Raw genomic sequence first — 288358 nt, 5'->3', positions numbered from 1 at the left:
CTTAACATTAACACAGACTGAGTGACACTTGTAACAAATCTTTGTTCTCATGGGTGATTTCTCTGACAGAAGTTAGATAGAAGAATAGAATCAGGAAAAAAAAGACAGAAAAAAACCACGACAGAAAAAAAGCCCCAAATCTCCCCAGCCTACTGTTCAGCTCTGTCATAGAGAAGTAAAGAAACTAGACTTCCTATTCATGTATTACCCACTCTGGTTGTCATGCAAGCTTTTTGGCCTTTCTCATCGTACTTGAATGGTGGTAAAGTAATAAAGGCAATGGGATGAACTTCAGTGCTGCTCTTTATTTTATTTTTTTTCAACAGAAAAAAAAAAAAAAAGAGAGAGAGAGAAGTAGTGTTCCAGATTCCTCTTAGGATGTGCTGGAGGCTCGACAGCAAAGATCTCTCAGCCTCACAGTCAAGACTTACTGGTACAAGTTTATTATTGTAATTCAAGCTATAATTTTTATATATATAAAAAAAAAAAGAGCACTGAATTTATGTGAATTGTCAACAATAAACTGAAATAAGCCTTATATCCCTACTCACTTTCCTACTATTTTCACAGGAAAGCTACTTGTTAAACCTCTGTGTAACAGAATACAAAGTTGCAGAGCTCATTGCATAATGCTCAAAAATGCACCTATGTCTTTTCATGCATATGGTCTTTGCCTCAAATACAAAGTCTCTCTACATAACTTTAGTGGCAAAGAATTTAGGATGAGATTCATCTCGTCTGACATTCCAGGTCTATAGAACAGGCAGCTATATCTGAACTAGTCTAGTCTGTGGAAAGAATATCCTCTTTTAGGGTATTACTTATCAGATCTGTTTGAAATGGCCACCTTGGCAAGAGATGCAGATTCACACACTTTACATGTCTTCAATTCCCGTCAACACTGACAGTCAGATGGATGTTTTAGGAGTTTAACAGTGCAAATTTTCTAATTAACACAGAAAGGCCTTGTTAATCACAGAATCATTTATGTTAGAAAAGACCCATAAGATTATTGAGGGCAGCTGTACGCCTAACACTGTCAAGTCCATCACTAAACCATGTACCTATAGACCACATCTACACATCTTTTAAACACCTCCAGGGATGGTGAATCTATCACCTCCATGGGCAGCCTGTTCCAGTGCCTGACAAGCTTTTCAGTGAAGAAATTTTTTCTAATATCCAATCTGAACCTTCCCCTGGCACAACCTGAGGCCATTTCCCCATGTCCTATCACTTCTTCCTTGGGAAAAGATACCAACACCCACCTTGCTCCAACCTCCTTTCAGGTAGTTGTAGAGAGCAATAAGGTCTCCCCTCAGCCTCCTGTTCTCCAGACTAAACATTCCTCGTTCCCTCAGCTGCTCCTCCTAAGACTTGTGCTCCAGACCTTTCACCAGCTTCATTGCACTTCTCTGGGCACACTCCAGAACCTCAGTGTTCTTCTTGTAGTGAGGGTCCTGCTGGCCACACATTTCTGTGTAATGCTGCTGTCTGCAGACTGTTAACCCCTCTAAAGACTCTTCAGTCTTTAAATATGTACGTAACGTGTGAGGAGCATTTACACAAGCTGGGCTGAAAAACTCTTCCTGCTACCTTGCTTGACATGCCCAAATCTGCTGATGTCCTATGGAGATGCACAATATGCCAAATACATCAATAAATACATGCCTGTATGTGTATCTCCACCCTGGAAGTGGAAGACCTGCAGTCAATAATCAAACAGTTTGCTGGTAAATACTAACTAAACCTCTATCCAGTCCTCACAGCAGAAGAAAAGATAATTTTTAATTAACTGCCAAAACCCTTCTCCTCTATTCTGTGCTACCTTTACCTGAAAACAAAACTGATAAAATAATGACAACATCTAATTGCAAACATTACGATTTAATCTACTCTGTACACTCAAAAATTAAGACAATTTGTTCAAAAGTGTAAGTTTTTTTGGTTTGGGTTGGGTTTTCTTAAAAAAAGAATGTAGGAGTTATTTGCCTTCTGATCTTCATCTTCAAAAGACACCTTCACTAAATCTTCTCAAGATTTATTTCACATTCCAGAGAGCCAAAAGCATTTATTTAAATGAAAAAAAAGGAAGGTGGCTGCAAATTTTTTGTGACTATATGATTCCAAGAGCTGGGGACTAGAAAAACCATGATAAAAACAGAGATCTCTGAGCTGACACTAGGGAGCTTGAAAGGTCAATTAGTCCATCCCCTTGCCTCAAAGCTCAATACAGCAACTAATGGAAGGAGAAAAAAATCATACATTTCTTTACCCGATACTGCTGTACCTACAACAGGAAAGGTTTTTCTATTAAGTGATGTCTTTTAACAACTTGCCAGGTCAGAAGTTTTCAAAATAGAAAAGTATATGCTTCTCTACCTGGAGGGAGAAGCCAGAAAGCAAATTCTTCACTTTTCGTTACTAATTATCTCATTGTTGGAAAGTTGAAAATAGTCACAATACAGAAGTATTATTTGTGACAAACAGATAATTACAAAAGTCTGCTGGGGTTTTCCCATGCTCAGATTTAGGTTTATAATCTCAGCACTCTGAATTTCCACTGACACTCTTTTTGCATCTCAAGAACTTCATGCATATCTCCTCTGCATGCCTGTAGCAAACACCCCTATCACGGAACAGCTCTACAGTTGTGTTTGTCTGCATTAGTTCTTCACTTATTTTATTTTTTTTAAGAAATTACTTGAATTCAAACACATTTGTAAAGAAAGATACAACACTTGCCCAAGCTTTCCTGGGAATTGACAAAAATCAACAAATTCAGCTACGCTGCTGCTTTTTGCTATGGAGAAACTGAGCTCCAAAACATTCCCTGAATTGGTAAACACCAATAAAAAATGCCACATTTTTTCAGTTTTCATATTCAGCTCAAAACTGGCACTGTAGGAATGTTACAGTTTGAATTTGATAACCTCCCACTAATAACTGTGCTGTTTACCTGAGAAAGACATTCTGAGGCACAAAGAAAGCTGTTAAATAAAGACATTTATGCACATGCACCAGACATTATGGGAGTCATTATACTATTGAAAAAGTTTAAGCTCAAACCAAGTTTGTTTAAAAAACCCTATTTGTCACTCAGATTGCTGAGCTATACAAAATGTGGAGGCAGGTGTATAATCCATAGGGCAACCACAGCTGATTTCAGGATCTCAAAACAAATAGTGTTAAAATCCAATGAAGTGAACACAGGGTCCGAAATGGGATGCAGGAATATCAGCTGGATTATTCACATGCACCATGACCAGTCAGTGCCATCATCCATGTCCTTCCTATTTAAACCTCTATTTTTGTTACGTAAGACAAGTTAGTTAGAATGACTTTAAGATAAATTTGGGAACTTGGAAAAATGGATGCTAGATGAAGTACAAGCATGAAGTAATTGCATTACTACATCTGCCTATCCTTTTTCATCAATCTGCTTTAAAACCTACAATCAATCTTCTATTTCACTTTCAAAATTAAGTGTTTCTAGTGTATTTAAGCCATTTTTCATCTTGGCTTTCAGGGAGACTGACTCCTTAAAAAAAAAAAAAAAAAAGGAATCTGATTTTCCTATGTAATTACATGACTCCAGGAGCTGTGACTCTGACAAACCCCACCACTTCCAACAAATGATTCAGTCCATGAGAATAGCTGGTTCTGCTGCCTGATGCCTTGTAACACTCTGTATCACTGCAGAACTTTAAACACAAGAATTTGTAAGCTCCAAGGGACTGCTTTAAAACCTAAGTGTAAGTCAGAGTTGGTATCTGCAGAGCCAGAAATCAGTTTAATACATTACATTAAAGAAAGGGAATAAAAATAATAAAGATGTAAGGAAAACATCCGTAGTGCTAAAATTAAACTGTAGATTATGTGAAACTGCTGTCAGGCTGCCACTTTGCCAAAGGAGTAAATAGGTGTTGCATACTGAGTTGCTACACAGGTGAGGTAGGTCAGCACAACAGCCTGTGTTACATCTCCAGGGACATTTGCTGTGGATAAGTACTGTGTTTGCATATTCAACACATGGGATTCTTCCCCAACAGACTGTTTTATCTGGGCAGTATAACTTTTTCCTCTTCTGTGTAGAAGACTTTCCTCCATAAATTTTACAGGCAGACAGAAATCACAGAAAACCATTAAATTATTTAAAAAAAAAAAAAAACAACAAACAAAAACAACACCCAACTAACAAAAAAAAACCCCTAACCTTTGTTGTAATACTGCAATGCAGTGAATTAATGAAAACATTCCCAGCATTGGCATCATGGTCCAGTCTTGTGCTTCACTTGCTTTTGAGCTTTACTCACTTGAGTATTTGCCACTGCTCCTGTAAGGAACATCAATTTACATTCAACAAACCAGTTTCCTTTCTCTAAGCACAGTGTGGAAGCCCTCTGGGAAGCACCACATTGCATCAAATACACTCAGGCAATGGCAAACAGAGTTGAGTTCTGGAGCTGGAAGAGCCAGGGCAGCAGAGGTGGTCAGGGTGGAGCTCATAGCTGGATTTTAAGTTTGGGAGAAAACTCAAGTTCTGATAAAGGAATAAGTTTATGAAACAAGTGTTTACACACCTCCTTCGAGAGGTCCCCACTGGAGCCTAATGACAGCCCATTAAATGGGTTTGAGAGCCCATTAAGTGGGGCTTTATCTCTCTTTATGCTCCATGCCTCCCCATTTCTCTTCATTTGCCCAGCCCCCAATTTTCCAGGTCTTCCCCTGAAGACCCTTTGTTGTCTCACACAGGAAGAATAATGAATTCTCATACTAACCCTTTGATATTATTACATAGATTATTTAATACCTTTTAAAAGTTAAGAAGCCAAGGAGTGTCTAAGGGCCTGTTCCAAAGCCAGAGGGTGAGCTAGAGGCACAACAAGCACCCAGGTGCTGTGGCAGCACCCAACACTGAGCACAAGCCATAGGAAGAGTCTCACAGTTGGGCTCATCAGGCAGGAATAATGAAAAACATGGTCTCATCAAACTGAGCTCAAATAATCCAGCCTCCAAAAAGTATGGAGGAAATTATTTCAGAATAACAGCAGCCAAAAAATAATGAACTTACACCTAGGAACATGCAACTCCCCTTTGATGCAGCACAGCTCTTCCTCCCTCACTCAGCCAAACGAAACAGTGGACAATTTTATTTTGTATTACCAGAAGTTGTTAGGCTTTAAAATCTATTTTCTTTAGCTGACCACAGATGGAGCAAGCTCAGTTTTCCAACAGCTCCAGTGGGAGACAGAACCGATTTTTAACTTCCATGAGGTCCCTCTGCCCTCACAAATAGGTCAAAGTCATCCAAAAACTTGCTTTGCTTTGCCCGTAAGACTGCCTTTTGTCTGCTGCTGTCTGTGATCATTCCCTTCTCTAGTATCTAAAATTACATTTTGTGATGGAATATCTGAGCAAGAAGGAAAATCCTATGGGCACTTCCTTTTATAAAAGTTTAATTATCATAACAAAATTGGTTTTGGACACACACTCGATCAAGAAACTCCACAAATACAAACAGCATAGCCAGTTTAAAGCTCCCCAGTGTCTGGTGCTGTACAAAAGCTCCAGTTTTGGTGATTTTTGCATTATTTATTCAACTAGTGCAACAAGGTGAAGCCTCACAGTCTTTGCACACACTACTGCTCAACACAAAAAACCTCACCTAAAAAGAAAATGGAACAGAGGGCTATTGGGAAGGAAAAGAACACAAATGTTGTTTGCATCTCTTCAGTTCAGGTTCAGAAATAAGGGGTGTTGAACAGCAGCACAGCTGCCCAGCAGCAGCAGGAGGGTCACAGAATCACAGCCCAGCCCCAGAATTTGTCCAGATTTTGAGCAAAACTTTCTCCTTTTGGACTTTTTACTCAAGCTTGTTCAAAAAGCAGAAGCTGCCTAACCTGATACCGGTTAACAGCCCCCCTCCCAAAAAAACCCCACCAAAACAAACAGAACCAAAACCAACTAATTTGTAAACTCCGTTTATCGTATTTTCTTAGAGCCCTGTAATTCAGCACAGGGATTTCAAGGATTTCTCCCTTTCCAGGAGCAGCCGTGCCTGGGGGAAGGAGCTGCTCAGGTTCTCTGACACCAGCCCGGGTGGCACGCAGAGCAGACACGCACTGGGGTGGGAAACATTGAATTTCATCCTCAAAAAAGTATCAAAAGGCGACTTCATTAAACCTAAAGATTTTTGGCAGTGAGGTAACAGCTTATCGTGTATTGCAGAGAGATATGAGAAAGGGCAGATTTTTCTTATCTTTTGTTATTGGAATTGACCCTCAGGGTCCTTAGGCCTTGGTGAGAGCTTAAGCAAGCTTAGATCAAGGAAGGATTTTGAAATTGAATTTATTCAGATTAGCAAAACCTTCCATGAGAGGATTTACTCTCAACAAGCTGTTGCCAACTCAGAGCTTAGAAAGCCTAGCACATTTTCCTGACTTACAATCAACTTTTCTTTTTTTTTTTCTTTAAAAAAAAACAAAACACAAAAAAGCACAACAAGGCTGGCCTCATTAAAATGTTTGCAATCAACATTCACACAGTATCAGAGATTCTCTACCAAATGTTTATTTATAGGTACTTTTCTTCGCTGTCAAGATCATTTCCATTCCGATAACATTTCGGGTATTAGGGGGAAAAAAAAAATAAAATATTGCAAATAATGATAGAGGGGGAAGTGTGAGAGAATGAACACAGTTGCAGCAATGCAGAAGTGCTCTATTAAAATGAAAGCCACTTCTCAGTCACTACTTCATTTCCCAATAAAAACAAATCTAAACCTGAAAAATTAATTTGCACTCTGGCACTTCACATACTTATTTCAATATTTATAGCTCTGAAAGAGTGGGATGTAAGTTCCCATTTGGGTACTGCAGACATGTGGGGCACATGGAGCTCTTGGTCCCAGCCATTTGAGTTCAGCAAAGAGCAGTTTTACAAGCAACACCCAAACAACACTGGAATCACTCAGCATTTTGCCACCCACTTCACTGGGTCAGGATTTTACCCCACAGCTCCCCAGCAAAATTGGCATGGTTGAAATTTGTTATGTGCTTGCACTGGGAGTGTTCTCCCTATGCTTAGGCAGAGGAAGGAGATGGGGTGGTGGATGACTTGGAGACCTTTTCTTGGTTGACTTCTGCCAACTCAGGGGCCAACTCATCACCAACACATACAGGAGAAATGCCTATTTTAGCTTTTAGTTTCTGGCTGAACCTTAGAAATGTAGTTTGTATTTCAATTCTAGTGGATATCTCAAATGATATTCTACTGTAAGATGAAATGATGCAAAGGACCAAACACTGCAACACTCACTAGCAGTTCTTACACTGAATCAATGCAATCACTATTTTACACAGGCTTCCTTTCCCCAACACGTAAGAATTTCTTCACATGTCAGTGCTTATTTTATTTCTCCAGCTAAATCTGGTTATCCTCAACTCAGACTTTTATAGTTTATTGGCATAAAAGGAAAAAATCAACTGCAGGTCTGTACCTTTATCACTGTGGAAGATTTTCCATAGTACTTACCCAAAATAATCTCTCAGTTTTGAATACCTAGCAAGCATAGTTTTATAAATCATCCTCAGAAAAATCCCTTAACTTCATTCCATAAATGTTTTCCCACCTTGGAAAAGGTTTTTTAATTTTAAAATGTGGAAGAAATGTATTTATCAAGGAATGTTTCTATATAAACAAAGCTCAGAACTTGCAACAAATTTTGTTATGACAATTTTATTTAATCATGCATTGCTTTCATATATTTCTAATTCTGGTTAAATTTTGTTCCCTTGAAATGGAAGAATTAACTATTAAATTTTATCAAATAAGCACTTAAGATCCAGATAACACTCTTTAAAGTTGAAACTGTTACTAGAAACTATTATAGAAGACTTGAAAGTCTTCCCTGCAGCTCCCTTATAACTGGGCTGAAAAAGACACCTGCCAACTAGAATAATTCATAAAATGAAGTCTCAGCCTCTGCACATCTGGTACCTGCAGTATTATTGTTGCCAAAGAACTTTCTGACCGTGATTGAAAAGTAAAAGTTCAGTAAAAAAAATATATAGGCATTCTCTTTGCATTACTGCATAAACTGTAACTATGATAATGAATAAAACTGAATGTTCCCCACAGACAAATGGGATTGTTATTATTTTTTTAAGTCTATATGTTTTGCCCTAGCAGCAATCTTCTCTGAAAAATCATCTGCATCACTCTTGCATGATGTGTGCTCAATCTGCTGGAGGTATGTGGGATTCCCCCTTTGCCCTTTTCCAAAGTGTGCACATGCATATGTTATGGGAGCCAGGTTTGGTAACTCTTGCAAATTCCAATTTTGTAAACTTGCCTAGCTCTAAGTCCATTGTATGTGGTATTAGGCCCATTTCTTGTCAGAAAGATTACTGTTGTATGTATACTATCTTAAATGTCTTTTTGTGACCTGGCTCTGTACCCTAAAACAAACGAAGGAGGTTTTTGTGGTTGCTTTTTTTTTTTCCCCTCCTGATGGGCATACAGAGCTGGGGGGAGGAAAAAGAAATCATCATCATTACACATGCGGTGCACCAAGGCACACAGAGCTCCTTGTGACCGTATTTAAAGGAGAGGGCACAAAGAAATAGTCATTGCAGCTACAATAGAGGAAATCTAGTATGCATTTCCAAGGAATCACATTTTGGGGAGAATTACAGAATAATTACACATATGCTTAGATCACGAGCATTCAATGAAGCGGACAATATTTTGAGGATTTAAGATGTTGGTGTTGTGGTCGTCTCTAAGAAACCAGGATAATTCAGACATTCAAATGCAAAAATGCACCATTTGGAGAGTGTAATGCAGTCTGTTCTGGTCGGTGTTACAAATTCGGAAAGGATTCCCTGGCTGCAGACATTAGCCACTTAATACTTAAATCTGTTTCCAAATGTAAAGCATACAACAAAAGTGCTTTGCATTAATGAAATGTATCCTAGCGCCAGCGGAGTGACACATTTCATTAACGTGTCACGTTGCCCATGTAAAATATAATTACAACAGATATGCCTGTCTTACAGCTTGACAAGACCCACAGATGAAATATCGTTTAACTAATTAGGCAATAAACCTCCATCTCAGTCCCATCATTTTCTAGCCAGAGACTGAGGTAATTTCATGCCCGCGAAGGCAGCTGAACTCCTCAGCCTTACAGCTACAATCACAGCCAGCTCAGTCCCATTGTTTTGATTTCTGCCAGTGCAACAAACATCTCAGGCCACCACGGTTATCAGCTGCTAATCAGTCGTTGGGAAGTGCCAGCAGATGAGTGCAAATCTGTTTTGGTTTTCCCTACCTGTGTCACACCACAGACCGTTGCCCTTCGTGCTGGCTGGGCTTATAAAAGCACAGTGATGCTACTATATATACATTTAATACATTTCACATTGTTCTGTTTAAGAAAAGGAAGACCACTGCAACCTAAATGACAACACTTTGGGATAAATAAAGTAGTGAGACAAAATTTAGAGTCCACCAGAGAGCCAGGATCTGACTCTATTTCTATCTTCTACTTTCTTAGAGTGTATTTCAATACCTTTAAAACATGAGGCACGTTTTGCTTCTCTACATCTGATCTCATTATGATTGAGAGCAACAGAACATCATCAGTATGCAAACCATTATTACAGCATTACTCATGCAACCCAGGGTATTCTACAGTGACCAAAGGAAGAAAAAAATGTATTATTATAGCATCTACAATATGCTACAGCCTTAAAAGAGAAGAAAAACAATGGCCATAGCCTGAAAATTCCTACCTGGGTGAGCATTCTGGGGGCTGTTGGTATGATGAGAATCTGCTTTGAAAATTATATAGTCTGAGAGATGGATTCTGCAAACATTAACTTCTGTAAAGGCTTGATACAGTGCTTGTTTATGGCAAGAACAGCCTTCAGACTGGGGCAAAGTAATGCTAGCAAACATGATTTTCACAGTGAGCATCCCACTCTGTCTTTGCCCTTCTGCATATGGCAGGAATTTGGCCCAACATTTGGAGGCAGAGTTGCCACAAAATGTGGTGTAAGCAGAACAGCTACCACCCCTTCAGAGCCCTCTGGCCAGGCAACACAATGAATTTGAGACAATTCTGCTCGTTCTTCTCCCTTCCCCCAAATCACAATGCCAACAGAAAATAACATCTCTTCCAGGCAATTAAGACAGAGTTCCCTCCAGTTACACTGTGATTTGATGAACCTCTTTGGTAAGCTTTGGCTCTGAGATTTAGCCTTTTTCTGTAACATTGAGGTTTACAATTTTTGTTTCCAATTATTCTAACAGAATTCATGAAGGTAAATTAAATTAATATATTTTTTAAACAAACAAACAATCATCAAAACTGTCTTATATTAAAAGTCATAGGAATTGAGAACATGAAGAGCCTGACAGAAATCTTCAATTTTTATAATTCTGGGTTTTAAGGTTTGTAATATTTTAGTGGACTTACTAGATCTTGGAAATTAATAAACCTCCCTTAGCTATTTAAAAAAAACAAGACACAAACAAGTAAACAAAAAAAACCCCAAAAAACCTCAAAAAAACCACCCCAAACCCACAAAACCTTATGTTTCTAAAATACTACTGTTGTAATTCTTCCTATCAGGAGATAAGGACTGACCAAGTCATTTGGCAGCAGTGAGCCACCTTCTTTGCAGGTCTGATGTTTTGGACTTTTATAAAGTACAGGGATAATACACAAAAGAAAAAGGAAACAAGGATGGCAAAGCTGATAATCAGCAACAGGTCTCCAATTCTATGCAACAGAATGTGAAACTATCAACATGTAAAGTTTATTTTAAATCCACTTCTTAATTTACATTGCTGAAATAAGTGAAGGAATAATTATAACCAGGAATTCAATAATAATAATTAAAAATCAACATGATATGGACCATCAGGTCCATGTGAGATGTGAAATTCAAATGAAGGTCACAAAACACCAGTGCACTAATCATATATACAAAGGTAAGTAATTCACCTGATCTTTTAGTTGCACAAATTGTAAATGCCCTTAAAAATAATATATTTCTGTAATAGAATAAACAGAAAAAGATGGTGTAAGACACATTATAGACCTTGCTGCAAAAAGAAATAGAATGGAACTTACTAAATAAAATAGGAAACAGAGTGAACTATATAATTAAAAGAAATTTCTAAATACACAGCTACATCTTTAGTGTTCTGTTACGTAAGAATGCAAACCAAACAGAATTTACTTGACAGATACTTGGATTAAAAGGGCTTCTGCTTTGAACATGGGTCAAGAAACAGACTCTAGTAAAGAGCAACTTGCCACTGCTGTGGTTCTCCACTGATCAGAATTCATCAATGATTTGACTGACACAAGATGCTAATGGATGGAACTTGTTTTCCCAAAAAGTTTCCTTTTTTTTTCTCTCCAGAATGTAGAATCCTGGGGCTTTTCTTGGTGGAAAAACATTCAACACTTTTTATTTGGTTGTATCTTGCTGGCAGCACCTCTTCAGTTAGCATGCTGATTTAGAAGAAAGCTGTGTTGCTTAAATCTCTTAGGATTATAGAATCTTTAAGGTTGGAAGGGACCTTAAAGATCACCAAGTTCCAACCCCCCTGCCATGAGCAGGGAACCCTACCACTAGGATCAGGTTGCACAAAACCTTGTCCAATCTGGCCATAAAAACCTCCAGGGATTGGGCATCAACAACCTCCCTGGGCAACCCATTCCTTATTATTATTAAAGCACAAGAGTAGGTGTCTGGGCAGTTTATATTTTCTGTTGGCATTTTTGCAATGTTCTGAAAGATTATGGAAAGGGAAGCAGCAGCACAGGAATCAAGGCCTGACTGTCAGACTAGAGGAACGAATACTCATGGAGGGTAAAACTGCATTTTAATTTGGTAGCTGAAGTCTTCCCTTAGGAGACATCTGTTAGGTCCTGAGATGGTTTCTTTTATGCCAGCTTTATGCTGTAGTAACTGCTGACTTGAGTAAAGTTACTCCTGCTGCACACTAGCATAGCTGCATATACAGCCAACTCCATTTGTTCCAGTGTCAACTGGAAGTGCTCCATGGGAAGAAATATGTGGCTGTCTACCAGCAAACAGTCTCTGTCTCATACTTGCTGAGCCTGTGCTGTTGCCTCAGAAAAGCCAGATGCCATTTCTTCCTCTTTGTAATTAGAAGATTCCACCCTTTCAAGTAAACAGCTAAAAGAATTTCACATTTCAACCTTGAACTCATTTACTAGGAGCATCCAACATTCTCACATGTTTGATGTTCAACTCATTAAGTGGATGAGACAGTACAAGTGAGGACACTAGTGCAACAGTTACAGCATCAGATGGACGTTGAAAACTTAATCATTGCATCTACAGACTCCCCAGCCCAACTCCATCTGAGTTACTTTAACTGATGTTTCTCACAGCTGAAAGACATGTCAGATGTGAAACGTGTAGAACAAATCAGCATTTAGCATAGAAAAACTGTAATACATTGTAAGAACAATTTGAGGTCTTAGTGCTGCTTGGCCATCCTTTGACCAAAAAAAAATAATCCAGTAGCTTGAGAAAGCCATTTTGTATTATCCTATCTCCACTGGCAAACAAGGCTCCATAGGCTCTACTGTGGCTTCCACATTCTCATTATAAATAGACAAGAAAGGTCTCAAAGCCTGGCTCACTTTACTCAGCGTGTCAGCCAACCAGCCAGGATGTATATATATATCATAAAGTACAGATACAATGTAATGTACTTAAGAGCCACTGGGAAGTGCAATGGCAACTGCAATGGGATCATCATCACCTCTGTGTCAGAGATCAGCAAAGAAAAACACAACTCACTTTGGTTAAAAGAAGTCAGAAGTTTTTCAAGGTCACTCAGAAACATCCTGTTACTTATTGTGGGTTCAGGATGTGGGCACATCTGTCTAGCACATGAAAACAACATTTTAACATAAAGGACTTCATATCCATCCCAATCTGCCTGCCTGTTTGTTAGGATGCTGTTTGCAAACAGTCCAGGTAATGTACTGGAAAAAAATACAACCTAGAAATACTTGGAATTACACCTCTGTCTACTACTAACTACAACAGTAGATTAATTCAAAATTACTGAAGAACTGGTCTAGCGAATATTTATGTGCCTTCCAAATACCCAAAGCCTTAAACTTTGCATTCAATTTACTTTTCATTCTACTAATACTCTGAAATCTAACAAAGCATCACTCAGATGCAAACCACTAAACAGTTAGAACAGAGAAAAAACCTCTGTGAGTTCTAGCTTGTTATAAATATGTACCTAATAAACAACCCAAAACATACAATCCTAATTTCTCCACAAGAAGATCTTGCTGTGGAACAAAGGACACTGGAGAGCTCCATAGTTTGGCTGGCTTTTCACGCTTTCCCTATTCTTCTAGTGAAAACTTAAGCCATGAAATTTCTTTTTTGTTAATGCAAAGACATGGTAATGTCAAGCATTCATGACCATAAGCATGGAAAATTGATGAAATTACAGTGTGTTCAGGAAAATAATACGGCGATGAGAGACAGAATCTCTGCTTGTATCTGCGTCCTGGTGGCAGCTTTTTGAACAGGTGAACATTTTTTCCTCCCTCTGTGCAGAACATCTCTTTGCATGAATACATCAAAAAGATGCCCAGGGAGAAAGGTCAAAGGGAAATAGTCACACAAATAATTAAGATATGAAGAGGCTGTGTATTAAGTGCATTAATGTTCTCCACTGTCTTGTTCAGATGAGGTGCACCTTTCAGCTTGACACAAGATAGTGTAAGGAAAGCTCTACAAAAGTGGAGGGTGACTGAGCAGGGCTCCTTATTGCCAAAACCCAGGAAAGACAGAGTATAGACAACAGGACAGCCCTCTTCCACAGCTCCCCATGACCTAGCAGTGGCCATCTGGAGGCTTCCCAGTTTGTGTCCTCCATTTCCTGGTCACTCCTGGATGGTCCCAGGTTTGGTGTGCAGCTACAGTGGGGTCTTCATGCACATTGCTCTAACATACTGGTCAGGTGAATAAACAGATAAATACACAAAGCCCAAAGGTGACATATAACATCACCTTAGGCAAGTCTTGAAAGAATCATGGATTGATTGAAAAATTCAACTGCCACTTTCTTCAGTAGGGGAAATTGTCTTAAGAATTTCATCAGTAAAAAGGAAAGCGAAAATTAAAACTGGAAAATTAAGCAAAAAAATTCCCAAAACAACACCAAAAAACAAACCAAACCAAGGTTAAATAAAACCAGGAAGCAAACTGAAGAGGTTGAATACAAATATCCTAGTATAAATAGCCTGTCAAGCACCATCTCAGACCAGGAGCACTTGGTCAGGTTGCCAGACCCAGCTTTCCTGATGACAGGAGCTCTTGCCCTGGTGAATGAAGGAGCATAGACTTCATTTGTGTGCAAGTACACGTGTTACCTCCTGACACTACAGCATTCTCTCCCTGAGAGCAGATATTTCTCTAACTAAGAGCAAAGCCCACAGCTCTGTCACCTTCTGGCCTGCACCTGGCTTTCAGCATAATCCAGGCATGTAGAGCACTTGGTCATAAATAGAAATACTTCCCCTTCAAGGTTGGATTTGCTTTGCCAGGAAGAGACCTATCACATTAATTTCTGACACTTACATAGGATCTCCTCCTGCAAGAGTATCCCAGGAAAATCTGGTCTCTTCCATTTTCTTTCTTAAATTATTCTTTCCATTAAGGGCACACCTTGTTTTTAAAAGGAACAGCCATAAAGATACAGTGACCATGCTTGAAATATAAAAGCAATCAGATACTAACACAATTTCCAAACTATTTTCCAAGTCCATTTTCTCATGGCAAGAATTACTTCCAACTATTTATTTCAAATCATAATAATTAGTAGTTACATAATTTTTTTTCAGTTCTATATGAATTTCAAGTTTTCAGATCTTCTACAAAGATCTATTTTTTTTTTTCCCCAGGTAGAGGAACTATGTTCTTGTGTGTCCTATCAGTGCAGTAGGCATACAAGTATTTAGGAAGGGGCAGTGCGGTAACAAACCTCTCTTCCAGACCCTAAGAAGCCCAGCTACAGCTAATGAAAACACAACCAGACAAACCTTCCAGCATTTGGCTTGTCTTTGGGGTTGGAAAGCAAGACTTTGTCATGGGAGCTGAAGACCATATTCATAAATGTGGAAGTAAATGCAGGACTGTGAATTTCCCTCTGGGTTTAGCTTTGTTTTAAGGCAACATCTGGTTTGCCACAAGTATGCTTCTTATTGAGCGTGGACCCTGCAACAAAACCTCATCTTCCCTGGCCTGGCTTTCTTCCACTCTCCAAAATCAGCCACCTGAGTCTGACACATCCAGAGGTTTCCTGCCTGAGGCAATTTTCCTGACCTTTCTAACCAGGAAAACATAGGGCTCGTTTTTTGGCAGCTGCCATCGTATTACCACTCTTTTAAAACCATAAAACCTTTTTGTTTGCTTTGCAGTTAAAAGTCACCCCTTAATGCTTTTCTCCACAGATCTGAGAACAAGAGCTGTTTTCTTAAAAGCCGAGTTTCATATACATTCAGATGGCTCCAGAAGCAGACCTACCCCACATCTCAAGGTCTGCCGTAAACCTGGGAAAGGCGGCAACACCACTGCAGGTCCCAAAGTCTTGCACAATCTTTGCACTTGGGAAAAACAGGAGTGAAACTTTGTCATGTAACACAATCACGCGTTACCTCCCCCCGGCATTAGGTAGCTCCACAAAGCAAATCCTGAACAGGGAGGAGTCCTGTCCTGACCTCTGGGCACAGGAGCTAAGGGCAAGGTGATCTGCACAAATGCTGCAGGAGTCCCAAGTTATGTTTTACATCACGGATTTCTTCCTTACCATCACCTCCTCGTTGTGCTCATGCTCATGTTGCCCTCTTGTGGCTGCTGTGACGAAAAAGCAGGATCCACCTCAGCCAATTCAGAGCTCAAGTGTGATGAGAACTGTATTTTTGGAAGTTTAAGACCAGCGTTTTATCCCTAAGTGTTATCCGTTATAGCAAGAGTTTTTATTCTGTTAATTCTACCAACTTCTTTTACACGTTTAACTTGAATGTCCTAATCACCATGAGGTCCAAAGACACCAGAGGAGGCGGTGACAAGCAAGCTCCTTGCCCCAAATAGCCGCCTTCAGCTGACAGCCTGCAGGCTCCTGTGTGACATTTGAACCTTGCTCTGCTGCCTGTCCCTCCTTTCTGATGGGAGGAGGGGAAGCTGAAGGCCAGATGAATTGTTCAGGCTGTCACAGCCCTGGCCAGCACAGACCAAGGACCACCAAATTATGACTTGGCTGCTCTGCTTGCAGGAAGGGAGGGTTTCCTTCCCCATGCCCTGTGCTTTCCCAGCATCTCACCCCATCTCAGCCCTCACAGCACTGTCATTCCTATGTTATATAGCATATCAAACACATCCCTACGTATTTTGGGTTGGGTTTTTTTTCCGCTGCTACAGCTCAGCAGGAGAACTTAAAAGGCTTCTCTTACTGATGTCAATGGATCTTCTTAGATCAAGTCCATGCATGGGAAGACCCACAAATTGTCACCTGAAGTTCCTCTTTGCTGTACAAGTGTGAAAGTGCAGTCAGATTGGCTAACAAAGCCTGCCAAAGACAGAAGAACCTCTGATCTGTAACCAGTAAACAACAACTGTCCCTAGCAGCCAGGGCCCCAGGAGGTGTAGTCAGGCAGTGGCCACCACTCTCCCTTGTCTCAAGCCATTCAAGCCCAGGCCCTCAAAGCCCTACAGCTTTCCCTAATGCCCACCGATTTCATCTGCAATTAGCAGGCTTACTAAATACTCTAGAGATGAGCCTTAATCTCCTGGTGACTCAGTGATTAAACCAGAAAGTGTGGATAAGCTCTTAGAATCAGAAGTTGTTGTAAGGAAGAGCACTTACTATACATGAGGCACAGATACTGTGGTCAAGCATAAAATAAACTTAGTTTCAGCAACAAAAAGAGTATCAGGATGTAGTGCTCAGAAAAACAAAGCAAAACAACAACAACAAAAAGAAAGCAACAACAACAAAAAAACCAAAGTGGTTTGATTTGTGAGGGCTTTTCGTTTTTATTAAAAGCTATTTAAGTTAATTCAGGAAGACTGAGAATTATTTTAAACTGACAGAGTGCCAGAAAAAAAGGAGGAGCCAAAAAAGTATAGCACTCTCCATCTGTCTTGTGACCTGAGAATATATTGAAATTATTGAATGTATTGAAACTATTTTCCCCCTACTGTTTCTAGAGCAGGTGCTCTAGCACTTCTCTCTCTACACACAAAGAAAATAAATAAGTGAACACTGCTCACAAATAAGCACATAAGCCTCCCGTGCTGTGTGGCACTTACCAAGAAAAAAAAAGCACAGGTATGAAAGTGCATTAATTTATATCCCCACACAAAGGGGGGATGAAAAACAAAGCAAACCCTCACATAGTTGCCAAAGCAATATCCTAAGCCACTAGGTAGAGATCATTTACATTTTGATTCCACCATTATTTAAAAGTTGAAAGACACAGAAAGTTGACTGGAAGAGTCTCCACTTTTAAACTCCCTTTTAAACATCTCTCTCTTTAAAGTTTGTCATTGTTCAGAGGCCTCACTCCTGCAAATGTGCCAGAAGACACAGTAGGGACAGTAACCTGGATGAAGCCACTTTGGCCTAGAAAGAGGAAAGAGGAATTAGTGTGTGTCTCAATTCTTCCCTATTTGTTTCAAAAGCAGTTGACAAATTCTTGTGGGGTGAAATTAATCTTTTTAATTGGCAGGCCATGACATATTCAAATATTCAGGATCACAAGTCCATGGCTTTATCCAGACTCACTGGGAGATGGAAGAGAACTTGTAACAACTGCTCCCTAGAAAACAAGCTTTCCTTTATGATACTGTGCTGTTACTCTGTGAGCTGATGGATGTTTTTCCTCATGGATCACTAATTGAAAACTGAGTTAAATCTACCAAGAGTGACAAGGTAATTCAGTTGGAGGAGGACCACACTGCAGAACCAAGAGTCACCAACAGCAAGAAAGCAATCATAAACATAAAGTGCCTCCATGAGCTCCTGTAGGTTCAAAATTATAACCCTACTATAATAAATCATTCCAAGTAGAGAGATGGTCTTTCCACTCTCAAGCGTGAGAAGAAAATTGGTGAGTTGAGGGTATGTGGATGTCTTTAATATCGCATAGCAGCAGCAGCATCACAGCAGAATTATGCTCTTCAACCCTGCCAAAACATATGAAATTTGATCTCATAATCTGAAGCAATCACTGGTAGAAAAGCACTGGAGTGTTCATAAAATATCTAGGCCAGTTCCCAAACAATGCATTTCATTGATAGGCACTGGAAGTGGGATTTTGTTTCAGGAGCCAAATCCTCCCCCACAACGGGAAACATTCCTTTCTTACATTTTTCTGGCAAAAGTTCCTGTGTATAACACTGCTGAGAAATTGGATAGATTTTGTAGATTCATGAGGACTGAGAACCACCTTGCACGTTTTTGTCCCTCCAGCAGTAGCTGTCTCTACTTCAAGCAGACATAGTGGTTGACAGTGTTTTGTAACACTCGCTTTGACTTTGATTTAAAGTCATCCTCAAAAAACAATTTAAAACCTGTTATGGACAACCCCTGGAATACAGTAGTCACTCCCAGGAACTCCTCAGGGCTTCAGCTGAACTATGGCAAAAACAATTTGTCACAGCAACAGCTGAAACAAGATGTGTCAGCAAGATGAATGTCTTGTTCATGCACACAGCAGTGCTGAACAGGACTGGGGGGGGAATATCAGTCCCTTTCCAGCATGTGTTAGGCAAGAAGAAATACTAGTAATTAAACTTCAGTGAAGATGGATAAATGTCTGTATCTGATCAGGTTTCTTAGAATAATCCCTGGCTAAGGAAAGCATGAAACTCCTGACCCAAGTCAAATCTATTCATTCATATTCTGAAGACCATCAAATAACATCTACTCAGGCACTCTCCAAACATTCAAAAATCTCCATTGATGTGGCTACCTCTTTCCTAATATAAGTTATTAGAGGAACTGGACTCTACAGAGTGCTCACTCTGGGTTTCATATTTATTTTCTTGCAGTTATTTAACATCTGTTTTAATTGCTAAGTACTAGCCCTACATAGTTTCACAAACCAATCTCACATCTCAACAGCCAAATGAGATTATTCTCATGCTGTGTAGCAGGCTTTCCAGTTAAAGGGTCACCAATCATGCCAAAATAACTTCAGCTCTGTAAAAGCAGAAGACAGGGCCTATCTTTTTACTTTATGGAACTTAAAGAATACCTCTATTTGCCTCCAAGCATTAGATAAGACTAGAACCATGTGAATTTCCACAGCTTTTGGCTCTGTTCACTCAACACACTCACTGAATTCCAGAAAAAAAAAAAATAAAAAAAATTGTTTTGGACCTGCCCCAAACATCTTGTGGCCAAATGTGAGTGAAAGCAGGTTTTGCTTGGTTTTAAGTTTTGTTTTGAAACATTTGGTCTGGTTCTGCAAGCCTTACATTTTCTGCTGTCTCTCCCCAGTTTCTAACCTTTGCTAGCAGTATTCTGGTAAATTTACTCTTTATGTATATTCAGCTTCATGATCTTACTCCTTTCCACAGCACACCTGTGTTCCTGTCCAGCACAGTGGCACAGGGTGCTACTTTCAGTAGAGTTTCAAACAATATGAAGTTTGGATTTGCTGATATGGAAAGATGGCTGAGGCATACTTCTAGTTTGAAGAGATAACAGACAAAGCAGAGATGTCCCATATGACCTTTGCCATGACTAGAAAGTATTGCAACTTCTTGCCCTTGGCTCTCAGTTTTCTAAGAAATTTGTGGCTTGCTTTGGACAAGCAGAGCAACAGAGAGAATTTCTTGTTCCAACTTGATTTGTTATTACTTCTAGGTGTATTAATTCAGTAGGAATCTTTTCACTCTTCTTCATGTTCCTTCTGCCTTTTTCTAGTTTCCTTTGCTATACAGTTCTTCACATACAACTCTTCAGTAGCCAAAACAAAAAAACACAAACAAGCTAATATTGTCTTGGACAAGCCACTAAAGTTTCTGTGCTAGATCTTAGACTTAATCTGCCTACCCATGTCTGGTCAAAGTCAGGTATTATGAATTTTGACAAGCTTTCTGTAGTGTACAAAATATCACACTTCTAGTCCATTTTATTTTTTTTTTACCTTACAAATGCTTTCCTAGTAAGCTCTGCCAGTTTGCACACACACAGTAAGGATCCCAGAGCTCATTTCTTAAGACTTGCTACTCTCAGACCCCAGAGTTGGAGAGGACAGGGTGGGAATGTGCCACCTCAGGCTGTTGCAGTGGTGCAGAGTCAGGGAAAGTACATCAGGATCAAAAGGTATTTGCTTAAATTAGCGTTACTATGTACAATCCCAGAAGTCTTCAAAAGCCAAGAACTTCTCCCTGAAATTTTGAGCTTTAGGTGAATTCAGGCCCCATCATTTTCCAAAATTCTCATTGTAATTGGTTGAATCATATATACGACATTAAAAATAATCCTCAGCATATTTGTAAAAAAATAAAATAAAAAAAATAAAATAAATAGAAAATTCCAACTTTTTGCCCTTTCTGACAGATATCATTCCATTTTGACCACCTGATGGGCCCTTGGGGTTAATTAGAAAATCCCCATCAAGAGCTCAGAGGCCAATATCAGCTGTCAAAATCCCACATTCCCCTCTTTCACCTCTTTCAAGTGCAAAACAACCTGTGTCTGAAGATGTGCCAGAGAATAAAAGGGCACACCACAACCACTGTGGGCTCTGACTTAGACCTATTCATGGCCTCACTACTATGAATACAGCAAAATCTCAAATGAAAGTTTTAATCTCCTCACTGCATTCAAGCCAAAGAGAAAAGGGCTTCCCTTTTAACGATTTCCCTCCTTAAATCTTTTGTGTCACTCTGCTCCTGAAAAAGCTGAGATTTTGCTCAGCCCCAGCAAGGGCTTTTTGCCATAGAAAGCACTGCACCTAACCCCTTTGTGCTGATATCAGAGGAAAGGTCTGCTCGGACCAAAAGTAACTCATGCAAAAGGCCTTCAGAAGGTCTAAATTCAAAGTGAACAAGATCAGAGTTAAAAATGCAGGCAGCTGATCTAGCCCAACTTGCCTTGTGTGCTCTCCTTTTCTTCTTCCCAAAGGTGCACGCTAAGTAGGAAGATGAACTGGGCAAAACAAACATCACAAAAAAGAGATCACGTGTACTAATGCTGGAAGATGAGGACAGAAAATCCCTGTTACACCATGCCCTCTGCATCTGCCCCTCTCTCCAGATCAAACAAGATGTCTCCCATGTGTACAGGTGCATACACACATACAAAAGTGCTGTTAGAAAGCACAGACATGTTGCTATCCCTGTGATCCCTCAGTTTTTCTCTCCGTGGAAGCTAAGTTGCTTATGGGAAAGCAGCCAGCAGTTGAATTTTGCAGTCAATTTTATGAATGAAGGAAAACAGCCAAGACTGTGATTACTTTATCTAATTGCTCAGCCACGTGCAGACACATGAACCAAATAGGCAGGGGCAAAAAAGCCCAGAGAAGCTTACTGTGAAGATGCGTGTGCATCTTCAGCTGTGCTACTCCATCTTTTTTGGTTCGGGGAGGGTTTTTTTTGCTGTTTCACTGCAAAAAAAAAAACAAAACACAAAAAAACCACCAACACCCAGATTTTATCCTCTTTTCCTTAAATTATTTCCAAGTGCCCTTGCCCCCCACAAGCACATTCCTGCCTCAGTTCTTGTGCTCAGTCCCTCTTACCCAACTGAGGGTGACACGATTTTATACCCTTAGGAGAGAGATGCTCTCCCCCCAGCCCAGGACAGGCTTCTCTCTCCTTCAAGTGATTATTGTTTTATTTTTTTCCTCCTCGGGAGCAGTAACACCTACATTGTAAGGGGAGAGACAGAGAGCATTCATACCCCTCCAAAAGGCATTCACTTCAAGGCAGCTGGAGAGGCTCAGTGGTCGGCTTTGCCCTCTTCACTCTTGGATGAGTTTTGTGCAAAGCTCTGGCTTGGAGTCCTTTTCCCTCACAGATCCAAGCAATTAATGAAAGATGGGAAAAGGATAGAAAATGTTGCAGGGTTTTGTCTCTCTTCGCAGTTTGTTCTTTTGTGGGTTTTTGTTTGTAGCTAAATTATACTAGCTGGTTGCCCTGGAAGGATAGAAAAGCACCCATTTTCCTTGGGGAGGAAAAAGGAAACAATGTTTAATTAATGAATATGTCCTTGGGCTTTTTCTTTTATGTAAGAGGGCAAATAAGGGTTTGGAAAGAGCACCTCCTATTCACTCAGCAGCAACTGGAGCTGTTGCTAACACAGAGATCACTAGCCAAGCAAGACTTGATGAGTGTTTTAATTTAGTATTGCCCCACTTTGGACAGTGGCTCATCTCTTTTCAGAGGATGCTTTTGCAGAGCAGAGTTCAAAAGGTCCTAAGAGGTTATTACCAACATTTCTGCCCTGAGATTTGTGCCCACTGACCAGGTTCAAATTCCAAAGCAGCAATATGGACCTTTAACTATTAAAGTCTATGAAAAAAGGGGGAGGGAGGATAAATATAATAAATAAATAACCCCCTCACAGCCACACCCATCTCCCCATCTCCTTTCTGTTGTATTTGCTGTTAATGAAAAGCCATTAAATTTTAGTTTGCATTTTATCATAATGCTGTATTTATAGTAGCTATGCACCAAATAACCCCCAGCCTTCAATCTACATGGGACACCTTGCATGAGAAAGTTTTTATTTTAATGTTTGTTTCAGTGAACAAGATCATACAGTAATGGGATAATTGGTGTGGTTTTTTTCTGGCAAGCCAAGCACTAAGATAAATGAACTGGGTTTACTGTGTTGTTAGTGATAATGCATAACTTGTTTTTAGGAAAATGCAGAAGTAATGTAAAGATTACCATCTCCAGTGCAAAATGAAAATAAACACCATTGATTCTTTCTGGTTTTTGGTTTAGCTTGAGAGATGCCTAATGTGTGAAGACACTGAAATAGCACAGCTATGATCACACCATAATGAACCACCCAACAAGACAGGATCATTTAATGCAAATATCTATCATGTCACAGTCTTTTTCTGCTGGTAAGAAAAGCAATGTGCTTTACACTAGATAAAAAGAATTTTACCAGAAAATTGGCCAACAGCAAATTCTGTTATATTCTGTATGATAGCAAATTATTCTTCATACTTCCTTTGCCTTTAATAATATTTAAAAAATAAAAATAAAATTAACTAACAGTACCTTTCATAAAACTATCCTTTTTGATAACATGAAAATTAATTGCTACTGATAATTTTTATCATGCTATTTTACTTTTTAGTCCTAAAAATAAGGGCATCCTAAAGCTTCTATTTGATTTAGAAAGCTACTCATCCTTGACATGGGTAGCACTGGGTGGACATCAGAACCACCACTGGCAGTTGAGAGTAACTGTCAAACATTTGATAAACACCAGACCACAGAAATCAAAAGGGTTAGAAAATTCCTTTCACTCCCATTGCACAGACAAACGGGTGGGGAAAAAAGGCAAAAAAAGAGGAATGTGGAGGCCTCAATTAGATAATGGTTCACTGTGTCAGGAGCTGTATAAACATAGCAACTAGGAGTGGGGCAAGTTTTTAAAAGATAAGTTAATTGTACGTGGGAACCTGGACTCCCCAAAAATGCTAAAGGAAGCATACCTAGACAATAATGAGCATGGAGGATCTTTTTGTCAGTGAGAAGAAAAACAAGTAAAATGGGATGCTGTCCACTGAAGGGAAAGGTTTGCACCCTGTTTGCATGACCTTAGCTCAGAAGGAAGTTTGATCAGCTGTGGCTGTTTTTCTGAAGGAGGACAGAGAATTAGGAGCCTCTGTGACTTGATCAGTTACCCAAGATTCCAAAAGTAGTATCAGGGAATAGGTGTCAATCTACCATAGAAGGCAAAAAGAAATGATGGAAAGCATCAGTACTGTGTATTAATTCTGTATGGCCCAAGTAAGAGGCCCTTAATCCACCCAGAATTCAAATAATCTATAACTAAGTAAATAATCTGTAAAATATGGATATGATATTAGACTCCCATTTAGCCATCATTTAAAAATCACTGCCAAAACCCCCTCTTTGGAAGTGATCTTCTCTAGTTTCTGCATCCATCAGTGATGAATGGCACTCTTCTGTTTTGCACGTGCAAAATAATTAGATAAGCTCACGACACAGGTACGATACGAATTCCACTCCCTCCCAAAAAGATCTTCTGTCACACAAAGACAGTTTAGGGAAAACTCCAAAGCTCTCTGTGTCAGCCATGGTGATGGGGGCAGTATAAAAACAATAGATATAAAGACAAACAGAACCACGCCTGATCTGACAGGCAGTACCAGTGTATCTGCCTATTTGCAGAATGCCTCATGTTTCCATGTGAACATTGCTGAGTGAGTCAGTGCTCCTGCTTAGGAAGGATTTAATTTATATGCCCTCGGAATGAGGTCATATCAATATCATGCATGATCTCTATCAGCTTTACAGATGCCTTAACCTGAGAAGGTTCGAGCTCTTTGAGAGCTATTCATACTTGGCAGATTGATATAGTCACTGACAATTCACCGCCATCCAAGTGTATCTGAGAGCACAAAGCTCACATAAATATTGTTGAGCATATCCCATTGTTGGTTATTTACTTCTGCCATTCAACTTTCTACAGCTCTGAGAGGAAGATCGTTTCTCTCAGTGTCAGATATCTGATGTACCCAGCAGACATGAAAGCTCCTTGCTTCCTTTTTACCAGCAATGAGCTGTGCTAGAAATGTCAAACACAGGTTTGTTCAACCCCGACCAACAAACAATGTGAAACATAAAATTATGGGCGGACAGAGAACCAGGGAGGAAGCCTGGCTACAAGCTTGGTTTTGTAACTGGTGCTGAAACAACGTGTCATGGTGTTTCTACATTCAAAAACTCCTGAAGGAAGCACGAAGTCCTACCTGATAACCTTTTCTTCTGCAATTTCATAAGCTGACCTGCCTGCTTACCCAACCTAAGCCCTTACTGAAGGCAATCATGAGCAAACATCTTGGATGGCATACCAACAGGATTGTCATGCAGGCTGTCTCATGGCTTTCCAGCCCAGAACTGCCCACCCGGCCCTTCACTGTACTGTCTTTGATGTGACAGACATCTCTTCTTTCTACTGTGTCAAGGTAAATGGAAGTAAAGTCTTGTATTTTTCTGAAGCACTCATGGCTAATACAAACGGGTGTTGTCCAGGTCAGTCAGACAAGTGCAGAGGCATAATTTCATTTGCCTTCAACTTGCCCCAGATCAAACAATCAGACCTACATCAATCATTTGGTGTAAAAGACAGAGTAATTGAACTAGAAGGTTGTCAACAGACTGATGGCTTCTGTTCAGAACCAGATGTCTTGGCTTTTCCTGGGTCTTGTTTAATCTTCATAAATACCAGAGCAAGATAGCAGAGTCACTGTGATTTTGTAACGATGTTCTGGTAATCAGGCATGTCCTTGGCTTGTATGGCCCAACCTTCTGCAGATCCCAGACATTCCCCTTCCACAAGAATTAACCACAAAAATACTGCATTGGAGCTATTTATGACCATGGCTGGGATCAAGTTGGTTTGTACTTTCAGACACTGGTCTTGTGACAGTGAACATGCAGCTACTAGAGGGGTTTTTTTGCCTAAATAAGTGAGTTTGGCCACCATCTTTCTTTTTTCAGTGGCAGCTTGTCAAGATCTTTTGCCTCACTGCCAGCTCAGAATAAAACCAGCACATCCTTCCCAAATTGTTCTGAAAAACAATCGATAGGGTGAAGGCCAGGTCAAAATAATAATTACACTAGAAGTCTGGTACTGGTGAGGGAAGGGGAAAGAGAAAAGGGGAAAGGGGCAAAACAAAACTCAACAGCTAGAAGCAGTAACCAGCAAATTTAAGAAATAAAGATGAAGTTACATATTCCAGCCTGAGCTCATGTCATGCCTTACACACAGCAAAAGCTGGTGAACCCTGCCACATCCCCAGTGCCACTGCACCTTGCAGTCCTTCCCTCTCCACTGTATGGCCTTCAGCCCTCACACAGCACCTTGCACTAGGCTACCACTTGCTACACCAGCTGAAAAGGACTTGGTTTTGTCTCCTCAGGTTAGCTTTCTGCTGGGACACTGATCCAGGCTGGCACAAGTTCTGTCAAGCACCAGAGCTGACACAGAGGACCTATGGGCTTACACAGCCAGGAACAAGAAGGGGACAAGGCAGGAGGAACCAGACAACATCCAACAATAGCCAAATTGGCTGAAGACCCCTCATGGGAAATGTCCCTTTAAGTCAGGACAATACCACTGGCATCAAAGAAGCCATAGCACGAGATCTGACCTGAATTGTGCAAGCCTGAGACATCCACAAATACTAAAGTTCAGGCACGGCTGGCAACACTCCTGCAAAACCCTATTTCCTGTGTGTGGATGTACTTCTAGGTGATCCACTAGCTACAGTATTCCTGCCTAGAACATGAACAATTTTTACAGTGTCATTTGCTTTAGCATAACTATAATCCACAACATAAATTTGATTCTTCCCAAGTATCTGGATTCAAAGATTTCATTGGAAAAAGCCATTGTGAGGTTTCTCAGCCCTTAGCCGAAGAGAGTAAGTGGGACATCTCCTACTCCCACTGTGCTTGAAGTCCTTAGGTTTTGGTAGAAGCCAACAAACTCAGAGTGAAAACTTAGCTGGTCTGCAGCAGGGTCACATTCACTACAAAACCCTGAGATCTTTAATCTTAGTACGTACCTTAAAACTCAAAAAAGTCAGTAACAGCCCAACTTTTCTGCAAATACACAGGTAGCTCTAGAGAACATGGACCTGGAGGTTCCCAGTGTACATATGCATGCTGATCCCCTAAAACAGCCTCTCAACATCCTAGCTGGAAGGTTTGCATTTCACTTAATTAGAGCAAGTTTTTTCTCACTGGCAAAATGCCTGAAGAGGTCAATCAGAGCAGGATTTGGATTACTTTTGGAAATGTCTCACTGATGTGTTTTATGAACTTTACACAATTCTGTTCATTCAGTGGACCCAAACACAATTCCCAAAACAGTCTCAGTATCTGTGTGCAACCATAAAATCCTTTGCCAGTCAAACACTTCAGCCATGTAGATAGTGAGGGGAAAAAAAACAAAACCAAAACCAAACCTTTCTAATATATTGTACAGGCAGTAGAGAGGCAGAGTATTTCACCTGAAAATTTAGGCAAAAATGGGATGTGATGGAATAACATGCTTGTGTGACTGTGCACGTGTGTAGGTGCACCCTCTCCTCCAGCATATTGTCCTCTACAAGGGTCATCTCCAAAAGTGAAATGCTGGAGACACTTCTTGGGGGGGTGGGAAGCCCTTTTTCTTTCCAAGCCTGTGCTCAGTGACAGCACTGAGACCCACTCTCTCTGCTCCTTCCCTCATCACTCTGTCATGATGCCAGTGGCCAGCAGAATCTTTCAGGATCTTTCATTCCCCTATAGGAAATGATAACCAGCCTTACACACAAATAGCATTTATATTTCAAGTGAATTTGGTTCTCCTAGCTCTTTATCTCCTCACATAGCTTTGCTGCAGTTCAACATTCATCCCAGCTACACAGGATGCCTTTTCTATTTAGGCCTCATTTTTATTAAATATCAAAAATGGTCAAGGATGCCATTGTTCTAACTACTGTAAGCAGCACTGTTTATAGAAAACACAAAAATGCAAGTGTGACTAGACATCAGAACACAATTTTCTTTCAGGAAGGTGTCAGAGTTCCACGTGAACAAGTTTAGCCTTCGGTTTTGCACATCAGGGTCGGGGGAAAAAGAAGTGGCTTCAGGAGCCCTATAGAGGTGCTTTTGCTTCCCTGACTTCTCACACAATATTCTTTCAAATGAATTTAAAGCTTTTCTTGTCAAAATCCCTGCAAAAGTAACCACACTGCAGTTTTTCTACTATTATGCAAATAGATTAATCAGCCAACGCTCCAGTGAGAATTAATTTATATTTGAATCAAATGAGGCCTTAGATTCTTTATAACCCAACCCCCGGGCCAAGGCCTGGGCTAGGTAGCAACCTCATATTATTCATTTGACGAAATGTGAACTGACATAAATACCATGGCTAACTTTCAATCCGATTACCCCGTTACCTCCCATCAATGCTCTCCCAGCCACCAGACTCCAGCGTCCCTCCTTTCACCAGCACAGCCAACAACTGACAACTCCTCCCTGATAAACAAGCACCCACGCTGCCACCTCAGACCCCCGCTCTTAACCCATCATCCCTGCTCAATGGCCCTTATTCGACAAGGTACTTTATTTTGTTTGTAGGAATCGGGAGCCGGGGGGGGGGTGGACAAAAAAGCACAAAAATACTGTTTTGCTGGGGCTGCAATTCAAAGCTGCCCTTTCAGAGCTGTGGAGCACTTCAGGCACTAACAATAACATCCCAAAATATCAGAGCATCCTGTCTGTCTGCACACACACATATATGTATTATATACACACACATATGTATTATATACACACACATGTACACTTTTAATTCAATACAGTCACCAACATCTGTTATCTTTCCTTCTCTCCTTAACCCTTAAATAAAAAGTAAAGCAATGTTTGGGGCTACTATGTCCAAAGGTCAATGTAAAGCAAACCCACATTTTATGCAGCACCCTTATACTAAACTCATGTTGACAACCACTAAATTCTTTCTATTGCCCTGCACAGGAACTTGTTTTTTAAAAAGATTTTTTCTCCCCTCTTTTAAAACTGTAAGCATTTAAAAAGCTTGGCTAAACAATCCACCAGGTGTGAGAAAAGCCTTTTCTATGCAAGCAGCTCTGTGTCAGGAAACCTACACTTTGTAATTAGATCAGCAAGCAAGGACTGAATAGCTCTGATCAAAACATCTCCCCCCTGCATATTGTTTATAGTGCATAAGTGATAACTAAGCTTCTCTAGTCATGGTTAAAATCTACTTTAAAATGGGAGTCCTGTGCACTCTGGAATTTAAATGAAGAAGAAAACAAAGTGCACATTCTTGAAAAGCTGTACGTAATTACTTGGCTGTCTTGCTTATATTTTCAAATAAAGCTTTGTTTAAGTCATAAAACAAACCTTATGATTTAATGGCAGGTCTTCAAGAGAACAGCACTTAAAACACATCTAAGCTGAAGAGTTAAAGGTGGTGTTTTTGCCTTAAGGACAGACCTCTCAGTCTGGGGAAGAAGAACAACAGTCCTCTTGGCCACACTACCCCAGGACCAGGGAACATCTTAGATTCCCAACATGAGAGCTGAAGAATCCTCGGCCTGGGAGGGTGACTTTAGTTGTCTTTCTTCATGTTTTTTTCCATGTGGCTAGGCAGTCTAGGTGTGTACTGGAGTCAGTTTCCCAACATAAATAGCAGGTTTGAAATCTACTGGCTTCCTAGAGATACTAAAATAGGGGTGAAAAGGAGCTGCAGTAGGTTAGAGCACATCAGCCCTACCTGCTCCTTTAGGGAAGGCAAACAGGAAATGTAAAGTACACCAAGAGAAGGTTCTTCATACAGGCTTTGTAGAAAATCTTTAGATTTTTTTTCTTGGAAATAGTGAGACTGTTTCACAATCTTCCTCCATCTGCCCAGAGTGTAAATAACCCAGTTTTGAATTTTTACCTCAGCCCAGTCCAAAGCAGAGTCAGTTCCATTTTGTACTATGGTGCCTGAAACCAGATGCAAACCCTTGCATGAATCAGTTTTTCCAAATAAAGGTATCTGATTGCTGGATTCTTCTGCTCAGATCAGTATGTATCATAAATCCCCCAGTTACTTCATCCTGCTCAAAACAATCTTTTAGACATTAGGGCTGGAGCATCAGAACTGAGATCAAAAAGCTTTTTCTTTGGCTAAAGAACATCTTAGAAATAGCAGAAGGTAACAAGAGCACACCACCTATTCTTCCTCTCACAAGTCAGAAGACTCTTGCTGTACACCCACCTGCCACAGACAGCAGTGAATGAAAATTTTTTCCGTGCTTCAGTAACTATCTCAGCCCTCTCCTGCTTCTACTCTAAGTTCAGCAGCAGGGAAAAGGCCTGGATATTAACTGCTCCAGCACAAAGTCCAGCCTCTTTGCTTAAACTGCTGCTCGAGAGAGGGTCTGGCCCAAGACAGCCATTTAGTCCTGTCTCTATATAGTCCCCTCTGCTGACTTCTATTTTTCTTTCTGTGGGAGCAGTAAACTTCCAGCAAAAAGGAAAGACAGACAATTTTCTGCTGTGATAACATTAGGAAAAGCTTGATAAATTTTGATAGGTGAGGGGAAGTACTTCCTTGTAAGACCTAAGCCAGAATCATTTAAAAGACACTAGAGAACTACTCCCTATCCCAGGACATCCATGAACCTGGAGGATGAAAATGTAGCTGAAAGCTAAACTCTTATCTCCTGATCCCTCAAAAAGAGACAAGTCCTGTGCCAGGACAACCTGACCTTACCAGATTTCCTCAGGTCAAATTTTGCATCTGTTAAATGACATCCAACTTCCCTAAAGACATTTCTAGAGACACAAGATTTGGTGTTCTCCATCATCTTACATTTGTAACAATAAAAGGAAAAAGACAGAAAAAACCCCAACTAAATCCATGTCCTCATGAGAGCCAAAAATTTGATTGCACCACTAAAACATGACTTTTGTTAAGTAGTTCTTGTTTGTACATGCATGACAAGAAACTTAAGAAAACCTATTTCTGACTATGAAGATCCCATTCAAACATCCTGGCTGTCTAATTCTAAACTTCAGCTGTCTTTGATATTTCCCCTGCAGTATCAAAACACTCCTGACAAAGTACTGAAAAGAGACAAGTACATTCCAATTCTTCTAGGGCTTAACCCCACTGCATTGAAATTATCATGAGTTTTGCCCCCGACTTCAGCCCTGACAGAACGAGCAACATTCTCAGGCCAAAGACACGGGGAAAAGCTTTTCTACAACCTTCTTTACACGCTTGCAGTCTCCTCCTGAGTCCCAGAGATTTCCATTTGCTTTCAGAAAGCGGAAGGCATAAACAGGCAACGCATTCCACCTTGTATCCATCCAATCTCATGGCTGGTGGAAAACAAGTAAGGCTTTTCTTCCTGTTTGTCAGAAAGAAACAATTATCTGAGAAGAAAGTACTTTCTACAGGTTGGGGAAGCTCCCATCAGAAAGGTTCTGGTCTTTGCTGTTTCAAGCAAGTGTTGCAAGTGGAAGTGAAACTGGAACCTCAGCAGCTTTTCCTGAGAGTAAAAGTGGAAGAAACCTTCACCTCTGAACACTGTGAAGCTGTGCTGCTTGCAAAGCAAAGACCAAGAAGGGAAGTCCTCTCTAATGCCCACAATGAGCCACAGGCTTATTCAGTCAGCCTGAATCCAGAAACCTACACTTGAGAATCTTTGAGAGATGTCCATGATGCCTAAGATTACGAGGCTATTAATTCCTCAGGTATTATTGTTCCACTTTCCTTTGTTTTTCTCTATCTAAAGAACCTCACATGATTAAAAAGCATCCCCAAAGAACAACAGAAATACCTTCTTTATCTGACTTTCCAATTTACACAATGTACCTGGGAACAGAACACGTGGACCAGTACTTGCATTTCTCAGTGGCTCTATGGAGGCAAACCCGGAGGGACAAAATTTATCAGCCTTCTTCTTCTGTCAGAGCTCCAAAAATTAAACATAATCCATATCAATTGTTTTCCTTTTTTTTTTTTTTTTTTGTTGGGGGGGTGGAGGGGAACAAACAAAACAACAAGTGTTACACCTTCTCCTAAGAAGCCTGCATGTAGTTGTTTTCCTCTATAGACGTGTGAGAGTTTGCCCATGACCTATAGACACAAGTATTGCCACAGTTCAGGCGTGGTCTGGAGCAGAACCACGTAATTGTGAATGTACAGCCCTGATGAACAAATTTAGAACCGTAATGCTTCCAGGGGGAAATCACTAGATGCCCAGGGAATTCAAGGATAAAAAAACCCCAGGACTCAAAAGTGTATTTATTTTTTTAAGAGTTTCCCCCATTTCAATTTTAAGACCATTTCAGCATCCCAGCAAGGAAATTCTGCACTTCTTTTTCTTGCTAAGTAACTGTTCCAAAGTGTTTGAGTTTCTCTTCTTTCTTTACCACATGGTCTTTTTTTTTCACCAGAAGTTGTGTAGGTTAATCCTTGTCAACAGAACTTTCAGCACTTTCCTGTAAGACCCTGAGAGAAAAAAACACTGGGTTTTGAAGGAGATACTTCCACACTTTCAGAATCAAGAATAATCTTACAATGAGTTTATGCCAAGAAGTTGAAACCTGCGTGCCAAAGCTTTTGCACTAGGAGGTATGACTTTACAGACAGTGTGATACATCAGAGTGCAGGTCATTGCTTCACTAAAACCTCCTTGCTGCCACATGGATACTCCCCCAACAGCTGTTCCCTTCCTGGATCATGCGACCAGAGGGCATTTTCATCTAGCAGGAGCGAGGTGAGTGAACTTCCCAGCCCATCACCATCTTCCTAGCTACTCACCACCAGCAAGACCTTAGGGAGGGCTTTCCACTGGGAACAGTGCTCCCAAGTACCCAGGCTCTCACCAGCATCTCTCTTTCAAGCCTTTCTCTCAAACTTTTCAGAGAGGCTTAAGCCCCAAGGAAGCACAGAACCAGTTGGTAAAAGCTGAGGGACTGAGGGCTAATGATCTGGCTCTTTTAAGGAAAGGTGTAGAAATAAGAGAAGACCCGGGTTTAATTCTACAGGGGTAGTTAAAATAGCAGTTCTGTTGTTCTTTTTCTGGGAGACAGAGGTCCCTCCCTACACATTACTTCAGCAGGCAGAGGGATGGAGGCAGCATCAACTCCCAGCGGAGACATTGAGGGAGTGAGTGGGCTCAGGGACCCTCAGTTTAAAGTCATAGCAAAACATCAGGTTTGCTGAAATCCACTTCAGGACACATTCCTTTTCCTGCTGAACTGGCCTGACAAATTCCTTTCCTTCAAGGAACGCTGTCCTTCCTGTCATAGCCTGGAGAATGGGGAACAGAACTGGGGCTTTATAAGTAGAAAAGCAATGGGATCCTCAACTCCCAGCACTTAAAACCACCCCACACCCTGGAGATTTCAATGAATCCATGAGCAGAGAAATTTTCCACTGTCCTAAGTAAAGGATCCCCACTTTGGTTTGCAGTGAGGTGGTAGGAGTAGATTTAAAACCTGAGTTGAAAGACAAAAGGATTTTTAATTCTTACTGCTTGAGTAAGATGAGAGACTCATCTTACTCTGCTGGAGAGCATAAGCGGGATAGTATCATGTTCTCTCCTCCTCCACGCTTCATCTGCAGAGTCCACAACTGAAACAAGCAGGACAGTGGCCTCCAGCATCTGAGAATCCATACAGGCACTGCCTTAATTCCCAACTAGTTTCCACTGTGCTAAATAATCTTTAAATTAAGGCAACAAAAACCCCACCATACCACATTTTGCAAATCCCAGCTCTCCAAAAAGTGCACATCTTAGCTCCTGAAAGGAGTTGTTTTTACGGAGGTTGCGTGGTTATTTGTTTATTATACAGATCAGTGGAGAAGAAAGAAAAGGGATTGCTCAACCCCAGATTATTATTATTTTTTTTAAACAAAGGTGAAGGTTGGGGAAAGGATAAAAGAACAAAGTGGACAAAAAGAATGAAATTTGGAAGAAAGGATGCAAATTAAACAGGCTTGGAAGGAGTTAGTAAAGTGCAAGCAAGACACAGAGGCTAAACTAAAGTTAATTACTTTTGACATGATCAGATCATCTGGTTGCATTTCAGGCTGCGTGCACTCTAGGCTGGCCAGCATGAATGGCGAGGGAAAAGAAAGTAACTCTCCCCTCTAGGTCCCTTTGCCAAGTCTGGGCTGTGCGCTCTGTCCGGGATCCCTCTTTCTTTGCGCAGAGAGAGAGAGGGGGAGAGGAGAGAGAAACACAGTTAACCACCTGTCAGGGCTGAGGACACAATAAGGCAGCCCCCAAAAGAGCTTTTCATGCATGCGTAATATATTTGTTCAGCTATTCACTTAATGAAGCTGATAAATGTGATGCGAAACAATAGTCAAGTTAATCTATTTAGTAAAATGTTTTGAGACTCTCAGGCGATGTTAAGGAGGGTAGTGTGTTCAGGGACATTTTCATTTCAATACGCTCATCTCTCCCCTCTTAGGGGGGTTTCGAGCAACCTATGTGAATATAATTTCTTATAAATGTGTCTTTAATGGGTTTAATTCACCCTTGCCAGCTGTTTTTTTTAGCTATTTTGTAAGAGCAAAACAAACGTGCCAGGCTTGGAAAGCTAGTTAAAATTAGTTTCGGTCACTGGGGCCAAGCTATATTTCCTGCAAACCATCTGCTTGATTGGCACAATAGAAGGATTTTCAAGAAAAGGAGGGATCTAGAAGAGCTTTGAACGAACCAACAGTTACTGTTCCTTGTGCTTGAATTCTAAAGGTGAAGCCTGAGGTGTCTTAATATAGCTTCGCCCCCGCAGCCTCCATTCAAGCTCCCGCCGAGGTCGATAAGCATCATCAGGGAGGTTGGACACGCCGGGGACGGAGCATCCCGCCCGCTGCCCCCTCCCCGGGAGAAAAGAGAGGGAAGAAGGAAGTCGGGGGGGAAAGGGAAAGAAAGAAAGAAAGAAAACAACCCGCACACACACGCTTTGGAGAACGAGAAGCCACGGGGCTGCGGCAGGGCCGGGCAGCCACCACCGCGCAGGGGCGCGGAGCGGGGGCGGCGGAGCCCTTCCCGGTTTGGAAAGAAGGGGGGGGGGACAGAATTTTGGCTTTCACTTGGCTGCGGGAAGCGCCAGGGAGCGGCTCTAGGGGGTCCTCGTGGGGCCGCGGGTAGAGCCATGGAGGTGATTGAGACGTTCGTCCCCCGGGGCCGGCGGGGACAGGGACGGGACAGCGCGGGGGGGACGGGGACGGCGCTGCCCGGCGCGGCTCCGCTGGCTCAGCCCAGGCGAGCTCTTTGGTCTCCGGATTTGAAGTGCTGGCTCTCCCAATTTCATGCGGATTACCAGCATCGGACCGGGACACACGCAGACTTCAAGTCCGCCCTCCCCTCCTCCCACCGCTCCCAGTGGTTTTGGGTTGGGTCCCCCCTCCTCCCCTCAGCCCCCTCCCCCCCCCCCTTTTTTTTTTTTAAGCGACAAAGAAAGTGAGTGACTTTTAAGAAATAAATTTGAAGATAACGACATTAAAATGAATGGCAGGAAGCACAAAACGGCATGAGCATAGGTCAAACGGCATTAGTCACAGGTTTTATCCTGAGACATTAGAATTCCCTTTCTCTTAAATGATCACTGCCTTTGAAAAGGAACTTCTAAAGGAGATCACTTAAAATAAGATCCTTTCGTCTGATTTCTTGGTTTCTTATGGTCTATCTTCCCTTTCAATAGATGTCTAGTCCCTTTTGCCTTGGTGCTTAAGGAGTTCTTTATGAGTGTGCTCAGACGCATCACAAGGCGCTGGGTCCACGTGTGCCCCAGCATGCGTTTGACCCAACCTTCCAGAAAATGTCAGACCCTCTTTTTTAAACCAGAGAAATTAGCAGCAGTCGGTCTATAGTCAGGCAAAATGCCCCCAATGTATATGTAAAGAAAGGAGTAAATAATCTCAAAAGAACTTATAATGACTGTAAAAAACTAAGTGCTCTCGGATCCGCCCGGGCTGCTCCGAGACTCAGGGGCTGTGTTGGGAAATGCCGGAGGCGGGAGGGGGGCTGGGGGCCACAGAAACGCGGCTGTGAGAGGGGCAGGGAGCAGGGGAGAGGGACAGGACGGGGGCTGGGTGAAAGGGGGGGGGGGGGGGTGGATAGGGGGATGATACTCTGTTTTTTTGGGAAAACCATGTTCGCGTTTTCCATTCTCTACCATCGCACTCGCTTGCTAAATAACACCTTGAGAGCAGCCGCGCGTGTAAAAGGGTACGAGAGAAGCCCGGAGTGCTCCGGATGGGGGGCGAGGGGAAAGCTGCACCCGGACCAGGACGGGGCAGCCCCCCCTCCCCGACACCCGCCGGGGGCGGGGGAGCAGGTGCCGGGGACCCCCCGCCACCCCCGGAGCCCTTTGGGCTGTGCCCGCGCCTTTCTGCCCTTTTTTTTCTTTACCTGCTAAGCATCAAGATTAACAAAACTGGGAAGGGGCGGGGGTGTTGGGGGGGAAACCTCCAGCGAGGTTTTATTTCAAAGTGATGCTTTCAAACAGCGGATCTTCCAAGTCTACTTTCTGCAGATGCTCATCGGCTGGAGACCGGCGCACAGCACCGGGAAAGCTTGTCAGGATCATACAATTTCGAGGGCTGATTCCGTCCTCCCTAATAAATAACTTTCTGATTTGAATCAAGGGAGAGGTTTAACAGACTTTCTTTCTTCCCTAATGTGATATAAATCGCAGATGCACTTTTATTGAATGGTTAAAGCATCGACATGGAGATAATCAACACAAAACGTCCGGACAAAAACCATCGAGAGAAATAAAGCTGGTTAATAAGATTTTTGAGAAAGCTTTGTGTTAAAAAGTAAAAAGGGAAAACAGCTGAAGGTGACAGTTAGTTCATGGTTAATAGGATAAAGGCTGCATGGTTGAGCTGCACACTTCTGCTTGCAAAGGTTCAGCCACACCAAAGGACTGAATAGGTTGCTTTTAAAACATAGGGCATTTAACACATCTGTTATAATCTTTAACAGAGAAATCAGGTAAAACCGCTCTCAAATAATTGCTTTCATTACCTAGCTCCAAAGAAAAATAGCTAGCGCCTATTTCCGTATTTGCCACCACAAACAAAACCTCTCTGCCAAAAAAATCTGTTTTCTCCTTTTTCGTTAGACGATGTCACTTGTCACGCTCACTGCAGTCAAGGGACTCGGGGCTTTAGACACCTCCCGAAACTCTGCACTCACGCAGATGTGAAGCGAGTACAGGTGAATTCCGCGGCGTCGAGAAGGCTTCGAGCCACCGATACCGATAAACCCGAGACTGGCTCAGGCGAGCCAAAAGGATTCAAACGCTACAACTTTGCTTTGATTTCCACGGGCGGAGGGGAGCTATTCCCACTATTTTTAATGTAGATGAGCTTAAGAAGACCAACAGATTGAGAACCCGGCGGGGTCCCACAAAGCTGTTGGGATCTTTTCCATGTCCAGTGTTCAGATTTTTTCCCGGAGCGGAGTTCCTACCGGCTGCGTTAACGTTTTACATTTCGGTCTGATACGAGCAAACCTCTTGCCCTAGCACACGTTCGCAAAAGTCCTGCGAAGTTGGAATCCCTAAAGTACAGATTAACACCGCAAATTCCATTTATATGCCGGACGTTTATACCGTGCAGACAGAAAAATAACCCTAACTACACACAAATTTCGCCGGGTACCAATAGCAAGGGGCAGAACGCGCTCAATCCGCGACGGGATCCTCTCTCTGAACATTCCCCCCCCCTTCCCTCAACAGAGCTTAGTTCCACGTTTTCCAAGTTGTATTTTCCATTCCACAAAACCCGTGCTTTTCTGAGAGCCCGCAGATAAGTTTATATGAATATTTATTGATTTATTTCCTAAACTCAGCAGGAGAGCGGCAAATAAATTTAGTGCTTTCTTTAAATAATTCCCTTTCTACGAGGCAAGATGTCATTCGAAACTTTTAAATAGGCATTTAATTAGCCTGTGTGTGTTGCCTCTGAACAAAACCCTGCTGGGAGCCTTTGGAGCGCTGTATTCCAAAGAGGCGGTCAATATGCAAAATTGATGACTACACTTTCTTTGTGGCGGGGCCATTGTGCCCCGGTTGCTTATGAAGTCTAATCCAATCATAAATTGCAGCCTCGGACCAATGAAGAAGCTCGGAGCTCGCCCTGAATGAAGCTCAAGTGGAGAACTTTGTTGAACCCCATTGTTGGGGCTGTCACTTTTGAAAGAGCCTCAGCGGGGCTGACCACTATAAAACCCATCGTCCAGGAGGAAGGGGCAGAGAGCGAAAACCCCGCCAGGCTTGCTAGCTGGATCTTTACTGAACGAGGTTTGCAAAGCAGAAAACAAAAGCAAAAACCAACCAAACAAACAAGCGAACGACCCCAGCCCTGCTCCGCGCACGGCCCCGGCGATGATGTTCCCCAGCCTCATCGCCCCGCCCGCCGTCTACCCCAGCCTCCTGCGGCCCACTCCCACCCTCACCTTGCCTCAGTCGCTGCAGTCAGCTTTTTCCAGCCACTCCAGCTTCCTGGTAGAAGATTTGATCCGGATCAGCAGACCAGCCAGTTACCTGCCCAGGACTGCCCCCCCACCCAGCATGTCCCCCCCAACCTCAGCAGCCAGGACGGACACGGGGACGCCGGAGCTCGCCAGCTCCACCACCGCGGCTGGCTCCAGGAGGATCTGTTCTCCACAGACTTCCACCACCGACTCCACTTTCCTGAAGTTTGGGGTCAACGCCATCCTCTCCTCCGCCCCCCGCGCCGGTAAGGGGCCCCGCTCCCGGCCTCTCCCCGCCGGTTCGTGGCTCGGCGGAACCCACCGTCTGCAGGAGGGGGGCGGCGGGGTCGGGGGAGAGGAGGGAGACGGTTTAGGAGAGGGAGGGAAGACCTAGGACTAAGCTGCGGAGCCCGCCTGCATCGGTCGTGTCTCAGGGTGAGGGGCAGCGCTCGCAGCCGCCGCTCCCAATTCGCCGCCTCCGAAGGGGCCGCGGGACCGATAAGAGCAGCAGGAGCGGGCTGGAGGGGTGGGGGTGTCCCACAGACGGGTGCCCGACTGATTTTGCCTTCCCAGCTGCCGCTTTGTCGGCAGAACCACCGCAGCTGAAGTGCCGCTTTTTCCTAGGCGGTTCCGAGCTCGGTCTGGCTCTTTTCCTATTGGGGGTGGGGGGAAAGGAAATACCACCGCATTGGTCCCCAGACCAAAGGACAGACCCAGCCACACAGGTCGAGTCCCACCGACGTTTACCCTCCGCTTAATTTAATTTTGTTTATTTACTAGAAACTTCCCCTGCGTTACTTCAGAACGTCCCTCCAAAGACTTTCTCCTTTCCGTACTTCGAAGGATCCTTCCAGCCCTTTATCAGATCTTCCTATTTCCCAGGTAGGTCTTTAAAAATCCCTCTCTCTCCGGGCAGACCCGGCCCCATTCCTCCTTCCTCTCTCCGGACACAGCCCGATAATATATCTCCGCTCCCCCCCACACCCCGGGGGTTATGCTCTAGTTCAGAGGTTGGAGGGAGTAAAACATTCAAGCATCAGTCGCGCCAATTTGATGCCCTATTTAGCACAGGCAGTGACTGCTTGACATTCCCTGCCCGATCCCCCCGCTGATCGGCAAATTAGCCGAGATTGTCACGGTCCCAAGGCGAGACGGGTCCCCGTGCCTCTCCATCCCCTTTCCCCGAGCAGCCCCGCCCGCCTGGCGCCTTCCTTCCCCGGCCGCTTTCAGCACCACGCGGGGAGCGGTCAGCTCCCGCCGCGCTCCGCGCCCGCGGGACGCGCTCCGCGCCGGCGGAGGGAGGCAGCTCGGTTCCCCTGCAAAGCTGCTCTCCGCCCTATGTCCGTCCGTCCCCTCTCGTGTCCTGTCCCGTCCCCTTCCCCCCCCCCCCCCCAATATTTCCGCTTCTCCCGAGTTGCTGGAGTTTCCAGGAGGGTACCGCGGGCACGGCTCGGCCTCCCTCCTGCTCCTCCTCCTTCCCCGCGTACTAACCCTCCCTTCCTTCACTCCCCCTTCATCTCTTCTCGGTCAGACCTTCAGCAGTATTCAAACGACATGTTTTGGTTTTTTTTTTGGCGAGAAGGCAGGCTATAGGGTATGATTCTTACAGCCCTGAAGTGTTATGATGTGGAGAGAACAATTAAAAAAAAATCTAATTACACAAACAAGCTATTAATTTAAAAAGAAAACAGGGAAAGGGAGAGAGGGGGGAAAAATTACCCAAGCTCTTCCATTCATCCTCCGGATAATGGAATTTGCTTCCTTTCTCCAGCATGTGAATAGCCTAACAAAAACAACTTGAGCTTTATAAATAGCTTTTCATGTCCATTTAATGAAAATGATTTGGGGAAAGACGATTGTGCCATCAGTATTCTCCCGAGGAGCCTGGCATGCCGTTGTGTTTAGTTTGAAAGTGTAAATCTCTTTTGTTCCAATAATATATGGCGTTAGCTGCTTGTCCTCAGTCTTTTTCTGTTAGTTCATTACTACACAATTACCATTCACGCTTCATTAGCATCTCTGTCTCTCTTGGGGAGGTTCTCCCTCCCCCCCCCCCCCCTTTTTTTTTTTTAAGGCAAAACTCTGCCCTTTTTATCATACCAATGCCATTGGGAACCAGGCAATGTGCTAATTAGCTGTTACTTTTCATGTCTTCGGATTGAATTCTCCAACTTTGGAGGAGGGGAGAGAAGAGATTAATATATAAAAAGATGAATACTGATTGATCAAAACTGCGTCTGAAGAGGAGCGGTTTTGTTTGGAACCAGAAAAGTCCTCATTTTCATCTCAAGCATAATAAAGCATCTGAAATGATAAAAGAGCCTGACAAAAAAAAAAAAAAAAAAAAATCAAACGCTTCTGAGTGGGAGGGAAAGCTTTTTTATTATACCTCTAGCTTGGCCCGTACGCCTGGCTTTGCCTTTTCAGGCCAGGGACCTTTGAATCTCCCAACAAACCCGGCCACTATTGATCCATTTTACACGTTTGAGTTGATAGACCTAATCCCAGCGATCACTGGCTGAAAGGGGGGGTGCTTAGTTAAGCCTAAAGCTCCTTTTCACAACCTCAGGTTGATGGGTGCCCACCAGAAGGGCAGGGAGGGGACAGCGGGGGGATGGGGGGGTTCTCCTCCTCTTAGCATTGTGTGTGTGCTCCCCCCCCTACAGCCACCTCTGCCGTGGTCCCCATCCCTGGCACCTTCTCCTGGCCGCTGGCCGCCCGCGGCAAGCCCCGCCGGGGCATGTTGCGCCGCGCCGTCTTCTCCGACGTGCAGCGCAAAGCGCTGGAGAAGATGTTCCAGAAGCAGAAATACATCAGCAAACCTGACAGGAAGAAGTTGGCGGCCAAGCTGGGACTCAAGGACTCGCAGGTGAGAAGGGAATCGGGTGAGGAGGGAGGAGGGGTGTGAGGAGCCAGCTCCCCCTCCGCTGGGAGCAGTCTGAGGGCAGAGAATGAAAAGGGGATGGGAGCATGGAGAGCTGCCCACATGCAGGAGAAAGCCCAAAGCAAGCTACAGGGTTGTGAGCATCAATGAAGCCAAGGGAGAGGGACGATTCCCAGCTGGGGGAGTAGGATGGGACAGACCACAACCCTCTAGCTCCCCAGCCAGTCTCCTAGGGTCCTCAAACATCAGGTTCTTTGGTTCCTGTTAGCTTCAGCAGGGGCATAAGCAAGGTTCTGAGGGTGCAACTCAAAGGTCGTTCTTATTGAACCGTTTCATTTGTGTTGCTTTACTCCACCTCAGGTGAAGATCTGGTTCCAGAACAGGAGGATGAAGTGGAGAAATTCCAAAGAAAGAGAGCTCCTCTCTTCTGGTGGCTGCAGAGAACAGACCCTACCCACCAAGTTCAACCCTCACCCAGACCTTAGTGATGTAGGCAAGAAGTGTTCCGGAGAGGAGGAGGAGGAGGAAGTTCCCCCTGTGTGCCCACCCAGCCCTCGGCATCCCTTAACATACCACCAGTCCCCAGAACATCTACACTTGAGGGACAGACTAGATTCCCAGATGTCTCCTTCACCATCCCATTCTAGCAGCCCCGGCAAACCTTCAGACTTCTCAGACTCAGAGGAAGAGGATGATGATGGGGAAGATGAAGAGGAGGAGATAACAGTCTCTTAGATCATCCTGCCTGCCCCTACCATCACATGGGGACATTGCAAAGATGTAAATAAAACAGAGTGCTATAATTGAAGAGGTGATGTCCCACCCAAATGTCCACATGCAGACGCAGGTTCTCTCTCACACGGCTGCAAGATTTTCTACTTACAGGTATTCCTTATTTCTTCCCCATGTGGAGGCTTTCATATCCATAGCACCTGCTAACTTTGTCATAATTCTCTGCTTAACAATCAACACTTCCTTGGTAATCCACCTTCTCCTGAATGCAAGAACAGGCAGCTCCTTGCTTTATAGCAGGGAGCAAAGTATAGCCTGTTGAGAAGGAAATGTATCCTCAGATGAACACCAACAAATACAATATAGGTGCTGTGGCCCTTTGAACTGCTTTTCAAATGGACTTCCAGCTACCGTTAAGATTTCAAAACCCTTAAGACTGGTCTGATCCAACAAGCCTTTCCTCCAAAAGTAAACAACATTATTCAGGGACACAGACCAAGCCTTGCCTCCCTCCTTACCACAAACAGCACAATCCTGTGCAACAGACACATTGAATCCCCCAGCATGACTTCTAAGGTATAATGTAACTGTGCCTTGTGTAATGGAGACCTTATATATTTATATGTTTTTCATTTTAATTTATGCATCAGTATTATCATCAAGGCACTGCCTACCCCATCTTTTTGCCTACAGGCCTGTGCTTATTTTCCACTTTGCTTCTGCTATCCATGATGTGGACAGAGGACAGTGGATGTGCCTCTTTGATTTTTGACTGAACTTTGCTGTCTTTGCACAGCTTATATGAACTGTACACTATTTTGTACACTTACTCTGTATGGATGTTTTATACCAAGGTTATTGTGGATGAATATAACGATGGCTCAGCAAGATTTCTCTCCTTTTTTAATTAAATGATGGCTAAATTACAGACAAATGTAGCTGTTTAATTGTGTAACTTATAAAGAAACATTTTTATTTTGTATTTTACCATGTACAGACTTTAAATATGTATATATAATAAAGTGAATGATTGCCAAATTAAAAAAAAAAAGTAGATTTTCAAGTTTAATTATTCAGTAACACTTGATTCCTGCTTACAGGTGGTTGAAAGTTGTGTATGGGACCAAAGAAGAAAAGAAAACTACGTTTTATCATTACTATGGTGATTCATTAAAAAAATTACAGCTTCAAATTAAATAACCTTACAAGAATATCTACCTGCCTCTTAGTTAGGGATTAATCCACCAAAGGATTGAAGATTTTTTGCAGATAAAATAACCACAGGTTGTCCCTCCTTGCATTTAAACCTTATTTCTGCTGGTGTTACCCTATGCTCCCCTTTAAAAACCTTTGGACTCACCTTCTTTCCAGTTATTGCCCAGGTAGGTTGCCCAGTTTCCCACAGGGGTGGACATTTGCTCTGCATTACTAAGAAACTACAGATTGTAGTCTGGGAGCATGCAATTAGAATATTCTTATGGGATACAGAAACAGAATGGAAAAGAGACTGAAGACAACTCCTTGGCCTTGAGTCCAATCAAGGGCCACTTCTATAATGCAAGACATCCATAACCACCTGTATGTTTTTTGAGATACAAATGCACACTACACAAATATCAGTTTTCCTCCTTGCCTACAGGCAGCAGAGCTCTGCTGAAGCAGAGATTTCATGACCAAGTTAGCTTCCTTTCTGCTCCACAGGCTCTGGCCAATGCCCACCACTCATAACATGCCAAAATACAATAAATGCAGCAGTTGTCACCCTGTCACAGCTATCCCTGAACATTCCGCTTCACTCCAGTGCCTCAGCCAATGAGGAAAGGCTTGACAGGGAGAAGAGAAAAATTGCAGTTGGAAGGGACCTGCAACCATCACTAAATCCAACTGCCTGATCACTTCAGGGCTGACCAGAAGCTGAAGCATAACAAGGACATTATCCAAATGCCCCAAACACTGTCAGGCTTGGGGCATTGACCACCTCTCTAGGTAGCCTGTTCCAGGTCTCCAGCTGTACTCCAATTAGGCAATTGGACACAACTAACCAGGGACACATGGTCACTCCAATCATCTCCTACCCCTTCAACACCTTACAGTCATTAGCAACCAATAACATACACCTGAGATAGGGCAGAGAAAGGGTAAAGCAAATATGGTATTTTAGCCACCAAACACAGAAAAAAAAGATTGAAACTGCATTAGAGTTTTTTTGATCTTAGTTGTTCAGGGTTTTTTTAAAAAAAAGCTTTTCCAAAAAGCAGCCCATCTCCCATGCACACCCAAATCATCACACCAGTGTATATTAAACAGTCTACTTGAGTGCCCAGCCAGACTCAAATAAAGAGTTGTTTACACACATTATCAACAATATATATACTGGAAGGTGCATTGTTATCCATCTATTGACTATTTAAGTGGCAGTGGTAACTTCAATTTTACTAGTCCAGTAAGTACAAAAGCAGATTTAAATAACCTATAAAGACAGATCTAATTCAAAGCACATATTTTGACATAGGCTACTCCAGAGACCAGAGGTACCATCACACACACCAGCATAAAGCACAAACAGATACTGCTTATACATAGTTCCTTCTGACTCAGTGTTCACCAGAAGCTACTTATTTTACACCCTCTGCTCTTTTACAGCTTGTCTGCCCTTGGAATGTTACAAAAAGTAATTATTTCAGACTACTACTTTCAGCATAAGCACCATTACATCTTATTCTGCTAGACAAACAGCCTTACTAAAGGAAAAATAACTTGCAATTACCATTTAACAGGGAAAACCTCTTATCTGAAATCTGACTCTTAGCAACTTTACTCCTGGCTTTTTTTTCATTTCAAGGATTTATTATTTTAATAGCAAAAAGAACACTTTACGACCACCCAGCACAACCACTTGAGATATAGTTTCAGAACCTTAATATGAAATTAAAGAATAATATTGATTTTTTTACTTACCAACAGCTGCCAGACTGCACCTGCAGCTTGCAGGAAAGGAATCTGCCTCTCTAAGGCTTCCATTTTATCCTCTGAGTGGTGAAGCCAGAGTTCTCAGCAACCATGTGATGGCTCATGCAGGACACCTGTGCCAAGGGACATCCTGCAGAAGTCATTACCCTTTCTGAGGTCTCATATTGAGGCATTAATTCATTCACTTGCCTCAAATGTAAAGAGATTCCAGCTGCTTTAGGAGGACTCGATGACAGCTGGGCTTGTTCCTGCTGTGCAGGACACTGGCAGTTTGACTTGGGTGTATTTCTAAGGGCAAAATGTTCTATAATTTGCTGTTAACAGTGTTAGAGGCCACCTCCCCCTACTCCCTACAGCTAGCCAACCTTGGTGAGACTAATATAAAACTCCTGGCGTCTATTTATTTATTTAATGCAATTCTCAGCATGCTTTGGGAAAGGAGATAAGAAGCCTTTCTTGCCTCCATGGAGATGGAAAATTTCTATGTTCACTAGTAACATCCACAGCTTTTGGAGCTCTGGAACAAAATAATCCTGTATATAATGCATTCCCATAACAACTGTTGCTTGATGATATTGAAGTGCTCCTTTAAAAGACGTGGTGACCTGGACTGATCTTGCATGTCTATTCTTTCTTCTCAAAGCCAGGATGGAAATATCTGATTCTGAGGAATGGGAAAGGCAGAGAGGGAGTTTTATCTTGGGTGACTGTGAGCTCAGGGTAGCAAATCCTCAATTCTTTTATCCCCTAAGAAACCAGCTAGCTCCACATCTGTGCGTGCTGTAACTCCAGTCTCTCTCAGCGTGGGAGAGTGACTGTTGGAAAGGGGAAGAAATCACTTTTGTAGGGAGTCTGTGCTTCTGGTACCTGCAGAGCTGTATGGCAGCTTCCTTGGCTGGCAGGCCTGGAGCACATCCAGGCTACAAGGGGGCCCATGGTGGCATCCCCCCTGGTCCCCTTCCCTAGCTGAAGGGCTGCTCAGTCACCACCCTGTACAAACAGGGGGACCTGGGAGCATTTTTACCTGTGCCACAGCCAGGGCAGACAAGGAAGGCAATAACTGCACCAAAGCTGGCCTGTGCCCATTGGAAAACCACTTAGCCATATGGGTAGAAATCATCTACTATGCCACAGTATCAGCAGGAAAGCATGTTGACCCCACCTGTATGAAACACTGTCCTTTCTAACAAGAGTAAGCAAAAAGTCCTCACCAGCCACCCTGTACTTCAGTGCCGCAGAGCTTGAGAATGCCACAGTTGAGGAAAAAAAAGAGGGGGAAAAAAAAATTGCCCCTTTTGAAGAACACCTTTTCCCCAGGAAAGCTTTAACATTACAATCATCTTAAGGAAACTGAGCCCAATTTGCAAGACCATGGTTTCCAGAAGAAACCAGTGCAGGCTGAGGATGATGAAAAGCCAAGTCCCCACTAGTGCTGAACCTCCACCCCAAGGAAAATGAGACCTCTTTTGAGAGACTCAAGTTCAGTCCTCAAAAACGTTAATGGCATTTAAAAATCTTTGCCTGGGAAGTTTACAGTAGAGTTTGACACAAAAGCTAAGGGCTCTGCTATTCTCAAGAGGAATAAGGCAGGGTCTTGCTCTTGGTTGTGTCTCTTCCCCCAGCCCATGCACATACACTGGCACATCGGTGGGCCTGAAATGATCAGTGTGAAGAGCAGAAAAGTAATTCTTTTTCCTAATTTGCTTTGATTTCAGCTCATCTAGCACCTGGAACTGCTTACCAGTGCATTGGAAGTACATGTGGCAGAAATGCTCAGTGAGGATGGGAAACAGGTGTGGAAGATCATCCCTCCTGCCAGCCCTTGTTATTAAACGATTTTAAATGTACTTCTTTAGGACTGTCATGTTTTTCAACCAGGACTGAACCTGACCTAAATAAATAAAATCCTTCAAACTTAAGATAAGATAAAATAAATAGAAGTATCAGCTCCACAGAGGTGGCTGCTGTGAGAAGCTGCTGGAAGATCTCCTGGCTCCAATTTTGGGCCCACCGCTGTCCAAGGCCGAGCTGATTAGGGAAGCTGGATGAGCCTCTGTGAGTAGCATATTCAAGATGGGGAAACAGAAAAATCTGCAGGGCAGAGGAGAGGGGGAGGCGAGAGCAATACCTGAGTTGAGATACCAGAGATTTCCCTGCAGCTCCTGGTGAGTTGGCAGCTGTTCCCCTGAAGCCCATGGAGGACCATGTGGAGCAGCCTGTGAAAAGATTCACAGTGGGGAAGACGTGGATCTGCAGCCCAGGAGGACCCCAGGCCAGGGGAGGTGGCTGTTCCCGAAGCGGCCGTGGCTCTGCGGGCAGCCTGTGCTGAAGCAGCTCCTGAGGGGCTGCACCTCGGGGGAGGGAGGGTGTCTGAGGGGTTCCTGAAGGTGTCTCTGCCGTGGGAGGGATGTGCGGTGGAGCAGGGGAAGGCAGTGAGGAGTCCTCCCCCTGGGGAGGAAGGGGCAGCAGAATCAATGTGTGATGAACTGATCTTGAACCCCCACTCCTCACCCCCCTGCGCCGCTGAGGGGGAGGCAGGAGTGAAGTAATTTGGGCCCAGGAAGAAGGGAGGGCTTGGGGGAAGGTACTTGAGATTTGGTCTTGTTATCTCTCTCCTGTTCTGATAAATTACATTTTTGGGTTTTACTTTTCCTCCTCAAGTTGAATGTGTCTGTTTTGCCTGTGACAATAACTATGGAGTGAAAAACCTCCTTATCTTTGCCTCAGTTCATGAGCTTTTAGTAGGATGTTCCCCTCCTGTCCCACAGTGGGGGTGGCAAATGAGCACAGGTCTGGTTGTCACTGGCTGGGCCTAAACCGTGACAGATTCGGCTTGTCTTTATTAAACTCTACACAGCTCATGCTAGCCTGCTCTTCCAGACAGGTGTCTCTGTAAGATGGCTCCCTTTTCTGATGTGTCTACCTCACCACCCAGTGTAGTGTCAGGACTTGGTGAGGGTGCTTTCAGATTCCCTAATTAATCCCTCAACCAACTTGTATTTTGCTAGCTCGTTCAGGAGAGGGCTGGTAGCCAGAGTCCAGGCAAACAACATCTGCGGTGCTCCCCGTGTATACAGAAAATGTTATTTTGTTGTAGATGATCATGGAAGTCACTGGGTTTGGGCTTTGTGTCCTAACATCTGGTTTGCACTGGATGGTGCTGGTTCATTATCATCTCAGTGAGAAAGGCATTCAGACTCCGTGAGATAATAAAGTGCTGTTTATTAAAACTAACAGTGTAAAATGAAAATGGCAGAGATAATCTGTCCCTCTGGGGACCCTGAGGGGTGTAGCATTGAAGGGGCCTTCAATCCTCACACTGCATGCTGGTGACACCATAGCGATAGCTGTTGTCATTTGAACTATTGTAGGGGTTTTTCTTACAAGGAAACAACTCTATCCATCATTTCTGCTGTCAAGCAGAGAGGTGGTACTGATGAGAGCTTCTTGCTGCCCGGTTAGATAAAGGCAAGGACACACAGGAGGCTTGATCCTAGGTACCCAGCAGGCCTGGCCTGCAGGCTCCTCTGTTAGAATGAGCTGTTGGGAGTTTCTCCTGTGGACGAGGGATTTGTGCCACTTAGCAGGGGGCTGATGGCCGGGTTGGTCTCCCAGCACAGGGCAGCAGAGCCCAGCGCAGGCCTGGGTCGACACAAGGTAAAACTGCTGCTGGGACCACCAACTCCTGGATGTACAATGATCTTTCAGGCAGGATTACTACATGATCCCACTGAAGCACGACCTCCTCCCAACTCCCTGTGGATCTCATCTGAAGTTAAAATTGCCATCCCACACGGGTGAACTTCTTAAAGGAACAGGAGAAGGAATTACCCATCCTGAGCCAGGCCACAGTCTCCATGCCTTGTAACTGGTTCATCCTTCTTGAATCTCCAGCAAAGGAGCAAATCAAAAGTATTTGTGTATCTGAGCAACCTGATCTAGCTGAAGATGTCCCTGCTCACTGCAGGAGGGGTTGGACTAGATGACCTTCAAAGGTCCCTTCCAACCCAAACTGTCTGGTGATTCTATGAGCTAAATTGCTTAATGCCCCAACGTTTCCTTCCTTTAAATCAATTCCCCAGAGATAATAAAAATAATTTGAAAGACCTACCAAAGTGACCCAAGACCTGTAGATGGCCTCATAATAATGCTGGGGCACACAGTCTAGAGCTCAGCTTGAAGATTCAAGTGGTGTAAATACTTTGCCTTTGCAAAGTTACCAGAAAAATACTGTCCTGTTTGTTTGTTTTTCCTGCAAATGAAAAGATGTCATAGTTTTATTGGAAGTGACTGGTGTGATCTGCTCAGGATCATCCAGTTAAGTACTCCTAGAACATTCCCATCCTGGAAATATTCATGGTCAGGTTGGATGGGGGTGGAGGGGTTGGAAGTAGATGATCTTTATGGTCCCTTCCAACCTTAACAATTCTATGATACCTGCTCAGTGCAGGGGGGCTAGACTAGCTGACCTTTAAAGAGGTCCCTTCCAACCCAAACCATTCTATGACTCTATGAAGTTCATTCTGCCAAGCAGGTTCAGAATAAGTCCAACATACCCTGCCACCTGAAACCCTTGTGACCTTTTGGGACTCCCCTTGAGCAAGGACCTGGGACCAGCTGGTACAGGATAGATCCAGCCTGCTGGCCACGTACTGACTGACTTGGAGCTTTATGCAGAGACACTCTAAACAGACAGACAGGCCTTGTCTTGAGCAGATCTTGATGGATACTTGGATACTGTGTAAAACATTGGGTATTGGAGAGAATCACACTGGTGTATTCCCCCTAAATTTCCTCCTGGACATGGGGAAGAGCTGTTGACATCTTTTCACAAGTACTTCTAAGAAGCCAATAAAAACAAGAGTGAACCCTACAATCTTCAAATAAAAATAGGAAAAAAATTATTAAGAAGGGACAAAGTTCTGGGAAGCCACAAATCTGAATAAATAAGCATCAATTTTATTGAATCATGAATAATTTAAGACTGGTACAATCATCAGCTTTATTCTCCATGACACAGGGGAGGGGAAGGCAGGAGAAACGGGGAGGGTGAGAAAGGAGAGGCATGATCTCAAACAGACCATTCACAAATTCCAATCCTAAATGAGAACTGAAAATTAAATAGGGAGAGGAGCAAATGGAAAACATCATAAACGTACACAAAATACTCAATTCCTAGTTTTTCTCTTTAAAAATGGCTAGAAAAAATTCATCAAAATGCAGCACTTTTAATCAAATATTTACATTTCTATGTTACAATGAAAAAATGTACATCTTATAGAACATATTTCATAAACTGTTCCACTGGAAATGACTAGATCAAAACAGCAACCTTCCATTTAATATTGACAAAGATTTTTTTGCTTGCTTTTTGTATTTATTTTTTTTTTCCTGGAAAGAAAATGGCCACATTTAGACAAGATTTCATACACATAATATCGAAGTTAAGCATCAACAATGAAATAACAGTTTTCTTCTTCCAAAATGTACAAAAAGGCTAGCCAACCCTCCTCCCCCCTCCCTCCCTTTCCCCAAATAAACCACATCTCATTTATGGCCTGTATAATTCTTGGCAGTTCTGAAGGGAAGAAAATGGTTTATACTTTCAATTTATAACTCAACCTCAACGTTGCATAGAATCTTGCATTTCTTTCTTCTTGATTTTTTTTTTTTTAAACATGCCAACTTTGTAAGGAAAAAAAGACAAAAAAAAACAAAAAGGAAGTGTTTTGAGAAAGCCTTAAATGAGAACCAAGTCACTTAAAGAAAGACTTAAACTATGAAAAGTCTGATAAAAACTAAGATGTGTGCACAACAGGTAACCCTGCTTCCCGAAGTCTCAGAGAAGAGACTGAATATTGTGATGCTTAGAATGATTAGCCTACTTAAAATTGCCTCGCTCACTGGAATCCAAGCTAGTGTCAATAAAAAATAAAACCCAGAAACTCCTTCCTGAGCTTAAGCACAGGATTAAAAATGAGAAGAAAAATAAAATAAAATACCCCGTTCCCCACAAATAAAACCTAATTTTAAACATCTCTCATAGAACTCAGTTTACGGTTAACTGAGATATATCCTAGGATTTTAAGTCCATGTAAAGCCCTAGCCCTGCAACTGGATTTTTTTTACAGGCACATGCTCTATCTGCATGGATTCAGTTGGGGGATTAGGTACCAAAATTCACAGTAGTAGCAGGTAAAGTCAGTGCTGGGAAGCAGAACTGTCAAGACTATTGGAAAATTAACCTCTCTGAAACTCCTCACCAGCATGCTATGGATTTGATTCCATACAGATTTATCCCATTTTTACAGTACCAAGAAGTGGATTAGGGGCATTGGCTGAGTAACCCTTGGTAATTCATTGAGCGAAATAATGAAATAGAGTTCATCAAGTTAAAACAGTAACAACACCAAGCTCTTCCCCCCACCCCTCATTAAAATATTTAAATTTTTCTTTTACAATATTTTTCTTAAAAAAAAAAAAAAGTCATCAGCACTTAGAAGTTGTAACAGGAGCAGATTCAAGACCAGCTCAGTAAGACAAAGTACAGTTATGTTACAGAAAGTCATGAGGTATAATAAAACCATCCTCTCAAGCTGAGTCACAGAAGCATGAACTTGTCTGTTACATTACTTTAAACCCACAAGCTCTTAAAAAAGTGTAATAAGTTTCCTTTCTGTACATTGAAAAACCAGCATATTCCTGTAGTTTATTAATGACAGCATTTATTACAATTGAAAAGCTTCTTTTTTTTTTTTTTCCTTCTGCATGGATAAAACAGCTCTTAGTTTATTAGCTGCGGATTGATATGAACCTGAAAAGTTATCTCATTTTCCTCCTTTTTTGTTTTGTCACATTTAAATAGATTCTAGTATCTTGTATAAACAATATTCACAGCAACTTATGATATTCCAAGAGATGACTTTAGCCCTGTTTCTTTAAATAAAATCCCATAATATACAGCACTAATTTAATCAAAACACAATTAGTATAAAATAAGGCATCGCTTTAAAATTCAGCACCAAAAGATAGCTGGAAAGGCTAGCACAAATCACTACTGAGGAGTGAAGTTTTTGCTGAGGTACAGCTGACGTTGTGGTGGTGTCAGTATTTGCTTCCATAAGAAGGAAAGTGCAATTCTTTGGGAGGTGTTCCTGTTCCTCAACAGAAGTACCAGCCTTAACACTGATAGTGTAGGTGTGTGCATTGAGACAGGAGGAGAAATAAAACCAGGTTCACAGCTCTGCCATTACTCAAAAGCATGGCCCAGCTAAACTTAAAAGATGCAGCACCTTCCCTCCTTTTTTTCCAGACCTGAATACTGCTAAAAGACTAATTTTAAATTTTTTTCTTAATTTTTTTTTTTTTTCAATTAAAAAGAAAAGTAATGGAAGTAAATGTTGTCACCAGAGTAGCACTGGAACTGTCACAGAGCTGAGTTTTAACTAACCCATTTATGGTTGTGCTGATGGGAACAAAAAACTCTGAACAAAACCCCAAGTTTTTAGAGAACAGCTGTAATATTTCATGGCAAGAATTAAAAACTGAAAGTCCAATTAATCCCTTTCCAGGGGTGTAGCTCACCTCCAGGTGCAGGGCTCACACCCTGAGGCATGGCCCTGTCACTGACTGCAGAGGAGAGAAACTCACTTGCATCAGAGTAAATTAATTTGGTGTAACGCCACAGAAGTCAACAGTGTTGGTTACATGGATGGACGTGGGAAGAGAATCAGGCCCTGACTAGCAAAGGGCTACCTGACCTTTCACTTGTAGCAGGATTGAGTGTTACACAGTGTTGGAAAAAACCTGATTTGTTCAGACTGTATATATATTCTTATATATTCCTATTTATATATATATCTTTATAAAAGAAAGCCAAGGTCTCAGACTGGCAAGGAGAGCAGCTCTTTTCCTTTTTTTTTAAAAAAAAAAACAAACTTTTTTTTTTTTCTTCTCTTTTTTGAATATTTATTCAAACTTCCCTGTTTTGCAGCTTTGCCTTTATTGAGTATTATTACCAAGGCAAGCAATATTGTTTATAGCACCAGTACTAGATGAAGCTGAGTTTAATCCACAAAGCTGATTGGTAAAAGTCCAGCCCTCACCTAAACGTGTTTGGTCAGAAGCAGCATAAGCAAAAATTTCCTCTCCCCTTTCCTTCTGGACAGTACATGGCACAAAGCTGTTTGCTTCATGGCTGTGAAGTTCCCCCCACGGCCCTTCAATTTTTAGCAATGATGATTATTTATAACATCTTCAGTATCTTAGGCATGAGAGCTTACAGCAACTAAACAGAAGAAACCAAAGGAATAGTGCAGTTCTCATCATCGTCAAAAGAAAAACAATAAAAAGGTTGCTTGGGTTGCCTGCACCCAGGTTCAAGACTGACTCTAAGTGTCTCATTGTTCTTGCAGCTCTAATACTGAGATCCCAGCCCAGCCCAGGACCGTGTTCTTTTCATGAGTCTGTGATCAGGGTTCATGCCAAACGGGAGAGCAATAATGGAAACAACCTGTTTCTATCCGAGGAGGATCACAACGTGGACTCCAGAGATGAATCGAGGATGTCATCGTGGTGGCTGTTGCTGTTAGAGTCACTGTCGTAGCTCTGCGGGCTCGAGTAGTTGGCTGCTTCTTGCAGCCTCATGAGCATGTTCATCTGCAATGGCACAGGAGTTCGTTATTGCATTCTGAGGTAGAAAGAGTATCAACTCCATATGAAAGCTACAGTGGCATTCACTTTGCCAGTGGGTAAACAAAGGAAAAGAAGAGACAGCTGGGGTAATTAATACTGAGTCTCTGAAAAGAGATATTAACTATAGAACATGTCACAGCAGCATGCAAGTTAGGCATGAAAACGTGCTTTTCCAGTGAAGCTGAGAAGAGGAAGATCGAAGGAATTAGTCCACAGCTGAACTCAACAGGATTCTGCAAACATACTACCACTCTCTTGCTCTGACCCATGGAAATACAGACAGAACAATGAAAAGGGGCAAATCCAAAAGTTCTAATATCCAGCTTGGTATGTGTATATGTATACGTGAGGTAATGAAAAGAGTAACACACATTCTATGCTCCCGACTGTCCAGAAAAATGTACACTTCACCAGAACAGCCTCAGGGCAGTCACAGTTTGCGCAGCAGCTTCAATAACTATTGCAATTGGAAAACAATCTGTATCTATCTCTACCTTCAAGCTCAATTTATACTTCCTATACAAAGATATGTGAACATTTCTCTATATTTCTGATTCATAAATTACACACTGGTCATGGAGACTATTAGTTCATATATTCTTTGAAAATCTCTATTTTCTTTTGGTGTCACAGCTTTAAAATCCACATGAAGCAAGGCAACAAGCCTACTTTGTGACTGTGGCAAAACAGGTTCCACTGTGTTATTTGAGTGTGTGTGACAAGATCACATATTTAATTGCACAGTGTAGAAATTACATTTATTAGACCCATCCTCAGCCACTCCTCAAAACATTAATCCTCTCAAAGAATCCTCAACAAATGGATATGAGAAGTTTCTGCTGCTGTTTCTTGCAAAACCACACATGCTTTCTGTGCAAACACATTCCCTGAGCTGACTTGATGACTTTCCCCAGAAACTTGGCTTCTCGTTCTAAAACTTTTAAACACTCCTTAAAACTACTTCACTTTTTAAATTCCTGCTTCTGATCCCTAAGAACAAGGGAAATGAAGTGGTTCTGCTGTTCCAAAAATGAGAGCTTACCAAAGGATCTCCTTCGGCATCACTCACTGGAACTTGTTTGCTGGTCGAGCCCTCCCGGGACATGGAGTAGCCATCAAAGCCCACGTCTTCAGGCCGCAGCTGGAGCAGAGGAGGCCACTCGTGGTGCTGTGGGGTGGCTGCCCAGGGGTAGGTGTCCATTACCCATTTGGCAGGGTCCTCCCAGGGTGCTCTCCTCCCATACAGCTGGAAAACATCAGGACATGTAAAACATCCCTACTCCACCGTTTCATTCAGTGCCTCCTGAACCAAAATGAGCGTGCCATCAGTCTTGGATGGCAGAAACCACTTGCAAGCAGGGCTGAACACAAACAAATGAGATTTCCCTCACCCTCGTGACATACAAAGTTTTTGCTGTTTTTAATGGCAATGGATTTGGAAGTGGCTGAGCACCTCCTCAGAGATTCAGTGCCCTTCTGTTGGCAGCAGTTGAAGGAAAAAGGAGACCTGAAAATAACCTTGCTTAATAACCTTAAATAAAGTCAACACAGGAAAGAGGCCGTGGATGTTGTCACCCAGAGCACAGCAGCAGCTGCCTTATCTACCCTGGCTGTCGTTGGGAAACTGTTGTCGGTGGAATGTGTCGGGAGGAAACGTGAGACCTGTCGTCAGCCTGTAATGATGGATGTCACAGCAAAAGGATTTCAAGTCAGGGGAATTTCCTTGTATTCGACCAAGAAAAACCACCAGCAGGATTTGGCCATGCTCATGTTCCTATTTCAAGCAGGCAAGCTCTATTTCAAAAACTTTTCCTGTTTTGAACAGACTGTGTTACTGAATCCCAAAATATTCCTCTTGTGATAATCAGTGAAGTTTGCCTTAATTAGTTAACAAACTCATTCTAATGCTGCATGACTTTTAAAAGCATAAATTCAACTTCAAATGACTTTTAAAAAGTTGACTTCTTTTTAATACCTTTCAGTCTAAATACCCTTTAGCAACTGGGGTTTGTCACTGGCATTTTGTCACTTGAATTCCAAGAACTCTCCCTCTCCTGCACAAGGCACAGGGATAAAAGCAGTGGTCTAACACAGAAAAGTCACCAGCTCTGATGGATTTAAGACTATCTCATTTTCCTCACTGCTATTTCTTCTTGGTTTTTTGTGGGTTTATTTTTTGCACACACCCATTTTGTTACCCTCCTCATTGCCAAACAGGAACAGTTTGGGTAAACCTTTGAGCTTTTGAGCTGTTCAATTTACCGGAAGTCACCGGAACATTCTTGCACCACAGAAGTGAACTGTACATACATATTTCTGCTTCCAGTACAACCATGTCCCCAAAATGTTGCATCCAAATGGAATGCAAAAGACTTTTCATGTAGACGTGGGGTTAATGAACCCAAATCTGACCTTCCTGTGTGGCAGCAGTGTGTTTCTGCAGGTCTACATCAGGCATGTGCTGTCAGAATGGCACCTTGACAGACATTCCTAGGTAATATTAGGGAATACCAATGGCTTTTTTTCTAAATGATGCCATGTAGTTCACAGCTTCTCTCTTTGAAAATCTGTCTTAGTTTACAAACGCCAGTCCTTGATTCTACCACAGCCTCTTAAATTTAAGTGAAACTTAGATGACAGATGTGAATGCAAGCTCTGTTAATAGATGGCAGCCAAATGCCATGCACAAGTCAATTAAAATTAAATTGCTCTAAAGACCAACTTCTGCTTTCTTCTGAAGCTGAAGGAAGTGAGCTCAGAGCACAGAAACCAGCAGATGGTGCTAGGCCACCTGCAACACAGCCTCCTCCCCAACCCAAACACCCTGCAGCCTTCAGCTGTACTAGATTATTTTCACAGCATAATGTCTTCAAGCTGTTGTAACCAAAATCTCCTATTTTCATCTTGTTCTGGAATGTAGCAATACATGTCAGCTGCTAAGTGGAGAGGATTTTGTATTTTTCACATGTCTTTGCTACCTAGAAGGTCCAGGTGGATCCTAGCTCATTTCCAAACGTCAGCTATAAAGTAAAATTCCCATTTCAAGATATGAAATCAGCACCTATCCTCAGCAAATGGGAGACTGAATGACTATTCCCTTCTACAGCAACCAGTTCTGTCCATCCCTTTCACTTGCACATTTTCTAGAGAGCAATTAAGGGGGTAAGACTCAAGCAGGTTTCTTCACAAGGCACCATAGAGCACAAGTGACAGTGGCAGGAAGCTGCAGGGATTTGGGATCTTCTTTTTAGATGGTGCTGCATTCTGTGTTGATACACTGAGCAGGAAGAATGGGGTTTTATGCAACCCTCTAATTTTCTCATCCCTGTTTTGAAGAACAAAAAAAACCAGGCTCCAATGGGAGCAATCATTGTAAGGATCCATTTGGCCCACTTGACTTTGACCCAAAATTGTTCTCTAAATGAGAAACAGATGCATTAAAATAGCTCTGTTTAGATCCACAGAGATCAGAGTGAAATCAGCAGTCCACCCTTCCCTTCTGGCAGGCAATTTCATGAGAGAAGATGTGTTCTTGGAGGAGCCTTTGAGGGTGTGGGGGACAGAAAAAAGCCAAAACCAAATCATGCATTACTAGCATCAACATGTTAATTAGCACAACTCTGGCTACTCTTCAGGTACTTAAGTCTTATTCTTATCCACAAATTCAACAGCAGAGAAACTCTAGAAGAAATTGACAAATTATTTAAATTATTTAAACTAGGGAAACCTGGGGAAATGGGACTGAAGTGGATTCAGAATCTGCAGCACAAAGTAAGGAACTGAAATCCTTACACCGGGAAGGCAAGCCATTCCAATGACCTCAGGAAAAGTGCAGATATTGGATAAAACAAGGAAGGAAAAAAACTGTTTCACTTGTTCTTCCTCTGCATTTCTGTTACTCATTTTTCAATGCTTTCCACACTTACTGATCAGCTGATAGGAGAGCTTCAAAGCACAGTACAAGGAGCCCCAGCATCACTGTGAGTATCAGCTTTCTGCTTTCCAGGAGGAAACAAAAGTAACAGACTCTCCTGCCACTTATTTTAGGTCAAAACCATTATTGGTTCCCATTACCTTTCTTTATAGGAAAGTTCACGTAAAATGGTTCTCCTATTCTAGCAAAGTTCCTGTGTTTGTGTTGTACCTTAGGACCTATCATGTTCTTCACATCTAAGACCTTAACACAATTGTCTCAAAGAAAATGAGGTGTTCAGCCCTGACAAATTGCAGTTTGCACAAATTCTGACCAAACTTGTTGAAGAGTTAAAGTGTTTCACGGAACTATAAGGAGCCATTAATAAAACCAATTTTCTCTGACAGGGTTGTCCTCCCTCTCTCTGTTAATATCTGTGATCTCTGCTGTACAGACAGCAAATTAAACCCAAGGTCGTTGTTTACTGGACAATGTAAAATTTCATTCAGGTTTTTTTTTAGTACTCCTTCCAAGCACTCAGACTGGTGCATCTTCATGATTTCTCCATTGTCTGCAGGTAACTCCCATACACACAACAGCTGAACCTCTAATACAGAAAGGGTGTTACACAGGAAAGTAACAAACAAGCAAATAAAACCAAAATCCCAGTATTTCCCAAAATAAATCTTTCACACTTTTTGTACATATCTCAAAGGCAAGGCATCCTGAGAAACATGGCACTGGTGAGCCCTAAGCAGGAGCAGAGTGGAGAGAACTGTTCATCCCCATGGAGCTCACACTTGCAGTTATTTCATGTTTCAGAAAGACTTCAGACAGAGACATATGTGATGGAGAACCTATTACTTATATAAGTTTTGTAACTGTTAATTATTCTTACTAATAACAAGCCATGTTTTGCTTATAGTTTGAATTTTTCTCTTCCAAACTTGTCACACACCCACTAGACTTTATTTCCCTGCTAGACTAAAGCAAAAGACTCCCATAGAGAAAGTAATATTTTGGGTTCCTCTTGAAAAAACTGAGTAATTTGAGCTTCTCACCTCTCTCATTGAATGTTTCCTGTATCTGAATGATCCCCACTGCTCTTTTCTGAGCCCTTTCCAATTCATCTGTCTAATAAGTTATGGGGGTTTTTTTACATACAAAAGTACTATTCTCTTTCTACCTCTATCAGATGCAATTACAGTTAATGACATTTGTCCTCTCACCAAAACACAAGCTCCCAAAGCATTGCCATAATTGCCTATTTTCCATCAATCTTTGGCCCTTTTTCACCCTTCTAGACTCTCACTGTGATCCACCTTTTTATTTCCATTAGTGTCCCTTTTTCACCCTTCTAGACTCTCACTGTGATCCACCTTTTTATTTCCATTAGTGTGTTCTTGCATTTAGCTTTCATGCAGCCCAGAATGTACTGATAATTGATGATGCTATCTCCAAAACTGCCTTTTAAATGTTGTGTTATTCTGTGAACAGAGGACTGAAAAATAAGAGTTATTTTTTCCATAGTTGCATGGGAAGACAATAGCAATCCTCTGTTGAACCCTCCTCCTGATTCCAACATGCTTTATTGTCACAGAGACACTAAGAGTTGTGTGGGAATGCTTAAAAATATCCAGCTTGCTTAAGTATGAGCCAGTTACTAAGTACAGGCAACTGATGATTTCACTCTGGCCTTTGAAAGAATTATGAAGGAATCTAATAAAAAATTCATCTTGTAGACTAAGGAGTAATCAAAATGTCATGGATACTGTTTCTGTCACTCAGTAATACATTTCTCTCCATAACAAGCTTTGTTCCTGCTCTGTTGAGAGATTTGATTTACACAGGAAAATTCTGCATAACTAAGTTAATGACCACAAACGTTTTTCAGATGCACAGAAGGATTTTAAGGTGTGCTTCTGGAACAGGTGATTGAAAGATATTTGAGTGTCTTACTGCTCCCACTGAAAACATGAGTAATTTGGTATCTAAACACTTTAAAAAAAAATCTCATCTGGACTTCTAGTGCTTCCACATCATATTTCAAAATGAAGAGAACAATTCTGCCTGAAATTAATAACAATTTCAGCTACATTCACAAACATGCAGGTACTCAGTGTGCAAAGTTATACATACAGAAACTTATTCAATTCTGACTGATGCTGTGTTGCCTTTTGAACAGACACCACTCGAGACTTAGGATTTTTCACTTTTGCCTGCTCACCTGTAGCCCTTCTCTAACTGCCTCCAGAAGATATGGGATGATGGAGTAGTTCCACAAGTCAGTAAACCAAACTCTAGAACCATCTACATCTATTGGGCAGGAGAGGAAGAGCCGTGGACCTGGAAAGGGAAATTCAGGTGTTAAAACTCAAATTGTGATCATGATATGCCTCAAAACAGGATCAACCAACAACTTCCAGTTCTCTGGAAGAAGAAGCCAAGGATGAGAGAACAAAAAGAGGTATCTGGTGAATCGGTTTTTTTTGAGAGCTCAAAAAGCCTCTGAATCAACTTGAAAAACCACAGCCTTTGAGGTGAAAACAATTAACCAGATTCCATAATACGGTTTGTATCTAGGACTAAGACTAAAATTTAGAAAAGGTCTTTTTTTTCTTAGAAAAAATAATTAAGAAAGAAGTTTAGAAACTTGCACAGTTTGCCTGAGAGTACACTGCCATCTAAAAGCAGGGTTTCAAAGAAACCTTTTTTACCTGGTGTAGCACAAGGAAACATACAAGGATGCACTTGATATACAAGGAAATTATATGTACACATTTACATATGCCCAGGCATATGGGCAAAGCACTTACCAATAGTAACATCAGAGGAGCTGTGAGCCTCCAAGAATTTGTTCAGATGTTGCCAGACCTTGGGAATCCAATCAATAATCTTAACCAGCTCTGCATTTCTCATCCTGCCACTGATCTCTGTTTCAATCAGTTTTCTTCTCAAGAAACGGCCAAGGAAGCCTTTGACTGGCTCAGTGTGGTTAGCACATAGCACCCATCTGTGGCAGAACAGCAGAAATGTCCATTATTTCTCTTTCATGCTACTGAACACACCAATTCTGGGCTAAATTCCTTTTGTTATTTCTAAATTCTTATCATGATCAAAATGGGTTATCCCAGTTTCTTGACAAAAATAATTTTGGAAGGACGAGTTCACTAGATGAAATAATTTGTATTGTTCATTGTTTCAGCCTCTTTCTCCTTCAATATCTGCTTTGCCTATTATCTTATTTAGAATTTGTTAGAGGATAAACTATCTTAGCAATCCTCTGCGAAGGAACAGTTTTATGAAGGGCAGTTACTTTAATAACAGCATCATAACAAAGCTGCACATGTTAGGGCAGCGAGAAGTAGCAAATGGTATTTCTCTCTCAGTTTGCTATTTCAGCTGATAAAAACAATTTCAGATGACTCAGTAGCCATTACTCCTTTGCCAGCCCCAAAACATAAATAAGAAACATGAGTAAACAGTACCTGAAATTATGGTGAAGTTGAAGATTAGGTGTTGAGGAGGTGGCTTGGTTCATTGTGCCAATAATATAAGGACTATTAAAAAATAAATAAATTAAAAAATCAAGCAAATCATACTTGTAAATTTTGAAAAACAACTTTTTAGTAGGAACTCAACATTACAAAAGATTATTCAAACCTCTTCTGGCAAATAAGGTTATTGTAGTTACTTATAACCAAACTCTCTACTGAGAACATAAAACTCTGAAAGCCAAACAGAAATCTCAAAGCAGGAACTTTCACTAAAAATGTGAGTTCAGTACTTGAAGATTTACTGCATGAAGTGAATGCAAATTACCCAAACCTTCTACTACTTTTTAAATTACTTATTTCAGAGGAATTGATCATTTTATGAAGAAATAAACCTCTGAAGTGCTGTCCATGATATGGACAGCCTGGCCATCTCAGTCCACTTTACCAAATTAATCTAGAATTTGGTTTTGGGATCACATTTTCCAGTGGTCGTGGCTTGACTGCACTACTGAAATCTGCAATGTGTGCTGATATTCTTTCTTTACCATTTGTGGTATTTGCAGTTTAGAAGTCCATTAAAGATCTCTCCCAGGGAGCTAACATGATGCAGATTATCCAAAATGATGACAAGAGGCATATCCACAGCATTATTCTCACTGTTACACTGGTCTGCTAGGTTGGACAGGTATTGGCGGAGCTCCTGCAAAGCACATCAAGAAAAAAAAATCAGTTTTCATAATATTCCTTGAAAAATCCACTTAAGCTAAATAAGCTACTGGCTTTGTCATGAAATCTAAAGCAAATGAGCCTGCCATCATACAAATGCACCCCTTTTCCATGAGAAAACGGAAGAATATGGGTTTGTTTCTCTTTTGTGGCTTATGCTGAAGATTCAAAGACTATATGAGAAATCCTGTGTGAGAGAAGGGCTGAAAGGGGCTAAGATGTTTTGGTTTGGTTTGTTTTTTCATTCCTGCTGGGCTAACCTGAGACTCTGAGGCTGAAACCTGGTTTTATTTCTTTTCCAAAACTTGTTAAACTCTCCATAAACCAAATCAAACTTTGCATCCCACCTAGGTTTGTTATCTTCTTGCAACCATGTGTCTATCCAAAAGACAGCTGAGAAAATCTACCTGGAATAAAGCATCCCTCAGCAGAGGCCAAATTTGGATGCCTGCAGTAATGCCATGGAAGGAAGATGAGCTTGTGGGGCTGCTGCTGGGTGACTGGGTGTGGTTGAAACACTCTCAGCAGCTTTAAAACACTTATTCCACAGCATGTCTCAAATTATACCAGTGTCCTGTAATTTCAACCATCCCTTTCCTCCAAAGGAAAATGTGCCTAAGGCAATAAAAAACCCAGCTTCTTTTTCTTTAATCTAGATGTTCACTAGAGGTACTTTCAGCAAAACCAGTAAAGAAGCAGAGACATGCCTCACCAGTGCAAGAATGTGTCTGGACAACAGTCACTCCCTACCTAGCATCCATAGATTACAACTGCTGATACTTGCAGCTGCAGAGACTCTTGACAGCCTAAAGATGCATTTGAGGGTTTTTGGAAGAATGCCCACGTGCAATAAGATTTGCTTAAGTTGCTGGGAATTTTATGTAGGTGTTTAGCTTCCTCAGTGACTCTTGGGCTCCCAACGACTTGCAAATGGTGACAACTTTAGGTCTTTAAATATACACCTGGAAGCTTGCTATTTCAGGCCTATAATGTGGTGAATCTGCAGCTCTGAGAATCTTAAATATTATTCCCATCAGGATTCAGATAATCCTTTTAAAAGAAAGATTAAAGACGATTTAAAACTAGCTTTCATTGGTTGAATAAAGGAGGAGTTCTCTCCTTTCCGCTGCATGGCAGCTTTAAGGGTGCAAGGATGGTTTTCTGTTTCCTCACCTTACTGGATTTATGGTCCACGTTGAAGGTTGCAATAATGCCATCAGCCAACTCCCTGCCCTCTCTGAGGACCATGTACTCTGACAGACGGTTTGCCAGGTATGTTTTACCAGTGCCACTGGGGCCAGACAAGATAATCCGCCTGTGTTCCATCAGGAGAGAGACATAACGCTGCAGTATAGGCTTTGGGATCAGTGATTCAAACACCAGCCCGTCCAGACTGTTCTCACAGATACCTGAAACAAGGAAAGATTGCTCATTTAGAGGGGTTTACAGTTTTTCAGCCAAGTTACCTGCATTTTAGAAAGTTTTGTTGTTGTTTTTTTTTTGTTTTGTTTTGCTTTTGGTATTTTTACTAACTAGTTGCAATGCTGCAAAGCAATCCCCTTTGTGGAGTTTGAACAAATCAAGATTAGTTGAAGTAACTAGACAGTCAAACTGGAAAACTAAAAAAAAAAATTACATTTTTTAGGGGCCAGTAATACAACCCCCCAAAACCACTCAGAAACAACAGACTCAGATCTGACCTGCCCAAGCTGTTTTCTCACCTCAGAGATAAATCCCTTCCCAACTCTGGTATCCCCCTGTGGCTGAGAGGAGCCCATAGAAAGCTGCTAACACAAGTGCAGAAGGGACCTATGGGTTTAGCCTGGTTCCTCCTCCAGCCCTCCCAGTTTTCAAAGTACTGGCCTGTGTCTGAGGCCCTAGGAAATTGCTGTACAAATTATTCCAGGCCACATTTTTCACACACAAACCATCCATGTTGCAGCATTTCACTTATGCATAGCGCACAGTCACCCAGAATTTACCTGTTTACTTTTGATTCACTAGCCCAAAAAAACCAAACCCCAGCTATCATCAACTCCCCCTACTTTCCCAAACGCTTGTAATTAAACTCCTTCTCTGTATGCTGATACTTATCTCTTCTAACAGAAAGCTCCTACTGATAAGCATTTACGCAATGTCAGCAGTCACTTTAGGCAGAATTGGCTCAGAGAAAATACACAGAGTTTCAAAATAAACAGCAGAAAGGGCAGTTGGCAGATCACACACAGAAATGTTTGCACCTCAACGGTAGCTCGGAATATGAAATATTTAGATAGGCAGCTTTATGTCTCCAAGGTATATGTAAAGTGATTTTCCATAAATTGATTAAATACATTTCCATTTTATTGAAAACTGTTATCACACATGAACCTTCAAACTACAAGTCAAGCCAAAGCAAGTTAAATATAAAATCAGATGGCAGCTTTGCAGATATGGCTAGACCTCAAGCAATATTCCAATTGGGATTGACTATTGGATAAGGTATTTTAAGTAAGCACCATACCCTGGGGTCACATCAAGACTCAGTAAATTGAGACATTTCGTGGCTTATTTTGTCTTCCTGCCCACTGATTTGCTACCCAAGGGAACTGATTTTTTTTAAACCAATATTCAAAAATCAAACTACTTTCAGTCAAATGTCACAGCCAAATTTCAAAGCTGAGCTGCAGAGTGTCTGGTAATGCTGTCAAATACTCTACCATATGAATACAGATCTATGCTCCAGATTTCACTGGGGTAATTTTGAACAAACTGATGTACATTCAAAACACTGAAGCTGGGAAATTTTTCTCCCAAAACTAGTTTCAGAGCATAGTTTTCACGTGAAAATTGTTGCCCAAGACAGTGAATGAGAAACCATATGAGGAACAGAAGCATTACATTCTTATCATTGCGATATAATTAAATTGATGAGAAATCTGAAAATCACACATTTTGAAAAAAAGCCACATTTTAAGGTGTCCCATGAATTCTGGGATCCCTCCTTACTGGTGCTTAGGGAGGGACTCCTCAGAGAGAACAAGCAAGCAAGTTAAATCAAGACTTTTTTTACTCCGCATGAAGGAAATCACAGTTGTTACAAACAGGTAATGAAATTCTGAGGCTTTATTATTAATTTGGAAGGTTCTTTGCTGCTCAGACTACTCCACTATGTCCCTTTGTGCTGTGAGGTCTTCTCCAGGACAACTCCAGGCATCAATTCAAAATATTTGGAGGAAACTGCTGTGTGTGTAATTATTCCTACTGTTGAAAATTTGCTGTATGCTTAGCATACTCTAAGTGCTGTCTTTATCAAGTGAAAATAGAAGGACCAGTAAATAAAAGTCAGGGATGGGAAGAAAAAGGCAATAAGAAGTTTCTACACCTCCGAGTTTCTTGGCACAGTGAGTTTTGATACAACTGTAATTAGTGAGAACTACAACAGACAGGTCAAGCAAAATTACCTTTGATGGTAACTGAAATTGTGTTGTTTTCTCCAACTAGATAGCCACAGGGCAACAGCTCCGGTGTCTCCGCGCTGTTAGTGCGTTTGATTTCTCCAATGCTGTAGCCCAGGACACTGTCTGAATTCAGGCCCAGCTGGCTCATGGGATCCACGTGGATGATGTACTCCTGGAGTGGGAAAGGGACACGGAAAGTGAGGCAGCACCGAAACCTCTGGGCCTTTGTTCTGTGCTAGTACAGCAATAATCACAGCAAGTTCAGTATTGCTTGGTACCATCAACAACTAAGAGGAGGATCCAAGCACCCTGCAAACTGTGCTCACTGACCTTAAACAACCGTCTCACAACCCCATCTAGGACATCCCACTTGGTCTTGCCACTGACTCCGATGCAGCCTATGAGGAAGGTGCGAGGCCTCGAATCCTAAGGGCACAGAAATATGAATTAAGTTACTAAAGAAATACTGACTGTACCAGGCAGTTTTCTTCCTTTATTTTTTTAATTATGGTGCATCTTTACCACTCCGTATGGAATCCTTTTCTACTAAACATTTTCTACAGTGTTGGAATCACAAATCTAAAAGATACTTCAGGGTAACTGAAGTTAAGTAAAAGGTATTTATCAATTAATCAATCAATCCCTGAACAATTACAAATCCTCTGAGGGGATTACAGCTTAAAAAAGCCCAGACTGTTAGGAAATTTCTAGGCAGAAAAATTCATGGCTTGATGATTTTTCCATGACTTCACAATCAAATATGTTGCACTTGCAAGGTTTATCCTACTCACCTATACAAATAGTGCCACAGTCATAGAATCTACAAACATATATAGAAATTATACATGGCAGTATGTATATATAGTCACACAGTGACTTTTATATATAAGTATATATAATAACTTGTGTGACATGTTTGGTATAACACGGTGTTTTAGTTGTGCACCTTCAATCTATGTGCTGGATCATTGCCATTATTAGTGAAAATGGTATTGAAGTTTAACAGAAAGGCCCAAGAGCTTTGTGCAGCTTTTAACATACCAGTCTTAAACAGATGCTGTCCCAAGGTGCACTAGCCTGCTAACCTCCCTGTTGCCAAAGGAGTGGCCTGGTTTTTAGAGATCCTGCTGAAAGGCTTAAATTGTAACGTTACCAGCCACACTGTTGACACATGGTCTGGGCTAACTATCCTGTGTTACCAACATGCTTCATGGCCAGTGCTGAGGGCACCAACAAGATAATGTATCATAAAAAGCTATTGGAGGTGACTCTGTGAGACAACCTGAACTGGCAGTGCTGGCTCTCAGCAGTTCCAAGGAAGCAGGGGCATAGTGCCCTGGCTATCACTAGTGATAGCACCAATGAACTATTACAGAGAAATTATTTTAAAATCTTTTGCAAACAAAAGCCTGCAAAACAAACTGGATTTGAATTCTCTGCCTCGTTCCAAAGTCAATTATATTTCCAAGCTGGGGATGAAACACGACTCACCTCCTTCCATTTTATCTCATCCTGAAAGTTGACAACTATTTTGACGTGTCTGCCTCCTTCTTTCCGGGCTGAGCCATCTCCAGTGTCATCTAACAGCATGTCTGTGAACAGAAAACATCAACAGCTTCACAGCTCTATTGTAATAACACTGAAGACTATTCTGATTTATGCCAACAGCTCTATTGTAGTCAAACACAACACATCTGGCCTTCACATGCCCCGAGGTAAAACGCAAGAACCCGGTTTACCGACTTCCTTACCAAATATCAGGATCACTCAAAAAAAGTGACAGTCACTGAAAATTATTAGTCAGTTACTCTGTGTTTCCTCCAATGATACATCCCCTGGCAAATGTACACCATTAAATGGCTTTAAACACACAGCTGAGGTCATAATTGGACAAATCCGAGCCAGGGCGTAGCAGACCCGTGACGACATTTGAAAAGGAGGCTTTGTGCCAGCTCCTGACATATTTCCACACCTCAACTCTTCATAATTTTCATGCTTTCATTTTTCCATGGCTAACCAAACCAAATCTTCCAAGTGCAGGATAAAACCTGCCCAGCGCCTCGCTCATTAAACTCACCGAGACTGGTCGACTCCGTGAGGTTCAAACTGTGTTGAGAGAGACCCACTGAATGTCTTGGAGAAGATGAAATGGAAACCTGAGACTGAGCCCGGCTACAGCTCCCGTGGTTTTCAGATTTCAGGCGATCATTTTCTGCTTTTAATTTTTCAATCTCACTCTTGAAAAGACAAGTCAGGAGTTAGAAGGCACACTTAAAAAGAGAGCAACAGAAGTGACTACAGAAGAAATACTGGTTTAGCAGAAACAACATTTTCACAATATTTTATTTTAATAAAATAATGCTTTTAATTATTACAATGTCCCTTCCATGACACTTTCCAAAGTATCCTAGAAAGCATAAATGTGTGGGAATTCACTAAACACTGAAATGCAGCTACTTTAAGGCAGAGAACGTGGAAATACTTGAAGGGGCTGCTGACAGTCAAGAAAATTATCTCCCTGTACGTTTCTAGGGTTGAAACAGTTACAGCTGCAGCATGAGGGCAGCAGAATTCATGTGTTCGAGCTGACTTTTAATGAAGGTACAAGGTTGAACATTTGCATAAAACTAGACATAACCTTTAGCAAGCATCCAAAAACTTCAGATTTACCTCCTTTCAGATCTTTACTGAGTAGCAGGTTGGCCAATCCTGAACACACCAACAAAGACTGCAGTACCTGGAGTGGTTACTTCTTACCTGCATTCTGTTCATGGCCTCGCGCAGCTGGTCAAGCTGATGAGCAGAGCTAAGGGCTTCCAGGCGAATATCAGTCAGCTTCATCTCCTTGTCTCTCAGCTCATTTCGTAACTGCATGACTGTTTCAGCTTCGCTGTCAGTGCACTCAGAAATACTGGAGAAGATTGAGAAATAGACATTGAGTGAGACCACTTGTTACTTTTCAAAGAGTGTTATTCCATCATTTATTAGTAAAGGAGGAAAAGAAACATTTGATTCTGTAGCAAGCTGGCAACAGTTCCTGCTTCTTGGATTAGTGATACCATAAATCAGATAGTAAAGAGGTCATGGAAACACCAGAGACTAGTGAAATAAATATGTCTGAGGGTGATTTTTCTTTAACCAGCATCTGAAACAGAATTCTGGAAGTCACCTACTATTGGACAGCCTTTGTTTTTTCATGGTAGCTACCATAAAGGAAAACTTCTAAAGCCAAAATCTAAATAAATTAAGGGGGTGTAGGCAGTGACAGCAGTTGGTTGGAGATTGATGAGTTTACAGACAGATTTAAAGCTCACCAGGTGTGCACAGCTGGGTTTCCCTGAACTGTTCTGGAGGGCTTTAGGACTCTACACCTATTGAAGCGTGATAAATTCCTGCTCGCTTTCAAGCACTCATGCTTAAAAAATTTTTGGTGGCTTTTTTCTTCCCTCTTCATACAAAAAAAAGACTCTGGGTGAGTAACATTTCAGCACATTCATAAGTGTATCTATATAAAGATCAGCTACACAGCTGCGTGCTTTGAGGGAGATTTCATTTAAAATATTTCTCCCTATATCAGGTTAATGAGAGAAGTTTTCCCCACCAAAAAGCCAGTAAGCCAAAATACACAAGTTTTTGCTTCTATTCTAGCCTTCCCTCTGTTCCCATATTTACTTTTTTATCATGTTTAGCCTTTTGGCTTTCATGTCAAGATAAGACATACGCACAAAGAATTTTGACTGACGATAGATGAGGTCATTATTTGACAATTTTCTGGCCTTAGCTTTCTCAAGCACAATTTTCTGTAGTCACCAGAAACTTGCCAAGTGAGGCTCAAGAGAGTGGAGAAGCTTTACAAAAAATTCACAGGGGATTATCTTCTGCTACTAACATTTCATCGCTATTATACGGCTGGAAACTGTTGCTATTGTTTTCACTTCTCGAAGTGAAAACAAGTGATGGGCAAAACTTCAAGCCTGGGTCCTCACTCAAAAGCATTTGATCAGAAATCAGACTGGAAGCTTTGCATGACATCTACCAGGCCATAAGATTTTCTGGTAACTCTGTGTTTCACAATATTGCCTCTTACAACTTTCTGTATTTATTTATCCTATTTAAGTGAGAAAGTTACTCGTAGAATTAACAAAAAAAATCTATTTCACACAGTTTTCCAAACACATCCTAAAATGTGAGCTTATACTCAAAACAGTGCAGCAACACAATTATTTAGCTTTATTTCACAGGTAGCCAAAACAAAGCATCGAGATTGCCTGTGACCTTCCCATCAACATAAAATGAGTCAAGCAGCAGAGCTGAAGTCCTGACTTTGAAGTCTGTATCTCATTCTCATCACGCACAAGTGGAAGGGTATGATTTGGTGCTACAGATGAGCCTATACAATATACTCCCCAAAGGACACACTGGTTTCTCAGTCCTTGACCCCAAGCCTGCTCTTGGCCTGGGTGTTGTCATCCTCCCAGTCTTATGCCAGCTCTGGCACTCAGAGTGAGAGCAGGCCTGAGCTGAACCAACCCAGCAACCTGGAGAAAAAACTGTTCATGTTTCTGTCCAGTTATTCTTCACATAATTTAGCATGAGGGATAGGCTCAGTGGAGCTGTCTGACAGGCAGCAGAGCCAGTTGCAAGGGAAGGACCAGGCACAGGTGGCTAGGAAGGTGCAGAAGTAAAGAGGAACAGATCATCTCCATCCCAGCTGTTAGATGAGTTCAGCTGTATCAGGAAACCATGTTGTTTAATTTCTGGTGAATCCTTACCTTTAGCTGAATTTGTGAATTTATTTGAGAACTCAACACTGCAGATTAGTACACAATGTACTATCTTTAGCCACCACAGAAAACAAAGTCCCAGGGTTGGCCTGGCTTGTTTCATTAACAGCAAGACATCCAATTCATTCTATGCTCCAAGGTCACACTGGTTATAAATACCCTTCATACTCTACATGTTCTGCTGAGAGAGCACCCCAAGGAAATACTAAATTATACCACAGCAACAATGCCATGATTTTGGCTTCCTGGACCTTAATGCAGAAGTACTGTGTTGGGAGTCAGCTTACATATCTTTAATTCCCTGGATATACAAATTCATCTTTTCTGTCCTCTGCCTGTCATCTCCTTTGACTACAGAACATGCCAAACAGGCAGGAGTTGAAAGTGTGATCTTTGCTCATTCTTTTGCCAGTATGACAGGGTTGAGGATTTTACCCAAAATACTTCACAACCACAGCCCTTCTCTGGGAGAGAACGTAAGTGATGTTTGGGAGTAGGACTGATCAGTGATGACAGACCAGCCTTGGCCTAGAGGACAATCCTGTCTGGTCCACCGTGTCTTCTGTGGCCTCATGGTCAGCAGCTGGTTTTAGCAGTGCATGTAACTGAGCAGCTTACATAGGGCTTACACAGATGTGCAGATACTTAGACAGAAGAACCAACAGGCACTGGATGGTATAAGGTACATCTTGCCCCCTTTTGTTTCCAGAAAGTGGCCTAGAAATGTCCTGCAAAGCTAGCATGGAAAACACTGGATCTCTCCAAAGCATGACAGTTCTCCTTTCCTCTACCAATGCAGCAAGATGCCTTCCACACCATTTTGTCCTTAAAAATTTAAAAATTACTTACAGAGAATTGGAATGGGAAGCTCTCAGCAATGGGGTTGCAGCAGTAGAGTTGTGGTGTGGTAGCTTTGGTGAAGAAGGTAATGAAGAATCAGTCATCTCCTCAATATCTGAATGAGAAGATGCTGACTTGGGAGATTTCTTTTTACCAAAAGCTTGCTTGAAGGAGCTGCGTAACTGAAAGAAAACAAGACCATAACAGCAGGCACATCATTAAGGATGAAACCAGGCAAAAAAGCCACAGAGCAACTCAAAACATGCAAATTCTCCTAACAATACAGCCAGACTCACATGTATTTTAACATGGGTTAAAAAAAAAATAAAACAGAATAAAAAAAGCTTTTTTCCCCCTTAACTATTTAATGAGATTAATAAGGTCAATACCAATGCTTCCTATTTTTAAGATAACTATTTTACAGCAAGTCCAGTTCAGTGCAACAAGCTTTACAGTGATGTTGTAGCAACTTGCAGCTATAATGTGGCGTGGCTCAGACAAGGTTAATGATGCTGAAAAGGTTAGTCATGTACATGGATGGGTTAGCTTTGTATCTCACATTTTGAAGTAGGTCTTCCTTACCTCATTAACCTGCCGGAAGAAGCGCAAGCAAAAGGAAGTGAGGGAAGGAAAAAAGACATGTTTTAACAGATAAAGCCAGTGATAAGGAAGGCTTTGGATTTCTAAGACAAACATGACCAATAATCAACAAAGATGAACAATTACTTTAAACATGGAACCCTGTATTTTCCTAAACCAGGTGTTTCAAACAACATACGGTCATCTTTGCATTCTTTGAGGGAAACAGTAGACCCAGAACTGTTCACTACTTAAATTATCTTTTCTCCTTGGCTGAGACAGAATGTTTGGGCTAACAGACATGTTAATATCTTTTTTTGCATTGCAGGAACAGGAGAAAAGACTGAATATTCTCTACATACCTGTAACTAAAACAACCTTTTCTCATGTGACTGTAATTTTCCAAGCAACAGCAATAATCACTATTCAAGTGATTAAACTGATGTTATCCCAATGTTACAGTTCAACAGTTAGTGTTCAAGAAGCATTTGAACAATGCTCTTAGATATAAGATTTAACTTTTAGGTTGCCCTGTGGGAAGTCAAGGTTTGGACTTGATGATCCTCACGGGTCCCTTCCAACTCAGGCTACTCTGTGAACATCATTTAATGCTATCACAAATCATATGCTGTAAACAGGCTGGCTTAATATGAGCTGAAAGTTGTTTTTGGAGCTGGACAAAAACTCCTTTGGTGAGAAATGTTGAAGATCTGGTGTTTCAGCTCCAAACTGGCAGCTGTGTTGTTTCTCTACGTAACATAAAGATCTTGGCTGGGAACTTTCTCAATATTTGTGAAATAAACAAGGTGTGAATCAGACTCAACTTATATATTTTCTTATTAAATTACTGAATTAATATTCAAGTTTAATTTTACAGCAGTGTTGTAGTGATTTTTAATAACAACATATCCTGTTTCTTCTACTTCATAAAAACTTCGGCTGTTTCTCTTTGTAACACGGAGATGTTTCCTTAGCTTTCTTTAAAAATAGTCATCTGATTAATGGGAAGTGTAGATTGATGTAGGATGATATCTACTGGGTTACAGTAATAAAGAAGAGGAGCTAAAGTAAAATTTAAAGTGTTTATCTTAACCAAGGCTTAATGATTACAAAAAGTTTGCATCACAAATTAAGAATCACTAGCAATTTAAAAATTACAGCAATTTACTTCATCTGTAACTACTGTATAACCCAGCATAAGAAGGATTTGGAGATGACATTGTTTCCATTCAACCAATTACTTAAGGGCAGAGTGGAAAAATTACTGTTATGAAGGACCTGGCAAGAAATCAAAATAAAACCACTGGGATAAGAGAGAATCAAAACAAGAACCTGCTCAGGAAACTGTTTCTTACAGTTCAGGAGTTTCATAAACATTTCTGAGAGGCTATTGTGCAAATACAAATCAAGCTTTTACCAGCTCAGACCACATTTTGTAGCTATGCAGATTTATCTGTACACCCAAAAGATCCAGGGAGATATAAATTCAATGGGAAGGAAGGGGTGGATTGTTTCACTGGCTACAATAAACGATCTAAGGACTTCAGTCCAAACTATAATCTGACTAGGTCACAAAGGCAGTTAGGATCTAATTCAAGATGGAGTTTGATATAATGTACCTTTCCTCCAGCACAGGGGACCTTGCACACAGTACATGATGAGCAAAGAAGGAAAAATAGGAAATGGAAGGTAAGCATTGCAACATCTTGCAAAATCAATGTTCATCACAATAAATTTTTAAAGACTGTTGTTGTTGGGTTTTTTTTGCAGAACTCCATAAAATGTTCAAAAAGAGTTCTTAAAGTATCTAACATGTTCACTTAAAAGAAAGCCCTACGAGCCTGAAAGGAAAAATAAAAGTAGGAATGATGTCTTGTTGTGGATTTGTTGTTATGACAGACATTGAGTTTTCCCTGAGGGGTTGGACACCAGATTACTTCTAGCCAGAACTGACCTTTGACAGCTATTTCTAATTTAAGACTGCCCTTTTGGCTGTTAAGCTAAAATTCAATCCTAGGCAGAGTCAACACGAGCATATACATCACTTAGGACACAATTAAGCCTTCAAAAGAGAGTTTACACAGGATTTAAGCAGTGCACGGTCCTTGTGCTGACCTGTCGCACTGGAGAGTAAGGAGGAGCCAAGCAGCTGGGTTTCACCCTGGACATTCTGACTATTTTACATAAACCTCACGCAATCTGTTGAAATCAACTCACCCAGTTCTTCCTCTTCTTTTTCTTTGAGTCGCTCTCGATGTTGCTTCCCACACTGGAGTGACTGGTGGCACTGTTGATGCTGGAGACACTGTCTGAAGAGTGTTGCCTCCGGATCCGCAGATCGGTGGCTTGAGCAGCTCCAGGTCCTGGTTGGGAATGGAGGCAATGCCAAAATTATGTAAGAAATCTGATGTAAATTACTGGGAGAAGCAAGATAAGCGAGATAAGACACAACTGCGTTCAGACTTCATACTGGAAATTCCTGAAAATCCTAAAAATAAAGACAAGTGCCTGACAGCTCTGAAATGGGGATCTTTGCTCCCTGCTGCTTCACATAGAACCACAGAATGGTTTGAGTTGGAAGGGACCTTAGAGATCATCTAGTTCCAACCCCTCTGCGTGGGCAGGGACACCTCCCACTAGACCAGGTTGCTCCAAGCCCCATCCAACCTGCCCTTGAGACATCGGTGTCTACATGGGTGAATTACTACATGCTTATAGTAAATTCAGTGAGCTCACACTGAAGGTGGAACAGCTTTGTTAAACCATCTTTTCATGTCTCTAGCACATCCTTTTACTCCTGTAGAACTGACTGCCCTATTGACACCAATACCCATTTCAAATCCCCACACGATACCAAAACGAGTAACTAGGGCATGGTCATGAGACAAAGCTGATCTCCTGTGGTTGCATCAGCTATTACCAAGAGGTCTGAAGCTCCATGAGCACCACACCACCACTAAATGTAGTGCTTTTGCTTCTCACCTTTGCAGTTGAGCTCTGGTGTGTTGATGACTCCATTGATGGCAGCCTGGGCAGCAGCATTTTGCTTCTTCAGTAGTTCAATTGTCTTCCTTAACTCATTCAGTTCTGAGTCCTTGAACAAGAAGGGGGGAAAAAAAACAAAGGTGATTCATTGAAAAACACAGATTATATCTTTGCACCAAAGAAGACACATTTCAATCTGAGTGTTGATAGTTGGTAGAGAATTTATGGAATATATATGTACCAGGAGACGAAAATGAGGTTTGGTACACCCAGGGAAGCCCACCTCTAGCAGGCTGCAAAACAGCACATGCTAAAAAAAATGTACATGCTGTGTAATACAGAAATCATGTATGTCCAAGTATACTGTCCAAAACCCTAATATTTCCTTTCTTGCACAGGTTTTCTTGGTGTTTTTCTTGAATATGCATGTGTAGATGCATTTGGCAGAAATTTATAACCAAAATATGCAATTCTCAATACTAGTATCCAATGCAACAATTTGTAAGAAAATCTGATCATCCACCACAATGTTCCAGTGAGGAAAACAAGCATTTTACACAAATCTTCATTACATTTTACTCCATCACCACAATTGAGGAAACAGTGTCTGTGTTTGTTTGGTTTTTTTCCACCACAACTACAGGAGGAGCACGAGCAACAATGCTGGAAACAGCAGTTAAGACTTCCCCAGATAGTTTTCAAGCTTACCTTTTGTTCTGCTGTCATAGTCAGGCTCTGCAGTCTGATTGTCATGTTCCCCAGGCTCTGCTCAAATGCTGCCACCAGGTGAGCCTGAAAGTTAAACCATACAGAAGTAGTTGGTTCTTTCCCCCACCCCAAACAAGAATATTTCTGCAGGTAATTCAGTGGGCCACCTCCTGCACTGCATTGTTTGTTGTGTAAATGACAGGGAGAAAATAACACGGGTTGGAAAAGGTCAAATGAGTAGAGCATACATTGTGAAAACAAATTCTCAAGAACCATTTAACTGGGGGGAACTGGAAATGCCAAAGGTAATGGACCAATTTTGGAGTTTTAGAAAATGACAGCCCTTTTGTGTACCACCACTGCCAGTAGCACACAAGGAAATGAGGCAGTTTTAGGATACCAACCATGCCCTGCTTGGCAGCAGCTGCTACCAGAGGCTTCCGAGAACACAGATGTAGGAGTAACGCTGTGACCTGGCACATCAGTAGGACATCTCCTGGAGGTGGCTTCTCAATTGGCTGCTACATCTACCTCTTTGATACCACGATTTCAATAGCCAGGCCAGTTATCTCAGGCACACTCTAACACAACAGCAAAGCAGGATTTTTTTGCGGTTTGGAATTCTCTTTCATTCTGTAAAATGTGTCCAGAATACATCAAGAACAAAATCACCTCCTGGGTCCATAGGAGTTAAGGTCCTTTGAACAGCCACATCCCAAACTAATCCAGTTCCTGTACATTTCTAAGGTGTTCAAAGCTGCTTGGATTTTATGATTAAATGGAAAACACATTCTGCCACTTTATTGAAATAGAAAGACGTGGGTTTTTTTCTGAAACATCTCACAGATGAAGTAACTGAGGCTCTTAAAGGACACTTTAGGGAATACAGCTGGCCATCTGAAAGTATTCCTGATACAAAAAAGGCATGGAAGGATGACCCTTGTCATCTAGCCATGTCCCCAAGCTACTGAAAGCAATGACATGAAAAGATCTACTATCACAAAACGTAAAGAGGAGAAAGAGACAAATCCATCTGTATTTCTAAACATCTCCTGCTGTTCATTTTTGAAACCAGACGTAATCTTTTGACTTTTTATGTGGGCCATTATCAGCACATTCAAGGCTACTCAATGACAGTTTTCAGGTACCCTGACACAGTTCAGGTAACTCTTGCCACAAAGCTTTTGAGCTGTTGTATCTACACCTAACTCAAACACTTCTCCAATACTTGAACACACATTGCCTGCAACCAAGGTCCCTCTGCTAAACATCATCCCAAACTTCCTCGTGGTTGGCCAATGAACTTTTATTTTCATTTTCCATGAAGCACTGAGAACCCAATGTTGATTATATTAAGAACATCAGTAAAGAGCCAAAAATTAAAAGTAAAAGGAAGAAAAAGTAGATTGAGAAGACAGAAAGGAACTTGATAAAAGGGAACTATATTTCTAGTGCCATGATATGGCACTCGTTTAAAGATACACATGCATATATATTTTTTTCTCATTAGCCATAGTAATCTACACTAACTATAGCAGATAGTACTTTATTTCTCTATTAAAAATAATTTTTATGCACACAACAACTAAAATGGTGCCAAATCTTTCCAAGGGGAAAAGGACATTCTCTCACCTAAAGATATACAGAATAGCAAATCCTTTCACAGAGCTATTCCAGACTTATTCAGCAGCAGCACACAGCTGACTTATCCTAAATAACTGTTCTCACATTCACAATGAAAACAAACATGATCAGTACAATAACAGGGGGATGTGCATCTCTCATTCCCACCAGCCCCTATGAAAATAAGCAGAGCTGAGACTGCAAGAAAACAGCACAAAGTAATTTAAACCCTCACTCTACACATATATGAAAACCTAAATATTTGTTTTAAAAAAACAGACTGCAAAGCTTCTGTTGGGGAAGATGAACACAGAATAACAAAACTGATATTCAGGAACCCTCAGCAATACTCTGCAAAGGTAAAAAATAAACAGGCAAGTGGGACTGTGTGGATTCATAGTGGGATACAAACCCTTAATGCTTTCACCTGAACCTTCAGAAAAAGTTGCTCTTTCAAAACCAGATCAGGCACCTTGAAATTATTCCTATTGGGAAATTGTTCAGTGAGCTACAGAAACCAGTTAACTTCACTTCCTAGCTGGAGTGAAACCTTTTCAAATTCTTGCCCCTGATAGCCTGAGAAGCATCAAAAGCTGCTGTGTCTATACATGAAAAAAATAATAAATTAAATCAATAAAATAATTTAAATTGTCTAACGTAAAACATTCTATTAAGGAAATGTCCATAAAGCAGTGTATTAACAAAAAGTCTTCACTTTTTTGGGAACAGACCTGACCTCTTACATGGAAAATGACTATGTACTCTGAAAATAAGTGACTGGGGACAAATATGTTACTAGGACAGTTACAACAACATCTCTGCAGCAGACTGTTGCTGATTTATGAACAAACAAGGGGCAAGTCCAAGTCTAAGAAGTTTAAATATCACCAATAAAAAGCTACAACATTTTAGCACAGTGAATGATGCAATTATAGAGTATTGTCAACGTAACAAATTATGCTCACTTTTTTAGGGCAACCTCTCCCTCTAATCAAACAAAAATGTACAGCAGCAGCATATGTTAAAAAAACATTCTCTGCAAAGACATTGGGAAGAACCATGCACAAATTCTTGGGGAAATGAACAGCAACTGGGGCAGGCACACAGCAGCACGTGCTATTCACTTCTCCTGGGGACAGGTTACTAACTCCTGTGCTGAGTAAGAGCTTACTGAACTTAATTCTCCCACAGTAGATGCCCCCTCAAATCCTAAGTTTTGTGTTCCACCTATTCAGAGAGCTGATGGACAGGAATGTCCTCTTCAGTAGCATGTGGTCTGATGTTTATTCATTCCCACAAAGGAGGATGTCAATATGGTCCAGTTGGATGACTATTCATCTGTGGCTTATTTACTCTAGAATTGCTTATTTTTCTAGCAAGCTTCTGTTTTGCAGAAGCACAGAACTCACAAATAAACTTGCTCAGGTACATACATAGCATTGCCTCAATGCCTCCTGGCTTTCAAATATTATTTTTTTTCCAAGTGTCTTAAATTACTTATTCATAAAACTCCTTAGAGAAAACAAGCAGAAGTGTTGTCTGCACTGGTTAAAAATCAGGAATGTCCACTCTTTAAGTATAACTTTAAATTAGTTGTCAGAGCCCCTTTTACCACCATCATGCCATTAGCCCACATATTCATGCAACAGCAAAATATAATAGGCTTCAATCCATGTTTCTACCAATTTTTATTCCTGCCAATAATTACTTTCATCTGTATCCTAGTCCACCCAAATGTCCAAGCAAGACACTATTTATAAAAAAACACCCCATCCTTGAATATTCTGCCAAGATTTGAAGATGATTTGCATATATCTAAAGCCAAATTAATATTACAATTTAGTAGTTAAAGAAAGGCATAACACAAGTCAGTAGGACAGAGGATGTTAATTTTGGAAAAGTCCCACATGCATGCAGTTGCTTTTTTAAACACATAGGTAATGTGAACCAAATGTTACACACATTGCATCTTTTTGTCACTTAAAAAAATTGGGGTAGCAGTTGGTGCATTAAGTGCATTCCCCGTTAGTGTTCTCAGAGTTGTACTCACATTGGCAGTCAACTGAGTCGTCAGAGCTGATACTTTTTCTTGGGATGCATCCAACTCTCTTCGTAGCTTGCGAATCTATATATTTTAAGAGAGCACTTTACTGCACCATAATATGGAGAAATAAAATAGCAAGACACAAAATGCAGAGTGTCCTGATAGCACATTTATGCCTGTCAAACATGATGTGTTCTTACCTCTGACTGGCACTTCTCTTCAGGCTATAAAGTAAAAACAGAAGAAAATATGTGAGTATATTATAACCAGCCTGACAAATAGATAAAATTTTTCAGGTCTTTTTTTTTGTGTTTGAAAAGCTCTAATGGGAATTCCATATTTTGGATTCCCACCTCCATATTCAGTCCAAGATAATATCCTAATTTAGTTTCAGGAAAAAGAAAACAGGCTGCCAGCCTGCCAACCATTGCCCCTCAGAGTCTGATCCATGGAAGGTTGATGCCCTGGCTCCATGAATAAGGGGCAGCCCAAGGCTCAGAGGGGCAGCAATTCCCTTCTTCCCATGCTCAGCTTCCCATGGGATAGAGAGCAGGTTTTTGCATTCCAAAGTGATGTGGGAAAAAAAAAAATAATAAAAAAATTCCTTCCACTTGGGTGCTGCCTGGGGACTGTAGTGATGAAAAACTGAGGAGACACAACTAGTTATCTGAGGACACAAAGTGGACGTGCTGACCATCCGCTGTGGTCTGCATGATAAAACTGTGGCTACTATGGCTTGTTTCTAACCAAAGTTATCAGCTGAGGAGAAGTATATGGTAGGAAGTGACACACTCCACCACCCTTATGTAAACATGCCCACTACCAGCCTCCATGAAAATTATACCCATAAACCACACTATTAAGAGCCACTGGTGCTTGAGCGGCAAACACATCAACCAGAGCTCAGATGGCAGCTGCTGAGTGCTCTTCCTTGGGCTCCCAGGGTTATAAACAACAGCCCAGAGGAAATGGTCTGTTTTGCATCTTTCCAAAGCATTATCTGCTTTGGCTTCGTAACAGAGAAACATGCATGTGAAATAATGCTAAATAACACTAGGCTGCCCCAGCAGACTTCAGAGACAGTCACACATTTTCTTCCAAAAGCAAATTCTTCCACATACTCCTGTATCACATATGTTTCAGCTGTGGATGTGTGGTGAGCATGAAGATGCATCACACTTGCATAAGAATTTGAAATTGAAGATGCTGTTCAATTAACATGTATTTCAGAAGTAATTGTAATTGTTATCCACTGTTTTTTAAAAGGGTTGTGTTTAACGGGGGCCTACAAAGATGGGGACACATTTTTTAGCAGGGCCTGTAGCCACAGAGCAAGGGGTAATAGTTTTAAACAAAAGAGGGGACATTTAGAATAGATAGAAGGAAAACAATTTTTACAATAAGGTGGTGAAACACAAGCATGGGTTGCCCAGAGAGGTGGTAGGTGCCCCATCCCTGGAAACATTCAAGGTCAGGTTGGATGGGGCTCTGAGCAGCCTGACCTAGTTGAAGACCCCCCCTCTCACTGCAGGGGGTAGGAAGAAATGACCTCCAAAGGTCCTTTCCAACCCAACCCATTCTATGTTTCAATGATTTTTAAGAAACCCCCAAAACCGTGATCCTGGTGTGCCAGGAACACATCAGGCACCTTTGATTGGGCTGGCTTGGATATCAGCAGCAGTGAAGCCACTGAGAATTGACCATCAGTGCTAAATGCTTCTGCACAGCCTTGTGTGGGCTGGAACCTGCTGTGCCCACAGGTCACTGCAGGTAACACCCCAACTAGCTAGAGAAAAGCTTGGCAAACCAGGGGCTGGGTGCTGCAGCCTCACCTCCCCATCACAGCACAGATGTAGCCTGAACTTGCAAGGTCTTCCATAGTACATGTTTACATGGAAAACCCTTGGTGAGACTATCAGAAGAAAATAATGCAACACACATTTAAAAACCCCTGTATTTTCAAACTCCAGTAAGCCCTATTTTAGGATCAGAGAACCTAAATAAAGACATACTTTTGGAGAAAATATTACTGGCATAGTGAACAAATAGCTTCTTTGGAATTATTGAAACCTGTGCATAGAGAAACTTACACTTCTTTAGTAGCAAATCATTAATTCAAGGCTGGAACGACTTTAAACAGCAAATTTTAGGTGCTTTAGGTAATGAAGTTCAAATCTCCTCAGATCTGCTGGGCTCCTTTCTAGCAACTTATTCAGTGTAGTTGTAAAACATTGACTCAAAAATAAATTGCTGCTTTTAGGTCATTAACACCTGTGTTTAATGACAAAACTGCTAAATACCCAGTCTCCTTTGTGAATATAAACATTCCTTTGTAGCTGGCATTCAGAACACAATCAAAAAGTGGGGCTTTTTTCTTTCCTCCTCCTTGAACAGAAAAACAATCAGCACAATAGGACCAGTCAATTCAATAATTTTGATTAGTAAGCTCAAATTGTTCATTTCATGATACTCACTGTCGAATAAATAGATGACGTACTGGATACCAAAGAGAGAGAAGAACCATGCACTAAAGGAAAGAAAATAAACACAATGACTATAAATATAGCAACCACACCGTGGAATCATCACAGACCATCCACTGCCAGTGACCAGTCTGCTGAATAAATACTTTCACAAATTTCACCACCCATCATAAACTGAATCAGGTTATTGTGCCATTAATGTACAGTTTGAAGACTGCATGGCCAAGTAATACAATCCATGAACTTTGATTTGGTAAAGTTGTTTTAATAATTTATTTAATTATATATATATTTTTAATGAGGTGTGGTCAATAAGATTAAAAGTTTTGATGAATATTTGTTCAGAAATAACTGTTTCTTTGGAGAGCTTATCTTAAGACTCCTGCATAAGGGCTTACTCAAGAGAAAAAAAACCAACAACAACAACAAATTAACTGAAATGCAGAAGAGATAACAAAAGTAAATCTAAGTATTTCATCTGCAGTTTTAGATTCAGAGGGTAGGTTGTTTTTTTTAAGCAGAAGACCAAGATGGAGATGTCCTGAGAAGACCACACTACCCAGGTCTAGTATGGAACCAGATGCTCCAGGAGATGATGTGGAGCACCCAGAGCAGAAGCAGAGTCTAATCTTGGGACTCAGAATTGCCCTCTGAACTCATCTGTATCTTCTTCCATCTGCTGACTACAAGGGAGCACTGATGAGCTGAACATTCCCTACCCCTGCAGGGTTTTTTGGTCTTTCTTTAAAGCAATTACATTTTTTTAACAAGGCAAGGTTGGTTTTCTCACAGAAAAAAACATGGCTACAAAACCCTTTCTGGAAAAGAATCCGTTTCAAGCAGTTTTTACATTTAAATATATATTCCGTAAAAGATATACATATACATTGATTCTCAAAGTTGTTACCATCACCCGTGTTAGGATTTACATAACATAATTTAATTTCTGATTATGCTATTAAAAAAACCTACCTGAAGCTATTCTTTCTGCTACTGAAACATAATTACCTTTCTTTTTATTTTTAGAAACAAAATCCATCTAACTGAAACTTCCCATGCAAACTTCAGCTAACTTCATACAAATCATATGAAATCTTGTTAAATCACTTTTTCTTTCATCTATATCTTCCAGAAAGAAAAAAAAAAAAGTTTAGAAAAGCTGCCATTTTGCTCTAATTACCTACTGCAATTCTCTTACATTCATAATAAATGAGCTCTGCTTTCCCATTGACATTATATCCTAAGGCAAGGCTGGAAAGAAAAGTAAACAAAGTCTAAGTTGGCTTCTGGAGGAATTTAAGACAATTTAAAAAACCCACAAGAAAGCAAAAAAAACCCTCACACCCATTTGCTTTTTCTGGTTAATCATATTTTCAATTAAAATGATCTTCAGAGTTAGATGCTAAGGACTGCACTGCACTAAGAACATAAAAATAACAAGTGTGAGTCAGGGCCAGGGTCTGTCTAATCATGTGCTCCATCTCTGGCTGCCACCACAGTGCATGTTTAGGGAAAAGACTGCAAGAAGGAGGCAGGCTCCCACTGATTTTTTTCCCCAGGTACATCTTTGCATCTTCTGGGAATCAGCAGAGGTGGAAATTCCTCAGATGGGAACTACAGTCAGACTATTTTTTTTCCACAGTTGCTGTGACATCTCTACCATTAATTTGCTTAACGGCTTCCAAGTCCACCAACACATTTTGTTTGTAACAAAAAACTCCTCCTTTTTTAGAAATATAATTCTTTGCAGCTCTTTTAGACCTACTGCTGAAATCAGTAAGTTTCCTGAGTGTCTCCACAACCCTGTGATATGAGACGTAACGGAAAACCAACCTATTTATAATGCACTACATTATGTATTATCACCTCCCTTCAGACATTGTTTTTCCAAACTGAAGATTCCTAATCTGTTTCAACTCTCTTCATATCATAGATGCAATGCATTCAAGATCTCCTGGTCACCTTTCTTTTCACCTGCATTTTACCTTCAGACAGCCCTCTTCCAGATGGAAAGCCCCAAGGACAGGCAATATTGCACAAGGCCCCCAGTGGACTCATACAGATATTATAATTTTATTTTCTGCTTTGCCTCTCTGTTTTCTTACTTTGTGAAGTTTTTACTAACTGAGGTGCATTCCAAAAAAGCAACCATGCCAACTGGACAGAGAAGAAACAGAATCCCTTGCAGTGGCCTGGGACACACACACTTTGGAGTTATCAACTGGAGAGATAAAGATCACTATGGGACTTTAAAGGGGGAAAGAAGACTCAGAATTAACAAAGTGAAAGAACATATAAGCCTGGGAATCATATTCTTGCCTTGTAAAGCATCACGTTTAATCATGTTTGAATGTGGAGATAGTTTGAGATTTCTGGTTTGAAGGACAATTAAGGAGTTAATATTTTTGCGCAATTTCGTTTCAAAGTATCTGCAGATGGCTACTTTAAGGCCAGTTAATTAAGAGCCTGAAGGCAGTTATGCTCTTGATGTGATTCCTGTTTTCTGCAGTTAACGTGCATCTGCACGCAGGCTACAAACCCAAATTGTTTTGGAGCTATTACTTTAAAGCACTAAAAATGCAGATGCAAGCATGTATCATTTTTAATGTCAGACAAGAAATGGTCTAGGTGTGATCAACTGCCCCAAAAGTAGAAAGAACAACAGGTATTGAAGACAGCAGCACAAAAAAGAACACAAATTTATACCCCAAGGACAATGCCTAATTCTTTTCTCTCTAGGAGGCCAAAATACCAGGGTGGAGCCAGAGGCAGCTCAGCTGCTGGGGAAGACTGATGGCCAGGGCAGCAGGGAAAGTTCCTATAATATTTCTATAATACTTTTTGATCTGTTCTGTCCAGGTGAAGGTGAACTCAATCCACAGGTTTGAAAGCACAGGACAACACATACGCCATATTCAGAACCACTTCCTTGCTTATAACTTGTGATCCCTGAGAAATAAGCAGCAGCTAATAATAAGCAGCAGCCTTCTGTACAGCCACAGAAGTGACAGACCTGTAACCTGAAGACAAAATCGTGGACAGTGCACCTAGGCATTCATCCCATCTGGTAAAATATTAATTATCCTTTTAGGTGGCAAAAAATTAGGAAAATCTGAAAGGGATTTCTGCAGCATGTCAACCGTAGAGGTCAAATTCCTTCTTGATGTACAGAAGTAACCTTTTTCCACTGCTTTCAAGTACATAACTGAGGCTCTGTGTAGGTTCTGCATAACCTCAGTAGAGGTTTCTTGGACTTCATTTTTACTGCTTTCTTAAAATAAGTGAAAAGCACTTAGGAAACATTTCATGTGACTCTTCCTTTTTCCTTTTGTTTAAATGGTTCATCCTCTAATATTTAATACTTATTTAATATCCTTCCAAACAAGCCTCTCTACTGGACAAGAATTTCTAAACTAGTTTAACCTTCAACATGTGAAAGTGGATTTGCTGCAATCTTGAGCACACTTTAAAGACTTAAGGTTGCAATTTTTTGAGGATGTCTTCAGTAGAACCTGAACAAGTTTTTCTGTAGTGGCTCCTTCAGCAACTCATCTATGTACAACACAGGTGCAGTGACTTAAATTCCTTCACAGATTATATTAAGAAAATCTGTAGTAAGAGCAGGAGTATTCATCACAGAATGGAATTCCACTGATAAGCACTGGCAATCTTTGACTGCTCATGATCACCTAGCTGTCTGAGAGCAAGGCATAAACAAAAAGGTTAATTCCTGCCGTGACACAGTTTTCAGCCCTACAGCCTTATTCTAATAATTTTCAACTCCTAAAGAAGATCCTGAGCCATGAGCCTCTAAAATACAATTAAATGTACTGGAGTTAGACTGGCTAAATTCAATAATGAATGCCCTGAATCTTCCCAGATCAACAGCCGCTGTGAATTCTGTACCTCTTCCAACAGCAGAAAACTGATCAGGTAAGCAGCATCTCCAGGAGGGCATTTCTTGTCTCTTAAAGATCCCAACAGGCACTTAAGTTTGGGTCCTCACAGGCCCAGCTCTAGCAGAGCAGCCGCAACAGGGCACTGATATTAACTGCTGAGTAAGTGTAGGTCCTCGGCAGTGGAGGAAGCAAACCAGCGAGGGCTTGTGTGACCTGCACTTCATAGCCAAAAAGCTCCTAATCCTTGCCAGAAAGGAGATGTAAGACTCAGGGAGCTAATGTTGAAAGAGCTTCCTATGACCTTCCTATGAACCACAGCCAGAGCTCACTCCACACTTGAGTTCTCAAAGTGCAACACTTGAGGGTTTTAAGGTGTGCTCACCTGCTGCAGACACATGGTCACTTCAGCAGCAGCAACCAAAACAAATATTTATTTATAAGTAAATGACTTTTTCTTCTGATATTTACATGGGCTTCTTTTGTCAGGTACGATTACGTGTTTGAAAAGGCAACAAGGAATTAAAAAGAAGAGCCTAGATGTTTTGAAGAACTACCCAGGTCCCTTCTGTGAAAGACATTCAGCAGAAATAAAAAGTACAGACAATTTGAATAAAGATTAAGTACTGGAAAAATTACCTGGGATAGAAACAACAGTCTGACTGATGACAATTTTTTATACTACCAAGGGAAGCGTGGAGGCCCAGGTTCAGAAGAACAATCTTATTCAAGCAAACACTTTAATATGCTAACTCTAAGCATGAACTAGAGTAATTCTGAGATCATTAAAAATGAAGCACAAGGTGTTTTAAACAATTTCTTGATCAGTGATGGTCTAGGTACAACACTCACATGCTTTCCTATGTCCAGTCAGAAGAATCACTGAGTGAATATCAGAATGATGACGACCAGGACTAAAGATTTATCTAACAGTGAGAGCTCCATGCAGAAAGAACCGTGCTCTGAAATTACCCGTGTGCTTGAACTAGAAAGCACCACATTTCTACTTGGTTGATGTGAAAATCCCATCTCCTCCCATTTCCAGCACCACCACACACTTTGCTGACCTTCTTCAAAGCCATCACGGAAAGAGCCAGAGCGGCTCATTGTCCTGCTTTTCTCATCCAAGGACATGGAGCTGTTCCTGAAGCGCGTGTCGCTGTAGGGGTCATAGGGCCCGTCTGCGTTGGACAGGCTGTGGGTCCGTAGCATGGTGGGATTTGACAGACTCATCTGGGCTGCAGTGGTTGGGCTTGCTGCAAAGTGAAGAATAAACACCAATTTATTTTGCATGACCACAAATTTTCATACCAATTTTTTCTGCAATTACAAAAAAAATTATTTTTTTTTGGTCTTTCTTGAAGACATGATTTTTTTGGTCATCTTTTCCAGGCTTTGTCATTATTCTAAATTCAATAAATCCAAATAGGAGGGATGCAAATCAAGCTAGTGAATAAGAAAAGTCAAATAAATAAGGACATTTTAAACACGCTATGTCTGTGCTTCCACAGACAAGCTCAGTCAACTCACTAGCACCTTGTGGGCATGAACTAATTAACCCTCATTTAATTTGGAGGAGTCCTTCCTCAAAAAGGACTAAAATGCCCTATGGAATTTAAACTAGTATTTTGCCTATACAGAACAGGCCTTATGAACTATCTTTCAAAGCCTTCAAGTTCTCAGAAAACAGTATTTTCTATGCATTTAAGTCACTAATTATAAGAGCTTTAGTTTCCTAACAGTTGTGTCTTTCAGAATTGCTTCTTTCCACTATGAAGTCCTGAGAATTATCACTTTTGCCTCAAAAGCCAATACTCTCCCAGCCAGCGTTTAGAGTACAAAATGTCTACTCCAGTTTCACATTTTTAAAAGAGCTTTTGTGCTAAAATTATACCTGCTATTTACTAAGAGCTAGTTGATCTGTGGAAGAAAGAGAACAACAAAATTGCTGTGCAACTGGCAGGTTCCTCCTGGTGTGCTGTCATTGCCCGTTTCTACATGCATCACCACCTGATACAGACTGTTGTAGGAAGTGCAATATTTCAGTTTAAATGTGCTCAACTTTCCTACCAATATTTGCTATTAAATTAAACACATTGACCTCCCTTGACTCCAATGCCTCCAAGCTCTTCTCTTAAGAACACAAAGAAACATTTTCCTTTTTTGTTATTTATTGCTTGTGGCCAAATAGCTTTTGAAGTTTACTGTAAGTAATCTTCAATATTCTCCATGAAGAGTTAACATTCTGGGCTACACCTTTTCTTTTTTTTTTTAACCATTAAAGCCCTTTCATGAACTTTCATGACTGTCTGCTAGCTGTTGGCAGTGTAACTACACTGTGTATATACTCAGCTGAAATTTTGTGAAGCGGTGGTTTATTTAAAGCTGTTTATTTAGTGTTTCTTTCCAGCTCACTCAATGAAAAGCTCTAGAGTGTCACTGCTGCAACTCAAAACTGAACAAGAAATAAGTGACTGAGCTACTGCAAATTCACATGATGCAAGAACTGTCTTAACTATTTTGCATATTATTTGTTATTCTGGAAAAGATGAGAGGGGCTTCTGAAAGTCAAAAAGAAACAGAAGATGTCTGTCATAGTACCTTCCAAATGCCACTTAACTTAAAGACAATATATATACTGTTAGCATTGATTTATATACATTATCAACTTGCAAAAGCAACTAAGCAATATTTAATCTTCATACCAGAAACGAGCATTATCACTTTAAATTAGTTTATTTTAACTGCTGATATGGCCAGCTAAAATCTGCAAAGTCTTACGGATCCTGTCAATCAACTTAGTTATTGTTTGCTTCATTTAAAAAGTGTTTACTCTCATCAATGTAATTAAGTGAAGGAATGGCATTTTCTCTGACTTAAAAGCCTTTTATATATTATTTCAGACTGAGCTTTGCGTGATTTCCCAACAAACCACTCGACAAATACAGACACGTAGATGTGGTGCTGAGGGACGTGGTGTAGTGGCAGACTTGGCAGTGTACTAGCTGAACAGTTGGACTTGATGACCTTAAAGGTCTTTTCCAGCCAAAAAGATTCTATAATTCTATACAAAGACAAACCATCTCAGGCTGACGAGACTGGCACATTTAGGGAGTAATATGCTTGGGTTTTAAAGCCATATTACTAAACAGGTAGGCAATGTCCTTGAAACACACCAATGTGTGGTATCAACAAATAGCTCTGCTGAATAGCTCACAGTTTTTATTAAGACACCCAATTACTCCCAGAGAAGTATTTTCAAAGAGTTACTGCAATTTTGCCACCTTTGGGCATATGAGATAATAATGCTAATTAGTCACACTCATATCAGTGAAAGTGCTTCTCCAGGTTGAACCTGGGACTTGGAGCTGCTGAAAGAAAATTATATTGTGTAATTTTCAAGACACATAAAGTATGGCTACGATTATCCAAACAGATAATTATTCACCAAGCTGCGAGAAGTTAAATCTAGTTCCAGAGGGTGATGTTATGCTGGATCCAGATGAAAATGGAGAATTGGCAGCAGTATCCTGAAGCCCTCCTGCTGAATGGGACCGTAGCCATTCTTTTGCATCTTCTTGATTACGGAGCTGGGAGGATGGAGTATACCTGCAAAAACAAGCAGTTTTTTTCAAAATGAACTGCAACGTTTACTTACAATAAAAAAAAAAACAACAAAACCCAACCATGAAATGTCACAAGACTTGGGGAAGAAGAGAGGGAAAGAAAGATGGAAAAACTCTCAAATTAAATTTTAGGATTAAAATTATATAAATCAAATACAATTCTGAATTAAGGAGCTGTTTCAAGCTGTTCTAAGCTGTTCCTAATTCATTTTACTTCTGTTTGGAATAAAAAAAAAACAAACCCAAAACTCCTCTCCTACAGCTTCAGTAGTGACCAAACTAGTAGTGAACACAAAGCTACAGATAGAATTTGTGCACTGTAGCCTGTAGAATAAAATACACCTCGTATTATGTATGTAAGATTAAAAAATAAAGCCATAATTTAGAAATCCTTTCACTTCCTCAGGGTATGCCAGAATTCTATCACTATTTTAATATTTTGGTGCATTGCTAAGCCTAGCTGGCTTTTTTTGTTATATTACAACCAAATTAAAGTCAACAGAGGCACTAACACATTTTGAAACAAGTTGTGACCTAATACTTCATATTCCAGAGACATTAATATTAAGGCCTGTGGAGGTGTATCCCATTGAGTTCACAACTAATAGCATTAAATCATCCTAGAGGAGACTGTGTTTAGCCTTTTCTGAAGGTAAAGAAAATAGCGGAAACGTTGCCCGTGCCAACATCAACAGCCAAACACCCGCTGGCTTCAGCTTAAGCAAAAGTTCTCAAGCTGCTTCTGTACATGCCTGAAAAATAGGAACGTTACCAGAGGTGTTGTGAGAAATACGTGATAGGGTGCAGGTATCAACAGAAAGAGCATCATGGAAACACTCGTCTGCTGATGGAATTCAGTGTCTGAAGCCACCTGCTTTTGAGAAATATTTATGAGTTACTAGCTCTCCTTCCAAAAACTAAACACTTGGAGCTTATTCTTAGTTGACATTATCTATTTAATTGATTAGATTCCCTCCAACTACTCTACAGCGAGATATCACTTATGAAGGCTAATTTAAACCAGTGTGAACAATACAATCATCGACACTGTAAAAACTCAAACTACTTTCCAAAAATGCATCCATTCTGCTGCTCATGCCTCAACATTTCAGTAATAGTCTCTGACTATCTGCAACTCTGAAACTTTGCACACGTATCAGTTAATTAAGAAAAGGGCTTTAAGCAGTGATTTCACACACTAAGGATTTTAATTTTTTTTTCAGCATTAATACCTACCTCTTCAGCACTGAAATGTTTCCGTCTTAAAAACGAGTCTATTTATTAGGGACATACTTGAGAACCACAGAAACATTTTAAACACAAAGCTATTTTAAAAAAAGGCTTCTAGCACTTGGCTTCATGGGACAAAGCTGCTGTGAAGAACAATGTGGATAGCACAGAATAAATAAACTGCAGCTGCAAATTCAAGGCATCAACTCAGTGATCCCAGAAGCTGGACCAAGCAATTTCTGAAGCTGCACTAAGCAATGTTTGAAGCTGCAGTTTTCGAAATTATCTGGGGTATCATCTGTAAGCTCTGTAACACTTAAAGCATTTAATTAATACATCTAATGTTGATAATCTTTCTGGAATTGCTTGTATCAATGGGAAAATCTTTTTTGGTGCAGTTTTTTAATATTATAAAAGTCACAATCTTACAGATACACAAAACATACGAGAAGACAATTGCCAAAAGTTTACTTGGGGATTATTTTGTTGTTGTTGTTCTTTTCTAGAACAGTAGAAATTATCTTTAAGAGCTCTAAATATTTAGGTATTCTGAAGAATATTTTTTTTTTTTTTAATTAATGTCCATTCTCATCCCAGAAGGTTTGGCATATTGAAAATATTTTCTATTTGTGTATCAACATGAACGTTCCCGGGGTGAAAATGATCTCAAGTCATTCCTTGTAACAGCCATAGAAGCTGCCAAATTATTGTTTTCAAGTCAAGCCCCGTGATGGTTTATGAGATGCTTTTCAGCAGTTCAGCCAGCAAAAGCCACAATTCTTGCTCAAGCGGAGAAGCCACTGGATGAAAAAAAGCACAGTGGTCAATGACCTTCTATGAGGATGAAAGACAGGAAGAATGAAAGAAAGAAAGCTGTTGCCACCTCTTGCAAACTGCCATCACCACCAGCCACACAGAAACACAAAGCAAACTCCAAAGCCACCACAAAAGCTGTTAAACCATGTGGAAACACCAATACCTGAGTCCCTTCTTAGGCAAAGTGTTCCTATCAAGATGTGGGTCGCTGCAGAAAAGTTAAAAGAAAAGAACTTCAGAGAAGAACAAAAAGGGAAGGGAAAAGATCAGGACGAGGACGTACAAACATCTGCATCACCTTTTCAGAGGAAAAGGTGCTGGGGCCTTCCTAGAGAAACATGCAAAAACCTCTTCACCTAGGTGTGGATTTGCACAAACATGCATCTGGTACCATGCCAATGAACCTCATCTGTTCACAATGTGGTTTTGCTATTTCTCCGACCCACAATGAACAAAAATGGCTCTTTAAATGTCAAAGGGATGCTTAAAAATATGCTTTTCAGCAGGCGTGAGGTAGACTGTGAAAACTGATGAGAATCTTCAAGTCCAAGCCACCTTCCTGTCATTCCTTTCAGCAGACACCATTCAGGGAATGCAGCTAATTACTGTAATGCAGCTGCAATGTATAGCAGTAAAAGCATTGAGCCCAGACAGTTTAAATTTTCAAATCTTAACTTAAATTCCATTAGCTAAGTAAAATGAGCCTATCAGCTGTCCAAAACCCAAATATTTAAGTTTATGTTTTCGCAAACAATGAACTTGTAACTCAGCAGAGTCTGTTAATTTGTTTTCAAAGAAAATATCCACATGTTTAAATGAATTAATTTAATGACAATCCTTATAGCTAAATTACAGCATGTTAGCAACTAAAATTACAGCAGTGAGCAAAAGTGAGCTAGAGTGTTTGGATCTGGGTTACCTTCTCCTAACTTTAGCACTCATCTTTACAAGGATGGATGTACCCCAGTGCCTGCAAAAACACTCAGAGCCAAACTGCAATAAAAGACTGACGAGACACTGAACGACACGGGGACTTCACGACAAAAAAGACAGGCCTGAAAGGCAGTGGGGAAAAGCAGCATGCCAGAGGAATGCTGAAATGCTAGTGAGAGTTTAGATCGTTAGGAAAAAAAAAAAATGGCAAGACTTTCAAATTGCCTTTGGCAAAAGAAATGAAGAGGAAAAAAAAGATACCAAGAGCAACCCCAAAAGCATGCCAACTCTGCCATAGGCCATTCTCCAGATTGAGTTAGGTAGGTAGATGGGGTGTTTGAGGGGACTCTCACTGGCATGTCTTTGTGTCAGTTCACACCTGAACAATGAACACAGCAGAGGACTCAACTGAGCACAGTCTGGCACAAAACAATTTGCTTCACCAAGATGGGCAACAAAACCTACAGCCTTGTGCATACTCCTGTCCTGAGACAGGCATTACCTGTCCTGTCTCCTGGGCAAAGTATTGCGGCAGAATTTGGGGCTAGCGGCAGGGGAAGAAAGAGGGCTAGAAGAATCAGTCCAACAAGACAGAAAACAAGAGAAGGAGTATTAGAATGGAACGAGGAGAGAACAGAAAGGAGTTATCATAAAATACAAACAGAAACCCAACCTATCAGAACATTATATTCAGTGGTAACTTTCTCCATTCAGATGCAACTACAAACATTTTGCTGCCTGGCTGCATAATTACACATCAGGATATAGCTGGTTTCCAATGCTTGTAGAGGTACTACTGCCTTCTACAAAAGGTCATTGGGGGAGCATGCACTGCAAGGCATTGTCTGATTTATCCCAGTGTTGGCTCGACGTGCCATTAATACAGCTCTGATGCTGGAAAAGCAGTGCCATTCTCTCCTCCCTGCTCTGCCCGTTCCCAGTTCCTACTCTGTGTCCACACAGATACTAATGAATCTAATCATGTAAGGAGCTGGGGAACTGATCCATCTGAAATACAATTCAGGTGATCTTTTTCTGTTGGATCCATCTCACAGTCAGGTTCACAAAGCATTCATATAAATGCCGAAACACGTGAGCAGCTGGAGATGGGACAGGGCAGCAGGGAGAGGCTGAGGAGGGATCAAGTGCCTGGGGAGACAGGGACTTCACTTTTCAGCATGACCTCCAGGTTAAAAGTTTGGCAAACATTACAGACAAGAAGTGAAAAAAGAAATAGCTGGTTTCTCAAATGAAAATGATAGCAAAGCTGGAGGTTTTCCTGAATATGACTATCAGATCAACTTTGGAAGGATAACATATGGTGCAAAATTCAAATATTAGATAGAATATGGTAGCAAGGGAAGCTGCCACATTGACTGCCACAGCAAATCAAAAACCTCTCCTGAACTCATCCTCTTGCTCTAAACTGAGCTCCTTGCCTGGAATGGCTTTTTTTACATTCTGATAATAACCATTCAGCATTATCTCGTAAGAAGCACAGCTCGACTTACATCAGCAGTGTTTGTTGCTGCTGCCAGGACTTCATTCACATTTGAGTACATACAAGCTTCATGGAAATGAGAGAAAAACCCGCTCACCTTTCAGACAACGTAGTCTTAACACTGTTGGTTCGAACAAAGGGAGTCAGAGAATCATCTTTAGAGGCTGGAATCAAGCCACTGGAGGAATTATGGCTCAGCCCTCCTCCACTGCTCAGAGAGATATCAATGGATTCACAGCTGGTATGGAGACTGCTGACAGACTGATATCCAATGCCATCCTTGCTAACAGCAGACGAGCTACTTGCGTTGGTTCCCCATGTCAAACTGTTGGAAGGAGCTGAATGTGCAGAACTGGGGCTAGAAGCTAGTGGAGACTGGTTCATATCTGTGTTTTTACTGTACAAAGGACTGCTGCCCCCACTGCTCAGCATCCCGCTGCCAGATGGTGAATCAAGGTTACCCTGCTGGTTCATAGTAGCGTGAGGATTGGAGATGACCACGGAATTTTTCATATTTTCAGCTGTTGTGATGGGAACTTGTTTACTAGGTTTGCCACCAAAAAGTCTGCAAAAAAAGACAACATGAAAAATAGGTAACATGGAATATTAAATATGAGGATCTTTTCTATCTAGACCACATACCATCTTAGCTTCCGAAAACCAACATTAAGTAAATTATTCTGGACTGGACATACACAACTATCAATTTATGTATCTCTCCATGCTCACACAATCTTCACTTAAGTCCAGAGAGAATTATGATAGTTTCAAACCTATCATAGGTGATTCTTCTCTGAATCATCAAATAATACTTTCACAAAGCTAAAATACAGCCATATTGTCTTCTGGAACACAACTCAATGGGATGGTTGCTGTTGCATACCTGCCACAAAGCACCTGGGCAGCACTGCTGGATCAGGCTTAGATGCCAACCTAGACCTGTCTCATAATCCAGCACTGCTCTGTGCCGTGATCCTCCAGCACCTGCTGTAGACAGACATTCACAAACTAGCACAGTGCTGGTAAACTTGGTACACCTGGACACCACACCTCGCTGATTAGGAGACGCTGACTTAGACAAGTCAGTCTGCATGATCAAACCCTTTCCTACAGGGATTTAGAGACATTTAGAGTCTAGGTTTTATTTAAAGTTAATGTTATTAGAGCAAGCATGAAGATAAATGTCAAACCATACCACAATGACCTTCAGCAGCACTACCTGCATGGTATTCCTGGCTCCTACAACATTGCAGACCACCACTTCAATTGTACTGGGGGGACTGTACTCTCAAGAGGTAGGAACCTAGAGCTTAAAAAAACCCCAACCACCTACAAAACAATCTTACAAGCTGTTTTTAAACTATGCAGTCCTCCTGAAACTGTTTCACAGCACCTCTAACACAACTGCAAGGATGCTGCACTGTGGCCCAAACAGAAAAAAGCTGCTATTAAAGGCAGCGTCCAGTCAAAACCACAACCTCACAACAAACATGTTCGGAAGAGGATGTGGCCTGGAGAGCAGCCCAGAGACAATCCAACCCGGCAAGACAGTCACATCAGTACAGAGATTAATTCTGGAGGACATAATCCCTACAAGGAAGGACATCCCCTACCAAGGAAGGATGTCTCACTCCAATCCACTGTTATTGACAGGACACTGACATGTCTGAGCTGGCTCTTGGGTCATGCACGTCTCCCACTAACAGAAGACCTGAGTATTAAATACTACAGAGCATTAAGACCCCATGTAATAATAAAATATATCAACATAAATGATGGTTTCACTTAAGAGTCATGCTGGATAAGTAATACGGGAGCCAAAGGGACTACTGAGAGAGCAAAGACAGTCATGGCCCCCACTGCAGAATTAAAGAATTTCACTGTTTACAACACCATAGAAGTTATGTATGTTCACAGACTTGCAGGTAAATCTAGATCATTACAAAGGTATGAATTTTAATTTATGACATAATATTTAAAAAAATACGAGGCTGAAAGGCAATATCCAAAAAACCAACGTGTGCAACTCATCTCAACAATGAAAATTAAGCTAAAAAAATCCTAATTGTCATCCCAAATATCAGTAATAACCAGATGAGGCCAAATTCAACTCTGATGCATTACAATATGTGACTATTTAGACAGTCTGGTGAAAATTCAAGAGTGAAATTGCAAATCAAAATGAGGGAATAGTTAAATTGAGCCTGAATGTCTTCTTCAAGTTTCATGCACTGCTAATGCAGTAATTCAATTACATGGCTAGTGAGGTGGTTTTCTAGTAATCAAAAAAAAGTTTCCAGTCAAATCTCAAGATTAATCTACCTGAGGCTTGCAACACTGAAAATCTGCATTTCTCATGGGGTATGCTACGGAAACAAAAGGTCCATTGGAGGTTTTCTTTTTAAGGATTCATTGATGAAAATTACGTGTTCTAAAGGACATCTAATGATAACTGGGATCAAAATAAATGAAATATCTTGAATTATCTTTGCAGATGCTCCTCAAATAAAAGCACTCATCTTAAAAGGAACAGTTTACAAGTCTTTACAGCATTAGCCTAAGCTGCCATCACAGCCATTATGCTTGCACTGGTGTTTCAGATGGAATGTGGCTTTCTCACATCACTGGAAGCAGGATGATGTAGCATAACTGTATGGGTATTATGGGCGTCAAGACAAAATGAAATGCAAAACACCACATTGAAACAGACAAGCTACTCATGTCAAATTAAATTGAAAAAGAGTATTAGCAGAACCTCTCACCAATCTCAAGGCTTCGAGGCACACTGCATCAACAAATTAATCCCTGACCAGCTCAATATTAATGTTAAAATCACGTGTAGGGCAGTGGTGAAGAAACAAAAGACAGATAAGATTTTTGTTTAAATACGTATTCAAATCAGAAAATTCAACCCAGCTCGGTAACTTTACTTAGTGTTCTTCTACAGTCGAATAACCAGATGTTGAGTCTTGCAACACACTGGTCTAATGACACAACTGAAAGACTGGTTTGGGTTGGGCATGTGAGTCTACATATGACATATGTCAAATGATGCATCTGTCATAATGAAAGCCTGAAATAACTCTCCAGTTGTCAATGTATAGTTTGATCCACCATTGGAGTATTTCCAGGTTTGTTACATATAAATTGGTGCAAGAACTCTTCAGTAACCTTCAGATAAGAAAACTCCTTATTCCTGCAATATCTGCATGGCTAAAGCCTTCAGGTATGACTTTTGCTAGGAAGAGATTCATATGACAATTGCCAGAATTGACTTTCTGCCAGACAGTTGTTTTTTCCAGATGTTCAATTTTTGCTGCTGTCACTGGCCAACCTGTTTGTGCGAAATCAAATGTCAATACAAAGACCTTGATGTAGGACACTAAAGAGTAAGTGCTCCACGAAACACAGCCAGGCCTGGCTCGAAGAGTCCTGATCATTCAGCTCCGACTAACATCATTGCACAATCAACGGATTTGTTGCCTACCTGCGCAAAGTGGGAGAGGCCACATCGGGGTACTTGGCTCCTTGCTGGTGGGTGCTCTGAGCTCCACTAGAAGCAGTCTGTGATGCAGGGTTCACTTTAACAGAATTACATGAGGCCACGCTTTCGTTGTCAGACGAAATCCCTTTCTCTTTATCAGTCTGATTGACTAATCCTGGCAGAGAGTTTCCAAGGATTACCTTGGTAGGCTCTCTCATTTTAGGGACAGGCAGCCCGGCTGACTTGCTGCTTATGTTGGAGTCTATGCTACTGGTGCTAGATCTATTCCCAGCTCCACTTCTGCTACTGGATTTACTGGGCCGGGGTAAACTACGATACTGGAGATTAGTTCGGGCGCTAAGTGCTAAGTAGCCATCATCCTGGTTCTGTGAGCCATCAACACTAGTCTTCCGACCAGTGGTCCGACCCATGAGTCCAGATGACTTTGGGATTTTTCCCAGGGTGGCCGATCTACTGGTGATAGTTGCCCCACTGGCAGTGATTATAGTCATGCCTACAGCTGACCCGCTCTGTTTCTTAAATCCAAATGTATTAGCATTAGCAGCAGTTGCTCTAGAGTTACTTGTGGGAAGCTTTTTGGATTCATCACCACTGCTGCGTCCTGCATCTGATGGGGAACGTTTAACATGTCCAGCTTTAGGAGATAGTCTACCCTTTTCTGATACCTTGGCGTCATCAGTTTTCCCTACAAAAATAGAAAAAGAATTCTAATATTTAATGACTAGAAAACATCAAGCAAATGATGAAACTCAAAGCAGCATGAAAAGCAAAAGCGTGTTAGCCACCAGAGTGGGGTTCAAAATCATGATCCAGTTCGCACTGAACTTACAAGCCATTCTAGCGAGTTATACATGCAGACCTGCCAGAGAAAGTATGGGGTGTGTTTGCCTTCATAGATATGAAAAGCAGAACAGTCTTAGGAAATAGTGACAGATAAGAAAAAAAAAAGTTCCTCTCTGTACCTGCCACACATTCATCTTTTTTTAATCACTAGACAGAGGTAGTGTTAGGTCATTAGTATAATTTTCCTAACAGGCATTGTTCATGAAAGTATCCATGTTCAACTCTTTCATGTACAGTTGTGTACATGATCAAGTAAGAGGAGAGGTATTAACTTATGTTACTTGATTATGCAAATTCAGTAATTTTTCATTCACACATCTTCAAGTGCTAAAACCTCTAATAAGTTTATAAGAAAATCCAGAACCAAGTAGCGTTTAGTATAAATTAACATGCTGGGTTAGTATGGAGAAAAAAAACAAAACTCAACCACACATACTGTACGTTCTTAAAGTTAACCATGACTTCAAAAGCTGAAATATCATTATTTACTCTTCATATAGCAATACTATGCCAAATAAATATGCTTGGCTTAAGACTAGAGTTGTCACAAAAACAACTTTCACAGAGTTCTAATCTAAAATATGCATTTTCAGATGAACAGAAGTACAAATGTGGACATATGAGATGCTGCATAGGTTAAAACAATACCTAAAACTAAAGACAGGATTACCTGAAGTTCAGGTTCTGCCTGGGAAACTCTTAAAACTGTTTTCATACTGAACACACTTTTTGGCTTGTTTATATCTTACTCCTTCTCTCACCTGTTCCAGGTGTCTTTAATGTGCCTGAGGTGGTTGAAGGTTTAGTCCTTGGTGTGGTAATGCCAACCTGAGCTGACATGCCCCGTCGCCAGGAGCCCGTCTGTGAAATAACAGTGTTCTTCCTACCAGAAGTGCTTTTATCAGACTCATCCGACACATCAGAGGGATTCCGCCTCCATTTAGATCCTGGCTCCATTTTTATGCCGCTATCGGATCCTCCGTCTGATTTCTTGACTTCATCCCCGGACCACAAGGAATTCCGCTCAACCTGGGAATGCTTTTCTGCATCAGTCTAGGACAGATAAGGAATTGTAACACATCCTTCAGAGCACGCCTTTCATTTAAGAAGCTTCACAAATGAGAAGCATCAAACTGATTAATCAACTCGGCAGTCACCTCGAAGTACCAACAAACTTAATGTGCCTTTGATAAGGAAATGTCACAGCAAGAAATTAACCCCAGCAATGACTTTTTTTTTTATTATGCCACAGAAAAATACACAAAAACATGACAGCCATGACCCTTAGAACAAAGAAAAGGAAAAAAAAAATAATGACAAGAAAAGCACTTGATTTATAAAGGACATATTCAGCTCCATGACATTTATAATCCTCCGTCTCAAGTTTCTGATGGACCCTTTTACTGCAATGCCAAAAAAACCTTTCAAACCTGTGAAGCCAGCTTTCCTTTGTTCTTGCTGCTTTCCTATCTCTTGTCTGGCAATCTGATCTCCAAAGCATGAGGAGGCAGCTTTTGGAACAGATTTGAAGATGTGGAATGCTGTTCATTCTGATCTAACGTATTGGAAGGACACCCAAGAACTGAAGAAAAAGGAATCCCCAACAATGTTCTCACAGTGCTCAAGTCTGACTTTAATACACAAATTACCTTATTTTTTAATTTATATTCAACTCCAGCAAATGGTTTTTCCCAAGCCTTTGCAAAGATTGACTGTGCTGCCAGTCCTTTATGGAGAATTTTGCAAAGATCAATATCAAATATAGAATTTTCTCATTAACAAGCCATTGCCAGATTCTCAGAAATGCTTAAATTAAATCTGTTATCCTACATATATAATATATTTCCCATACATTCATATTTTCTATTGCTGATTGTTACTTTTGAAGAATTCTATGCCTCCCGTACAATGCTGTTGATCAATTTGGGCAAATTTTGTACCACCACAACCAACTATTTTGTGATCAGGCACAAATCAAATATCCACATATTTGACCCTCACAAGGTAAAAAAATCATAGGTGAAGTGCTCTCCAACCATCACAATGCCACAAAAGAGACTGCCCACTTAACACTCGACCATGAATCTCTAAAGTAAGAATTGGTGAATTTTGGCAAGACGTTGAGTGCCATCTTGTCCCTGCAGCCTCAGCAGAAGATGAATGTGCTCAGAAATGTGTAGTAGTCAAATGGTAACCTCACTTAAAAGGAAACTATTTTAAATACTCCAAAGCATTAAAAAGCCTACAACTTTTTACTACCTTTGGATAATCAGAAAAGCACAGCACAGGGAAGGAGAGGGCTCATGATTATTTAACCACACTTTCAGTAAAATGCTATGTTTACTTTTAAGTCCCTAAACTATGTCATAAGTTTATGTCTTTTTTTCTTACCGGATCACACCATTAACATTATAGAATCTAAGAGGGTTGTGGTTTAATTTCCTCTGCTTTTTATTGTAACTTCTTTTTGTTTTAAAAGCCTGAAAAAATAGTCTAAGCAATCAGTATGTGAAATCTGACACCACACATCAAAACAGTCTTTCCTCAGTCACCTGAAATAGTTGGGGCCTGGGTTACTTGTCTGTGTATTGGGCCATTAGACTAAAAAACATTTGCTGATTTATGGATTTAGATATCATTTTCCTGTTGTGTTTTCCTCATGCTATGCAAATGTTGTTTCCCTGCCTCTCCATTCAAAGAGGGCAACTCAGCACAGACTTAGTGAAACTGCTTTCTCACTTCCATCTTTTTGTACGGCTGCAAGGTTTGGGGATGGTTACCTTTCTCTTTATGACCACCTGTAGGTATGCAATAATTTCACAGTGTGACTGTTTCTATTTCCTGTGTTTCTCTAAAATCATCATTTCATGCAAATATCTCCTAAGTTTACAGGTCTTGGAAGAGAGCTCAGGCAAGAAGCAACAATTGACTTACGAAACCACCTGAACATCACCCCTCACGTGCTCTCATCACTATCTTGCTTCAAGTACCTTGTCTGGAATTGTGTGTTTATACTGCTAATGTTGAGGAGCAAAAAATACACTTATTGGCTAGTAAAGGGCTTATTCTAATTTTGGTTGTCTATGAAATATTCCTGTACCTTCCATTTCCCCTCCTTTCCACCTATAAGGCTAGTACAGCTGCAACTGAGAGACTGGCATGACATGACATCCTCTATCTTTGCTTTCTTCCATTTCATTCCACTACTACACCCACAGCCAAAGTTTTTCCATAGCCTTTGAAATCCTGCACACCTCCCCTTGAAGCCCTCTGGCCAGAGATGTTTCTATTTAATGGTAAACACTGAGAACAGCACAGAAACATGACTAAGGAATCAAAACCAAAACATGGTGAAACCTGGCTTGGGGATCGCAGCTGAAACTCCACCCGCCTCCAAGGCCCAGAGTGGGTGAAAGTGGGAATATTGTTTACTGGAGGTCATGGCAAGACACAGCGAGCATGAGGTGGGAGCCACACCTGCCATCTGCTTCTCAAAGCTAGAGAAACTACAGCTTCTGGAGCACAGGGTACTCAGCACCTCTGAAAACCAATTTCTCAGCAGGGATTTTTTTCCTGCTGCAAACGTGTCTCTTCCTTTGCAGAGAGGTAACTGCGTAAGTTCCTGATTTTATTGGCAGACACTGACATGCTAGGGCTCTCTCCCTTTGATGTTGCTGAATTATTTGTCTGGACTCCCCATTGCACATGTATTAGCTTCAAGCTCCCTCTTTAATTACCTGAAATCCATCTGCTGTACCCCCTCAAAAAAGATACGGCAGAATCACAGCAGCTTAAAAGTTAAGTGCTACTGTTTAGGCAAACCAAAGCAGTGGATACTTTGAGAAGAAAAGTCCACATCCCCTGCAGATGTCTGCCAGTCCTTTGTGGTTCACCAGGCAAGGGAAGGTAAACCTGGCACAGGCCATCATACAGTACTCCAGGTAAGAGAGAACAGGCATATATGCAGCATTTGCTGTTTTGTGAGCTGTGAGAACTGGCTTGGGAAGCAAAAAATCAACAAGTTACACATGGTTCCGTGACTCCCAACTATCTTCATTACTTTTGTTGACAAGGTTAGGATATTCTGTTCAAATTAAAGCAAAGTATTTCATGGATAGTAATTTGCAGATAACAGTAATACCCAGAATAAATATTGTCAGCCATGAAAACTGAGGAGAGAAGCAGGTCAGAGACACATATAAAAGAACTGCAAACACAACTTGTATGTCTTAGCTCCCAGCTTCCTCTTCTAATGACCTTGTTCTACTGTCTGTACAAGCTTCAGATGCTTTTCTGCTGGTGTAAGTCTGCACTCTCTTGGGTACTGCAGGAGTTGTGGGGGAGGAAGAGGAGTTCATCAACACAGATTTTGATCTCTCAGAGGTGCTTCCAAGAATCTGATCCATCAAAAGATAGTAGTCAATCGAGTTTCTATATTTTTTCCTCAGGTTAATGTTTAGCCACATCTCCCTTTTTCTTCCTGTTTTTCCAACAGTATTACAATGCTGAGGCAGCAACAAGTGTCAAAGAAGTACTTCTAGTTGTCTGTGTTACTCAGTTACATACTGCAAAACACCCTTCATAGATCTTAACTCCTCTCAACTTGTACAGGACTTGTACTAGCAGTTTTGAGCACACATGCAATTGCTGATACACAACCAGGGGCTAACTGGAAATCTTTAATGTAGGCTCAAACATGCACCTCGTGGCAAGGGAACAAAGAGTAATATATGCTTGCACCACAGTCCTGTAGGCAGAGCAACACTTCACAGCAACCACACATCTACATTAAAACTGATATTAAAACCAGATTGAAGGTCCAGTCATGTAAAGGACTGGAGAATAATTAAAGAGGGAAGAATCAGGAGGAGAAGGTCATACCTACATCCCTTTCCTCTACCTGCTGCAATGCCAAGTCTCTGCATCTCTGCTGCTTTGACACAACTGCTGAATCCCTCAGGTAGGTGGGTATACAAAGACCAAAGCTTAGTCCTGCACTTTTCCAAACAAATTCTATACATTTTTGGGAAGAAAAGAGCAGTTTATATTACTGCAAATCTCCGTACATGAACTCTGTGGTGAGTGAAAAACTTGGATGTCTTCAGTTGTTTTGCCCTCTTTGGATGTGTGGTATCTGAGCACAAAATATACACATAGGCTGTCGACAGATGTAAAATTTACCCTCCTGTGAAATGCTGCCAAGACTAGAAAGCCTGCAGTAACACACAGCCCTGGAAGCTTAAAAGAATCTATTTCACTTGCTTAGCATGCTCACATTTCCGATGGACGTGTAAACTTTCATGTTGACCTAATTCAATTCTATTCTTTAAGAAAAAAGCATCATACTCTCTCTAGAGCTAAAAAAAATATATTAAAAAAAAAATCATCTACTGATGCATGTTTCCTGTACAGCAGTGCTGTTGCTGCTTGGGAGGCAGAAGCCATTTGTTGCCACAGCACCACAGCAAAGATGCCACAGATTCAATGCATAGAGGAAATATTCATACATGCCACGTATGATAAGGTTGTTACTATTGCCTGACATTGCCTTTTGAGTGATGCCACCTGTACTGAAGGCTGGCTGTGTGGTCAAGTTCATCCAACTTAAAACAATTGTACCTGCTGCAGAGAAAATAATAAATACCAATGTTACTTGTGAAAGCAGAAATCTTACCTGTGCGTCTAAGTTTTTGCGGGAGGAGGCAGGTGTGTTGGCGTAGGAGCTGATAGAGGAGCTAGTGTTAATATCATCAGTACTGAGGTTATCTATGGTGTCACTGATCCCACTGCTGACAGAGCTGCTGTCATCCCAGCTGGAGAAGAAAGCACAACAAAGGTAGAAAACAAGGGTCAAAAGACAAAACATCATTCAAAAAGAAAAGTATTCTTTCTACAAGCCTTACCCTACTTGTGACTGCCAAATGGAAAGGGTCTGCTCATTCTCCTGCCTTATCTTCTCTGCACTTCAAGTCTGAATTCACACATGGTTGCCACAAAGCCTGATGTATACCATCATTAAACCAGTAGCATCAACGATGTAACTCCTGCTGACTCAACTGGAAGTCTGCATGAGCAAACAAACCTTACAGTGACCCTGGAAATTGGTGCCTTTTCAGTGACCCTGAAATTGGTCCCAGAGCAGGGGAAGGTGGTGGTGGCAAGAAGGCATCTCCAGGTAGGCATAGAACTGACTTGCTGAGCCATAATGCAGAGATGATACTTGAATTCACAGGAAAAAAACTCATCCTGAAGCAATCTTTTGTATCTGGTTGTTACACTGACCTGGGCAACAATCTGGAACTATCACCAACAGCATCACAAGCATCAGGAATTTTTAATCATTGAAAGTTTAGTTGTTCAGATGGTACATAACCCTCCTGAGCTGTACCACGTCCTTTTTAAGGAGGTCTATTAGCATCTATTCAGAACTACCTTATTCCAGTGAGTGACATCTTCAATATTTTCTAGTAAATGAGAAACATGTAACTGGAAGCTCAGGATATGAAAAGCACCAAAAAAACCCCACCCAACCCTGAAGCAGTCTGAGTGTCAGGACAGAATCCAAGAGATCTAGAAGTCAAGCCAGATGCTCAACCCCTAAAATGCCCTTAAAAATAAGCTGTTTAAGGAAGAGATTTATAAACTTAAAAGCACTCCATCTCCAAGAACAAAGAAGCTGGGATTGGAACACTGTCCCACCAGTAGCTCTGCAGAGACATTTCAGCCCACTGAGGGATAACTACTGCTGGAAATGCATAAATACATATTCCATAGATCATTTGCAAAATCTAGTGGTAAAAGCTCATCTCCTGGCAGATCTCTAGCTATTTATCACCACAGCCTAATATTTTGGGTCTTGCCATACTGCATTTCTGTCTGCTTTGCAAACTCGGAACAAAGTAATCGCAGTGAGTTTTCTGACTGCAGGGTGGAAGCCATTCACCAATCAATAGACTGGATATTTAATATATGCGTTTAAAATTGAATTGCATGTTAATTAATTGAACTATATAAGCAATGTAGGTCTGGTTTCTTGAATTTTATTCGTAGCTTCACTATTGATTCACTGTATAGCCTTACTACTACATAACCTTCTGCAACTTTGAAGTGAAAAGCATTACATTTTTCTCCATGTCACAGAACTGGAAGGGTTTTAACGATGCTTTAATAATTTCTAACTGCTTTTTGCTTACTTGGGAATATTTTGTTCACCCATATCTATGTATGGCCTTTGAGGAAATTGAGGACAGCTTAACCAGCAGCACAATTTGCTGAACCACAGGAACAGCAGTGGCCACAGGGACACGCTCCTCTGCGTGCCTGCAGAGAGGGTTATTGCTCGCAGCTGCTCTTTGCTACTGCTTTGTTCCCAGTTATGGTCCCCATCAATCTGCCAGCACCCTCCTTTGTGCCAGTTCTCCCTGTATCACTGCAGACAAGGCCAGCTGGGAAGCTCAGATCAACGGTTTCAGCAAGTCAGATTAATTTTGCCTTCAGGAAATTTGGGAGTGCTCAGCCACACTGCTCTGCTGGCAGAAGACAGGGATGGGCAGGGCCAGGAGCTGGCACCAACCAGTGACCCCTGCTGCAGGCTCCTCTCCATGGAGCCTTGAGGTGGCCCTTCATTTGGTGTCCTTCAATTTGCAAAAAACAACACTCCTGCCAGTTCTGGCTGAATTCCAGGAGTGTCCCAGTTCCAGACAAGGCCCTGGCTCTGCAGAAAGATTTTCCAAACACTAATTGTTAAATCCCCAGACACTTCAGCTCTCTTGATGGGAAAGAATCGCCGTGGTCTGTGGTGTTGGTGATGCTACAATTTAAAGCAAAGATTATTTTTTTTCCTAGATTTGCCTTCACCTGTAAAATTTTAAAGAGAAATCCACTGTAGTGCAAAATAGAAATATATGTTAAAATAAAACTCCATACATAATTTGAGACCTGTTGAGTCTGAGAAAGCCAGCCAGATTCTACACTACAGTTTCATTTGCTATTTTCCAAAATCATCCTCACTATAACTGAATGAATTATGTGCTGACCACACAAAGAAATCCAAGGAATGTAAAGGGGAGTGGGGGGGGGGGAAAAATAATCATATTTTCCTTCCTAGCCCCCTCACCCATCCCACCCCCCAGGGACTAGAATGGAAAATTGAAAACTTAGAAAAGAACTGAAAGACTTCTTAGAATAACCTTTTTTTTTTTTTTTTTAAGAGCAGGCAATTAAATATTATAACACAACATATTGAAAGTTACAGTATATTACTTGCAAATTTCAGTTTTTAACAATAGGCCCTACAGCTGATATTTAGTTCTATTTCAAAACCTCTAACACCAAGCAATTATAATTCCCAGATTTTACCAGTCTATAAGTAAGGTTACAAAACAGTTATTCAAATAACTGCATACAGGAATCCGTTCCTCATTTTCCAGAGTTTTGTGTAGCAACTAACATATTTTCTATTTCTGAACCTATAGTGAAATTCTAATAACAGTATCAGCAATGCCAATGTTTCCCATATTCAACAGTTTGATTTCCTTCTCATGGAGATGTGGCAATGGCAAAAAAAACCAAACCCAAACAAAAAAAATCTGTGTGACTTTTAGCTTCATCTTGAGTTTACAGAAACACTACATTTCCAACCATTTGTCAGTCTTAAACTATCACAGGCCCCAGTTCATCAGCATCTAAAGAATGTGTCTAATGTTAATCATAAGTAGTTTTACTGGCAGCAACCAGTCCTGTTGACTTTAGTTGGGCAATCTAAGGCATTATGGAAATATTTAAGTGCCCTTCTGAACTGGGACATGTGCCTAAGGACAAAGGTAGAAACATGCACCCGAATACATTGATGGTTGTGGCTTCCCCTTAAGTATATACAGGCTTTAAGTCTTTCATGTTATGATGGAAACTATGAACTACTTCAGCTCTGTATGTTCAAGTTTACTGAATTAAAACAGATTAGCCATTCTGAGGTCCAAAGATAGATGTCTATCATTTGGGCTGCCAGAAGCCAGACAGCACAGCTCCTGCAGGCATGCTGATGAGACCCTGCCGATGTAGCCTTGTGCCGCTGCTCTGGCAAGGGAAGATGCTGTGTCAGCTAAAACCAGGCAGCTCAGCTTTAGGTTTATTGAAAAAACTCACTTCGGCAGGGGGTGGGAGGGGTCAGTCTCTAGCTAGAACAATAGGATGTAAGAGAAAAAACAACATCTTAAGAAATGTAAAATAATTTTAGAAATCTACACAAACAATTCTTGGTGCTGTCCTTTGGAGTAACATTAGAGACGGTTTTAACGCGAGACGGGCGTAGAATTCTACGAACTCCAAAAATTAAGGTGCCAATGCAAGCAACTTTATGAGCATACAACATACACTGCTAGGAAGTAATGCAATTAAAACACATACACTCTTTAACCAGCTGTCAGTGATTCATTACACTAAAAGCTCTTTCCCCCAAGCAGCCCATTACACCCTATTTGGAGTAACATCCAGCAGGATAGGACACGCTCCACGTCTGCACACGGGTGAAGACTGCAGCATCTGGAAGGGACAGCATCAGTTAACAAACTGAGGCATCCCCTTGTCATATTGCTCTTGAAACAATCCCAAGCCCTCCACATAAATTAGTTCACTTTTACCTTGCTCCAGTGCCTTGATGGTTGAAGTCAAAAGCAGGGAAGCAGAATGGGGAATCTAACAGCCCTCCTAATTACTGTGTTCTTGGCTCCCAGAGCCACGATAACATCTTTGTAATTTAGCTGGTGCAATTAATACTTTCTGATGTCAGCAAAAGTCTACTCAACCATAACCTGAAATGTTTGGGCTTCCCTTTCTCTACTTGATCAATCACCTGAAACTTCACTTTGGTTACTGAAAAATAAAAATTAAAAAAATAAAATAAAATCTTAAAACTGTATTATGTAGGAAAACGATACCACCTCCCACTTTAAAACCATCAACACCATCACAAAAAAACTCACACAAAGTTGTCTTCTGCTCTCTCTGAAATCAAGCACCTTTCTCTCAATCTCCTCACCAAACACTGCGACTAGAGACTGCCCAGGTAGAGCATCAGGTCAGCCACTAAAAGCTGCTTTTTGAAACAGGTTTGCAAAGCCCCGTTAGGCTCAGACTTGTACTTTTCCACAGTCTATCAGCACTTTTGCATCTTGCATAATCTCTTGGCTCTTCTTTGTCAACTTGGACCATCCCCGTGATGCCCATGACAGCCCCCCCTCACTGGAAATCTTTCCTCTTTCCAAGTCCAAAGCAAAGGAGTCGTTAAACTACTACTAAATAAAGCTACTGTTAAAGGTTGAAAACGGGCTCCGGGTGGGTGTGGATTTTGACTTTGCTGGATCTTCAGTCAAAACCAAAATTACAATGAGCTGCTGAAAAATACATTTGTCCAAGACAGGGCCTTGGGGCTCTACAATATTTCAAGTGGAAACATGGTAATTATCCTCTTCTACCTAAAAATTTAACTGTTTATGACTTGATAGGAGGAAAAAAAACCAAAAGTCAAAGTGTAAAATGATTGAAATTTCACAGCATCTTCAAATAATTAGAAGGAAAAATAAGAAAGCCAGGAAAATGTAAACATGGTATAAACAAGATAGTAAATACTGCAGTTTCCACTGTTTTCTTCTGGGATTTCCTACGATACTGACATCATTGTGTCTAAAATCCAAAAACCATCCATCCTTGCATGGTTTTCCTTTCAAAATGCTATGAAAGGTGACAAACCTTTGCAAAAGAATGGATGGAAAACCTGCTTCAAGAGAAGCGAATTTAATTAATGTCTTTTACATGGTTATTAGTCAACCACCTTCTCCACGTTTTCAGTTACTCTCTTCTTATTACATCTCATTACAGCTCTTTTAAAACAAGCCACTTTGTTTCTAACCCAAGGTGGAGCCCAGGGACACAACTGTTACCTTGAAATACTTTGTAACCAGACCACGAAAAGTGAAAAGTAAACCAGGCAAAAGGAACAGAGACCATTTCCCGCTGTTCCTTCTGGAGCAGAATCTAATCCTATTAACGACTTTTTTTTTTATTATTATTATTATTTTTTTATTTTTTATTTTTTGGTGCAGAGTTAAACTGCTCAAAGTGTGCTGTGAGCTATTCAGACCGTTTTCAAGTCTAGTGACTACTCGGTTTCCAGCCAACAAGCTGAAACGCAGCTCTCCAGTCAAGCTCTGTTTAGAACTCACCCAAGATAACGTTTCAGGATTTACATTTCAAAATACCTATTTCTAAAAGAGAAAAGCTCACAGAGGAAAAGCATCAACTAGTGTCAGAAAAAAAAAAAAAAAAAGTTTGGGTAAGAAAAGATCTGTGTAAGGTAGAAAGCTGCACATTTATCCTTTTTATATATATCAGTGCTAGTAACCTTATGAAAATTACACTGGATTTTATTTTGTCGGTTAAAATATGACCAGGAACTTGACCAAGCCATTGTCAAACTTCAAGTGAACACAGCTGAGCATACACACATAGAAGCTGCTAAACCCAGTTAATCTTTTGGGGAGTTTCCCATTTGAAACACCTTCATGCTTCATGAAAGCCATCGGACTTTCTCTGAAACTCATCACTCCTGCTCCAAAGCAAAAATTCCAAGGGCACCTTCTTAATCTCCACACATTTATCTCAACGACCCTTCAGTCATTCACTGTCTGGAGTCGTTAAATGCAGCAGGCAGCACAACTGTATTCAGCTGTAAAATACATGACTGGTGGAACTTGTTTTTTTGGCCACGTTCACAACAATGGTTCCTCTAGCACTGCACAGCCTGAGGGAAAAGTGAGAAACCAGGGCAAGGCACTGCCTTTGACCCAGGTGCTGGAGGAACACAAACTCCTAGCTAGGTCTGAAAAATTTAGTTTACAAAACTCTAACCAGCTCCCAACCCTTTTTTCCTGGACTCATGACCAATGTATCCCTCATTTACTGCTGTGGCTGAGGACTTGGTGTTTATAAAGCAGGTCGTAGAGCAGTCTACAGTGGGTGCAGAGAGCCCCTCTTTGGCCAGGGACACCCTCACCTACTGGCTGTGAAGGCCATGGGATTGATACACATCCCTGATCTCTTCTGTGCAGTTCCAGTGACTCCAAATGATTTGCAATAGTGAAGGCTGGGAAGAAAAGTCAGTATCTTCATAGGACAATAAGATCAGTGCTAAATTTTAGTTGCTATCAGGTAAAAAACATGTTTTGTCTGTTATGACTTAGCTCCCCGAGACAGCAAGAAGTGCTGAGAAAAGGCTTTTGATCAAAGTCAAATACCTTAGTTTATGTACAAAGCCTCTGGTGCTCTCCAGAAAATAAATCCCAGCGAGGTGTACAGCCTGCAGGCGACAGCAATGGCCTGAACAAAAACCAGGGAGGCCAAGCCAAACCTGCTGGCATTGCTTCCATGGGTGGTCCCAGAGGAAACAGGGAAGAGTTCCCTGGTAAAGCTCTAGGTGTGGATCACCACAGCATTATGCCTTCTACTCCCTCCTGGCCATGCCTCAGCCCAAACACCTCCCTCCTCCAGGCAGGTGGAGAAGGTGCCCTGCCCAGGGGATGGAGAGTTTGGATCACCAAACACCAGATTGTGCCTGCTTCTTTCTCCTGCCTTGCTTAACAGTTTATACTTTCTTCTGTCCCAAAAGCAGGCACCTTTGGGACCACATCACCACCTTGTACAAAGGCACTATTTAAGTTACAACTCAAACAGGCCGGCATTCACTGAAAGCTCTGTTCGTGACCTCTGTTCTCCCACCTGCACATCCCCCAGCACTGGGCCGGGCTGGTGGAGCTCAGCAGCAGCAGTCACTGGGACCTGGCAGCCTGCTTCACCAAGTATCCAAAACACAAGAAAACCGGGCTTACACACCAAGAAGAAAACGAATAGATGAGCTAAATTCTTACAGGACTGATGTAACTAAAACGTGGAAGGAAAGGAATGAAGGGAAGTATGGAAACAAAAATATGCAAGAGGCATTTAAATTCCCTGCTGACGAGTGAGCTTTCTAAAGGTCAGACCCACCTGCTCCTGTGGCCACTTGTCCCCCAGCACAAAAGGCCAGCTGGGAGCACGGGGCAGGCTCACCCAGGGAAAGGTGACTCCTCAACACACCCACAAAGCCAAAATCTCCAGCAGCTGGCAGGTAAAATATGGCTCCCTCGCTTCCCACTCTAGTTTTAATCCCTCCTGACACCCTTAACTCCACTAATGCAAATCTTTTAAGGTCTGAAGGCTGCAATTCCAAGCAAGAAACACGCAGGCACCAAGTGAAGAAGTGATATATATTCATGAAGACTTGAAGCAATTAACAGTCACTGCTGAAGTTCTTCCTCATTCAGAATTCACTGTAAAGCTTCCACATAAATTGATCAAGGCAAAAACCTGTGCACAGCGAAACAGATTTCACACATGGGAACTGCTCCCCTCTCACAGCAGTATCAGCTGCAGCTCAGCACATGGAGACAAAAAAAAAAAATGCTCATGCTTGCACCCACTTCTCCCAGCAGGGAAAAGAAAAAAAAAAAAAGGAGAAAACCACCACATTTGTCTTTCTGAAGGCATTACAGCCTGCTGATGTATGTCTTAAAATAAAGCTGAACTTGGCAATAAAAGGTGTTAATTAGATCACAGGGCAGAGCACTGTCCCTCAGGAAGCTAAATCACTGAAAAACAATGGCCATTATCACAGCAGTGATTTATAAGACAGATAGACACGTAATCAAGTGAACTACTTCATTCTTTGTAATACGGAGATGTGTGAAAGCAGGTTTTTTCCTAGCAGAACTGCACCACAGTGCCAATGAATCCCGGTTTATGCCAGCCTTTAAAATTAGGTTTATTTGAAAGAAACTGTAAAAAGGAAAAAGATCTTCTAACCTTGCTCAGACAACCCAGGAAGCCGGCAGAAATTTGCACAGGAGTGCGATCGAGAACTGCATATTATGTGCTAAAAAGCAAGTGCAGTCGGGGCTGTGATATAGCCTGAAAGAGCCTCACACCCGCCTTTGTTTCCCTGCAGAGTGAGCTCATTCCCACAGAGGTTCCTCCTTTGCACAGAAAGCAAATTTCCACTGCTAAAATACAACAAAGCCCCACAGTTTTCAGAGGCTAAAAGCCTGTAACGCCGGTGGAAAGAGCCGGTTGGATCGCAACACGAGACGCTACTAGTTAGTCCATAAACCTCACAGAATCCCGACGAAAATCCGGAAAAAAACAAACCCAGGAATAGCTGTCAGTCCTCACACGGGGCATTTCCTATCCTGTTATTCAAATATTTTTAATCTACTGAAAATATATTGATTTCATGTAGCATAGAACGGTTCCAATGAAATAAAGTGCAGGGAGAAAACTTCTCAGATTTACTCCATCATCTAATGTGTCTCGATTGCTGCCAGCGTTGAAAAAGCTAAACCTGCTTACACAAAGGTGCAGTACAACACACTTGCACGCTTCCAAAACTGCAGAAAAATCTCTTACCTTGCAATATTCCCAGGCCAAAGCACTTCTCCACCTTGTTGCCCATGAAGAATTCCAGCAAAGGGGTTTAGATTTATTTTGCAGGTTGATACCTTCATTAGGCTACCATCCAACACCCCCCTAAATAAAACAGCTTGCAACTCGACTGTCTAGGAAAAAACTTGGGGGGGGGGGGGGGGGGGAAAAAAGGTTGGAGCAAGGTTGTCTTCCAACAGAGCCCTCACCATTCAGCAGCTCTGAAAGACACTGGAAACTACAGCCTAGCTAGAAGGTGATCATCAGAAACTTCCCCTAGAAAGAAATCTGATCCCTCAACAAAATTAACCTCTGAAGTGCTGAAAAAGTGAGAGGTCAAGACTTTCTGCTGGGACTAGGTCATCTGTGCGGAGCTGTAACCTGATGGCAGCAGAGAGGCAGACTGGGCGCCTCCAGAGCACATACCAGATCGGATGAAGCAAAAGCTCATGTCAGCAACCCTGTACTTGAAGGTACTAAATGACATTATTTGATCTCAGCTAAAAGCCCACAGTCTCTAAAAGCGTATTTCCTACTCTGCTTTTACAGACGGATTAAACATCACTGCTGAAACAACTGCAGGTTTATGAGAATGTAGCAGGAAATATATCCCATTGATGTTTTAACATAAACTATTTGGAATACTGGTAAAATACAAAATGCTTCTTTGGGGGGAGGATGGGATAGAAAAACATTTTCAATACAACTGGTACTGAAAATACCAATTTTATTCACTGGTATCTTCAATAAAGACCTTGTGAAACTGACCAAGATACGTGAAATTTCTCTGAGTAGAGATTAAACACACTAATCCTTACTTACAGTTGTAAAGCAAGGGGTTTATTACTCCCCTTTATTTCAAGTAGAATAGAGAAGGGTGTTTATACATATTAGTTGATGAAAATTTATGGTTGTTAGCATTTAAAACTCTTATTTTTGCCTATTATAAATACTTTCTGACAGGATTCTTCCCAGATCTCTGCATTCTGCTGTACACATGGGATTTTTTTAATTCTAATATGGGAAATGACAGCAGCTCTGTTTTCCATGAGTTGTAGTGCTCAGAGGCAGTAATTATCCTCATGCTAGATGCTGCAGGAACAGAACTTGTAAACAGCAGAAAACCTGCAAGACAGTAAGAACTGGAAAGTTGGTCCCTGATAGCACATGTAGACTCATCATTCCTGGAGTCTCCTGCATGTGAATGGGCTCAGTGCAGGGGGGAGCACCTTCAGGCATACAGCAGGAAACAACACACACACCCTCCAGAAACAAAGTAGAAATACAAGAGGAATGGTAATAACAGCACAGATTATGCAAAATAAATTTTTCACTATGAGGGTGGTGAAACATTGGAACAGGTTGCCCAGAGAGGTGGTGTATGCCCCCATCCCTGGAAACGTTCAAGTTCAGGTTGGGGCTCTGAGTAACCTGATCTAGTTGAAGATATTCCTGCTCACTGTAGGGGGTGAGACTAGATGACCTTTAAAGGTCCCTTCCAACCCAACCGATTCTATGATTCTAAACCATGGTGGTGTAGGGTAACTGTCAGTAGCTGGGCATGGAATGCAGCATTAGAGCTTGGAGTAGATTACTATTCTGAGAGGTCAGGGAGCTCACGGGTGGATCAAAGAACCAAGGGACTTGTTCAAGGTCACTGGGAGCAGAACAAGGCCACTGGGATAAAGGCTACAAGTAGATGTGTGAAGAGACAGGAGACAAGGAACTGGAATAGGGAAACTGCGCCTAGGAGTGAGATCTGGGAAGGTGGTCTGGAAGGTGGTCTGAGGCTGAAAGGAGACATCTACCACATGTAAAGCAAGGGTGAGGAGGTAAGATGAACTTAACAAACAGGCAGAAGCCATGGAATTGAGCTGCAAAACGGAGAAAACAAATTAGGAAAAAAGAAAGCCTGAGCTCATGAAATTAAGAGCATATTTCAGTAATATGTACAAGGAGAAGGGATTAAATTCAATATAGGACCTATAGTTTTTATCCTATTTTGTTATTTAAATGGGGACACACACAAAAAACACTGATATTTGCTGTAATTTATAGTTATCAGCATTGACCAATACACTGACTTCCAGCCAAATGGGAATAACAAGTCCTTTCCCATTATTACAGGAAGATGTGTTCACTAAGCAAGAAACTACATTTCTAATCCAACCTGGGTAGAGTTCTACTGATGAGGGATTGCTCCATGAAAAGGAGATGGGCACCTTTTAGGTGGAGGAAGTGGAGAAGACAATACCACCTGTCCTTTTAGCCTCACCTCAAGAAAACCATCAACCATTCTGCCCAAAAACAAAGAGAAGAGAAGGAACGAATAGTCAGAAGTCAAACACACTCGTATTTATTAACTCTGTTCAGCTTGGGTAGCCTGTCTTAAAGAAAATGTATCTTTTAGCACAACACTTGGTTTTGGTTGAAAGAGTTAAAATGCAAGTATTCAAAAGGTTGTAAAATAAAGACTTTGTGGAGATACTCTGCTGCCAAAACCTTCAAATAAATGAGTCTCAGTCTGAGCTTGCCTTTCTACACTGGAGTCTGTATTTTAGTGGCCACGGTGTTACTATAGCAACAGAGAGGACTGGTAATTTAGAGGCTGGTGGATTTGACAACTTGCAATTTAGAACAATACTGCTAATAAAAGCAGCTTGGGAAAAGCATCATTTAACACAAATGTTTGTGTTTCAAAATGAAAAATGTTGATTTAATTATTTTTTACTTTTTTTTTTTTTCCCCCCTTGTTATTTTTGCAGCTGGACAATTATCTACATTAAGTTAGCCTGCTGGTGAATAAAAGATAGAAACGTGACTCTTCTGGTTTTTGGTATGTCTGCACCCTAGAGTGCAGTCAACCCACCCTCTATGCAATGCATATGTCTATAAATGTAAAGCTGCAGATGTCATTATCTTTGTTGAAGGTTAGACAAGAATCACGTAGCTTTTTAAAACAGAAGTATGTATTACCCATACTGACAGGAAGGGTAATAATACTCATGAAGTATTATTAATCCTTACTTGCCTCTGCCGAGTTTAACTGGTATCCTTTGGCAACAAATCTTGTAAACTGCTCCCCATTCATTATTTTAATAACAGAACAGTTACTAGAGATAACTCTAGTTATCTCTACAGATACTTAAAAGAATCAAAACTGGAATAGCAAAACTTTCTTCTCATCTTTGGCATCCTTCCCATCTTCAGCAAAACAGATCCCACAAATGAGATGTTTCTTAATTATCTCCTCAGAGAGTTGTATAGGAAATTGGTGACTGATCTTGGCTAATGGCAAATAAGAATAGCTAGAAATATTCTAATTCCCAAAAGAATCAAATCTGAAACTGTAATCTAAGAAGGTGAATACATAAATAAATATAAATATCCCATTTGTTGACTCACCAGCTCCAAATAAACCCAAAATCTCAAGATCAGGTACAACACTATTGTCTTTACACCAATCTCCAGCCCCGTTATGGTCCCTTTTCCTGGCAGCATTTACAGTGCAAAGGAGGAGGGATTTTGCAACATAATACCCGTAACACTCAATACAGAGGCATATATCCAGATGAATTTTACATGTAGCAATAATCATAGTTTTATGGGTCAGGAAGTTCAGAAGATTAGTGTGTTATGGCTGCAGTTTATAAAAGAGTTTGTGTTAGAAGCTTCACATAGCAATCGGGTGAGATAAGCTGTGAACAGCTTTACATTAAGTTCTTTTATGGTAGTTAAAGTTGAGAAGTAAAGAGACCCCAGGTATTAATTTACCTAAAGAACAGCTGCTTAGAAAAGGCTGCAAAGTGCCCTCAGTGTAATAAAATCATTGCACCTCCAATTGCTTGTTCTTTCTCCCCACACTCCTGTGCTACCCCCATTAACCTTAGTAAGAATTGTGCTCATGGTCTGAACTGAGCTAAAACTGTACACAGCAAAAACAGACTTATCAAAGAAATGCGTGGTCTGATTCTTATTTGAAAAGGCCCAAACCCATAATTACAGGCTTGTATTCTAGGTTAAAGCAGCACGAGTCTCACTGCATTTCAAACTCTCCTTTAGAGAACAACAAAATGCCTGAAAACTGGGGGGTTTACTGCAATATGCTAATTTCCTTTACATTTTTTCCTCATTAGCTAAGATACACCATTGAGGAGCTTATAAAATGCCTGTATTTGATGCCTGCAATGATTATAAAAGTAATGCAAGCAGCACAGACTGGAAAGACATTGTGCTTCACAGTCTCTAACCTGATTTATAATGTGTGGTTTGAAGCGTCTGCCACATTTCACCTTGGAAGAGACTCCATTACAACTGGGTAAACTCATGTCTTAAAATAATCATAACATTACCTTTTTAAGCCTTTTTTCCCCTCCCTTTCTTTTCTTTTGAAGAACAGTAAGATTATTTAAATGAGAAAAAATATATTTGTAAAGCCAAAACATTCCAAACAGACCTAAACATGCTTTTGAACACACTTCCCTGGCTTTAACTTGAGCACAATCAACAAAAATACACATTTTCAAAGTACTTTTATTGATGAAATATATGAGGAAATAAAAGCAAGAGCACAGGAACACTTCTGCACCATTACAACTATTATGCATCACACTGTAGGGCTACAATTCTACGTCTCAACCTAAACAACCTAAATTTTGTACGAAGGCAAATTTTTCAAAAAGCCCAACTTGTACTCATATGTAATTGTCAGTCCCAGGAAGGTTTTTCTAGATAAATCCAGAGCAACACTCGAAGCAACATAAACTAACAATAAGATAAAATGGTAGCAAAGAGACCCTAGATACTGCAACCCTGTGAACTTGTGGCTTTTCATGATGGTTCCAAAGGGAGCTTGTGAGCCAGAAGAAGTGGGTACAGAAAAATGAAGATCCAATTTTTAATTCCCCTCATTCTTCTAACTGAAAGAGGCACCAAGTTTGCAGAGTGATGAGGGACATACGCTATGAAATACTCTTCTTCACGTTCTTAAACCTTGAGGGTAAGAGTCCTGTCTTGCTTTAGAGAGATTCCTGAGAGCAGACAGTTCTATTATGGTGTTACTCTCTGGATTTATTTATTTTAGAAGTGAACACATGAAGTGTAGAATACTTTAGGATTCTGTTAACATTACTCATATAGGTAGTATCAGAAAAAAAGTAAAAAGGAACCATCAATGTGTGCTACTGCATGGGTACCTATACAGAAGGATTTTTCTAGTCCCAGTGCCAACTCTCTTGCCACGTAAGGCAACGGTAAAATTTCACTTGACTTGAGGAACAGGGATTTCAACCCTTAAAAGACAGTGCATACACAGAAGAGCCAAACATGGAAAAAGATTAATGATTTGGAATAAGAATAATGATTATTGCATGGATAATGCGTCAGGAAAATAGCCCAAGTCAGACTTGGCCTCTAACTCCCAAGAATTTCTTTCCGCTGACCAACTGCTCAAACAAAATCACAGCTTCATCCACCAAGATAACATGCATGCCTGATGGACAAGAAAAGACTATTTATGTAGGTGCAACATAGGATAAAACATTATTTTATAACATTTTCTATTTCCTTAAAAGATTGTCTAAAAAATGCCAGTAGCCTACATGGAGTACTTGTGTTGACACAAGTGTGAGGAGTACTTCTCATCATACCCACTTCAGATGAATAAGCACATCAGAGTGAACAAACACAAACAGCTACTTTCTAGTGACAGTGTAGAAAGGAAAAGGCAGGGAACTGGAGACAATCCAATAAAAACAGGGGATGCTGAGCAGCAAAGCAGCTTGCATGCTATGATCTAAGAAGAATTCCAAATGAATGCTGCATCCAGGGTTTATACTCGGATGGCCAAAACATTTGTCTCTAAATTGAAGGTCACTAACAAGTCTCAAACTCCTTGAGTGATGTTTTCCACGTATTTGCTACATACACAGGTATATGCTTCTGTGTCTATGTTTTCTATGATAATTACTTTGAGCTACAGCAAATAATCAAATCAAACAAAAATATGAGGGCGAATAGCTCATTAGTAAGAACTGTGTATATAAAATGATCTTAAAATGCAATTAGTTATTGTAGTGAAACACAAGAATGAAATATCATTCCCACTGTTTATAATGCAGATTTCTTTGCATCCTTCTTCAAACCATAAAAGTCCTCTTTCCAAAGAACACTGCCAATCACAGATTTTAACACTCACGCCACTGACCAAAGAGAAAAATTCTTTTTTCTTCAATCTAATCCACTGAATAGGATAAGTTTACTTCTATGATTCTGCTTTCTTACAGAATTCCCTTGTCTTCTGTAACCAGGAAGATTTTCAGCTTGATCTCTAACATAAAAGTTATAAAAATAGTGCAGTTGGCATGATTGTTTTCTCAGAACTCTGAAAAAAATGCTTTGGGATGAATATGTGACAGATGTCCAGATGTGATTTACAGTTTGTTTGCTGAGCTTTATAACTTCATTGCTTTGTGAACAAGTTATATAGTAGAGAACAGAAACATCAAAGGTGAAGGAAGCTATACAACTCCCTAACCCAGGAGCAATACTTTTTACAGCCAATGAGGTAGAAAACAGTCCAGAAAGAGATAAAATTTTAATTACAGGTTGTGTTTCAGACAACAAGACTAGGGGACTTCATCAGAGGACACATTCAGGCCCAAGAAGCATATGCCAGGCATAATATCTAGAGAACTCAGATACTTCTGGTTGAATAAGGAGCTCTCCAAAACAGGATGTTTTGAAACACCCTGTAAAATTTGATTCACCCTTCCTCCTCCCCTCCCCCCAACTAAATACTAAAATCATTACTGCTTAATCAATTTCAGTCATTAACCACCTCATGCCATGGGTTGTAAAAGCATTGCTGTCAACTGCACGTGTCTCAGTCGAACCCTGTTCAGTTATGATCAATAGAGTTTGCACATCTTAATTGCTTCAGCCTCCCTCTAATTAGATATATCTCTGCTTTTACAGTTGTTTACTGTTGCTGTGGCTGTTAAAAAGCTAATACATCCCACTAGAAAAGTAAACTCATTTATCCTAATTAAAGTAGAACTATTAAATCAAGCTAGCATCATTATAGCCTGATATTTAGTGTTTGCAAATTCTCTGTATTATTGAGTCCATAAATGTTTGAACCACGTAAACACTTTAACTGAGGAATAAGCAAAGAACAAAAGTGTGAATGCTCAACTTCAACAAAAACTAATTTTCCTTTATTTTGAGAGTCCATCTGCATTTTTCTAATAACACAAAGATATCTGCTTCACCTGTGCAACACAAGGTTGTTCCAAAGATCGTATCTGAGCCAAAAGACTTGCCTCTTTCTCAGATTACCTTGCAAAATCTTTCCACTCCCTTCTGAGCATGCTTTCCCATGTCATTTGCCTTTTTTTTTTTCCACTTTTGCTGGTACTGTTTGTCAAATTGACTAACTTGCCATTCCCAAATTCATAGCAGAGTATTAAAGCAGTACAGAATTTCACACATTTCTCCTCCCACTCTCATCTATGGCTGGTTAAGAAAGCCACCAAGTTTTCTTTAAATGTATTATCTTCCTAACACAAAAGGTAACAAATCAAGCCTCTTACCTACAAGAGCAGCTCTACCTACCTTTGAACAAAAGCCTTTTCTAGCTCTAGATTTTACAGTTTTGTGAATAATACCAGCAACTCTTACAACTCCATTGTATTTTCTCATTCAGAGATATAAATTCTTATTTAAGCAGTAAAAAACCCCCATGCTTGTCAGATAAAACACTGAATTTAAACTAAAATTTGAAAATTGCAGCTGATGAGACTCCAGGAAACTCCTTAATTATGTCATCAACACCTCTGGCAATCACAACTGCCCACCTGAACTTCTGACCTTCACTAAGCCCTAATAAAATCATAGCTGTAGATCACCTGAGAAGACTAATGGTCCTCCAGATGAGAGTATTGCAGCACGCATTTCAACCAGCTGAGGTATCAGCTTTAGGGAATCTTGACTGGGGAAATTTCAGCTGGTAGACTTGCTTTTATCAAAAGGTCAACATTTGAGCTGCAGCATCAGTAAAAGGAAAACTTCTTTTTCATTGAACAAAAATTGTTCACTTAGGGAGAAAACACTCTTACAAATACAGAAAGCCTCCCCTAAGGGTGAAATGTTCTGCTTTTATTCCACCAGAAGGACAAGATGACAGTCAACATGTTGTTTAGACTCTGCAGCTTTACTGTGGTTGCTGGTGCTGAACAGCAAGGCCTTTGCTAGCTCAGAGCTACCTACATCTCTTGTCCTTTCACAGATGCTCAGCAGAAGCTACCTCAGAATAATGGCAGTGACCACGAGGCTACTGGTGAGGGACATCAGGCTTGCTCCTCTGCACAGCAAGGTACTCGGAGCAGAGATGACAACTAGCACACCACTGGGCTAATTCAGGTCATGGTTTCTGTGCCAGGGAGGAAGCTCAACGCAGACACAGGGGGCTACTGAAATTGTGGTGCAGAAGACTGTGGGGTTGGGAAGCAGAGGAGCTGCAAAAGGAAAAGCCAAGTTTAGTGGGTGCATAACTTGAGTGGGAGGGGAACCAGGAGCTGCAGAATAACTTTGCCCATGCTGAGTGAACCTGGATGAGCAGAACCCCTTCCTTCAAAATTATTAAACCCATTAATTTTTCTCTCCTTTTAATTGCTATAGATAATATGATAACTATAAAACCTGCAGAGTTAGCTGCAATGAGATGTGGGAACACCAAGGGCAATACCAACTGAATATTGATGGGTGAGCTATTGCATTTAACAGTTATTTTCTTTTGAAACCAAACTACTAATTCCAAACATCTGTGCTTTATAAGGCCCAGATTATCTGATATCCAGTATTGTTATCTGATACCTGAAAAATTAATCTGGTTATAACTTGTAAATTAAATTCTTACAGTTTCCTAACAGGTAAATATTTCTATTATATACCTTATGAGCAACGCTAAATGTTTAGTCTGGAATGCCAGATAACAGCTCTTAGATCTTTTCCTAAGATACCGTGGGTTTGGTTGGGTTTTTTTTTATTATTATTATTTCACTGTAAGTAATAAGCTGAAAGCAGAGCTGAGTGGTGTCAAAATACTATCAGAAAGAATCAGTCCAGTTGATACAGAATGCTTAGCTACACGGTGTGAGGAAACATGGTTCAGAGATTCCTGAACTGGTGCTGCATCACACTTCACAGATGCACAGCTGATGACACTGCAGCTGGTCTGGATGCAGTGCAGGCTCAGCATGACATAACCTTGGCTGACAGATCATGACATTTTATAGGGCATCCTTCATTCCTACCACTAGGCACTCTCAGCCTATGGGCCGATCTCTGCTTGTCTTATTCATGTAGGTTGGTAGGTCAGAAGGACAAGTGGGAACTTTCAATAAGGGATTGTGAAATGAGAAATGCTTGGCATCCAGCAGATGCATGGGAAAGGAAAGAAGAGAACACAAAGTATGAGAAGCTACCCTTCAGACCCAGCTCACTGAAGTCCAGTCTTCCTAATGCATCAGTAATGCCATGGTCACAAGATACGAAGTGCTGATCTAACACAAACTTGACTCAAATGTGTTCAAAATTTTTCAAGGGATGACTTTGTTTTGGAAGATTTGTGTCAGGTTGGGAAGACTATTGGACCTCTCCCTCAAGCCAGGTCTCACCTGGCCTCCCCAGGTGGCACGAAGTGAGCCTAAAACTACCAAACTTTGTGCTCTGGCATAAAGGCACAGCAACATGCTTGCTGGGGATGACATCTGTCCAACTGACAACACCCAACACTGGTCGCTCAAGTAATTAGCCAACACTGGGTTAATTATTAGCATGCATCATTGCATTATCATGCACCCTTTTGTTTCATTTTATTTTCATTATAATCAGGTGCCCCCGACAGATGTTGTCAGTGCCAAAGGTGACACTAATCCTGGGCTCCTTCCATAAACGTGTCTGGTATGTGTGGTTATCTCCAGGGCATATCTAGCTCCATGTGCTGCTGCTGCTCCTTGTCTCAGCTATTTATTTGCACTCGAAAACTTTGCAATATTCATTAACGTGATGCATCATTTTACAAACAAAAACGCTAAGGACAAACACTAAGATGTGCATTATTGGCTACGTGTACAGTGTAATTAACATGCATATGATCTGCATGCAAATCATGTTACTGAAAATAGCGACTATTAGCATAACAAGTGCTTATTATTTATTGAGATGCGACTGAAGCAGGCATCCTGCTGGGGTCTAACATCCTTCCTTTAAACAGCACCATCTTTCCTTCCATCGTTTACTCATTCTTCTCTCCTCTTGATGATTAACAGCACAGAAAACAGGGAGACTCCCTTCTGTGCCTTTGTTTCACGGGGGAAATTTCGTGTGTTTAATTGCCCTCAAGCATCTGATCCAGTTCAAAGCTCAGCGGAGCCTCTCCTGTGGTGCTGCTACACTCCCCTCCGCCCCCATCGTCACCGACCTGCAGGCTCTCTCCCTGATCCCTTAATATATGCAACTTCACCCACGTTATCTCTAATTCTTAACTGATAACAAGTTAAAAGCAGTTGGGCTTCTTTTTCTCTTAATGAATAAAATGGGAATCAAGTGGGAGAAAACAAAAGCTCAACTGTGCAAAGTCACAAACCTTTTTAAAGTCATGCCACCCTTCTCCTGTCACATTCAGATGAATTCAACCTTTTAATCACTCCGGCCATTAAATGTAACAGAAAAACACCATTTTACTTCTTTTCAGCAGGTCTGAGCAAAGCTCTTCTTGCTGGATCATTTCTGATAACCCTGCCTGCAGAGAGCTCTGCCCCACTGATGCTGGCACTGGTTCCTCCTTCCACTCCCTACCCTTCAAAAGTCCGGAGGTCGCAGTGTCTCTGTAGCACCTTCTAACCTCTCATTTCTCTAAGAGCAAAAACTTGCAAATCGTTCCTTCCCCAGTAATTTCTTCCCCAGTTTTTTTTCTCTGTGGCTACACCCTGTGCCTCAGAGATGGCTGTGTTACAGTAATGAAATAATTAGCAGGGGGAATGATTTCAATTATTTATCATTTTGGCAAAATTGAAATGTTTGACCTGAAGTTTTCCAAGCTGTGTGCCAACATAAGGATGGACTTTGGCCTCAGTTAAAACTGCACAACAATTCCTGACTATCATTAGAAAATATAAATTGTTTTGCTATCATGTTATATCCATCTTCCCTGAGAAATCTTGTCTTGCACCATTGATTTTTTTTAATTTGGTTCTGGTGGGCCCTGGAAAATAGGGGCAATTAAATGAGGGAGGGAAGCTGAGACTGTGTGTGCAGCGTAAGTGGAAAAAAAGAGAAAGGGAAAACAAATTTAGATTAAAACTCTGAAGCTCAAGACTGGGACTTATTGCACAAAAGCAACACCACTGGGACAAGAAGCCTCAGGTGGGCCTAGAGAAGGGAAAAATAGATGTTGGACAAACTGGAAGGGAAATATCAGAAGAATGTAAATTCTCCTTATACTTTGAAGATGGGATGGTTTGGGGTTTTTTTTTATGATTCCTATTTGACTGCAGAAGACTGTTCTGCTGCAGAGCTACACCACTGCTCTGCCACAGTGTGGGCTGTTACGTGGTGAACCTCTGTCTTCTTGTCACAGCAGGTGGACAAGGCACAATTTTCTGTTAATGCCCTTTTTCTTTCCTTACCTCTCCCTCTTTTGAGATCCTGAGAACTTCGTAGGCTTGCCTACCTTCTGACCAAACACCTTGACACTGCAGTGGTGACACCAAAACAACTCAGAAATCAGAACCAAAATCCAGTCAGACATTTATTTTTTTTAAAGGAGGTTTTAAGGCATTCTCTCCCCACCTCTTCTTTGGCAAGCTTTAGATACTACAATTCTCAAACTGCTAGTTCTGCTACAGGAATGTTTTGGAGATGGCTTGGAATGTTTTCATTAAATATCCTGTTGGTTTATTAAGAAATGTAACTTCACAACACCAAGAAGGCTCCCTTGAAGCCTTGGTAATTTTCATAGTAAAATCATCTGGGAGGGACGTGGGAGGTCAAGGACTTAAACCTTAATGCTTTCCCTCCCATTCCTATGACCTGATAGCTCCACAATAGCCAAGAGTCCAATTAACACCATTCAGTATCTTGTGCTGATATTATTTCCAGCAAATAATTTGGCAGGAGAGACAGAGAGAAATATTCTTAAAGAAACGACTCAAATAGAGGAGGCCAAGACTGATATGCCTGCTCCAGTCAGGCACAGCAGAGCCCTCAGCTTGATTATTTACATCACTACTCTGTAAGGGAAAAACAAGAAGAAAGTCCAGACCTTTAATTTCTGCTTTATCCCAGTGCAATAATGAAATTAAAATAATTTTAAATCCGCCTCTTGTCTCTCTGTCCTATTTCAACACTGACAGAACGTGGCCATCTTGTTAAGGCTGAGCTGTGAAAAAGTGTCTCACTTGGTTATAAAAGACTTAACATGAACTAGTACTGATAAAGATAGCTCTAGTTCAGTGGATTCCTCTAGAATTAAGGAGTGCTCATTAGATACTTTAATACTAGATACCTTAAATACTAGATATTTGTTTAGAGACTTTAATGAAGTGAACTGTACAAGGGATAATAAGATGAAAAGATAAAAATCACTAGATGTACCCTGAAAAGAAGAAAAAACAAAACCCACACCAGATGACTAGGTGGCTTAATGCAGGGATTCATATTTTGCACAGGCACACCTAACAAAGTGCAAGTCCTTGCCTTCAGTATTAATAATGAAATAAGCTAAGTTTCATCTGGAAAATCCCTCCTTGTTTATTCACATCCCTTTCCCTCCCATGCGTGGTTGTGCTTTGGTTTGTACAGATCTTTAAAGACCCAAAGGACAGACTTTCCAGAGACTAATTTACAAGTCAGTAAGTGCCAGAGAGGTTTTCCTTATAATTGCTGTGTTTTCTTTGTCTCCCTTGAATCCATTCCACTGAAGTTACAGCTACAATTCACTACCATTCCTGAAAATGTCCAAAGTTTTATTCTCCTCTCATGATGCCACCCAGCCCCGCTGAGCCAAGACAGAAGTTACCTTTGGCTCTCATTTTTTTCTTTCTAAAATTATCCAATAACACATACATTGCCATAATAAACTTAACCACATCACCAGGTATTTTCAGCTCCCTCATTCCAATGGTGTTAAAATCTAAAAGTGAAAGTAGAGATCGATGTCACAGACTAGTTTAGGTTGGAAGGGACCTTAAAGATCACCTAGTTCCAACCCCCCATGCAGGGGCAGACACTTCCCACTAGACCAGGTTGCTCCAAGCCCCATCCAACCTGCCCGTGAACACTTCCAGGGATGGGGCAGCCACAGCTTCTCTGTGCAACTTGGGCCATTGTCCCCCTACCCTTACACAAAAGAATTTCCTCCTAAATTTACCCTCTTGCACCTTAAAACCATTACCACTTGTCCCATTACTCCCTGCCCTTGTCAAAAATCCCTCCCCAAGCTTTCCTGTAGCCTTTTCAGGTACTGGAAGATGCTCTAAGGTCTCCCTGGAGCCTTCTCCTCTCTAGTCTGATCAGCCCCAACTCCCTCAGCCTGTCTTCATAGCAGAGGTGCTCCAGCCATTGGATCATCTTCATGGCCCTTCTCTGGACTCACTCCAACAGCTCCATGTCTTTCTTATGTTGGGGACCCCAGAACTGGACACAGTACTGCAGATGGGGTCTCATGAGAGTGGAATAGAGGGGGAGAATCACCACCCTTGACCTGCTAGCCACACTTCTGTATCCAATGTGTGGAGCGACTTCAAGATTCAAACAAGTTTCATGGACAAAGTTAGGTTTCAGTAATTTGTTGAGGACAAAGGTAGACATGATGAAAGCCCACCACTGAAAGCACAATGCATTGCTTGGAAAGGGACAAACAGCAGCAAGAGAAAACAATTTGGTAGCATAGAAGGCACGATGTAGGACAGGTAAAATAACTGGGTCAAGTATGACTGGAATTGTGGTGGTGGAGAGAGGGAAAACATATGGTATGACTCACAGGGAAGAATGATTATCAGTCACATGTTTAGCCCATTACAGCTAATGTAAGGTCAGCCCGTAAAACCACAGTAAGAGAGAGAGGCAAGCTGTCCCTAAATCAACAAATGGTCAGAAGCCACTGCAGAAAGAGACTCAATCTCTAAGCCACAGTGTGGAAAACCCCTCGGTTTCTACTGTCTGAATTTTGGTGCTGGAGGCCAAACCACCATCACGCCTTGACCAAAAGCAGTGACAATCAACTTCATCTTGCCATAAGTTATGCTTACTTTTAATCTATATTAACAAAAAAATGGGTTAGTGGTTATTGTTAGAAGCCAACAAATAATTGCCACAGAAAGCAGAGCACAGAAATTATATCCTGACTTCAGCTTGAAATCACAATCTTCTGATTTCAGAAAATTTCTGTCTTTCTTTTGCATGTACATTTAAGATATTAGATATGTATAATTGCAGATTTCTTGCCATCATTTGATCCACCTCGTGACTCTTTTGGTTCAGAAATGCTCTCAAAGCACAGATGGATAAATTCTCTATCTAGGAGTAGACAGAGAACACACAGAGTCCAAAATATGGATTAAGTGGAGTATAAGGCTTTCCTGGATGAATACACCCTGTGTGAACTCCAGCTGGCACAGGATACTCTTATCTCTTTCCCAGAGGCTCATGTTGGTGATTCTTCCTTCTCCTTTTTCCCTCTCCTCCCTTTTCAAAGAGATATACAGTTGCCTATGACTGCATTTCTAACTATTTCCTCATAATATTCCATTCTGTCTTTCCTCATTCAAAACGGTTCCAGCTTTGCAAATGCAACAATTTTGTTCCAGTCATCTCTGAAAACAAAGCCTAAATCTTTGCATAAAGATGTAAATGAAACATACAACTATGCATGTGCACATCAGATAGTATCAAATAACATCAGTAATTTCAAAGAGATGTTTAAGGCATTAAGTCATGTTACGAAGAATATTTCTAGCTGCAAGTTTCATAACAAGAACAAATCAATCTTGACAATGAACATGAAAGTGGGAATAAAACCTTTTTGAACACTCAAGGTGGTTTGCTCATTTCCCCCAAACCAAAACGAATGAATTAGTTGATATATATGAAAATTAACTTAAACTAACAACTTGATCAGAGAAGATAAGAGTTTAAAGTTAAAAACAGTTTAAAAAGATAAAAATATTACTTGAGGCTGATGAGACCACATGGTAACTCCACAGGAGCTGCTGAGCTGAGCCTTTGTCAGTTAAGAAATGACAACAAAAAAAAAAGTCATAGTTTGAAAGAGCTGCCCTCAGCCCTTGGACTTTGCTCAGGCTCTAATCAGACTTCCAATGTTTGGTGCTGATCTTCTGGCTACTTATTGACCATCTATACCTGGACACACATAAACATAGCCTCTAGCAATGTGGTAGTTACTCAGGCTCCCCATGCTAATGCTGCACACAGATTTCACATTGTTCCAATGCCATTTATGTCAAATTAATTAGTCTCAAATTGCAGCAATCAGTGTTAATAAAATTAGATCTTTTATTTTTAGTGAGAATATAAAACCCTTCCACTAATAAAAACAAATTACACACATTCTCATCATACTGCTGTAACAGCACAAGGTAGCTCCAAGTGTTTCCACTGTAGAGTATGTAATTATTTATCCTGGCCAAATGTATATTTAACTGTATATACTTAAGCAACATAAGACCATCACGTGAAAGCCTTAATGCCTGTTTATGTAATAGCAAAGTGTTTTTAAGCCTCATGCAGCTGCATTAACACTGGGCTGTTTAAGCCTCAGGATGTTGGAGCTCATCTCAGACCAGCAGCGAAGTGACTACTTGTTCTGTGGAGTCTCAGCATCACTGTGAATCCTATGAGCTGCCATAAAAAGGTCACAGTGTCACCTTATCATACTGCTGGGAAATTCCCATGAGGAAGCTGAGGAATGGAGAAGGGCAGAATAGGATTTACAGATAAGAAGGGTACTGAACCCCAATATGGAACAGCTTGTTGGCGACGCAGAAGTTATGATGACACCAAGGAATGGCCTGATACAAATGCAGTAGCTCCAGGAATCCCAGGGCAGCAAAAATACATTTATGCACCTTCTACCCCCTCAGCATCCTACTGCAAAACCCAGCAGAGCTGCTCTCCAGAGCTGGAAAGTCCTTTCAATGGGGACAGATGTTCATTCTACATGGTCCATAGGCCCTGATTTCTGCACATCTATCTGTGCAGACACACATGGGAAATGAGACTTTCCCTTCTTTATGACACCCCAGTAATAGTTGGTAGATGAGGTCTGCAAGAGAAGGGAAGAGAGTGCACCTCCTTCTGAAGTGTCATGGAAACAGGGAGTCAACCTTCACTTTATCTGAAAGTATCTTCTGCTTTGATGAGTACCAGGTTGGGGACATTTTCTTTTCTTTTGGTATCAGCCAGCCCAAAAGTATCCCTGTTACTTTGTCACCTTCTTAGCACAGGAGTTCTCATTAGGACAACTGAAGGAGATGACTGCTAATGAAATACACAGAGTTTTAGATATGATCTCAAAGTTGTGGCTACCTTACAGCTTCTCCTGCTATGCTGCAGATGAGGATGTTTATTGGACACTGAGGGCTCCAAGTGTCACCCAACTTTAAAAGTATTAGTTATCTGTCCAAATTAGGAGTCTTATTTCCCTCTATAAGCAATTCTTCAAAGCATCTGGATATTTGGGATTTCTTGGAAGCTTCTCACTGATAATATAGAGGGTGTCCCCTCACCCCATCTGCAGCACCACTCTCTTCATTGGAGAGGACAAGATTGGGAATGACTGAGCATTCAATAAACATAATCAATAGAGTAAATAAAAAGAAACAAAAAAAACCCAGCAAAGCTCAGAAGAGGATGCAGGAAGACATGTGCGTCTTGCATTTGGACTCAGGATTTTGATATCATTTTCCAAACAATATAAGAAACATTCAGGCACTAAACAGAAAGCTTAGATCCTGGCTACTAACATTAATATTTCTATTAATATGGAATCTAATACTAACATAAGATTATTATAATAACACGAGAATAGATAGCTGTAAAGCAGAAGCAAAAAAACCTAATGAAATACTCTAATGAAATGTACAATTTTGGACAACTCCAAAGCCTCAACAAACTAGGAAGGACAAAGATCAAAGGGAGAATCTTTAGGTTTTGGGGTAATGAGACATTTAGTAATGCACACAGTATTTGAAAAAATCATGTAGTAAAATTTGCTTTACAGCCACAATGAGCTTCCACACCCATCAAACAGCCCAAGACTGGGATCCAATCTGGGAGCCTGACAGCTGTCTGCTATTAATTTTATCTATTCAATCTCCAAATCCCAGACTCGGAGGTTACTGGTGTAGGTCAGTTGTGAGACTGTTGACTCTCTTGCCATTCTCCATGGAAAACCAAACAACAAAGTCTGCACTATGTCAGCAAGCATCTCACATTCTTCCGTTTGTCATGCAAAGCACAAAGACCCTGATACAGTTCAAAATGGTCTTTGTATCTAGGATCTTGTTTACCCTTGGAATTCAAGCTTAACTTCCCACATGCCTAAAGTGTTTTAAAAGCCACTTCATACATCAGAAAAGACAGTGCTAATCTCTGGCAAGGGAACCAGAAATATTGAGGGTTTCAGAAGAGCCTCCAAATCAGTAATTAGATCCACTTTATACTTATACAAATAAAGCGGGTGTGTACGAAAGGAAATGTCACTTCAGGAAAATCTAGTTCCAGTGGTGTAGGATCATGATTGTGCCATCCTTAGATGCAAATTATTCAGCTTCTTGATTTAGGCAGCTTTTCCTATTTCCACAAAATCAGTGTCCACAATTCTGGAAAAGGTAAGGGCCCTTCACCCATACACTGCAGCAGGGCAACCTTTTGGGGAAAGGAAAAACTGTCCCCTAAGGAACGTATGGGCTAAAAGAAAGTCCTAGCCTAGCCATGATGAGTTGCTTCCATGAGGCACCTGCCACCTTCCATTAGCTTTGTAGTGAACTTCATCTCCTGGCTTAAGCATTTCATTCGATAGAAAAGCTGAGCTGGAAAGACTCCCTAAAATATAAAGGAATGCAGGAGCAGAATCACAGTCATGAAACCAGGGGCATAACATGAAGAAAAAAGTTTCATTGAGAAATGGAGTCCCTAAAGCCTAGATCCAGCCTGTCTCCAGTGTTTGCATCTAAGCAAAAAAAAAAAGCCATTCTGAAGCAAAAAAACTATAGAGAGAGTCAAGCATGGCAAGGTTGCCTAATCCACTAATTTTGGAGGGAACAGTTTGCAGTTTGCAGTGTTTTGTTTGTTGGTTTGGTTTGAGTGTTGAGTGGTAGAATTGTACATCTTCATTGGAAGAAATCCTTGGAAAAGGTGAAGAATTGCTCTCAACTGTGTTGTCAGCCTGTGGAGCTACTAAAACAGGTATTAGTTAAAAGAGAAGAACGGGCTAAGTCTTGGCTTCTTGAATGCACATAGGTCCTAACTGCAGTAAAATCTGTTTTTTTTTGGCAGGGGAGGGGGTGCAGGGCTGTGGATAGAGACATGGAAAGAGACTCTCCCATAACAAAAAATAAAAAACAACTAAGCCTTTTTACAAAAGTTCTGTTAACTAACAGGCACAAAACTGCTTCAAGTACCAAACCCCACCCCCCTCAGTCATACATTCACTATTACTACATGAGATAATAATCTAGAGCCTGGACAGAGTTTTCAAACACAATCCCTGCTGAAAAATTACATCTCTCCTTAACTTGTCCTCTTCACAAAATTCTTCCTAACCTTCAGACAGTTCCCAGACTCACTAAGTTGATCACTGGAAGCAAATTCTTTGCTGACCATCATGCAATGAGTAAAATTAGACCAGGCCTGAGAAACAAACAAAATTTTCCTATGTTCTCCATTCCATCATGCCTCTCTAAACAGAACTGACACTCTCACCAGATCCAACACAAGTACTTCCCAGAGTGCAGTGTACTTAATCCAGTGTAGCATATGTATCCCCAAGAGTGTATGCATGGAAAACAAACAAACAACACCATCCACCAAACCCTGTGCTACTGTGCCCACTGAATAAATTCACATGTGAGCCACAAAACTGAGAACCTGCTTAGACAAGGAGGGCAATTCTCACACAGCCATTTCATCTCTGACCTCTTCCTTCTCATCTTCAAGGGAGTTCTATAAAGCACCTTCAAAGAATAAACCAGAGTATTAAACTAATAACTCTTGGATATTAAAACCCATAGATTCAACAAGGAGACAGGCTTACAGCCTGTAATAATTTGCTTCCCCTCCACAGTTAAATCCTCCATGATACACAGGTGATAAATCATCCACCTCTCTCTTTCCTACAGCACACAGGCATCATATCATGCCTTTCCTTGCTAAATCTCCCTTGGCTGCTTAGGTATTGTCTGTCTTCAAGAATTAGTCTAAGCCACTAATAAATCTTGGTAAATTTAGAGCAACTGTTCTTCAACTTGTATTTAGTAATGAAAAGTCTTGCTTCTGTCTTAAACCCAAAGGAAAGCTTACAAGCCCAGAAGTTTGTCATCTTTAGCCCACTGAAATGGATCTGCCAGAAGACATTACTTCCCTTGACTAATCCTGCCTTGTTTGAAAGTAGAAGGTAGTTGTTTTCCTTTTGGTACTGCTAACATCAGCCCTCAGGTATAGCTGCTATACCTTTGCTTTCAACTACTATTTGTTGCTTAACTTTGCAATTACTTTATGTAACCTAAAACCACTCTGGATTACAGCTTGTAAAAAGGTTCCTTGGAAAAGAAAAGTATACGGTATTGTGATTTTAATCAGCAGATCCCAAGGCCATAAACTTCAAAGAATTTTTGCAATGTGAATTTCCCTGTTTCTGGGAGTCAGTTTTCAAGATAAACGTGGGATCTTTCAAAGACAGAGAGATAGGTATCTGTAGGTACTAAGGTACAACTGGCATCTTTAGAAGCAATAGTATTTTTTCTAACTTCGTGATAAAATCCAAACAGATGGTCAGGCAGAGCAGAAGACCTGTTCAGCATGAATAATCCTGTGACTTTGCTGCTAAGCAGCTATAGATGGGCATATATTTACAAATTGCAGTGACACACAGCACAGATGTAGTAAGCAACGAGTGCTTGGCTGGTGGCATTCACTTTTTGACCTATTTTATCTTAAAACAATTTCAAGACTTTAAAATAATCATTTTAAAAAATGTGCTTATTTAGTATACAGGATCCTTATATAGGGGTGTTCCACTGTTCTAGCAATTAAATATGGGAAAAGTAGGATTGATGAAGTATTTTAATGCTAACAACTGAATGTAAGTACAATTGCCAGGGCTATCTGGAAGTGAAGGAACTGTGAGCTGATGACCTGTGATCTTCCTGGTGGAGTGGTAACAGCTTGGCAGCATCTTTCTTAGTTGAGATCTCCTGAGGTTTGGAGATTACTTCAATGGATATAGTTACTCCTCCAGACAAAGGACATCCTCCCTCCACAAACACATTCACATGAAATACCAGATGAATCTCCCTGCAAGTTCATTTACTGTGAAACTCCACAAACACTTATGTCAACACTCCCAAGGGAGCATTGCGGGAGCAGGAGATGCTGTGGGGGAAGGAGATGATGGGAATTCCACTGCCATGACATTGCAGGAATATCTATTGCTACGTATTGTTCCAACAGTTGGGTCCATCTGAAGTTCAAGATAGAATCCAGTCATATTTAAACATTTTAGGACAAAGTCTGTCCAGTCTATGTAGCTATTTCGGACACATTTTCTGTTTTTCCTCCTTTTCTTACGCATCTTACTACCATTGCTAGAGTAGCAAAGCCAGGATGAGATGTAATGGGACAGCATTCCCAACAGACATTCCCTGTGAATGGAGGACTTAACTCCTCATCTGCAAAGCCAGGACTTGCAGACACCTTCATCTAATTTTAGCTGCATTGTCTCAGTTAAGAAATAAAACTGAAAAAAACACTTCTGGGACTTCAAGCTGCCTTATCCTACTATAAAACTAAATGAAGAATAACTTAACAAAAATGTCCTTTTTTTCCTTTCTTGTAACATTTTCCCATTGTCTACAATTAAGTAGCACCATAAAAGAAGAACATTTGATGCAGCTTCTTATGCAGTACACATCTACACCATGTCTGTAATTCTGCTTTCAGTGGAATTTGTCTCTCCAAAAGCAGTGACATCTCCATCTCTCCCTGCTTTTTAGAACAGGCCAATATTGCCCCCAACTTGTTGACTTGCTTCAACTTGCTTTTCAGCTCTTCTGAAGTATGTTCCAGGTTCCCATGGTCATGAAGACAGTCCAACAATCTCCCCCTCCAGCACTGAACACTAACCTATGGGGTTTTTTTGGTAATCTCACCACTGTAACAGGATTCAAGAAATTAATTTGCAGTTAGTGAATCTAAGCATACTCCAGTCAAAGGGTTTTTTCTCCATGAATGAGTGTGAAGCGTTGTCTACTACCTGAGCCAGATGACAGATAAATAACCTTCATCTGTTTTTGTAAAGTGCAAAATACCAGCAAAATACTACTTTTCAGCTCTTTTTGAAAGCTGTAATTTTTACCATTGGTAGAAACTACTATAAAGCAGAGCCCGTGAAAAAATCTGCACTCGGTGCCATCCCTATTAATAGACATATTTCTGTGCTCTGCAAGTAATGTCCTCTGGTTTTCTGCTCTGTTTCTGCTTCACTTCCAATTCTTCCTTCCTGTCCACCTCCTCTCCTGGTTCCACATTCTCCTCTGGGACTATCCAAAAATTTTGCCAGATGTAGGAAATGCTGCTGAAATGCTGCTGACTGCCAGGAGCCAGCTTCAGTCACACTCCTTCTGAAAATTAAACTGAATAAGGTCTTGCTTTCAACTCTGAGTGGGCCCAAACTGTCATTGTAGTCATCATAGATCTGAACCTTAACACAGAAGCACTCAATCCTACCCATGCTCAACACCTGAGTCATGTTTAAGCTACAGCACACCAATGCTATAGCTGTTGGAAGTACCAAGACAAGGTCATCTGCTCTCTGATGGGACAAGTCCTTACAGCAAGAGCCTGGGAAGGCCCTTTTATGCAGTATACACTGATGCAAAGACATGTAATTCATGCAGCCTCAAATTAAATTGTAAAAGTGAAACAATCCAAGTCAATCACACTCCAAAGTAGATATTTATGCACTTCATTACTGAGGATTTTTAAATAAGTCATATGGATATTTCCCTATTAACAGCATTAAAATTACTTTTGACAAGCCCACATCCATTAATAGTCTCCTGTCCTATTCACAAGGATATGATAAATCAGCATAAGTCTGAATTACTTAAATAATGAGCTATACAAGTAAGCAATTACAGAAATATTTACTCAAATCTAAGTTTCAAATATCTTCCCTCTTTTCTATACGTATTCATAAATGCAAACTACATATATGAAAGCAAGGGCAGGACTAAGTCTCAGATCAAGCAGCTGTGCCTGACAATGTGAAATCAACTTAAATAACCAGATGGTACACACTGAGTCCCCATATATAGAAGAGACAAAACCATTGGTGGCTAATTTGCAACTTCTTAAATAGAAAAAAATCTCAAACTAAATAAAAAGGCACCTTTAATGCCTATTTTTCATTAAAAATGCCCTTGTTCTATGCAAACACAAATTGTCTTGAAGTGAATAAATAAGCTCAGCTGTGTTGTGCAATGATTCCATTAACCCTGCACTCAAGCATTAAATTGAATTGACTTGTTTGGATTTCCCTGCTGCAGGGGAAAATGTACCTTGTAAGGTCTGTGCTTTACATTACCCGAGCCAACGAGTAAAAGCTTCCCAACTTTTACAATGAATAACAGAAGAAACTAAACAAGTAAGCAAATTGCAAAAATTCCTCTGATAGCTTTTTAATGATTAACCTTACACTCAAAGGTTCATAGCCTTTCACACTCATTTTCCCACGCATTCAATTAACAACTGCTTTGAACAAGTTAAATTTAATCTTCATGCGTTTCCTAGCTGTACCACTAAAGAAGAACTCCTGCTTGTCTCGACTCACAGGATGAAGAAAGGGATTCATTACTGCACCATTTCATTCAACTCCTTTTCTTCTTCATGCCAATTTTCCCTGGCAAACTGCTCATCAAACCAAGATCCATTTTTTATTGAAACTGCACATCATGATCACCCAGCAACCAAAGGGGACCTATTTTTAAACCACTGTCCTATCGTCAAAAACCTGATTTCCTGTGTAAGGTGAGTAAGCTTGCATTATTAATAGAAAAGACTAAACCAAAACAACATATAATAATGTCACCAACTCTGAGACCAAGGGTAATTTTTCAGTGATCCTGTGTTGCAGCTTAACTGCCTGACATACAGAGTCTTCATTGTGTCTGGCATCCCCTCCACGAGAACTGAAATAATTATTTTCAAAGCTGAAACAACTGACAAAAACTAGGGGTTGCATTTCAGGGTGTCACAAGCCCATTCTAAGTGGGGTATATTTAAACACACAAATGATCTTTCTTGTCAAACGTATGTAAATGGTCCCCATGGGTGGTGTCTTCAGGGAAGGAACTTGGCAAAGAAAATGTGAGAATAATTTACTTGCCAAGAAAAAGTGTTGCAAGCATAGAAAATACGGACAGGAGAAGGAATCAGTGAGGAGGAATGTATCACTAGCTCTCCAGAAGGCTGACTGTTACTTCAACAATTATATAATTGATATTAGACCAATTCTGTATTGTAAACAGAAAGCTTCTGTTAATGTGGCAGTGTTCAGAAGCAACAGAGGAGGATGATGCTCGATGAGTCTTCAGTTGCATCACCAGGTGGCAAGGCCTTCACCCGCGGTCAACCAGGAGCCAGTGCTGTTGGCTGAGTGGGTTTCAAGTTGCAAATTTCAGAAACAGATATGAGCTCCTGAAAAATCCAGGCATATTTTACAACTGGCAAGCATATGTTGACTTAGTAATTGAAACTGAGCTGGGATTCTCTGAGAGGTTTTGGTTCTTTTGTTTAGATTTACCATCCTACTCTTCACTAATAAGAAGAGAACACCAAAGCAAATTTGGCACGGCTTCCTTTGAAAAGAAGGCCAGATTCTCCATCACTTGCATCTCCTTGGTAATCCATACATCACTACCATGAATGTTTCAAGGTCCTATCAAACTCTGTGAACCGCATTATATCCCAGGAAAGACTTATCAATAACAAAATGAGTAAAAATGTTTAGTTCAGAAATTAGTTCACACCTGTTACTCAAAATCCGTATTTTATACTTAGGGGCCCCTCACGGAAGAGGAAGGGTAGAGTTCACTTACTACATCAGCAGTAACACTCAGCAGGCTTTGGGTTTGGAAGGGAAAAAGCAGTTATAGGCTGATGCCATTAGAAGCAAATGCATTTAACTCATTTATTTCAGCTCTAACAGAATACAGGTCTCATTACTGTCCATCTCCCTGGCTTCCTTTATGACTGCACTCCCATAAATTATGGATTTTTAGTTCCCTAAATCTTGATCTTTGGCCTTGACCGTTCACACCGAATCACCGGACTTGGAAGCATCAGTAGAAATGAGTAGAGAATTAGGTCTTTTTAATTTCAAACACTATTAAAGTCCTACATTTTCTTGTGTTGTATCATGTCCACAAAAGCCCAGATGAGATTTCAGCAGAGCATTCAGAAGACATAAAGCCAGCACTTCTCCTGACACCTCTGCGAACATACAACCTAAAATACTCCAGAGACGCTCAAGTCCACGTATTCACTATCTGCATGCCTGAAGCTATTGAATCATAGGGATCCAATATGCACTAGATAAAGCAGGAATCCAAGGTGCTACCAGATGTAAGCGTTTGCTGGTTGAGCCCTTACCTGTCAGCATCTCCGAGCCCCAGGGACGTGTTGCGCTGCACGGTCTCCCGCACGGCAGCCATCCCGTCAGGGAGCCGGTTCAGCCTGCGAGTGTAGAGGCCCAGGCCACCATCAGTCATATACCTTTAAAGCAGCAGAACAAAATGCCATGTTTAGCAAAACAAGAACACTTCTACATATCACGTTTTAACTCACATCTTCTGCTTGATTTTAACCGTATATTCCAGTTTCCCCAGCTTGAGTTAAGGATATTGCTCAGAATATGAATCAAATATTAGATCAAAGATACTTTTTTGCCTCTCATTGTCCATTACATCTTGCACACTCATCAATAAGAATGGAATTTCAACATAAGTGCGACAAAGGAAGAATACTTAACTGTCATGAAGAATGCCTAGGTGGAAGTAATTTCATATTCACAAATGTTATAATTTATTATCCCTTCCTGTCCAAAAAAATGCATGGTTATACCATCCTGAACAGTCTCGTGTGGGCTAAAACAGCACGATGGAAATCTCAATGCCTTTATGACTCAACTGCAAAAATCACGTTTAATTCACACTAGATTTTGTCCATGGTCTGTGAACAATGACCCTGAGACATTTGCATTTAAGGTGTTACTATTCTTAGATAGTAAGAGTGCCAAAAGTAGACATTCTCCACAAATTACTAAGATAGCAAGTTTATTACTTTCTAGCTTAGATAAATTAAAAATGAATGTTAGAGTGAACAGAGACAACACTTGGTGGACAAGAATAGACAGATGTTGTTAATCACCAGGAAGAGTTCCTCAAATGATGCAACTTCAGGATATGGTGGTTACCTAAAAAAATGAAGTTTTAAAAAACATACAACTACCTACTACTTTGGTTCAGTTTACAAATAAAATATTTTAATATGTTAGTACTGAAATTAAGAAGTTACTCCACTCTTCTCTGCTACTCAGAGAGTAGCTTCTCACCGAGCTGCTCTACATCAATATCTTGGCAATGTCTTGAAATATTCTGTGGCCTTTCACAACAATAGGATGTAAACACGTTCAAAGTGTTAAAATACAACAAGTTCAAAGTGTTAAAATATAACTGGAGGCTTTTTTCTTCGTTTAGCTTAATTTCTAAAAGTATTTCCAAGTGCAGATACATGCAAGCATAGAAGAAAGGCAAGTCCCATTCGCCTCTCAAGATGTTGGCATGGAGCGAGCTCTGTGCCACCACCACCCATTTCTCAGCCCAGCTACATCTACAGGAGCAGCACCAATAATTGTGTAACCACACCATAAAAATTTCCACACCCTTGAGACTGAAATAAGTCTAGCAAGAAGCAATAAGGTCACTGTCTCTGGCATACCCATGGACACGTACCAGACCTCGCTGCCTTCAGAGGTGATACGGTTGTAGCCTCTTAATCCCTTTTAGCCACTCTGAGCAAATCAACAGCAGTCCACAGAGTAACATCCAGCTTCAGAGGACATCTTCCTCTTCCTTAGCAAGGCACAGGGCTTTTTCCCTACCAGTGAGACACCCTCATCCACAGCAAGAAGGGACAGCTGCTCCGAGCTGCAGGCAGCAATGTCTCTGCTGGTGAGATGTTACTGCAACAGATGTGCTGTACCCAAGTGAAATTCGATTACTGCATTTATAAAAATGGGATGGTAAAGAGGGAGGAAGCCTTGCACAACCTGCTGCTCAGTGTTGCAGTTAGTTAGAGGTATAAATCTGTACAGAGTCTCTCTGGGGACTCTAACAAAGAGGTTGCCAAGCCACTCAAGTCAGACACGAGAGTATTCGCTGTTCAGCAAATCTGTGGGGACATGATTCTCCAAACTCATAAACAAAAGACTGTAAACAGCAAGAGCAGGACAGTTGCACACTGCTACACATGTGAAATTTGCCTTAGGTCTTGCATTCTAACTTGTGTTTCACATAGTTTATTAATATTTTATCGTGGAAGAATATACTTTTCCTTAAGCTACTAAAATATAAGAAAGGGAAAGAAAAGAGGAGCTTAAAACCATATAATTATACAAACACACAAACAGCATCTTGTAAAAACATCTAATGTGCATATGCTAATTGCCTCCCTGCAGATACTTGTCTGCACATGTAACATGCTTCTGTATGAAAACCCATTGTGTGTGTACTGGGAAATGCAGCTTTTGGCTTTGCTGTCAGAATTCTGGCATAGGAGTAGCCCTTTGATAAGAAAGATCAACTACAGTTGAAATAGATTATCCTCTATAATCATTACCCAGAATATGTGAAATGAAACATATTACTTGTAAGAATTAAGCGTGCTGAAATCAATGGAAAGGTTCCTTACTAACACCAACAGAATTCATCCTTTACGGAGAAGCTCAGGAATCAGATAGATTAGAATAAATCTGCAACTGTATCAAACTGAAAACCAATTTTCATTGGTTTTAAGCTCTCATAAATCTTAGAGAAGTCAATGAAAGCTGGATGCCTCTGGCATCTTGAACAAGATTGTGAGTTGTTCTAACCAAGACCCTGTAAAAAAGCACAGACACAGACAATGACTTTTACCCACTGCACCAATAGGACGTGCCAGAACAACACAAGAGAGAGTTTTGCATTTTGAAACAGGTTTGTGTAATCACAGATTGAAAGCTGTATATCTTGCTTTTACTACACGCAATGCCCTCTACCCAGGTATTTCTAATTCCAAAAAGATGCCAAAAGCAACGATGCCTGTAGTCCTGCACGCAACACTGAGGTGAGAGAAGGGGAAGCACCAACCTCTAAATTTTGTAGAGAAAATGTGCTTATGATAAATCCTTTTAAAATTAATGAAAAAAATCAATTCTCTACTATCCAGTCGTCAGTCTGCAGGAGGTAACAAGTTACTGGTGCCACAAACTGCCAGCCATTGATTTCTTCTCCTTACCCTCCATCCCTTCAAACTTGAAACAGTCTTGGCTCTCAGAAGCCATCTTGCCTTTATAAACACAAAATTATTGCTGCTGGGGATTTTTGCTGTATGACAAAGTAGAATATCAGGCAGGCATATTTTGCTAAAGACAATCTTGTAAGGTTTTGTCACCGTTTGACTCAGGTCCAACAACAATGCTCTCGATCCCCTCCCCCCCCCACTCAGGTAGGGAAGGAGAGAGAGAAAAAGAGAGAGACTTGGCTGGATTGAAAACTAAACTACACAGCTTTAATTAAAACACTAATGAATCATACAAGAAAATATATACAATTATATACAGATATATTCAGATATGGGCAAAAGCCTCTCACCTCCCCCCACCCCTCACTCAGGGATGAATAAAACCAGAAAATACTGTCTTTCATGTGTATAATCCTTCTAGAACCTCAATTAATTGCCCTATCATACATCTACTGGTATTCAATCCTTTCCTATGCAACAACCCATTGCAATCTAAACTACTGTATTAGGCCAGTTATTGATTAGGTATAATTTATTTGACTTTTCTTATTTAAAACTATGACAAATTTGTACTAGATGCCTTGGTAGATTCATGAATTATAACAACTCTTTTGCACATTTGCTGCAAAAACAAGCACTTCAAAGTCTTTATCTAGCTGCTCTAAGATAAGAAAAAGTTTAAATATGTGATCTGGGTAAGAGTGTAGTATCCAGACTCTGGGACTTCCATACAGATGGGAGAATTCCATATGTTGAAAAAAATTTAATAGCTCAGATGCTTTATGGATGGTACCAACAGCCAAGTGGGAATGACTGCATTTAATGAAGTCAAACATAATGAATGGACAGTGAGACAGTGATGACATTGGCTAAAAGGAGTTTCTAATTTTTTCAGGAATTACTGCTTAATACTCATCATCTCCATAGCTTCACTCTTCATCAGCAAGGAAATAAAATTAACCAAACTTCTTTTAATATGAAAAGACTCAGGTCAAACAAGAGCAGTATTGTGCACTTCTAACACACAACTGGCACTTACAGCCCACTTTCTAGGTGACACTTCTTTCCTGTAAGAAAGTGGCTCCCTGCCCTGTAGTACAGGCATAAAGTATTTTGCTTTGGAGTTCCCTGGACAACCTGGACCTTTAAGCTCCTCTTTTCTTTAGCCAAACACACCCTTTCTGTGCCTCTGAAACTTTGAATGCTGTAATAAGTCCTTCCAAATGTAATAACTTTAGGACACTTCTGATGCTGAAGTGATTTATTTCCCCTTCCCGAAAGTCATGAAACAGGAACGGGTTGTTCCAGGGATCAGTAAAATCCAGCAGTCTGAGTAACTTCTGTCCATGCTCCCTACTTACCCATGTATACAGCCAGCCAACTGCACACCTACTTTCATGGTCTGACAGCTCTACCACCTACTATATATTCATTTCACTCTTTAATGTATGAATATTCATTTTCCAATTTTGAAAATAGATACCCAAGGGACGGGCATTCTTCACTTAGGTATTAGGAAGAGAAGGAGCAGCAGGTGAGTCAGCAGCACCCAACAGACTGGGCAAGTGTACCCTGATCTGCCCAGCATCACAGGGCTCCCTAATCCCAAACCCACAAATAGGAAAGAAGTAACATGCCCCAAAATGGGAGCTGACTCTGGCAGCCCAGGTTTTCCTGCCTTCTTCTTGATGCTTTTGACTCAAAGGTTACTTTGGAAATAGCTGCCCAGGTGCTTCCTGGCAGAAGACTGGCCCAGCTATCCAAGTGCTTGAAACTCAAAGAAACAAAAGAGCTTGCAGGAATTACAGCTTTTGGATTATTCTGTGCATCAACATCAGCTTTGACACTCAGCAGTGTTCTCTTTTAGCTGCAGCAATAGCACTGTTGTCCTTAATGTTTTCCTTTAAATGTTTATTTTTCATTAGGCTTCACCTGCCCTGTCATTAGTCAGTTAAAACGAGATCAAGAGCCTTAACAAGCTTTGAGTATCAAAGAAGGAGTCTAACTTTGCCAGTCATTGAAATCCCCCAACAGCAGAAAGTCATCCACTGCTGTTGCTGAAATACCACAAATGTAATCAAAACGATCCTGCTTTTGCAACCAGGGATTTGCTCTAAATCTGACTTTAAAAGAAATGCTAACAGCAGGATTATGACAACCCCAAACTTCTCAGGTTAGGATGAATTTGCCCTGCATTTTCCATCATGGTATTGGAATTAGACCATATGATCTTTCCTCATGTTTTCCCCCCAAGTCCTTCTATCCGTTACTCTTGCCTGACCACTCACTGTTACAACACCCACCACTCTGGCACAGCACTTCATGTCTCTAACCAAAGGGTTGAACATATATCCCATCTACAAGTCCATGGATGGTTTAAATTCCATTCTTTGATCCATGTGAATGTCAGCAAAGATATTCAGGACCAGGATTAGGGTCTGAGCTTTCAGGTTGCAACTGCTAATACAATGCCCAAATCCCTAACATTAAGGCCAATCTTACCTTTCAGGGTCACAGAAACACAAACCTACTGCTCATCTTGTTTAAAATTTCATTTTATATTTAAGGCAGTCTATAATTTATGAATTAATCATCCATAACTATTTGAAGTTACCAAACTATGAACTGTTTTGAAGATGCTCAAAGGCAAACACAGAGGAAACAGAAAAAACCAGTAAATCACTCACAGTGTCAAAAATCCTAAGTACTGCTGGGAAGGAGGAGACACCTGTAAGACAGGAAAAATGACTTTCTGCTAAACTTAGTAAGTATATTTCAGCCTCACAGCTTACTTGGAGAATCCTCTCACCTGTCAAGCACTAACAAAGTGAAAGGTAGCAAAACCAGTCAAGAAGCAAAAGCAGTTTGCCCTTGTTAACTACTTAATTCTCAGACCTTTTTCTAGGAAAAGAGAATAATAATAAAAAAGAAGAAATCTACAGAAAGAAGTGGCTTCTATGAAATCAGTACTTCCCTATTTGGATATGTTTTAAGACTGCCTGGCACACAAGTCATTCAGCAGCCATCAAGTAACAATTTTTGGGCACTGCTGCCCAGGGCTGATTTTATTTCTACATGTCTTCTGAGCTGGGTCTCCCTTTCAAGAAGGGAGCAGCTCCAAGGACAGTACAGCCTGTAAAGGGACTTGGGTGGCTGTTGCCACTATAGGTGAAATCTCATATGTGTCCCCCATCTGTCCCCTCCACGCCCCTGGCTTCTTATCAAGCTTCTGAAGAAACCAGTTTCCTGTGAAATTAGGAGTCTTAGATAGATGTAGTTTAAGAGAGACTGTCACTAAACAAGAGAAGAATACTAGACCGAAAGAAAGCATCTCTCATGACTGCATCCATTCCTGTTTCACAGGAGACTCTTCTAGTATACAATCCCCTTTCCACCACTCATTCAACCTGTCACTCAAATGCACCTTGAGCTGAAATCCATTTTCCTCAAGGAAGAGGCTTGCTCCTCTGTCCTTTTTAAAACTCTTTTACAAATCTAGTCAACCCATCCAAGACAACAACATGGATTAGGCACTGAAAAGCATCTATTTAAGGGAACTGCACTTTCAAACGCTAGAATATTATATAAAAATATATTTATATTAAAATAAATACTATGTTTACTGTATTTTATGTTCTTGATTGCCTCAATTTCTCCCTCATTCTTTAGGCTCTTAATGAGAAGAAAGGACAGATTTAAGCTTTACTTATTCCTCTTCATCTATCTGGGAGTTCAGTGTCCCTTCAGACATGAGCCAAGCACTGTATCTTGAAGGAGAACTCTGGCTATGGCAAAGAGAAACTTCAAATGCCAATATTAATTATTAAGAGCTGCCAAGGCAGCTTCAAAGAAGCCAGGTGATTAAAATATGTACAAGAAAATAACAAGACCTGAGACAACTCATGGGAAGAGACTAGGACAGATCCTCCCCAGATCTCACAGAGGAATCTGGGCAGTGACTCTTCAGTGATTTTGCTAGAGACATGAGAGCTTCATTACAGCATTGGGACTCACTAGGATTAGAAGAATTTCTCCCCTTGTAACCAGTTGACCAGTAAAATCTTAAGTACTTTTAAGATCCAATCTTGTCTAACTATATTTACTGCCATTTCCCACATTTTTCCCAAAACATATAATTAATTCTGAGCAGGTTTAGTTCAATCTGGTGAGATCATCAAGTTAGTCTTCAATTGTGTGATTTACAGGGCCTGGCTCAGAGCTGTGAGCATTGCCTGTATGACAGTCCAATCACAGTATATAGTAAGTCTGGGGTCTAAAGCAAAGCCTCTCTAGCCCCAGTCCAAGTCCAGATTGAAGGTGAGCAGCAAAAAAAGGGTGATTTAAAAAAATTGCTCTGTTCTCTGAGGGGATTAAAATCCACATTACTCATCTCACAGAAGAATTCATCAGACAACCAGACAAACCTAACAGTAATGCCAGACTAAAATGCTCTTCAGAGGATGGAAAAGGGCAGCAGCCATCCACCTTACTGGAGCTGGGCCAGTGAAGCCCAAATGGGTCATGATGCTGGAAGTCTCATCCATACAAAGGCAAGTAAATCACAGCACAACTGTTACAGCAGTTAGAAGGAGGAAGGACCAACCCTGGGGTTGCAGTTCCTAGGTGGTTTCTGAAATGTACCCAGTAATTTGCTAACATAAAATCAAAGACCCCACCCTGGGAGAGGAGACCAGAGGTGGTAACCTGTCAAAATGAGGTAGACAAGACTGGAAAACACCCAAAAGGTCAAACCTGTTCAGGTGTGTGAACTACTACGGACCTTGGTGAAATATGGGTGGAAACTCACTGCTTAAGAGAGGACACCAATCACACCCACCAAGCACACCCAGGCCTGGACCAAGCTGAAAATCCACCAGAATCAGGCAGCTACTCAGTGGGGTTTTGCATATGCCAATTTTGATTTAAAAGCTGAAATAATTTCTCAGAATCTATTTTAATGCATATAATAGAAAAAGGGGATAGAACATGCAATCGATTTTGCACTGCCATCTCTAATTTTGTGAGGGAGAGGAAGAACTTGTGACCAAAGAGGAGTAATGAGGGGGTGCAGGGTCAGCACCGAAGTCACAGTGCCTTTCGACTCCAGTGCCTGGTCTTTCCCTGCAGATGATCCACAGCCGCAAAGTGTGTATGATTGCATCTCCCTCTGCTGGCCAGCCCCAGAGTGGGACCGTATTTTCTCCTGCAGCAGCTGTCCTTTTGCTCCCATTGCAAAACCCTGCTGGCACTGAAGCAGCAGGTCAAACACTGCTGAGGTGTTTATTACAGAAACAAGCCCAGAGTAGGAAAATGGCTATTAAAAACTCTTTTGGTAGTCACTGACAATAGGCCAGTAGGTACAAGTAAGCAAAAAAATACCACAAACAACTTCTGAGTTCACTTTACTGACAAACACTGTGTATGACCGAATGTGGCCCTTTTTAGCAGCATATTGAATAAAGAGCTGGATCTCTAGGGTTATGATTTACAGGCCTACAATATCTCCCTACAAAGAAAAAGTTATCTGAGAGCACATTATCTGAGATACAATTTGTGATAAGTGATCAAACACTCTTGTTATGGATGAAGCTGAGACCAGAGCTATTCCTGAACCGAGTGTAATATTTAAGAATATTTAAAATAATACACAATAATATTAAAAATGCTTATGTAATATTCTACTCATGTCTCATTGAAAGACATTTTAGTACAGTTCTTGGAATATTATTTTGATTTAAACACTGCCATATTTTTTCTTTTCATTCTCAATGCACCCAGACATCTATGACTTTAAATCTAAAAGCTAATTTTGAACCAGTTTCACTGAAGTCAGAAAACAAGTTTTCCTAATACTATTTCATAAAAGTAAAAATTTTGAGTTTACTTGCCTGACCTCTCCCTTGTGTTCATTATCTGTTTACCACATATAGCCACTATTCTGCAGTGTTGGATGAAAATGTAAGAAAGAAGCCAGTTCTAGCAAGAGAGAAGGCAGTTCAAATAAACCTTCTGCTCAAACAGAGAAGAAAAAGAAAATAAACCTCCTAATGATTCTCAGTCATGTGTTATAGCCATGTAAGGAATGCAGTTTTACCCACCCACTGCAGAGAGATGAAATCTTATCTGTAAAATCACACCACTTAAAGTGCATTGTCCAGTAAAATGACTAACCCACTCTAACTCATACAGCAAAAATACAGGGGTAGTTACTGTGGCAAAAAATAGGTCAGAAAAGACTACAGCTAGCATTGCATCAGTGTACGGGGTGAACAGGTTCTCCTTCAGAGAACCATGTTTAGCTCAGCCTCTCTTGACTTCTACCACGTGTTGCTTGGAGCAGCAACTGTTCCTGCTGCAGGCAGCTTAGAAGGAAATGGTCTCTTTTAACTACTGTGACCAAGAATAAATTCTCATTAGCAGCAAACTGCATAGTTCTCCTTTCCTTTCTCTAAAACCTTTGCCCAAGTGAAGGGCTGTTATACCACATATAAGCCTGACATCTGAAGAAGATGCCTCATTGTCTGATAAATAGTACAAAATGGAGCAACTGAGGCACAAGAATCCTAGACATACCAATTATACGTCAACATGCAATAAAATCAGTCCTCAGTTTCAGCTCTTCATATCAAACTCTTTGTTGCCTTCTAATGACTCCTAAATGTCAACCTACAACAGAACTCTATTTGAATGGTGGTTTTGGCCCATATTACTCAAGGGTAGACAGGCCTCTGTACCACAGATGTGCTTTCTATCCAGGGCATGATGCTTTTACATGGGTTTGCCTGACTTGAGCAGAAGCAGGGAGTAAAGCCTGATTCCCCAGACTGGAGTGACCTGCTCTCCCTCTTAGCACCTTTTCATTGATGCTCCCAATTCACCTGCTTGTATAAAGATCCCTGGGGAGTATAAAGGCTTGAATAAACAAGAAGAAGCCATGATCCCATGAGCATCATGCACACAGACACATTAAGAAGTTGTGGAAATAGAGATCTGGACGGGAAATGTAAAGGCCCCAAAGCACAACATAACCGGGACAGTTAATAAAATGGTTAAAAGTCTCCCCCCCACCACAATGGCCATTGCAGTGCCCCTGAACATCATCTGCAAGCTGAGCTCTTCTCATCTAATAGCTGAGAGGGCAGTTCAAGGCTAGATGAGAGTCCCTGGGTAATGTTTCTTAATGAGATACACTCAAAAGAGCAAGTTGGGCACCCCTCAAAGCCCAGCCTGGCACACAGCAGAGCCACAGGCCATGCACGGGGCTGCTCACGTCTGCCCTGCTCAAAGTTCAGGCAGCTGAGCTGTCCAATCATCAGGTCTACACTTTGTTGGAGCACAGCTGGAACAACCAAGCTGCTGCAAAAAGAAAACTGCTTTGCCAAGCTGTGTTTGTGGACCCGAAGCATTTCCTGAGAAACTTTGAGAGCAGCACTAATCAGCATATCCACGCTGGTGATTCTGCAGAAAAAGGTGCACACCAGGGTAATGAAAACAGGGCAGAGGATTAATTATATTAAAAGAAAATAATTTTAAATGCTTTTCTGACCAAATTCGTGTTTCTCCATTCCAAGGACCGACAAAAAGGAAACTGTACATCTCATTAGAGAGAACTGGGGGGGGGGGAAAGCACGAAAAGAGGTAGGAACGTCTAGTTAGTAGCTAAAGGGAGACTGAAGTGGACAAAAACCTTCTGAACAACCCCAAAAAAGCCATGAGATTTTACGTCCCTACCTGGAGTAGTCTTTGGAGTGGATAGGTGAGAGAATTCCAGGCTTTGAGGTGTCACTTCTTGATGAGGCTCTGACAACCTGAGCTCACCCACCTTACTGCCAAAGTTGCTTTGCCATTTGGTTGATGTTTTAGCTCCCACAACAAAACCACTTCTTACCTTTGATCCACCCCCTGGAGACTTTCTTAGTTTAGGAGACATTTTCTGCCCATTTGGAAAAGGTACTCTCTCTAACCCTACGAAAGCAAGCCTGGTGTCTGCCAGAGCTCTGCTTGAGCAGACTTATTAAAGGAGGCCAAAGGAAACTTCCCATGACCCAGTACATGTCGGAGAAAGCATCAGGATCACAGGGCTCAAATAGTTTATGTTGGCTATTGGATTTATTTTGGCTGTAACAAATATTTTGGCTTCCTACCCTATCAGTTTGCCAATGAAAACACAGATCCAAGGTTTTCAGACTGCAGGATTGTAGCAATTCTGAAAAATGACAAAGTGAAACACATACCAGCTAATAAAGAGCTATTCATACTATCAATGCCCTCTTGTACTGACTGTAACTCAGCTTCTGGAAATATTTGGCCTGTTTGCCCTAATACTGATCTCAGAGATTTGTTCTGCAGCAAGTCATACAGATGCTTTCTCTACCAGCAACCTCTCTGATTTCTGAGCAGTGTATTTCTCCCACAAAAACACAATGCTATCCTATTTTTTTTGTTATTAGGAATAACATGGGGGCATGTAACCCATGAAACAGGCTACCAAAAGATCTATTCCTACTGAAGAGGGTAATCCAGCATTATTAGGTGTCAGTGAGATTCACAGAAGGTAACACCCTTCAAAGCACCCAACCTCCAAACCCTGCCCACAACCTGGAAACAGAGCTTGATCTCCCTGATGATGGACTGACCCACAATGCAGATTCTGCCCTTGGAACTTATTCAGTGACTGCAGCAGTGCTGTATAAATCAGTAAACCAACTCACATTATTTAGCAAAATAGGCTTTTGTAGCTAAAGGCAGAAGATGTGGAAAAGAAAAATACATTTGCACACGTAACTCTTCTTGTTCTAAGAATTTTGAGATCTCACTTACCAGCCTGTGGCTGGTTATATGAGTAAAAACTGAAAGTTAACTCCTTCCTTTTAAAACTGGTAAGAAATAAGAGTCAGGTACTCAGTTTAAGATGTTCTAATACTCAAGGTTAGGAGTGAGGTTTTGTGGAGGACATGACTCTTCTGCTAAAGGTTATATTCACTGTTCTTGGTATTATTCTTGGTGTATAACTCACTGCTTTGGTGGCACAGGTAACAAATGGCAAAAATATTGTATTACATTATTAGTCTCTTAGACTCAGAATCTAAAAGACCATTCTTTTAGACACTATTTTTAGACTATGAAGACTTCAATTTTTTACTCTTCAGAATTATCAGATAGACACAGAAAAGGAAATGATGCACAGATATGAGCAAAGGCACAGATTACTCTGGAAATATCATTCATAAACTCAACAGCTTCCTTATTCTTTCCTTCTCCTCAACCTGGAATCTGAACTTTATACACGAAGTGGAGATCTGCAAAGACTGGGGATCCTCTAGGACATGAGCCCAGTTCTGTGAGGGACACCTGTCAGCTCACACTCTAGGTGTTTTATAGAAACCATGGCACTACTCAGACTTTATTTTCCTCACTTCTAGACCAAAACTGCAGGCACAGGTTTGAATGAATGTCATAGTCCAGAGAAAAAGTAATAACTGTTATTACAATAAACACTGAAAAAGTCAGATTTAAGGTGATTTGCTTGAGGAAAACACAAGGCACTTTAGTGATATGATGCATTATTAATGCAGCAACAGCCACTGGTGCTTTGTCTGAACTAGAATTTTACTGTATGTTTCCCTAACAAAGAATTAAAAATAAAGTGTCTGACTTTTAAAAAAGGACAGTGTGAAAACATTCAAATATTCACAACAGACAGAATTAATGGAGGTTTTCAGGCTGCATAATTAACTGGTTAAGTTAGTGATGAAGCAGCAGTCGGATTCCAGCTTTCTATTTCAGGAAGAGACACCAAAGCTTCCAACTAAGTTGATGCTACAAGAAATGTCACTTTTAAAAAAAAAAACAACAGAAAAGCAAAGAATGTAAGATGGCCAGACAGGGAAAAGGCTGCCACAAAATTAAATGTCAATTATATCTCAAAGATGAGTTTAAAACTGATGTACTCTCATGCTGATGTACTTGAGCTAGGAAAAAATGACTGTACATTCTAGAAGGAATTGCAAACAGACATATTGAACTGATACTGACTTTGGAGCAAAGAACAAATGCTTTTTCCAGTCAAGGCAGAGGTCTAATGTTGATGTAAAACCTTGCTCATAATTGCCTATCAGTACATGTTTCTGAACACTAACTTGTTGTTTAAACTTTGTTTTGCATGTACAACTATTTTACCCAACTATTTTAAAATTAATTTCCTTCCAGAAAACTGTCCCCTAAAAGTTCAGACAGCAAAAGGGTTCAGTGAAGGAACAGAAAATGCCTCACTCCATCTTGTGGGCATAAATGAATATTGCAGTGTCTGTTTGACTGGACCACAATGAACCCTGATACTTAAAACATTTAATCATGTGCACGAGTATGTTCATACATAGGAACATTTTTTAACATGCACTTAAATCATGTGCTTAAATCCCTGACTAAATTAGCTGTGATAATGACCTGTCCCTCCAGATGCTTATGAAAGTGCGTAGAACGTATTTGGGTTTTAATTTGAATTTCTCAAAAAAATCACAGGAATGCAGCACCACTAAACACAGTGCAAGGATCACTGTGTCCAGTTCTGGAGTCCCCAACACAAGAAGGACATGGAGCTCCTGGAAACAGACTAGAGGATAGCCATGAAGATCCAATGGCTGGAGCTCCTCTGCTATGAAGACAGGCTGAGAGAGCTGGGGCTGATCAGCCTAGGGAAGTTCTGGGGAGACCTCATAGTGGCCTTCCAGTAGCTGAAGGGGCAACAGGAAAACTGGGAAGGACTTTTTACAAGGGCTTGTAATGAGAGGAACAGGGGGAATGGATTAAAATTGGAAGAGGGGAAATTTAGCTTAGACATTACAAGGAAATTCTTCACCATGAGGGTGGTGAGACACTGGCACAGGTTGCCCAGAGAAGGTGTGGATGCCCACTCCCTGGAAGTGTTTGAGGCCAGGCTGGATGGGGCTTGGAGCAACCTGGTCTAGTGGGAGGTGTCCCTGCCCATGCAGGGGGGGTTGGTTCTAGATGAGCTTTAAGATCCCTTCCAACCCAAACCATTCTACGATTCTATGACTTAAGAAGAAAAGGCACCTACCCACTGGTGATGTCATCAGCTCTGATATTCTTGCCCAGCACGTCCCCATCGCTCATGTAGCCAGTGGCATCCATGGTGATGCCTTCCAGGTCCATCTCACCGCTGCCCTTGTCCGAGATGTCCAGGTGGCAGCCGCTGCTGCCACGGGAGGCCAGCTGCCGGCGCAGCGGTGCCGGGTACAGGTACCGCCCGGTCTCGCCGCTGACGAAGCGGCTGGCGTTGCCACGAGGGGGGTACCCGTTGCCCAGGGAAGGGGCGTCGCCTGCCTGCAGGCGGGGGCTGCACTGCCCCAGTCTCCAGGACAAGGGGGTGGGTCGTCCCGTCAAGCTGAGGATGCTGCGGCCGCTGATCTCGGTAGTGACGCTGGTGTCGAACGTGGTTTCCAGTGTGCTTCGAAAGACAGAAATGCATTTGGTGAGACCTGGCCGGCTAGACCAGCATCTCCAGGCTGCAGGTGACTGCAGGCACCTACACCTGGACGCTCGCCAAGTTACAGGTTCCAAGTGCCACAGCTAACAGAATTCACCTGCTGCAATGCCTTGAAAGAGTTGGGCCTGTTCCTCCAACACCGTTCACCAAATAACGATACCCTTGTACCCAAGCCAACAAGTATTCAACAAGGAGTTATAGGTTCAAACTCGAAGAGGGGAGATTTAGGTTAGACAATAGGAGGAAATTTTTCACTGTGAGGGTGGTGAGACACTGGAATGGGTTGCCCAGGGAAGTTGTGGAAGCCTCATCTCTGGAAGTGTTCAAGGGCAGGGCTTGGAGCAACCTTGTCTAGTGGGAGGTGTCCCTGGTCATGCAAGGTTTGATCTAGATGATCTTTGAGGTCCCTTCCAACCCTAGCCATTCTATGATTCTATGATATACGTGAGAAGACCAAAGCAGGAACTTTTTAATGGATTATCCACAGTATCAAAGAGTAACTTTTACATCTTCAATCATATACAGCTCTCTTATACCATGGTTTTGCCACTGTAGGCAAGGGAGTAGGATATTAAGCTGACTAAAGGAAAACCAACTTAAATACTATTTTCCTGATACATTTTCTCTCTTTGGCTGCATTCATCTAAGTCCCAATACTCTGGAGATGTGTTCAGCACCAAGATGGCAACTATTTCTACACTGAAGAAAGGATTGATTCAAAAAATAGGAAGAAAGGCAAAACAAGTTTACTTTTCAAAATTGATTTTAGATATTCATGAATCGAATCTATTTTTCCAAGTATTGATAACATTTTTACAGAGCTCTGGTTACTAAAGCATTTTAGGTCACAGCTTGTAAATACAGGTTTGACAAAAATACAGCTACATTAAATCTTCCATTCTCTGTGTCCAAGTGTGTGAACACACTGCATCCCTGGATGGGCAATGCTACAGTGCTGAGAATGCTGCCACTGCTTATCTTGGTAGTGACACTGGAGTCAAAAGTAGCTTCCAATGTGCTTAAAGAAATAAAAGCATTTGATTAAATGTAAACTGCTATATGGAACCTGAAAAGTGGGCTGCTACACCGTGAGATTTCAGGTGATGGGTACAGACTGCAACACTCTCCACTCTGAACACTCACAGCTTAGTTGCAGTTAATTTACTTGAAGATAATCCATAGCTGCAACGTCTTTCAACCACATGAACTGCCCATTTCCTTTCCTCCTCAACTAACCTAGAGTTATTTCTTTTTTATATTGTGGATATTTGTTTAAAAAGTGCAGCATTGTACTGTTTGCAATACAACGTTACGTACAGGCTGCAAAAAAACTACGTATCCTCCAGATATAGTAACTATATCATAATAAGCTGCCCCACTAATTGAAATTTGAAAAGAAAAACATTTGTAGTTCATCTTTGCAAGCTCTGCCTCAGTTTTAGATACAAAGCCAAACCACAAAGTGTTCCCCCAATGAACTCAGAGCTGGAATCCACAAGGCCCTGAGCACTAAGTAGGACCTCAAACTCATTAGGGGCCAAACAGCTTATTCTCCCAAGCCTCCTGTTCCACACTGAAAAGATCTGAGTCACAGAATGTTTAAATGTAATAGCAGCCTTTGTTTATTCAGAGAATATTTTAAGTATCGTTGAAGATTTCCAAATGCTGCTTTACAGAGAAAAAGCAGTTACATACACAGATGACTAATAACATTAGAAAAATTTGTTGGTCCAAAGGTTGGTCAGGAATTCAAGTTATGCACTTGATAAAGTGGGTCAAGCACAGTTCACCTGCTTATTTAAACAACATATTACACTTAAGGCAAGGGGTGTAATGCACTGAAGATGTTCAAAGGTATGAAGAAACATTTTAAAGTGTAACCTATATTTAAGCACTACCTAACAAATTTAAGAAGCAGCTCCACCTTTTACTCTAAATATAATCAATCTATACACCATCAATTACTTACACATCTTAATAAACACCAAACATTATTCAGAATCTGCTTGAAAGGGAAAAAGTACAAGATCAGTATCTTCTACTGACAGTGGTTTTAATTTTTCACGAATGCAACGCAGCCAGATCTATAAGATGACAATTAGGAGCACAGTTATTTCCATTTTCTTACCAAAAAGTCAGGGCATTACCTGTGAGTGACCTGGGTTCCCCGTAAGCTGGACATGGTTTCCTCTAAGTTCTGCCGGAGATCAGCAATGTTCTTCACAGTCCGTAACCGCCGAGTTTCCGGATCCTCTCCTACAGGGAAAATACACCATGAGAAAGGAGAAGGCAGGAAATCGTACAGCACTGAGCTGTTACCTCTGCCTGAATCTGACTCAAAGACATTTTCTTCTGATTTTTTGTTACTTAGCACTTTAAACTGATTACGATGCAGATACGATTCCCCCGCAGCAGGCACCTGCCATTGCCCCAGCAGACTGAGAACGAGCTCTGTATCATTCACTTCATTTTACAGCCTTTGCACCACATGTTTCTGCATGGTCATTTCCCCATATGACCCAATTTAAACTCTGGTTAAGTTTCAGCCTCATTAGAAGACATGCTCCATCAATATGACCCTTTCCATCTCATCAACTCAACACAGTCAGTTTCTCCAACTCTGAATTTTCACTAGATCTTCTTTCCTCTTTTAAATAGATCTCACTCTACAACACCTTTCCAATAACAGAAATTGTGTTGACTGGGTGACGAGTGTTTTAGGTAAAATAGCAAAACTTTGCTCATCCCACGTCACTACTCAGTTATCATTTCTTAAATTTGCTGTTGGGGTGTGACTTTTACTTTCCCTGGCATTTAGAAATCCTCTTCTTTAAACACTCTGCTCTAAAATACGTTTATGTTCCTTAACTCTAAAAGTAGACTTCATATACATTCAAAAAGTCCTCCTACTGCTTCAGCATAATTTATTTCTATCAAATTAATAATTTAATTAGTGCCTCCGCATAATGGATTTACTTGCTCTCAGCTGTCAATTAAGAAAATGCTTTGGTTGCTAACCCAGCTGAGCTTTATATAGTTAAAACACCTAAGAGGTTGAAGAGAAGTGACCTTCTAGTAATGCCAACATATTATTTGTACGTCGAATGCTGAAACAGAAAGCCTCCAAAAAGCTGTCACAAACCTTCTGTTAGGCACAGAAGGAAAACTGTTTCATTCTAGAGGATTTATAACTTGTGAATGATGAAAATACTACAGAATGTTTAAAAATTCTCAAATTTTGTATCTGCCTTCCCTGCTCAAGTGAAGCTGTCAGGATGCTGGTCACCCATGCGATTGGCTAGTTCAGGTGGCTCTCCATAGAACACATAAATCACAAGTGTTATGGAGCAGATAAATAAGCTGTTGCTGGAACTTCCCACATTCTTTGCTTTAAACTTCATGTTTCTGAAAGCTGCCAGGCTGGTGGCACAGAAGCACCAAGTCACACACTCTTGCCTGGAAAGCAGCAGTAGCACAACTTGCTGGAGCACCTACTAGGGGGAACGGTCTCAGGAGGGGAAGATAGATCCTAATGCTTATAAGACCATTAGCCTTTCTGAGACACACAACAATGGCTTAGTTAGTGCCCACTTGAGCCATTTTTTTTTAATGGGTCTCTACTCCCTGGAAAAGAATCTCCCAAAGGTACAATACACATAGGCCAAATGCTCAAACAATTTTGATCTGGCTGGATTGGAAACAGGCACCTAACAAGGCCAATTCCTTGAGCCAGCAGGTCTCTGGGACAGAAAACATTTTCTACACTCACAGATCTACAAATTTTTGCAGTAAAGCACATAAAATATTTACAGCCCTTTAGCCTAACAAAGGTCACAATGCTCTTTTCCAGATCATTTGTCTGATAGCTATGAATGCAAAGAGCAGATAACTCCTTAAGAAAACATACATGACACAAGCTAAACCAGTTCCTATCGAGGTCACTCTTATGCCGAAACTGATAAAAAGTGTTTCCTTAAATGACATTCAATTGCTTAAATTACATGTATACTTAAAAGACAGTGCCACTAGAACATAATTATTAAAGCACTTTGCTCTTCGTGAACAGGCAGTACCATGGAACTATGAAGTTTCCTGTTCTCCCTACCTATACTCTCTTTTGGTTTATGTGTGGTTTTAAATTAAAAGCATCAATAGCTGCTATGTAGGGAGAGAAGAAATCTGTCCTTTATTTCTTCTAATTTATCTGGGTTGAGGGACCATTTTGTTGTGTTTAATCCTTTTCCCCTAGGACCCGTTTATGTACTGCTGCTCTCTGTGGGGTTTGGCTGCACACAGCTGGGTTTTGCATCTCCTCTGTTTGAGGTTGTCAGCTGTCTTCCACTTTTGGATCCCCAAACTTACATATTCTACTTGAATAATAGTTTGTATTTACATAACACCTGTCATTATAGACCTTTTGTGATCTACAAACATGCTTCAGTTTACAGGCTGAAATACATCTAGGATAGGAGATAGGGTGATTAAGAGGTAACAATGAGAAGGTTTAAGCAGCTAGACACTTTGTGTTTCTTACTTTGATCTGGTTCTCCCATTTAAATAAGAACAAGTTTTTACCTCTTGTGCCATTTATTTGCCTTTAAAATATTTAATCCATCTATATATAAAATATACAGACAGATAAGCTCATTTATACATTCCTGCATCCCTGTTCCTCATCAATGACTCTGGCTCTTGCTTTTGCCATCGGCATACGTGCACATAGGTATAAATGCAGCATTGACAGAATATGTAATGCAGTATGAAACTAATCCAGTTGTGAAATTTTTAGCCACATGATTTTTCCAAGCAGGACAATCACTTTCAGAACTCACATTAAGCTGGAGGACACCATGACTAAGTAGATTAAAGAAACCTGAAATATTCTACTGATGAGATATACTGCAATAGTTTGCAATAAGCAGTCATACACATTACTGAAACTGGAACAGGAAGACACCTGACTGGGACTTTAGAAACACGTTAAGATCTTCAGTAAAATATGGTTGCGAAAAATTATTTTGCTGTATTGATAAGTTTCAAATTTATTGCTAATTCTCATATACTTCTTACAGTAGCAGGAGACTGCTTCTAATTGCAATCAGTTTCAGCTCGTATATGCTGGACACAGTGAACTGTAGCTAGATCTTGGTCTCCTAGTGCTGCAAAGATCACTTCTCAAACTAATCAGACTCATGTGAGTGAATACTGACATTCCTCCAAACTCATATGTGAGTTCATACATGAACCAAAACATCAAGGAAATCAACTCTCTTCTGTAAGCGCTGAAGCAAAGTTTTAAAAAGTAAAAAAATAAGTATCAAATGTTTGGGAATACTTAGGATGCTTACAATAGCTTAATCCTAAAATCTGCTGCACATGTCCTAGAAAACCTTAAGTACCCAGAATTCCTAACCTGGGGGCACACCAGTGTGCAGACCTCGAGTGCCTAGTGTTCAGACTATTGACACCCTGATTCCATTGCCAAAGATCTGAAAGAAAATAAAGCTTTAGGAATAAAACCAAATTAAATCTCTCCCTGACTTTAAACTTGCTTTATCCCGTTCTTATTTAACCAGACCACAGTCAGCAGGTGATGCTCCAAGACATACCTGAGAGGTCTTCTAGAGCAGGCTGTCCAGTTTTGACATACAGAGCAGAGTCCATGCTGATCCCTCCTGTGCTGGCCTCGGCTGTTACGTTCCCTTCGTTGTCTGTCTGTGATCTGGAAGGCAAAACAAAACAGAGATGTGCAGTCACCCTCCATCAAAGGTACCTCACATAGAACAGCCAGACAACTGCACTCTCCCTCAGCGCCTCTCTCTCCAGAACAGAACAGCAGACTGATTTTACATAATTCATTAATCCCATGTCGAATTACATCCTAGAAATGGAAACAAGCACTCAGCTGTATAAAATAAAAAATTCAAAGATCGGCGTGGCAGCTCTTCAGACAGGGTGTTAAGACACTTGGATTTCCAGCTAATTTTAATGATCAGTAACATCAGTTGACGTGGCTAATCTGATCCTCTCTCATAAAGTCTGTATTGCATGAATACAAAGCAGGTGGTAGGTGATGGCACGTCACACTCCTGTTCATTTCCCTTCAATAACTAGCCATGTCACTCATTTGTATTCTAAATTAAATGTCAGGGTAAAACCAACTTCAAAGTCCAATTTATCATCTGACATGGTGGCTGTCAGGTAATGAAAGGTGATGTCATAAGAACCTACAGTCAGATTTGAGTAATACATCTTGATTAATTTCATTTTATTGGTTGCAGTGTGTTTTGCTGATGGAGCCACATTAGTGAGCTGCTGGAAGTTCTGCTCAAAGGGTAAGTGCTGTACAAAACTGAAGACACAGCAAGGAATTACTACTGCAATATTCTTAATTTCAGTTGACCCTACATGAAATGTAGAACTCATATTGTTTACTTTGTTTCTCGTGTTTACTGTTTCTCATGTTGTTTATTTTGAAAAAAAACAAAACAAACAGTCTGCAGCTGAAAAGTTCAGATTAAAGTAGCCTTAACTAATAGCAGAAAAAACCCTGAGACTTCTACTGCAATGCATTAACAAGTGCATTTTGAAGATTTTAAAAAGTGGCTGGATAGTATATTTACAGTAATGCTCTATGTCTGCCTTGAAAATCAATACAATTTGACTTTTCTCTTTCCTTTTAAAGCAGTAAGATTATACAGTTCAGGTTTTTCTCCTCCAATGCTGAAAAGTAAAGACTGTTTTTTTCAATTTCTCAGCATTTTCTCCAGCTGCTAATAGGTAGTTTCACTACTGGTTTTTGTAAAAAAGTGAAATAAATACTGCCTAGAGTTTATTAGTACGTTTGGATTACAGGAAACATAGGGATTGCATCTGCTTTTACACTTTAGATGATGATATCTATGTTCCAACTAAGATGAACACCTAGTACAGAGCTTTTTATTTTATCTTTTGATAGGTCATTTTAGGGATAAACTTAGCATCCCAAAGCATTACAAACACATTTTTGCACATTACGAAGGATAAATGATAAAGCAATCAGTTTACAATCACTGTTTACTGCTAAATTAAGGATTTAAATAGTACTGACAGTTTTAAACTCAAAACAAATCTCCAGAAACTTCTAGTAGGAGATCTCACCTTCAGGCAAAGATGCAACAACGATGCTGATGCACGAAGATGAATGTGAGAGCAAGAGAAATTTAGAAGAGGTACTAACTAATACAAGCTCTAGACAGGTCCATTTCTCCCAACTGTTTCATTTTCATGTGACTGCATTTCAGAAGGAGACCTGGCATTTTATTCCATACACACAGGGAGAACACTCAAAGGGTCACAAGACTCAAGGGCTGCTCTTCCTATTTGGCATTCCTACATAGGTCTTTAGGTATCCTTCTTCTTCAGGTTAACTCCACTTACATTCACTTTCATTTAAAAAATGTGGCTAACCATTTCTTATGCTACATTGACCAAGAGATCAAAGGCAAAAATGTGTATAGTAGAACTGAAACATGATGGGAGAGGGCGACAAAGATGACCAAAGGGTATGAACAGCATCTCTACAAGTGAAAATGAAACAGGCTAGGACATATGACAGAGGGCTCTCAAATCATGAGCAGCAAGAAGATGACGCAGACACCAACTACTTGCATTACTATCTTCCTCTTGATCTTCCTATTAAAGAATTAAACAGTGTCAAAGGAAATTACGAGATGGCTGTCAAAACTAAAAATCCCACCATCTGACTCAGGTTATGGTCAGGCTGAGGAGCATGCCCTTAGGAAGCTTTGTTATTGATTGCCCTCCTACTACTCTTCCTGATGTATCCTCTACTGCCATTGTCAAACAGAAGATGCTGGACTAGATGGAGGTTAGCTGTGACTCCATAAGGCTGCTCTTATGCTTATCTAATTTAAAGTTAATGAACAGAACAGCAGAGTTTGTGCCTGGCCTTACCTATATTAAGGGATTTTTATTTTTAATTTATTTTTTTAAGATTCCCATTATTGCTTATATTGATACAAGCACTCCACCACTAGTAGCCACGCTGAAGAGAATGGGTGGATCTATGTCACAAACTGGTGTTGCTACAACTTTTGAAGCTCTGATGCATACATCAAATCTAATCCACATGGTACAAGAAAAAGGCAAGAGCAGTACCTGCTCAGGAAGGTGCTAGCAATCTCATCTTAACTGCTAGTAGGGTTGGATATAACAATTATTCATCCTTCTGTCTATCACAGCAACTTATACATCTAAGTCTGATGGCCTGCACAGTTTCTGTATAAATTGCCTCATCTCTTAAAGAAACTCTTCAATAATGTGGCCCTCAACTTGCTGCCACAGCCCTCCCTGAAACACTGTCCAGAATGAAACTGCCTATACATGTGTCATGTTCAAAAGAGCCCACTGAAGAAGTTGTCCATACCTGTACATGAAGGGAGCTACGGTGGCAGTGTTGGGGTGGCTGTATTGCTGCTGGGGATGAGGTAGCTGGACACTCACAGTGTTGCTCCCTGTGGTGTGTGTCGTGGCGGCGGGTCCATTGACAGCTTGGCTGCTGCTGCTGCTGTGGAGGCCTCCTACTCCTTTTCCTTCTGAGGAGGCAAGGCTGGATGAGGAGCTGGAATGCCTGCTGTCCAGCTGAGACTTCTGATGAGAGAGCCCCGAGCCAGCTTTCCCGCTGCGGCTTCTCTCGCCTTCCTTTGCAGGAACGGGGGCACTTGAGGATTTCCCTGTGGTGTTTTTCATTCCTGGTTTTGGTATTCCACTGTGCGAAGGGGCAGAGGCCTCCTTCTTGGCACTATTCAGCTTTCCTCCTTTTGGGATAAAGCTTGCGATCTTGGAGGACTTTTTTGGCATCTCTGTTGTTGCTAGTGTTGTCTGTTCTTCTTTTGGTTCCTCTTTCAGGTCCAGCTTCTCGGTGACAGATGTTCTCTTTGCAACGTCTTTGCTTTTATCCTTTTCTTTCTCTTTCTGTTTATCCTTCTCATTGCCCTTTGGAGAACTTTTCTTAGTAGTTAGAGCCCGGCTAAAAGTCCTTTGTGCAATTCCCTTGAGTGCAATTTTGGGACTACTGGACATGGATCCCGGATTGTTCACATTCTGATTCATGCCATCAATTTCTTCGCTTTCCTCAAAGCTGAGGAGGGTCTCCAGCTTTTCACAACTGTTTTCCCGAGACTCCGGACACTCGAGCGTTGTCCCTCCTGCTTTGGAGCCTCCTTTGCTATTGAAGAGTTTTAGTTTTTCAAGCATGGATTTTTGACTGTTGGGAGTTACTTTGGAGATGTCCAAGGGTGGCTTTGGAGGCTCTGGGACCGGCTGCTTCACGGATAACATGGAAGACGTGGCTGTGTGCTTAACACTGAGGGACTTGCTGCGCCAAGGTTTAATAGCAGAGCTGGGCTGAGGGATGGCTGATGAGTTATTGCAACTAACAGTGCTGCTGCAGCTTTGAACTGAGGATGAGACATTTTCATTCATTCCTGTGGGCTGGGAGGCTGTACTGTCTGCAGGGTCTGGAAAAAAACACAAACAGACAAAAAACAATCTAAAAACCTAACACAGTAGTACCTGATACTAGAGCCAGTCTGAGATTCCTTCTATAATGAAACATTAGGAACTTCACATTATAAACCTTAGAAAGTCAGGCACATATTAATATTTTCAACAGCAGTATCACTTCAAGAAAATAAAAGCCAGTTTTCCTCTCCTACCCAGTAGAACAGCAATGAACTCCTACTATGTAATTTACATTTACTCGTTGTTTCAAGAAAAAAAAACAAACATCTCCTCCAATTCAAACCAAAATGTGTTTTGCCATGTGCTCTCCCTTATGAAGTTCATAATACTTTTTCATTAGCAAAAAAATAGAACTATTTTCTAACTAAGGGTTCCCTCTGCTTTTGGCAAAATACTTGCTGTCCAAGTTTGATTCTTAGAAAAACCTCAAACATATAAAAAACGCAGGAGCAAGGAAAAAATTAAAGCTGAAGTTGTTTCAGTTACTGGGCGGGGGGGGGGGGGGAATGTTGAAATTGTCATATGCAACACATGGGAGAAAACTCCATGTTCAAAAATAAAACCAAGCGTGTCCTTATGCAATGAACCTAAATTAAATATTACCAGAGATCTTAATCCAGCTGTAAGAGAAACTAGTGGCAGTAACTGTACAGCCCTCCCCCCCTCAGAGAAAACAAATCTTCTCTTTAGTTAGTTCCTTTTAATGTTATTTGTCCTTGTTATTAAATCAGTTCAGAGCGTAAAGAGAGCTTGAAAAATCACACTCACCTACCAGTGGCCACTTCTCCTCTGAAGTTTCTGTTTGCAGAGTTTCCTTGCTGGAGACGTTACTCTCTCAATTATCACAAATATGTTTTCTGTTAAACTGCTCATGGTTCCAATTAACTTTTGTCATCTGTGTCTGTTCGCCTGCCCAGCAGCCTGCTGGGGATTAACGGCTCTTACCTATATTTCCCTGCCCTCTAGCAAGAAAGTAAACTATGTATTGAGCTGCATTTTTTTAATTCAAAAATCAACAGCGGCTGAGAGCGTGCGTTTTCGGCAGCAGGAGCAGCCCTGTGAATCCAGCCCTGTAAATCATGAGCTGCTGCAACCACACAGAGGCTGTTTTACTTCACTTTCAGCTGCTCAGTGAAGATACGGCTCTGTTAACCTCCCTCCTCTGATCCAAACCAGATCTACTACAGATTTAAAGCACATACATCTTCCTGACTTAGTGCAGAATCAGGTTTCTAAGAGTATGAGAGACTCCTTGATAATAAACTCAGTCATTTCACATGGTTATGGACAAAGTAGGATAGCAGGGGCTAGTGATCCTTTAAAAATTATTACTGAAGTTAGATTTCTGGGACTCTGTTATTAACCAATAACTGTTGTACTGGCTGGTCTTGCTGGTTCTTTTCCCATGGCAAACTACCCACTTGGAGATGGAAGGAAGCAAGAGCCGGATTAGAGACAGAGAAAGGAACCGCACTTCTTTTAAACTCGTGCCAGTCTCCTGTTTTACTCCAGTACAGAAGGAAAATCAAGCCACCAAATGTCCCAAACAGCAATACCACCTGCTCCTCTACTTCCTCTGCTCAAGGCTGCTAAACTCAACCTGATGGGTTAAGGAGAATTAAGCAGTGACCATGAAGGAGTCATGGTGACTCCCTGCGTGAGGGGAAGTGGAGACCCAGCACCACAGCACCCTGCCCACAGACAGGAGAGATCAAGGAAGGTTACAACTACTTCAGAAGCTGTTGGAAATGTTACTCACTCTGCCTTCCAATGCTGTGCACCATTGCTTTTTCCATCATGCCTCTTACTGTACACTCCTGCTTTATTATTATTTTTATTTCCTGATCCTCCTACCCATCAAAATCTACTTCCCATTGCAGCACTGCACCATTCTCCTTTTGAACCCAAAAGGAAACCCATGGGCTGAGGGACATGCCCAAGGTAAGAGCTACCCAGGCCCAGGACCTCACTGCAAACCTGGCCCTATCTCCAACACTGAGTGAGCTCTTCACACACCGCAGATCAGCTGTGGGAGCAGAAACCAGAGGCAACCCACATCAAAACAGGCTTCCTACCAGCACTACAATGCTTTCCTGGAAGTTAACTGGAACATGTTGGTTCATTTGTGACCTTAAATGCATCCTAACAGCCCAGGTGAGTGCTCCAGTCCATGGACTTTGGGAAAAAACCTCAGCTAGGATCAAGAGAAATGTTGGTTGTCTTTGTTTTTTTTTCTAAATCCAAAAGCATTTATCAACATTTATTTCCCAATAAAATCCAGATTTTTTTATTTATTTCTCCTTTCTTTTAATGTTTTCAGGATTTATTTCTTTTTACTTTTAAATTCTGTTTGTTTGGTCACTGACCAAAACACACTCTTTTCAGTTTGCTTGTTTTTAAACACAGCGTTCGCTTTGTCCCCAACTCCCCCACATACACCCTCCTGTCTGCAACTTCTCTGTGCTTCTGCTGCCAGTGGTGTGGGATGGGTACAATGTCACTCCACTTACAGAGTTGCTGCTCATTTACAGACATGTCAGAGAAATCAGAATTCCTGAACTGAATATACAGGGGCATTAATGTAATTTTCAGAGTCTCTACCTAACATTTTCCAGGAAGTAAAAAGCTGGGTGCTACATATCTGATATCAATGAAAAAATATTTAGAAACTCTTAAATATACATGTCGAGCAGCTGTGCTTTGGTAAAGGAAAAGAAGATGTTTTCTTACACAAGTACAGTGGATTTTGATTCATATTCAGTTCAAATACAGTGAAACTGGAAATTCAAAGTCCTCAAGATTTTGTTACATGGGACCACGTGAGGTTAATGCAAGAAATAAAAGGTTCATTGTAAAAACATATGCATGGAAAATGGCCTCAGCTTAAGAAAACTTTGGTCTTTTTAAGATTCTCCATTTCTTTCTTACAAGCAAGTCTGCTGGCTCTTTTAGTCCCCAGACCAATCTTGGTAAACGAAAGGGGTTCTGCTGCCAGAACAGAGATTCAAATGCTAGCTTTTCTAATGAAGCAGCAACATCAATAGGTGGGTAACACATCAGCATGCAAAGGGGAAAGTTTTATTCAGAGCAGCATAGGCCCTTCTTTCATGAAAAGGAGAGCAGGTTTCATGCATTCGATTAATAAGCTTATTATTTCCCATGTGTTCCTTTGTGAGGGAGATATTTTCTTTCTTCAGCAACCTGCATTAACGAAAACTGACTATAAAAGAAATGTTTTCAAACCCAAGCTACAGCCTACAATAAATAATGATCGCTTTCCTCTTTTCAAAGTCAAATCTTGGCCTGAAATCTATTTTGTTCCTAGCGTTCCTGTTAAAAAAGATGTTGGTGGTCTAGTTCCAATGCCAATAGGCACTGTAGCATGGGTAAATCTGATTTCAGCTGCTCCTGCACAGTCTTTACTGCATCTGCAAATCTATCCATTTGTGAAGGGAAAGAAAAAAATAAAATAAAAGAGTCTGAAGGCTTATGATTTAATTCTTCCACTGAAGTCTTTGAGAGCTTACGTTGTAATAAGGTCAGGAGAAAATATATGCAATTCCTCATCATTTGTCATGCTCACTCTAAGCAAGTGGACTTTGATTTGCTATAACTGAAAACTTTCAAAAACAATCATTATAAGGATGAAAGGCAACACAAAGGATGTTCTCATAGTCTCTTCTTCTTAGAAGGGTCAAGAACTTCACAGCATTTTAATTAATTTTAGAATGAACAAGCTGTCATTTTCTATTTTGCAGCTATGGGAAAAATAAGTAGTTCTCATGAAGAGAAATATCTTTTAGTCCAAGCCCATAGATTAGATAACTGAGTTAAAAGCAAATCCACAACCAAATTCTAATTTAGGAAGTAAAAGCAGATCTGCTCTATGACATTATAGTGTCAAAACTGCAGGAACCACTGCAGCAGTTTCATCATTTCCCAGCTAAAGGAATAGCTGGTGAGACTTGACCCTTCCCATTCACCCACCAGAAGACTCTCCTTCAAAGTCCTACAAATAATAGTCCTACAGAGAAAAGCTTTTAAGTTGAGCTATACTCTTCTTCACCAATGATTTATCACCCTCAGCAAACCCCTGTAGTATGGAAATGCATTTCTGCCAGGAGTCGACTATAAAAATCACAATCTTTCCATAATCCAAACCACAAGCAGGTAGAGCAGAACGTTCCCAACGAGTAACCTGGCACACAGCCCTGTCTCACAATAAGCACAATTCTTTTGGCCCACAGAAGTTTCTATTTCAATTGTAATGCTGTTGACTGGAGAGAACTACAGCTTAGTGGAAGGGACCAGTTAATATCCTGGCTTGGCATAGGAAAGAGGCATGGCCTCCATCTACAAGGAGACTGAAGCTTTGTCTTGTCTCTTCGACTCTGGACCACATGAAAAAGTAAGATAAAAGTTATCTTAAAGCAGAGATTGACAGATAGGGGAATTCTGCACAGACTCAGAAAAACCCAGATAGGAAACATTTTGCTGTGCTGAGGACAAAAACTTCACCAAGTTGAGCAGAATTGGTTCCTTCAACTTCTGTCCCCTGGTTGTCCCTTTAGGGGTGATCTAATTTATTGTAACACAAGAAAAAAATTACCTTTACTCCTTGATAGTTTTCTTTCCTTCCATCATATCTACTTCTTCAAGCTCAGTACTGTAAACTCTGAAGCTTCAATAGCAGGTCCGTGTAATCACAGAAGCATGTGGTCCCTCAGAAAACCCTCACTGAAGCCCGTGGATATGTCAGTAACTAAACTTTCACACTTCTGTAAAGTCCTCTTGGTTCACACAGAGCTCCAGAATACGAAACAACAGTTCTGCTGTTTACTGGTTTCCATCGCCAAGACTCAGCGTTTTTGTTGAGGTGAAGGGAAATAAAAGTGGAGCACAGGCGACCCCTTCCTCATTGTCTTGACATAACTGACTAAGACACTTGAATTCCTTGTTGTTTTTGTTTAGTTACTGTAAAATTCAAAATGCTGTCCACATGACTGCCTAAGAAAGAGGCTGGAGGGACCTCTATCATCACATACCCGTTGGATGATCATAAAAATAATGAAACCAAGTTCACTGTGCCATTCAAAACAAGCCACACTCTCCGTTTAATACTAGACAAATACCATTCTTGTTCATTACTCTCCATTTTGTTCTCATTATTTGTACAATTGAATCCCCTGAGATTTCTCATAACCGAGTTATTCAAAAGCATTAATGAATTCCAGGCAGGGAGCTGCAAAGGAGTCGTTTATTAGACTTTATACGTGGTTGGAGTGGACAATATGTACACTTAGCAGCTATCTCTCCTACAGGTAGGTCGTATGAAATACACCATATACACATTAGAGGCCTGAGAACTGCACTTAGGGAATAAATTGTCCATTGGCCTGTTCTGACTATTTAGTAGTGGCTCCAACGAGGCTTGGAATGACCACAAAATGGAGGCAGATTTTTAACAGAGAAGGGACAGGCAATAGGGAAAAACTATCTAAGAAAGCTCCCACTGATCAGTCAGTATGCCAAGCTAAACTAGTTTTGAACTCAGAAATGCCTCACTCTGCCCAGTGAGAAGTCATACAACTGTCCAGCTGCACACAGTAAAGTGGTGGATGCCAGTGCACTCTCAAATGTGGATATTTCATGTTTAAACAGGGGAGGCAAACCAAACCATACAGAAATACCAACACTTCACCATTATATATATTTATATCAAGATATGAACATATATAAATACATGGAAAACTCCTACATTTTTATATCAAAACCAGCTGACAGACATATTTTACTATTTATAATGGGTCTTCTTAATTTCCTCTCTCTGGTCAGTGAAACTACTCTACACTCCCTGATCCAGCTGTGTTACCCAACCTCTGGTAATAGAAGTGGACAAAAGAGGTTTTAACTTCCCCATTCCCTCATGGAACAGACACCAGGGGAACACTGTCAGGCTGGATATCTTTGTGTGCTTTTGAGCATTTATCAGGTGACCAGACAGGGCCACAGTTTTCTTCAAGAAAGAATAATAGTGTTATGTCAGCAAGACTTAAAAGAAAAAATATTTGTTGAGTCTATTTGATTGTGAGGTGGGAAATCTGTAGCAGTAGATCTTTCCAGCCAGGCCAATGTGCAGGTAACAATTCATGACAGTAATGAAGGGCTGGGCCATGGTTTTATGCTCATCAGCCACTTCAGAGGTTCTCTGGCACCAGTCAAAGATTCTTTAGGTATTTTTGGGTATGGACACGGAACAGGCCAAAGGTTCAGTAGAGAAGCCTCTCTGGAAGGGATCAGAGAGGCTGAATGATGCTTTCACCCAAGATGAGGAGGCTTCTGCAGGCGTGGTAGAAACATGCTGGCACTTACAGATGACTGGGACATAGCACCACCGCTGTTTGCTCTCCTAGGACTGAACAGTGAACTTCCATTTCCATGGCTGTTCTTTTGGCACAATTCACCCAGCAATAGGTTTACAAGAAATAGTAAATATTTATTTTACAAGGAAACATCTAGGAACCGTAAAGGCCATGAAATGCTGGGCCAGCTCTTCAGCTGGTATAAATTAACATGGTTCCATTGCCTCCAATGCAACTATGCAGATGTACACTGGGCAAGAAGTTCCCTCTCAAGGTTACATTTTATTTCAAAGCTCAGGATTTCTATCCTCATGAACTATACAGTTAACACATCATTGGATAATTTCTTTAGGTTGTTTGGTCTTTTTTCCCCCAACACTTTATTTAAATACATTTTTGGCTTGTTTTAGATATTCCTAAAGCTTATACCAACTCTGGCAAAGTTCTGTGGTCTTGTAAAACTCTGCTCCAGCCACAATGAAACCTTCAGCCAGCCTTTGTTTAGGTAAAAGAGGACATATATCTAATGCCAAATTCAGTCAGTTGAACAGTTGTAAAATTAAGCATTAATATTACTTACTGCTTACTTATATCTTGTCCTATAAACATGTCATACTGCTCGTTACATTCTGACAGTCTCTAAGCTGTTTTATGGGCACACACCCAACACAGATATATTGCTAAAGATTCACTAAGATGAGCCAAACTTTCAAAAATATATTCTTAGAGAAATGAAAGGATGCAAGCAACATCCCAGAATCTGTATCTATACATTGCCCAAAGATGAGTATTTTGTTTGACACTAATGACTTTCATGAGGGTCACCTTATGACATAAAGCAGCAACCTTCTGGTTGGGGAATCCAGAGGCATTAATATATTTGGTAGATTGGAGAACTAGATACAGAAGCATTCATATATTTAGTAGATGGAGAAGAACTAGACTGAGCCAATACAATTACATTCATTGAAGTTGACTAAACAGTTCTTTGCTTAGAAAGGAGAAATTAAATGCCTGAATCTAAAACATCAATCAGCTATGGAGTAGTACTGTAGAAAAGAAGCAGGAGGTACAGTAGATCACAACTGCACACCTCTGGGATGTGACACTAAGGAAAAACAAATGCCATTCAGGAATGTATTATGAGTATCATATATAAAAGAAGGAATGCCATTATTCCATCCTTCTCAGCACCAGAGTGAGGCCTCAGGTGGAAGGGCTGCATCCAGCCGTGGCACCCCTCTAAAAGAGACTGACAGATTGGAAAGAGGCCAGAGGATATCATCAGGATATAGAAGAGACTTATCACAACGAACCTAAGAGAAGAAGGTTGAAATAGTAGAGGTTGTTTAGTCTAGAAGAGAGAAGACTGAAGTCTTCAAATATATGAAAACTGTGATAAACAGGATAGAGACCAAGGAAGAGTAACAATATGCTTAATTTTTAGCCAGGCAGAATTCTGTGGTTTTGTTTTTGTTTTTTAAAGCTAGCTTGAGGACCAAACGGGCACTGGAAAGGATACACTTAATGAGATTGTCAAGTCCCTGTCATGAGACATTTCAGAACAGACTAGCAAACACCTCTCAGGTATAGGTATGGTTGATTTTGCTGCAGAGTTGGAGCACAGACTCAACTAGTTACATACAGATGCAATTTTATAAATATTTAATGCACGCTGCAAATCTGCCATAATTCTAAACACAGTCTTTTAAACAGAGTTAAAACCAGAAGGCAGAGTTACACTGCAAAGCTATGACTCAAACTTGTGTAAGAGTATTAGAAGCAGTTTTATACTATGAGACAAATAAAACCCTAGAGATTCCCCCCAGGAAGAAAATACAAACCAAACCACCAGGTTCCCAGGGTATCTTTCAGATTACTCCACACTCCTTCACTTCTGGTTTTATTTCTTTCTCATCAAATTCATGATGACTGTATAATATTCAAGGCAAAATAAATAAGACTGAACACTTGGTAAATACCTTTAGTGCAAATTATATTTAGAAAACTAGATAGGGTTATCCCAGCATCTGCTTTTTGGTAGTGCATGCAGCAGAACCAACTACTCTGCCTCTGTCCATTTAAGGTTATAGATTTGCTGACACAAATTATGTCAACTTACTTTACCATCAGTATGACTTAGAGGGAAAATGGTCAGTCAGTAAAAACAGAATGTCCCTTGACTGCCAGGGCAGGTGAGCACAGAGGCAGCATCCTAAACACTACACAGAACATGCCCTTTCCTTCATACGGGACCTAGATGAAACACTTGAACAGTTTTCCAGGCTGGAATGCCTGAAATTTGTTACATTTTCATTTTCTCACTTTGTTGAGCCAGTCACACAGATTTATAGTTTCCCTGGGAAATTCTGAATATGTGGGTAAATTTGTTACAAACCTTGGGGACTCAGGCCTCTTTAAAAAAAACCAAACAACAAAACACCAACAAACAAACAAACCCTCTTCCACTTTTGGAGTCCTTTTTATCTTAGTGACCATTGCACAGTCTTATCCACTCAACACTTCAAAAGTAAACATTAGATTCTTTTGGGTTTCTAAAGAAAGAGAAACTACAAATAAAACTACAAGCAAGATGGATGTAGGAGTGAAACTAAACTGCTCCAAAAAGCCAAACGAAGGAAAGTTTTTCTAAATCTCTACTAACACAATTTTCACCCATGAAGAAAGCTGTAACTGCCAAAAAAAATAATTAAAATAATAATAATTTAAAAACAGTCTTTTACTTAGTGCTATCTGTTGCAGGAGCCAACAGTTTCATTCTGTAAAATCACTTCCCAGCTTTCTGCCATCCATGCACTACGATGACCTTTTGAACAGTCCAGGAGGACATCACAAGAGGTTTTCAGATTGGTTTACAGAAAGAGTCCCCACTGGGCTCTCCAAAAAGCCCCCATTGTTACTTCAAGATAGTTTATGAACATGACAGAAATCAACTACAGACCCTCATGAACCTCAAAAGCTGGAGTTTATCAGTGCAACAACAAGAAAACAACTTTCCTCAGTGCTTAAAACCCAAGAAGCTGACCAGCACAGGCTGTGCAGTAAGCCACCCAGGTGCATGATCAAATCTAGAGGTCTTGCTTTTATTTTAACTTCTCTTATTCAGCCAGACAATCCTACCTAACAACATCTTCTGCCTGATTATGAACATGGACCAAACCACAGAGGACAACTGCTATTTTAGGCTCAAAGAGATTGATCTACCAACTCTGGAGTGTTACTGTTGCCTTCTACAGTTGAATGAAAATTTAATAAGGTGGTTATGGGTTGTACACAAATGGAGGCAGTATGGATTTGGGACAGTAACATTTCTTTCTTTAATTTTTTTTCTTTCAGTAATTTGAAAAGAGTTCACACCAGCCCAGACTGGCTATTAACATGCCCAGCACTGAAACATTCACACTGCAACTGACAACTTGACCATCACCACATAGAAACAGCTAATGGTTTTGTTTGCTTTAAAATAACACTTGTTATCCTGATCATCTCAACCATTAAATATTGAAAGGAAGGGCTTTTTCTTTGGCCAGGAAAAGGAGGTGGTGAGGCAGCACTGAGCACTGCAATAACATGCCCATGTATGTAGCTTCCACTTGGAAAACACTGACTGCTCAGTAGCCCTTTGCCAGCCCTGAGTCAAGCTGGCTCAGTGCCACAGGACTTGAATCCAGCATCTCAGCTCCCCTGCCATAGCTGTCATGGTAACTCTGCCTGTACCTGCAGCCAAAAAAAGCCTTTGCTGTCACATTCAGGCTTCTACGCTGAGTGCTATTGTAAATGGGTAAAAAAAAATAAAAATAAAAAAATAACTCTCTAACAGGAATTTCTATTGTGCTTCACAAGTCTCAGAACTCTCTTTTCACCACTTTTCTTGTTGTTGTTTTTTTTTTAAAGTTGTTATACTACTATTTGGCACAAAAGGAAAAGCCTGGGTTTTGTCTCAGTTTCTTATTATTGATTTATTTGGAGTGGAAAAACTGCACGAGGTGAAGCAGAACATAAGGGTTCCAGTGAGGAAGCTTGTGCAACATCACTTGACCATCCTGGACTTGGTAGAGGGGTCAAACCCCATCACTCAGAACGTCAGGTGTTTGATCCGATTTTATGTGCACCAACAGTAAAAGATTACCCTGTGAACAAACTGTGGATAACCATTTTTTCCTTTTTGTTTTAAAACAGAGAATCCCCCAGCAGCCCTTCGAGCAGTGCCCTCCAGGAATGAGTGCCATGTGGGTTCTCCTGTGTCTAGTTGTGAAAATCTCATTGCAGCTAGATAGATTTAACTTGGAAGAGCTGTTCCTACTAAAGGTATGACAAGACATGCCATGCCCTCTGGAACTGTCCCAATAAATATAACTGCCTACATATAAAGTGCACACTCTTATAGCACACATTTGGTGTATATAACCCTACACCAATAAGACAGATCTGCTCAGGGGAGTGGAGGTTACATTTCCTTCCTAACACTTTACTAACTTAGTTAATAACACAAAGTTAAAAAGTTATAGAAAAGAAATGCCTAAACTGGCCTTTGAAACACCTTTAAATGTCTTCCCAGTTTCTACTTAATAAAAATTTTAGAAGGAAATAATAAATAAATGTATCGAAATGTGGTAAGTCTATTCCTGCCAGAGCTCAGAGCAGGACTTGAGTGATATTAATGCCTTACTTCTGGCTCCATCCAGCTCTGAGCCATGCAAAGCTGTCACTGCAATGAGATACTGTCTCTTTGGGATCTGCACTTTCCTCTGTCTCTGTGCCCCCCTCTGTACTGAATAAAGTGTAAAGAAGCATCACACCACAGTACACACAGCCCTGCACAAAAACAAACCACATCTGAAATTAGCACAGAAGGGAAAACATGGAGCATTTAAATAAGGGCAGGCATGTAGGGCACTTACAAAATAGTAGAGATTTTTCTTAACAGACAGAACCTCAGTCCTGAAGCACACTTGAAGTTTGCTTTGATTTTTTTTTCCCTCCAGAGTCCCTTAAATAAATCACTGATATCTGTTTAGTCAATGTCCATTATACTTTTAACACTCTAAGAAACTAACCATACATTTGAATTCCAGAAATCATAGAACAGTCCAGGAAGAAACCTCTGGAGATCATTCCTGCTAACACTGAGTCAAAAGTGGGGCCTTAGATGAGGTTATCCAGGGCTCTGTCAGGCAAGTACTGAATACCTCCAGCAAGGGAGATTCCACCACTTCTCCAAGGTTTAGTTCTTCCCATAGCGAAGAATTTTATTCCCATTGCCAGCCAGAAATTCCCCTAAAGGAACTTGTGCCCATTGCCTCTTGTCCTGTCACCACGCATCCTTGTAAAAACAGGGACTCCCCTTTAAATAGATACTATGCTGCTTTCCTAGTTAAAAGGGATTACCCAAAATTTTGAAGAAATAAAAGGAGCATCAACCAGAAGAGAAGATACTTTGATTACTCTCCTCCCTTTATGATGTATCCATACCTGGAACACAGATATGCAGAGCTGAGATCATAGAATGGTTTGAGTTGGAAGGGGCCTTAAAGATCATCTAGATCCAGCCCCCCCTGCATGGGCAGGGACACCTCCCACCAGCCCAGGTTGCTCCAAGCCCCATCCAGCCTGGCCTTGAACACTGCCAGGGAGTGGGCATCCACAGCTTCTCTGACAACCTGTGCCACTGTCTCACCACCCTCATGGTGAAGAATTTCCTCCTAGATTATAGCTGAGTCATCAGGATCTCGTTTCAAAACCCTCTCATGATACTTCTGCCAAGTAAGTCCACAAGAACACTGCTACTAAAACAGTGATTTATTCAATCTGAGCGCATGAATCTGTATGCAAATGATCTTTTTTTCTAACACTGCCTATTTAAGAAAAAACAGATATTATAAGCACAGCCTTCTTCATAAATCTGAATAATAAACAACTCATTTGATATCTTGGGGAAATGGTCAAAGTATGGTAGTGGGGTTTTTTACTGATATTTTACCTAACATCCAATCCAAAGGAAAAGAGTAATTTTTTTTCCCACAGATTTCTACTGCCCTCTGTAGGATTATTTAAAATGAAATATTAAGACCAAAATAGAAGGAAAAAAACCTAAAAGTATGCAAGCTTGTCACATTATTGTCTCACTTCATAAACATGCTGGAGATGGCATATTAAGTTGATTTTTCCTATAGCTTCTTAAGTTCAGGGATTTTATAGACTCTGGGTACAAATCAGGAAATAATAAGCAGAATATTCCCATATATTGTTACCAGATTTTTGAGCCTGCAGAATGAAAACAGAGTGCCTGAAGATCAGGGAAGACAGGGGATATGTGAGGGAGTACAGAGGCAGTCAAAAACACCCAGCATTTTTCAGAACTGCAGACTGCATTCAAAGCATGTCTCAAAAGACCCTCCATTGTGTGTAGCTAAAAAAAACCCTGAAATAAATTAATGAGAAATCTAGTGTATCAAAATCTTTACTGAAGTTGCACACTCTGATATTTAAGTTTCATTCCTCCTTCTTGCCATGGACAAAACCCCTTTCTTTCTTTATTCTGAATTGCACAGACAAATATAATTTTTGCTGGGTTTATTTGGTGAGCATACTAGACAATGAGAAAGACATGGTAATGTGGAGCCTCAAGATAACTAGTAATTAATAATTTACATATAGGCATGGAAATGCAAAGCTCATTAACTTCTTTACATTCCTTAGACATGTTTTTTGATAATTTAGCTGAGTTCAGTAGCAACCTCAGGAAGCAGTTGGTGCTTTTCATGCTGGTGCTGTTAAAGGATATTAAAGCACAAGGTAGCAAGCCAAGGGTGTACTTACATATACAGGGACTACACTCTGACAATTCAGAAGTTAATTAAAAGGCTTCAATGGTATGAAGGGATTATGAAGACATAAAAAATCAGAAGCCTGTTCGGCTTCTTATTTCCACACAATCAAAAAATGCAATTAGACTTTAATTGCATTTCTCTTAAGAAAAAAAGGCCTATAACAGCAATTACACACATTAAAATACCCTGCCTAGCATGTTATTGCAATTATAAATGGCTAATTAGTGTGACAAGAAATGAAAAAGTAAATGTACCACAGTGAGTTACCATTTAATGACATGAGGCATGACAGCACTGGAAGTCCTATACATTTGAAAGGAATTCTGCATATAAATTGTGGGGCTAACTCCAAAAAGCAAGTTAATCCTCTCATGCCCTGACCTCAAAGAAGTTGTCCATAGGACTGAACGAAGTGTCTAAAGCCATGCTTGCTAGAGAAGGCTCATCTCTTCTCCACATCTGGGAACTGGTGTCAGACAGCATGTGAGTACTGAGAAAGCAAAATAAAATCACAGATCCACAGAATCTTAGGGGTTGGAAGGGATCGCAAAAGATCATTGAGTCCAACCCCCCAGCCAGAGCAGGATCACCCAGAGCACATCACACAGGAACTTGTCCAGGCTGGTTTTGAATGTCTCCAGCAAAGGAGATTCCACAACCTCTCTGGGCAGCCTGTCCCAGGGCTCTGTCACTCTCACAGGAAAGAAGTTTTTTTCTGATGATTACATGGAACCTCCTATGCTCCAGTTTGCACCCATTACACCTTGTCCTGTCACTGGACATCACTGAACAAAGCCTGGCTCCATCCTCCTGACACTCGCCCTTAACATATTTGTAAACATTGATGAGGTCACCCCTCAGTCTCCTCTTCTCCAAGCTAAAGAGACCCAGCTCCCTCAGCCTTTCCTCATAAGGGAAATGTCCCACTCCCTTCATCACCTTTGTGGCTCTGTGCTGGACTCTTTCAAGCAGTTCCCTGTCCCTCCTGAACTGAGGGGCACAGAACTGGACACAATATTCCAGATGCGGCCTCACCAAGGCAGAATAGAGGGGGAGGAGAACCTCTCTTGACCTACTAACCACCCCCTTTCTAATGCACCCCAGGATGCCATTGGCCTTCCTGGTCACAAGGGCACATTGCTGGCTCATGGTCATCCTCCTGTCCAGCAGGACCCACAGGTCCCTTTCTCCTACACAGCTCTCCAGCAGGTCAGCCCCCAGCCTGTACTGGTACATGGGGTTGTTGTTCCCCAAATGAAAGACTCTACACTTGCGCTTGTTGAATTTCATCAAGTTTCTCCCCACCCAACTCTCCAGCCTGTCTAGGTCTCGCTGAATGGCAGCACAGCCTTCTGGTGTGTCAGCCACTCCTCCCAGTTTGGTGTCATCAGCAAACTTGCTGAGGGCATGCTCTGCTCCCTCATCCAGGTCGTTGAGGAAAATACTGAATAGTACCAGTCCCAGTACTGACCCCTGAGGGACACCACTAGTCACAGACCTCCAACTAGATTCTGTCCCATTGACCACAACTCTCTGACTTCTTTCTTTCAACCAGTTCATGATGCACCTCACTACCTGACCATCAAGATGACACTTCCTCAGGTTATCTACGAGGATGCTGTAGGAGACAGTGTCAAATGCTTTACTGAAATCAAGACAAACCACATTTACCACCCTACCATCATCTATCCACCTAGCTACTTCTTCATAGAAGGCTATAAGGTTGGTCAAACATGACCTTCCCTTGGTAAAACCATGTAGACTGCTCTTAACGACCCCCTCATCCTTGATGAGATGCCTAGAGAAAATACCAAAGACCCAATGCAAGCTGTGGGAAAGTCAGACTTGCATTCCTTCATATATGTTTCTTTTCTACGAGCACGTATGTATCTCTCAAAAAACATGCACACATCCAAAGATTTCTTTTTATGCAACAGTGTAATAATTTTCAATGCTATCTAAATCTAACCTTTCTAGAAAACCAGTAATCTCATAATGATTGATTAATGGAACCATTCAAAAAAAATCTAGGTTATTTATTTTCCAGGAGCCAGCTCTTCCTCCATGCTCCATGTACTGTCCTTTTCATCCCTGATGTATTCTGTATCAATGAATGCACTTTGATTGCCACAAGACACAGATGATTGACTAACAAGACAATGCACATTTGGAAGGAAAGGCCACAGATTAATAAAAGCTGAAAAATACAACCTACTTTGTAAGAAATGACTCAGATGTGATACCCAGAAGGCCACCTTCTACCACAAAGTGACCACTCGTGCCAAAACAGGCAGATTTTCTCCCATTTCCTCCTCCAAAACCACACAATGTATCTAGTACTGGGTAAAAAACTTACCAAGACTGGCACACCACATGGTCATGTAAGTCTCATTTCCTCAGGCAAAATACAGGATATGGGTCAGAAAATTTGAATTGTCTTAGCACTTTGACAATAAAACTTTGCCTGGCAACATTACAATTAACTTAAAATGAGCCAAACATTTGTCAGACCAACTGCTTTTGTTTCTCATGGATACAGACCAACTTTGTGTCATTTTAAAGTTCAAGTTCAACTTACATAAGCCCTCATTTTTTATTTTTTTTTAAGACCATAATTTATGACTAGAAATTCTGACCAGAGCAAAAGTTTGAGTATTTAATGCAAGTTATGTAGACTGTCAACCTAAAAACCTTGTTTCTTTCAGTCATTTGTAACATTCATAAGAAGCAGATGATCTCACATGCTTCTTCAGCAACCAGCTTATCTTTCTCCAGAGATGGGTTACAGTGAGGAATGAGGGGTTGTAGAACTGTCTGCCTAAAAGCAGTAGATATTTAAGTTACTCAGTTAACAAATTCTTGTTATTTCTCTGTATGTTTGAGGACTTTTATTTTCTTTGGGGTTTTTTTGGGGGGGTGTTTTTTTTTTAAAGACTGAAGCCAGTGCTTCACTTTCCTTATTTAGTAATCTTAGTAAATTGAGAAAAAGCCAAGATAGCTCAAGTTCTCTCCTCAATGTCACCCAACAACATCCCAGCCACACGCAGGTAGGGATCATCAGGCCAACCAACACATGCCTCAGGACCAGACACATCCCACACTGTGTCACCCCAATTCATGAGTGATGGGACATGGGCAGAAAAGAAGAGCAGGAGGAGATAGAGGGAGACTAGGGAGATATTACAAAGGAAAACAAGGTTTCAGTGGTTCTACTGCTCATGCCATAACTTGCCAGCTTGTTTGTTTGATGGAAAGACAGATCTAATTCAGAGTGAGAGATGACTGTTACATGCTGATGTTACAGTTAAACCACTATTGTTTACATAGTGGACCTTCTAAAAGAGTAAGCATCGATTTGGGAAGGTCCTATTTTGTTAATTTATTAGCATATTATGCCAATATATTATAATACAATCATGATTATTATATGATTTGGCTCTGAATGCAATTTTCTTTTTATACAAGGTCTGATCAGGGTGACTCAGAATGTCTCTGGAGGATGTTGAGGACCCTCCATTGCCCTTCTCAGAAGATGAGGTTTTGGGCTGTAATGGCTAAGTGGGGTAATATTCCAAAATCTAATGACACACAGTTTCTAAAGTAGGAAATACACAATTTCCTGAAAAGAAGCAAGCATGAGAACCACAGGCAAGGTGAACCAGACCAGTACTTTTCCCTCAAGTAAAATCTTCATTACTGTTAATAGAGGTTCTGCACAAACAACAAGGAGACTTGAGCCTGAAGGGCACGCCTGCCAAGAGACTGCAAGATCATACTGAAATCCAGTGCTCATTTCTCTTCATAAGAGCAATGACTTTGTTAAGGAGACAGAATTAGCTGCCAGGCTACACCACCAGTTTGGCCACATCAGACTAGAGTGATTTGCTCACTTCTCACCAGTCACATCCCCCAAAACTCTGCTGGTAAATGCTGTGTTACAAAGCTCAGAGCTACAAACTCAAGTTAATTAATGTTGTCAGATTAGCAGCTTAGTGAACGGACACAAAGTCAGGAAATGTCATTCCAAAAAGCAGCTTTTCAGACAGAACAGGGTCCTGAGCATTTCTGATGCACTGCAACATTTATAAACCTATAATACATTCCTGCCTTCAAACCCTCCACTATATGATTCTTGAAATTAGATTTAAATCATGTACTTCTGTCACTTAAAGGGCTTTCCATAACAGTGGAGGAAAGGAAAGCAAAAGGTACTATTAATCATATTAAAACATTGAAGAAATCTTTATGGTCATTTTCCATTCCTGTCAAACTACTCATCAACACGTCTTATTTTTTAATTCATTCACTTCCCCTTATCTGTGTGTGAAGCAAAATGAAAAAAAACATGTTTCACCAGTGCCAGTTTCTCTGGAAGCTATTTTTGTATGTATCTTCAGGACAGCAACTCACAACTTCAGTTACAGTGAAGGACTATACCGTTTTCAGGAAAAGCCAGCTGGTTTTTGGACTGTAAGTGTCATGTTGACAACATTCAGCTCTGAGACAGCCTTACAACTGGAGCTTAATGAAAAATTCAAAGCAAAGCCACTATGAAGAAAAATCTGAGGATGTCAAAATCTCAGGTGCTTACCTTTGTCATTGCTACCTGTTGGTGTTGGAGGGGGAAGTCCAGGCTTGGATTTGTCATAATTGTTGAAGCTCTGGCTGCGTCGATTGTTGGCACTGATAGAACCACGAGCTTTGGCCTCACTGCCTGCAGTGGACACCCTCGTGGTGGGGCCTGGAAGTCTGATGAAAGAATGACAATAAGATTAAATACATTTCAAAGGCACTCTGGGAAAGAAACTATTGAATACCATGCAGAAGCTGAAAAGAAAAGGAACAATACCACATATACACGTTCATCAGGGTCTTCGTTCTTTTACAAGAACAAATGAAATAACATCCTAGGTGAAAAAAAAGAGATGGCAAACAAGCTACAGTTTGAATTGGTTGATGTCAGAAAAAAAAGAAACCCTCAACCAAAAATAATGCTCACTTGCCATAAATCTTGTAAATCTGAAATAGTTGCAAGTAAATCAGTGCAAGGCTAAGACTAAGTGAGACACTGCTGCTCTTAAACCAGACTCCTGGACACTTACGTTATATGCTGGACACATAAGGGTTATCCTTATTTTTGAAATAACAAGGAGACAGAAAGTGGCTGCCTTTTCCCTTGGAGAGAAGCACATCACATCCTTGCTCTGAAAGCTACAAATCCTGCCAATACCAGCCAAGCCCAGTAAAACTTGAACTTGGTTTCATAATTTGAGCTTATAAAAAAATCAAACAAAGCTGAAGTGCCCCCTCTTAGCGTGACCACATTATCATAAGTCTTTGGTTTAAACTGGGTCAATCTCTTCCAGCATTTCCTTACCACAGCCACTGTTTACCAGATTTAGCTGTCTCCTTAGAAAAAAAAATGTAGTTAGGATTCTGGAGGAAGAAGACAGGAAGGGTTACTACTTTCACGCTTTCAGGCAAAAGAGGAGGGGGAAGACTTTTCTACAAAGCCTGACAGAATTAGGAAAGCCACTGGCATCACATTTCAGAACAATATGTGTGTTTGTTTGCTTCAATGCCAAGGTCTATGCATAAAGATTCCATGTTTGTACTGTATTCTGTGCACTAATGAGCACATATTTTTACCTTCCAAATAGTCAAAATACTAAAAACTGCAAAATTTGGCAGGTGCTCAAAATGCACACGGAAGAGTTAGTGAAACAGCTGCTTTGAAAAGCAAGGCCATCCCATTACAGACTGCAAGGTACACCCAGTCCATGCCATCTACAGAAGGGATCACTCTTTGCCAACATCGTATTTTGTGTATTATAGAATCTCTGTGAAACTTCTTTATATCAGATGTCAAAAAGTTAATTGTCCTAAATAAATCGTGCTGACAAGAGGTTAAAATGAAGCCCCAGTTGCCATCCCAGCATGCAACCAACCAAATCACTGTTATGCCTATGAGAAGGAAGAGAAGCCAGGAAGGAGTCTGGCAGTTCTTCTTAAGTAAGTTGACATCTCCAAGACCAGTGAAGAAATAAGAAATATAAAAAGAAACATGAAGGAAAAGAGCAAGAATGCCATCAGCTGCATGCACATGCTTTCAAGGCTCAAAAGAGAGTAAGGCATAAGGGCATGACTCAAATACAGAACCAAAATTTAATTAACAAACTCAAACCACCACAGATCTGGCACAGCACATCATGGTTCTGAGGTTGATTTTGCTGAAGCCTTTTAGACAAGCTCCTCAATTTGCCCAGCCTTTTTCAATGCTGGGGGGTGCTAGAAAGTTGTAGCTACTCATCATTGCAGCAAGGAGTAAATGAGAACACCCCAGAGATGCTTCTTCCACTGTAGAGGAGACTACATGGGAAGAAACAGAGGTCAAGTGGGGACAAACATGCTTCATAACAACTGCTGCTCTTGAGAAGGTGGAGGTCATCAGGACAAGCAGATTCATTAAGAGTTTGTTTTGTTCAATAGGAAATGAGCTAGGCTTCTTACAGGTAGGAAGGACACATAAGATACCTCAGCTGGAAGGTTCTACCCAGTGATAAAACATTGTGAGTATGTGCCAACTGCTGCAGGAAGGCTACCAGAGCCCCCAGTACCAGGAGGAGAGTTTTCCAGCAGGGCTTAGCAGGAGGGAAGGGATAATGTTCTTGTACTGATGGGTAGGAGAAGGCTCCTCACACATGCCCACACAGTTTTTGCAAATCTGTCACATTTTTTAAAATAAAGCTACTTAAAAAAACCATGTGACCACTCAAGAAGTGACAAGTTTTCCAGTCACGACAGTATTGTCATTGCCAATAAAAACATACTGAGAACACACAAAAAAAATATGCTAAAAACACTCTTGAAAAGGACATCATTGCTCTTAGATTTTGCTTTTCCACTTGTAGTTTAACTGAGTAATTTAAGTCCCTGCTTTTGGTATTAGGCCAAGCTATTTCACAGCAGTGCTCGTGAAATATAGGGGGAAAAAACAGGTTCGGGGAGAAGTTCCTAGCTTCTTCTTTTAGAGACAAGGTACTAAGCTTGGAGAACACTCTCCTTTACTGCTCTTCAGCACCTCTTCTGGGCAAACAGAAACTGTCAAGGCCTAATTATGATCAAGAGGGAACATGAAAAGGAAACATGGAACATTTTAGCAGGGGTTATACAGCAGACCTTGACTGTCGTCATAAAAAAAATATTTCCCCCAAAAAAGATGGGGGAAATAAATCCAAATTATATAGCAGAACTAGCATTCTATACAAACTTGCTAAGCTGAATAAAAATCATAAATAATTGTTCAGAAGCTTAGCAAAAATGTTAAAGTATAAGTTACCAATATATAACTATATGAAGATTCCTAGGAAAAAAAATAATAGTAGTAAACATTATTAATAACCACTTTAATAACACAGCAACCCTTATGATCACTGAGATGAGATGGTCATACAAGCTGGCCTGCAATTCATGCTGGGATTCAGGAAAATAATTGACTGAAATACCTATTAATCATTTCCAGGGAGATGAGCTGGACTCAGTTTCAGAGCCCTGGAGAGTGCAGGAGCTCTGATGAGACAGGCCCAGGTGGTGCTGTTTGGGCTCACGTGATGTTCTCCTTACTAGCCAAGACACTAGCCTGATGCTAGTTCCAATAACACAGATCTAAATACAATTATTAGAGATGTGTACAGTGGGGAGAGAACTCCCAGAACCATGTTTTCTTCTCAAAAGCAAAAGCTCATAAGGACAAGAAAACCAAGTTATTTTCTTGCGGGCCAAAATACATTGCACACCTCGAGAGAAAAGCCATGAAAATCCATCCCACATTTCAGCTGTTTGTAAAACACCTAGTTACACATTATTTTCAACAGGAACCCTAAACATGCATCCAAAACTATTGCAAAAGGATTACTCATGCTTTGCAGAAGATGAGGAAATGCTAACCTAGAAGACTTTTTCTGACCAAGAGTGAATCGGATGATTTTGCTTTGAGATGAGTCCCTGGGAGATGCACTGTATGACAGGAAAGAAAAAGTGGAAGATAACATTGAACAAAGAAACTTTTTTCTTTTTAAGCCACTGAACTTAGTAACTGGTTTTTAGGGAGGAAAGAGTTTTCATGAATTTCACAGGAAAAAGCAAGTTTTTTGCCTAACTTTATGTCAGAACTCTCAAAATCAGAAGTTAATTATTTTTTCTTGACTAATGAATATCAGATTCTGCATGCACACCCCAACCTTGTTACTCTTTTCTTCCCCACTCTTGTTATAGATATTCTTTTGCAGATTCTGAACAATTTCACTTTATTATATACTAAAGAAACGTGGCATTTAAGCCCTTCAGGTTAGATATTTTTAAATTATCTGAAGCCCAGCACAATCCACACAGTGGACTGAAAATATCCAAGCAACATCCAAATGGTTCCAAGCATCTCTCTATTTTTTTTTGACAGAAAAGTTGCAGAAATATGCTCCAATACATCTTTGTTTTACAGTAATTAGATCCTTTAGAAGTTTATACATGCTGTAGCAACACTATGTTTTTCAATTATAGGAAAATTTTTCATGAAGACAGAAGCAAAACCCAAATAAGCTCTGAGGAGTCTCACTTGGAAGGCTTCATTTAAACTGTTTATATTCCCTCATGAAGCAGCACTTAGGTTGGTGTTCACTTTAATATGTGTTATTTTAACACAAATCAGCTTTAACTTAATTTGAGATACTAAAAACAAACCTTCATAGTTCTGCATGAAGCAAATATGGCTTCAGGCTTTAATCCTGCCCACTTATCCCCATTAAAACCCTCCCTCTCTTAGCAGTGGAAGGGTCAGACAAGCAGAAAGCTGTACCTGCATTCATGGTGGTACTACCTTCAGAAATTGCTTTTATTCTAATCTGGAAAGAGCACCCCAAGGATTAAAGACACTCCCTCTATTTATCTGCATTCTGACCTAGGAATGCCAACAAACACCAAGTGTGAAAATCATGCCTTGTGTAAGCCAGCAGCTCATTATTTGTGACCAATAAGCCTAGATCTGATTTTGACTGTCAGCAGCCACCATGAGCTCTATTTCTCTTACCACTTTAAGAGTCTTCCATGTCTTAGGACTGAAAATCTTGTAAACTGAGAACCAAAGTTGGCTTTCACAAGTCCAAAACATATGAACTGTAGCAGCAATGATACACGTGCTTTGTGAATAGGGAGAAAAACATCCTTATAACATACTATGGTGACTTGGTCTAGCAGGTATTTTACACCCACTGAGCTGCAGATTTCCAGCACAGAGAACATCTTTAAGCAGTTTAGTTTTGGTTTCCAAAGGCATGAAGACAATTGCTAGCCAGCAGTCAACTTCCAACACACACTTTACTCTAAAGCAGAGCAAAAGAAAGAAGTTTCTTTGGCTTTCAAAGACCTCTAATGAGAAGAAACAAGGAAATAAACAATGTAAAGGACATTTCCCCACCTTGACTGCATTTCTGGTTGTGCTTTGAAGGGATGCTGCGGGGGCTGTTGGCACGGAGTCTGCAGAGAAGCTGGCACCTGCTGCTGAGGTCCCCCAACCTGGCACTGGGATGGGGGCCCTGCTTGCTGGGACACTGGGGGAGCTTGCTGAGGTGGATGGTGGTGTGGTTGCTGTTTCTGTGGCTGCTGCTGTTGTTGCTTGTATCGAGACAAACTGAAGAAAAGGCCCAAGATGGCCTTTAGATTCCCATTCCTGATTTCTGTAAGGCAAGGTTCAGAAGTCACCCATCAGCCACCAGTCCTTGCTCCTCTCCCACAGTCCAGCAGGTCAGCCCCTGCACCCTTCCCAACACAGCATGAACTCAGCTCCTGCACAGTACCACAGGCTTTCTGCACATCTCATCACCATTACAGCTCATTACCAGTGAGCACCAACTACAGAGAACTCATTTCTCCCCTGCACAGTACCTCACATTTCTGCTAGAGCCTGTGTGTTAATTCCAGTAAGTTTGAAAAGATACTTCCTTTAAATAGTTCCTTTAACCTAAAGTAACCAAAACAAAACCCCCACAACAACCAGTGTATAAACAACAGCTCTTTAAATTATTTCTCAGACCTCAATTTGCATGAGAAGGAGAAACTATTCAGTTATCACACATTATTATATCATTTATGGCATTTCAGACTAATTGCTTAATCAGATGCAAGTTTTGCACTAGAAGATATTATCATTAGGTGAAATAGCTGCATTAAAACAGATAATTACCAGCTTGATACTATCACAATCAGACAAAGAATGGATACCCAAGGTACCTAAAGATAGCTTGACAGTGAATGAAAAACCATTTCGATTACTAAAAGTCATCCTGTTGTTCCATGCAATATCAAATATGAAAATGTAAAAACAAAAAAATCCAAATATAAAGACATATACCTGAACATGCAGTTAACAGCTGTATCATAATAAATGATGCAAAAGGGCAGATTCAGTCTTGCAGACAACCTTAATTATGTACTGGGACTTAGTTATTTAGCTTCTTTAATTTCCTAAATAAAAAAGTGGATTAAAAACCCTACATTAAACAGCTGAGCTTTTGCAGGCACTATATAGACCACCTGAACTAATAACATTTCCTGTGGCCCTATGCTTTTAAATCCTTCTACATGGATTAGTGCAAGAGGCGAAGAAGAGGACATGTGGCAAGACAGTGGCCAAGCACAAAGGTGAGAACCAGAATTTTAATTTTTAATCCAAATTCTGGAGGAAAGTTTTCCTTGACTTTGCAATGGGCCCTGCTCTACCCTTTATTGCCTCTGCCAGCCTTCTTTCTCCTCACATTGCTCATCTTTGCTGTATGAAAAGTGTCTGTTCTTAACCCTGAGCCCCTTACCAAGAAAATCGTAGAGTCATGGCTTTAAATTTTGCTCACCTTCCTACACCAGCTTCCAGCTTTGGTCTCCTTGTTTACCTGCACCTCGATCTACCTTTCCCTTCTATTCACTGATCTAATTTATCTTCTTCCTTGATTTTGTTTTGCTCAATGCTCATCTCCTTAGCAACTCCAAGACCTTACCTAAGTGGCCCTGGTCCTCACCCAGACCCAGGATATTAATTTCCTTTCCTCCCCTACTTCTTGACTTCATTCCCTTACCCACTTTTTTCCTCCCTGTGGTCTGGCCCCTCCATCATTGCTCCTCCATCACTGCCCCTATTCCCGTGTTTAAATGATTATCAATCCCAGGGCCCTTAAGCAGCCGTTTTCTGTTTACCTTTCTTTTCTTAGGCAATTTTAGTCTCTTCCTGGACAGTGAAGTCCCAGTGAGTCCTACCTGTTTCCCCCTTTCCCCAGTCCCTTTCATGCAGTGTCACACCACAAACCCAGCCTCCTCCTGCCATCAACATCTGCATCAGGCAGGTTCCTTCTCTGCTATTCCCGTGTTTAGCTAGGGAGGACACGGATGGAAGTAGAAAATAAGGCAAAACAGGCACAAAAGGCAGCAAAGCACAGTAAAAAGGATCTCCTTGTCTTCAGTAAAGAACTCAAATTACTCATGAGAATTGTAAGGAAACTAACACTTAATCACAGGCTGAAGCATAACTAAACAGAGCCAGAGGCACTGGGAAGCTTAACTGCACAAATACAGGGCTGGAGAAAAAAGAAATTACCACGGGTTTGCATGTTTAAGCTTAGCAAAGCCATGAGCAATTGGAAATGAGGTCTTGATTTCAGGATGAAGTGAGAGGTGATTGTAACAATAACTCACCAAAAACCTGTTGCTTTCTATGGCAGCCTGTCTCTTCTGCTGTATTTGTCAGAAGAGAAACCTGCTTTTGACATTTTTCTAAGGTGACCAAAAAAATAATCATCAAATGAAAACCACCTTTAACGAGTTTAAAAAGAAACAGTCTCTTTCCCTCTGGATTTTAAGAAAACATTTCAAACAGGACTTTTAGAGGTAGTTTTGTTTCTCTTATCTTTAAGACAGGCTGAGGTAATTCACCTGGCAGTTTGCCCCTGCACTTTGTACAAAAAGAGTATTTCAAAGAGTACTTCAACCTCCCCATGCTCTGCCCACCAGTGCAGTCTCAGCTCCTTCCTGCTTTGCCCTCTCAGCTGAAACCTGCTTACTAACTTAGATAAGGACAGGCATGTCACCAAAAACATTTTGAATTTGGAGCCCCAAATTACTCATCTTGTATACTTGAAATGGACACTCCAGACATCTGAGAGGAAACTGGAATTTAGTTTTCAGAGAATCCCCCCAGATCTACCCTTCGGAAGTGTCCATCCTGGAGTATCTACATTGCTGCTTGTTTCACCTCCAGCTGGAACTTCCTCCCCTGAGGCTTGCCAATCATCCTTCTCTGTCTTCACAGAAACACACTGGTCTCAGTGACAATTGGAAAAAAAAATCAGGACAAAGAAAAGGTAAAGATAAGAAAGGTCTGCTGAGAAGATTACTAAAGAAATGTCATTATGTGATTCCTCTAACATTTGCTAATGAAATTTCTGCAAATCACAAATTACTTATGATGTACAGAATACAGATCAAAGCAAACCAAAGAAGAAGAAAAACAGTCACTGTTATTCAGTAAAGCTGGTTTGCATCTGCTTCTGTAAAGTTTGTTTTGTATCTGATTCTATAAAGCACATGGCACCAGGAAAAAACAGAACTAGATTACACAGATTAGACTGGTCAGCCAAACCAGTGAGCAGAGGTACAAATTAAGAATCACTGCACATTCCTTTGTTTGCATCTATCCTGCCAGAAAATAGGGCTGTCATCTATCTGTACTATTCACCTCTGAAGACAGTGGGTCTCTGCTCTGTGGCTTTGCAGTAGTATCTTATGGTTGACCACTGAGGCTCCTGCATGCAGTTCCCATCAACCCTTCTTAGTTCATTTAAGTGGCAAGATGGTCTGCTGAACAGAACAAAATGGGAAAAATCAGGAAATTCTGTCCAGAGTGAATGATGGGAGAGGAAGGAAAGGGCCCAAGTAACTACAAGGAGGTTTGAATTTAAGACCAAATCTTGAGAAGCAGATACACTTCAAAGTCAACCAGGACATATCACAAAGTACAGACATACTCCATCTCAGTCAGCACATGCTCTAGGCTTACAGGGCTCTAAACTGACTTTAGGGATCCAATGCTACCAAAATAGCTCTGGGATGAACTTTGCAGACTCTACAAAGGGATGTGATCTGAATACGAGAAATACTGGGACTCTCATAGAGATAAGGCAGGGAAATGCAAGAAGGAATTAAGTCCCATCACACACACTAGATCTGCAGGCATTTTTTGATAATTGAAGAGTAATTCCTTCAAGACCATACACAAGTGCACTCACTGTGGCATCATCAAAATTTGGCAGCCTGGCAAGTGCCCTCCTCAGGTATGCTTAAAATAGCACTGTGGGATACTTGCTATGTGGAAATAAAAATTCCACCTTGACACTGGAAAGGAACTAGGGAACCTAAAATGGACAAACTGCAGTGCTGCAGAGTGTGCACAATGAATTTCATGCACCTTCAAAAGCGTGAAGGTGACTTCAGAAGCAAACGCCTAAGCTGAATTGTGGTGGTCCCAAAGTCTAGCGAGACATTTTCTTTCATCACTTTATGGTCTCATTATTTGATCAGCTGATCGTTATCCAGCTCATCTGTTACCCTGAAGAGGTGCAGCTGCTATGAATTATATCAACTAGAGTTTATACTGCACATTCACACTCTCCATAATCTTCAAAATCTTGGCAGGGAGGAGGTATTGTGTGAAGGAGGGCAAGCTTAGCTGGGCAGCTGCAGTTCCAGGAGTCTAAAACCCAGCTCGGTGTGGCAACAAGTTTAAGCACGTGGGAATGGAGAGACAGCTCAAAACAATAGAGAACAAAAAATGGCAGCAAGATGGAAAATAATTTTCCAGCATCCCCCATGGATGGTCATCATCAGTGATTGCAGATCCTCAGCATCTTCACTGTATAAATCCATAAAAAAATCTCTAAGTGGCACCCACATATGAAAGCAGGATATTTTAATGCTGGAAGGATACAATGAGGTCCCAAATTATTTCAAAATTTAGGAGTCATCCAAATTCCAGTTTTGAATCATTAACTTCTCTCTGCTCAAAACTGCACTATTGAAAAATACATGTTCTCAAGCAACCCAGAAGAAGCTTCAATGTTTATTCCCATTTGGAAGCAATAACCATCTTCTGATTCCTCCTAAATGAGGAACTGCCAGTGCAGTAAACAAAGCTATTTGCAGTTGACTTAGTAGGTCTTGGCAAGTTGCACAGAAACACTGGCTTGTTTGGTTATAGCACTCCTCATTTTAAGTGATTCTGTGTTCTCTCTTGTTCACCCTCCTTCCTCAGTACAGTTGAGGAGTGACTAAAAATAGCAATGTATTGTTTAATTTTTTTTTTTTATAAAAAATGTTCCTTCCCTCCCCACTCTCTAGCTGTCATTCTTCACCTTCAGTGTTAGTAGTGGAGCCAGTAAATGTTCTCATTCATATGTTGGCAGCAAACATTACTGGTGTCTTCCTAACTTCCATATGATTTGGTATGTTAATTCCTAGACAGTATAAAAGAAAGGAAGAGATACAAAAGCAAGGAAGCCATGGGATAAACTATATCCTGCTGAGCCTGACTTGTGATTTGGCAGGACAGCAATGAACATTAATTGTCTTGTTCCTTCCCCAGCGTGAACAACACTCGGCTGCCAACTTTGCACACTGAGAGTCTTCCCATCACCTAACCTGCTATTTTTCTTAGATTTTGCATTGTATCAAGACAGGTAAATAATGTGAAATTTATTATATTTTTACAATATTTACATAACAGGTCAAGGCTGAAATTGGTTTTTACTAGGGACTCGGGTGCATTTTCGTTTTAACCATTTCCTGGTAAACAAACTTTCTGCTGGAGTTTTAGCTTACATTTTCTTTTCCTGGCATAAGAATTCTTCTGATTATTACCAAGTTGACATGGCACACAACGTGGGCAGCACTTGTGCTGATCATTGAAAGCTTCTCTTTGGAGAAAAGGTTTATTATTGATGTTTTAATCCAGCTTCAGGATATGCCACGGAAAAAGACAGCTAATGTTCAGCCCCCTCTTCTACTAGTTGTGGTATATTCAGATTAGAACAACATGTACTAAGTATTGGCTACTCTGCTTTCCACGTTACAAACCACCTCAAATTTAGTGAAATTACATTTCAAATACACACTTTAAAGTGATTTGTAAGGGCTCATAAACAAGGATGAGGTAGGTGGCTTCCTTCTGAGAACAGCAAGGAATTCTTAAATCTGTTTTCTGAATTGACTAAATGTAATTTTAAATTGCAATTTTAAATAACTTTTTAAAATAATAGCATAATTTTTCTAGTAGTTTTATTAAAGCTTTTATATTTCTGTAATATTTTGATGTACATATACTTGTATGTATAACTTGTATACAGGATGGCTTCACCATGAAGCTCATCCACAGTGGTTACCTGGAATTTACCATCAAGAAGAGAAAGTGTTTCACCTCAAATCATGACCGTAAAGCCCATGGTGCTGGGTGTTGGATTTGTGACTAAAAGACTGTTGAAAGGCACCAGTGTTTTGGCCATTGCTGAGCCCCACTTGCACAGAGCCAAGGCATTCTCTTTTCCCCACACTGCCTGCACATGGGCTGGGTGTGGACAAGAAGCTGGGAGGGGACACAGCTGGGGCAGCTGACCCCGACTCACCAAAGGGATATCCTGTGCCACACCACATCAGGCTCAGAAATAAAAACTGAGGTGGGTGGCGGGGAGGTAGTTATTGCTCAGCAACTGCCTGGACATTTGTCTGTTTGTGGAGGTGGTGAGTGATTGCCTTGGCACCGCTTCTTTGGGTTTTGTTTCTTCCTCTTCCCTTGACTCATTAAACTACCTCTAACCTGACCCCCACGTTTTCTCACTTTTGCTCTTCCCATTCTCTCCCCCACGCTGCCAGCAGTGAGTGAGAAGCCACATGGGGCTCAGTTGCTGGCCAGTCAGCCCACCACACCTGCCCATCCTCTCTGGCCTTCCTCATTTGACCTACAGGATTCCTTCAGAGTAAGGAAACATGGCTTTACACACACAGGCTATTAAGTTTTCACACACAAGTTAAATAACAAGCATGATTTGATGCTACAACCTCTTCCTTGAAACCATTTGCAAAGAGACTTAGTCACCAAAGCTCAGTTGAAGTCTCACCTGATGCCACACATCCAATTATCTGTCCTGTGAAGCACTGAAGATGTCATATAATGTATTCAAAGTTTGCCTTAGCAGCTACTGAACCCACTTGCTTTTCCAGCCTATTTAAATAAGAGGGAAAGCTGGTGCTGAGGATGACAGAAATCTGGTTAATCTTTCAATAAGACAGCAGTTAAACAGCTTTGGAGCCAAAAGGTGCCCTACACCCTGGCAGACAGCAGGCACTGGCATAAAGGAATAGAGTACACTGAGTCACCTCTGGGGTTCAGAAGCATTCTGCTGTCCTTCAAAAGCAGAGTGACTTATTAGAGGTCAAAATGTCTCTTTGTTTTGGTTGAAAATATTTTTAGTTTATTGTTTTGTGCATTTGGAAACAAACTTAAAAAAAAATCTTTCTTAAAGAAAAAGAAAAGCAGAACAGCTCTTCAGATAAGAGAATAGTTGAAGATTGAGGAAATAAATTTCTTTCTCAAAGGCAAAAAACAGCCAGCAGTTAACTGCAGATATCTGTAAAATCTACACTCTGATCTATGTGGCAATTATAGAACCTAGATGAGAAATACCTGGTTTTTAACAGAAACAAAGAAGTGACTGAATTCTAATGCAGTCTCATTGATTATTTCCACCAGTCAGCTGCATGAAGATCATGTATTTACTTACCTTTCAGACTGAGATGAGGAAAAAAGGAGTAAAGACTGTCAAATCATCCACACTCATCTTCTACTACACTGAGTGTGCTGGTTACAATCACGAGCAGCAACTCAGGTTCCTGATTTAAAATGAAATTTAAAACAACAGACTGGCTCACCTTCTGCTGACAGCCCCTGTATGTTAATCCCCTTGGCAGCCAAGAAACTCAGGCACGCATCTATGTTTTCAATCTGTTCAAGAACAAACAAACAGACAAAAAGAGAAGGCATTGTAATCATAATTTACTTTCATCTCCCACCACCCTTTGTTGCACTCTTTGTATCACATAAAAAGCCCTTTTGCTCATTATGTGGAAGCCATAATGTGAAACCTCCTTGGTGACTAAGGTCCTAAATTGATCGAGTACTACATGGGTCAGGACTTTCTGTTATTTGCACTTGCATGAAGCCTATCAGCTAATACTCTAACCACAAAAGGCCAGCACTACAGATCTTACTAAAGGGTCAAGGATGTTATGCCAGGATTTTTAACCAACAATAAGTATAACAAACCAAAAACCGAAAATAAATAGGGAGGCCACATTTGCTTGAGAAGGCAGATTGCCACTTGCTCTGAAGTTGACAGCTGGCAGAAGTTTCCAGCCACAAAAGAAGTCAAATATAAATACTGTAACTGGAAGCCCCAGCTGGAATCCTGAAAATGTTCACTTGTGACATCCTCTGCATGTCAGAAATGACAGCAGCTCTGGTGAACTCACTGTGGGGCAAATCCTGCCCCTGCAGAGGGATGGCACAATGGTACTAAATTGCATGGGATAAAGTTAGTTTTGACCAGGTAGGGTCTTCTGCACAAATCGGACTGTTAGCGACTACACCTGCCATATACAGATTGGACTCAAATCCTGCCAAACAAAAGTCAGATGAGTTGGACATTTTTTCCTCTGTATCTCAACATCACGATGCTACTTCGTCTAGTTTCCCACCAAGCTACCACCAAACACCTGCTGTCATGTCCAGAAGATGCAGAGAGATGCCGGTCCCTGCCCCAGACCCAAGCACTTCTATGCAGAAGACCAAGCTTAGACACCTTGAGAAGGTGCAAGGAACAACATTTTAGGAAATATCACGAGTTTCATGTATGGTTACAGAGAAGACTTTGAGATAATAGCACTGAGCAATTTTTGCTTACATCATAGTAATCACTAAGTGATAGAACAGGGTCTCCATGTTTGAACATGTTGCAAATAGTAATTTCTTAACTCCCAAAACATTGTGACCAAATGCTGCTTTCACTTTACAAATGAGAAGGTAGACAGTCACCAAACCCCTCACTTGCTCTCACATTAGCTACCTTTCTTCTGTGAAGTTTGGAGACACAAGAAAAGAACATGAAAGACCCAGTTTCCCTGTCAGCTCCTGCACGCCCTTGAAAAACTATGAAAATGAGGGCTGTGTGGCATCCTGGAGGCTGAGCTCCCAGCACCTGGCCTGTGCTTCCTATCCTACTCAGAGTAAAAAAAAAAAAAAGTACAAGAGAAGCTGCCAGAAAAGCTCCAGCATGGATTTATCTCAAGGTACTTTCATATCTTGTCTGTAAATTTAACAGTAAAAACATTCTCTTCTACTGGGGGGAAAAAAAGGAAGTTATTTGCACTACCTAAGTGTGATTTCAACAACTACAAACACTAATATACTCCAGACTTTTATCAACCTCATTACACTTGAGATACACTGTATCTCAAACCCAGATAGGTACCAAAGAATAAATTTCCTGTAATGTTCAGGCCTTGAAGCCTGTAGGAGGGTGCAGCTCAAAGGTTCATTTATTCACAGTTCAATATGATATGACAGTCAATCTCTGCTAGTTTTCTTCCTTAGTGCTCAACAACCCTTTCAAGTTTTCAACACAGCTATTTTATTGATCTGATTTGGGACTTTGCCAGAAAGTTCAAGTTCACCTTTTCAAGAAGAAACACCACACAAAAGCATCAGTCCGTATCTACCACCTGCACTTAACAAGTTTTCATCTTTCCAAGGCTATTTCCAGTCTTCCACAGCTATGGGTACATTTCTCCTCTCCTAATAAAGAGGATTCCATCGTTGAGTGACTAAAGACAAGCAACAACTAATCTCCAGACTGGCAGTTTTAGAAACTGAAAGTAGCTCTTTCAGTCCTGTTTTGCTTCTCTTTTCTTCTTGCTCTGTCATCTTTACTCAAATTCTCTTTTAGGACAGAGTGACCACAAGGTTAGGATCTCCTTCAGGGCAGCAAGCTCCTCATCTATGCCATCATTCTTGGTGCTATAGAGAAGTCCTTGCTGACTCCCTAAAATCATGCTCCTTGCACAGCCGAGTCAGATTCAAGGAGCCCCATTTACAATCACCACCACCTCTTCCCTGGGACACAGCCACAGTTTTTACAGAGCATTTTAACCACTTAGCTAAGGCAGACAGCTCCCATGGCCAGACTGATGGATGACTCCCCAGCAGAGTACTAGTGCCTGAGATGTGCACCTGGAACACAGGCTGTGGGACCTGGACCTCACTGCCATATAAAAGGACATAGGGGCTACTTTGCCACACCAGCTGGAATGTCTGGTAAAGGCTGGAAGAAACAGGGGCTCTTTGGTGTTATATTGAGACAGAAGAAGAGAGAGAGGGGGAAAAAAACAGTACCGTAAAATGCAGGAAAAGGATGAACTGGAGTACTAAAAATCTATTATCTTACATAGATTGACAGATTATTAGTTTACATACAATTTTACAGTCAAGAACTTCTAAAATCAAAACATTATAGAAACAGAAATGTATCCTATTTCAGTACTTAAAACCAGACACGATGAAATAAAGAGGCAATAACAGAGGCTTGCAAAAGTAAACCTCTTAGTTTCAGACAATGAAGTACAGTTACCCAGCTCCAGAGGGAAAGGACTCACACTCACTTGGCACTTTGGGAGTCCTGTAGGAGGCAAAAGCCCTGAATGCTCGACCAGGGAGGTGTCTTCTACCCCCCAAGGTGCTGAGAATGAAAACAGTGATGTTGGGATGTGTGAGGGATGCAATCACTGATTTTTCCAATTGTAAAAAACAAAGATAAGAAAGCAACTGGAATCTTCCTATGTCAAACAGTTTAAGGTGTGAATAATATTTAGTGGCCACTGGCCTGAGGGAAGGACCCTGAGCTTGGCTGAATTAGTCTAATGCATCATAAATCATGCCCCTTGTTTAAAGAAAAGAGTTTCCAACACTGTTAACGTTTAATGAAGTTCTCCTATAAAAGCTCCAAGGATGGATTCTGTCCTTAGCCCCTTCTGTATGAACATAAAAACTATTTATAATCTGTAAATATTGTTTTATGGAGCTAGATACCCCCAGTGCATACAGGGTTGGAGACAGCAAGCTCTTCTGCAGTAGTACCATGGTAGTTAGACCACCTCAATGTGTGTACCTAGGACAGAAGTGAAGTTCCTGGACAGATCTCGGTGAAGACCCAATGACCCAACTTCTGACACCAAGTACAGCTGCCTCCTTGACATTACAGCATTCAACAGCAAATCATCACTGAGGCTCCATGGGCTCTTTCTTGGCTGAGTTCATGTATTTCTTAAACCCTTTAAGCAGATGTGAAAAGCCTGGATTTGCCAAAGGGGAGTGTATATTTTCTTTTTCCCTGTGAGCTACAATTGTTTTTTTGGCTGACAGTTCTGCTTTGTCCTTTGCTTTGCCAGCAACGTTTAACACAGCAGAAGCAAAGCAGGAATGATGGCAGTTGGATACTCTCATTTTCCACCTACCCTAAATAGGGGAAAGCTGTGCAAAAAGAGAAGGAAAACCAAGGGCTGCCACAGTGGTTATCTCAGACACATCATCAGCAGTACCCAAAACTGAGCCTGCTCTTGTTACCCTTTCTGGCCAAAAGCTCCAGATGAATTTGAAATTTTGAGTCACTACATACAAACTGTTTCAGGTACAGTCAACTACAAAAGTGCATTACCAGTCCCACACCCTACAGGATGGATATTTACTCTCATATGTCCCTAAACGTCAACTGAGAGCAGCTCAGCCCACACCCAGTGGGCAGCCCCTTCTCGGGGGGCTCCTCCTTTCTTATAAATATTTCTATGAACAAATAAAATCCCACAGAATTAAACTTCTGTTTGGACATAACATATCAAGTGCCACAGCTCCCATTCTCATATTCACTGAAGCAAAATGCATGTTTCAGTCAGCTACCTGAAAGCTTCCTCTGCAACATGAATCTCTGGGTGGCATTTGCTGTCTGGCAAGGTGGGAGCAGAAGGCATCACGGCTAAGTCTTGCACATGCATAACTTTCAGAGCAGCCTGTGGAAGCAGCAGTTGCTTTGTTACGCCAGTAAAACCAAAAGCCTCTTGCTGGAAAAGCAAGATTAGAAGCTAGTGGCCACACATATTTATTGATTTCTAAGTACTTCTGCAAAGGACATGATTGCACATCATCGTTTTCATTCCCACAGGACTTGCACACTCCTTGCTCCTTCCTAGCATCTACACACATGAAACTCAAGTACACACAAATTTAACAGCTTCACTGAATTCATTCGTCTGGATCAGAATACATTTATTATTTACTTCTCATTTCACTATGACTTTCCCAGGTATATTATTCAGATTTCCCTCCATTCTCAAAAATACCCTACAGGAACTAGGCATTTCCAGCAACACTGGCCACCAGACCCATACAAGTGTTTGCATTTGTCACATAACAACAATTTCCATTTCTATTCTTGTCAGTGCTAGAAAGGAAAAGAGCTGGGAAACATGCCCTGGCCTGTATGAGCAGAACAAAAAACCCCAAAACAAATATCCCCATCCTGTAAGCCTGTAAATGGAGACCCACAGGTGGGCACTGATATATGTTGAATTAAGACTTGAATGTGGAAAATGTCGACAGCCAAAGCTGTCCATCCAACTCTGCCAAGTCAAAGACACAGGGTAAACTCTAAGCAGTGCTGCCGTTGTGACAGGCACAGACATTTTTTCTCAAACAAAAATGAGAATTAAACTTACTGTAGGCTCTTTCACATAGAAACCATGGGAAGTTTCTCATGTTATGATGCAAGACCTCTGCTCCCAACGTTCTGCAGTGATGGATGTGGCGTTTTTATGAGCTTATCCAGAAAAGCCACTACTTATATTGAAACCAGTGCTTTCCATTTAACTTGAGGCTCCATGTTATGGGCAGGATATTAGTTTTCAAAGGAGAAAAATAAGATTGATTTAATACCAAAAAAATTTCAAGTTATGCAATATTCCAGCAGACCTCACATGCAACGTACAAGGCAAGGAAAGAGCCCAACACAAGCTGTTTGCAACAAGCTGTTCAAGGCAAAATGTATTCCTTGTCTGTATTTTCAGATCAAGCTTTTACACTCAAAAGTGTAGGAAGAGCTTTAAAACCTTAAGTCATTACACTGACAGTCCTTAGAATGCTGGAATTTTGTGGGAGGGGGATTCTCCCCTGAAATAAGGTCTCATGTGAACTTTTTCCTAAACATAATTATATATAAGAAACCCCAAGGTAAAATTGCAAATTTCATTTTCCCCAGAATTATATAAATACTATTATTACTTTGCTTGAAATAAATCTTCACTTGTACTTATCCTAACCAAAATGTATATAGTTTAAAATAAAACAATACATTGATCTGAGTGTTCACATGCTACTCCCAACTATTGGGATGAAAATGCATCTCAAACTGAAGTCTCAGGGTTTTGACAGAACTTCGTGGATATGTAACAAGGGCAAATGAAGCTCACCCAAATTCTGAAAGCATAGAAACCAAAATCTATTAGAATGGGTTCTTCACATGTATGCCAAGAATTGACTCTTTCTGTTACAGTTCCATTATTTTGGGTTTTTAAAGAAAAGGTCACTTGGGGCACTAACTTAAGGCTAGAGACCTGGCCTCATCTCTTGCATCCCCTTCTCTGTGACCCTGGGTAAAACCTTAGCTTTCCTGTGCCTCAACTCTTCCTCTGGAAATAATGGGTCAAATATTGAATATCCATTCCAATTATGCCCAATACAAATAGAAAAGGGGGCAGAAAGCACCACAGAAAAAGCTGTGATTCATAATGGCCAAGATTTCTGATCACAGCAAAGATCATTCAAAGGGTGTTTTTGGATTCTGGATGGTTTCAGGCAATTCTGCATGACTCCCAAAGCTTGCCAAAGCTCATCTGATCTGGGAGAGGCAGATGGAAGGGTTGCAGAAATTCTCCTACTTTATTTTGAAATTCAGCTTTTCAGGGCTTTTTCAGGTTTGTTTATTCAAAACTGAAACTTTCCTATGGAGAAAAAAAAAAAAAAAGTAAAGGTTAATTTCTTTGAAAAATAGCCCTGGGAATATTATTTTTGGATCAGGCCTTAAATATATTTGAAAAGTTGAAGTGGATAATTTGTGTGTAATTTGAAATCTCAAAATGACCTAAATCATGATTAGTTAAGTAACAAGTGGTTCAGCTTTGCAAAACAAGTATCAACAGAGTATCCTGCCACTGGAGAATCATTAATTTAGGATAGAGATTAAGCTCTTCCCTGGTCTCAATAGACACTTGACCAGGTTGTAGCACATACCACATTACCTGTATGATATTGGCACTAAATATCTGCTTATGTATAACTCAAACCAAGAACAGATGGAGAGAAACCATGACTGTGCTCAGTAAATACATAACAAGTCCCATGAATGCTTCATTTCCACCTTCCCTGCTTGCTCATTGGAGACCCTTTCCTACCCGGGGCTTCCAGACTGGAAGTTATGTTTCTAGTGCTGTGCAGATGAGATTTAATATAAAATATGATCAATATCTACTGATGATGGACTTCTCGAAACATCCCTGAATTCTACATAATTCTTGAATTCTACATAAAACAGTATTTTTAAAAGAGCATAAATGGTTGAAGGAAGGACTGACACTCAAACCCCTCAAGGCAGTAAGTAGACTGTTGTATTTCCTAGCTTCAGTGCTGAAGACTCTGTACATCATTTACTTGAATTTGCAGCAGGAACCCAGAATTTAACCAAACCCTTGTAGAAAGAACTACACAGAATATTTTTCCCACAAACAGAGCTTTTACCTCAGAAAAGACTTTCCTGTTAACACTGCAGCACCCTACTTAATGTTTAGTTATAGAACTAAAATAACCTACCAATAACTAATGCAAGTAAATTACAGGCTCTCAGTTCCTGTGAGTGGGCTGAGGGAACACCAGCCAACAACCTGGTTTCAGTTATTCAAACACACAACTAAAGAAGTGGCAATGGACATCTCATGGCTGTGTCATGCAAAGGAGCTCCTGCAACACAGTTGCTAACAGTTGTCCCTTTCTAAAAAAGCTCCCTTCCCAGGGAGCTACCAGTGCAGCCCTTTCCCAAGCCCAGTGCTCCCCCTCCACCCTGGCTGACACACATACTTGTGTCTCAAGGCCCAAGGGTCACAGCTTCACCTGTTCCCAGCTGATTTATTCTGGTGGCTGGAGGGACACCAACACATATGTGCCCCCTCCTTCCTTGCACCTGCATCCTGGATAACATCTCCTACTGAAATTCTCCTGCAGAATTCCTTAGAACAACAGCAACAGTGCTGTTTAGCTCAGATATTAAAGATATAAAAATAAGCCCACATAAAAAGCAAAATAATAAGCTTTTCTGGATGTGTATTACCTTCACAGACTAATTAATTAACCATTAGCACACAGCTACAGCATATAAGCCATGGCTGGAAATCAAAGATCTATTACAAGACATAGACAATTTTTTTTTTTATTTCCCTGGGCTGTAGAATCCTTTTGTAAAAGTTATGATCTGTTTCTGATACTCAGGAGTGAAAAGAGGAGTACTATATATGCTGTAGAAAGAAAAAAATACCTGGGCACCAGAAGAAAGTGTCATGTAACAGCTTTAATTCTTACATTATAAAGCTGACAGAGAAATTAGTCATATTTTTGTTTAATATATAGTTTTACTCTACTGTGAATGGACAGCATGCACGAACTGCCTGATCTCTCATCTCTCCACTCTCAAGAGTTTTAGATGCCTTTCTCTCCAGAAATTAAATAAATACCTGTTCAGTGACACTTTACCAGGTCTTTTGGTAGGGAGATGTATGTACTTGCCTTTCCTGACACAGTCTGACTCTATTTATCATATTATTTTCTACAGTGGGTGATGGGGGAGAGGGGACAGTTTGTGGTTTTATTCCAACTGCAAGCTCTGCAACACAGAAACCTCTGATCCAACCAGTCTGTCTCACTGATAACAATCCACAAATGGGGAGCATGATGGCACAACAACAATCTGATCTCTGGAAAAAACCCCACCATAAAACAGTGAACCAAATCTTATCTAGGAGCAATAGTCATTGCAAAGTGAGGAAGAAGGACATCTAAGTGCAAGCAACCTGGCAAGATCACCTCCGTAGTAAATCATTCTTGTCTACATGTCAACACGGGTTCATACATGATCAAGAGAAACACAGGGCATCTAGAGAAAGTGCTGTAAACGTTGCTGAACTCAACACTTGGCCAAGTGCCTCCGCAGGCGGCTGAAGGAGCAAAGCTGGCGCCCGCCCGCTCTGGCACAGCTCCGGGTAACGTCGTCCCCTCCAGCCAACCTTCAGCTGGGAGGAAACACACCACGGGCTAAGGTCAAAAGATACCCATTTGTTGCTATAGCAACATTAAAACAGATTACATTTCTAAACATATAGTGACAGTAAGATACAAACTCCCCAGGCAAAGCAGGGGGAAGGCTCATCAGAAGACAGAAAAGTTCCTTTTACTACATTGCTCAGAACAACCTTGGGGTAGGATGACTTCAAAATACATGGCTATATTTAACCACTGGGATATGTGTCCAAAACTCCTATGCCAGGAATTTGCAGAGGAGGAGAAAAATAAATAAATAAGGCTTGTGATGCTTTTGATCTTCCTGGCAGAGCTGCTCCCCTGAATTAGCAGCACATGCCCAGGCAGCAGAGTCCTCCCCGGCTCTGGGGAACGGGCGGCTGATCAACCAGACTTCAGCCCCACCAACCCAGAGGGGTTTGGAGCTCCAGCCTTGCCAAGTTACTGCAGCTAGCTATGGCACTGCTTAGGCAACATTGGGTGGACAAAAATGCTCAAAAATGTTTAGAGGAGTGGGTTAAAGTGGATGCCTGCTCTTGAAGAGTGAAGACAGAATTACAATCCATGAGAAAAAGACAAGTAATTAAGAATATTTAAATTCATTTACATTCTTTTCTTTCAGAACACAACAGCTTACCCACTTGGTGGATAATACACACACAGTTAGCTGCTCAGTTGATATAAATGGTTTCCTTTAGGTATGGGCCATATCACACCTGCATTCACATTTACTATCTCTATTCTTGAAAAAAATGGCACAGAACTACGTGTAGCATGTGCCATACACACAAACAGTAATGAATATTTCAACATCTCATGCTCTTTTCTGCAATAAATAAAAAAAAAAAAGATTAACAAAGCAGGGGATGGAGCTGGCAAGGGTCACACTGAGGAGGGAAGTGGACACCCAGTTCTAACAAATGAATTAAACTCCCAGTACTGCTCACTTCAAGGCCAGGGTCCCTGCCAGACTGGAGAATTTTCACACAAACTGTTCTTTGACTTTGAGTGACCCACATATTACAGAACAGCTCTTTTTCACTTAACAAGAAATAAGTCAAATATTAAAGTAATAGTAAAATTGTCCTCACTGGAGTAAGGTTTCCTTGCAAAGGGAACATATTGAAAACACAGCTTTCACATTGACTTCCATAAATTACTTGGGAAGAAATCCAGGCTCTGACCCATGTTGCACTACAAGATTCTTTAAATTTGCAAGGCAAACAGTAGTAGCAAGACTGAACAGTATTATCTTCCTAGTACAGCTTGATGTCTGCATCAGAAAGGGATGATTCTTTAAAAACTTCTGGTCCACAGATGAAAAAAATGAATACCTTCTCTTTGTTATTTGATAACACAGGTACTTACATACACAAGTGATCATCCTTGAAAATAATAAAACCCAGCCACAAACCCACATGAGAACCACAGTTACTTCCTACTCTATTTATAGGAGGGAACTGTGGTGTTGGTTCAGCCTGAGTTCCTTTCTCTTGCTCCAAATTCTTGTCTTAGGCGTCCCACAACTTCCCCAGGCTTAGTGTGGGGAGATGAGAGTCTGGTTTATCCACCTCCAGCTTCCCCCATCCTCTTCCCTTCAGCACTGACAGCTTTGCCACTGCCTGCTCTTCACTCAGGCTTCACTAACAGGGCTAACACAGTATCACTCCTCAGACTTTCACACCTAACAGTTCAGTTCTTTCTAGTGTACCATAACCTGTGATTTTTATTTTTTTTAACTTATTGAACCTTGCAAAAAATAAATTTATTTTCTCATTAGTTTCTTCTCATACTGTTTCTGAAACGTGCCTAGAGAAGCACCTTATCTCTTTCCACTGCCACATTCAGTACTTCTTACCTTTACATTCGAGGTGGCAAAACCTCTCCACTTCTCCTATAACACATTGCTGCTGCTTCTTCTACCCCTTCTTCAAATCCCATCTTCAGTTGTGTTTCAACCATCATCTGTGTCCACCAACACACCCCTTTGCTGGCAAGGATCTCCTCTCTCCTTTGTCTTCAAATTCATGTTTTCAAAAGTAACTTCCTTTACTCAGCTAGCTCCCCAGTCACTGCTTCTCCAGCTGATAAGGATTCTTCTCTTTCCTTTCCCTTACTCTCCAAATTAATGTTCTGATCTTTCAAACATCTTGTTCTTTGCCTTTTTCTTATATCATCTAATCTTTATCATTATCTCGTCTGTTATGATTTATTATTTGCATGCAGCAGGTAACAGAACAACATCCTTCTCTGTCCCTCCTTGTTGTGCTATGCAAAAAGGATGTATGAATTCACAAAATCATAAAATGCTCAGGTGCCAAACTGTGCCAAAAATGTTGCTGTGAAACTTCTTGCAAAACCTGTGACCATTTTACACCATGTATTTCTTCACAGAACACAGCCCCTATAGAACAAAATTTCTACAGGCTGCCATTGCACTTGATATCTGCATTTAACTCTCTTACATACACTATTTTTGTTTGTTTACATTATAATTTTACAAATACAAGTGACATGAACCCTTTTTACAATAGGTAACATTCAGCACTCCCAAAGGCACCTCCATCAATAAGAATATTCTACACCATTCTAAAGCCCAGATTCTGCAGGATGCCAAATGCTGAGCTCTAATATCATCCCCAAAATGAGAGGGACAGAAAGCAACAAAGGGAAGGAAAGCAAAGAAGAGGAGGACAGCAAAGAAGGGGAGGAAAGCAAGAGATCCATATTTTAAGATATATTTTAAAATAGATATATATAGATATATACACACATATGTGTATATACACACCCTTTTTTAATAGATGTATATAGAAGTATATATAAAATAATAACAGAGATAGCCCACCTCAGGCTTATTGATCTCAGACTTTTTTCAGAAGCATGTAAGACAGAAAACTGGCCATGTTTTACCCTCCTTCACTCAGTTATCAAGAACCATGCCAATATTTTCTTGTGCTTCATTCTAAAAACCCAAATGCAGTTGTGGTGACAGTCTTTGAATCTTCTTGGCCCCAGAGCCCACGCTCCATACTACTACATCCTCTCTTAACCACAGGATTTTCTGCTTGCCAGCTGGAACTCATCATCACAATTGTAGGCTTTTGTTAGCAGAATATCTACAGTACAAAAACATAGAGGTTTGGGGAAAAAATCTCTGAAGTAGGTCTTATGCAGAGGACAAGACATAGAGTAGTGTATAATAGATGATATAAAAGCCAGCCAACTTATCTGGGAGCAAAGGAAGACAGGGATACTCCCCACAGTAGAGAAACCAGACAAGATGATGAGGAGGGATAGGTTCTCACCTAAGTGATTTTTCATGGAGGCAGTGGGGGTCCTTGTCATGTCATTTCTGGCATTTGGACTAGGTTGATAAGCACTGATGGTCCCAAATGGTTCTGCAGTACTAACCTTCATTTGACAAGGCTTATTATTAGCACTGGCTTTGAGCCTGACAGCCCAAGCTGTCTCTAAGGCTCAATTTGGGCAGATTTGTATGATGCTCTCCAACACTGTAGCAAAGGGAACAACAGCAATGCAGAGACCTGATCTGGCTCCGTGTTGAGCTCTCTAAGGTTTGGCAGGTTTTGCTATCTTAGGACTGTGCCCCATGGAAGCCAACATAATTGCTTTCACACCCCCTTTAATGGGCTTGGAAGGCACAGATTTGCTCCAGCTTTCTAAACTGACACATCTGGCTGGATCTGAGCTGGCTCTTCACCATTCAGCTCACATGTGTCTCTGCTCATGGAATCTTGAGTCTCCAAATGAGATAACTGCCACAGGGGAAAGGACTTCTCTTTAAGCTCCATTGTATTTCTATTTAATCATGGAATCATTTTCATTGAAAAAGGCCTTTAAGATCACCTAGTCCAACTCTTCCTGTAGCACTCTGTAAGTCTACCATTAACCATGTCCCCAGGCACCACATGTACACATCTTATAAATACCTCCAGGGATGGTGACTCAACCACTTCCCTGAGAGCAAAATTAGATCTTCATTTATGGTGCCTTTTAAATTTTTTTTCCCAAACCTCCTCATCTGAGATGCCCACCTTAGAGACATTACAATATAGGTATGGACGTCTGGAAACTAAAGATTAATTTGAAAAAATAAGACATCAACTAGTTGAGTGCTTGAACTGACTGGGTAGCTTTGCTTCTGTCAACCAGAAGCACCAGACACAAACACCAGCTCCCACACTCTGGAAAGTGGTTGTGAGCTATATTAACTGGGAAGTGCATTAAACTGCAAAGGATGAAGACCACTGTACCTTAAAAAACCACAACAAGCAACAACAAAATCCAAAAACATTGCAACGTATGCATATTGCAAAATATTGATGTTCTTATCCTAGTACCTCTCCTGTAAGATGACGAAGAGCTCTACAAGCATGTACACTTAATAAAAGCAAAGCCTGCTCCTGAATGAGCAGCCAGAATATCATGGGAGCCTCAGAGGAGGCAGCACAGAGCAAACCTTCTTTCCAGCATGCTTCCCAGCTCCTGACCCAGCACATGCCCTCTGCATATAACCAGACCTGACACCTCCAAGCACTCTGCAGTGTGCATCCAACCACCCAACAGAACAATGCTGCTCTTCCCTGAGAATAATGACTTAACATGACTTTGAGCTACGATGTCCTGGAATTCATTATAGATTCCAGTCCTGAATGAAATTCAGTTCTTACCATACACTTGTGGAACATAAAATTATAGTAATTGTCAAAATTTCCTCAATTATTTATAACCCAGACAGCTGCTGTGGCTACAGCAAGAATAGCAACCTACCTCTTCAAAGCAGTAAAAAGTAGCCATGATCAATCTTTTTAGATGGTTTGCTTTTTAGGGAGCCTTTGCTCTGTGTGTTTCGGTAGGATTGGGAACTTCCAAGAAACAACATGAAACCAAAACAGAATAGCAGACAACAGTGTGGTTTCTGCCTTAAGATGGCAAACTCTCATCAAATCTTTAATCTTTCCTTTAACTATGCAAGTCCCTCAGCCAGGGAGGCTGGGGCAGTTGGAAACAGAGTCATGAAAATGAAGAACATTAAAATAGCTTCAGACAAGGGACAGGTAGGCACACACCCCAGAGGGAGCATCTGCAATGCAGAGGGGACATTTTGGAAGTTGTATTGTAAAATGAGGGGTTTTTTTCTGAAGATACAGAAGAAAATAACCTTCTTTAAAAGATCATAAGTTTTAAGCACTTAGGATGCATTTTGAAAATGTAGTATTTGCATTCTCAGCACAGTTCTGCTTATAATTTTAGCTTCACCAGTACTCACAGCAGACATACTCTTGAGGTGCTTTTCATTTTACTGCACCAATTTTTGGTTCTTCAGTATTAAACAGTATATACAAGCAAGATACACAACAACTTCTTTTACAAATTAAAACTTACCAGTCAAAACCAAGCAGCGTACGTAAACCTTTGTAAAGTTTGCAATTTGATTTTTTTTCATTTCTTGTGTATTACTAATGAATTTTGTTTCTTTTCAAAGGATATAGGGACTTTTAATCCAGCTTTAAAATAAATATCTAATTCAGGTTTTGCAATACTACTGCCTATATACAGGAACAACATTTATTTTTATATATTCCTGACTAACCATGTGGTATTTCAGAAATATAAAACACCAATGTAAGAGTAATATTGATTGTAATTATGTGATAAATGATAAGGCCTAATTCAACTACTCTGAAGTACAACGGGGCAAGCACTGTAATATTAATATTCTCCAGATCATACCTTTGCTCTCATTAATTAAAAATAGTGATTAAAAGTCTCAGACACTGAAGTCCCTCACTCTCACTCAATATCCAGCCATGTACACAGAAACAACAGACTGCTTTACTACTTACCATTTGAGATCTATTTTTTGGGCAGCCATTGATGTCTTCAATCTTCTCATTTGCTGAAAAGCAAAAAAAAAAAAGAGAAAATAAAGCAAAACACTATACCAAGGATGATTATTCCAACTAGTCCCAGAGCTGCTGGCTAAATAAAGGGGTCTCAGATTGTAGTTGTCAAGTCAAAGTGCATGTGTGAAACACTGAGACCCATCAAAAAAAAAGCAGCTGGAGTGTTTTCTAGTGGGTCATGCCTCCAGAGACAGCTGGGAGCAGAAAACAACTGGTCTGACAACATCTTGTACAGTGACGGGTGACTCCTTTAAACTACAAAAAAGACTTAAACTCTGGAAATGGAACCACTGCTGGGTGGAAAAGCAAACACTACACAGCTATAGATGGTTGCATGTCAGTTGATTTACTTGTAAAGTGAGTCTATTTTAAGTCTAGATAAGGAATTTATGATTAACAACTATTTCTTTTTTAAATTATTTGTTTCATATAGCACAAACCACAAGCCTACTTTTCCAGCTTCCATGGCTTACATGCACTGTAACTTGCAGAAAAAGATACAGCTTCAATCTTTGAAGTCCCAAGTGAAATAATGGTGTTGAGGTGGTTAAATGTTGGCCTTAGAGTCTTAGTCGGCTCAGTCTCACATTTCAGTCTTGGGCCCTGAAATGACTTCTGTGCTAGGCTGCAGAACTAATTATAATCAAAGTTCATTTTAGTTTTCCCACAGCTTTTTAACTCTAATAAAGGTGGGCATTCAGATCCCATTTGATGAATCACACAGATTCACTGCCCCATTGATTCTTATATTAAAAGCTATATTTTTCACCTTCAGTTAGGAGTATCAAATTTGGCACAGTATTCCAAGAGGAGTCTTAACAAGGTTAAACAAAGAAGTAACAATGTCACTCTTGCCTGATACTCTCCTTTTTACACATCAAAGTGTCACAGCAGACCTTCATGCCACAGTGATGCATTGAAGAAGTGATGCTATTCTGAAAAAGGCTGCAGCTGAAGCCACTGTACTGTTCCTCAGAGTGGTCTATCAGCATTTACACACAAAGACCACACGTTTCTTTCAGGAATGCAACCTCAGATTTGGTTATACAGAAATGAAAAATATTACTTTAAATCTCATTTACAAATCCTACTCATCCATCTTTTAATATTTACTATATCTCACTTTAGTGTCATGCAGTATCTCTATCAATTACATTTATAATGCATTAAAAACCTGATAGCTGTGTTCCTATAAATTTACATGGTACATAATTATTACTTGAAAGGAGACTAATGAATTGCTGAATGAGTTTTCCCTTGTCTGGGACACAGGTACAGAGATACCTCTAACAACCCAAATAATTTTGTTTATCTTCCCTAAAAATAGAATGTTTTTCCCTAGTCTGCTAGAACTTCCAAAATGTTACACAAGGTATTTAAAACCAATGTTAGCAAACCATCAAGCATATTACCTGGCTCCTTTCAAGCTCTTGTATGCAAGCTATCTAGACTCACCTACTTAAAACTGCCTGTTAGCAACTTGTTTCAAAGATTCAGCTGCCATACAGTATTTGACTGAGGTGTTTTTTTAACTAAGCAAACACAGAAACAAAATATTTACTCAGCACTTCTACGCTTTGTGGCTCTTGCTACAGGCTTGGAGGGCAAGCTTGGTTCTAGGGCTGTACACTAAAGCTTAACCCCATAAACTAACAAATACACCCTGCTGTAACATGGGAAGATTAATGGCAAATGAAGATGAAAAGCCACCTTACCTTTTTCTGTCACTAGAATATGCCCATCACCTCCTACAATGGTGTATTAATTGCCCAGCACAACACTGATGTGCACATTGTATTTCTTATTGGAACTTTTATTCAGCTAAGTATTTAACAATAACATAATGTCTGCATCCCCATTTATAAAGCCACAGCTTTGGTATCTGATGTCACTTTGGTTGTATCCAATCAATTAAAATACTCCACAAAATATCCTAGACATCAGCAGGAAAAGTCCTGTCAGCCTGGGTTACAGTTTAATTTTAGCATCGATCCTAAGTCTTGAAAATTGAAGGTTCTCACAGGAAACCAACTGACAATTCAATATACTACCAATTCCAGAGCACACACAGAGCCACTATCTCTGAATTCATGAATTTAAATATAGCTTCTGTGCTTATATGGCATTACTAAGACATGCATTATGTACATATTCTTTCATAGACTCATAAATTTTAAACTGAAATAAACCAGACTGCTATGAATGCATTTTGATTGACTTGCAAATAGAAAAAAACTGTCATAATAAAATGCTTCTATATCATTATTAGCAGTTTTGAAGTATGAAGATTATCTCTTCTGAAGTCAAATACAGTGATGTTTTGTTTCATGTCTCTTTAGATTTGCTCCTTGTTTGGATGGTAAGGCAGAAGAACAACCTAGTTGTTACTAATTAAAAATTTTCTGTTTAAATATGCAGCTATTTCAGCCAAGAAAGGTAAGCAGAAGGGATCTGGATCACTATCTCTGCATAATCCTTAACTCTTATGGAGTCTTCATTTAAGTTTTTTTAAAAAATCACATTCGTTCTGTTTCCAGCTTTAGATATTCAGTAGTATTTCAAGATGCAACGTCTGTGATGTAAACCTCAGATGGGGAACACAAGAAAAATTGCATCATTAATAATTAAACCTGAATAAATTTTGATGGCTTTGGAAAACCTCCGGATACTCCAGGCACATGACAAAAAGGAGGAAGGATCTTCATGTCTGCTTTTAACCAGAGCACACCATAACATAAAGAAGAAAAGCTTCTCCTGCACTGCAGGATGCTTTCTTAGTTCACAGTCTTGTAAAAGCTTGAATTTGGCAGGCTCCAGTTAAAGCTGCTTCTAGGTGTGAAAGTTATCACCATCTTTGTGACAATGAGATGCAGTGTGCCCAGGGCCATCCACAGTAGATACAAATGACTTATTCTTCACTGTTAGTTTGGAGGATTAAACTGAGAATGTTTAAATATGAACTATCTTTCACATGGAAAACATTATCTGAAAATGACATCCTTCATGTTGCACATGAACTTTTGAAAGCTTGCAGACCTAATCTTAAATATTAGCCAAAAGGCAGCTCTGAGAATGGCTGAAAAACATAAAAAGGGGAATTAAAGCAAAACCAGTAGCAAGATTATTTCTGTGTATCTTAGAGGGAGTAATTTGAATTACACAGGAGTTGTCACAAGTCAGTAGTCAAGCAGCTTCATTTAAACACTTGGTACAACTGAGTTCACATTTTGATGGTGGGTATTCTTACATGTGTCCTCAAGGAGACTTTTTCTACACGAGCATTAACACAAAGGAGCTAGGGATGTACCAAAGGAATCAACCCCTCACTGTTCCTGGGCTTCCAAACATCTTCCCTTTTATAGGTAACAGATTTAGGATGAAGCATTGCCCGCAGAGAATACCCATCAACACACAATCCATTCCTGGCCTGTTTTTATACATCTGTAGCAGCATGGTGGGTCTGTAGGATGCTTCTGAGATCTACTGTTGCTCTACATCACAGAGACAAAATAATTTTTGATGTATTTATTCCAGGGCAGCTCTAGTAGAGCTATTGGAATGGATGCATTGCAATCTCACTGGTGAACAGGGCTTGCAGATTTGTACCTTAAATCAAGGAATGAGCTCATTTACACCATCTCAAGCACATATAAATATGCATGTACTGATGACTTGTTACTTCACTACTGTCTCCTTAATTTGCATGTCAAATCTGTCAATTTGCTGCTAACAATAGTTGTCCCAATTCCCATTAGCAGGCTTTCCCGATTCCATCAATCTCCACTGGTCCATGCATGTGTTTTGTGTCATCCCAAGCACCAGATGGATGAGCCTCTGAAGGAATTAATGAAGGATCCAGGCCCAAGGGAAGAGGGAAGATATATAACTTCATATGGGGCCAATGGGGAAAACTGTTTAGAACCTTCATTATTTACAAATATTAGAGAGAACTAAAACAGAGGGAACTAAAGCCTTTGTAGAACTGGCCCTATGTCTGAGACTTGCCCTAATGACAAATGTTTTTCCTCATTTCAGAATGCATTATGAAAGGTTTCTTTGTCTGCCACATACAATTTATACCTTTTCCTTTCCTAGCTGCATATGTGGATTTTCTAAATCCAGCTGGAGGGAGGATGTTCTGCACAGGAGGCCAGTATCACTGCGAATTATGTCCAGACCAATCCCCCACAGGTATCAGATCGGCTCATAGCATTCTAGCCAAAAAAACCCCAACCCCTCATCACGAGATTTTTTAACGTTCAGTTGTGTGGAGCAATCTTGCTGTATCAGAAGATCTTACCAGCAACATCAAATATTTTTCCACTATGCTTTGAGAGAAGGCTTCATTGAATTAATTAGCAAATCTCTGAAGGAAAATTTTCTGCGTAATTCCCTGCAGTTTGGTGGGATTTCCCACCCCTGTGTTTATGTAGAAGATAAAGACAGTGAATTTCTGAGCCAGTTGGTGGAAAGCTGGGACAAAAAAAGAAAGTCACTCACCTACAACCTGGATTATTTCAGCTAACAAGACTCCATCAGTCACATCTTGCTGAAGATCCTTTATCAATCTCTTGTGACCAGATTTTGCTAGATAGTGATTAGCCCAATCCGTATAAATCTGTCAGGAGAATGAGAAACAAAAACAAATTTTAAGTTATAACACCAAAGTTAAAACTGGGATTTCTTTGTTCCTCTCAGAGAGGCTGATTTAAGATCACTGCTTCCTTTGCTCTTTGAAACAAGTCAACAACATTAAATTCGAGGCATTGTGCAGATCAAGTAGGCAGCTTATTATTGTATGGCTTCTTTTATTCAGAAATCTGACATCAAAGCTTGCAAAAGACAACAGCAAGCTCCAGAACAGGTTACAGCTTGGATGGAGCATCAGGTGCTCAACTGAATGTTCAATGGCAGTAACAAGCATGTAGAAAAGATTTCATTTTCTACCCAAGTATTTATTTGCATGTTCCCTTTGACATTTCCTCTTTATATCTGTTTAGAAATTTTAGATTCTTTTCCACGAGCCACTTCTGACAGCTGTTAGCATAGAGCAATCCCATTTTGAGGAAACTCCCTTCCTATATTACCCCTCAAGCCTTTAAAGGTCTTAAAAATCAAGCAATTCTAAGAAATTCTATCTCACAAGTTAATAGGCCTATTAAATTGATTTTAATCTCTGATGTAAACTTCTAACTGCTGTGATTTATTTTAAAATATATTATCTGACAACCAAACAATCAAAGCAGTCAAAATCTCTCTTTAATTTGCAATCAGTACTGCTCACCACCTGCTAGAACAGCTTATCCAAGATCACCAGAAAACTTACAAATCTTTTCATTCTAAGTTACCAAAAGAAGGAAAAGTACTTGATTAGGAATTTCTGATTATGAATGAAATAACATTTCCTGACAACAACATTTAAGATAAAACTGTTTTAATGTGACCTATTTATATTCTGAAGAAATAAAGCCAACTAAATATCAGTATTTTACCTTTAAATAACCAGACAAATCTCAAGATTCACCCCTTCTCTCAAGAGTGTCTAGCACACGATACACTCAACCCAATTCAGTCTACCAGTAAGCAGTAGAGTCAGTGTGCTCTCTAGAGCCAATCCTCCACAGTTCCTAGAAACCACCAAGGAGCAGGGTGTTTGTTTGTTGTATAAATTAAAGCACTGTGTTAGTGACAAATGCCTCACAGGAGTGACTGAACCACTGACTTGGAGGGAAATGTCTGCACCAAGTGTTCAGTCTCCAAAAGCCCAGAAGCTCCCCCTGTGCATCGCCCAGAACTAGTCTACCTTCACATCTACTGACAGACGGGAAGAAAAGGGGACAATGAGAGGGGCTCTAGCCCTCGGGGCTGTGATTCCCGGGCTATGAAGTTTCCTATCCCCAGCCTTAACGAAGCAGATGGAAATGATGCGCACTGAAATCAGATTTTGTCTGCTTAACAAAGCATGGCTGAAACAAAACATGGGTTTAAAGCCATTCCTTTTCCACCACCTCACTAGTGGGCTATGCAATCCCCATTATCATTGTGCATCAAATGCAGATCCTTTCAATTACTGACTGACTACTATCAGCAAGCACAACCATGGCTACTAATTTCTGAAGCATCTTTCGCGTTGCATTGAAAATTAAAAGGCTGATGCCTTTCTCCTTCACGGGATGCCCAACTGAAAAGTCAAATATTTGCCACGTGGGACAGAGGAACCTGGATATAATATGAAGATTGCAATTTCAAGCTCCTTTTGCACTTGCTGATTCAATGTTAACGTGATAAAATCAAGAACAGATATTTTTTGACTAGAGCGATTTCGGTTAAAAAAGCTTCATTTGTATTTTTTAAAAACCTGTAAAACACTCCTGCTAGGAGCAATAAACAAATCACTCAAAATCTGAAACAGATGTCCCCATCACATATCCCCTATTCTCATCTTCAGAACAGGGGGGTGTGCACTTCTTGCGCCAACAGCGTCACAGACTCGAACAGAAAAACATGCTGGCACACCTCCGTGAAAAAAAGCAGAGCTGAAAAACAGTTCAGTGAAATAAACACCAAGTACACAAGTGATTTCCCTAGCTGACTGAAAAAAATAAAAGGAAAAAACAAAACCCTTCACACTTTGCACAAACCAGACATTGTTTTCCTTCACTGCTTTTACAAGAAAACATTTTCCGTAACAGGAAGACATTTTTAAAGGTCCAACAACTTCAAGGAGCTAGGATAGACTTCACCTGTTTTTCTGCCACACGGTTCTAGATTGCTTATCTACAAGTCGAGACAGGTCAGGAAACAGGTTAAAATCTACTTCACAAGTGCAAGGGTCCCCTCAGCCCCCTTCACCATCACTGTGATTTAGCTGACAATCAACTTATCCACCACAATAACCGAGTTTCTTTTCATGGGAGGGCTGTGATGAATGTCCTAGTCTATCACAGAAGGACTTCCAGTAAATATAAGATTACACTTTGATGTATCAGTTCCAGCTTGGATGGTCGCCATGATGCAGATCATCAAGCGAATGCTTGGATCAGCCCTAGAGCTAACACAACACAGAAGAGAGGCAGAGCAGACCCCACCTGGCAGAGCCTGAAATTACAGCATCAACAAGACCTTGAGAGCAAGTGAGGATTGATTCTGAAGTCAAATAACAGAGAATGCATGGCTGGTATTGCAACACCGCTGCTTGGCAGCTGTTTCCTATTGTACTAATTCCTGCTGCATCCAGGAACACTAGACCTGATATTCAGACCCGGTAAATAAGCAGAACTACACCAAAGAAGTTGCAAACTCCTCTAACAAATCCTCCTGGTAAAGGAGACAACTTGAAACAGCCTCACACACCCACTGCCTGATTCACTGACTCCAATAACCCATCAAGAAACTCCCTCTGGCAAACTATTCTACTTTGTGCTGAAGTCAATGTCTGTGCTTGGTAACAGAACTGAAAGCAGAATTTTTATGCTCATTATAAAATGTTCCATTAAATGCATCAATAACACATACCAGTACAGAGAAAACATTTGTTTCTGGGGTATTTTAAGGGTGTGGAATATTATTTTATTCCACCAGTTGATTAGGAAAGCCTTTTGCAGGAAAATATAGATATAATAAACCTTTGATTATCCTTTATTATTAATTATTATTAAAGGTTATTACCTTTATTATACCACATTATTTTGCAACATGCATAACATGCTTCTTTTTTTTTTTTTTTTTTTTTCTTTCCTTTTCTTTTAAACTGACTGGACTTTATATTTACAAGCATTTTTATGGATGCAGTATTAGTCAGGCTTATTGTAGTAGCTCTTCATGCTGCTCATTTTTATGGCATATATTAAGCTAATTATGGAAACTTGCCAGGATGTTTTCAAAACCTGTTTGTTGCAAGTCTTTGTAATGAACTACACAAATACAATTCCTGATGTTTCTTTTCCTTTTCCATACAAACAAGTGAAAAAACGTCTAAGTGTACAATGGCTGCTATTTCCAGACACATCAAAAATGTTTCAAAGCACACCATGTTTTCAAATGTTCAAAAGCAGGTAAATGTTGGGGAAACAATAATAAAAGAACTAGGAAAACACTGCTGAGAAACTTTCCATTCATATATGTCTACCCCTGCACATGAATTTCAAGTGTTCCTCAGGTGTTTTCAGAAAAGAGGTTACAAAGTCACACTTGAATATTCACATGAAAATAACCTGAACAGTCACCTGATTGAAAAAAAAAAAAATCCACAAAAAAAACAAAATCTTGCAATATGAAATACTGGATCCACTACAACCAAAGACAGACTGCCTTACTATATATATATATATATATATATATGGTGTTTATTTCATATATATATATATATATATATATGAGTATGGGCTTTTAGAACCTTTGCAGTGATTTCACACAGCATGAAAATCTTTGGAAGCAGCTTCATTATTTGAGTTAATAAAATCAAGTGAAGGACATGATGTGGGCATTATCACCATAAGCAGTTCTTTGTGCTCGAGATCAATCAGTTTAATGTTTAACTCAGGTCTAAGTTCTGGCTTTTGTTAAAGGTGGACTCAGCTGTTTGGTAGTTTTGTTGTTTTGTTTTTTTCCCCCCCCTCTGTAGCCTATGATCTTAGGAACCCAATTATCTGGGAACAAATTAAATATAAATGTGACTTTGTAAAAAATTTCTCTCATACCTCTCCCTCCCCCACCAATCCATTGGGTTTGAATGAAGAGTGTTACAGGTGAAGACTGATCCCCTCAGGTTTGAATTAAGGGCATTACAGATATACATTGATTTTGGAAATATTGAGTACACTGTGAGTCATAGCTAAAACATTATTGCACGAAGTAAGTAAGTTTAGAGCAAAAATACCCCCAAATCCTAAAGCTGTGTGTAAAGAAAAAGGCCCTTACCAATCAGTAGAACACTAAATGTTTAAATTCAGCAGGGTTTCTCCCTTCTCCCCTTTCTTCATTGTTACACCTGCTTGTTTAAAGCAGATTTCAGATAAAAATCTTACTTGCCAGCTCAGGGACCTCTGCACTTCCTTGTCACTTGGAGGCTGGAGTAACATTTCTGACTGTACTGAGACCACATCTCTCACTCCCAGAGCACCCCTCACACCACCTGCCCCATTGTGAATACTGATTCAACAAAAAGGTGCCTTTTGCAGAGGGGGTTGTTTCTTCAAGACCATACAGCTACCACTAAGCACTTGGGGAAGGTTGGGGAACATACAGACCAGTAAAAAGCAGAAACCCTGAAGCTTTTGTCCACTTAAAATTAATTCATACAGACTTTCTAACCTTGGAAAAATCAACCAAAAAGCCCAATAAACCAGAGCTTGCCTAGGTAGCCATAATAATCTGAAGCTGGCATCTCAAACCACAGCATTGCTTTCTCCACATGTCATTTTGGAGGCAACAGGCTGATACTTGGGTGCTCAGACTGCTATGGGCAGGCTTCTGATCTGCTGGCAGACAGAGCCAAACACAGCATCCACAGGACTATATTCCTCTGTTCCACAGTCAGTCAACCACAGGAAACAGTATGTGAATAAAATAATGAGAGCAATGAAGACAGGAAGATCCTTTAGAGATCATAAAGGAAACCCAGTATACCCATGGACCTTCAATTAGATTAAAGTGCCAGGTAGTATCTATCATGTGCTCCAGAGTCTCCTTTAAATGGAATTCAGTCCCAAATGGGAACATGAGATCTACCCAATGTTTTTTGCCTCCTCATTGGTATTCTGTAATATGGTCCTCATGAAAAGGCAAAGTTTCACACAAAACTACTTGAAAAGAATTTCCCTCTTCTATGCAAGTAATAGAACATGTGCCTGAACCTATTCCTCATTTCCACAAAAAAATTCTCATTATAATAAATGTCCATGTACATTTTCAAACCTTTATTTCCCTCACTCACCATGTCAGTTCCTAACTAATCAGACTCTGATTGTTTTCTTCCGATAATTATAATGAATTAGGCTCTTGTGAATTTGGTAACAGCTGAAGAGTATATTTTTGACATCATGGAGCATAATTAGAGCAGAGCAAAGCATTTTTCATGACTGAATAGCAAGGCTAGTCACCCTGACCAGCTCCATCAGAACACCCATCACAATGCAATGCCTGTGTTGCTGCTAACCAAACCACACTGCATACAGGAAAAAAAAATACAGCCCAGAAGATAAAAATAGACACATCACACTGAGATGATCTTAATGAGAATGCCTGCAGTCGTTAAAATGCTACAGGGAGGGAGGAAAGACCATCAGCTACTCATTGCTGCCCAAAGTAATGGGGTTTACACATGCAGAGTCATGAAATCCTAATTTTTGACTGGTAACATTAATTGCAGTCTCATGCTGATCCCTGCAACACTCCAATACAATGATCTTCTTAATAGATATCACACTGCAAAGCCCAGAGTTAAATAGCTAAAGTCCAGGGCTTAGCTGAAAAACTCATCCCTCAGAACCATCTCTGGCTCCAAGGGAGCACCCTGAGGGCAACAGCTATTTTCAAGGTACATGGAGATGATGGCCCTGACAATAACATGGCAGATATTTTGCTGAGTTACTGGCAAAAGGACAACAAAGAAACACATGGTTTAAAAAAAATAAATACATGTGTAATGGCATTTGTCACAGATCTTTTATCAGCAATTTCTTCCAATTTGTGGCCCGTTTGCCCCTAAATTCTGGAGAAAGTCAGTATCTGTACATCCACACCATGACACAAATCCCACTAAAAGGGCAGTACTGGCTCTTGTAAAACCACTAAAGCTTTGTGCTACTATCCAAAAGACTGTTTGGGTGTTTTTCCCTATGTAAGCTCTTGCAAGAGAAAATAAAATAAAATTTTTAAAAGGTGCTGAAAAAGCAGGGCACAGAATGCCACAGGATGTGTGCCCACATTTCTCCGTATTAATCAAAAGGTTTTAGTGGGCTTTGAGGCAAGAGCTCTACCTGCTCCTTTTCTTTTAGAATACTGTTAAAGGTATGTAGAGCATGGAATATGAACCAAATTAAAAACATGCTGTCTTTAGGCATGCTCACAAGTTCCCAGTGATCTCCAGCCCAGAGGTGGACATCATGGGGGAGGGCAGCGAATGGTTCCGTAGGAATGGACACATCAGCCTCAGGCTGGGAGCCTGGGGACTTGTTTACTCCATCCTACCAAAACCTTGGCACCACTGCTGGCAAAAAGGGAGGAAACCACCAGAAAGTCCAAGTCCGAGGTAGTGATGGGCCAGATTGCAGGTGGACTCCTTCTGATAGGCAGGTGAGACACTAAAATGACCTTCCTGAGAGGATCACACACATTTGTAAACCCCTAAAAATACCTGTCACAATAATTAGCTACTAATTATTATCCAATACCAGTAAGATTTCATCAATTACCTAAAGTGCTGCACTTTTCCTCAAGTATTGGGAATGCAGCAATAACCAAGAGAGGTCTTGGTTCCCACTTCTCTGGGGACATAGAGGTAACTTTGCATTTTTAATCATTTATTAAGTGGAACTAAATTACATTATTTATTCTACTCACATGTGCAAGTGTTTGTTGGAACAGCTTTAAGTTATTAGTCAGTTGGTGGGAGGTATCCACTGAATATTACATTTTACTGGACACTTCTGTACATTAACTGCCCTTTGGAAGTTAAATAGAGAAATAGGTAATTTAAACAAACACCACTGGGACTATTTATTTCTCTCTCTTTAAAGCCCTATTCCCGACTGAGGAGAGCTATTCTCATGCATATGACTGCCATTCAAAAGCAAGGGGCTGACTCCCAGCACACAGAGCCAAGCATGTGTGTGAATTCCAGCATGCTTGCAAGCCTTGCCGGTAATAGAGCCATAGATTGTCCACACTTGGGGCAGGCACTGCTGTCTCTGAGTTTGTGTCAAGCAAATCTTTGGTGAATGCTAAACAAATAATATGCTTTGAATTACCCAGCCAGCACCTTATTTACTCTTAGCATACTGAGTATTTTACTAGAATGTGAAAGAGAAGAGATGTTTTTCTCGCCCAGTAGCACGCTTCCTCAACCCCATGACTGGCAGGCACTACCTACACAGAGGGGGAAATATTTAATACCAAGGCAACATTTTCCTCCAGACCAGCTAGAAGGTGAAGCAAGGCCAGCAATCGTGCTGCTATCCATCAGCTCTGCTCTCAATGCTCCCTTTATACACGTTTGCCACTTACAAATCCCTTTCAAGCTAGAACCACACACCAAGCCAAGCAGGTGGCCACTTTCTTATTCTGCCTTGTAAAAAATGTGAAGTCCTGAATAGATGAGATTACATTCACACCTGCACCGATTCCTTTTGCATATCCAAAAGTGAAATAGAGTTCAGCTTGCTGAGTTGATCAGCAAAAAAACATTCCAAGTCACATTTGGCCACAGTGAATCAACTGATTTGACCTCACGCCAGCAAAATATAATTGACCTCAGAGAACAAGAGAAGCAAATGTACTATTTTTCCCCCAGTTTTCCAAGAAGTTGCTTAAAGCTCCCAGCAAATTATTTTCAAATATCACAGTTCTCATACATGATAATAAATCCATTTACATCCACTATCACACATGAATAGCAACAGAAAAGGGCTTATCTGAAAAGGTGACACATTTCTACTCCGAAGAGAAACCACAGAAAATCTTAAGAAGCTGCAGAAGAAAGGGAAAAAAAAGCCCAACACCACTTCTGAGGCTGATGTTAGTTACTGTTCAACAGCACCGTTGTCATTCTCAAGGAGCCAAGAGCCACTTACTGCTTTATAGTGGTCACAGGAAAATTTACTTGTCCCACGAACAGGGACCTGAAAGGTCGTGCTACTTATTGGCATATTTAACATGAACATGTAGTGCTTGCTCCCAGCTTGCTCCTTCTTCCCAAGGGGTCTACAGTTAAATGATGACCCAGACGCTGGCGCGTGAAGCTGGGGCAGTTAATTTTAGCTGGAGTCACGCAAGCCTGGTGCTCAGATTTCTTACACTGTCACATTTTACAATTCCCACCCCTCCTGCAGCTCTGTGCTTGCACTCCCACTGCTCCCTGCCCTTGCTACGGCCTCTAACACAGAGCTTCAATGTTTGACATCAAACGGGATCAATATATTTTTCTACACATTGAACGCTTCTTTAATAACAATGCTGTTTGCTTCATTATTATTATTATTGCTGCATTCAAGCAGAAAGTTTGGCAGGTCTTTTGTGTTAGACGCTTCAGGCATTAAGAGACAATGACTAAAAAATGTTGTGGGTTTGTTTTGTTGTTTTTTTTTTTGTCATTCAGGTTTTTTACACAATCAGAAGACTTTCTACCCACTACAGAGACACGCCCCTTCATTTAAACGCTCCCAATGTCTGGGGAGATTTACTCTCTGAACAGAAATCCAAAATTTTGCATTCCACCCCTATACTTGTAACAGGTCAATCCACAACATGGACCAAACATTTGAAGAGTTACATCTATCACAAACACAGGCTAAAACGTACAAGGCTAAATTAGGCCTCAAGTGGACACCTGCACAACCTCCCTGTTTTCCTGAGCAAGGTCTGGTATAAACAGCATGGGCTGCCTGTCCTCCAGCAGGACCCCTCTGCATGCAAGTCACCCCTAATCCCACAGTGTGACCACTTCACTGGCACTCCTTAAAAACACAGAGAATTGGTCCTGGTGAGCTGCTTTGCTTGATTTCTTTTTTTAAATATATATATTAAAATACAACATTGCCAATGTTGACAAGGTCAGAGGCAATGACTGCTTCACCTCCTCTCTTGCCAAGCTGAAGGATAGATGTCTGGTATTTTAACTGTTGATTTTTCAAAGGGCACACTTCTGCCAGAAAAAAAAAAAATAATAAAAAAAATCAAGTCTATAGGGTTCTTTTAACTGCTCCGTGCAAAGTAAATAACTTGGTAGCCACACTGTCTCCACAGGAGCTCTCCCCTCCAGCAAAGCCCACTCACCGCCAGCCCAGGTCTGTTTGTTTTGGGGAGGTGGGGGCTGAACAGGGCTTTGATGGATTTGGGAGAGAACATAATGTCTGGTGGCTCTACAGGACATGAAGGAGCTGCTCTACCCACCCAGCGCTGAGTGCTGCACCTCCAGTGTGCCCAGTAACACTCGGCCATGCTATGAGCACCAGCTCTGCTAATGCAAAGACAGGCATTGAGTTAAGTCCAAGAAGGGGGGAGTTGTGCATGTGTCCACACCCAAAATCCCAAACCATTTTTAGGATAGAGATCTAACTCCAGCCAACTACAGTCTTAAATACAGCTTTTTGCTCTAAGCATCCAACACAATCCTCAGCGTGGTCAGTTCCCAAAACTCAATGTGATTTTGGCACCATTGGCCTGTGACAACAAGTCAGGCTTCTGAACTGCTCTAACGAAGCCAGACTAATTTCCTCTATTTGGAAAAGGAGTGACAGACTGTTCCAAACAGCTGCTATAATTTCATTGGTGTTTTTCACCTGGGGTCACTTATCTGTATGGTTTCAGTATCATCTCTTCTAGGCCGATGGCCACAGGCAGGATCAAAATAGACAAACTATCCCTGCTGTCTTGGACTCTGAGGAAGAGGGGGTGAAGAAAATACTCCAAGAGATAATAACAATCTGAAGAGGGCTGGAAATGAAACGTGCCTTGCCATGTAGCATCTTAAGCACAAACTCATTCCTTTATTCCATTTCCTCTTGATTGCCTAGAGGATTAAATCACCAAAACAATGTTCACAGTTGTGAAGCAACTCCAAATCAAAGTAAAATTGGTCTCAAAGGCACAGGACTCTAAACCATTTCAACTCTTAGAGATATGTGAAGATGGGAATCATCAGATCCCAGTAGTGAGGCCAGAAACATTACAAAGGCTTTTCTTCATTTTTAACAAAAGCAATTTGCTATGGCGATTAGGAAATTACAGAAATCGGCCTTTGTTTTCCTGAAGAGACCAAATCCTAGCCTTCTTCTAGCCAAGAAAGACAAGGCAGCATTCCCTTTTGGGTCAGCTTAGTGCTTGATTGAAAAAAATGAGTCTTCAAAGCCAAGGGCTGGGCAGGCTCAGTCCATACCAACATTCTGAAGTTACAAGCAAACTGTCCTCCACTTCCATGATCAGGATGTCTAATGTCATTCAAAAAAACAGTGAATCATCTGCACAGCCTTTCTCACTCTGTACAATATAATTAGTTCAGTGACCAGTATTTTCCACATGAGCCAAAGCTTCTGAAGTTGCCAAAAGCTGGCAAGAGGTAGTGCTCTCTAACACTTGGAAGGACATAAAGCAAGATGTAACCAAGGCACTGATGAGAAACCAGTGCAATTGAGTTATGAAGGCCAGCAACCTATTCATCTCTGTATCTGCCAAGAAAGATGAACTCAAAATCTGGAGATGGAAAAAACAAAAGGAGAAAACAAGACCCCAACTTGAGGAAGCACTTAACCACACACTGGCTTCAAGCATGTGCTCAAGTCTTGATTACTTAGCACACATTTGACTCTTATGAAGAAGAATGCTGTACTGAAGTTGGCAGCTGGAGAATTACATATTAATTCCATTGTTTCTAAAGATTACTGATGGTAAGAGTAGGAAAGTGAGGGTGCCAATTTTCTCTCTAAAAAGTTTTTGTATATTCTACCCATGCTTCTAATGCTTCTCCTGCTCTTGGGCACTGTCAGAAGTGGGACAGCTGGCCAGAAAAATCTTAGGCGTGACCTACTTTTGAAAGGCCTGTTTTTATTTTAAGCTGCATGTTTGAGATAGTGAAAAATACTTTGTGACAGCTGAGCATTAATTTGTGTGGCAAAGAGTTGATCACAAGATGCTCAAAAAGACTAAAAATCTCAGAAGGGTTCAGCATCCCAGTTAAGAGCCAGACCATCACAAGAGCTGAACTTCCATCATGTAGCCCTCAAAATAAACAGCCACATTTTCAGGAAACTTTAGATACTTCTTAAAAACCTAAACAAGTGCTAAATTTCCAGCACCTTAAAAATATAATCCTCACTTTTCAACAGGGAAGGAGGAATATACATATTTGCATCAACACACAGATGGGGGGACACAGCCCACACAGGTGTCTGGCCCTAAATATTTTACTAATGAGATCTTGAGATAAAATTCTTGCATTTGAAAATAGTAACACCCATTTATCCATGGGTGGCAGCATTCCTGGTTTGGTTATGTCAATTGCTGCGCATACTAGAAATCAGGCCACAGCAAAAAGCCTTCTGCACACCCTGTGACCAGCAGGGTTTTGCCATATTTTACACAAAAGGGTAAGGTGGTCTTCATACACTGTCCCTGCTAAGCAGTTACTAAATCATAGAAGTTGTTTTTTGGTTGTCTTGGTTGTTATTTTCCCCAAAGAAAAAAATTAAGTGCTGAATTAATTACCACAAACATAACAAACTTAATCTAATCATCTTGCAGTTGGCCATCTGCTTCATAGATAGGAATCTAACTGAATCTTCTGCTGACTGATAACTTTCTAAATTAAATTGCTGATGCTGACCCTGCTTTCAGCTTAGTTCCTCCTGCTGCCACTTAAAGGGTCTGAAGTGTCTTCTGTATAATGATCTATATGCCAATTATATAGTTAGAAGAGAATTGGTAAAGGTTAAAGCTGAACATTTGGCACCAGATCTAACTCAAATGTGCAGAGAAGGGCAGTGTCCCCATTGATGATGCAGATTAAGGGAATATATAGGAAAAAGAAACTGTAGAGTGCAGAATGTAGTGGAAACTCATTAGTTCTCCTTTCTCCACTGTGATCTGTGTCACAAAACCAGAGACCTCTTCAGTCAAAAGTATTTGTATATTTAAGAGGAACTTAAGAAATACCCCTCCTAACAGGAAACAGCCTCTGGAAGTAATTAGAATTTTTGGCTGTATTAAAGGATGAGTATTTTTATCCCTAAAGGCCATTTACAGACATGCTGGCCAAGACCCCAGTTACCAATTCACTGGCTTTGGGATGAAGAATGATCCTCTGCATGACAAGAGGAAAACTCTGCTTCTTCATTCCCTGCTGGCTTATGCAGTAAGGATGGAGGGGGCAGGAAAACATCCTCCACATCCAGCCTGGGCACTGCTGGAGGCATGGATGCTAGGACTCAGACTCAGGGACTCAGTAGATCATCAGCCTGATCTAAGGGGGCAAATCCTATGGTCCTAATTAGAGAGTTTCACTAGAGCGACACCAGCCTCTGCTTTCATTGATCTGGTGATTCAAATCAATGCTGCAGGGTTTTACTAAAATTTCTGATCCTGAACCTCTAACCAAGCCTTCTATAAAAGGAAAAATTGATCCGGTAAAGTAAAATTTATAGCAGGCTAGTGATTAATAATTTAAACCAATATTTTATGGCAGATCAAAAAAGTACAGGCACAATTCCCACAAGCAGAGGAGGTTCAGGCATCTTCTCTTGAGAGCTTCCTTGCATGGCCAGCGGCCACTTAAAAGCTTCTGAACCTTCCTGAAAAAATCATTCAAGCAAAGGAAAGCAATTTTTAACTTCTCCTGAAGCTTTAGTCAGAAGTATATAGAACAGTTATTTAAATGTACTGTCATGAGGCAGATCAATTGTAGAATTCATCTATTTTCAGCACAAAGGGTTTTTTAGCAAAGCCCTTACATATCTTCAAGTCTTGAACAGCATGACCTACCAGGCTAAGACTTTAGTATTTTATTCCTTATCATCTCTGTTGAGACATACCTTTTAAAAATATGGATGGTTTAAATATTTCTATAATTATATAATACTCTTTTAAGAATTATATGGCAGCATGGAGATTGATCAAAAGACCTGCAAGCTCTGGAAATTTCAGGAAGCACAGTGCAATGATAGCAGCTCATGCTTGCAGGGGCCTCCATCACTCCAACGTCTGTGTAATTTTCTGCACACCTACATGATGATTTTCTCAGTGTGAGATCCTGCATTTAGTTCCCATGTGAAATCCTGCTTCTGCCTGAACACCTGCACCTAGGAAAGAGTTACTCCAGCAAACTTAGGTTCTTAATATTGGCTGATAAGTTCAATGAGGAGAAAAATAACATGGAATTTACAGGGAACAAAGCCCTGTAACTCATCCATTGTGGTCATTTTACTGGGGCCCATAGATCTTCAACATTTGACTTTTAAACTTTGTAAACTCATTGATTTTGATCCATGATGTGTATGTGAGCAAATGTTCACACAGGATGCAGGTGTAAGCACATCTCTGTATGAAACTGAGTAGGGCTTAAAGTAACATTAAATAAGAACACTGGCTTAGCTGCAGATAAAATCAGAGCAATCTACTGGTAATCATTTGGGAGGACAGAGCCTACCAGCACAGAAACAAGCCTTATGGACATCAGTAAAATCAGTTATTCTTTTTTGCCTGGAGCAAGGGTCGGAGGAATGTTGACCAAAGAGCTTCCTGCTAGTTTTTAAAAATGAAAATTAAAATAAAAGAAAGAAGGGTGTATGCATACATATATCCTAAAATCTTAATTAAGAAATTGGTTATTTTCCTGCTCAAACACAACTAATATTTATAACACTACTTTCTCCAGTTCTTTGTCAAGTCCAGTTTGAGCTGCATAATCTTAAAGATTTAGAAACAGGCAAAAAAACCCCAACTGTCTAAAACCTGGGAATTGTAGCAAATGTATTTAACCACAGGCAGATGGTTGAGTTGTGAATAAAATCTAAAATTACTTTTGAAACAACCTAAAAGAAAAAGACAACTCATTTGGGTTTGTTTTTTTGTTTTTGTTTTTAAACAATGGTGATTCTACCTCCAAGCTCCCTACTACTATCATTAACACCTTTGGCAACACCTCCATTCCAAGGGGTTTTTTGTGCACTCTCTTAATCACTAGGATGCTATGGATTATCCATTTTTATCTCTACAGATAACTCCTCAGATCTCTTGCAGGTCTTCTCCTGAGCCATCACTGTTGGGTCCTTGAAGAGCACGACTTGCTGGCATTCAACTCCTGATTGTATTTACCACTGCAAAGGCAGCCTCAGCAAAATGACAAATACACTTCAGAGAATACAGGCTGGTGACACTCTGTGAGAATTAGAAGGATAGATTCAGGCAACTGACAATTAGTGTGTGGTTGCAGCTCAGGCATGGACATCATTTTAAAGACCTCATCGAGGTGAGTGACAATTCTAGGCATGCGTTAAAGGAGCACATGCTTGTCCCTATCAGAGCCATTCTGACACAAAGGCCAATAAAGAAAAAAAAAATCCCTCTGAACTATACAAGAGCTGACAAAGGCAGCAGCTGCTCTATTCCACAGGGCAAATTTATATTTAGAGTAGGAGTTGGGAAAAGCAGATCCTTACAGAAATTAGTTTCAGTTCATCCACTTTGTCCCAAGGAGACCCAAGGATTCTAGAAGAAACTAAAGTAAATGGGAGCACATTCTCATTTTTCAAATGGGAGAAACATCTAATTTCAACAGCATTCTCACTGATTTCTTGTATGTAATGCCTTGGAAAATGGACTGCTCAAACTTCTTTTTTTTTTTTTAAAGTTACACTATAAAGAATCCTAAAGCTTCAGACCACGAAGTCATCATGAAGTAACCGTGGTCATGAAAAGAAAAACAGATTAAGAAAGTATCTCAAAACAGTAACATCAGCTTTAGCAGTAATTCCATATAAGATCTAAAGCAGCATATAGGTTTTATGTTAAGTGCTCTCCACATTTCATGAAACCACCAACCTTTCAGTTTAGTACCATAACACCAGGAGCAGCTGAATCACATAGATGTTCTAGTACTCTGGTGTAAGTGCCTTCTTCTACAGGTTGACAGGAAAATTAGCCTCTGCCATTCCCAATTAAAAGCTACACTAAATAGCTCATTAGCAGTGATGATGACTGTGCCAGCCCCTGCCCCCAAAAGACTATTGTTCTTCACTTAAAAAAATATGTTCATGCTTATCCACAGACAAATTCAGACTGAGCAATGGATGTAGCTCTGAAGAACATGCAGCAACAGCAGAACCAAACATTTCCCAGAGCACTCTGTAAAGAACACCAGTGGGCTGGTACAGAGGTGCCTACAAAAGAAACAGACCTCTTCACTAGGGTGGTATCTTCAGGAGCCCCTAGGGGTTTTGAAGGACAGATGTATGTTTTGGCATATGGCCTAAGTCCTCAAACCTCGTTTTCTTAGTGCAGATGCAAAAGTTTACTACTGCTGCAACACAGCTGACCCAAGAAATAATAATTAGATTTGAACTACCTTAGGCAACGACTGGTAAGAATTTGGATTACAATCTCAAGCAATGTTGAGATTGCAGTCAGAAAATGAAAAAACCCAAGAGTGTATGTGGTTTAAAACATGGGACGGAATGATGCTGATGCTTGGTATCCTTAAATCAGAATTAACCCACCTCCATCAACTCACCAGCTCGTGAAGCCAGGCCACAGGCTAAGGAGAACTTGTTAGCACTTGCCTGCTGTAAAAGGGGCAAGGTCTGTGCAGTTTTAGATGCTGATATTTGTCCAATGTTTTGCAAGCCAATAAGACAGAAAACAAGCTCTACCAATACAATTCTGAATGAAACCTCTAGAAATGCTGTAACTGCACTGAGCATATCTGTCTCTGTATTTCCACATAATCAATTTTTCCTTTTTTATTAAATAAGTAAATAGCACATTAAAGTATTCTGACAATCTAGATGAGTTAGTCTTTGTAGTGCTTTTAACATTCATGTCTCTTTAGTATGATCCTTTACACATTATGAACTATGATGTGATAACCTCTTGGGTGAGGGCTAAGGATGAGGGAGGGCTGTGCCAGTGCTTCAGGGACACCTGCTTCATGCTGATGACATTTTATTTTTCTAACTCTCTACAGATGCTTGTCTCAAAAAGCAAATAGCCCAAAGATCAGATGAGCAGACTGATATTTCCATGGCTGCACCTAAGTCTGACAGACCTCATAAAAGTACTTACTAGCCCTGGGACCAGCCTCCACCCCCACAAAAGGATTAAATACAATTAGCATCATTTGTGTCTAACCAGTAAAGCAGATGTCTAACAAAGTAATAAACCTGTAATTTTTACACAAGGCTAAAAAGAACCCTCTCCTTTCCAATATTTAGCAAATGATCCATGGGTGCCCAAATGTGTTGCACACTGCTTCTTGCTATCTCGAGACTCCTTTATTCTTTAATCAGTCAATTCACTGACAATCGCTCTGCAGCAAAAAAAACCAAACCCACAACAACCCACCCAACAAAGCAGCTTGTTGAGCAAATGTCAGAGAACACGAAATTAACCAGTCAAAGATCAACAATGAACAGCTGACACCAAATTGAACCCAACACATGGCCTCATTCACATTAAACACACGGAGCTGATCCTCCCATTGCTCTACCTTCAAAACGACATTAAAGGATCTTCATTTTATAAAATAAATTTTAAAAAAAAGATTGAAGAAGAATGGATAGTAAGCCTATCATCAACAAAAAAAAAAGCTATTGCTTTTCTGCATTTTTGATGCAAGGTACTGTTTTACCTCTGAGAACAAACTAAATTTACTAAGCATTTTCTCTTTAGCTCAAAGTGATCCTGAATATATTTCTATGCACTTCTATTTACATTAAAAAGTATCATCTTAAAGGAAGGCTTCCCCAGCACCCACTCAAGTCTGTATTAAATTTTCTGCCTGCTTCAGAGACATATTGGTTCCCTATATGAAGAAGTAAGTTACCTGTACAGTGATCCAGAGCTATCCTATCCCTTCACTAATTCCAGTCTTCAAGTCTTCAAAATAGATTATTTATATACATGTCTAAGAAACAAAGACTGAAGGTACAAGTAGCCATCATTCCTCACCCAAAGACTACAGCTCAAAAATAACTAAATGACCAAGAGCCACCACCCAAACCAACACTGTACACCTTGGAGAGCCCCAAGAAGGACGTGATCTCGGGTGAAAGAAAACAACAACCCTCCAAAGGTCCCACCACTCTCATGTGAAAATTAGCTGGTCTCATGTGAAAATGGCTGGTAGAGTTAGATTATGGGTGGACTCAATGATCTTAAATGTCTTTTCCAATTGACAATTCTGTGATTCTTTGCAGTGTAGGTAGGTCCCAAAATGACAGAGTGATTAACAGTGCCTTTAAGCTTGCTTCTCCCAAAACAAAGATTTCAGGTTGTCCCGTCATCACCCACATCAACACACACCTTCCCCAAGAGCACCAGTTCAAACAGGATTGGGCCCAGCAGCAGCTGACTCCAGAGTGGAACAATCACAGAATGACATAACATAAAAGAATTAAAGAAAGCAAGAAGCCTGCTGGCTTTCTCTCCTGGCAGCAAAGGCCATTCACTGCTGTGGCAGTTAACCAGTTAACAACAGGTTATCTGGGGACAGAGAGATGTAATTGCACATTGATGTGGGGGCAGGGTACTTAATTACACACATTCATTCTCTCCCAGCAAGGGAAAAAGGCACCCCAGCAATATTTTCAACAGAGGTTGTTGAAATGACAGGAAAAGAACCATATCTGCATGAGACTAAGGTGCCCAAAATGGCAGGTGTATTAGGTGTATTTCCTTCTCTTATTTCTTGAAGATAAAGTTTGCAGCCCTCAGTAAATCTCATTACTTTTCTATATGCCTGTAACCCCTTCCACCCCATGTCCATCTTACTTAGATAACGCTTCCAACACAAATTTATACCACATGCCTCCAGGACATGAGCTGCCACTTCATGTCTCAGTAGCACTTCATAGGACATGGTTGTGACCTGAGTAAATAAATCTAGGCAATCTCAGATTTAAATCATGGTTTTCAAAAGGCCAAAAATTTGCCCCCTAAATCCATGTTTAGTTATGAAAATGAAGTGTTTTTACAGAAGGCCAGAGCAGACTAATTCCCCAGAAATCATCCTTAGCAATCCTGACAGCCTATATTGGGGATCTGCTCCTAATGTAAAGTTTCCACTGGAATGTATTAAAACAAAAATGAAACCCCAAATTCTTCTGCCTTCTAGATTCTAAAACACTTATTGCAGAGCCCAGGAGAACAAGGTAGCACCTGCGTGGTTTTTGAAGCTTCTGCCAAAACCAATGCAGGATTCAGGTAGTTCTGTGAAAGTGCCAGTCCTTTCATGTACCCTGCATTGAATCCAACAGCAGTCTAATTCTGAGCCCCATTTATTTAAGTGGGTCTTGGTTGTTACAAAAAAGACTTCCAAAGATTTCTTAAACTAACAGAAAAAGGCAACAGCCCTTATGGCAAATCTCTGAATGGTGGCCAGGCAGAGCACAGAAGCGACTTGGTTTACAATGTCCAGCTCTTTCACAGGTGATAATCAATCGCTTTTCAATGTGGGCATGATGGTCAGATGCTAGAACAGTGATCCACACTTAACTAACTGACATCAGATACTCAGGAGTGCTCTTGAAGTTCTCTAGTACTTCCTTTAAAAAGATACTGATAAAAAAAAAGATACACAACTACTTCTTAGTTCACAAGTGCCTTTGAAGCACGATGCCCTTCCGCACCAAAGCCATCTTCCCACCTTCACTTTCAAAATAATTACCCTGAAGAAATATCTAACAAAAGTTGAGTAGGGTCATTTTGCGGACAACAAGATCATTGTAATAGGAACATTGAGAAAAATTCTAGTAACTGCCCATATACCCTGTGAGGAATTTAGGTTTGTCAATAAAACTGTGCACATTTCAAAATGTAAAAGCAGATCCATGATGACAATGAATAAGCTTTTCAAAATGAATAGTGAATATTTGAAGACTTTCACATGGAAAGACAGCACAGAAAACATCTGAGCTGTTACAGTCTCAACATAATTACCTTAAACATGAACTATCTGCTAATCAAACATGGAAATACTGGCTGAGAGACTGAATGCTTACTCGTGACAAATTTGTATGTATTTTACATATTAAAGACCTTGTACAATGTCCTGGTAAGACTTGAAAAATCTTGTACAGTTGTTGTCACCTGTATTCAAGGAGGAGGAATTGACAACAGAAATGGTACAAGACAAGGACTTGGGAAATAAACTGTCTTGCAAAAGAAAACTCTAACAACTTAGCTTATTTAAACTTAAGAGGAAGACGTTGTTTGCTTGGGAACACTGGGAAAAGAAGAACAGCAAACAGACATGCTGGCAAAACCCTCCAGTTGCATATGAATAGGCTATAGGTAGATCAAAGGTGGTGAGGATGAAGGAAAATCGTGGGGCAACCTTTCACAAAGAGTAAGAGAATGCGAGCCAATTAGTTTTATGATTTTTAAATCCACAAACACGATGATAAGATTTCAATAATCAGCAGCCTGTAACAGTGAGGTCTGACATTGATTAAAAAAAAATCCCTCCATCTCACGTACTATTAAATACCCACCATCTGCATCTATCCCTTTGTGCTGTACAATTAAGAAGAGTTAGCATGAAACCACATGCCATTGGGAGTAGAAGAAATACTAAGGTTTTTAGAACAGTGTGTATAATTTTTAATCTTCCTTCAGTTTCCCATGAGGGACAGAAGTAAATAAACTGAAATCAAGTTGCACTCCCTGAAGGCATCCTGTACCAGAACAGGAATGCTTACCTCAAATCCCTTTCTAGTCTCTTTACTGCGTCAACCACAGAGAGCAGAATTAAATAAGGCTCAGATCTCTACACCTGAATGCTAAATTAAGGCAGACAAACAGATTTCTCTGGAATACTTCAGAAAGCATAAAACAAGCAACATATAGTACCTACAAAAAAGTTACTCAATCCAGAGCTTCTGGAGTTAAACAGGAACATAGCTTGGAAAGTACCCTTTTGATCACTGTATCTAGCAATTCAACTAACTATATGACACGACTGTCATAAATTGATCAAAGTCTCTCCTGAAAGGTGTGTTGAAGTTCACCTCTTTGGAAGGGGTCCTGTTGCAGTACCTGCAACCTGCAATCTAACTGTGTCAGCTAGAAACACCCTGCTGTTTTTTGGTATCTTTACAGAGAATACTCATAAGCCCACACTATCCTGGTTTTCCTGGTTATGAGTGCCAAGAGAACAGATTTTTCTTTCTCTTGGTTAACTCAACAGCCCTTGCTCCCTTTGAACTGATCTTACACAACCATGTGTCATATTCTGTATAAGGTTTCTCCTGCCTCCTGGTAGTTTCACTGCATTTATACTTCCTTATCTCTACTGGAAGAACATTTTCTGATGCTTCTTAGGGACAAATTTGCCTTTTTCACAGCCTTTTGATGCTGCAGTTCACAGTCATATTGTCATCTCTTGATTCATCCTCCTCAGAAAGAAGATGCATGTATCCTTTTTACCACACTGTATGCTCACAGGCTTCTGTGTCAAAAGAACATTTCTTTAGCTGTGATTAAATAGAAGGGTAGGAAATCTACCATTATGTGCCATAGCATCTTTCAGAAATATCCTGAAACACAGAAATGCACTTTGCTATTTATTTTAATCTTTGTAGAGTGACAGTGACTAAGCCTTCAATCTTGACATCTATCAGCTGCCTGGAGTTCCAAACTTTTTGGCTTGGAAAAGCTCTGTAATAGGCTGTGATCCAATTCCAACATCAAGTCAATTACCAGCTGCAAGATAATGATTCAAATAAACTGCTTAGAAGTCACTAATATAGCAAAAGCTTAGGGAACTGCCATGAGTCTTTCCCTTACTTAATGAAAAGTATAGCTAAGTCAGCTAGCAAAAGTAGGTCTGTCAAACCATAACTTTTCAAACCTCTTACCATCTCAGTCAATTATTCTGTTGCAGTTTTTCAGTTAAGCACTTGAAAATCTCTTCCAGGATGAAGTATTTCTCCCAAATAAGTATGTTTTCTTTGTGGTATGTTCCACATTAGTCCAGAAGGCACATTGAGATAAGAGCATTAAAGGGAAATATTTAATAGAAGGGGAACCAGGAGAGAAATGTTATACATAGTGATAAATCTTTTAACACTGTCTTCACAGGGAAAATTCTGAATTAACTTTCAAGTTTACAAGAATGACTTTTTTATTTAAGAACTCTTTTAAATCCAGTGGTTTACCAACTTAGGACACATTAACTTCTGCAAAACTCAGGCGCTAGTCTGGTTGCCACCATTCCTTCTGACACACATTTGGAGTGGTGCTGATCTACATTGCATGAGCAGAAGACATCGTTCCTCCTTACCTAGTCCATATGGAGCAGCATTTTCCACCAGTCACAGGGGTATGGGATGAAGACATGGCCCAATTCCTTAGTCTCCCACTCCCGGCAGATCAGGGTGTTTGATGGTGCAAGGGCAAGGAGGGGAAAACCTCCCTCTCCCTCAGCCCTCCTATGCTTGAGCAAGTGCAAATACTCCTTGCATAATTATCTTTGCAATAAGGATGAGATCCTGGCTGGAAACATACTAAGGTGCAGCCACACCACGAGCATGTTTGCAGCTATGAAAATGAGAATCTGGTCTTATTCCTAAGTTACAAGTGTCCATATATGAAGCAATTATGCAAAACATGTACATTTCTCTCCTGCTCTTCAACATGTATAAAAATCTAAACAGAAAAGAATTACAGGGAGACAAAAATCAAAACACAACTCTGTATGCTTCATAGTAAGTACCACTCCAGTGTTATAAACTGAACTGGAAAGAACAGAGGTGAACAGGGTAAGCTGAGCAGTCTTCTGTTCACTTGTCCCAGTTTATAACCCATAACACTTAATCCTAACTGAGAAAAGACAAAAGCTCCCCCACTCCAAAATAACAACAACAAAAAGTTACAAATAAACTACATTAAATAAAATCCTAAGCAGCTCAAATGTTTGAGCTTTTGAAAATTGGTTTTTGAACTCTTGTTTAATGCACATTTCAGAATAAAATGCTAGCTCCTGCTGACATTGATGTTGAGCTTTAATCAAGTTCCTTTTATTCCATCTACAGAAACACGACTTTGAATATGGGCTTGTTCTGGGGTCATTTATTACATGTCAAACCCAGAATATTTCTTCTGATTTGAGAAGACATATACACCGTTTTCATTCATTGGTTGCTTGTAAGCTCAAAAAAACCCAACCCCAAACACAAAAAACCCCTGAAAAGGTTATCTGCCGCAAGTTATATCCAGATAGATTAGTCAGCATGTTTCTATTGATATAACAGTTAGGAAAATCTTGTGGAAGGCTGTAACCTTCTCAGATTTCAGTTGTATACACATCCTGCAAGGGGGCTGCTCAAAACCGGGACAATTTAAACCTTGCATGAAGGAAAAAGGATTGCATGCTTTTTACAATAATCATCACAAAAAAGAAGGTATAACCCCTTGCAAGTTCTCAAAGCCATAAAACACTGAGTGGGAAAGATCCTTACTTTGATTACATGAAAAAAAAGCAGGTGTTTGCGTAAGGTGTGTAGCTGACTCAGAACAGCTAAACAAAACAAAAGGGAAGGGTTTGCACTCTATGTTGCAATTTTCGTCTGCTGGTCTCAAAAGTAAAATAGAAGAAAAAAACCCAAAACAATCACAACAGATTTGAACAGTTGTTTTTAAAAGCCCAGGGAGTGACAAACTAGGCAGGTTAACAAGCCTTGCACAAGTCACTCACCACGAAAAGGAGCAAGCTACCCACATTCCACCTTTTTCTCCCGAGAGCTGGCAACACCGCAGACTGTAGGAACAGTCGACTCAGCAAAAAAGGTATCTAGGTTATTGTCTGGCCACTCCTCTGAATGCCCGGGAATAACACCATCATGCCCCAGGAAGCCTGGCAAGCAGCCTGTCAGGGCTGCCCAGGAAATACACCCAGAAATAAAACTACCTTTTATTATGCTGGTAATTCAAGATTACAAACACAAAAAAACATTTACTGAGGGGTTTTCCGACCCTCCCAAAGAGATGATTAACATAAAATCTGAGATTGCTACAGTTTTCGACAATCAAGTCTGGAATGTTTCAGGAACTAGGTGTCAGTTCTCACTAGGAGAAGACAGTTGCACAGCAAAAGACAAGCAAGCATCACAGGTTGTATCAAGGGAAATACTGTGTGGATTTAAAGCAAAAAATTCTCCCAGTGGAAGTGATGAAACACTGGGATAGAAGCTGTGTGGTTTTTAGCTTGACAAAATCAATTGGCCCATAGCTACCTGATGTCTCCTTGAAGTGAGGTCTACTTTGAGCAAGGGGTTGGCCTACATCACTTCCAAGGGTCTTTTCCAACCTAAACTATTTTGTGATTTTAGTTATAACTGGGTTAGTTGTTACTCTTAAAGGCTCTGTAGGGATCAGACAGTCATCTCAAGATCTTGGTTACATTTCTTTTCCTTAGTAAAACACATACCTTCTATGTCTGTCTTTCAGAAAATGTCACAAACTTGGTTCCCCAGCTAAATTAACAGATTAAACATCTAAAATGAAATGCTGGCTGTGATGTTATTCACACACAGCCTTACGTCTGGTTGGTTTACCCCCTTAACTCAATAGTGTACATAATGTCCAATATAGTGATACTTCTCAAATATTCCTGAAATAAACTGTTTCCAAATACTTAACATTATTTTCTCAAGTGTTAGAGTGGCATGACAAGTAACAGAAATAAAGTGAAGTGGTGGGAAGTCTAAAACAAGCATCAACAACCAAACCACCAGCTCTCAGAACAAGTGCACTAAACAAATGGCACGAATCTAGAATAAGACTGAAAAAGACTCCCATCCATGCTGCAGGACAGATGTGTATTATTCAAACCTCAAAAAATAAAAAGACTCAAAGACTTATGTCAGTAGCTCAACAAAGGACTCTCAGAGAAGTCACTATACCTCCTTCACTCTGTTTTTTTATGCTACTGTACTTGGGATCTATTTCTACATCCACAGAAGCAGCAAGACCAATTTTCCAACAACTTAATTGGAGTTGAACCTGAAGCAGACTTGCTAGTTCTCTAAAAGTGTGTTCCCAAGTAGTTTAAATCCTCTTGGTTTTGAGTAATAAAGATATACTTTAAACATCAGAATCTCCCCTGACATATTTTTCACAAAGCAAAAGCTCAAACGCCCAAGTGAAACGGATGCTAAAAGGACTGCATGGTAGTACTTAGCAGAACTGGGGCTGCCACCCCCCCCCCGAGTTATTCAAGGGCAACATTTTGGAGGAGAAGGTACCAACACTGAATTGCACTTAGTTGTGCCTTGCACTCTTAGGGCAGCAACCCATTTTTTAAAACTTAACCGAGGAAGTCTTGCAGGACCTGATATTTGGGGAGACTATGACAGCAGCAGACAAAGGGGTTTACCCCAGGATGCCTAAAAAGCCCTGTATTACAAATCAGAAAAAAAAACCTGAAGCTTCCACAGTCTGAATCCTATGTTTTTAACCACAAAATGATTCCTGCTAGCACCACCCAAAACTCTCAGCACTAACTATATATGTATTTAGTCAGTTTTGGTATTGTTGCCTTAATCAGTTCACCCTAAGCAAACACTGGCAAGCATTTTATCTGTCTTCCATGGAACCTTCTCTGCATCAGAGGGTGGAGGAGGGAGAGAAAGCACTGGTGAGAAGAGGGAGGGAGTCATGGTGCTCTGCAGGCATCCTTTAGGCTCTTCAAGTCCTCACCAGCTCCACTGATAACACCAACACCCTCCATCTCCAACTCAGCCCAGTGCAATGTTGATCTAGTTGCTGCCCTCAGCTATTGCAAAAGCCCTCCTGCCCACCCTGAAATGTTGACTGAGCCCCTGCCTGCCTGCCAGCAGCAAGGTAAGGCCTCCACATGTCTTTCTCAGCCACAAGGATCCAGTGGAAATTATTTTAAGACTCTCTGAACTGCCAGTGAAGTGCTTTGAAATCCTTGGAAGAGTAGTGCCAAAGAAATGGGGACAACTGTAAGAAAGTGTGTATTTAATAAATTTGTTGTGTAAAACTCCATGGCCCTAGAAAGAACAAAAAGGCAAATGAAGTGTAGCTAAGTACCATGACAAACAGCTGAGGATATCTCGATCATATTTCCTGCAAGATGTGCAGTTATTTAGTTTATATCTTTTATGGTTTATTTATTTTTAAGTTTGTCTTCCTCTTTTTAGCTGTTGTCAATTAAAACCTTTTTGTTTTGTATTTTCAGATGCGTAAAACATTTTCATTTGCCATTGCCTGGTCTATTTAGTCTGATACTCACTTAGCTGATGATTCTTTTAAAAACATTGTTATTATAAAATTGTCTCTCTTTGATCCAGTTTATCACTATGGACCAGCCAAGGTCTATCAAAGAGTTCTGTGCAAAGCTGAGCTCATCCAAGCACCTTAGGCAGAGCCTTGCCAGCCCCCCTGAGACTGAGGAGCACCCACAGCTCCCCCTGCCCCAGCACCCAGCAGGACTCAGCCCCACAGAAGCAATCTCTACAATTCCCTAATTTCAGAGGGTGACAAATGCTCACCAGTTTACAGGGAGAGGGAGTCAGGAGCAAGACACAGGGTGAAGGCTTTTACACTTTTCTCCTCCGACCAAAGGAACTGGTAAATCCAGCACTTTTCTAGCAGCCTGAGTATTACTTGCTTAGATTTAGTTGTGCCTTGAATACTAGGAGCTATTTAATTTCACAGCTCCCATTTCCTTTTCTCTGCTGGAAACAAGATGCTCACTTCTTACACGTGCTTATTCTGTTTATAAAGTCCAGTCACAGGGTGGTTTAAACCCCAATGTATATGCAAAGACTTTTAAATGCACCTGTGTACATAGCCCTCCCAGCTTCCTAAAGAGATCTTTGCATATGAAAAGGGAGAGAGGGCTCATTTTAACTTCCCTTTCCAAAATACTTGGCTTCAGCTGGAACCAAGCTTGGGCAACCCCCACACTAAGCCGCACATTTTCACTGCCAGCTCACAAATTCATTATTCCAGTGCCTACTCACGCATGAAATATCCGAAACTATCTGATCCCAACGTGAAGAGCTGCCTTTCTACCTAGAACAGAATCCTCCCTAAATAACACGTGGTTATCACCTCATTCCTTGCAAGGAAAAGTATGTAAAAAACAGAGGCTGATAAATTACTGGACACACTATAAATTTCTAGGATCACAGAGCCTGATGTGAAGAGGTGCTGGGTACCTTGGACTCCCCCATGGATTTCAGAGTTTTCACATACAGAGCCTAAACGATTAGACCAGTAACAAATCCTTGGTTTTGATTATAAAATTCTCAGGAAAAGAAACCTTTCATATAAAAGCTGCACAGAAGTGTAGTTTTCTTTGTTTAAATAATCTGCCAAAGAGGCAGTGAAAATACATTTAAAGCTATCTCAGACAGGCACGGCCTCGATTTTCTTGACATCAAATAGCTTGAAAATAAATAAATAAAGGAATGAAAAATAGGAATTCTCTCTAAGTTTTGACCAGAATTTAAATCTTTGTATGGACAGTCATCCAAACAGGCAGATACGTGGGTTTCCTGATTTCATTTATGCTGGAGGAATGAAGCTGCCACACACTTTCTACTAACAGGGAACAGTGGGGATCTTTACTGTCCTAGGAAATAAAAAAGGGGGGGGGAAGATTAAAAACCACACTGTTCAGCAAATAAAACACCAACATGTTCCTTCCCAGCTGACAAATTTATTCTAGCAAGACTGAGGAAAAAAAATTATTCGGCGAAGAAAAAGTGAAAGAGAATATAAAAAAGGAAGATGAGGGGAGAGCTAAACACAGAATCTGTGTTTCTATTCTCACTTATAAATGATCTTAACTACAAAGATCAAACAACACGCAAAAAAACCCTTAGGCAGTCCAAAAGATGAACTAATAAGTAACAGATCCAGCTGCAACTCTATTGCAAAACTGCATTCCACTTGGAGAGAACATCATTTCAGGATCAGCCCTTCCAGCCCCCCCGATTCACCATTTCCTAGGTAATTTATTTACCTCACCCGGACAAAAGCGCCTCTTTGCTAATGGGGAATGCGCAGGGAAAACAAAACGCACAGGGAAAAGGCAATTTCGTGAATCGACACGAGCAGACTTCCCGGGGGTTTTGTCCCGAAACCCTTACCAGTTTCATGGTGCTGTTGTTCTGTTCCCACCGCCACAGCATCACGCTCATGGTCCCCGCCGAGCACCTGCCGCAGGTGCCGCCACCAGGCGCTGCCTACGGGGCCATGGCTACCCCGCAGCCCGGCTCTCACCTCCCTGCTGGCCGGGCATCCTTGGGCTGCTCTCCCTGGCACAGCTACATCGCCCACATGGAGAGAGAAAAAAAGGCCGGGAAGGTTTGGGAATTCCGAGAGCCGGGAGGCAGCGGCCGGGCGGTCTCTCCTCCCACGGCCCCGCCGGGCTCTGGAGGAGGATCGATCGCCCTTAACCCCTTCCAGGAGGGGGATCCCTCTGCTCCGGCGGGAGCAAGCAAGAAAACAAGCAGGTTTGGTTGTTTTTTTTTTTTTTAAACAACAGGGGAATAGGGACATCAAGCCGGCAGGGAAGGAGAAAGGGAACACTTGGCACAGAAATATTCGAAAATAGAAAGGAATAGAGCTCCACGTGAGTCGTGGTTTAGGGAGATGCCTGAGGGTACCGGCCACGTTTTAGAGCAAAGCAGTAAATTACAGGGGGGTTTCTCCCGAGTTTGACAACCTGACACTGTTAAGAGCTCAGCTTGTAAAGCTGGCTTGTTCTGTCAGCATTTAGTGCAACCTCGGCTGCTTCCACGTAGGCTTTCCTTTCTACTTCAGTTTGCTGGGTAGGAAAGGACTGAACTTTCCTTCAGTAAAGGGGTAGAGAGCATAAGATAATGCCTCAAAAACTATTCAATGTGTGGAGCATCACATATCAGCTCCAGCAACATTAACTTTACAATTCACGAGATTAGTAAGAGTATTTAGAATATCCAGAATTGCTTTATATAATGGCAAAAAAAAAAAAAAAAGTTTGCCCCAATGTAGTTAAGATACACTTATTAAAGATCTATGTAAATGTCAGACTACTCCACAGCTTCTCTCCTTCACCCGTTTGAAATCTCTTGTCTGATCCCCTGAAGCATCCTGCCCTGTGTAGCTGTCCAGACAAGATACTGAACTGTGAGAAAATTCATGTCTGATGTTGCCCAAGTTCCTATGAAATCACCAGTGGGAAAGGAGCCTCATGCCACACACTTGGCTGTTGCTCCTCACCTTTCTGCTCTGGAGAAGGTGCTACACCTGACAGAGGGACCTGTGGGGGGACAGGAGAGCACCGTGGCTCCCCATCAGTTCATGCCACAGGTGAATCCCCATCCAGTGCTCTCCATTGCCTGGGTTTGAGGGGTGGTTTCTTTGGTGGCTTTGGTTTTGCCAGGCCACAAACAGATAATGTGTAACTGGGGGGGGGGGGAAGTGTCTGAAGCAACTCCCCAGGCTGCTCTTCTTCCATCCTCTCTCCAAATACAAATCGTGAGTCACATAAAGATAACTTTGCTGGCAGCAGGAGGGGAGGCAAGAAATGACCACAGGCATAACCCATTACTAACAAGCCTTATACAAAAGCACCCAATATTTTTTCTGCCACTGAAGCGTTGGAATTTTCAGCCTTAAACTGGATCATTCTTAGCTAAAGTGCTCGAGTCTTTCCCAGGATGCAGTTGATGCCTGCAAAACTGGAATCCATGATGCTGGGCTTGTCAATGCCCTTCCTAAGGCTCATAGGGCCTTCAGGGACTAAAAGGAGTAAATATAATACATTTGTTCTCCCAGTACAGCAAAGACTTCTTTTTTTTAAAATAATAATAATAATTTAAAAAGCAGCAAATTGTACCCAAACTGATCACTTTCTTAGCTAAACATTTCCCCTATTGTATGATTTTACTGGCTAGGCTGTTTCATGTACCCATTAGTATGTTGCTGAAGAAATAATGCAATAAATCAGTTAACTAAGCATTTGAAAATCTGCATATACACATTTTCATAAGAAAAAAAATGCATATATCTCCTTACTGAAGACTTTTCCTAAAAGTTATACTTCTATGATTTGTATTTCATTCCTTAAATCTTCAATTGTCATCCTATTCTAATTACTTTTTTCTTTCTAATTAATAAGGAATGATTACTGAAATAAACAGTAATCATATTCCTTCACTATAAAAATTCCCCCTATCACTTTTGGTACCTTGAATAGCTGCACACAGAGAAAGAGCTGCACGTGGAAAGCATTTCAGACTTCGTAGATACAGGTTGTATTTGAACCATAGAAGCAAAATCTGAATCCCTTCCTGAGAATAAAGAACTCTTGTTCTTTCACTTCATGCCTATGTGGACCAAAGCCTGAGCACAGCCAAATCGTCCCAGTCAGCCCTCTACATAAGCAAGTACCCTGCTGAAAGGTCATTCCTACAACATTCAAAAGAGGAGAAGGTCAGAGCCCATTTGAGGGCTTGAACATAAGATGTATGGTCTTCAGGAGGGTCGCAGGCAGACACAATAACCTGCTGACAGACCATGAATGAGTGAATGAATGAATGCACTCAGAGGGAGAAGCCTGGGTGTGAGGCCAAAAGGATTTTGTAAGAGCATCTTACCAGCACCTCAGAGGAGCTGCCAGTGCCTGTAGTGCATGCTCCCCACCAAGCATAAATGTGTCCCTTCCTTGCTGCTGACAGAGTGGAAACATCACAAGGCCTTCCCAGCAAAGTGCCGGCACCTGGCTAAATATCATGACTCAAAGACCGTGCTCTGCTTCCAAAAAACATACAAGCTTCAAATACACATATAAAAAATAAAGGAGCTTTACACTTGCAGGATTATTGCCCGTACAAAGTGCCAAGACAATCCACAACACAAGTCAGGGTAGCCTCAAATATCTCCTAAGCCTCTTAAAAGGCTACTGATGATCTGCTCTGCCAGTTTGAGCAGCCAAACGTTTCAATTCAACACTTAAAACTGGCATCAAAACTAGGGATTGCAAGAAGCAAAGGAGAGATCTCAGAAAATGGTAGTTTCTTGTCTACCACCTCAGGGGAAAACTCCATCTTCAGGACCTTTTTAATGCTGCTTTAGTGCTCAGGGAACAAGCTAGAGCCAAACCTGCCCCTCAAAGCGGAGCTCAGCTAGAAACAAGTAAATTAAAAGACCAGCTATGGATGGCAGGACCTGGGCTTTCATTACTCTTCAACTGACAGACTCATTTCTTTAAATACAGTTTGCCACCTGTTTTTCCATTAACTGAAGTGTGGCTCAGATTTGGAGTATTTTCTCTTTTATCCCTTACAGGCCAACTGAGTATGCAGAACAAGGACAGAGATGTTTGCATGTAATCAGTCTGAAATATCAATGAAGCAGAGCTCCTGAGGCTAAAGCGTTAACTTTTGTGCTTCCCAATCACTTTTAAAATTAATGAATATCCTTAATTCAAACTGCTGTTGTTTTTAGAAGCTTTTATTTAATGGATTTTCCTAAGCCAGCCTTGATTTGGGATGAAGATCCCCCGAGCTCTGATAGTGTTGCCAGGTGTAATCGGAATTTATTTCTTCCATTAAAAAGACTTTAGAGCTGCCTTTCATCCTCCTATCTCTCTTTTAGGCTCCCTTGACAGAGTGAAAGAGATAAGATTGGGATTGAAGTTGGTAAAACCCGTGCATGACCTCTCGCCCCCTGGCAGCATCGCAGCAGGGGTTCTCCCCTGATTGCAGAGAGATCTGGGAGATGCCTTTCACAGACAATGCCCAGTTTCAAAAGAGGACAAGGACGGGAAATTTACTTGTATTTGAATTATTTAACTGGAAAGCATTAGAACTCGCCAGAAAGCTTTATAATGAGCTTTGACAACATGTACATGATGGCAGGGAGAAGATATAAAGTTGAACCTCCAGAAAAGGACATTATTTACAGCTCTAATGGGCATCTAAACACCCCTATGAAAGTGCTAAACAATACACTTGTTATTCACCAGCTAGTCTTCAATGACAGAGAAACACGTGTGTCGCCAGCACACCCCGCGCTCTAATGAGACATCACTCCAGTTCCCAACGCTTTCCAAATAAAACTGTTGGGAAAACAGGAGGAAACAGGTGTTGGAGACATTATGAATGAACTCAGTGCACACAGCCATTGTCTACGCAACATTTACTATAAAGAAAGCTTAGGGAAATCCGTTCACTAATAATTCATTGTTTGCTATGAAAACTGTGTGTGCTAACAGCTTGCTCTGCAGTCATTAAATGGAGTCATGCTCTTCTACTTACCATTACTTTTCCTTTTTAATCACATAACAACTTTCTTACGGTTTTTACTTTTAAAAGGGAGCATATTATTAGAAAATTTTATTACTGCTCTTCAACACATCTTGGTAAAAAAATACTAAAATTTCCTATTCACTGAAAGCTGGATTTTTATTTAATTTTACTAGGTGCCAGTAACAACTTGGGTTTTCCTTTCATGCTTTACAAAATGGAAGTATCTACAAAATTAAAATACTGGTTAAAAATAATGAGGTTGTCAATAATAATATTTATTATGTATGATGTGGGAGAGGTGAGACTAACTCTCGGAATCATACCAGATGATAATAATTTTCACTCAAAAAAAGATCTCAAAATGGTGTTGAACAGCAGCCTCTGAATTAAACATTTTCTAAAGCAGCAGATAAAATACCCTGTATTGATTAGTGTTAAGGGACCCAACAAAGGAGCTACCCAAATAGTGCATCTTGATTTTCAGCAGTTGTTGGGAGGTTCTGGAGGACAGAGACAGCTCATGCAGGGTACCAGCATTCAAAGAGTGCTGAGATGGCCTTGACAGCCACAGGCCTGTCAGCCTCCCACTAGTCCCAGACAGAAGGACAAACAAGGGATAGAAACTCAATTAATCAACAGCTAAAGCAGACTGTGTTATTACTGGCAAATGGACACCCCTCTCTGGAAAAGGTGTCTTGTTAAACTTGTATTTTCTGCTGAGTTTACAGGAGCTTATGTAAGTGATAACACAGATGTGATTCTGTGAGGAGGCACTTGCCTTCATGTCTCCTGGCATGCTGAAAACCAGAGTAGTAAACACATCAACCTGGCATCAGTCAGCTGGACTGAAAATGAGCTAACTGCTTTAAAAATACAGGATAGATGAGAAGCTGTGATTAGGAAAATAAGCAGCTTGCCTGTGTTTCACAGGAATAATTTTCAGCCTTACTATTCTGAGCAAGTCCTAGAAGGGGGCATGAAGCAGTGACAGAAGTTGCAGGTGGCACATGAGGAATGGGAGAAGTAAATTATAAAAAAAGAGTAAGATTGAAGTTAAAGAAGCTCATGTGTGTTGACTAGAGCTGTGAAAAGGTGGAAGGTGTTTCAGTATAGCAAATACAATCTTGCAACAAGGAGAAACTTCGAACATCACAGAGCAAAGACTCCCCAGAAATTTGGTGAATCTGGAAGACTTGGGGACCTGGAAAGAGCATCATTGACATGATGCACCATCACGACACCAGGGTTTGTGCTGTGGTTACAGGGGTAATGCAATTCTTGTACAGAAGAACAGGTGGTTATCAAATAAGACCAGGCTTTATCACCTGCTGGTTTTAATGCTGCTTTGCATGCAACAGTTCAACAGGTTTGTTAACCTCTGGAGAAGCTTCAGAGCAGAGCCACAAGAATGACTGAAGGACTGGAAAATGCATATCACAGGACAAGATTAAAAAAACTATTTGTCAGAGTGAAAATGCACATATGAGAGCATAACATGAACTAAATAAACGAAAGTAATTCAGGACAAGTCATGTGGACTGTTTTATGGAGGAAGTCAGTGTGAATTACTACATTTATTGTCATCTTACTTTATCATCAAAGGCTACTTCTAAATTCCCTGTGGAAGTGTATCACTTTGCTACAGATCTGTTTCTGCCAAGCTTTGCACACAACTGTAGCCCACCAGTTTCAGAACAACCCAAGGAGGTGTAATGGACGTGGTGCTACAGCAATAAGTCTTACTGACTCCATGAAGAAACCATTAACCCCAGGATCAGTTAGGACTGTGATCTCCTTACACAAACTGGATTAAATTAGACCTGCTCCCTCCCCCATACAAAGAAAAATATTTTTTAAATTAGGCATCACCAATTTAGTTAGCTTTTGATGCCTGCTTGATAATTCTACACTACTGGGCCAAATCACTGCATGTTTTTAATGCACTTTGGCCTCGTTTCCTCCCATGCATGTGCCAATCCAAGTGAAAACAGCATAAATGCTGCTGGTCTCTCTACTATCACCTGGCTCCTGCCAAGGTAACATGCAGCAGACTTCAAGGATTAACAGGAATATAAAAGTAGTGGAAAGCATCTTGTGCTCCACCCCAAGTTCCATCCTGATTGTACTCAAGACCTCACCAGTGCATCAAGAGACAGGAGTAGATTGTGGGGGTTTTAAATATTAATTTCTAGATTTGGCACACAATGTGATGGGAAAAAGCTGCTAAATAAGTATCAAAAATAACAGCACACTGAATAGCCACTGGTTAAGCAATGCTGACATAATTAACCAGGCTGCCCAGTGCTGGACAGCAGTCAGTTCCCACTGTGGTCTGAGGGTGGGACCACGTGGGAACTGTGCCATAAGCCAAGTGCCACAAGCATGGCAAAGGAAACTGGAAGGAGCCTCTTCCAACCATCCTTGCCTCACAGCCCTGGCTCTCCACACTCCTCTCACTTCTGCTCATGAGCCAAGAGTACAAGTGAAGACATGGTTTACAGCAACATTTGTCTACTTGTAGGAGTTTCCAGACAGGATAGTTCATTCACAGCATATATTGTTTGTCTGCAATATCACTCAGAATTAAATCCCAGTGAGTACCCTGCAGGGCCTAGCCCCTGAGCTGAGGAGATAAAGAAACAATTTGGTTTTACCTACTGTGGCCAGGTATACAAGAGCAAAGGAGAAAACCCTTACTTGAGCACTAATATCACCCAACATTTGTTCTACAAATGTTAATAAATCCCCAAGGCTGCTCACAAATCACCCTTTGCAGGTTATTCCCTTTAATTAAGGCAGGTATTTGTTTCCTCGGTACAGCCAAAGGAAAAAAAAGATGTGAGAAATGAAAAAAGAGCTTTCTTGCTAGCTTGTGCTATAAACAACTGCTGCTAAACTGCTAAAGAGGAACAGCAACTGAGAAATAAATTAATTAAAAACAGATCTCATAACAATCTGAAGAGGACAATAATCCAGGTGTCAGCTTCGCCAAGGAAACCTTCTACGGATCCTACTGCAAAACCCTCTTAGGATGGGGTTATTTTTGGATTATGACTTCCTGAATGTAATCCCAGCTCATGTTCCCTGTTCCACCTCTATTAGTGTGTGACTTGGTAATCCTTGTACCCCTTGTCCAAACATGTAAAAGCAGAGAGTAATTACCAAGTTTTAGATACTTCATTATGCTTCAACATTTGAAGGAATAGAATACCGAGGAATGGTATTGACAGGCAGCTCCTCCCAAAGACATTGATCTACAGGCAATGTGACATGCCAAAGATGTTTAGATTTTGTAACTTTCATGTCTTTTCATGAGCCATATGCACCATACATCCAAATATACAGCCCTATTCTACCAGCCAAAAGAAGAGTAGAGGCCAAGGTACTCTTCTCCTCCTTTGGGAACTCTCTGTGGTCACCTCCAAAGGCCAGAGACCTGCCTACAAAAGGATGGGCTAGTAAAACAGGATTCAAAAACTTCAAATATTTTGTGCAGCTACCTGAACTAAGAAAGATACAGAAATAAAAATAATCAGTGAAATTGTATTTATGAAAAATGGAAAGACTTAACTATGGTCTACCCTAAAAAAAGATGAGTGGAAAATCAAAGTACTAGTGAAGCACAATCTTGTTTAAGCTTTTTGTGATCTCACCAATGCAATGGAACCTCTGCTTTCCTTCTCAGATCAGTGAGGGCAGAGGAAAAGAATAAGAAGATGTTCTTAAAGATACTGATAGCATTTGTGTATAGAGTCTTGCCTAGCTGCATGAAGAGAGCTACCTGCTTTACGCACAATCACATCCATAACAGACAATTCTATATAAAATCAAAAGCCATACACACCATGAAGTGATACAGGGCACAGAAATTCAGTTGGTTACTAAGAACTTCCTTCAATCCAGCTTTTTTTTCCCCAGGAGGTAACACTTCATAAAACTTCCAAGAACGTATCCCCTTTTAAAGTCTAAAAAATATTGGTAAACACTTCCACAGAAAACAAAACTTAATATCAAACAAAAATTCCTGTATTTGTGACTAATTCTTGATTCAGGCTAATTAAATAGGAAAATAAGACACAGCCAGAAAGGTTTATTTGCTCTGTTTCTGCTGAGTTTTTGCCAAGTGCCCTTAATAGCAACAATCATTTTAAATCAACTGAGCAATCCTTCTTAAGTAGATGCACAACAGTATGAAAAATGAGTTTAAATGACAGTCTGTAGAAAAAGCTGCTCAGTATTAACAAAGGATCCCTCACCAAAACTTAAGCCTGTCTCATGAAAGAACAAACACTAGGATTTAATTAAAAAATAGCTGATACTCCCAGCCTATATTAGCTACCTAGTATACTTGATAAAAATTGGCATCTATCAGTTCCTCCTGCCAAAATCTTTCCCTTTATACTCTCCATCCAGTTAGATGAATCAGTTGCTAACTCAAAAGCACAAGATTCTGTCAACAAGGCCACCTGTATGGTAGATTCAAGCAGGTATGTATATTCTGAATTATGTGTAGATATATAGAAGTATACATATATAGTCACTTGTAAAAGGCTGCATTTAGAGTTGAATCCATAGAGAAACTTGCCTCTAAATGCTGTAGTCAATTTACTGTTGATGGAAGTGCCATAATCACACTTCCCAACTCATTTGTTCTCAAAGAAGTATTCCACAGAAGTTGCTGGGTGGGGCTGGACTCCTCACGGCTTGAGTTGCCATCATTGCCTTCTGAACTTGCATCTTCAGTGCTAAACAAATAAGTACAATGCCCAGGCTTGTGTCAGCCTTGTTGATGATGGCACAGAACAACATTCATTGATGAATAGGGCCATCCCAATTATTTTTGGTTGTTTATTCGAGCATTATCTTTGAAAGCTTTCAGCATTGCCCTGCATTCCTCATTGCATGGCTCAGAGCCAGCAGCTTCGATCAGCATGGGCAGCCTTGGACAGGTCCCCTTGTCTCCCCTGCTCAGCTAAGAGATGGGGCAGACCTGCTGCTAGCCCCACAACATTGACCTGTGTTCACCCCCGTTGCCAGTCTCTCAGGCACAGATGACACCTCTTCAAGGATGCATCACTTTGGTTCCAGTCATTAGCCATAATCAGTGGCCTGAAGACAACAACGTGGCTTGAAGAGCAGCCTATATTCTGATGAAAAATATTTCTTACTCTGGAAGAGTGCTGTACAAGGTCCAGCACTGCCAAGGACAGCAGGGTTGGGGAAGACTTAATCTCTTACCCAAAATATCAAGTCACATCATGAGGGAAAGCTCTTGGAGCAGGTTTGTAACTAGAGAAAGACACATTCCCAGCTGCTCCACACAACTTACAGTTTTGAAAGCCCACACACGGGACACGTCATGAGTAACTGGATACATGGAAGCAGAGGAAAACCCCTGTGTTAGGGATGCTTAGATTGGAAACAGGGACGCTGTGCCCCTCTTCTCTCTGATCAATAAATTTACAATTCTTCACTTCCCAACCAAAAAGGATTTTAAAAAAGTTCACATAAGCTTTCTGTACCCTCAGTGAATTTCCTACCTGAGCAAAGTGAGAAACTGAGAAACAACTGTGGTTTATAATACAGGGAATACTGTTGTGGAAAACAATATTACTTGACATGATCATACATAGCAGGAATTATTTCTTCTTCCCCTACATACCCAGGGTTTTCAGAGTTGAATGCACCGATTCTCTTCACACAGAGAAATACTAGTTGTGCATTTCATGGCAGCAGGCAGTCAGAAAAGGGGTTATTTGACATTACAGAACAAAGATACAAGGAATTAAATATTTAGAGTCTTAGTGACAGAGCACAATGCATGTCTTCTCTGATAATCTCTTGAACTCTAAAGACAAAAGCAGTGTTGAAGCCTGCACACAAGATGTGCAGCAACTGAAAGTTTCAAAGTGCAGTGAAACACATTATAGTTCCATGTCATTCTAACATCTTAAAAGATTATCCTGTAAAAGCAACAACTTCTCTCTATAGTTGTCTGGGCTACTTCTGCTCTTGTGTGTCTCCCTTCCAGCTGTTTTTCTTTTGCCTCCTCTGCCAGCTTCCCCTTGGCTAACCACACTTCTGGGTAGCTGGAATTTTCCTCACTGTCCTACTGCTCACGCAGAAGAGCAGTTTCATAAGAGCGGAAGAAACAAGGTATTAGTACTTACAACCTGTTTTTTCCTACACCTCAGTTTTTTTCCAGATTTTTTTTAATACATCTAAGATAAAGCTGAAGGGCTGGAAAAAAAAATTTGCTTAACAATTTCCGGAATTAATTTATTTTTTGAGAATATTTGGAATTCATCCTTGCCACTTGCTTTCAACTTCTCAGTTTTCATCCGGTGTGTGTGCTGACGTATCTGCTATCTTGTCAGTTAAGAAAAATCAAGATAGCTGCAAGCTCAGAAGGGTTTGCAGTGGACTGCAAATCAACTACAGCCATGAGATAGTTGCTCTGCTTCTGTAGGCTGAACTGTGTACATGCAAAGACAGAAACAGAAAAACTAATGGCAAAGAAAGGAAGGAGGATGATGATATTTATCATGAAAGACTGCTCTAGGCTATAGCAAATAGAAATGCAAATCCTACTTCGTGGTGCCTGGACACATCTAAATCTCAACATATTTCCACTGCTCTAAAAGGGAGAGACTTCTCTAAAGGGTAAACAAATGATGAGTTGCCTAGGTAGGGGTAGGTCCTGAAAACGACTTTTATCTAAGCAAAGCTTTTCTAGTCACTGAAATTGATGCTTCTAGTCTTCTAAAAGGATTAACACTTGCTTGAAAATAAACACAAGAATTCTACTGTAAAAGTTAATCAACTGGGCTCTTTTTTTTTTTTTTTTTGTGAATTATTAAAATCAAACACAGAGCTAAGACAACAGGTTTTAAATAAAATCTTATTTTCCTATATATCACCATCATCAAGGATTACTCCCACAGCTTACTGGCATTGTTATTTTTCTGTATCTCAGAACACAAGAAAGCAAATAAAGAAGCTACACCGTGTCCCACTGTAAATAACCAAAGCATTTTGCTGAGTTCATATTGCACTTCATATTGCACTAGTGAACTGAGCACATCCTGACCCCATGAATCTCAAGAGGAGTTTTATTACTCTTTTCAGCTTACTTCAAAAAGGAGCTGGTCTATATTGACAAGACAGTGGCAAAGTTAATGAATAATTACTTTAATGTGCTCCTCACATTGGGAAAATCTAGACTATGATTTGCAGCCTAGTCTGATTTGAATAAAGTAATTAGCATTTACTAAGATAAATTCTTTATCAACACCAATTTGAGATGCCTCTCCAAGAACATAACGGCATTTTGTCTGGGGTTTGCTTTAACAGTTAATAAGTTTTTAGTTATAAAGTCATTGTAAAATACATGGCAATTTTTTTTCCCCTTAATCACACCATTTCACATTGCTTGGGTGTCAAATTAGCTATGAACTTTAGTACTAAAGTTATTACTGGTCTGTTCTGAATGAACCTTGATATGATGATTAAAAAAATAGGAATGAAAAAAAATCCAATTAAGATATATTGGATCTGACTCTTCTTTGCCTTGAAGTTTGACCATGTAACTTAGCATTTCACCTTCATGTTCAACTTGTGTAACTAGCAATGACATAAGCTGCAAGGCAGAAAAGGATCAAACTTGGTTTATTACATAAAATTAAACATTTGTTAATTTTATTGAACATTCTTTCACTGATGTCAAGCCATGCCCTAAGGGGGAGATTCTAATACTACTTTTAAGCTAATTAGCATATTTTTAAAGTGTCAAACTATGCTTTGAATATCCTAAAATGTGCTAGTTGCAACCACAATGATATTTTTTAAAGTTATTTTTAAAGTGAGATAAATAACAAACCTTAGGCTCATTCCCTGGTAAGCCTATTATGCTACAGCAGTATTTGTTGTGAGAGGAATCAAGAAACAGATCTCAAGGTTTGCACTGGGCAAATGTGTCTATCCAAAATACACTGTACAGTGAAAGACCTGACAGAACGAGGGCAGTGCTCACAGATTCAAACACCAACTTGGACCTAATGTCTGTAGTGATCTCTGCATCAGTTAGAGGATGTTTCTCTGACCCGATGGTTTTTTTCCACAATTTTTCAGCCAACCAAGCTTTGTTTTCCTCTCAAATTGAATCTTTCACCTTCCCAAAAGACTAAGCAGAGAGATGTGTGAACTCTCTGTAGAGAGAGGTGAGCTCAGGTTCTCCATTTCTCAAGCTTCTTTTCCTGTTGTCCACTCTTGAATAGACACTAACAAGGATGAAATTGTATGCGAGGAACCCAGCCAGCAAAATACAAATCATGGAATGAAATTTGTTCCTGCAAAGACAAAAATCTAATGCCTCATCAGCAGTCTTTACTGTTTCCACCAGGAGGTGGCTTCATGTGATTGATGAATTAACTTTTGATAGACTGGTTCCCTGTTCCGATATTGAAAACAAATAAAAAGCTTTAGCTACCAAATTGAAGGCAACATGTAGCTCTTTGAAGGGGACCCAATATTGTCTTTGTGCTCCAATTATTTTTCTGTTGTTATCACACCCTAGAACTTTGAGGAGTCTCAACATAATTGCCTAAATGAAAAGAACTCAGATGACACCTGAGTGCCTAACAGGAATATTTCCACAGTTCCTACAGTCTGGCATTATGAAGACAGGGCTTACAGTGATTTTAGTAGCATCACCCATCGTCTAGTCCGTGTTGCTGACAAACATCTATCTCCATAAAGTGCTCAGACACACTTCTCTTCTCTGTAACACTTCCTGTCAATAAACCCATTTTAAGTGATGGTACGGAATCAGCCCACTAACAAGGCACAGACTAGACTCATAAGTTGTTTGTTTTCTTTGCTTTTGAAACCCCCTTAGCCCTCTGTAATATCCAAGTCAGCCTTTCCATTTTGTATCTCTCTCTTTGAAAAGGTCACCTGTGGAAATAAAACAAAGCAAATGTTTTACCCAGCCCCGTGAGGTACGTCCTAAATTGTACATTCCTCATTCCAGTAAAAATATGACTGCAGCAGTTGGCACTGAAAGCTATCTTTATTACCAGAAGGGCTGGAAACATGTTTTCCTTTCAGGTTTGTTTCAGATGGCAACATCCACCTGTCCAGAAAGAGTTTCAGAAAGTACTGCATGCTTGTGACCTTGAGCATGTGATTCACAGCGACAAGACTTTCCTAAGTGACCATGTTACATGGCAGAAGGAAAAGGCAGCTGATGTGTTTTCTTTCCAGTGCTGTAAAACGGTGCCTAAAAATGTTAAATAATACTAAGCTAGTAATTTTAAGAGTGATGTTTTGTGCCCTTCTCTCTTACCCTTTATCCTGCTGCTTGAGAAAACGTTTTCCTCTGTATTTCTTCCAATCAAAAACCAGGAACACCTTCTGTGCTCGGTTGGCAAGACAACAGACTTCTCAACCTGACAGTTCTGGTGGGAAGGTGCCAAGTAGCCTACTCACAAGACACAGTGAGTTAGTCACCAAACCAAGCAGAAAGAATTCCTATTTGTGCATTAGCATCTCACAGAAGCAGGATAAGCCACGTAACCATCTACTTTTCCTTGTGCTGTAGGCCTGCATGCTTCCTTCGTACAAGCCAAGAGCCTCTGAAAACAAGATTAATTTCCAACCCTTAGTGTAGAGTTCAAATCCTGCACCAACAAAAAAAAGGAAGCCTCACTGCTGCTACTGTTAGAGCACTTCAGTAGTGTGACTGGTAAAAATAAATAAACCTGAGAATGAGCTATTATTAGTTTTCCTCTGCATATAAGTATTATTAACGTTGGTTGGTTGGCTTTCCAACAAATCACCAACACAGAGACCTTCTCCAGCAGGATGCAGCACAGCTTTCCCAAACCCACAGATGGGAAGCAAACTGCACCACAGCACTACCAAGGTTTTGGAAACTTTGAGTTTTGGTTCATCAAAGCCAAAGAACTGGCAGGAGGAGTAGGGAAGAGAGCTACAGAAAAAGGAACATCTCTCCTGGAAGCCTTCCAAAACCTGTATAGTCCTCTCATGGTTTGGAAGCATACTGTACTTCTCTCATAAACCCAGAGCGCTCTTGGACAATAAAAACTTTGGGCCCTCTTTGGCTAAATTGAAACAGGCAAGGACTAGGGAACTGAGGCTTTGTCATCATGCTGTCTCCAGTCTACTTTTGAAATATTCCGGTCAGGTATTGTTCCCTTAAGAAGGTTTCATCGAATGGTTTTAAATCTAAAGGGCAAGTACAACAAGAATATCTTTAAATAAATTAATTTCAATCTATTTTTACCTGTTACTAACAGACACTTCATCTTGGGCTTTCAGCATCCTGCAAGCATAGCCTAAGAGCACCAGGACATCTCTTGACCTAGGAGTACTCATGCTCTGCTCACTGCCTGCCTTTCAACCATGAAGCCACATGCTCACAAGGCAGTAACAGCTGCCTAAAAACCCGTGCTGCAACCAGCTCCAGTGGCCACCTTCATGCCACCACCATTGCTTGCTGCATCCAGCAGGAGCAGAATCTGGGATGAAGGAGAGCAAGAAAGCATTCACAGGAGGGCTGGGAAGGACGATCCTCTTCAAAGGCTCTCAGGTGTGCTTGCAGAACCACACAAAAGGCTAGAAAAGTTCAGTTCCAAACAAAATCTTTGCTAAAGAAAAGATGTCTCAAATTCAATATGTTTGCTTTCATCCATTATAACTGCACATTAGGGCCTAGGATGGCTGTAAGCAGGACATGTTGTACCACCACAATCCAATTAGTTTTCCAAGTACTGCAAGGATTAGGCACCAGAAAGGAAAATAAAAAGAAGCATCACACATGAGAAATAAGGTTTGACTTTCTTTTCAGTTAGTATTAATAGCTGAAATTTTTAACAGCTGATGGACAAAAAGACTATTCTGCTTCCTGCTGGTTTAACTGCTTCTAGGCAAGACTACGATTACTGCTAATAAGCCTAGAAATCAAATGACCCCCAGTGACAATACAGAACAGCAAGTTACAAAATAACTACACTTTCTAGTCAGAATGGTCTCCTGCAGCTGAAAGTAACAGCAGGGAGAGGCTGCTTGAACGAGCTGAGTGAAACCTGTGTTTGCCACTTGTAAGACAAGTGACTACACATGAGGAGAATGGCTTTGACTATTTTAGGCCCTGTAAAATCAGCTCACTCTGCCTTATTAACTGTATTGGTACAAGCAAAGCAACTGGGGAAAGGACTTTGCTAATGGGAAAAGTCAAAATTACTACAAGTGGCCCATGTAACTGTTTTAGGAGTCCATGTATTCAGTCCAGCTCCGTACATTTGCTGTTTTGCCAGTGAGGATTTGCTCCATGGCTCTTGGGCAACACTCTACTGGGGTGCCACGGGCTGTTTGGGTGGTACTCTTGATTCAGATGGTGTTCTGGGACTTGATGTCTCTGAAACATGGGAGAGTCCTGGGATGCTCCTTTGGAAACCCAAAGATGATACAAGAAGAGTATAGCTACTTCAAAAACATTTTCCTCCCCCTATTAAAATTATTTTATTTAATTCTGAAAGGCCTAACAACACACTGAATTTCTCAGCCCAAATCCCAAGGAAATGCTTCTGACTTTACTGTACTTACATTTTTCCCTGAAACAGAGATTTTGTACCATAGGACATGACAACTAAAACAGAGAGAAAGAGACATTTAGGTCACATCCCTACCACAGGTCAGACCACATTTCCATACACAACAAAGATGACCTTAGCTCTTAAGTACTGCCTGAAAGATTAATCACAAATAACCTATGCCAAGTACTTCACTGGAAAACATTACGAAGCTCTGAAATAGCCCAGCAGATGCAGATGTTCTGTAGAGACAGAGAGTCTACAGATTAAGTCTACAGAGTGTGGCTTTGTCACTGAACAGGAGGGGTTGAACAGGGATCTCCTTTTTTTCTTGGTAACTACAATTTAATCTGTATTCCCCTACTAAAAGGGTTGCAGTAAAACTCTATATAATGCAAAGACAATTCAGTCACTTACGTTAAGTGCAAAAAGTTGTAATTTGATAATGATCCACTAATTTCAGCAAGAAAAGACACTAATAATTTATGGAAATCAAATTTGCACTCATAATGGAGTGACTGGACCACGCCGAAGCAATTCAGAGACATTCATTAACTCTGCCTCCATATGCCACCAGATCACAGCCTGTTTCTGATGGAGATGCTCTGAGACTGGGAGGACATCCTATTACCTTCTGTTCCATTTTTGCCATGTCACCCCACACCAGGAAAAGCAGATTGTGGATTCACAAATCATACTTATTTTATGGGCTTCCAGCCAGACAAGTACTTGTGTCTGGCAATCCAAAGGAAATCAGGTGCTTGCTGTAACTAACCACCAGTACTGAACCTAATACAATTAAGCTTGAGGATCAATTAATAGAAATTAAAAGGCTAACCACTGGACTATCTGTGCCTTAGCTGCACGAGAGCCATGGTGGCTGTACATGCCATACATTTCCTATGGACTTGTAGCTACTGCCCATCTCACTCAAAGTATCTCTGCACAAACCAGGTAGAGCTTCCCCCACCAAATACCAGCTTGAGTAGTTAAGGTTCTACCAGGAACAGACACTCTCCACCTGGAGGGTTACCCACACATTGCAACCAGCTCCCCCAAAACGTGCTGCTACTCATAATCTGATGATGCTCACTGAAAGGTTCCATTATTTTATCTTTTTTTTCTTTTTTTTTTACAACATTGTCTATGGGGAAAGTAAGTATTGGACGTAAAATGCAGCGGATTTTTTTTCCTCATTGAAAAAAAAATGATCGGTGCATATCTACAATAATTCTAACGGATACACAATTGCTACTTACTTCCATGCAACTAACACAACACTGAAAGAAAAATGAGGTCTTGGTTTTGTTCAACACCACCAGGTGGCAACAGCAGCCCAGCTAACCCGCCCAACAGCAAGAAAGCTGTAGGAACTGCCTATTACTCTTTTGCCTTTCTCTGAGGCTATCGAGAGCTTTTTCAATTCGCTAGAAGTTAAATTCAGGGTCAGACTAAGCATGAATAAATAAAAAAAATAACCCCCAAAGCTATTGCTATTTAATGAGGGAGTCCAAGATCGGGTCAAACGTAAGTAGCTCCCAAGAATCCGTGAAAGATTGCTTCCAACCTTGCAAATCCTGCTCTGTCTCAGCAGAAGGGACAGCTGCCTCATGTAGACTGTACATTACCCACCTCCCTTCGGTGTATTTTGGTTCAAAGAGGGGACGATCTGGCCCTGAATCTGTCATTGCCTGTAGGACACTTAGTCATTTTTTGCTACCACAGGACACCAGTATTTCTGGTTTGTAACTTCTTGGAGCTTTCTTAGGAAGTGATGCTATTTACTCTCACATCTGAGCATGCAACACACTACTAATTCCCTATGCAAACATTGCTTCTATGACCAAAACCACCAGACCTCTGGAAAAGCAGAAAAAGAAAACACTTTTTGATTACCTGAGCGTGATAGAAATACATCAGGCCTGTATTTGGACAGAAAGCTAGATCAAAAGGGGTGCTTATATTCCTCAGCTTCCAATAAGTTTTCCATGTGAGTTAGGACCTGATGGCCTTCCTTTACTAGTTATTTTAAGTTTGGCCAAGGGGCAGAGGTGGCTTGGCATATGAAAATTAATTCCCATTGCAAACACAAGTATAGTTTCAGGTATCGCACTGGATTATGATGGTGTAAATCATACAGCGGTCTGGTCTCATCCAGTATCCCAGGACTACAGCTTCTAAAATTCTCACGCAGTTTAGTAAACAAATCTGGGATTTTTTTAATTACTTTTTTTAACTAAGCATGTAGGAAGGACAGGTACATCCATATATAAAGCTATATCTCTGATCTGACCTCACTGGTATCCCATTTGGAACTACAAAAAGGTAGTCAAAAATCAGTTATTGATCCACATCTGCTTTTCAGACTTACTTACAGGCTGATCCTGAGCACTGAATGACTTCAGACTGCCAGTAACTTCCACACCCAGCACACTGAGACCCTGAGTGCACTCTCCCTAGCAGCTACACTTCTGGTTTTATATGATCCTAAAGCGGAGCCTGAAAAATCTGGCTTGCAACCACAGTGGTTTACTATGATTTTTCTGTTCAATGAGCTAGATCCTCACCCATATCTGTTTCCACACCAGCTACTGAAGAGATGGCATGAACACCTATGTCTCCATTAGGGGTTACAAGTCCTTCCCAAGCTGAGTTAGAGTTGTAATACAACAGGAGCAGCTAGTTACTTTAAACCGTCTGTGTGACATAGACAATCTTTCTCCTGTCTGTTGTTTCACCTGCAAGATAGTAACCAATTTAGATGCACATGAAAAACCATAAAACCCTGCCAGTTCTACGCAGCACAATGACCTAGAAGACAGCTCAGCCCTTGGCTCCCCTCTAGCAGGAACATTACTCAAAGCCTCCCACTTGTCGCAGCACAAGCCTATGCTCCACTCTGACTTTCCCTGCTGCAGAAACACACTGGGAAGCAGAAGGGAGACAACCCAGCTTCTGTGTGCAGCTTCTTAAGGTTGATTAGCAACAGCAGTCTTCACCAGTTTAAACAGAAGGAGCTGAGTTAACTGACTGGGAGGGAAAGAAGAAGCCAGCTGCAAAATGTTAAGGCATGTCCACTGATTGGGGGAGGGCTTGAAGCATTAACACTTTATTAAGTCTTATCCCTAGACTGAGAGAGGAAATATGACTGAAGGCAACAGAAGGTGGTGGAAGAAAAGGAAGAAAGGGAATTATATTCTCTTGGCTTCCACTCATCCTTGTAGACTTCTAAAATTGAGCATATCCATCCTTAGAATGTAAGGGATTAATCTTCTGGTAGGCAAACACCAGTGGCATCTTCTTGTCAGAGGAACAGCTGTTCTAACGCAAGTTCGAATGCTCGGACTATTTGTCCTGAGTTGCTTTGGTCTTCAAGACCAGTTCCAGCATTGCCTGCAATTTTATTCATAAAGCTAAATTATGACTTTAACTGCAAGATATATTCTAGCTCCTTCAGAATTTAAAATAAGAAATCAGAATATGAAATTACCCACTGACTCCAGCTGCGATATGCTTGTTATTTCACACTTTCACCCACGCTCACTAGCAATTCGGTTCCAATATGACAACTTGAAAATTGGTTTTAACCACAACTAATACATGGAGGGTTTTTTCCCCTCTCTTTTTATTCCTCACTCCCTATAAGCATGGAAAACAATCATGTGTAGAGTGGCAAAAGGTGAATCAAATACCTCCTGAAGATACTCCACAGCACCACACATCTGAGCGACAGGTTCTGCAAAACAAAACCAGATCTCGAGAAACCCAAAACACACTATAATCCCAACTATTCTTGTGGGCATTCAGCCTCAGGCCTAACACTGCAACTATTCAGAGCATCCACTAATACCCCTGTGCCACTCCTAAGCCAGAGGACTAACATTTTCCTTTCAGCCTCCTGAATGGAAGCAATGCAATGCAGTCTAACCGGCTGGACCTCCACACAAAAAGACAACATAAATACGGATTTGCTCTGTGTTCAAACTGGTAACATTTGGAAAGCTAAACACAAAGTCAACCTGCTGCACACAACAATATGGTAGCTCTAGTTCTCTAGAAATGAAACTATTTTTAAACTGCAGTAGCAATGTGAGCTGCATAAATTAGCATAATTGCAGATAGTTCTCAGTTGACTGCGTTCCATGCTACAAATTAACACTCTGCGGATTCCTCGCTTCTACTAATGCGGTCAATCGTGCAATTCATGGGGCTTAAAATCCCCTTTTTCAGTCCTTCAAAGTCTCAACGGCCTTTTTTATGCTCCTCTTTTCCTTTTCAGAGCAGTACTATCAAAGGCTTGGGTTTCATGACAAATCTCACGAGGTCTTTATGTGTAACTGGTGGTTAAGTGGCTTCATAACTTCAGGACATCCTACTGTTTTCTCCCTGATGATTTTCTCCCTGTGGGCAGATGGCATGGACGTGGAGTGCAGATGGTAACCCACAGCCCACAGCCTTCTCATTGTAATTTGAAATTTGAACACAGCTCTTCCATTCTTACCATCTCCTTAAATGATTTTCATCATTAAGGGATAAATTGCCATTTTCAGAAGGCACAGCCAAAGTATTGGTATCTGTTTATAGCTGAGAACTTTCTCCTAACAAAGAGGTAATGATGTGCCTCATATCTTCACACTTTTTATTAAAATCCATAAATCATTACTGGAAAGGATTTTAAATCAAGTATCTCTTGCTTTGATTCAGGTATGACCTTAAGGAAAAAAATCAGTGATAAGGAAAAAGCAGATCACACTGAAGCATGAAGGCTTAAGAGTCACACAGTTAGCTATGAAAAGTAATTTCATGGCTACAGGTATCACTTTACCTGAGCTGCTTGGAATTATAATGGATTTATCTCTGCAGAGCACCTGTGAGATAAGGGAGTTGCTGCTGACAAACTGTGGCAAGCAGCAATGAGGTGACCCAGCTGAAGCTCCACTGATGGCCTGTGGGTCTTCAGGACTCACACTTTTTGCTCTATCCTCCCTGTCCTCTTAGGACTGAAACCCTTCTTGGCAGGAAGGCACAGCTCAAAATGAAGCTGCCATGTAAGTGTCATATCACGCTTTCAGGCTTTTTCACAGCATGTCCAGAGTCTGGTGGAACTGGCTTTCCTAACCTTTGAACCAGTTGGAAAAGTCCTAAAAGCAGGAAGTTAAAAATATCTGTGGTGGAAAATAGTAAGGAATGAAATACTAAGCATTAGAGGTCAAGCCTGGATCCCTGAAAAGTTTGTGTTAATCAATGGAAAAGCATTAACAGAAATAAACTTCTCCCTTAGTTGTAAAACAAAACAACCCAGCAACATGGTTGATGAGGATTTATTAACTTGCAGGCAGCTCTCGCACACAGCGTGAATGAAAAGTTGGCTCATTTGCTCCTGTTCCAAAAGCCTTGAGTCAGGCTGGATAAACACAAATAGAATTATTTGTTTCAAGTTTTGACCTGGTGCCTGACAACCAGTTACTAAACCACACTATTCTACCTCAGCTATAATGGAACCTTGTAAACAGTCTCACAAAATGGTTTCTGCCTATTTAAAGGATGGATACACGTTGCTTAAAGAAATGTATTGCCTTTAAGAGTAACCATTAACAAGGCTTTTCCTCAAATGGCTGAAATTATTTGCATATTATACATTAAAAACATTCAGGTGTTCAACAGAGTTATAGTATAAGTACACTACAACATAAAATAATTTGACTATATAATACAGGGCTATAACCTTCCACAGCATGCAGGCATGCCAATGATTTTATACATGGACAACATGAGATGAAATAATGAAACATTTCATCACTGAGGGTAATTTATCTTGTTTACATTCATGGAAGAAGATTACAGGTCATCATCTTCTTAGTAGCTTCTTTTTCACAACAAGAAAGACAATAATCAGTTTTCATTAGGGAAGACTAGCCCTTTCCTTTGCACAGGCGTGGCTTTCATGTCCTGTACAAGTAGTACAGTACTGATGTCAATCAAATTATCTACACAGCATCTTCTAACACAAAGGTTTGTAAAGGGTAACAGAAATGCCTAAACTTCAGGTGCAATATTGAAGGATTTACACGTCGAAGAACCTAACAGATATGTTTTCTGTCTAGCTTAGTGACTTTTGCTTGAAACGAAAAAAGGTCTTCAGAACTGACCATTTAAAACGGCTGTTCCGTGAGAAACCTCAGCTCAAGTCATGACTGGAGAGAATAAAAGATTTCCAGAGGAAGAGAAGGCTCCACTGTGACTGCTTTATGAAAGCCTCGACTTTGTAAAGTCCATCTTCATCACACAATATCTCACAGTTCATCCAAAGGCACATCCAGAGCTCTTTAACACGAGAGGTCCATTGCCTCTGGAAAAGCGAGGGAATTTTGGCACAGGATGAAATACTGTGCCAGAATTTCTGACACAGTAAGAGTGACTCTATCACACATCTGTTCCTCTGTGAGGAGCTGAATCTGCCTGTGACAAGGTCAATTTTGAGAAGGGTTGGTATTAAAAGATTATGCTCCCTCCATCCTCTCTCTGAGGCTGCGCTAATTATTTCAGGGGAGCAAAGGAATTCTTTGATCCTCCAACTCTTCCCTCCCTCACAAGGTGGCTCTGGCTCTCTACCCAGCACCCAGAGGAATGGCATGGCACATCCTAGTTCCATAATTGTGGAATTAACCATTTTCAACCTTGAAATTTAACGCTAAGAAATTGAGTATGTAGTAATCCACATAATCCAGACCTCTACACCTGTCCCTCTTCCAACTAATCTCGCCATCCCTCATCATGTCACATCTTAATTTAGAGTCCTATCTGCTGAGGTCAGTGCAAGTGGATGCCCAGGAAGTCACCACAAGTATCTGTCACACAGCAGGACCAATTGTTTCCGTTGTGAACTCTGCAAGATTCAGAAATAACAAGAGAGAACAAAGCCCATCCCCAGCGAGGCGTAAACAATCTCTCCAAATGCTCTCGGAAGCAGTGAAGAGAGAGATTAAATAAATAAATAAATGTGGAGTAGCCCTGGATAATGCGATCTGCTGGTATTAAGTTTTCTCCTGAAGGAGTTAAGTATATACCAGCTGCTCTACATTAAACCGAGCTGGCATTTTAAATCATGCAAATTAGCTGAGCTACCATCCTTTTCAGCCCAGCATTTAACAGCATTGCTATAAATGATGCAAAGCCCTGGCCAAGCCAAGCCCTGCCATTTCAGCTGCTGTCAGAGAAGAAAGAAGGAGGGAAGCTGACAGCACTCAGTGATGCTCCAGCTATTCACAAGATGGTTCACCAGAGACTCCATCCACCACAGGTATCCCTCACACGACTAAAAAGTGCACACACGCACAGAAAGCCCGAGGCTCTTTATTTGTTGAAAATCCATTTATATAAGCTGCTAAGAACCACTGCAAAATGATCTAGAGTTAAATTACTTGATAGTGAAAAACTGAACTTTCCAATCCCTTTCCTTAATGCTGCATACTAAACACTGAGTGGATCTGACGGGCCATCGGCTCAGAACTGCTGACAGGGCTGAGGGTGGCACCAGGCCCCCCCGTAAGGTCTCACACTAATGACATTTCTCAGGCTGTGAAGGTAATAGATAAAAATTTGTGTTTGTTCAATGCAAACCCCTTTTCTGCTGAATCTTGGAGAGCTCAGGAGGCAATAAAGAGGACTAAATCTTACCTAGTTCTCCTTGTTGTGGCCAAGAGATTAAGTGTCAGGACAAATCTGAAACTGTGTAGGAGACTAAAGGATCTGCTATTGAGTAGTCTAGGAGCTTTGTAGACTGGCTTTTTGATTTCAGGTCCTTTCATATGCCTTTTTTTGCCTTTCCCCCTCTTGTTTATTTTCCTTAATTTTGTCCTCCTTTTTGAAGTGCCTACTGCTGCAAGTAACCTGATCAAGGGGAAGCTGGGCTTGGTTCATGTGTTACAATACAGCTGGCCTTGCTACCCAGCTTGATGAACCAAACCGCTAGTGGGTATGACCCATGGGCATCACACCTCATTGCACAATACAACGTATGCACCCAAGCTGATGTCACCTCCAACAGGGCTGGTCTTTTAATTCTCACCACCATAATGCCTTTAAGCCAAAATAGACCCAAAAAGAGGAACATCTCCAGAATTCCAAAAGCAACCTGTGGGAGAGGCAGCTGAAAGCCCACCAACAGGATCCTCACTGACACCCAACATCCGAGGCTTGGTGGCCTGGCCTGCAAGAAGCAGGACCTTGTAGGACACAAAAGGTAGACCTGGCTGTAAGGGGTTACCTTGCCCTTCAGCAGGCACTCCTTCATCCAAAGGCAGCTGCAGGCAGGGCTGGTCAGGGGTCCCCACAGAGCCTAGGGTCTCTCTGTGCTTCCCTCTGCTCCAAGTACCTATCACAGCTCAACCAATGGATCCCAAAGGCAAACACCTCACAGGAAGACACTGCACCTCCAAATTTGTCCTGATATTCACGGTGTTTCCCACTGCCTGGCACCAAAATGGGAAGCAACCTCAGGGAAAGAGGAAATCCCAGATCTCACTTGGAGAAGATGTTTCCATCATTAAATGTTAAGTGCGTGACATTTTCATTTACAAACAGGTCCTCTTCCAATTATTTGTGCTCCTTATGATAACTAGATTTCCCTTCCCTGGTTTGGAGTCTTAGTATTAAATCATATAAAACAAGTCACTCCATGTGGTCCAAACCCTACAAGATACAAAGCCAAAAGTTTAACTCTTACAGGCAACCAGAAGAAAAATCTCCATTGCTGCAGTGAGGGAAGTTTGTATCTGACTGCTTGGAAACAGGATCCTAGGCAACGGCTGCTCTTCCCTCTTGAAAAGCAGAAAGTGGTTTTGTTTTGTAAATTTAAGCATATTCATTAGAATTCCCCTGGTGAGGTTGTGTAGGGATAAATGGGACTCTGCTGCCTCCCCTTTCCGACTCCAAGCCAGAGGACAGGCACCTTTTTGCCAGCTTTCCTTGGCAGTGCTTGTTTGGCACATTACCCTGGAGGATCAGACCCCTGTGTGCTCCAGAGCCCATGTCAAAGGAGTAAGACATAGCAATGCTGAAAATACTCCTTCCCAAAATAATCCATCCCAGTTAAGCCACAGACAAGTCTGGAATACATATGGCTGTCCTGAGAAGCAGACTGACCTGTGGTTATCGAGCAGGAAAAGCTAAACTTGTTTCTAAGCTTTTGCTTCAAATGGCCAATGCACACTTGATCCTGAAACACACATGACATTTTAAAATCAGTTCTAAAGACTTCAATGTCAGCTCTTTGAAATGAAGAAGAATTTATAATTAAATCAAATTTGTCTTACCAGACCAATCCATTAATTATTGTTTCCACCAGCTGTATTCAAAGTTGTGCACTGATCTTTGTGGATGCCAGTGTGTCCTCTACATCTGTTCCAGGCTTTAACCTCTGACACACACATGCAGATACTGTTCTTACATTACATTTATCTCATAAAATACAATTTTGCAGCCTGCTACATTCTCTAGGGAGAATTTCTGACTCCAAGAGACATGACACAGATCTTCGCATCTGCTTGATCTTACAATGCTAAGCCTGATAGTTGTCTGTCTGCCAGAGGAAGCAAATTTGCTAGACCCCTTGTACAGGTTGATTAGAAATGACTTCCTGATAATTAGACATAACCTAAGAAACAGCCAAAAATAGATATCATGTGAAAAGACAGCTGTTGCAGTCTTTGAAAAATACTTGTACAAAACCTGAATTTAGCTTATTGGTACTCAAGTTACCTGCAGTTTCTAACAGTGGACATGATTCAAGTGGACAGAGCTAAAGAAAAAGGAATCCATTTCTGAATATTTGTTTCAAGATATACAACTAAGTCTCAGTGTCCATACTCACCATAAAATGTGGGCACACAATTAGATCAGCAACATGAAATCCCACCAAGGTCTTAATTTTATTCTACCAATGGGTAAGTACATGGAATTACTAGATGGCAGAAAAATACAATATAAAAAGAATTTCTGGTCAGCACTTTCAATAGAACATAGGTGATCCAATACGGGAAGAGTCACCTCATCATGTGAAACAAAAAAGTACTACTGCAACCATCTTCAAAACTCAGGATGTCTCTCAGTTGTCTAAATGGCAGATCCATCAAGCAGAATGGATACGAGGAGGCTGAGACACTCGGAAGTATTACAGATCCTCACATTTTGCAGCAATGAGACCATCACACTCCAAATCCAAATAGTTTGAAGAACAGCTTCTAAAGAGCTCCATCACAGACATTAAAATGCATAAAATTACAGTTCCAGCCTATCATTTTGCCTCTTCTATTTCTCTGAAAACCAAAGTATCCTAGATTTTCTTCCTGAAAAGTGTAGTCACCTATTACAAAAACATCATTCCGGCATTAGGGATATAAGGAAGAACATGGAAAATATTGAGGAAGTTCATTATGTCCTTCCTTTTGGAGAAAGCCTGACCAAATCCACAAGACTGAGAACAACCAGAACAGCCACTTCTGCAGCCACGTAATAAGTCAGCTGTCAAGGATTGCTTTGGGGGTTTTGTTGGGCTATTTTGTGGCTGTATATAGAATTATTTTTTCATTAGCAAAGCCTGGGTATATATAACCAGATAACTTTGTTGTCAGGTAGATGAGACAAACATCTCTGAATTTCTCCAAGAAGGCTTTATGTCCAGTCCCCTGTGCCTCTGGGATCACCCAAGGCATGGAAGGAGCAGCAAGCCAAGTACCCTGGCCCCCACTCCTGTGAGCTCCCGGAACTTGAAGGGAAGATTAATAGTATTTTTCACTCTCATAAATAAGCAGACTTTCAAATAAAATGCTGATGAATCCATCAATAATTCACCTTTCACAGACCTGACCATGTTTTCTTGCCAAGCACAGCACTACAGCTACCTGCCAATCCCAAGTTCCTTGGTCTGCACGCTCCATAAGTTTTCCTTCTTGCTTGTATTAAAAAAAAAAAAAGCCTCCACAACCACTATTGGAAAGCAGTCCACAGACTCTTTACACCTGCTAGTTCCCTCCACTACAATCTTGCTACTGTCTGGTACCTACAGGCAATTCTGAAGTCTGCACCAGAAACAGGAACTCGCCGCTATGCACTTTTGGATTATACCTTGGTGGTCCTTCCATGAAGGACAAGACAGAAGAAATGAACCAATATTTGTGGCAGGACAGGTAAAATAAGGAAATCTAGTGATTCCTTCCAACTATGAGATAGAAGATAGGGCAACTTCTAGCCATAACTGTACAAAAAAAGCCCCCACAAGCTGAGGATAGAAAGACTTAAGGAGAATATTCAAGACAAGGGATGGACACAGGGTAAATTTAAGAAGAGGCCATTGGATTAAACAAGACATTGTCAAAAGGTTATTATATCACATTCCAAAACTGAACATGCACAGGGCCAAAAGTCCTGGTAAAAGTGTATTTTGAAATCCAGAAGTTAGATATTTTTTCCTCTCATGTATTGTTTTCCCACACGTTGCTTCCAATTCTAAAATAACCCCAAAGTAAAATGAAAAATAATCCAAGGATAACACACCTAAAAATACTTTCAAGAGGAAAATAAAGAAAAAAGGTGGTATCAAAGTAAAACTTCAGATCTCAGCCTGTTTTCAAATAAGAAGTGACCTGTTTTCTCAATTATTTATTTTAAGAAATGGCTTATTTGTTTTAAGTTTTAGCAGTTATTTCCATGCCTATGCTTTGCAAAACTGAAGAAACTGAGAATGTTTCCACAAACTATTTCAGAAAGAACAATTTACAGATAAAATTAGAGGCATACAAGTAAATGCCAAGTGTTTGACTGAATTCCAGTTCTTGGTGAATGGAAAACCAGCAGCTTCCTATTACAAAATGTACCAACAGTTCATATCTAATAATACACATAAAATCTGACCATTTATATACTTCAAATATAGATGTTTCTAAAAATGATGTTCAAACAGGGTATTTTTAGTCAGGTAAATTTCTCAGGAGAATGAATCTGAGTTTGGTTGAGATTCTACAGTTTGCTGCAAGGAAAACAGAAATTAATGGGTTAAATTTTAAGATAATCTCTTGATTTATACCAGAATAAAAGTAGAAAGTTTCTCCTCAAAGCTTAAATAAGCAGAAAACAAGTGGGAAAAAATGGAAGAACAGAAACCACATCCTTCCCTTAAAGGCCCAACTATCACTTTATTCAAAAGTGTATCTTATTAAGCAGCATTTATAATATTTATTCTGTGTTACAAGTTTGGGAAGTTCCAACAATATAATTGTTGATTTAAATCCCTCCTTATTTTCTTCCACTTTTGTAGGAAAAAGGCACTTGCAGGCTTACAGCATTAAAATATTCTACAAATTAAACAAATATTTAAATCTACTGGTGAGATAATCTGGAAACTAAAATTACAGAGTAGACAATGTTCCACAAAGGATTCTGCAAAGGAAATAAAAAATAGCCAAAACCAGCTGTGAATTTCCAAAACCAAGCACTGAGTCCACCCTTCCCATCTCAATAAAATAAAGGCTTTCTTCTCTGATATCCTCTGGGAAAAAAAAGGAAAAAAAAAAGAAAAATAGTACAGGCAGTGTTGGCCTCTTAATTTGCTTTCTTTTTGGTACTTGTCAGGTACTTGAAAGTTGGGAAAGGTACACGTTTTGTCTACCAGACCTCTTCTTTATAATTTGACTTCACTTGATTTTTTTGAGAAGTAAAGCTCAGGTTTCATGCCAGGAGTTTTAAAAGCAGTATCCGTTGTTCTTCTCTACTGACATCCTTGTACCTCTCTGCATCTGCAGGACATTCCTTTCGGAGAGGTTTTATATTTCATACCACTTGATTTTTGAGGAGAGTATTTTGTAGAAGACTAGAGGATGTCACTTTATGATGAGCTCCATAAAGCCACGCCAGCATGGGCTTCAGCCACTAAGAACATTTGTACAGCTCAAATGCTGTCTGTGCTAGGTCTTATGATACACACAGATGCTTTTGTCTTTCAGTTTCCTCACGTTACACTTGCTTTTAAAATTATTTTATCCATATTTGAACACTAACAAATTAGATCTAGCAGCTAGCAGGTGGATTGGGAGAAGGACTTAATGCTTCTCTGCTGAAGCCAATTGCAGGTCAAACAAGCCTCCAGCAGAGACTGTGTGTGCAACAGAACTGAAATATGACCCCATACATCACAAAAGGGAAGTTCTGTGGAACACAAAATGGACAAAGCAAGAAGCAAAACTCTAAAAGCTGTCAAAGAAATTCACCAGTGCAGCCAGAGAGGTAAAGGCAGGCAGGGAGAAAGCAAAAACAAATATTAATAATTAACCCATTTCTGGTTAGAGGACAGCTGGACCAACATGTCCTGCTTGGGTGCTGCCATACATCAAGTGTCAGAGCAGAAGGTGATAAAAATTACTGGCTAAAACACAAAGAAAGTGAGAGTGTTCACTAAAGTAATACAGTTTTATGGAGTAAGCTAACAGTTTCAAGGACAGAGGGAGAACACATGGACACCATATGCATGAGCATTTTGAACTGATTAAGAAGTAGCAGCAAAGGAGAAAGATAATCTAATAGTCATGGGACTAGCTAGTAATTTTCTACAGCACTGCAGACTTTATGACCTTGGGTAAGTGTCTTTGTGCCTTAGCCATTAATTTATAAAAAAAGAAACAATATCCCTACCTCTAAGGAGTGCTCTTAGATTAAGTCTATTAAAATTTGGAAGCCCCTTAGATATACAAACTATTACCAAGTTTCAGAGAAATAACATTTAAAAAAAAAAAAAGGCAGGGAAAAAAGGTCATATTAAATGAGGGTTTCAGAAACACTAACCACAGGCCAATAAAAACTTGAGTGAATTCAACAGCAGCATTATTAGCTCAACAATAAGTATCTCTGGAAATCTCATCTTGGGCAAGTGGACAGGGAAGGTACCAGACTTGGGAAGGAATGTTACACAACAACCAAATAATCTTTGACTCAAGAACTGTCACAATTAAAGTGAAATCAGATCAAAACACATTTTCATCCATTACCCAGAACAATTAAAAGGCAGAATGGGAGTGTGAATTCCAACTGACCCTTTGCATAATCTATATGAAAACCCAACGATGAAAGAACCTCCTGAGTTTATAGTGCAACCTTACATCTTTTGTTCTAATGCAGGGCATTAAAAAGGAGCAGTTCTTTATATTAAAAGACAGATCATTTTTGTGGTAACATATTCTGATAGCACATCTCAGTTGTAGATGATCTTCACAAATTGGGAAAGAAGAATTAAATCACTAGAAGAAAAACGCAGTGTAAGACTAGAAGATGAGGAGATTTAGAATGCCCCAGATCTAGAACACCAAACTCAACATGATCTTCACAAATTGGGAAACCAGTGTGAAAAAAAAATGTAGCTGAGCAAGGGAGTTTTATTGTACTGACATCTACGTGGTTTGGAACAGAATTCTTAAAAAAAGCTCTAGGCAAACAGAGGAGAGTTCAGTAGATAGCACTGAGAGCTGTAAGAGCTCTAGAAATCCTGAGAGAAAAGGTTAGAAGAATTAGGTTTGCCTGGTGTAGAGAAAGAGGAAAGTGAGGGAGATCATGGTAACATCTAGTAAGGATCTGCCTTCCACATCCACCAGGAGAGGAGAACTGCCTAACTTTCAGCAAATATTGCAGAGAAGTTTGCAAAGAATTAACACCCCACCACCACCCCTCCCTGTCAGACATCAAGGACAGTTATCAGCAATTGCTGCATACAAGTATTTTAATACCAGATTAAAGAAATGCCCATCGACTTCAAGTGCTTTAGTGGAAGGGTGAGACCAATGACTTCGGAAGTTCCCTGTGCTTTTAAGAGGCTACAGTTACTTCAGACATAAAAAGTCATTATTTTTTAAGGTTCTCCAGAGAATGAAAAGCAAGAATCTAGAGAATACAACATAACAGCAATAAACAAAGTCATTAAATCTACAGTCTCCTTTGGTGGCTTTTACAATATCATGGCAACAGACTGTATTCCTGGAACACTACCTCCCCTCCTGCATCCTGCATGAACACTTTAACCATGCCCATGGACTTCAAACTGGCAAGGACTTCTGTCTTAAATAACTACTGCAAATTTAGTAGCCGAATACATATGGCTTTTTCAGAATACCTAATAAATACCATTCAGTATACGAGAGATCCCTGTCCTGCTATCTACTCGACGGAAGTTTCTCTGGTAACAAAGTTAAATATTTCCAAAACAATGCTCTCTAAATATGGGTACAATTTATTGGCGGCGTTTTCAAATAAGACAAAATAACCACCAGTACAACAGCAGGATACTGTTGTGCACAACACAGAGAATTTAATATGGAAAAATGAATGGAGTGTGTATATCAGTAACAATAAAACAGGAATGATACTGCCATGATTCATCAACCTAAGATTTCCAACTAGCTTAATGCTAGAACCCTCAGACCTTTCTCTGGAAAGTGCCTCTGAAAATACCCTGAAGAATGCTTTTTATAAATTGCACAGCATTTTAAATAACACATCGCCCTTATATGGCCTTAAGGCTCAAAACTATAAAGTCTAGCTTACACATGTAAAACCATAAGAAGAAGGACAAAGATAAAAGAGCAGAAGCTTTCATTGAGAACAAATTTTCAAGTGGGACACCTTGATTTTCAGCAGTTTTTCAAAAATGAGTATTTCAATGAATACCACCTGCAGTGCCCATGTTCTCTGAAGAACAAGGCTCAAGGTAGGTACCATCTGGCAGGGAAAAGCTTCTGAAAATATCACTGGTTTGCAAACGGCTTGAAACATGCTAAACCACCATTAGAACATGGTCTCTATCTTCTGATTGATGCACTAGGCTCAGCCTCTCCTCCAGAATAATCAGTAACCTAAGTGCAGGAAAAAAGGCACACACAAATTTAAAATGGAAGTATCTATACACCATGATGGGAGAGACAAGTTTGTATGTACAACTAGTTAAAGGTATCCTACCTGTTTCATCCCTCCCCATCACCTCTCTCCCTGTAAGTAGATGTCCTAAACGTGAGGTCAAGTTGCTCATCTGTCCTTATTCTATACATGCAACTGAATTTTATATTATGTAGTGCAAAGAGGACCAACTTCAACGGGATTAAGAGCAACTCCCTAAAATACTCCCAGAACATCCTGTGGCTTGTTGATTATGAAACCCTCCAGAGATACGATAAGAGTTTGAATTCTCTGGTGTTGAAATAGAAACTGAACTCAGATAGCCCCCTCTCTGAGCAAATGCTCTGACCACTAAGCAGTTGTACAAAAGCAGTGCATCTCTGCCACTTGTGTTGAAAGTGGCCTGATATCACCTTGGGCTCTGATGGAAACAGCTTATGCCTCTAATTCCAAGAGAAAGCTCAGGGCTGCAAATTCCAAGTTCAATCTCAGCAAGGAATACAGCACAAGTTAAATCTACTTCAGTCATTTTTATTTCTTGTCTTTGTTTTTTGATCCAAGTGTCACAACCTCTTTTTAATTTTCCCTCCACCCACAGAGGAGGATATGATGTCCTTCCCTGTGGGCTGCAAACTCCACGCAAGGAATAAGATCTACAAAAGACAGGGACCAAAGCATTTGGCATGAGTTCTACTTATGGATCTAATCTTTAAATGCCATGGCAAGAAAATAACCTTCCTCCCTCACAGGGGATGCCCAGTGCCTGCACTGTAAAATGGTGAGGGCAGCACTGGGGCTTAAACACAGAATATCCAGAAGAGCAATTGGTCACCCTCATAGGACATGTCTTTGATTCTTCATATATTTAGTCCTAATGCAGTATTTAAGACTAAACCTTACTAGGCTTACTGTCAGAAAGCACTTCTATACCTGACTGTACCTAAATGTAGCTGAAGGTTTTCCAAGACAAAAATGCTTCAGCTGCTGACATACCATCCAGCAGCTGTCCCTCCATCCCATTCCTCCTCCCTTGGGAAGCAAAGATGGTAGATACAGAAAAGAACATCGCCCTTGATCTATCTGGAAAAAATCTCTCTTTAGATACAGACCAACGTTCCAAATTAATCCCTTGAATGGCAAAAATCTTCATGCTTTTGTGGGCAGAGGGATCAAAGTTGGATCAATTAGAATAACAAAAAAGGGACCATGTTTATTCAAGATAATGGATGGTAAAACAAACCTCACTGGTTCACACCTTAAAAGGTGCTGGTCATCTGCTAAGGCTGCTACGCAAAAGAGGTTACTGAGAACGGCAAAGCTTAGGATTTCACCTGCTGCTGAAGTTATTCAAAACTCAAAATTATCTGAAATTCCTTTGGCCAAAATCACTCCCTGCTTAACTATAACATTTTAGCATGAAGACATTTCATCAACAAGATATTTGATATTTTTTACACATCTGTTTAAGGGTTAAAAACACCATAGTATTCCCCTTACTGCTGCAAATGGCTACCACTGGCAGGATCTACCTGATTATAGTCTGCTGTAAGATGAAAAAGTACTTATAAATAACCATCTCTTTTGCAGGAATGTAAATTTCTATGCAGAAACCAAGGCATGCCTGAGAGAAAGAGCAGTAGGTAATGAGATTTTGCTGACATTTCATAACAAAGATAGACACTAGCACAAGGAAAAAGGAGTATTTGTCTCTCTCCTAAGAACAAGATGTGATGTGCAGGTCAGTCTTTCTGCTGCCACCACCCTGCCACCGTTATTTGTCTGTCTCATTTTCTACTCCCAGTCCCTCAGGAACTGAGGGACACATTTGTCTAGCCTGAGCAGCCCAATGTGTCACCTTGTCTACCAGCAAGGAAAGTGCAGCACATCCTAAAATTAGGGCACAGGGCCAAACATACCCAACCAGTAGACACACTTGCCTTTAGAGAACAGGGTTAGAAGGCCACAGATTTCAAAATCTAGATGGTAGGGATGACACATTATCCCTTGAGGAAGGAAAAGGAAAACAAAAAAACAAGAAAGCATCTGTCATCATTTCCCTATCCCAGTATAATGGTATCAGCTTCTACTGGGCTCAGAAATTGGTAGGAGCAGCTTGCAATGTACACCCCTGTTGCCAGAATACATCAGGCTGCTGTACAGCAATCCCTGTATCCTGTTAATCAATTCTGCTTGCTGCAGCAGACCATCTGCTTTGCTCCCGCCGTCGCACGCTGACACGTACGAGCTGCTCACGCTGCTCTGGAGCACACTGGGGCATCCGGAGCACCAGGCAATCTGAGCCACACTGAAAACCTTCCTATGCTGATAAAAATTAAACGAGCTGAAGAACGTCCGTGTCTCCATGTCTCCTCCCTACACAGGAAGCAGCACATATAAAAACACGTTAGAAAACTGATACACATTAAAGGGAAGTCTAAGAAGTACAGATTGATAATGTGGTGCATCTATGATGTCATGCACATGTAGCATTAACAGGCGATTCCACTTGAATGTTCATTTTCTACATGATCTATTTAATTTAGCTGCACTGAGAATGACGAGCACATTGTAATTTCACATAAAGCACTGCCTCCCATTGACTCCCTACACAACTACAAACACAAAACATTCAGTGCAGTGCAATACATAACCCAACACAAAACACACTCATGACAACCAGCAATCTCTCCCCATCCCAGGCACACAACCCCACCACTACAATTAGCACCTACAGAAAGAACACAAAGAACACACCCCACAAACAACATCTCTACCATCTCCCTTCTGTAAATTCCCCAAGTTCAAGCACAGGCAATAGAGAAGGTAACACAGGCAAACAGCACACACAGCACCATCCCTCACCACCCCACCATCAGCTCCACCATGCTGACAAAATCACAAAGCCATCCTTTGGTAACACATGCCACTATGCAGAAAACATCCCACCACTGCAGACAGATGTTATTACACACATACACACACACCCCCCTGTTCTCTCACTGCTGCTCACACCACTATCTATCTACCTCAGCAAACCTGCTGCACACATTCAGCATAGAAATACATTCCCACATACACCTCCCCAGCACTGCTGCCTTCTAACCTGTGTGTCAAATCCATTTTCTATGGAGCTACTCTTCCTTGGTGGGAGTCCATCTCCTGCATTTTCTTGTCCATTTGAAGATTTTAGAGGAATCTGGCTGGAATACAATGGCTTCGTCACCTCCACCTTGTTCCCAAACTTCAGGTAACAGGGCTGTGGGATGGTCCTGGCCGTTGGGACATGCAGGATGGGAGCAGCGCTGTGTACGGGTTTAGGTAGTCCCGATTTCATTTTGGAGGCTACCAGGATGGCTGGCATTTTCTCTTTCTGCTTTCCTAACACGTTTCTGTCAGCAGCAGCAACAGCAGAGACAGCAGGCAGGGAGAGAGAAAGGGACACGTTGGGGAAGCTGCTCTACACTAAAGCAGACTGGTTTTCTGCAGGGAGCTCCAAAACCAGCTTAGAGTTTAAAACCAATAACCAAATAATAAAAAATAAAATAAAATAAAATAATAAAGAAACTACTCAAACCACTTTCAGTCTATGATATCTCCCAGCTTTATGCCAGCCTTCCACCTGTTTCCTCTAATTTTATTTTCAGTTCTTCACCAGTATCCTCCTGTCCTCCTTCCTATTTCTGCTGTTATTTAACTTGCTCCTTCTTTTCTCTGGCTGACTCCTGTAATTTTCTTCCCTGGAAATGGGAGACTTTCACTCCATTATCTTGTCACCGCATCTACAAAGCCTTTTGGAATAAAAAAAAAAAAAAAAAAAGGAACCTGCTGCTGCATATGCTTCCCCTTCCGTATGCACTAGAGAGCGAGCGAGTGAGCAAGCAGGCAGGATTTCCAGCTTAAAATGTCTTTCTTCAGTCTTAGCCAAGAAGCAGATGTAGCTCAGTGTGTTAATGACTGATGCCCTTGGATACCAGCCTTAGAGAATCAAGCTTCTTAAGTCTTAAGAGCTGTGAACAGGACAACGATGCCGGAGCAAAAGGAGACCCGTCCACTGACCACAATTTTAAAGACAAATCTGCCAGCGGGCACAAAATTTCCCGGCTCCCCCAGTGCTGATCGTGAAAACCTGGAGGGGAAAATAATAATAATAATAAAAAATAATAATAATAATGAAATAAATCGTTCAGCTGTCAGAGGGGAAGGGAAAGCAGCCGCCAGCTCATTTTCCCCTCCCGCAGTGGAGCGGGTTCCCGCCCGGCGCTGCGCCGCGCATCCTGCGCCTCTCCCGGGCAGCCTGCGCGGGGGCGGAGGGGCTGCCGAGGCAGCGGGGTTGCAGGCAGGGCGGCCCCCGGATTGGCCCTGCCTGCTTCCCAGCAGGCACCAAAGAAAAAAAATAAAAAATTATCTATCTATATAGATAGATAGATATAAATAAATCTGTGTTTCCGCAGGGGGAGGAGCGGCTTCAAGTCCTGCGGCGAGCAGGGAACTCCGCTGCAGAGCGGGGCGGGGGTTGGGGGTGGGGGGAGGTGATCCAGGGACTGCACGGAGAGAGTTTCCTACCGGTTTCTTTTTGAAATTTAAAAATAAATTAATAAAGAAAGATGGCTTTCAAAAAAAAAACAACAACCAAATAATAACACGAACACCAAAAAAAACCACCACAAAAAAAAACACCACCTGGAGATGAATCATTGTTCGTCGCTGTTCGGGAAAGCTCCCACTGCCAGCATCAACAGGAATTGGAATAAGCACAGTGAGTAATCCAGCCCCATTATAGCAACACTTGGCACTTGGCTTTTAGGAGTCTTTCTTTCAGAGTCACAGGTTCCTCCCCACGCTGCTCTGCAGGCACCATGATCCGTTACAGCCCCCAGATCCCTCATTCCTGCTAGCAGGACACATTTCAGTGCAGTATATATCCCTCTTTCTGCCCAGGGAACTCCATCCTGGACCACAGAGGACTATCAGCGTGGAAACTCGGGGCACCGAATGACAGATGCCTTTGGACTTGTCAGGGGGTCTTAGCACTGGGACTTACAGTGCCACAACACCTCATTTTCAGACAGCAAGAGGCTCTGAGTTACCACACAGGGTTCTTACATTATATACAGGGAGGGGAGGGTGACTCAAAATAATACTGACAAAGCCAGTACTGGATATAGAAAAGTGCATTTTACATCACATCTTCATCACAGCCCCAGGTATTGCATTATTTCCCAAGAAGGGGCACATCCTTCAGCTCCTTATTCTCATCTCACTCAATGCCTGAAGAACAAATCCCTGTATTACACCCTTGCCTGCGAGGCAAGGACAAGAGTGATCCCAGCAAGCAGAGAGAAGCAATTAACCTACCCTTGAAATATCTGAAATACACTCTGGGCAAGTGTCCAGTCCATGGAGCTACTCAGCAGGTCAGAGGAAGTGCAGCCCCATGGCCTTGCACCAGCCAGGCTGAGAGGAGTGCTTAGAGGAGGAAGGCTGAAGCAAGCTCCACCATTCACTTCAGTGGGAGCTGAGTCCTGCCTATCTGACACCCAAAATTCTGTAAAAGTTTTCTATCTGGAACTCTTTCAGATAGAACAATGAGACATCTCTGGATTGTAGGTGTGTCCCCAGGATTAGGCAGCTGGATTAGGATAGCATTTTAGGCAATGGAAATCAGATGAGACCTGCACGCTGGGTTCTGCTCTGGATGTCATCTTCATTATGAAAAGTTCTGTCCCCATTAACAGAACAGAGTTTCAGAAGACATTAGCTGTACTATGTGGGGGCGTTTTTGTTGTTGTTTTCTTTGTGGTTTTTGTTTGTTTGCTTGTTTTTTCCCCTTCTTTTTTGAGATATCTCACATTAACTAGATTATTTAAAACCAAAAGCAAAGCCTGCACACACCACCACTGCAGTCTGCCATCTTTCCCACTTAGCACTGCCCATGGCTTGTGTAATTCATGTTCCCACAGAGCACATCAAGCTCACGTGGCCATTGAGTTTTGGTTGTTTCCAAGATTTTTCAGCACATCTGTATTCACATATACCAACTCTGCAGGCAGCTTTGTGTTAACTTGAAGAGGGCAATTTTTTGTTGTTGTCTTTCTGACTAACTGCTTTCCCCCTAGTCTCTTTATCCACTAACCTCAGACTGAAAACTGCACAACTCTGTTCACCCAGCTCCACTGAGATGGGTCTTCTAACATTTACTCCCCTGTCCATGCACCATGTCCACTTAAACATAACTATATTAAAAACTGCAAAGCCCAACAACTGGATGAAGAACGACTGGCCATATAAAAGGACTGGTAGCTATTGCAGCAGAATTTTGTAAAATGCTCCAATACCATTTCCATTGTTCAATGCTGCAAACTCAGCCTTGCTAGCTAAAAAGAAGATTGGACTGGAGCATGAAAAACTTGAAAAGGACCCAAGTTTGAAACGAAGGCTAATTTTAGGTCTGTAATAAAATGTAGTCATGTTTTAAAGCTATTAGAAGATCTAATTGACAGCTTTATGATCTCTTCTTCACTTACAGTTTTATGAGTTTCAGGCCACCGATCCCAGATGCACAGAACCTGCCAGTTTTTGTTGTTCTGTTTTCATCTTGGAAAACTGGCTAGGTTACCGGACACCAAAACAGACACAAAGCTAATTTGAGCACAAGAAAATGATTCCTTTCAGTGCTCCTTTAATAATTACTGCAACTGTTCCTTTGATGATGGTGGATTGAATATTCCTCAGCTAGAAGAAACACCTTTATTTCTTGGTGTGCAGTCCAGCCTACTGAAGTGAAGATGTCTTCTCAATACACTCCATCTATGCTCCTGCCAGTTATTTTGCCAAATAAATAACACAAACCCCTTCTTTATCAAAGGTTACTGTGAATTCCTGATAACACATTTGAAGAGTCACCTAGAATTACTGCTTCTCTTACGAGTTCAGTAAAAAAACAGCTATTCAAGAGAAAAGTCTGCATTAATAATCCATTGTTACCTAATTCCTGTTTTTTTTAATGCATATTTTCTTTCATATATCCAAACACTGAAATGCAACACATTACATATTGTACATGGATGCCATGAGGTTATAAATCCTTAACAGGCCACATTACAGGCAGTATCTGCAAGGATAGCCAACATCAGTTTTGGTCTATCTTTGAAATTGATTAGGTTTTGTCTATTTGGCTTGTTTGGTTTTAATAAATAAAAATAAATACAATTTACCTGTTTTTAATGCTAGGATTTTTAAAAGAAACTACTTCTCTTGGACAGTCAGTGGGGTCTCAGAACTTATCTTCCTTATCTTCCTTGAAAAGCCCAACTAGTTTTCCCTTCCTCTGTTTTGAATCAACCAAATAAGCTCTAAGATGGGTGAGCAATGTTAAAAAGCAGGCAAATTATCTAAACAGAAAGCAAGAGCTTCATTCCTTTCTGCTTCAAATGTCAGATGAGCCACTAACTAGGGGAACACTCCCCTGCAGCCTTAAGTTTGGCAATTACCTTTACCTGAATGATCAGAAGATCCCCACTTTATCTGCTTGTAGCCCAGCAAGCATCTACCCACCCCCTAATTTTTGGAATATGGAGGGAAAAATGCTATAAACAAGGACTTTACTTTCCTGTTAGAAGACAAACAAACACACAAAAACGCCCTAGTGACTTGGCTCATCGGACTGATTTTTAAGCTTGGGAGATGCTATTGCTCAGGACTCAAGCTGTGGCTACTTAGCACCATGTAGTGTCATCTCAAGTGCCAAGACTCTGGTGTCAGAACTGGCTTCATATTCTCAAAATTTTAGCGAGCAGACTCATGTGAACTGGAGATCTTAACACATCAGTGGAAACTATTTGAATACTCTCTAGTTGAAGAGCTTGTAGGCAAGTCAGCACATTGCCCAAAACAAAGCCAGTAAACAGAACAAAAACCAGGGTTGGCTGCTCTTGAACAGATGATCTTTATGAATGAGATGAATGTTTCTGTAACAGTAAAACTATTGAGGCTGCCTTCATTGCTCATACACTATCAATTAACAACTGAACAGGGTCTCCAAACCCATGAGGAAAAAAATGTCTATATGGATTGGATGTGCATTATTGCAAGGAAAATTAAAAGCTTTATGAAATGTAGCAAAGGATCAGAGAATCAGGCCTTCCTTTCAACTTGTGGTTAATCCATCAATGAAGCCAAATGTTACATTAGTGTAAGTGGAAAAACTATGTAGAATTATTATATCAATTAGAACACCTCGTTAACTGGTCTGGTGATTCAGAACTGCTGATGGAACTAAACTCAAGGCTTGAAAATACCTTGATCAATGCTATCCTTGTCTTTCAGGCATTACAGATACATCTGAAATCTCCCAGAAAATCGTTTCAAGCTGAGGTGAATGCTCCTAAAATGTCACCATGTTCTTACAAAGCCCTCTCATCAAACCTGACTACTGCCAGGTGGCCAGCTGTCCTATAGATGGTGGGCATGTTCAGCTTTGGCACCACTCCATCAACTTAAGTGAAGCTATGACAGGAATAAATATGGACCTATTTTTGGTACTGCAGGCACTTTGTACATTCACATCCATCTTTTGTCCCTGATCAGAGTATCTAATATGTAAAAGCCCCATCCTGTCTACAGATCTACCTTACCATTTAATGAAAGTACCCATAAAGGTGTAAATGGGATCAAGCTCCTAATATTTTGTGTGTGTGTGTTCCCACAAGAGGAACAGCAGAGGTTACAAAAAAGGGATGTGTGTAGAGGCATTATATAATTTGGCATCTTCTCACCATAGCAATTATAATCTGTACATGTGAGTTCTTTATATAGAGCAGAGAGAAAAGGAGGAAACCTTGGTTCTGTTCCCAGTTCTTTTCACAGAAATCTTGTCTGCATTACACTAATTCTGATCTAAAATCCCTTTTGTTAATCCCCTGACACGTTCCTAATGCACACTGGTTTTAATTTCACCTCATTTTATAACAGTGTCATGTTTTAACAAATGCACATACTAAGTTCCACCTAGACAAGAACATCACACACCCATTTTCAGAAGACACACAGAAAGTTTCACTAGTCACACTAGTGATACAGGCAGACCCTTTTGCATCGTGACACAAAATGGCACCGTTTTAAGTGAGCACCTTCTGAATAATATGCTCATATTTCATCATGTTTCTGTACCAGAACATGTGATAGGTTTGTAATGTAAGTAGAAACACTAGGAGCAGGCATCAAGACTAAAATACTTTTCCCACCTTGTTGCAGACTGGTAGTATTTTACTTCATGATGCATTTATCATTTCACTACATAGCCAGCACTTTACATAAACTTAACTCTGGTAGTGCTTCACTCAAAAGCTACTGAAGTTTTTATAGTCATAGCAAATGCATTTTAATCAACATCCCTGTCTTTGATTTCATTATGCTTGCATTGCTTTTGGATCTGCAGCCTTATCAGTTTCTCAGAATCTAATCAAAATTGGGCTCAGCTGGCTGGAGTCAGGCACATTGAGAGGGGTTCTGTGATTGACTTTGAAAGGGTCCATCTCTCTGAGTTTGCATGTAAAGTTCCTTCCTCAGACTTAAATTCGTCAGGAACAGGAATGAAAAGGATGAGGAATGCAAGAGCTTATTTCAAGTAATGCTTTCTGGGGTGCTGTAAGATTTAGATGCATATTGTATATCTCTGCTGTAGTCACAGTGTAATACATATATGCATGAATAATCTTCAAGTTCCTAAAAGAGCAGCTTTGGCATGCCAGCCCATAGCTCACCTCCACTTAGTTATCTCTTAATGTCCGTGATCATAAGAAGACATATCATCTTTCCATGCCACTAACAGCACCTGCAATAAATATTTCAATACCACTTTACAAAGATCCTTCCAAATTGAGTCTTCCCAACAGAGATGTGCATCTGGGTATTCTTCATCTACTCATGTGTCCTTTGTTTCTACAAGGTTATCATACAAGCTCCTGTGTTATTTTATGCCTGATTTGACATTGCCTATGGCATCTAGTATTTGGAAAAGCTAAGAAAACATCTGTGACTAGAAGCACACTAATGGGAATATAACAGAAGGAAGGTGATGATAATCCAAATCCTGCAAACTACCCTTGACTTTAACCATGAAGTTCAGAGGACAGAGAAGGACCTAAGAAAATGCTCTCTACCCTCTGCTATTTTCCCTGCCTTCTCAAGAAGCAGCAAGGAAAAAAAATCTACAAGCTAACAATCTCACACTATCAGGTGGTCACCTTCTGTAACCTTGCTTTCCCTCACTACTCCATCATCTGCAAGAGTTGTTAAAGCTAAGGGTAGAAACCATCTGAGAAGCAAATGAGAAGAAACATCTATATTTCAAAGTCTTTATTTCAGCTGGATCTGCATTCCAACCCAGCCTCAGCTGCCACCAATCCCTCCCACATCAGCAGTTTTGAACAAACACAAATTGGCCAAATTATCATTAAGCAACTTCAGCTGTTCTGTGAAGAGCAAAGTATCACTATTCACACTAAATGGTGAGAGTCAGACTGTCACCTGCTCTAAATCAATGAAGTTTCTCTACAGCCAGCATCAGAATTTTACGTCCCAATTAGAAGTATTTATAAAAACCTCCTTTAGATAACTATTTCATAAATCTTTTCCTATATTCACATTATCTCCCTTCCCATCACTGCACATTACCAATCAGTTTGTATTAAAAAATCCTCTTTTATACTGAGCCAACGCATTCAGTTCAGTTGATGATGCCCAGTGCAGTTCTGGAGCCATGAAGTGGTGCTTGTGGTGCTCACCAACTGACAACTAGATATCAGAGAACAAGAAATATCAGCCCACACTTGCAGGCTTTGCCAAGTACACTTCACAACCAAGGTCTGCAGGCAGGCACTTTTCCCTGGAAGCCAAAAAAAGAGAGCATTCCCACAGGGCAACCATTCAGGAGCAGTTCACTGCTGGAGGTCACCTGCAATGCACCATATAATGTCTCAATGATTAACTGCAATGTTACAAACACCAGCTATTTCTGAATGTGTTAGCAGAAATATATACATATATATATAAACCCTAGATTGTTCACAATCATATGAAAGGAAACACAGTGCTTAACACGATGCCCCAATACCAATGTTTCCTACCTCCACAGCTCCTTTAAAGAAAGATTAGACTTGATTTGATGTTTATGAAAAAAAAGAAAAAAAAAAAAAAAGCACGCCCTCGGGAGCTAAAATTTGGGGTACACTAATGGTACTAGTGGAATTCTTCAGTCAAAAATTTCAGTGAAACTTGACATTTACACAGACATAACTCAAGTCCTTCAGTCCAACAGCCATGACCATTCTTGAGAGTCAACATCCAAATAAACCAATTTGCCACTTCCATTTCCAATGTGATGACCCGTCACGGGCAATTCCAGGAGGGTTACTCCATAAGACATGGAAAAATAACTGAAAATCGATTAATTTTATGTTTAAAAATCACAGGTACATCTGAGGGAGGGGTTCACTTGTACCTGCCAAACGTTTGCTCAGTCTTAAACTAGAAAGTTCCAAAGATCACTGTGCAAGGAAATGTACAGCAGACAATTATACTCTAAAGTGCTGCAGGGCCACCACGCAGCCCCATGCATGGCAGCATCAAGCTTCTCTTCCCAAATTTCCTTGTATTTCCTTTATTCTCTCATTCTCCTCTTAGCAAACTAGTAACTAACCCTCTTACTGTTTTAATACTGACTTTTTCAAGCTTTTGTAATATCAGCCATCCAAAAATGACATTAAAAAAACAACAGAATGTTCTCCTAATATTTTGTTTCATAGCAAAACAAAGGAGGTTTCCAGTATAATGATTAATGGCATGTTTGTTGCTTTAAACAGCTTTGACGTTTCAACATTTAAACAATTTTACTTTTCTAAGGTGACAGGATATTATTCTAGCCTAAGGTTTCCTGCCACCCTGAATTTTATCCTTGATGCTGTATTGAACTCACACTATTTAAAGCTACAGCATTGCATTAACTTTACACGTGCAAAAATACGATTTTTAATAATGCTACTGTTAGTGTTTGGATGATTTTAGGAAGGTGTCACTGTCAAAACATCAGACAGCCCTGATATACTCAATCACCCCCATGGAAGATCTGGCTGATGCTTATCACTGGAAAACAAACATCAAACAGAAGGCACTGAGAGATAATTTTTCTGTATTTCAGATTTCCTCCTCCCATTTTAGTCATAAGATCATTGTAATATACAACCTTTTTTTTTTTTAGATAGATGGAATTCAACTGATGGAATTATTTTCTGCATTCTGGAGACACAATCACCTTCTGTAAGAGAATTAGCATGAGCTTTGTTTATACCAGCAATAAAACAACCTGAGGTCAAGCTAGTCCAACGTTAAAAAAAACCTACAAGAACAAACAAACAAACCAACTCGACAACTGCCTGGAAACTCACATCATTCCACTGTAAAAGCAGCAGTAGTCAGTCATTCCTGTCACAGCATTAGTGTATTATTGGCTGTAGGCAAATGGGTCAGTTTGTCATAGGCAAATACCTATCAGCTGCTCTGTTCCCTTCTATCCTGTTTGGCACATGAAATAATGATGTTACAGATGCTGAAAGAGATGCTGCTGCATTCCAAAATGCATCCATCTGTTTAACTTCCTAAAATGACTTTAAAGAGTTGGATACGACAAACACATCTGCTACCTCTGCACATTAAAAAAGATCATCTGGAAAATAACTGGCAAATTATAAACCTTTTCAGACAGTGATCCACAATTTCAATACATGTGGAACATCTGTTCCACCTTCAATTTTACCTCTGGCTTCCTGAAGCAAGACGTAAGTCCTGACCTTGGTCTTAACCACCTCTACATCTCCTTATCTCACTGTTAAGAGTTTTTTCAGGAAAACATCACTGGGCATCCTCTATTCAAAGGGACAACAGACACAAATTGCAACAAGAAGTTCAACCTGGGTACAAGGAGAATCTTCCACTGCAGGGAGAGTCAGGCAGGGGCACAGGTTGCCCAGAGAGGTTGTTCAGTCCCTGTACTCTGACATTTTCAAGACCCATCTGGATGAAGCCTTGAGTAACATGGTCTGATCTCCTAGCTGACCCTGCTTTGAATAGAAGGTGAGACCAAAGCTCTCTTGAAGGCCCATACAATCTAAATCACCCCAGTGATTCCTGAACACAATAAAAGGTAAAGTAAAAGCTGAAAAGGATAATAAATACATCCACCAGGATCCACTGGAAGAACCTAAAGTGGAAATCAGCTATAAACAATAATCTGGTCCATCACAAGAAAATGTTTAAGCAGGAGGTCCAGCAGAATATACCAGCAGATCAAATTTTAGGAATAAAATTGTAGCACACGCTTCAGTGTGATTTTTCTTTCAGTTCTTCTCCCACATATCTCAGAGACACAAATGTGTTACCACTTGGAATTATGTGAGCAGATGCTTACATTTGCAATTTACATTAATGTAGCCTGCGTCAACAGTGGTTTTGACACCAAATGCCAACCAAAATGCATTTTTTCACCCTAGGGTATAATGTATGTGCACCAGAACTCAGTCCACTATCTCACCAAGTCCCTTTGCTACCCAGTGTGTCCTCAGTAGTATTCTTAAGGTATCGCGATTTAATCTGCACAACACTGGTAGAGAGTTGGCATAAAATAAGACAGGGAACACTGAAGTCCCTTCCACAGATTGGTGGCCAGCAGAAAGGCTGGCAAGAATGCAGCAAGATCCTAGAGATGGCACCCAAAGAGTCTGTCACATCCACTGGAGAGGTGAGAAGAACATACAAGAGAGATGATCTGGCTGAAGGCACATGAAGTACAGGGTGAGAAAGATTTTGAGTAAGAGAAATTAGTGTTTGATACACAATAATAAAGACAAATCTTTGAAGTGCATCATTTTGCAGCAGCACTAACACTGTTCTGTATGTAAATAAATAAGAAACTTTTTTTTTTGGCCTTTTTTTTTTTTTTCTGTAAATAGCTTGAGCAATTAATAGCAGGTAGCTGTTCCTGTCTTTTTCCAATTACAGAATCAGGATAAAGTGACATATAAAGTTACCTCATGCAATTTTGGATCACCTAATATTAGAAGAGCAATTTGAGGATGAGCTGCTTCTGCTAATTATCAGAATTAAAAACCAAAATAGCAACATTCACCTTTAAAAGTGAGATTATTTCCTACCTCAGGCATAAATTTCCATCACAGTCCCCTGCCAAGAGTTACCAATTTTGACTGGACTGAAACTTTGAACACAGAAATGCCATCATACAGAAAACCTTTCAAAACATTTTGGGTCACCATATTGGGCCTTTCAAAATAAACTCATTTGCTTATCCTTGGCTAATTGCCCTTTAGTCCGTCTGCACAGATGCAAAATATATGTGTTTCTATTTTGTCTTTTCTTTTTCATTTTCAGACATATGCAGCCACTTCCAAAATCATCATGATGTTTCCACCACGATGTTAGGGAAAAAAATTCTTCTGGACACTATCACTGCTAGGACAACAGTAAAAAACTACAAATGTGTATGTCTGTGCACACATATTTTGAGCTGAATAAAAATGTGGTGGTGTCTAATTTGGCCTCTAAAAACCTGAACAGCTCTTCTACAGAAAGAGGAAAAGGTCTGACACTATTTGCAACGCAGCATCATGAAGCCAATTCCCATTTCTCTTACACTGTGCTGAACGAGCATTTCCAATTCAAAAGAGTCATTAGCATACCATATAAAAACTAGAGCACAAGCAAATACCAAAGCTTTAACCTTGTATTAGCAAAGATCAATGAGGATTCAGCACTGTAAGCCCACCATGAGCACTTGGTGCTCAAACACACTGGGAGTGCTGGGCCAGGCAGAGCTGGCCCTACGCCACTCATGTTGCTCACAGCAATCTTCAAACACACCAGGGAATAATTATATATATATATATATATAATATTTTTATAAACATCATCACCATTTTATTAAAGCTGACTGAGATTTCCCACCCTAATACCTGCTCATCATGAAGTCAAACTAGAATACTCTGGTATGAATATACAATGCCAGAGCCCACCTCAGACTGAAAAATTTTGAATGTTTTAGCCAAAATGCCAGAACCAAGGTAGAACAATACAACATTACTTAACTATGTACAAAAGCACCAGTGACCTTTGCTTTAACAAGCTCTGGCACTCCAGAGCTTTGAACTAGGAGCTTGCAATCAGGCAAGATAGTGACGTTTGTGCCAGGAATAAGTTTAACTTGGTTTCTCTGAAAACACACACAACACAGCCAACTTAAAAGTCATTTCATTCTACATGTGCTCCATAAGAACATTTAAATTTAACACAGAAACACAGAATCACAGAATGTCAGGGGCTGGAGAGGATCTCAATAGATCATCTAGTCCAACCCCCCTGCCAGAGCAGGATCCTCTTGGGTAGGTCACACAGGAATGCGTCCAGGTGGGTTTTGAATGTGTCCAGAGAAGACGACTCCACAATCTCTCTGGACAGCCTGTTCCGGTGCTCTGTCACCCTCACAGTGAAAAAGTGCTTCCTTATGTTTATGTAGAACTTCCTATGCACCTGCTTGCACCCGTTGCCCTTGTCCTGTCATTGGACATCACAGAGAAGAGCCTGCATCGGACTCTTTCAGGCAGCTCCCTGTCATTCTTGAACTGAGGGGCCCAGAAAACAGCTAAGACCAGCTAAGCCCGTCCTCCTGAGCACTCTCCATCTCTGCTCCCAGAAGTGAGGACACTGCTTAGGTACCAGACCCACAGCTGGACTGAGCACTCCCAGCCCAGAGGGACCAGAAGAAACACGTGTCTCTGTAACAGGTATTTTGGGTAGTTGTATATTAAAAAGCTCTCTTTCTGGTAGTGCCAGTGACATTCCTCTTGGTTCACAAGTGCTATGAATGACAGCACTACCCATGTCTAGCTCAAAAGTTCAGTGGGACCACAGCAGAAGGAGCAAAAGGAGGAATTTAATGACAGGGGAACATAATGAAGCTCAAGGAGGGAACCCGTAAGTGGAGCTGGGAGTATGGGTTATGGAAGAACAAGGAGATGGAAACTGTCTCCAAAGAGGAAGGTCTGAAGAGTGGAGCTAACAGTGGAAACAGGACTGGGATGAACACCCAGGTATAAAAAAGACATAGCATTAGGATATGGGGATGTGGATGTGGAAGCTGTGAACCTATGAAATACTACACAGTGTATGCCTCAAAATTAGGTTAATATTTTATTCACAAAGTTATAAGATACTCATTTTCACTTTCCCAGCATTTCAGTCCCTTATCTACATATTAGAGATTGTACCATCCCCTTCATCCACAGCACGTTACTGCCAGTACAGTATTCAGGTCTTGTACTGACCAGGTCTATTCACTGTGAAGAAACCACGAGTCAAAATCCAGGGGGGAGGAGGGAAGAGAGAAAATAAAAATTTTGTGTTTAAAGAAGAGTTTAGTAATTTAGTCAAGTAAGTAAATAATGCTTAGAATCTCATATACTGTTCCTTTTTATCTATTAAATAACTGCTTGCTAACTCACTGTTGTATGAGGCCAAAAGGGGAAAAAACAGGACATGATCATGACCTTAAAAGCTGTATCATCTGACAAAAAGACTTTATGTCACAAACAGAAGAGCAGTTACCTAGGACATCTGACTTCTGGCATTTCCTGAACTTTCGATCCTTAACCTTATTATTTCAGCAATCCTAACATTTTTTTAACACTTTTTTTTGTTTAAGAAATTCATAGGGTTGCCCAGTGTGTATCAGATAGTACATAAAGAACTTCAGACACTGCACAGAACATCCAGAGTGACTATTCATTACCTGGGAAGTCATCAGAACTGCACAAAGTCCATGTGTCCCAACCCTTTCAGCACAGAGGGGATGCACACCTCTCATTGATAGTCACCCTGCCACGGGAACACCAGCAACCCTAAGGTCATCCACCATTGTACAGTGATGCTGGGATAAGTTTCACACACCTCTCTCTCTCCAGGGAAGGAGCAGGCACAAGACCAACTCTTGCAGCCATATATGTGAAGAGAGCGAGAACATATTATCAGCTCAGCCAGGATCAGCACCCAGCAGTGCAAAGACACCAGCTGTAAAAGGAGCTCCAGGGACCATCACACCCGGCGTTGCAGCTTCCCCCCATCAACCAACAGCCAAGTCTTTTCCACACCTGCCTACAATGTCACCTGCAGATGGGTCACCAAACCTCTGACCCAGTCCCAGCAGCAGCCAGGCCTGCTCCACATGACAGCCTGGCATCTATTCAGCCAGGCTTGGCAGTGAGGGCTGGCACTGGGTTGCTGAATAGCGAGCAGGCAGGGGGAACAAATAGCAGATGGCTTTTCCTATCTGCACAACAATTTAATCTCAGCTGTCCTGACGGCACCGACGTGCTCCGTGCCACCTACAGCACCTCGCCAGCCATGCTGCAAGGGGAGCAAGCTGCTCCCTTCCAAGGGCAGCCCTGCAGTGTTTCAGGGTCTGCGGCCAGGACACAAGCTACACTTCCTCAGCTTGAACAGAGCAAGACAGATCTGACCAGCTCAGGAAAAAGGAAAAGCACTTGGTATTGCAGGAGAGTTGTGACGCTGGAAGTCAAGAGCACGGGATGAGCGCCCAGCGCCGCCGCCAAGCTCTCCTGCAAACGTAGGCAAGCTGGCCTGACAGCTTGGCAAACACCTCAAATTGGGCTTCCCAAAATAGAAACAACCAAAACTAGTTGCTGCTTTGGAAGTGTATTCCTTAATTTTCTTTTTATGACCTGTAAAACCAGATAAAAATGTCTTCACACTGTCCAAGGAAATGTAACAGCTATGCTAAGAGGAAGCTCTCAGATATTGAGATGTTACCAGAGAGAGATTTCATTGAAACATGGAAGTCATCTCTACTGCTGTAGTTAGTGCTGATCTGCATTTGTGTGACATACCTAAAGCCAGGATCCTCCACTTTAAAGAGGATGTGGAGATGCCTTTACTGATATGTGGGCAAAACCAAAGGAAGAGAGAGAGCTGGTACTCCAGAGCAAAGGTGGTAGTTACTCTCCTAGCAAAGAACAGAAGGTATTAAATGCAGCATCTTTCACCAGCCTCACCTTGGATTAAGAAACAAACAAAAATTTAAATTGGTCAAGATTAGGGCTCCTTAGCAAGACAAAAAAATCCAGAGTGCTGCAGTTGATTTTGTGGTTCCTGAAGGGTAGAGCTGACATCAGTTCTCTAGGTTAGTCTGCAAACAAAGGTTCTTTGATGTATCTAGGGACTTTTACACATGGATGCAGCAGCAGTTAAAAGAAACAGTCATCATTATTACCAAACCTGTATAAATAACAACAGGAGAGCAGGTGGAAGTGGAGATAGAGAGCCAAAGACTGACAAATGGAAAAAACCAAAAGCATTGGAAAAAAATTCTAGTATGTATAAGCAAGTTAATGAAGAGTAGAAATAAATTTAAAAAGTATAATAATAGATTATATCTAGAAATATATATATATATAAAGCAATCTAAAACAACAGCTTCCTCTTCAGATGTAAATATCTGTTTTGATTTCATGTTTACAGCACTACTGAGTCCCAAACAAATCAGATGAAAAGTGGAGGAGGTTATGCAGATGATATTGTTGAGGGAAGGAAGAAATAAAGGAAGGTACTGTTTGTCTTTCCTTTTCCTCTTTGTATTTTGAGTTCCCTGCCCCATAAACAGGAGGCTGAGGGAACTCCAATATTCTTTCCAGCTTCAAAAACTTAGTTCTGTTCCCTTGATAAAGAAAAAAAACAAACAGAAAATGTTCATCCTGCCCTCCTTCTGACACATTACCACCTAGAGTCAAAGCACAAAGGGCAGCAGTTTCAAATCTGTGTGTCTGCAGGCACATGCACCCACCTTTGTGTGGCAGAGCTATGCTAGGAGCAGATAATTACAGCAAATAAAAGG

At 40.8% G+C, this 288358-nt stretch overlaps 2 protein-coding genes across 4 annotated transcripts; one reads left to right on the top strand and one right to left on the bottom strand.

The window, feature by feature from the left end:
- The first annotated feature begins 38160 nt into the window (after window positions 1–38160).
- On the top strand, window positions 38161–42628 carry DBX1 (developing brain homeobox 1). The gene is made up of 4 exons (XM_051621518.1): window positions 38161–38595; window positions 39110–39211; window positions 40996–41198; window positions 41574–42628. Exons 1-4 carry the CDS (start codon window positions 38241–38243, stop codon window positions 41946–41948), a joined length of 1035 nt encoding a protein of 344 aa, XP_051477478.1. The 5' UTR covers window positions 38161–38240; the 3' UTR covers window positions 41949–42628.
- Window positions 42629–49852: 7224 nt separating this feature from the next.
- On the bottom strand, window positions 49853–272806 carry NAV2 (neuron navigator 2). 3 transcript variants are annotated; one of them, XM_051621396.1, is made up of 39 exons: window positions 272492–272806; window positions 210150–210267; window positions 205590–205642; window positions 191208–191280; window positions 183664–183922; window positions 182142–182210; window positions 178786–178943; window positions 159885–160977; window positions 157066–157178; window positions 153604–153712; window positions 151028–151417; window positions 137041–137163; window positions 103256–103394; window positions 98343–98634; window positions 96721–97423; window positions 93331–93798; window positions 92235–92300; window positions 90963–91007; window positions 88576–88736; window positions 86195–86383; window positions 81223–81275; window positions 78949–78972; window positions 78755–78829; window positions 75082–75165; window positions 74371–74482; window positions 73606–73751; window positions 70819–70991; window positions 67943–68096; window positions 67263–67422; window positions 66677–66777; window positions 65516–65611; window positions 65189–65357; window positions 62919–63154; window positions 61565–61719; window positions 61011–61082; window positions 60339–60535; window positions 59750–59868; window positions 54652–54855; window positions 49853–53573 (listed from the first exon to the last, which is right to left on the bottom strand). In XM_051621396.1, the coding sequence occupies exons 1-39, from the start codon at window positions 272747–272749 to the stop codon at window positions 53448–53450; spliced, it is 7335 nt and encodes a 2444-aa protein (XP_051477356.1). In that variant the 5' UTR covers window positions 272750–272806; the 3' UTR covers window positions 49853–53447. The 3 variants fall into 3 exon arrangements, with proteins under 3 accessions (XP_051477356.1, XP_051477357.1, XP_051477358.1); XM_051621397.1 differs by lacking the exon at window positions 182142–182210; XM_051621398.1 differs by lacking the exons at window positions 90963–91007; window positions 92235–92300; window positions 182142–182210.
- Between the last annotated feature and the right edge of the window lie 15552 nt (window positions 272807–288358).

Source organism: Apus apus, chromosome 5 (assembly GCF_020740795.1).
Source record: "Apus apus isolate bApuApu2 chromosome 5, bApuApu2.pri.cur, whole genome shotgun sequence".
NCBI lineage: Eukaryota > Metazoa > Chordata > Aves > Apodiformes > Apodidae > Apus > Apus apus.
Note: the sequence above shows the minus strand (reverse complement) of the source record. Positions and strands in the feature narration are given on the sequence as shown.

Coding starts and splice junctions, on each gene's coding strand:
- DBX1 (XM_051621518.1), top strand. CDS start 38,241: ATGATGTTCCCCAGCCTCATCGCCCCGCCCGCCGTCTACCCCAGCCTC. Junction 39,212..40,995: donor CAGATCTTCCTATTTCCCAG/GTAGGTCTTTAA, acceptor CCCCCCCTACAG/CCACCTCTGCCGTGGTCCCC. Junction 41,199..41,573: donor TGGGACTCAAGGACTCGCAG/GTGAGAAGGGAA, acceptor ACTCCACCTCAG/GTGAAGATCTGGTTCCAGAA.
- NAV2 (XM_051621396.1), bottom strand. CDS start 272,749: ATGCCAGCCATCCTGGTAGCCTCCAAAATGAAATCGGGACTACCTAAA. Junction 92,301..93,330: donor AAGACTACGTTGTCTGAAAG/GTGAGCGGGTTT, acceptor TGATTCTTCTAG/CCCTCTTTCTTCCCCTGCCG. Junction 68,097..70,818: donor GCTTCCCATTCCAATTCTCT/GTAAGTAATTTT, acceptor AATCTTCTCCAG/TATTTCTGAGTGCACTGACA.